The sequence below is a fragment of the Taudactylus pleione genome, unplaced genomic scaffold, assembly GCF_031769625.1.
Source record: "Taudactylus pleione unplaced genomic scaffold, aTauple2 ptg001562l, whole genome shotgun sequence".
In the NCBI taxonomy this organism is placed as follows: Eukaryota; Metazoa; Chordata; class Amphibia; order Anura; family Myobatrachidae; genus Taudactylus; species Taudactylus pleione.
The window spans coordinates 255,560-543,917 of NW_028285959.1; the positions used below are offsets into that span (position 1 = coordinate 255,560).

General features: G+C 44.7%; 2 protein-coding genes and 2 non-coding genes across 11 annotated transcripts; 3 read left to right on the forward strand and 1 right to left on the reverse strand.

Annotated features, from left to right (window-relative positions):
• Positions 1 to 41,898: 41,898 nt before the first annotated feature.
• TRNAS-GCU (transfer RNA serine (anticodon GCU)) lies at positions 41,899 to 41,980 on the reverse strand. Its single transcript has one exon. It is a non-coding gene; the product is annotated as a tRNA-Ser (tRNA).
• Positions 41,981 to 42,322: 342 nt separating this feature from the next.
• On the forward strand, positions 42,323 to 180,327 carry LOC148442377 (uncharacterized). Of its 3 annotated transcripts, XM_088464013.1 has the most exons (20): positions 42,323 to 42,407; positions 47,289 to 47,314; positions 48,067 to 48,159; positions 55,779 to 55,818; positions 65,708 to 65,769; positions 66,715 to 66,767; positions 67,853 to 67,883; positions 69,339 to 69,364; positions 69,452 to 69,504; positions 70,798 to 71,911; positions 76,100 to 76,130; positions 78,462 to 78,484; positions 78,574 to 78,626; positions 98,762 to 99,875; positions 121,007 to 121,037; positions 123,400 to 123,425; positions 123,949 to 124,001; positions 141,635 to 142,210; positions 153,945 to 154,077; positions 180,222 to 180,327. In XM_088464013.1, the coding sequence occupies exons 2-20, from the start codon at positions 47,304 to 47,306 to the stop codon at positions 180,233 to 180,235; spliced, it is 3,537 nt and encodes a 1,178-aa protein (XP_088320139.1). In that variant the 5' UTR covers positions 42,323 to 42,407; positions 47,289 to 47,303; the 3' UTR covers positions 180,236 to 180,327. The 3 variants fall into 3 exon arrangements, with proteins under 3 accessions (XP_088320139.1, XP_088320141.1, XP_088320140.1); XM_088464015.1 differs by lacking the exon at positions 48,067 to 48,159; XM_088464014.1 differs by lacking the exons at positions 42,323 to 42,407; positions 47,289 to 47,314 and adding an exon at positions 47,878 to 47,957.
• On the forward strand, positions 115,852 to 115,959 carry LOC148442378 (U6 spliceosomal RNA). The gene has a single exon (XR_015875823.1). It is a non-coding gene; the product is annotated as a U6 spliceosomal RNA (small nuclear RNA).
• A 60,143-nt stretch (positions 180,328 to 240,470) lies between the features above and the next one.
• Positions 240,471 to 276,344, forward strand: RAD51 (RAD51 recombinase). 6 transcript variants are annotated; one of them, XM_088464017.1, is made up of 11 exons: positions 240,471 to 240,645; positions 241,576 to 241,708; positions 244,447 to 244,536; positions 252,065 to 252,202; positions 265,657 to 265,774; positions 265,944 to 266,035; positions 269,191 to 269,285; positions 270,186 to 270,299; positions 273,028 to 273,157; positions 274,661 to 274,782; positions 275,702 to 276,344. In XM_088464017.1, exons 2-11 carry the CDS (start codon positions 241,691 to 241,693, stop codon positions 275,823 to 275,825), a joined length of 1,041 nt encoding a protein of 346 aa, XP_088320143.1. In that variant the 5' UTR covers positions 240,471 to 240,645; positions 241,576 to 241,690; the 3' UTR covers positions 275,826 to 276,344. The 6 variants fall into 6 exon arrangements, with proteins under 6 accessions (XP_088320143.1, XP_088320144.1, XP_088320147.1 ...); XM_088464018.1 differs by having other exon boundaries at positions 241,633 to 241,708; XM_088464019.1 differs by lacking the exon at positions 240,471 to 240,645 and adding an exon at positions 240,704 to 240,765 and having other exon boundaries at positions 241,633 to 241,708.
• The last annotated feature ends 12,014 nt before the right edge of the window (positions 276,345 to 288,358 follow it).

The window sequence follows — 288,358 nt, forward strand, 5'->3', positions numbered from 1 at the left end:
AACACAGTGACTGTGCGCAAACCAGTTTATGCAATCATGAAGCGCTCACACCCTGTACACAGACGCTGTCACAACTCTCGGGCGGATTGTGGATGAGGCCCGTATTTAGGGAATTGGCTAGACCTATACCTTAGGCGCAGAGTCTAATGTGCCGGCGGTATTCACCAGGGACACTTGCAAGAATTTATGGATTTGGCTGCGTCCGACACACAGGTCGCGGCCCTCAGGTTAGGTTCCCCTATACAGGTACTGGTGAGTACTGGATGTACTGCAGAAGAGTAACGTAGTCGACAGGCCGGGTCAATACCAAACAGACGAGACGGTACCAGGGAGCAGACGTAAACGGGTCACAGGGAGTAGTCGAGGTCAGAACCTGATATCAGGAGCAGTACAAGGAATCAGATGAAATCGGAATCACAAGCAAGCCAAGGTCAAGATCAGGATAACAGGTAAGTACTGGAACGCTGTAGTATGGTATGGAGCCTATACTCTGGCACCTGTCTGATGCCAGAGACTCCCTCTTATAGAGGAAGTTGAAATCTCGTCCCAAATGTGACTACATGTTTGGCGCGCCTGTCACTGTAAATTCTTTGCAGGTCGGCGCGCGCGCTTCTATCCATTCCAAAGCACACAAATCTAATCAGAGGCAGTTTTTGTACTTTTCAGATGACAGTACTTATCCTTTCTGTCCATGTCTCCTTACTCCTATTTTCTAGTGACACGCAGACCAGTAATAGGCATACAACATTACGCCTTCTATATGGCCACCAGATCAGTCAGAGGCCCTGATTCAGAGCCGGACGCTCTGACAGAGCGCTCGCTCTGAATCAGGGCGTCTTTTTTTTTTTCATGGAGCGGCCTCCTGGCCGCTCGCATTGCTGTGTGTTGCCACCCACAGCTAATGCGAGCGGCCAGGATGATGGTCGCGATGGTCAAGACCATCGCGACCATCGGCCTTGCGACCAGTCCCTTATGGTAGGGTCTCGTGGCCGCAAGCCCCAGAGAGCTTTCGGCTCAAACAGAGCCGGAAGCTCTCCCACTGACATCACTTGTGATGTCAGTGGGGCCGTCCCCAGACGGTAGGCGTTCTCATGGGAACGTCTCCGTCTGGAAAGCCACCCCCCCGGCCTGCCCACCATAGGGGGCATGCTGTCACTCAACATCGACAGCACGCCCCCTTTGGTGCCTGACCCGGAGCGACAGATTGCCCGTCGCTATCCGGGTCTCGCGCATGCGCATGACGGAGCCGGCTCAGTCGTGCGCATGATCTTTTGGCCACCATCGACCCGGTTGCGATCGCTCAGCGCTTGCGACCGGGTCTGAATCAGTCCCAGAGTGTTTACATTGATTTCACTGGTCTGAAGGAGTCCTCATGTACAGTACAGTATATGCCAGATGAGGTATGTGATGTATTGTAATTGGTCCGTGTGTCTTTCATTACATTGTCATCAAGGCCAGTCCACATGGGCTTGGAGCTGAAATTCATGAAGGGCCTATAGTGTGTCACTGCAGGGGGTGTGACAATCCCTGCGGTGGTGTAACTAGTGATGTGGGGGCATGACCACTGTGGAGTGGTCTACACAGGGGGTGTGACCTGTGCCATGGGTGTGGCTATCTTCATGGAGGGCATAGCTAGTGCCTACCTTCAACCACTTTATAGTAGAGATATGGCAAGAAAAATGTTTTGTTTTGTTTTTTTGTGAAAGGGTGTGACCTGTATTGTCTGTCTTTCCTCGACTGCTAGAACAGTTTATTTTAATAAAAAAAAATGTTCACTGATTATTGCCATATTACCATAAGTGTCCACTGTTCTGTCTGTAATGCAGCAACATATGCAGTGCATATTAATGAAGGCTGGACCCACGTAATTCCGTTGTTCATTAAATGTTCTAATGTGTACCGGCTACTAATGTGTATCGATATCTGTTGCGTTCCCTCCATTTCTGACTACAAAGCAGCTCCCATAGGTACCAATTAGGATTTACCAAGCTTTGAAAAGCGATGCCTATAGTAGCCTATGGGCTACTGTATACCAGAGTGATCTTCCATCTGCCCCTGATGACGCATGCACAGGCCAACGAACGCGCATGCGCAGTACACGCACAGCCAGAGCCAGTGTCCCGGCAAGAGATTATTCCTAAATTTGCGTGAAAATTGTAATTGCCAAATGTAAGCAATATGATCATATCCCATCCACATTTAAAATGTGGGAAATGACAAATTGACCCCTTAGCAACAATAAACAGTCATGGCATGTCACTGCCAATTATAGATACATCTTGCAGTTCTATTACACCCTACACTATGACCAGATCTCCTACACCCTGCCCTATATATTTTCACACATACATACATATACATATGTTATTTATAATATGTGGGGTCTGTCGGAGATATATATATATGTGTATACGTACATATATACACACATACATATATACATATATACAATACATATAAATACATAAATATCCCCTCCAGACCCCACATACTATAATGATAAAAAACCTGATGAGAATTCATATTATCTACCTCATTCTCACCTCTCCCAGGTGACAGGGCTCAGTCAGTCACAAGGAGTCTAGCTTGATGGAGCTGCTCTCTCTGTAGTGCCGGATTATTGGTGCATACACACGGTCAGATTTTTCTTCAGATCTGAACGATAACAATTTTAAAAATCGTTCATATCTGAAGGAAAATCTGACATATCTGACATGTTTGTCAGATGAACGATGCGCGTTCCCGATGGTCAGATAACGATATCTGACATCTGATTTGTTTGCAGTAAGATTTGGACGATAGCATTCATTTTAATGCAGTCAGAAATCGTTCGTAGTTCAAATCGTTGGTCAAATCGTTCATCAGATCGTTCATCTGACACATGTGACCGTGTGTATGCACCTTAACGGCAGAGCGTATAGGGTTAGAGCAGTAGAGAGCCCGGCAGGGCCCAAGTAAAGGAGGGGGTGTGGCCTAATCGCAGGAAGCGTGGCCACGCCCCCTTGAAAAAAAAAAACACTTTTGCAGCGCCGCACGCTGTACCCCCCCAGCCCGGCGCTATGCGGGGGGGGGACGTGATCAGTGTGACCGCTCCACCCCCACAGCCATAGGAGACTGCTCCAGCTGCTACTGCAGCCGCTGGCAGTCTCGCAATGCAGCCCAGCTCAAGCTGTGTGCTGAGCTGCTGTGAGGGAGGGGGGGCGATGACGGGCCCTCTAGCAACCCCGGGCCCAGGTAAACTGTACCCTCTCCCCCCCCCCTCTTGGCGCCCATGTATAGGGTGGTCACACATGGAGGCACCCCACACATGGCCCCTACTTTTTACACACTAGCTCCGAGACCCTGCACACAGTGTGATTGTGCTGTGACTGGGCAGTGCAGCAGGGACACAGAGTAGGCATGCATGCACTCTTACTCTATACGACGCAGGGAGGCCATGTGAGGCCATCCATATGGCTCGCCACCCTTTGCACTTCCAACTCTGGTCTCCTTGGTGACAAGAATTGGTCCCGTAATGTGCGCCTCAAGCTCCTATAGCCTCCCACTTTACAACTGTGTATATATATATATATATATATATATATATTATATATCTATGTAGGTGTATATATATATAATATATATATATACACATACCATATATATAATATATATATATATATATATATATATATATATACATATACACTTCACACATAAATATATATACATATTTATATACCCAGACATATAGACATATTTATATACATATATATATATATATACACACATTCACATATTTGTACTATATACAGACACCATACTGATATATAAATATATATATATAATATATATATATATATATATATATATCATTTATTACAGTTACACAGACGTGCACATGCTGCTATGCAGGTGCCAGATAATACACCCACCTTCCTGACTTTTTTCACAATTAGTGTCCACCTGTAGTTGCCAGGGAAGGGTGAGGAGTGAATGGGTGGGGCTTTAGAAAACTCAGGGACGGAGTTTTGGACATTCCAGTGTTAACAACTTTAGGGGTGGGGCTTATGGCAATTAGGGGCGGAGCTTAGCGACACTCATGACGGGCTTTCAAACAGCCCGGGGGTAGAGTTTCGGACAATCTGTGGTCGGAGTTTGAGAGCAGGACCAAGGGTAAGTGGAACTTCGAGCGGCGTGGGGTGATGACAATAGGGACATGGGCGATGACAATAGGGACACATCCACTAGACGATCTACTCCCTCTCCAATCTCTAACCGATTTTCCCTTGATTTTTTCCCTTGAAATTTTATCTTTCAGTCTGAACGATTTGCAAACGATTTGCAAACTATCTTTAATAGATCAAGTGAAATTGACCTGCATGTTCAGTCGACTGATGAGATGATCAAACGACCAGCGGGAGTGCGCATCATTGATCGTTAACGACCAAACGCTGCACGATTTATAAACAATTTTTAAACGATTGAACGATAACGACGTCATTATCGTTCAATCGCCTGCTAAAATCGTGTAGTGGATGCCTCTAATGAGATTCTGTCAGCCAGTAGAATGGCAGCAGGACTTCGGAATGCTGTTGTGTTGGTGACACCACCCCTCCCAAGGCTGTTGTACCTTGGGAGGAACAGGCTGAGGCTGCTGGTCAAGAGGGTGGTGAGGCTGGTAAAAAAGATATCACCACAACAGCCTGCGCTCCTGGACTGCAGCCTTAGTCCACTCTGAGGCGCACTACACCTTGGCATATATAAACAATACAAATGAGTGGTCCAATTGGCGCTGTCTTTCTAGGTTCCCGATGTAATGCGGAATCCTCCTCTCAATAAATAGAAGAAAAAACAAAAACAACGTCTGTGTGTACATCCAATAGATAATAGGTGTAACCAGGAAGAACTTGTGAATAACTCACCTATCTTAGGTGAGATACATTCATCAAAAGGTATCTTTTATGTTTCTTCCTTAAACTTAATTCAAGGATGTAGCATACAGGTATCCCCCCTGAGGCACCAAACTCACCTGAATTCAGGTTTGGATGTTCCACAAAAGGTATCTTTATATCTCCCAATATGGTTGTCTCAAAAGGGTTTACCCCTCCAGAAATCCAATCAGCATAAAAATATTCAAGTCAGACGCCTGAGTCTTCACTTATACATATCACATCCCTTCATAAAGTGCAGGTGGTCAGATTGTTTGTTTAAAAAATATATTTTAATCCTCCAAACACAACAGTATAAAAAACAACATAAAAAACAGCATAAAAAATATAGTTCAATCCGTACAGTTTAGGCCTTCCAAAAGGTATGTATCCAAAAGGTGTGATTACACAAATAATGGTCTTTATACAAAAACCTATGGCCCACCGAATGAAGGATCCCTTACCACCAACGCGTTTCCAACCCCTCAGGTTCTTCCTCAAGGTGTATAGGAATCATCCATGTGTGAGCTTATATACCTACCCTAACTATGCTCAATAAATACTGGGAGGGGCCTATCCAATATTGTCTTAAAAACCCGGATAAGCCCAAATACTCCTATTTGTATATACCTCAGAATAAATATACCAAAAATGTCTCTCCTGATCCTTCAACTAATAAAAATCCCATAATTAACATGCGTCCCAACTTAAAAATACAATTTGGTACATTAAAGTTCTATAAACAAAAAGTCCATAATCAACTCCATCCCGTATTTCTATATCAGCCGTAACGGAAAAGCATAATGACGTCATCGGCGGGACAAACATTCCCGCGTGTTCAATCGGAGGTAACTCGTGGTCCATCTATAGTGTTCCCCACTTGCTGTAAACAACAGAAGTTCCCAATCCCTCAATTGTCAAGCACGGAAATCTTCTAACTCCCGGAAGAGGTCATGTGGAAATTCGTAATACCCGGATAACCGGATGTGACGGACTTTCAACTTCCGGAAATACTTGTATACAGCAGGAGACCAGGACTCCGATTCAGGCTCCGGTGGCCATTTTGTGTTGGACCAAACTCTAGACTTAGTGCTTTTTACACAAATGACGAATTCCGAACAGCGATCCCTTTCTCCATGTATTGAGTAGTAAGATATACATGCGGGAAAAAATAAAATGTGTCAGCAATGGAAGTAATCAAAATAAAATAAATAACATAATCCATTTCTTCAAAATAAAAATCAGAATGATAAATAAAAATCAAATAGAAATAGAATAACCTACACCATCCATAAAAGACTACAGAAACCATTTGGTCTCAAAATCCACATTTAATCCTGCAGGTGCTAACGATTTGAGGGAATAGATCATTTCCATCTCAGTTTGCGCTAATCTGGTCTCTCTATCATTAACCCTCCAATTAGCTTTAAAGGTTTTAATTCCACAAAAAGAAACGAGATGGTTTATATCGCATTGGTGGATCTGCTTAAAATGGGCAGAAACATTATGTGTCAGAAGACCTTTTTTAATATTTCTTGCGTGTTCAGCAAGTCGCTCCTTTAACATACGTGTGGTCTTCCCAACATACTGGTAGCCACAGGAGCACTCTAACACATATATGCAATATTTGCTACCACACGTAATAAACTGATCAATTTTAAACATCCTCCCTGTGCGAGTAGATTTAAAATGGGTAACTCTGCTTTCTTTGCTTCTACACAATTTGCATAAACTACAGCTCCCGCACCTAAAGAACCCTTTCGACAATATGTTACCACCTGTGGCTGGGGTATTATTAACATTCCTAACTATACTGTTTTTAAGGTTACGTGCTCTGCGGTAAACAAATTCAGGATAAGTATCTATATGTCCCTGTAATAATGGATCATGAGTGAGTATTCCCCAGTGTTTTTTAATAACTTTCTCTAGTAGTCTAAAATCACTACTAAACTATGTGACAAATGGGATATTCTTTTTCTTTTTCAAACTTTTTCCCTTATTTGTTTTGGATAGCGCTTTTGATCTATCCATCATAGCTCCCCTTTCTTTTGCCTCTTCTACCAACTCCATATCATATCCCTTTTGTTGAAGTTGGTTTTTCAAGAGTGTTGCTTGTTCCTCATATACATTATCTTCAGTACAGTTCCATCTAATTCTTAGGAACTGACTGTTAGGGATACTCTTAAGCCAGTTAAAATGGTGATTGCTGTTGTATTCAATAAAAGAATTACAATCCGTTGACTTAATAAAATTTTTGGTCTTAATACAACATTCCCCTACATAGATGGTTAAATCTAAAAAATCTACTGTATTAAAACTATTTTTAAAAGTCAAAACTATATTGTGAAAATTACAATTCAAATACTCGCAAAAAGAATCCAAAGATGTTTGGTCTCCACTCCAAATAAAAATAATATCGTCAATATAACGACGCCAGAGCACCAGACTGGATCCGAATTGGTGGCCACTCCAAACAAAATTTTCCTCCCACCATGCCATAAATAAATTGGCATAACTCGGAGCCAGTCTGGTGCCCATAGCTGTACCCGTCATTTGCAAATAAAATGAATCTTCAAGCCAAAAGAAATTGTTTTTTAAAATCATCGTAATTCCTTCTAAGACAAATTCTCTATGATTCTTAGATACCTCCTTTCTATCCAAAAAACCTTCACTGCTTCTAATCCTAATTGATGATTAATTATTGTATATAAGGACGTAACGTCCGCCGTCACTAGTTGATAACCTTCTTTCCATTCAACTTCTGATAATATTTTAATAATAGAAATAGTGTCTTTAAGATAGGATGTGGTCTCTTGGACTAAAGGTTGCAATAATGAATCTAAATAATGAGACAAGTTGGATAATATTGAATTAGTGCCCGCTACTATGGGCCGGCCGGGAGGTTTTTCTTTATTTTTATGTATTTTTGGCAATACGTAAATGACTGGAATAGAGGGGTGTTCTACTTGTATGTAATCTTTAATTACATCTGTGATAACAGATTTTGAAGTATATAATGGCAAAAAAGTATTCAATTTGACTGAAATGGCCTCCGTGGGATTCCCTCTCAATTTCTTATATGTGGTCCCATCTGATAGTTGGTGAATAATTTCAGCATTATAGTCCTCTATATTTAAAATCACCACACTCCCCCCCCTTATCGGCAGGTTTTATAACGATTTGTTTGTTTTCTTTTAGAGTTCTAATAGCTATTCTTTCTTCTTTTGACAAATTATTCTTTATTGGTTTAAAATTTATTCTTTCCAAATCATCTCTCACTAGTCGTTCGAAAGTATCAATAAAACACCCTTTTTTGTGAGTAGGATAAAAAGTAGATTTTTTCTTAAAAACCGAGTATGTGTCACCATCATTGTCTGGTATCGGATTTTCACTAAAAAAACGTTTCAGAGTTAGTCTCCTAATAAATTTTTGTAAATCTACAAAAACCGTGAAATCATTCATACGACTGGTAGGGGAAAATTTAAGGCCTCTTTCTAATATGGACTGTGCATATACATTTAATTCATAACTACTCAAGTTATACATTTTTGTTTTTTGAGTAGTTTCCTTTGATGTAGTGATATCCACTATTGGGACATCTGAAGGTTTATTCTGTGACTTTCTCTGCCTCAATTTCTTTCTGTAGTTTATTTTTGATTTAATACCTGCCCTTTTTCCCCTTGGTCTCTTTTTCACACTGGGAAATGAGGTGGTCGGTCCTGTCCTAAAAAATGCTCCTCCCTTTCTAAGCCATTATATCTGTTCTCTCCTCTCCAATTGTTCCTCTCCCGATTATAATGAGTTTTTCTTCCAAAGGGTCCTCTATTATTTAAGGGTCCTCTATTATTTAAGGGAGGATTTCTCCTCAAGTAATTTGTTGATATTCCTTCCCTATGTGTGTCCTTACTCATTAATTTTGGTGTTATAGGGGGATATACTTCCCTCCTAGGTATCTTTATTCTTGGGGTTGGGTTTTGTCTCCAACACCCATAGTCCTCAGATTCTCTATACTCGGATATAAATCCGGGTTCTGGGGAAATAACCCCATATGTATCACTGATGCTTCTATGTTTTCTATGTTCCATTGTTGATCTTCTTATTTTTTCTGTTACTCATTTTTCTTTCTTAGTAATCATATGTTCTTTTCCTAATTTGTAATAATTTTTATCCCTTAGATATTTCTGTTTCTTTTTAGCTTTTAACTCTTTCTCATTTTTTTCTATTCTCCGTATACAGATTTCCTCTAAATCTTTATAGTTTTGTGATTTAACATAAGGATTACCTAGAGTTTTGTATACTTCTATATCTTCCTCTAGTTTCATAAGTTCTTTCTTTTTACGATTAATAATCAACTCCATGAGTCTAAGAGAACAAGAATCCAAAATTCTAAACCAATCAGCTATAAATTCTTCTGATTCATTACCAAAGGATGGCACTTTATCAATCCTTAACCCCCTAGGTATTAGTTTTTCCATTTTCTAATGTAGTTAATTCCCACCAGATATTACTTTCTTTTAGTAAGGCTTTCTCCAATTTATACATGGCACTCTCAAGATCTTCATCTATTACATTATCACAGTTATCATCTTTAAAAACTTAATTAATGCAGGAAATCCTCTGTCGTCTGTGGGAAAACATTTTGGATCAGCTGACCATAGGTAACTAGTGCAAACTATGTAAATGGTAAAAAAGATATCACCACAACAGCCTGCGCTCCTGGACTGCAGCCTTAGTCCACTCTGAGGCGCACTACACCTTGGCATATATAAACAATACAAATGAGTGGTCCAATTGGCGCTGTCTTTCTAGGTTCCCGATGTAATGTGGAATCCTCCTCTCAATAAAAAGAAGAAAAAACAAAAACAACGTCTGTGTGTACATCCAATAGATAATAGGTGTAACCAGGAAGAACTCGTGAATAACTCACCTATCTTAGGTGAGATACATTCATCAAAAGGTATCTTTTATGTTTCTTCCTTAAACTTAATTCAAGGATGTAGCATACAGGTATCCCCCCTGAGGCACCAAACTCACCTGAATTCAGGTTTGGATGTTCCACAAAAGGTATCTTTATATCTCCCAATATGGTTGTCTCAAAAGGGTTTACCCCTCCAGAAATCCAATCAGCATAAAAATATTCAAGTCAGACGCCTGAGTCTTCACTTATACATATCACATCGCTTCATAAAGTGCAGGTGTTCAGATTTTTTGTTTAAAAAATATATTTTAATCCTCCAAACACAACAGTATAAAAAACAACATAAAAACAGCATCAAAAATATAGTTCAATCCGTACAGTTTAGGCCTTCCAAAAGGTATGTATCCAAAAGGTGTGATTACACAAATAATGGTCTTTATACAAAAACCTATGGCCCACCGAATGAAGGATCCCTTACCACCAACGCGTTTCCAACCCCTCAGGTTCTTCCTCAAGGTGTATAGGAATCATCCATGTGTGAGCTTATATACCAACCCTAACTATGCTCAATAAATTCTGGGAGGGGCCTATCCAATATTGTCTTAAAAACCCGGATAAGCCCAAATACTCCTATTTGTATATACCTCAGAATAAATATACCAAAAATGTCTCTCCTGATCCTTCAACTAATAAAATACCCCAGCCACAGGTGGTAACATATTGTCGAAAGGGTTCTTTAGGTGCGGGAGCTGTAGTTTATGCAAATTGTGTAGAAGCAAAGAAAGCAGAGTTACCCATTTTAAATCTACTCGCACAGGGAGGATGTTTAAAATTGATCAGTTTATTACGTGTGGTAGCAAATATTGCATATATGTGTTAGAGTGCTCCTGTGGCTACCAGTATGTTGGGAAGACCACACGTATGTTAAAGGAGCGACTTGCTGAACACGCAAGAAATATTAAAAAAGGTCTTCTGACACATAATGTTTCTGCCCATTTTAAGCAGATCCACCAATGCGATATAAACCATCTCGTTTCTTTTTGTGGAATTAAAACCATTAAAGCTAATTGAAGGATTAATGATAGAGAGACCAGATTAGCGCAAACTGAGATGGAAATGATCTATTCCCTCAAATCGTTAGCACCTGCAGGATTAAATGTGGATTTTGAGACCAAATGGTTTCTGTAGTCTTTTATGGATGGTGTAGGTTATTCTATTTCTATTTGATTTTTATTTATCATTCTGTTTTTTATTTTGAAAAAATGGATTATGTTATTTATTTTATTTTGATTACTTCCCTTGCTGACACATTTTATTTTTTCCCGCATGTATATCTTACTACTCATTACATGGAGAAAGGGATCGCTGTACGGAATTCGTAATTTGTGTAAAAAGCACTAAGTCTAGAGTTTGGTCCAACACAAAATGGCCACCGGAGCCTGAATCGGAGTCCTGGTCTCCTGCTGTATACAAGTATTTCCGGAAGTTGAAAGTCCGTCACATCCGGTTATCCGGGTATTACGAATTTCCACATGACCTCTTCCGGGAGTTAGAAGATTTCCGTGCTTGACGATTGAGGGATTGGGAACTTCTGTTGTTTACAGCAAGTGGGGAACACTATAGATGGACCACGAGTTACCTCCGATTGAACACGCAGGAATGTTTGTCCCGCCGATGACGTCATTATGCTTTCCGTTACGGCTGATATAGAAATGCGGGATGGAGTTGATTATGGACTTTTTGTTTATAGAACTTTAATGCACCAAATTGTATTTTTAAGTTGGGACGCATGTTAATTATGGGGTTTTTATTAGTTGAAGGATCAGGAGAGACATTTTTGGTATATTTATTCTGAGGTATATACAAATAGGAGTATTTGGGCTTATCCGGGTTTTTAAGACAATATTGGATAGGCCCCCCCCAGTATTTATTGAGCATAGTTAGGGTAGGTATATAAGCTCACACATGGATGATTCCTATACACCTTGAGGAAGAACCTGAGGGGTTGGAAACGCGTTGGTGGTAAGGGATCCTTCATTCGGTGGGCCATAGGTTTTTGTATAAAGACCATTATTTGTGTAATCACACCTTTTGGATACATACCTTTTGGAAGGCCTAAACTGTACGGATTGAACTATATTTTTTATGCTGTTTTTTATGTTGTTTTTTATACTGTTGTGTTTGGAGGATTAAAATATATTTTTTAAACAAACAATCTGACCACCTGCACTTTATGAAGCGATGTGATATGTATAAGTGAAGACTCAGGCGTCTGACTTGAATATTTTTATGCTGATTGGATTTCTGGAGGGGTAAACTCTTTTGAGACAACCATATTGGGAGATATAAAGATACCTTTTGTGGAACATCCAAACCTGAATTCAGGTGAGTTTGGTGCCTCAGTGGGATACCTGTATGCTACATCCTTGAATTAAGTTTAAGGAAGAAACATAAAAGATACCTTTTGATGAATGTATCTCACCTAAGATAGGTGAGTTATTCACGAGTTCTTCCTGGTTACACCTATTATCTATTGGATGTACACACAGACGTTGTTTTTGTTTTTTCTTCTTTTTATTGAGAGGAGAATTCCGCATTACATCGGGAACCTAGAAAGACAGCGCCAATTAGACCACTCATTTTTATTGTTAGGATGGTGAGGCTGGTCAGGAGGATGGTGAGGGTGTAGATCAGGGCTGGCCAATAGGTCGATCGCGATCTACCGGCAGCTCGCGGAGCTCCCGCTGGTAGATCGCATCTAACCTGCTGCAGCAACTGGGATACGCTGGTCTCTGAAGTGAACAGAGACTAAAGAAGCCTCTGGACCTAATTCAGATCCGCTCGCGATCGCTAAGCGCTCGCAAGCGGGTCGATGTTCGCCCAGTGCGCATGCGCACGACGGAGGTGGCTCCGTCGTGCGCATGCGCGAGACCCGGATAGTGACGGGCAAGCCATTGCTATGGGTCTCGCTGCAAAGGGGGCGTGCTGTTGATGGTGAGTGACAGCACGCCCCCTTTGGTGGGCATGCCGGGGGCGTGGCTGGCCAGACGGAGGTGTTCCCATGGAAACGCCTACAGTCTGGGGCCAGCCCCACTGACATCACAAGTGATGTCAGTGGGAGTGCTTTCGGCTCTGATAGAGCCGAAAGCACTCCAGGGCTTGCGGCAGACGAGTCCCTACCACAAGGGTCTCATCGCAAGCCCGATGGTCGTGATGGTCTTGACCATCGCGACCATCTTTTTGGCCGCTCGCTATAGCTGTGGATGGTCACCCACAGCTATACGAGCGGCCATGAGGCCGCTCTAAAAAAAGAGAGGGAGGGCACTGATTCAGAGCAAGCGCTCTGAAAGAGCCTCCTGCTCTGATCAGGCCCTCTGTTCACTTCAGAGGCTAGCGTTCCCAGTCATGCAGTGCGCGGGTGACGTCATGACGTCACCCGCGTCGCCTGCCATGTGAGGAGCCTGCATGCAGGCTGGATCTAGCTAGATCCAGTCAGCGGCAGGCACAGACAGACGCCGGAGAGAAGCTGGTGCGGCGTGTGCTGACACGCGTGAAGACAGGTAAGTACTGCACAGCGAAGGGGGCACAGCATAAGGGGCATTACTAAGGGCACATAATAAGGGGCATTACAGGAGGCACAGCATAAGGGGCATTACAGGAGGCACAAAATAAGGGACATTACTAAGGGCACAGAATAAGGGGCATTACAGGAGGCACAGCATAAGGGGCATTACAGGGGGCACAGCATAAGGGGCATTACTGGGGCACAGAATAAGGGGCATTACAGGGGGCACAGCATAAGGGGCATTACTGGGGCACAGAATAAGGGGCATTACTGGGGACACAGCATAAGGGGCATTACTGGAGGCACAGTATAAGGGGCATTACAGGAGGCACAGAATAAGGGGCATTACTAAGGGCACAGAATAAGGGGCATTACAGGAGGCACAGCATAAGGGGCATTACTGGAGGCACAGCATAAGGGGCATTACAGGGGTCACAGCATAAGCGGCATTACTGGGGCACAGAATAAGGGGCATTACTGGAGGCACAGCATAAGGGGCATTACAGGTGGCACAGTATAAGGGGCATTACAGGAGGCACAGAATAAGGGGCATTACTAAGGGCACAGAATAAGGGGCATTACAGCAGGCACAGCATAAGGGGCATTACTGGAGGCACAGCATAAGGGGCATTACAGGGGGCACAGCATAAGGGGCATTACTGGGGCACAGCATAAGGGGCATTACTGGAGGCACAGCATAAGGGGCACTACTGGGGGCACTGCATAAAGGGCACTACTGGGGCACTACATAAGTGGCTCAAATACAGCGGGCATTGCATAATGGGCACAACTACAGGGGAACTGCATAATGGGCACAACTACTGGGGGCATTGCATAAAGGGCAGTACTACTGGGGGCATTGCATAAGGGGCACTTCTACTGGGTCATTGAATAAGGGGCACTACTACAGTGGGCATTGCATATGGGGCACTACTACAGTGGTCATTGTATTAGGGGCACTACTGTGGGCATTGTATATAAGGGGCACTACTGTGTGTGGTAACGTGAATAAGGAACACTACTATGTAGTGTAATGTGAATAAGATTGTGCTGTTGTGTGGAGTAATTTGAATTGGGGATACTATGGGTGATTTTGCCAGGACAGACCCCCACGCCCGTCGCTGTGAGGTCATGCCCCCTTTTTTTGCATACCACGCCCCAGTTTTTGGCTCAGTAGATCACAAAAGGTTTTAAGTTTTAAAAGTAGATCACCGAGTCCAAAAGTCTGGCCACCCCTGGTGTAGATCTTCATAATTGCCAGGCTTTCTGGGAGTATGTGCTTCAGGAATATCTGTGTGTTATTGTGTTTACATTTGTCTGAATGTTTATATTTCAGCACATATGAAGTTGGAGAATATCCTCCCTGTAAATATTGGAGGGTTTTGTTTACAAAACAATAACAGCATTTTCTGATACATTTTTGACACATTGATGTATTGAATCATCTTAAGGCCCTCACACACGGAGCTATAAAGCGGCCGATCCGACAGATTGGAACGATATCTCAGCTATATTGTTCCGTGTGTGAGCATGATATCGTCTTCTGCGTGCTACTGTGAGGTCATCCGTCGCTCCTCCAGATCTTTCTTCTGCATACACAAGAGATCTGGAGAATCAGCGAACGATCCCTAGCTAGTCTATGCAGGAAGGGGGGGAGGGTGGCATATAGGGTGGGCAGGCACTTAATCGTTCCGTGTATGGGGACCACCCATTATGTTGGGCGTCGGATCATTGATCGCATCGCTGGGTACACATCGTGTGTACCCAGCTTTAAACTGAAGACCGTAATTACTGTTTTGTAAATTCAACATTTCTGAAAATAAACAGATTTCTTTGTTCCAAGTGAGAAACAAATGTAGTGCTTTAGGGGCCTATTCATCATTGGAGGCCGTATGGTTTCCGATGATTAAGTAATGATCTCGCTGCGAGGGATTCTAAAGTATCCAACTTGCAGCGGGGGGGAACTTTGCACCGGAGCAATTCATCATTGCTCTGGTGCGGGGAAAGCTGCTCCAAAAAACATCTGTCCCCTCGGTTAGAATTGCAGTTGCAGAAGTAGCTGCGTTACTTACCTCCTCCCCTTCGGTGCGGCTACTCATGCGTGACTCGAGGACACATATCCGCAAAGCTCGGATCCCTCTTGCATCCCCGGCCTTTTTCCCATAGGAAGGAGCGGGGATCCGAGAACAAGTGCCAGCTGAAGATGGCGCTTGTTCTCGCAAGCAGAGTTTGCTGAATATCAGGTGGTCCAATTGGGACCCCTGATGATGAATGGCCCAGCAAGTAAAATATGCGGAAACTAGCATTTCCGCTTGATGTACCCAGGTGGAGCAAGATGAGGAGACGACAGAGGGGAAAGGGCATCTTAGAGGAGGCGGCTGTGCCAACAAGATCTGAGGATGGTCCTTTATACATAAGGGTACAATGCATACACACACACACACACACACACACTCGTTTTTGAGCTATGAGACTTATTGGGGGAGATGTATTAAACCTTGGAGATAGATAAAGTACCAACAAATCAGCTCCTAACTTTCAGTTTCTAAACACAGCCAGTAGAGTGACAGTTAGTAATTGGAGTTAAACTGTGCTTATTGAATAATCAGCCTAATTTTGGATGGTATATTCCAGGATTATAGTAATGTATTTGCTACCAATGCTGTTTCTGCCTGTCTGCGTTACTCTACATATTGTATTTGTAGTGGTGTGACTGTGGGGCACTTGCTGCCCGTGCAGAGTGATTTCTATCTCTGAGATGCATTCTGCTATGCATGTGTGCCAACATACACAATTGTGTTTCCTTATTCTGATCACAAGATGTGTCCATTGTACAACTCTGCATCAGCCCCTTTGTGTCTAGTGTCCCATATTCTGACTTCTGAGAGGATATAAAACATTATTATTTATCTGTTACCAGTTTCCTTATGATCTGTGGGATTGTTGTGTATTTCGGCTGACAAGCTGTGCATCTGTCTTTCTTGGTCCATTGGGGCATGTAGAAGTTTAATGTTCTCCTGTATCTGCTCGATGATTTTACGCAGCTCTGCATTCTCCAGTGCCAGATACATATGTCCGGCTTTTAAAGCCTCCAGTTCGTTGATGTGGTGACACTCCATGCTCTTATTATTGCAGACAAATCCTTATGGATTAGAACCAGCCTATCACTCCACTGGAAAATCTTCCTGCTCTTTTGTGATATCATCCACTGTATTATGTACATGTGAGTGATGTCATAAAGACCCGTGGGCCTAATTATCATTCTTGTGTTTCTGTAACAACACTTACATTGTCATAATGCAGTGGATAGTATCACAGAACTCTGACCACTTATAAGGTGTACTTCCTTGGCAGTGATGTTGTCCTAATTACAATAAAGCTGGGCTTTGCAGAGATGATGCTAGTTATTGCAGCCAAAGGCTTCCTTTTAGAACATTTTTGCCGGAGAGGGCTCTAAACAGAAATATAAGGGTATATTTACTAAAGTGAGAGTTTTTAGAAGTCGAGATGTTGGCCATAGCAACCAGTCATAGTCTAGCTATTATTTTCTAGAAGGTTCTAGTTGAAAGTTAATTAGAATCTGGTTGCTATAGGCAACGTCTCCACTTCTAATCACATTAGTAAATACAGTATACCCCATAGACTCACTATAGTAACACTTTTTTTTCATTATTCATTTATTCATATTTGTAATGTGGTTTTAAGATTGCTCAGTTAAAATTATGGAGAAAATTAATGTTGGTTAGAACGGTATGAACATGTCTGCCTGACAGGGTCTCCGTTAGGGGAACATGGTAGGGATGGACATCAATGGTCGATTTTTACAAACTATTGATGTTTTTCTGGTGATGGTAATGGTTTAATCATTTGATGGTGGCATTTCAATGTTTGCCACCATTGAATGGTAATGATTTGATAGTGTTCTGATTGAGACAAAGCTTGCAGGTCCCGCTGCACAGTCGTCAGTCAGTCACTCAGTCAGTGGTGGCGGGTGGCATTGCAGCTGATCTGACTCCCGTTGCCACACTGCGCTCTGCCTCCTCCATTGAAGAGACATGACAAATAGTCTGACTCCACCCTCTCTTGCTGGGTACTGCGCATGTGCAAATTTGGAAAACTGCAAATGCGCAAACCATTGCTATGGATTTAACATCAAATGTTTGTGATGTGATGGTTAACTATGAGGGCTTTTCCTGTGCCTCACACACACACATATTATATATATATATATATATATATATATATATGTGTGTGTGTATACAGGGCCGGTTCTAGACTTTATGGAGCTCAGGGCGAAATTTCCTAGTGGCGCTTCCCCCCCCCAAATACTAAACATATTATTTTTTTTTATAGATGACGTTTCCTTCCAGAAAGAGATCGTGACCGATCGGGGAGGTGGCATGTCCTTGCGGAACACTCCCAATTCATCACATTTAGGTACACAAGTATCTAGAAATAAAAACATGTGTAAGTACAACCTACGCAAATATCAATATGCATGATATATAAGTAATAAACACATAGGACACCTGCAATATATATCATCCCATCATCTAAATCCTTACATATAGTATAGGAGGGCCCCTTCAATATATAATAGTGAGGTGTCCTATGTGTTTGTTATTTATATAAAATACGCACATTGCATGCGCAGTAGCACTCCCGCGGCCATTATACTTAGAACCGCTGCCCGTTTCGAGCTCGGCGGAGCTCCGAACGCGGTATCCTCCATCTAGCCCAGCAGTCATTGTAAGCCGGCCCGGGATAGGGGGACATGGGACTTGTTGCGACCCAAACCGCCCCTGGGAGGATGTCTCTTTTAGAGACATTCTTCTTTTTTTTAGTGAGGACTCAGAGGCGCCCTCCAGGGGTCTGCGCTCCGGTCGATGGCCCTGTTAGCCCGCCCCTAGAACCGTCCCTGTGTGTATATCAGAATTTGTGAGATTGGGTCGCATACAGTTGTTTAGTGCACTGTTACATATTTGGGCTGTGTGATCCTGCAGCTTACTCAACCATCAGACAGGGCCAGTATATTGCATTCCTACTTGTATCTTTCATACCCAGTGCCATATTGTGTGCTATCTTGCTCTGCAGCTATGTCTGCCAAGGGTAACGAGGAAACTTCTGCACCCATACTGCTATCATGCAGGTTATGTGCTGCAGGTTTAAGTGAGGAGGATTTAATACAGGATGGATTATGTGTTAGGTGCTTCACTCCTCCGGGTGCATCAGCACGGGTGCAGGAGCCTCCTTGGGCTTCCTTTTCTCAAGTCCTGGCCTCTATTGCGGACCGCCTAGCAGTTCCGGCTGTATTTCCCCTGTGGGCTTCCCACAGCAGACTGTTATTCCCCCTCGGGTGTTACCACAAGAGATTCCAGCAATACAGATTCCTCCTGTGCCCCCCACCATGGGTAGATGTTTTCTCTACCTCAGTGCAGAGCCTGACGGCTTCATCAATTGCCCTTCAAACCATGTGCAGGGCGAGAATCCCCTACATAAGCCAGGTAAGCATCCTGTGTTGTCTTCTCACTCAACACAGGTCTCAGAGCCTGAGCTGTCATCTGAGGAGGGAGAAGCTGCTGATGTCTCTAACTGATTCCCCTTTATATTCCTGCCTTGGTGCGAGCTGTCAGATCCATCTTACTAATAGAGGATGATGAACCAGCCCCTCAATCCAAGCACCCTCTGTTTAAACGAATAAAGGTGGCTTCCGCAGAATTCCCCTCGGATCAGCTGGTTGAACGCATGGTTGCAGCCTGGCAATCGCCTGGTAAGAGGTATCAACCTCAAAAGTGGTTGGCCTCATGTTACCTATTTCCTGTGTCTCATTGTACAAAATGGGAATCACTCCCTGCGGTGGATTCACGTTATGCGTTTAATTAAAAGCGCTATGCTGCCTATTCCTACAATTACTTCCTTAAAGCATCCTAGAGATATGAAAGTGGAAGCTTGCTTGAAATTAATATACTCTCTTTCAGGGGCTGTTGCCCGTCTAACCATGGCTATTGCATGGGTGGCTAAAGTTATAGATAGCTGGACTGACACACCTGGAGACTCTTTTCCCTCAGTGGCTTCTGGGGATCAGATGTCATTGGTTGGTCGCATTCGAGATGCGGCTGCTTACATTGGGGAGGCAACACTGGATGTCAGTCTACTGACCTCCAGAGTCCCGGCCGCAGCCGTGTCTGCTCGCTGTACCCTGTGGCTGCGCTCTTGGAAGGCGGATGCTCATTCTAAGACAGGCCTGGAAGGATTACCCTACAATGGGGAGATCTTGTTTGGCCCAGACCTGGACAATATTGTTACCACGTTGGTGGCATCAAAATCTGCGTTTCTGCCTTCAACAAATTCTTCAGAGCCTCAAACCTCTTCCTTGAGGTCCTTTTGTCCCCAAGGAAAAACTAAAGGCAGTCGGCTCCCAAGAAGGGTGCCAAACCCAAGAAACAGGCCTGGAGTACAAGACGCCCTGCTTCTAAACCAGAGGATAAACCCTCAGCATGACAGGGCGGGCCTCCCTCTGGGGGATCCCAGAGTGAGAGGCCGACTTCTTCAGTTCACCCAGTGCTAGTGTCAAACCACCACGGATGCTTGGGTAAGAGAAGTGGTCTCTCACGGGTACGCCCCCTCATTTCTTCGAATACCTCCTCACCAGTTTTTCTGCACACACGCTCCGTCAGACCCAAACAAGGCCTCACAAATCCAGAAAGCCATACAGTCTTTGCTGCATGCAGGGGTAATTGTGCCAGTCTCGCCATCTCAATGAGGGACTGGTTATTAATCTACTCTCTTTCTGGTTCAGAAGCCGAATGGGTCTCATGGGCCTATCCTCAATCTCAAATCCCTGAACCGCTTCCTCAAGGTGCCAAGATTCAGGATGGAAACCCTACGTTCCATCATACTGGCTATGGAACCTGGGGCTTTCATGGTATCGCTGGATATTCAGGACGCATACCTACATGTACCTATTGCGCCTTCTCAGCATTATCTCCGGTTTGCTATACTACAGCACCGCTTCCAATTTCGGGCTCTGTCCTTTGTTATATCCACAGCTCCATGGGTATTTACCAAAGTTATGGCTATCATGGCGCCCATCTGCGGGGTCAGGGTGTCCGACTGCTACTGTATCTGAACGATCTCCTGCTATTGGCGGGTTCACCAGACGTGCTCCACCACCATCTGCAGCTAACAATTGCTTTTCTGCAAACACATGGGTGGTTAATCAATTTGAAAAAGTCCTCCATGAATCCCTCACAGGAAATGATGCATTGGTGAGCCCTGCTAAATTCTCAGGAGCAGAAAATCTTTCTGACTTCAGACAAGATATCCACACTACAACTATGAGTGCGCAGATGCTTCCAAAGTCGCTGATTGTCAGTCCACTCAGCAATGCAGGTTCTGGGGTCCATGGTGTCCACCTTTGACATGGTGTAGCATTCTCAATTTCATTCCACGCCTCTGAAAAGGCTGATTCTCTCCAGATGGAATGGGTCACCCCATCGGATCAAAGCTCTCTCCAGAAGTGCGTCTGTCTCTATCTTGGTGGCTACAGACATCTCATCTAACCAAAGGTCACCCCTTTTGGATCTCAGACTGGGTACTCCTTACAACGGACGCCAGTCTCCGGGGTTGAGGTGCAGTGACCAGTCCACACTCCTTTCAGTGCCGTTGGACAGCGGTCGAATCGACCCTGTCAATCAATGTATTAGAACTTTGGGTTGTGTACAGGGCCCTCAAGCAGGCTCAACACATACTTCACAGGAAACCCGTACAGGTTCAGTCCGACAATACCACAACAGTGGTTTACAGCAACCATCAAGGAGGCACTCAAAGTCAGGCTGCAATGACAGAAGTAAAAAAATATACAGTGGCGTAACTAGGGTATTTGGAGCCCAGGGCAAATGTAAAAATGGAGCCCCCCCTGTATGTGCGTGCACCGAAAAATGGGCGTGGTCACCTAAAAATGGGGCGTGTCAACATGACACACCCCTTTATCATCACATTACTTTCCATATGCACCTTAACCCCAGTAGTGCCCCTTATACAGTACCCCAAGTATGCAATGTCCCCAGTTGTGGTCCCACTTATGCAGGCCCATAGTAGTGCCCCTTATACAGTACCCCCAGTAGCGGTCCCCCTTATGCAGCCCCTCATTAGTTCCCCTTATTCAGTGCCTCCAGTAGTGGACCCCTTATGCAGGCCCCCAGCAGTGTTCCCCCCTATCCAGTGCCCCTTATACAGTGCCCCCTGTAGTGGTCCTCCCTATTTAGTGCCCCCAGTAGTGGTCCCCTAGTAGTAAGCCCTAAAATAGTGCCACCAGTAGTAGTCCCCCTCAGTAAACATTCCCCTTCCTGATGCAGTGCCCCCAGTAGTAGCTCCCCCCAGTAATGGTGCCCCCAGTAGTAGCTCCCCCCTCCAGTAATGGTGCCCCTGTAGTAGCTCTCACACAGTAATAGTGTCCCCAGTAGTAGTATCTCCCACCCAGTAATATTGTCCCCAGTACTAGTAGTTCCCCCCGCTAATAGTGTCCCTAGTAGTAGCAGCCCCCCCAGTAGTAGTAGCCCCCCCAGTAATAGTGTCCCCAGTAGTAGCAGCCCCTCCCAGTAATAGTGTCCCCAGTAGTAGCAGCCCCTCCCAGTAATAGTGTCCCCAGTAGTAGCAGCTCCCCCCAGTAATAGTGTCCACAGTAGTAGCAGCCATCCCAGTAATAGTGTCCCCAGTAGTAGCAGCCCCTCCCAGTAATAGTGTCCCCAGTAGTAGCAGCCCCCCTCAAGTGATAATGTCCCCAGTAGTAGTAGCCCCCCCAGTAATGGTGCCCCCAGTAGTAGCAGCCCCCCCAAGTGATAGTGTCCCCAGTAGTAGCAGCCCCCCCAAGTAAATAGTGTCCCCAGTAGTAGCAGCCCCCCAGTAATAGTGTCCCCAGTAGTAGCCCCCCAAGTGATAGTGTCCCCAGTAGTAGTAGCCCCCCAAGTGATAGTGTCCCCAGTAGTAGTAGTAGCCCCCCCCAAGTGATAGTGTCCCCAGTAGTAGTAGCCCCCCCAAGTGATAGTGTCCCCAGTAGTAGTAGCCCCCCCAAGTGATAGTGTCCCCAGTAGTAGTAGCCCCCCCGAAGTGCAGACACACAAGTTACAAAAAAATGTATAAAAAAAATACACCTGAATCCACGCTCCTGCTCAGGCCACCGCTCCCGCCACCGCACGTCAGTCCTCCCGGGCTGACGCACTATGCATTATGGGAGAGACATCATGACCTCATGACGTCTCTCCCATTACCCACTGCAGGAGCCGGACGGAAGCCCGGCTCTTGCAGTGGGCGCGCAGCAATCAATGAGAATCTATCTGACTCTCATTGGCTGTTGATTCACACACATCTCCGCCAGCGCTGGGGGAGGATGTGTGTGCAGCAGCAGCCAATGAGAGTCTGTCTGACTCTCATTGGCTGCTGAATAACACACACATTGCTGCCATGCTGGCGGAGATGTGTGTGATAGCACAGTCTGAGCCCGCCTGCCACCCTCCTCCTGGCGCTATTAGGCAAGCGCTCAGGGGGAGGGAAGGGGCTCAGCTGTGCAGCACAGGACCGGCGCTGGAAGCCTAGCGCCGCTCCTGTGTAAATGTGTAGCGCTGACCGCACACACTGTGGTCGGCGCTACACTGGCTAACTAGGGCGGGCTGGCACTGTGGCTGGGGGCGCCCCCCCGCGCCGCTGGTCCCACGGCGCCCAGGGCATGTAGCCCGCTCGCCCTGCCCTAGTTACACCACTGAAAATATATATAGTGTAGCGCTCAAACTGACACAGTTGATGAGTCTATTAGTGCTCTTTTATTAATAATTAATAAACCTAAAAACATGTAATGCACAAAGCATAAAACATGCAATCCAATAAGTGCTAATCTCTGTTCTAAATGCAATAGAGAGCACTCGCTCTGAATCAGGGTTTTTTTTTTTGGTGCGGCCTCCGGGCGGCTTGCATAGCGAGCGGCCAGGTGATGGTCGCGATGGTCTTGACCATCGTGGCCATCAGGGCTGCGACGAGACCCTTGCAGTAGGGTCTCGTTCCCGCAAGTCCCAGTGAGCTTCTAGCTCTTAATTGGGAATGCCTCAGTTTGGCCAGCCACCCCCCCTGCCCACCTCCAAAACGGTGCGAGCTGTCGATCAAAATCGACAGCCGCCCCCTTTTGGTGCGAGACCCGGATCGACGGAGTGCCCGTCGCTAGCCGGGTCATGCGCATGCACACGTCGGAGCTGGCTCCGGTGTGCGCATGCGCAGTGGCCAAACATCGACCCGCTCGCAAGCTCATAGCGCTTGTGAGCGGGTCTGAATCAGGCCCACAGGCCCTGATTCAGAGGCGCTCGTAAATTTGCGAGCGGGTCGGGTTTTTTTTACCCGGCCTCCACCTACAGCTTTATCGGGCGGCCTGGCGATGGTCACAATTATCACGACCATCGGGCTTGCGACGAGACCCTTGTGGTGATGTCAGTAGGGCCACCCACAAATGGTAGGCGTTGCTTCAGGAACGCCTCCATTTGTCCACTCACCCACCCTCCCCGCCTACAAAATGGGGCGAGCTGACAATCAACATCGACAGCCACCCCATCTTGTAGCGAGCCCCGAGCGAGTGAAGTTCTCACTCACTCCAGGGCTCGCGCGTGCACACTGCCCAAACATTGACCCGCTTGCGAGCACGAGCGTCATGACGTCTCTCCCATAGTGCACATGGAGAGAGCCAGAAGCTGGAGTTCAGAAGAGAACTCCAGCCTCCGGCTAATACGGCACTGCAGAGAAAGAGCCGGGCGCCTGCTGGTTATAACATCTCAGTGGGCGTCCGGCTTAGAGCCTCCCTGCGTCCATTACCCAGGGGGTAATGGACGGACAGCCAGGCATGCAATGATTCATATGCATGCCCGTCTGTCCATCCATTACCCCCAGGAATTTCAGTTTTACTCCAAGTGGGGTAATTTACCCCTGTTCCCCGACCATTGGTCTAAAGGATATCAAAATAATCCTCCTAGGATCCGTTTAGAGAAAAGAGGGTTCCTTATAATAACTGTGGATGTTTCTTTTACTGCTAAAGCAATATTCAATATTTCTACTACAGCAGGGGCTGGTTGGCAACTTTTAGCCTGGGGGGCAAATGCATGCAGGCGGCCCTGGCAGAGGGGTAGCGTGTAGCCAGGGTGCCCGAAGAACGTGCGTGCTATGGCGCCCCCACCCCCCCCTCAAGTGTTCCAGGGAGGAGGCGGGTCCATATGGGATTAATGTGAAGTAAAAATAAAGATTAGGAACAGCCCCGTCGTGGTGTCCATATGCAGTGCCCCCCTGTGCCCCAGGAGAGGACCCCCTTATGCAGGTCTCCAGTAGTGATCCCCCTATGCAGTGCCCCTTATACAGTGCCCCCAGTAGTGGTCCCCCCTGTGCAGTGCCCCTTGTGCCCCCAGTAGTAAGCCCCTTATATAGTGCCCCCATTAATGGTACCCCCTATGCAGTGCTCCTTATATAGTGCCCCCAGTAGCAGTCCACACCCCATGCAGTGCCCCCAATGGTGGTAACCCTTATGCAGTGCCCCTTAAATAGTGGCCGCAGTTGTAGTCTCCCCCCTATGCAGTACCCCCAGTATTGCCCTTTTTAAAGAGCCCCCAGCAGTGGTCCCTCGATGCAGTGCCCCCAGTGGTAGTCCCCTCCCCCCTATGCAGTGCCCCTAGTAGTTGTCCCCTCCCCTTGTAGTTCCCCTAGTAGTAGTAGTAGTCCCCCCTTGTAATAGTAGTCCCCCCCTTGTAGTGCCCCCAGTTGTAGTCCCCCCCTTGAAGTGCCCCCAGTTATAATCCCCAGTAGTGCCCCCCCTGTAGTGCCCCCAGTAGTGATCTCCCCCTTGTAGTACCCCCAGTAGTGATCTCCCCCTTGTAGTGCCCCCAGTAGTAGTCCCTCCCTCTTGTAGCGCCCCCAGTCCAGTAGTGGTCCCCCTTTGTAGTGCCACCAGTAGTCCCCCCCTTGTAGTGCCCCCAGTAGTTGTAGTCCCCCCCTTGTATTGCCCCCATTAGTAGTAGTCCCCCCCTTGCAGTGCCTACAGTAGTGATCTCCCCCTTGTAGTGCCCCAGTAGTAGTCCCTCCCTCTTGTAGTGCCCCCAGTCCAGTAGTGGTTCCCCCTTTGTAGTTCCACCAGTAGTACCCCCCTTGTAGTGCCCCCAGTAGTTGTTGTCCCCCCCCTTGTATTGCCCCCATTAGTAGTAGTCCCCCCCCTTGCAGTGCCCCCAGTAGTGGTCTCCCCCTTGTAGTGCCAGCCTCCCCCCCAGTAGACACACGTAGTAAAAAAAAAAAAACACTTACCTGAATCCCAGCTCCCGCCGTCGCCATCCGCTCCTCCGTCTGTCCTTCCCGGGCCGGGCCGCTCTGCATTATGGGAGAGACGTCATATGACGTCATGACGCCTCTCCCATTGCCCACTGCGGGAGTCGGAAGATGGAGCGGCTCCTGCAGTGGGCGCAGCAGCAGCTAATGAGAGTCTGACAGATTCTCATTGGCTGCTGATCAAAACAAACACACAGCTGCCGGTGCCGGCGACTGTGTGTTTGTCACTTGTGTAGCGCTGACCGAACTCCGTCCGGTCAGCGCTACACACGCGGTGCAGTCTGTGTCACAGTGACACAGACTGCCCGTGGCCCGCATGACGCTGCGGCCTGGGGGGCACATGGCACCCTGCCCCCCGACCCAGCCCGCCACTGTACTACAGGGTCCATAGGGCTCCACAGGAGACCTGGGGTATAGGCGATGTCATCAGTCTCGGGCACCTCACAGTTAAACTTGTACTCCCAGGATGCACTGAGCCCCTCTCCTATACCCCGCCCCAAGCCAAGGCACCTCAGTTTCGTATGTGCTCGGCACGGAGTCGGGTCACTTCAAGAGGGGCTGTCAAAGCCCCAGAAAAAAAACTTTAAACAACAGAGTGGTCAGCAGGGGCAGTCCGGCGGACGCCCATGCTGCCACTCCGACACCCCGCCAGCGCCGAGACGCTGGCATGGCACTAGGGATCGGGGCGGGTGTCTGGGGGTTTTGGCTAGCAAAAACCCCCAGATGCCCAGGACTGTGGCCGGACTGCACGGGGACACTACAGGTAAGCAGCAGGCGTCCGCTGACATCACAGTCCCATTACGTCCCAGTGTGGGGGTACCTGGGAAGCGGCTGCGCGTGTCAACTGGCACTGCGCCTGCGCTGACACTAGACCACCAGGGAAAGGGGGCTACAGCGTGCGGATATTGTGGCATCCCTGGGATTAATAGCATGCCAGGGGAGCGGGCCTTCCCTGTACTGCACAGCCGGCCCCTCCCCTGCTGCACTGCGCGCCTTTCCACAGCAGTCTGACGATTGCAGGCAGCTCTCCTCCCTCAGGCACGCCCCCTATGAGTCTGGCGGCCATTCTAGATGTGCAAAATCGCTGGTCTCACGGAGCCTGGGTCCCCCTACATACCTCTCCTCTTAGCAGGTCAGTGTATATAGCCCTATTCCTACTAGACACAAGGTATAGATAGTTGATGATAGTGCAATATAGTGCAGGTTTTTCCTGGCATTGTATGTGTCTGTGCTAGCGCTGTCTGCCTGCATTTCTCTGTCAGCCATTTTATCTATCCCTGTACTTTCTCTTTCACTAGCCCTTGCGGTGACAGTGCTGCTCAGGGTTAATTGCTTTGCAGTTCAAACGATTATTGTACTGAGGAGTTTGACACATACATTCATTATGTCTGGCAGTGATTCTGGTCAGGCTGATATCCCCCTCACACAGTCCTACAACAGATGTTTGGCTGGAATAAGAGAGGGAGAGATTATTGTGTGAGGATTGTGTACCCTGTGTACCAGGAATGCAGGATTACCTGCTGGGCCCAGCTCTTCTCAAGAGCCACCCTGGGCTTGCTTTGCACAAGCAGGCCCGCCAAGAGCCGCGGCGGGCCCTGGTATTAGGGGGCGTGGCCTAATCGTGGGAGGCGTGGCCACGCCCCCTTGCCGAGAAAAAAAAAATTGCAGCGGCACTGCGCGCTGGGGAGGTGGGGCGCTCTGAGCCCCCTCAGCACGGCGCCAAGCCAGGGGGGAGCGATCAGTGTGATCGCTCCCCCGCACAGGCATAGGAGACTGCTGTGGCTGCTGCTCAGCAGCCACGAGCAGTCTACAACTACAGCTCAGCACACGCTGTGAGGGTGGGGGGCGGCAGCACCGGACCCGGGCCCCCGCCGGGCCTCTCAATCTGTAAGGGCTGTTCCTAATCTTTATTTTTACTTCACATTAATCCCATATGGACCCGCCTCCTCCCTGGAACACTTGAGGGGGGGGTGGGGGCGCCATAGCACGCACGTTCTTCGGGCACCCTGGGTAATCTGTACCCGCTCCCCCCCCCTCTCGGCGCCCCTGTGCACAAGCACTAACTACCCTGATGGCTCAGCTTGCTGCACCACCAGTGACCCCACCATTGGGGTACGCTCCGCAGCTTGCTATGCCATCTGCGTCACAGGGGATCCAAAGACAAAAAAAGATAAATATGAACAGCGCTAAAAAACTTAATGGTGTTACATACATGAGTATCGTTATAGGCAAATGCAAAAATAGGATACAGAAAATCTGTGGTATCAAAGCAAAGAGATAATAAACTAAAATCTATAGAACATCAATTCATATTATAATTTATCATTGGTATCTATACGGCTTGATTGAAAATATCAATTTATTGAAATATAAAATCTGTTAAAAAAATGTATATTTCATAAGTATTACATTTCACAGTATAGGCAACAAAATTAAGAAACAGTTGATCACTGCATAATAATAAAACATAAAAATAAATACTGAATAATAAATAGAGTAAGAATTAGATAATAATAATGACTGAAATCAGAAAGTATACTATGAAGATAATCCAGAAAAAGTCCAAAAGAAAATGTCCATATGGATTGATGGGTGGAAATTGTATTAATAAAGAGTTAATATGAGAAATAAATCTCAAAAAGCAGTCTCGCTTGAGGTGATAATAGTATGCAGTATAGCAACAGTCACTGGCCTACACGTGTGGATCCGGAGTATTATCCAGCTATTATAGTTACCAACTTCGTTAGATATCCACAGCCTGAGAGTAATGCAGATATTCCTGCACTGGCATGTTGACGTTTGAAGAAAGAAACCTGGAGAGTAATAAATGGTGCTGGTCCAGAAACAGGTCCACATAGAAATCCAAGTGCTGTATATAAAGTGGTGTGGCTCGCACACGTGGGAACTGCCAGTTGCCGGAGCCAATCAGCGGCCACTCTACAGTCAGCGCGGCCGCTGATTGGCTCTCGGGACTGCCAGCTCCGTGCATGTTCCGGCAGCTGGCATTCGGGAGCTATGAGTATGTGTGGCAACACACATACTGATAGCTAGTGCGTGGATCGGATAAACTCGTTTTTTTGTTTTGCCAAGTCCCGGGTATGCTGCGGAGACCAGCGCCAGGATATAGGTGAGTATGAATTCTTCTTTGCAGTGCCATGTTTTCGGATATTCTACTGGAGAAGAGGACAGATTCATCTGGTATAGGTAAGTATGTATGAACGGGTAGGTGTGTGTAATAAAGTTATACTAATGACGATGTGTGTGTTTTGTCTTTTTTTTAACTATTTATTTTACAGTGCAGTTACAGGTACCGCATGTCTGCTGGCACTTGTTGTTCCACAAGTGCAAAATGGCAGGCATGCTGGCACTTGTAGTTCCACTGTAAAACACAATAGTTTTACATTATTTCCCCCCCCCATTACCTCCATACCCACCAAGCCAGGGGTATGGGGAAGAGCCCCGGGATTCAGCGTAAGCCTGTGGTGCTCGGGAGGGGGGGACACCCTTCTTTGGGGGGTCCCCGACTCCCCCAAGATCACCGGCTTGTGCTTACAGATTTGGGGTGCTAATGCTTTGGACCTGGAGCCCCGGGGGTTGGGTCTCCGGGCTGTGGCATTACACCCCGGTCGGTTGGGTCTGGTGCTGGTATTAAATATAGGGGGATCCCCAGGTTTTTTTTACCCCTATATTATTTAAAACCAGAACTGGTCCCTACAGCCTTGGGTTGGTTTCTAAAATACGGTGGAACCCTACACTTTTTGTTCCCCATATTTTTAGAAACCACCACTGGCTGGCAGGCCTGGGGCTGGTTTGGCTTTTGGGGGCGGACCTTATGTCATTTTTTTGTAAATTTTTACTACTTTTACTTTTACTACTTTTTTTTACAGGTTAAAGAAAACGGGAATTTTCAGGAAATATTCTAGGGACCCCCCTAAAGATGTGTAGACATGGGGGATCACTATGGGTACCCCCATTTTTAACTACTGAAGGAAGTCAGGGTTTCAAATAATCGTGCCAGGTGCATTTTTGCTGATTTTTAAAAAAATGCATTTTGGGACTTAAAAATATGCTAGTACCCATTTTCATGTACCCCAAATTTGATAGGACCATTTATAAAAATGAAAAAAATAAGCTAAATGCTCTTCTGCATAAATTCTTAAAAGTCGGAAAAAAAAAAACACCTGCTGCGGCTATTTAAAAACCCGACTTACTTTTGCAACCAAAAACGGGGGTACCCATAGTGATCCCCATGTCTGGACATCTTTAGGGGGGTCTTAGGATTATTTCCCAAAAATACCCGTTTTTTTACCGCCGAGCCAAGTATTTCCGGGTCCCGTTTTCGCCTACTTTCAAATTGAATACGGGGATACGCGGGCACATGCGCGATACTTTAACACCTGGAAAACAGGCGAAGTCGGCGTTAAGTCTGGGCCGCGTTAAGTTAACGCGGTTCGGCTCAAATTGAATACGGGCCTATGCTGTGACTGCTTTATATATTCTAAATAAAAATAAACTATTTTAAAAAAAATAATAATAATCGGTTGCACCTTTCCTCTAAATGCAGCCACTGGAAGTTTTTGTACTAAGAAACGCAAAAACTATGTTTTGATTGTTTATCATAAAACACGTCATTATTTTCAGGCTGAAAGGGCTTGTCATCTTTTACCATCAGAGAACTTTGCTCACCGTTATTGTCAGAAATTAAAACTTCATTAGACTGACTATTGATAGGTCCTTGTTCTTCTTCAGCTAATCACACAGCTTCATTGGAAGCATTGCAAATATTTGCACTAGTAGCATTCACAATTTCATTAACTTCATGAAGGTTGTCGGCTGCAAGTGTATTATTTATACAAGTATCACTAACACTTTCTGATGTGTCATATTCACAATGAATATCCTCACAATCAGTGGCACTGCTGTGGTAGATTTAGACTTTAAAAACTTTAACAAAGCAATTGATTGTTTTCTATTTCCTTCCTCTCTCAGCTTCTTGCCTTTCTTATTCTACGCCGCAGACAGTTTTTTCCTTTTACAATCACTCATTATAATACAAATTATTCCCTTGTTTCTTGTGAACAAAATTAAAAATGGAAAGTGATATCAGAGCTGAGGAGAAAAATGAATTTATATTTGTATGAAATAAATTATATTTATATTAATATTTATTTATTACCAGTTATATAGTCGCACACATATTCCACGGCGCTTACAGAGAATGTTCAGCCATTCACATCAGTCCCTTCCCCAGTGAGGCTTACAGTATATGGGCCTGATTCTGTAAGAATTGTAATTGCAAAGCTGAAAGCAGGCTATAGATATATGATGTATGCACGCAGGCTATAGATATATGATGTATGCACGCAGGCTATAGATATATGATGTATGCACGCAGGCTATAGATATGTTATGTATGCACACAGGCTATAGATATATGATGTATGCACGCAGGCTATAGATATATGATGTATGCACGCAGGCTATAGATATATGATGTATGCACGCAGGCAGCTTTGCAATTGCGATCCTTGCAGATATGGTAATGCACAGGAGGCATCACACCCCCTGTGCATTACTTAACCGAGCTGCATTGCCTAACGAAGCATCGGTTAATCTGCGTACCATTGGTCGGCTGCAGTGACCGCAGCCGGCCATCACAGTTCAGGGGAAGAGGCCAGGAAATCTCCGTCAGCCGACGGAGATCCTAGCTACTTCCCTCCCCAGCAACAGTACCGATACGCCTCAGTTTCAGGAAACGAAGGCCATCGCCCCCCCTCCCCGCCCAGAAACGGCAGCAGACTGTCAATAACTGACAGTCTGCATGCCGCCTCGCAAGCCCGTCTGCACATGCGCAGAACATGTCTGGCGCCTGCGCAGATTCCCAAACATCGGGAATCTGCTGAATCAGGCCCTATGTTCCCTACCACATGCACACACCAGACTAGGGGTTTGTCTCTTTGTGTTGGTAGCCAATTAACCTACTAGTATATTTTTTGGCTTGTGGGAGGAAAGCGGAGCACCCGGAGGAAACCCACGCAATCACAGGGAGAATATACAAACTACACACAGGTAGGGCCATAGTGTGAATATGAAACTAATAAAGATGAATGATTAATATTAACAGCACACACAGACGGGGCACTTGAATATTAACAGCCCACGCACACAGGGCAATTGAAAAAAATTAATAGCCCAGCAGGGCCGTAGGTAGGGTGGTGCGGTCTGTGCCTCCGCACAGTGGGCCTGATTCAGAGCCGGACGCTATTTGCGCTCGCTCGTTCAGAAAAGGGGGCTGGCTATTTAAATTGATCGTTCGCTCTTTGCGGTCTGTTGCCGCCTATATGTCTGAACGTGCGGACAAAACATGCGGTCGTTATTTTGAAAAAAACGCCCCCTGGCCGCTCGCATCATACGTCATGTCCGCTATTTATTAGATTAATCGAGTACATCGAAAGGCGAATGAACTGCTCGCTATTCTTGTGGTTGCATTTTCCTACCGCAATCATGCGAGCAGTGACGTGGTCAATGACACTGCTTTGTTAATTATGCACACCCTTAAAACGCCCGTTTTGACTGTTTGGCACGCCTGCGTTCGGATCTACACTCCCCGTTTTCAAGCACCTTCCCCTGTTACCACCCACAAACGCCTCCCTCTGTCACTCAAATTAGCAGGCATTCGCTATATTGCGAGCACACAATTTTCGACCGCACTGACTGGTTCACGCATGCGTACTAATACCCATACGCATGCGCAGTTGTGCGAACATCGGAAAAGCGGAACGAACGAGCGGCCGCTTACGAGCGGCTCTGACTGAGGTCCAGAAAGCAACAGCGTGTGGGCGAAACATCTGCCGCCCACCACCTCACGATTCTATCTTCTTTAATCTGGCATCCAGCACAGATGGGTCAGACAACCACAGCCTTCCCGCCTCCTTCTGACATCCCGGCAACCTATTAGGATGGGAGAGACGTCATGATGTCACCCGCCCAAATCTTCCACAGTGAGGAGCTGCTGGCTGCTGTGTGTTTCTGGGGGGTCTGGCTGGCAGGGAGCGGCGCTGTGTGAACCGGCAGAGTCTGTGGAGTGACACTGGACTGGATGACAGGACCGAGGACCTGCCAGGTAAGATCCGGTCAAGACAGAGACTGGGGCGACAGTATAATTCCAAGAGCAGTGGCCAGCAGCCTGCCCCAGCCCCCAGCCATTACAAGTCCTAGTCTGTGTTGTGCTGATGAATGATGATTAAAGATTATATGAAAAAAATATATATGTTATGTGTGTGTATTATATACATAAATATATAAACATACATTACATATATACAGCAGGTAAAATAAGTATTGAACACATCAAAATTTTTCTGTCATTACCAAGAAAGGCTTTTGTACGAAGTATGAAATACATTTCAGAAAGCGTGTTCAATACTTCTTCCCTGTGTCATTTCACATTATTATTAGGGGTGTGCACCGGCCACTTTTCGTGTTTTGGATCTGGATCTTTCTTTGTGTTTTGGATCTGGATTGGTTTTGCCAAAACCACCCTTCGGAGTTTTGGGTTCTGTGTTTTGGATCTGTATTTTTTTTAAAAAAAGCATAAAAACAGCTAAAATCACAGAATGTGTTGATTTTTCTGCTCCTATGCTATTATTAACCTCAAAAACCTTAATTTCCACTCATTTCCAGTCTATTCTGAACACCTCACAATAGTGTTTTTATGTCCAAAAGGTTGCACCGAGGTAGATGGATGACTATGCTAAGCAACATGAGTGGGCGGCACAAACACGTGGCCCATCTAGGAGTGACACTGCAGTGGATGACAGGATGGCAGTTTGAAAAACTAGGCCCCAAATAGTACATAATTCAAAGAAAAAAAAGAGGTGCAAGATGGAATTGTCCTTGGGCCCTCCCACCCACCCTTATGTTGTATAAACAGGACATGCACACTTTACCAAACCAATCATTTCAGCGCCAGGGTCTGCAACACGACTGTGGCTGAAATGATTGGTTCGCTTGGGCCCCCACAAAACAAGCTGGCAATTAATCTGTCCCTGCACAAACTGGTTCTACAGAGGCAAGATGTCGTCCTCATCCTCCGATTCCTCACCCTCTTCAGTGTTGTGTACATCCTCATCCTCACAGAGTATTAACTCGTCCCCGCTGGAATCCACCACCACAGGTCCCTCTGTACGTTCTGGAGGCTGGTATCCCTGGAAGAGTTGATAATTCATTTTTATGAACATCATCTTCGCCACATTTTGTGGAAGCAGCCTCCTACGCCTTTCGCTGACAAGGTTCCCGGCTACACTAAACACTCTTTCGGAGAACACACTGGAGGGGGGGCAACTCAGGTAAAATAGAGCCAGTTTGTACAGGGGCCTCCAAATTGCCTCTTTTTCCTGCCAGTACAGGAACGGACTGTCTGACATGCCTACTTGGATGCTGTCACCGATGTAATCCTCCACCATTCTGTCAATGGTGACAGTATCATATGCAGTGACAGTAGACATGTCAGAAATTGTTGCCAGGTCCTTCAGTCCGGACTAGAGGTCCAAACTTGGTCCTGCCTGCCCTGCATCACCGCCAGCGGGTTGCTTAGGATACCTAAGTTTTTTCCTGGCAGCCCCAGTTGCGGGAGAAAATGAAGAAGGAGCTGTTGACGTGTCACGTTCCGCTTCAGCTGACAGTGTTTTCACCAGCAGGTCTTTGCACCTCTGCAGGCTTGTGTCGGACGGAAATAGAGACACCACATAGGCTTTAAACCTAGGATCGAGCACGGTGGCCAAAATGTAGTGGTCTGATTTCAACAGATTGACCACCCTGGAATCCGGGCAAAGCGAAAGAAGGGCTTCATCCACAAGTCCCACATGCCGAGCGGAATCGCTCTGTCTTAGCTCCTCCTTCACTTTCTCCAGCTGCTTCTGCAAAAGCCTGATGAGGGGAATGACCTGACTCAAGCTGGCAGTGTCTGAACTGACTTCACGTGTGGCAAGTTCGAAGGGCTGGAGAACCTTGCACAATACGGAAATCATTCTCCACTGTGCTTGAGTCAGGTGCATACCCACTCCTTTGCCTATGTCATAGATGGATGTATAGGTTTGAATGGCCTTTTGCTGCTCCTCCATCCTCTGAAGCATATAGAGGGTTGAGTTCCACCGCGTCACAACCTCTTGCTTCAGGTGATGGCGGGGCAGGTTCAAGAGTGTTTGCTGGTGCTCCATCTTCGGCACGCAGTCGCTGAATGGTGAAAGTGGCCAGAAATGTTTCGGGCCACCCAAAGCGTCTCCTGCACGTCCCTGTCGCTTTTCAGAAAATTCTGCACCACCAAGTTTATTGTGTGAGCAAAACATGGGACGTGCTGGAATTTGCCCAGATGTAATGCCCGCACAATATTGGTGGCATTGTCAGATATCACAAATCCCCAGGAGAGTCTAAGTGGGGTAAGCCACTGGGCGATGATTTCCCTCAGTTTCTCGAAGAGGTTGTCGGCGGTGTGCCTCTTACTGAAACCGGTGATACACAGCGTAGCCTGCCTTGGAACGAGCTGACGTTTCTGAGATGCTGCTACTGGTGACGCTGCTGCTGTTGCTGCGTAAGGTGATACATCTACCCAGTGGGCTGTCACAGTCATATAGTCCTTAGTCTGCCCTGTTCCACTTGTCCACATGTCCGTGGTTAAGTGGACATTGGGTACAGCGGCATTTTTCAGGACACTGAGGACTCTTTTTCTGACGTTTCTGTACAGTCTCGGTATCGCCTGCCTAGTGAAGTGGAATCTAGACGGGATTTGGTACCGGGGACACACTACCTCCATCAATTGTCTAAATCCAGCTGCACTAATGGCGGATACCGGACGCACGTCTGACACCAACATAGCAGTCAAGGCCTCAGTTATACGTTTTGCTTCAGGATTACTGCTGTCGTACTTAAAGGACTGTTGGAGGGTCAATTGTTTAGTAAAAGTAGTGGTGTTCCTACTTCCTCTCTGGGATGATGAACGACTCCCAGCAGCAGCAACAGCAGCAGGAGGCGTAGCAATGCAGGATCCTCCGGAGGAATCCCGGATAGGAGAGTCAGTCATGCCAGTGACATGGCCCTGCAGGACTACTTCCGATCCTGACTAAGGAGGAAATTGACGAGGAGGGAGTTGACGGTGTGGTTTGCAGGCGCTTGGATACAACAGGACAACGGGATTTAGGCGTCCCTGGACTGCTTACGGTCTTAGCCAAAGTTTCTGAACTTGACAGTAACTTTTTATGAACGAGCTGCAGGTGCCGTATAAGGGAGGATGTTCCTAGGTGGTTAACGTCCCTACCCCTACTTATTTCACCTTTACATATGGTACATATGGCAAGACAGTTGTTGTTCGGATTTGGATGGAAATATTGCCAGACCAAAGAGGTGGAATGTTTGGTCTTCTGCCCAGGCATGACCGTGATGGGCTTTTTCATCCCACGGACAACAACTGTCTCCCCCGGAGCCTGATTTAAACAAACCACATCACCATCAGAATCCTCCTCGCCAACTTCCTCCTCAGCGCCAGCTACACCAGTATCCTCATCCTGTTGTACTTCAACAGTGACATCTTCAATTTGACATATCAGCAAGTGGACTGTGGGTGCTCCTTTCAGCACTTGCAGGGGGCGTGCAAATGGTGGAAAGAGCCACCTCTTCCTGTCCAGTGCTGGGAAGGTCAGGCATCACAACCGCCACCACACTTGGACTCTCCTTGGGGATTTGTGATATCTTCTTAGAACGCACAGTTCTTCGCTGTGCTTTTGCCAGCTTATCTTGTTTGATTTTTTTAGCGGGAGGAGGGCTTCCATCGTCATGTGAAGCTGAACCACTAGTCATGAACATACTAGGGATCGACCTTAGCCGTTCTTTGCCACTCCGTGTTATAAATGGCATATTGGCAAGTTTAAGTTTCTCTTCAGATGATTTAAATGTTTTTTTTAAGGTCATTTTCCTGAACTTTGTCATTTGGGATTGCATGTGCCCTCTACTATGACATTGGGCATCGGCCTTGGCAGACGACGTTGATGGCATGTTATCATCTATGTCATGACTAGAGGCAGCAGCTTCAGCACTAGGAGGAAGTGGTTCTTGATCTTTCCCTATTTTATTTTTATCGGAGAAAGTTTGGTCCTCCATTTATGTTATATTGATATATATGTGCGACTAAGGCGCACACAAACACAGAAAATAATTTTTTACTTTTGTTGGAGACTAGTGCACTTTGTGGGTTACACCACCCTTTAAGAAATGAGCCAGCCGGCCCTTTACTTATGGGACACAGGCGCACGCTTGGCGCTGCTCCTTTGTTGATGCACGTGCAGCCACAGTGCACACAATTCACAAACACAGAAATTTTTTTTTTATTTTGTTTGGAGTGCCCTTTGGGGGTTACAGCACCCTTTAACGGACAAGCCAGCTGGCCCTTTACTTATGACACAGGCGCATGCTTGGCACTACTTTGTTGATGCACGTGCGGCTACTGCGCACACAATTCACAAACACAGAAAATATTTTTTTATTTTGTTTGGAGTGTACTTTGGGGGTTACAGCACCCTTTAACGGACAAGCCAGCCGGCCCTTTACTTATGACACAGGCGCACGCTTGGAACTACTTTGTTGATGGACGTGCGGCTACTGCGCACACAATTCACAAACAAAAAAAAATATTTTTTTATTTTGTTTGGAGTGCCCTTTGGGGGTTACAGCACCCTTTAGCAGTCAATCCAGCTGGCCCTTTATGTATGGGACACAGGCGCACGCTTGGCACTACTTTGTTGATGCACGTGCGGCTACTGCGCACACAATTCACAAACACAGAAAATATTTTTTTATTTTGTTTGGAGTGTACTTTGGGGATTACAGCACCCTTTAGCGGTCAATCCAGCTGGCCCTTAATTTATGGGACACAGGCGCATGCTTGGCACTACTTTGTTGATGCACGTGCGGCTACTGCGCACACAATTCACAAACACAGAAAATATTTTTTTATTTTGTTTGGAGTGTACTTTGGGGGTTACAGCACCCTTTAACGGACAAGCCAGCTGGCCCTTTACTTATGACACAGGCGCACGCTTGGCACTACTTTGTTGATGCACGTGAGGCTACTGCGCACACAATTCACAAACACAGAAAATATTTTTTTATTTTGTTTGGAGTGTACTTTGGGGGTTACAGCACCCTTTAAGAAATGAGCCAGCCGGCCCTTTACTTATGGGACACAGGCGCACGCTTGGCGCTGCTCCTTTGTTGATGCACGTGCAGCCACAGTGCACACAATTCACAAACACAGAATTTTTTTTTTAATTTTGTTTGGAGTGCCCTTTGGAGGTTACAGCACCCTTTAACGGACAAGCCAGCCGGCCTTTTACTTATGGGACACAGGCGCACGCTTGGCACTACTTTGTTGATGCACGTGCGGCTACTGCGCACACAATTCACAAACACAGAAAATATTTTTTTATTTTGTTTGGAGTGTACTTTGGGGGTTACAGCACCCTTTAACGGACAAGCCAGCCGGCCCTTTACTTAAGACACAGGCGCATGCTTGGCACTACTTTGTTGATGCACGTGCGGCTACTGCGCACACAATTCACAAACACAGAAAATATTTTTTTATTTTGTTTGGAGTGTACTTTGGGGGTTACAGCACCCTTTAACGGACAAGCCAGCCGGCCCTTTACTTATGACACAGGCGCACGCTTGGCACTACTTTGTTGATGGACGTGCGGCTACTGCGCACACAATTCACAAACACAAAAAATATATTTTTATTTTGTTTGGAGCGCCCTTTGGGGGTTACAGCACCCTTTAGCGGTCAATCCAGCCGGCCCTTTATGTATGGGACACAGGCGCACGCTTGGCACTACTTTGTTGATGCACGTGCGGCTACTGCGCACACAATTCACAAACACAGAAAATATTTTTTTATTTTGTTTGGAGTGTACTTTTGGGATTACAGCACCCTTTAGCGGTCAATCCAGCCGGCCCTTTATTTATGGGACACAGGCGCACGCTTGGCACTACTTTGTTGATGCACGTGCGGCTACTGCGCACACAATTCACAAACACAGAAAATATTTTTTTATTTTGTTTGGAGTGTACTTTGGGGGTTACAGCACCCTTTAACGGACAAGCCAGCCGGCCCTTTACTTATGACACAGGCGCACGCTTGGCACTACTTTGTTGATGGACGTGCGGCTACTGCGCACACAATTCACAAACACAGAAAATATTTTTTTATTTTGTTTGGAGTGTACTTTGGGGGTTACAGCACCCTTTAATGGACAAGCCAGCCGGCCCTTTACTTATGACACAGGCGCACGCTTGGCACTACTTTGTTGATGCACGTGCGGCTACTGCGCACACAATTCACAAACACAGAAAATATTTTTTTATTTTGTTTGGAGTGTACATTGGGGGTTACAGCACCCTTTAACGGACAAGCCAGCCGGCCCTTTACTTATGACACAGGCGCACGCTTGGCACTACTTTGTTGATGCACGTGCGGCTACTGCGCACACAATTCACAAACAAAAAAAAATATATTTTTATTTTGTTTGGAGCGGCCTTTGGGGGTTACAGCACCCTTTAGCGGTCAATCCAGCTGGCCCTTTATGTATGGGACACAGGCGGACGCTTGGCACTACTTTGTTGATGCACGTGCGGCTACTGCGCACACAATTCACAAACACAGAAAATATTTTTTTATTTTGTTTGGAGTGTACTTTGGGGGTTACAGCACCCTTTAACGGACAAGCCAGCCGGCCCTTTACTTATGACACAGGCGCACGCTTGGCACTACTTTGTTGATGTACATGCGGCTACTGCGCACGCAATTCACAAACAAAAAAAAAAAATTTTTTATTTTGTTTGGAGTGCCCTTTGGGGGTTACAGCAACTTTTAACGGACAAGCCAACCGGCCTTTTACTTATGGGACACAGGCGCATGCTTGGCACTACTTTGTTGATGCACGTGCGGCTACTGCGCACACAATTCACAAACACAAAAAAATATATTTTTTTATTTTGTTTGGAGTGCCCTTTGGGGGTTACAGCACCCTTTAACGGACAAGCCAGCCGGCCTTTTACTTATGGGACACAGGCGCACGCTTGGCGCTGCTCCTTTGTTGATGCACGTGCAGCCACAGTGCACACAATTCACAAACACAGAAAAAATATTTTTCTTTTGGCACTGGGGGGGAGCACCCCTGACGGACAGAGCACCCCCTGGACAACACTACAGCACCCCTTTAGGACTGGGACACTGCACAGGACTTTGGAGTGGACACAGCCCCTAAGGACAACTGACTGCACAACACAGTCCAGCCAGCCCCTATGGACTTTGGAGGAGTGGACACAGCCCCTATGGACAACAGCAGCACAGCACAGCCAGCCCCTATGGACTTTGAAGTAGTGGACACAGCCCCTATGGACAACAGCAGCACAGCGCAACACTACTCTGCACTACACAACACAGCCCAGCCAGCCCTAACTCCCACTCTCCCTCTTCACTGTCCACAGCTGATTGAGAAAATGGCGCCGACGCGGGTACCTTATATAGGATCCAAAACCCGCGAGACCCGGAAGGCGGGATGATGAAGTTTTGCCTCGATTTCGGATCCGAGTCAGGCGGGAAAAGTCGAGCCTGACTCGGATCGGCCTCGGATCGGGGGGGTTCGGATTTCAGAAATCCGAACCCGCTCACCCCTAATTATTATACATAACTTAATTTATGGATATCTATGGTTTGATGTCTTTGTATGTGTGGATTGCATGGGTTGTTGGTGACAATCGATTAACATTTCATTACAATAGCCCCATTACAAATATATTTACTGAGAAAAATGTTGATGTGTTCAATACTTATTTTACCCACTGTATGTATGTATGTATTATATATATTAGAAGAAAATACTGTGGCACTCCAAGCAGGGCCGTAACTAGGGTAGTGCGACCAGTGTCATGGCACAGGGCACCGCAGGGCAGGGGGTGCTGTTTGGGCCTGCCATTTTTCTGTTTATTATCATTCTCACTTGTAGCTTCCTCTTCTTTTACCCCCAGCATCTCCTGGCCTCTCCTATCTCTACCCAGGTCCTTCCCCATGAGGCCATGGCCCTTTTTCAGGTGCACTTACTTATGTTCCTATTTAAAAAATGGGGGCGCCAATACTCTCTCTGGCACAGGGGACCAAAAAGTCTAGTTACGGCTCTGCAGCCCAGACATGTGGAGCACTTGATATATACTGACAGCCCACACACATGGGGCAATTTAAATAAATTAGCAGCCTACACACATGGGAGCAGGGGCGTATTAATAGGAGGGGGCCCATGTGCATTCCCCTTCTGGGGCCCCCTCCTTTCTCCCTAGTGTGTGCCCAGAGCGGCCTTTAAGCTCTTTTGCATGCCGCCACAAGCGCCCTTGGTGTCTTCAGCTCTTCCCAGTCAAACTGCCTATCCCTGCCTCGCACTGGTGAATTTAAGCCCGCCCAAGGGTGGCGTCAATCAATATGGCTGCGGTGAGCGCTAATCGCGGCACACTGCGTCATCTCCCCGACTCCTTGGGCGGGCTTAAATTTGCCAGCTGCGAGGCAGGGATAGGCAGTCTGACTGGGAAGAGCTGAAGACACCAAGGACACTGAGGTGGGTGGCTGCATGCAAAAGAGCTTAAAGGCCGCTGCCCACCAGGTGAAGATAGAAGACCCTGGAAGTCCTGGTGGGCGATGGCATGTAAAAGAGCTTAAAGGCCACCGCCCACCAGGTGGAGACAACGGCACCTCTGAAGTTTGGGGAGGGAAGCTGCTCCCCACCCCTTGCCGCCCCCTTCCTACGTCCCTGGTTATCATTATAGTCAGTTGGCATTCCTTTTAGCAGACTGCCCCAGTGATATTTGGGGATCACACGTCATTTACTGGGACATAATGGGTCATGTGGCAGCTCATGGCTAGATAAATGATGTTTATTGCTAGACCTCACAGAAGATGTAGCAGCCTATTTTCCCTGCAGCCCTGTGCTCTCGGCTGTTTTCCCAAATCCAAATAATTAAAAGTCACTTTTTCAGTAAATGCCATGTCAGGGCAAAGAATACCACAAGCATTACCAGATGTATATAGGAGCAGTTCTGTGCAGAGTAAAAGAGCGGTGGAGATCTTACGACGAGGATGGGATTCGAACCCACGCGTGCAGAGCACAATGGATTAGCAGTCCATCGCCTTAACCACTCGGCCACCTCGTCACCCGCCGGCGACTCGTTCCACAGTTGTCTACATATAGTAAGTATCTCACTGCATACAGTTATCCTGTTTGGCGCTATGGAGTGAGCAGACGGCGCAGCAGGTTACACTGTCAGGGCGCAGTCACGCCCGGCAGCAGCCGTACATCAGTCATGTGTAGCATAGGGCAACGCTAGGAGCCGCGCTCTGTTCATTGCTGCTGCAGCGATCCGGTAAACAAACAGTGCAGACCCAGCAGCCTGAGTAGCAGGAACATAGTCCAATCAGCGTGGAGGGGCGGGGCCAGGGCTAGGGCGGCTAAATTTCAAAAAGGCTGAGGCAGCTCCGGTGTAACCGCTGCGGCTGTGTGATCATCCGGGTATTGGACACAGTGACCGGGGAACCTCCGAGCAGCAGGCTCCAGCCTTCCCTCTGTAGCCTTGTTCGCAGGTAGGTGTAATAACAACTCCATTACTAGTGATACGCATCAGCAGCAGGCTGCATTATCCCATAGACCTATCGTATGGCTACATTCCCTGTGTCTGTATAGGAGCCAGCTTGTCTCTATAATTGGGGTACTCCCAGTCCGTCCATATGCACTGACATGACTGTGGGAAGCCTGGGCACCCGTGGAGCTGGCTCCTATGTCTGCCTGTGGTGTTATATTGCATAAATAGTTTTTCAGTCTTGCATGCTGGTCTGACTCGGGGGTTGGTACAGGGTTCCAATAAGGATCAGACCCGGAACTTGCCCCTTTCATACTGCGAGGCGCTGACCCAGGATATTCCTGAGATGGCGCCACTCACACCGGAGCCGGGTCTGCAGTGACCTGGCGTTGCAGTGGACGCTTTGAAGTGATGTCCTCTCCAAACGCCACTGAAGCTGGCCAATCGGGCGGCATGCGGCACAGTCTGGGTCATTGTGACCTGGGTTGCACAGTTTACACTGCAGGATGCCACGGGAACGACCCCTGGCCGACCCTGCAAAGTACCCGAGTTGGATCCCCGGGTCCCTGGCCTGGGTGGATCCATTTACACAGACAAATCCTGGGTTGATGCGCATCAACCTGCGATTTTTAGGTCGGTGTAAAAGGGGTATCAGTTATCTTTCTACATTATCATGTACAGGCTGTTACATATTATTGTTTCCTGAACCCTACCCTCCTGTGAGGTGTATTTAAGAAGCCCTATCTGGTGATGATTGCTGTTCCCGCTGCATATAGGGCCTTTTGACACCTGACAAATGCTATTGGCAGTGCTCTCTGACTGTCTGGTGAGGGCACTAGTTAACGTTTTGGCGGTAACAGTACTGCTGCCATCCATTCCTCACTGTTGCCATCTCAGGGTGGTGATGGTGAAGAGTGGTAAAATAAAAAAACTGCTTTATTTATTTTACCCCCCACTGGGTTAAGCCGAGTTTTCTTTAAGTAAATGCACAAAGGGGACTTGCAGGGAGGTGTATTATTGTGGTACATATCGTGCTGCTAAAGTTCTCTTATCAAGGTGAAGCAGGAAACAATGGTGAGCTGTCCTAACATCTCAGCCGTCAGCGTGGGGGAGAGAAAACTACACCCTCCAGTGATATTGCTTCCGGCCCAGCACATGTGCGAGTTCTTGCTTAAAATGTTAGCTCTCTTTTGGCAAGGACGGTGCATGCGTGATAATACCTGCACCTCTGTTCTGTCAGGTACTACTGATCTCCCTACACATACCGGCAGGTAATCCTGCTGATATGTTAAAAAAAGATAAGCAACAGAAGTGTGCTTATCTTTTTATTTTGAAATGGCTGCATGGTTTCCGTAGACATACAGCAGTATGGTCCAATCAGGATCCTGGCTCCAGAATCCCATCCGCTGACATCCCAACGGCAAGTTTTAGGCTTGGGGTTAGGGTTGTGCACTAGGGGGAGGCTTAGGCTGCGGGACGGGAGGCTTATGGTTAGGTTGGGAGAAAGGTGGTTTAGGGGGAGGGTTAGGGTACTTGGCTGCAGACGTCGGGATGTGGACTATCTGGATGCTGCTGTTGGTTTGCTGACTGGCAGGATCCTGTACCCAACCCATGGAATTGTTTGATGTTTACAGATATCATAGAGTAAAGTGGTGTTCTCCCCACTAAAAAAATTCTGTTGCTGAAATTGACAGAGAATATAAATGATTTATTTTGCCATTTTAATAGGCCCTTAGCACTACTAGTATCTATATAATAATGTGGAATGACTGTTCTTTGTCAGGACTGTGGATGGGTTCACATGTACCTGCCACTGGTGCATGCTGCACTGAAGGGGTGGTCCAGCACAATCAGAAGTGCTGGGCTTGCCCCTGTGTTGTGTACAGAGGCCACTTTGTTGCATTTGTTTAAAAAGGTGGGAGGCATGGGGTTAGAAATACTGCATGTGTCTGATATCGTGCAGTGCTCTGGCACGCCTCAAGATAACTCTTGTGCATCTATGTATGTGTAAGGCTGATCATCTGACAGAAGAAAACAACATCATCAGCTATATGCTTCAGATTGAACTTGGGAGGTATAATTTAACAGTGCTCTACAAAACAGCAGTAAACTGGTGCTGCGGCATTCAAAAGGTGTTTTATAGGAGGGGAAATGGATGGGCCTTGTCCAGCTTTTCGGAAGTGTGACTGCCCTCCTTTTCATGTGTGCCCCTTTTGTCCTGATGCCCCCAACTTGAAAGGTTGGGATATATGTGTTAAGGGTTATTTGTGGCCCTGTTGAGGGAAAGCTCATGCATAAGGCCATATTGACTCTGCTGCTGATGGCAGGAGGCCTGTGTTGCAAAGTCCAAGCGCAGCATTCACTTTACATGAGCTACCTCTTACTGCACCAGCATGCTGCTGGATTGCCATCTACAAATAAGAAGTTAGATAAGCGCCAAAGGCACAGTGTTGTGTTACCCTGTTTCTCATCTAGGCAAAGGTATTCTTGAAGAAAATTTATTTTTGGATTAGAGAATCACTCTATAGCAAGTGTTTCCATGTTGCAGATTGCAGCACGGATATATAATGCACTTTACTCCTGTAATGAGGTCAATTCAATTAGCCATCAGTTGGTTCTCTGCACAAGTAAAGGCCCCCATACATCAGAGATTGATTGCAGCTATCATGCAATCTGCAATCGATTGAAAGAGGGAAAGATTTTTATACACAATCGATTGCAGATTGCATGATTGCTGAAATCAATTGCTGATGTATGGGGGCCTTATGTTTGGCTATACACTGCCCAGGAAGTGGGCACAGTTTGTGGTGCTGGGGTCTCCTGCTGTACCCACACTGTTCTGTAAAGTGATGGGGCATAAGGACTGAGCAGCATAAATCTATGAAACCTAAAGAATCTTATACCTTGGACCTGGAAATGAAATAGTTTGCAACTATGTTCTTAACCACTTTACTGTTTTGTTTTTTTGCAACTGTTTTTTAACTTAATCAGAAACCATTTTAAATGTTTGGTTTAACAAAATTGCCTGTAGAAGTGCCTAGCACCCCCACCCCCTTCTAGCACATGCTGGCAGTGATGTTGGTGGTCACAGACCGCTGCATAATTGCTGGAGAAAGAAGAAATCTCCTCTGTTACAGCTGGAGAATAGAGCACCAGATAGTCGCATGGGATGTGACCGTCCCAGTGAAAGCCCGGATGGCTGCTGTCACATGTCATGCGATCGCTCCAGGTAAGTGGTTAAGAATAATGGATAATTTTGTGGTGCAATATAGCACATTTTACACAGTATTACAATTAAAAGACTTTACCAATCAGACTGCCTTACCACTGAACCATGTTAGTAATATACAAGAAATTCCATATTATTGCTGTTACTGAATTCACCAATAATTTGAGTAATATAGGCTAAAATCACTAGTTTCTTAATTTAAGGTAGAATGACCTAAAAGTTATCTCAAAGATCGTCTGTTTATAAATCCTTATATATAGCTGCATCATAAATCTATCTCTTTAGAAGCACAGAGGACAGGTCAGGTCTGTGCTCATGCCTTTACACAATTAGGGACATGAGAAATTGAGAAAATAATTGAGTCAACTGCGAAGGAAGAGATGGCACATTACTCTGTAATCCTGTTATTGTGTTGCAGAGAGAAACAGGAGATAATGGTTTAAAAAACATTGTTACAAAATACTGTTACAATAACTAAATATATAATGTGCCAGTTCCACTGTTCATTTAATGTTCCATTAGGACTTTGAAGTCTATTGTTTCATATGAAAATAATATGACCACTACATGATAGCATAACTGTCTAAATAATGTTTATTTGTAAACCATAAGCAGTGCAGGGTTTTATAAATCATTAATTCCTAATATAATATTACCTGACTTTCAGACTAATACAAATAATTTAATTAATTTTGTGAACAAATTCCTTTGAACAAATTATAAAAATGTCAACAGTCAATATTTAGGAATAAAATTAATCATCATTTTTCACCACTTAATTTTATTATATAGTCACAGAGCCAATATGGGAATAAACTAAACACTGAAAAACATATAACGTTTTATTATAACTTTGTCATTTGTCTTAATAATGTGTCTACTCTGGATTATTATTTATTTAATTATTATTATTCGCTTTTCTCATATCCATATATTAACTGCAAATGAAATTGGTATCAGTGCTTGTGACTTTGAAGAGATGACCCAAAATTATCCATTAGAAGGGTTCTCCTCTTTGGGCACAAGTGTACCTCTGGATGACAAATGACTGCTATTGGCTTTTCATTTTTTTTTTCACAACTGTGCTATGAGGTCCACTTAGGAGCTGCCATTAGTTTGTTGCTAAGTTTCTGTACAGTGTTCTACATGATAGTAAGCCATTGCTTGTGTAACCAAGCATTTCACCTCAAAGATTAAATGCACAATTGTTTAGAGGCCTCTCTGTTGGGTTTATGTTGAAATGTAAGTTTTCTCGTCTCGGTTAACTCCAATGCAGTCGTTCTAATCTCCAGTACCACCATCAGGTCATGCTGTGGATATATTTAATCATGCACAGGTGAGTTGATCAATTTTGCTGGGTCAGTAATTATCCCACCAGCTTCCACTGTCAGAAATTCTCAAAACATGACCTGTTAAGGGAGGGTTAGGGTTAAGAATCACTGCTCCAACCAAAATAAATATTTTTGGTTGGTTTTTAAGCTGTGCCTCTGACAGATCCCTCATAACTTGTCATCAGCAGTATTCTGCTTTTTATATGCTTATGACAGCAGTGCAGCTTTAGCATTCTTGAAACTGCAGCACCAGATGATTTAGCCTATGTACGTGTATTTTTTTCCTATTAGTAATCATATGTATCTGTCTTTCCCCCTCCTCCAGATTGTCTTTCAAGAAATGGATGGCAAGTAAGTACATTGCAAGACCTCACAATATCTATATGTAATATACAGAATTTATTTATTTTTTTTGTGGGTAATGGAGGGGACCCCTTTCAGCGCTCAAATAAGACTTTTCGCGAGTGCGATCATGTGCTGTCATTTTGACGGGCTGCTAACATGTGTGTGTAAAAAAATAAATAAATTATATATATATATAACGCCGCCACTCCACTAAATAAATCAAAAACTGGCCTGGGTGCCCTCAAATTGGTTGCATAACCATGCATATAAACAAAACAAAAAGCGGCACTCTCAGGACTGAAGAAGAAAAGACTCACGACTCCACCAGGTCTCTGTTCAGATCGGAGACCTGGTGGAGTCGTGAGTCTTTTTCTCTTTAGTCGTGTGTGTGTGTGTGTGTGTGTCAAATGAAAGGTGGCACTCCGGGACTTGTACAATAAAGAAAGAGGCGATGCTACAGCAACGTTTCGGTTTTAATAACAAACCGTCATCAGGCATAGCAAACTGAACAAACTTCTTACCTTAAATAATACCCAAGCTAACTTCCACCACCAGCTCACCAGGTTGCACGCTGCCGTCGCCGGACCCAATGACGTCAGGCGCACAACGGCGCCCTCTAGTGACGCCGGGGGCCGCCCATGACAACCAGGTAAACAATGAAGTGTGTAGTCTCGCGCTGAACTGATACTATTGATGTTCTCATTGATTTTCTTTAATACACATAGTTTTAGTATTGATGTTCCTTTATTTTCCTTTAGTGATATGTTCCTTGGTTCAGGAGCCATAGCTTCACCCTCACATAGCTTCCCTTTGTATGGGGATAGAGGATCAGATTCATGGCTTTGTTCCAGGTAAGGTACCTTCTTTATTCCTTCAGCGTTTTTATTTACATTATTGTCTTTTATGTATGTGATGTTTATAGTTGATGTGTATCCGCGGACTTCTCTGTTAGTATCAGTGCAGCGCGAGACTACACACTTCATTGTTTACCTGGTTGTCATGGGCGGCCCCCGGCGACTCCAGACGTCACTAGAGGGCGCCGTTGTGCGCCTGACGTCATTGGGTCCGGCGACGGCAGCGTGCAACCTGGTGAGCTGGTGGTGGGAGTTAGCATGGGTGTTATTTAAGGTAAGAAGTTTGTTCAGTTTGCTATGCCTGATGACGGTTTGTTATTAAAACCGAAATGCTGCTGTAGCATCGCCTTTTTCTTTATTGTACAAGTCCCGGAGTGCCACCTTTCATTTGATCCTGTCTAACCCTCTTTTTGGCTGGAGCACCTGGGCCATAGGGTATCCACTGTATTTCCTCTATCTGGTCAGTTAGTGGATCATTTAGAGAAGGCGTGGAAAAATCTGGGTAAACTGTACCAGCCTCAAACGTTTGGCTTTTGCTTACCCCTTTGCGGATAATTATTTTTCCAAGTGGGAATCTCTTCTGCAAGTGGATTCTCATGTAACACACCTAATGAGGAGTGCTACCTTGCCCATGTCCTCCTTAAAGGATGCTACGGATTGCATGGTTGAACTATGCCTGAAATTCATTTATTCCCTTGCTGGAGGGGCGTCCAGACTGGCTATGGCCGTGTGTTGGGTGGCTAGAGCTATGTAGCGCTGGGCTGATAGTTTGGAAGCGTCTCTGGACACTGACTCTTCTGCGGAGCAGGTGGAGTTAGTGGGCAATCTCAGAGACTCAGCCACGTACATTAATGAGGCACCCTTGGATATAGGTCTACTCACATCCAAAATCTCCTCGGCAGCTGTAGCCGCTTGCCGCACCCTATGGTTGCGCTCTTGGAAAGTCGACGCAGATTCCGAGAAGGGATTGGAATGCTTGCCTTTTAATGCTTGCCTTTTTGCCCTGATCAGGACAAGATAGTGGCCACTGTGGCAGCAGCTAAGTCTGCATGTCTGGCATCGGCTACAGTCATCAGGATCTGGTACTTCGTCCTTTCGGCTCTATAGGGCCCAGGGTAAGTCCAAAGTGCAGTCCTTTCTGAGACAGGCCGGACCCAAGAAGTCTGCCAAGCCCAAGAAATAGGATTGGAGTAAAAGACGCCCCGCCCCCTAGTCGGACGATAAGCCTTCGGCCTGACTGACCGGGCCTCCCTTTGGGGGATGCCAGAGTGGGAGGCCACCTGCTTCGATTCGTCCAGTGTTGGTGCCTGACCACCAAGGACACTTGGGTACACGAGGTGGTCTCTCGGGGGTACGCCCTTTCCTTCCGGTGCAGGCCCCCCAGCAGGTTTTTCACTACAGGCCTTCCGTCAGATCAGAACAAAGCCCTGGAACTACAGAAAGTGGCGCATAGAGTGCAGCAGAGTTATAGTGCCTGTTCCATTCTCCCAGAAGGGCATGGGTTACTATTCCAATCTTTTTCTAGTGCAGAAACCCAATGGGTCTTACTGACCCATTCTCAACCTCAAATCCCTCAACAAATCTTTGAGGGTGCCTCGGTTCAGGATGGAGACCCTGCGTTCCATCATACTAGCGATGGAGCCGGGGGATTTCATGGTGTTGTTGGACATTCAGGACTCTTACCTGCATATCCCCATTTTCTACTGCAGGGTCCATAGGTATCCACAGGATACCTTGGGGTATAGGTGATGACGTCAGGCATCGGGCACCACAGAGTTAAGTTTCTTCATCCTCCTAGGATTGCACTGGGGTCCCTCTCCTATACCCCACTCCCGAGCGTCAGGCACTGTTTTCGTTGGTGCCCGGCTCAGAATCGGATGCACCTGTATCAGCGGGGGGTCTGTTAAGGCCCCTGAAGTTTCTTTGGGCAGCTGTGGCTGCACATTGAGTGTACAGCATGGACAGTCAGTACTGATGTCCATGTTCTCACTCCTCCAGAACGCCGATACCGATCCGGGGATGCTGGTTGGTAAATGGGGTCACAGCTAGCGGTGACCCCGGTTACCAGGACTGTGGCCGGCACTACCGGAGCAAGGTTAGCCGTGGGGTCCCACGGTGGGTCCCCGCTGGTCAACACAGTCCTGAGTCCCCAGGCAGTGGGCTCCCTGGGGACTGGCCGCAGCGTGGAGCCAGGTACTGATCCTGCTCTTCCACTACCCCCCTGGAACCTCGTGCCGTGGCGGTGCAGAAACGTCCGGCGTCCTGAGGGTTAAATGCAGGCCAGGGGAGTGCACCTTCCCTGCACAGCAGCCGGCACCTCCCCCGCTGCACATGTCCTTTCCACTGCGGACTGGCATGTGTAGGCGCTCCTCCCCGGGCCCGCCTCCTTTCTGCTCAGTGGCCATTTTCTCTAACTTGACAAGCGCTGCTGGACGCTGATAGCGGTGGCATCGTGGTCCGGGTCCCCCCTGCATACCTCTTCTCCGGTGTAAGGTCTGTGTATGCAGCACTGTTTCCTACCAGGCTCTGTAGTCTGACTAGTTGATCACAGCGCTGATAGTGCAGGGTCATTCTGCATTGTATGTGATGTAATGCTAGTACTACTGTCTGTGTGTTAATTTTCTACTGTCAGCCATTTTAACTATCCCTACTCTTCTCTGCTAAAGTCCTTGCGGTGCGGTGCTGCAGGGTGTTATTGCCTCACTGTACAAGTGGTGTTTTGCGAGGTGTCACATACAGCTCAGTTCACTCAACATGTCTGACAGTAAACGAGATTTTCCTCTGTGGCTAAAGTGTACCATCGGCGGAGGGTGATGGAACTTCTGAGGTGCTATGTAAGGTGTGTTTTTAATGTCACACCTGATTTCTGTCACTGCACCTGTGCAGGAGCAGCCCTGAGCTTGTTTTGCTAAGGCACTTACAACCCTTGTGGGCCAGCTGACGATGCCCCCTGCGTTGCCACAGATGGGGTTTTCACAGCACTCAATGGTGTCGTCTCCCATACAGGGGTACCCCAGTCTCCCATTCTCGCCCCCTCAGGTCGCACAAGAGCCGGCGTTGGTTAGTTCCCTGTCCACTACGGTGCAACACCTGTCGGTTGTTTTACAGGGGGAGTCATCATTGCGGCCGCATAAGCAACCTTTGCCATCTCAGCCTGCACAGTATGATCAAGATGATGTGTCGACTGATGACTGTTGTTAGACCTTTCTGACCAGGAGACTCTCCATACAAGAGAGGCGGAGTCTAAGGTATACATACTGGGCCTTATATGTGCAGTCCGTACGGCCCTAGTTACTGATGAGGACGATCTCCCCCGTGACTAAATCGAAATATGCCTTCTTTAAGGATATTAAGGGTGACGCCACTGTTTCCCCTATCTGGTCAGCTAGTGGACCGTTTAGAGGAGATGTGGAAAAATCCGGGTAAGTGGTACCAGCCTCAAAGATGTTTGGCCGTCTCATACCCTTTTGCGGATAATTATTTCTCAAAGTGGGAATCTCCTCTACAAGTGGACTTTTATGTCACACGCCTTGTGAAGAGTGCTACATTGCCCATGCCCTCAATGTCCTCCTTTAAAGGATGCTGCGGATCGCAAGGTTGAAATATGCCTGAAGTCCATTTATTCCCTTGCTGGGGGAGCATCCAGAAGGGCTATGGCCGTGTGCTGGGTGGCTGGAGCCATGGAGGGCTGGGCTGATAGATTGGAGGCATCTCTGGACACGGACTCGTCACCTGACCAGGTGGAGTTAATGGGTAATCTAATGGAGCGTACACACGGTCAGATTTGTCAGATTTGTCAGATGAACGACTGAACGATTAAACGATTTGAACGATTTGGACGATTTGACCAAAGTTTTGAACGATTTTTGACTGCATTAAAATGAATGGAATCGTCCAAGTCTGACTGCAAACCCATCAGATGTCAGATATCGTTATCTGACAAACGGGAACGCGCATCGTTGATCGTCCATCGTTCAGGCATGTCAGATATGAACGATTTTCCATCAGATATGAACGACTGAACGATTTTTAAATCGTTATCGTCCATATCTGAAGAAAAAATCTGATCGTGTGTATGCACCATAAGACTCGGCTACATGCATTAATGAGACAGCCTTGGATATAGGTCTCTTTGCTTCCAGGATCTCCTCGGCAGCAGTGGCTGCTTGCCGTCCCTAAAGGTTGCGCTCTTGGAAGGCAGATGCAGATTCCAAAAGGGGTTTGGAATGCTTGCCTTTTAATGGTCAAGTCCTATTTGGGCCTGATGTGTACAAAATTGTGGCTACTCTGGCAGTGGCCAAGTCTGCGTGTCTGCCATCAGCTACGGTCAGGGTCGGGTTTGTTGTCCACTTGGCCTTGCAGAACCCAGGGTAAGTCCAAGGAACAGTGGTTTTCGAGATTGACAGGAGCCAAGAGAACTGCAAAGCCGAAGAAACAGGCTTGGAGTACCAGACTCCCGGCTCCCAAGTCAGATGACAAGCCTTCAACCTGATGGGGCGGGCCTCTCTTTGGGGGACTCCAAAGTGGGAGGCCGACTTCTTCAATTTGCCCAGTGTTGGCGTCTGACCACATCAGACACTTTTGGCTAGGCCTCCCAGCCGGTTTTTCACCACAGGTCTTCAGTCCAATCAGGACAAGGCCCTGGAGTTCCAGAAAGTATTGCATTCTATGCTCCAGGCTGGGGTCATAGTGCCGGTTCCTTTGTCTCAGAGGGGATTTGGGTATTACTCCAATCTTTTTCTGATACAGAAACCCAATGGGTCCTACCGGCCAATACTCAACCTCAAATCCCTCAACACATTTTTGAGGGTTCCACGGTTCAGCAGCGATGGAGCCTGGGGATTTCATGGTGTCGCTGGATATTCAGGATGCTTACCTGCATATCCCTATTGTCTCAGCGAACCAGCGTTTCCTCAGGTTTGTAGTGGTCAATGGCCATTTCCAGTTTCAGGCTCTGCCTTTTGGCCACAGCGCCTTGAGTATTTACCAAAATGATGGCAGTTATGGCAGTTCACCTGCGGATGCAGGGGGTTCACTTGTTACCCTATCTGGACGACCTCCTGTTGGCGGAGTCTCCAGAGAAACTTCAGTGCCATCTGCAATTGACAGTCTCTGTGTTACAGAATCACGGCTGGCTGATAAATTGGAAAAAGTCCTCCATGATGCCATCAGAGGATGCTCCATTTAGGAGCTCTGTTGGACTCCCAACATCAGAGGATCTTTGTGGCGGAGGAAAGGATCTCTGCGTTACAGGCAAAGGTTCGCATTTGCCTGCGGAGTCGCCGGGTGTCTATTCACTTGGCAATGAGGTTACTGGGTCCATGGTGTCTATGTTCCACATGGTGGAGTTTGCCCAGTTCCTCTCCAGACCTCTGCAGAAGTTGATCCTCTCCAGATGGAATGGATTGCCCCAGCGGATAGAAACAGACAATGGTGCTTTCCCCGGAGGTACGTCTCTCTGGCCTGGTGGCTGCAGACAGGTCACCTGAATAGGGGGCGCCCCTATTGGATTGCGGACTGGGTCCCACTGCCGGTGTTCGGGTAAAGAACTATAGACGCAAGGGCTTGTCTAGTGGACACCCTGTTGGTCAGGTGGACCTTCCAGTATGCATACCTCTTTCCTCCTTTCTACCTTCCTCGAGTGATACGCAAATACAAGCAAGAAGGCGGCACGCTCCTGTTGATAGCTCCAGCGTGGCCCAGACGTCACTGGTATACAGACCTTCGGAGTCTCTCCGTAGATACTCCGATGCTGTTGCCTCTACATCCGGACCTGTTATCACAGGGTCCTTGTCATTACCCCGGACCTGAGTCGTCTGTCTTTGACGGCGTGACTGTTGAGACAGCCCTCTTAAGGTCCAGGGTTTTTTCCAGCTCTGTAGTTAACACCATGTTAAGAGCTCGGAAGCCTACATCTGCAAGAATTTACCATTGAGTATGGCATACTTTCTTTGAAAGGTGTCGCCCTAGAGGCTATGATCCTCTGGTTTTCTGGATATCCAGAGTGTTGGCTTTCCTACAGGCAGGTTTAGATCACTGTCTTCGCCTTGCTTCTCTGAAGGTGCAGGTTTCTGCCCTGTCAGTGTGGTTTCATCGTAGGATTGCTACTCTTCCTGATGTCCGCACCTTTATGCAAGGGGTACTTCGTATTCAGCCTCCCTTTGTTCCACCTGTGGCTCCTTGGGATCTTGCTGTGGTCCTGGGGGCTCTCCAAGGACTGCTGTTTGAACCACTGGGCTCAGTGGATTTGAAATGGCTTACAGCTAAGACTGTATTCCTTCTGGCCAGAAGGGTCTCAGAATTGGGGGCTCTCATGTCGACCCCCCTTTCTCATTTTTCATAGGGACAGGGCGGTGCTTCGCACTCACCCTAGTTTCCTCCCGAAGGTGGTATGTAGTTTCCACATCAACGAGGAAATCATAGTGCCGGCCTTTAATTCACCACACCTCATGGTTGGTGAGGCCACCTTGGGTGTGGTGCAGGCTCTAAGGATTTATGTTGACCGCACAAATTCTTTTAGGAAGTCTGACTCCTTGTTTGTCCTCTATGGCTTCCGGAAGAAGGGTTGGCCTGCCACTAAGCAAAACTTTGGCAGGATGGATTCGCATGGCAGTTTCTGAAACTTATATTCATGAAGGCCTCCTGTTCCATCCTCTGTTAGGGCTCATTCCTCTAGGTCTGTGGGTCCTTCGTGGGCAGCTCGACGTGGTGCCTCTGCAGTTCAGCTTTGCAAGGAAGCCACGTAGTCTTCTGTCCATACCTTTGTGAGGTATTATGCATTCTATACATTCGCCTCTCAGGATGCTTCTTTCGGGCGGCGGATTCTCCTTTCAGCACAGGAGCGTCCCCACCCTTAAAGGGTACTGCTTTGGGACATCCCCAAGGTATACTGTGGACACCCTATGGACCCTGAAGTAGAAAATATGAGATGGTAAGAACTTACCCTTGTTATCTCTATTTCTACAAAGTCCATAGGGTTCTGGAGGCCTGTCGCACCTGTACTGCAGATGGGCTCTGCTCTGGTCACCGGTTTTTCCATCTCCTTCTGGTGAGAATGTGATTCTTGTGTGTTCCAGAACTTTTTCTTCTCGCTCTTCTCCTCCAGCCTATGGCTTGTTATGTAACTGATTTGCCTTGGGTAGGGGGCGGGGTATAAGAGGGGAGCCCCAGGTGCATCCTGGGAGGCTGAAAACTTAACTCTGGTGCCCGATGTCTGACGTCATCGCCTATACCCCAAGGTATCCTGTGGAACTCTATGGACTTCGTAGAAATAGAGATAACAAGGGTAAGTTCTTACCATATCTCTATTTCACCCCCACTGATATTTTCCAGGCATGTTTAATCCAAAAGAGCACACAACTTACAATTTCAGTAGGGAACCTTTATAAGCAATCCTTACATTCTTTAAATTGTACTAGTATTATATATGATTGTAGAATCTGATCAGTTGCCGATTATATATCTTTTTTGCATTAAGCCGGCAGTTTTCATTAATGTTCCCATTAGTGTCTCTCCTAAGTGATAATTACTGCTGTTGGTGCTTTTTTTTATTTTTTTTTATTTTAGAAAGAGGTAGTTCTAAAACTGTTATGTAATAAGAATCTTTCTCTCTCTAGTGATCTGACTGAACGCAGACGTCTTAGGAGACTTTCTTTGGTAAATCGGACTTAATTACTTTTAAGTTGCAATTTATGTCACTGCAAAGGTTAAGGGGTCTATGTATAAATAATTGCGGTACTGCAGCAATTAACTGTCCAACTCGCCGACAATATTTTCAATAAAAATATCCTGGCCATGTACTACCAGGTACTCGCAGGGACAGTGGTTGTGGTAAACGCTGTCCCAACGAGTTGTATCCCTGGCATTTAGGAGGTCTTTAACAGAAGTAAAAGACTTCCCCGGGGGAAGCTGACACTGCCATGCATACAGCGTCAGCTTTCGGAACTGGCTGGGGGCTGCGGGGTAGAGCCACCATAGGCAAATAGTAGTTTACACCATCTGAAGATGGTGTAAACTACCGGTGCTAAACTCCAAAAAGCTTAGCCCATTGATGATAGGGACTGCGATCTGCAGTGCTAATTAGCTCTTTGCCAGAGATTTCTGTGACATCTCCTGCATTGTACTAATAGTACAAAGGAACAATATACAATTATGCAGAAACTGCATTTTATGTGACAAACTGTTTGGCACATAGGCCACTAAATATCAATCGAATTAGTGGGCACTGTTGATGTATTTGTAAACCTTTGGTGCTTTCCCTAGTGCTCAATGTACTTTGTCCAAAGAAAGCATTTCCACCATCCAATAAAATTTCATTTGTACACATCATCTTGTAGCTTTTAAAAACTGCACTTACTTTTTGGAACGATAAAACAAAAATAAGGTTTAGACTTGCCAGGCAGAGTAGTTTTTTGTTATTGCTTCAACATACTATAAAAAAACTGATCCATGTATACACTTGTTTCTAATTTTGGGGCATTAAAATTAAATAGCTGTCTATTGGTTATATAGCCTTTAGTGAAAACTACAGCAACATTTGAAGTTATACATTAAATTTCAATTAAGGATGTCCAAAGTTGCACATGGTTTACTGCCGATTGTGGCATAATCCATCTATAAACACCTGACAGAATAGCACAAGTCATCTGAATCCTGGTGCATCCTATAAATATTCACAATATAGTTTAGCACTTTAAAGGCTAGATTACCTAACCATGGATAGGCCGTATCTGTCTTATAGAGGTGATCCTTTGTTTATATAGTGCCACAAGATATGTGCAGCACTAGACAGTGATGAGAATACTATGACATAAATATTTCATAAGATAACCATAAACACAATGATTAAACAAAATACAGCGAAGGAGCAAAGGGTAGGTTAGAGAACCTCTGTCTGTTTTGGTTTACAATCAAAGATTAATACAGTCATATTGAAGTAGAACTGCAAAACTGCACTCACTAAGCAGTCTAGGAAAATAATCATGTTGCTTGCTTTTATGAAAGTGGTGTGTGAGAAATTTGGTTTTCAATGTAGGATTTGTGGTTTGTCGACCTTGTCATTTAATGTTTTGTATGTGGTTTGTTTGTTTTTTATAAAGATCTTGAAAGCACCACAGAGTCCGCTTATACCCCTTTCAGATATACAACCCGGGAAATTTCCTGCTCAGACCCGGGAATTTCTCCTGTGCAAATTCCCGGGTATTTGGTCGAGACCCCCCTTTCACACTACAGTGGCTACCTGGGAAATTCCCAGGTAGACCCCTTTCAGACAAGAACAGGGTTTTCTGCTTACCTGCCTCTTCTCTGCCGTCTGCTCCTCCAAGCCTATCCCCTCTCTGGCTGATGATGATGATGTCATCATTCAGCAGCCAAAAGCCGGCCAATCGTAATGCAGTTTTTTTTTTTTTAATTATAATTTTTTTTTGACATTTATTTTAATTCCCTGGTGGTCCAGCGGGAGTGCAGACGGCCCGCTGTGGCACTGCCGGCCGGTGCTGGGGGTGGTGAGCAGCAGCGCTGAGCGTCCTATAGGACGCTCTGCGCAGTCAGCTACATGCAAAAACTGCTTGGTGCTGCCCGGGAGTAGTAAATTCCCGGGTAGCACTATTCAGACAGAAGCAGGGTAATTTCCCGGGACTTAAGTCCCGGGAAAAACCCTGGTCGATTGCAGGGGCGGCTACCCGGGAATGTGTTCCCGGGTAGGTACCTTTCACACAGACATGAGAACCGGGAATTTTGGCCGAGGCAGGCCAAAATCCTGGGAATCTCAGCATGTCTGAAAGGGGTATTGGAGACCTTGGATATGGAAATGGGCTTTATCAGGTCAGTTTTCCATGTCTGTCAAACTGGACAAGTTACTTGTGAACTTTGGTTCGCTGTATATACTAAAGTGTGACCTAAAGATTACATTGTACTATACTGAAAGCATGCTGTGGTAACAATTACAGCAAACACTTTACCATTTCTTAATGTGTTAAATCTGCCCTATTTCTGATAAATCTGATGCTGTACACTTTGTACACGTCCTAAAGGGAAAGTGAGTTATTCATATTTAACTACACAATTCACCCTTATAACCTAGTAATGACAGAATTATTTGTACCCTGATGTTCTCATGGGGAACTGCCACTTATTAACATCAAGGATTCTATTGTTTAGAACTTTGCCCTTGAATATTAGCGCTTCCTATTGTGACCTTAAAGTGTTGAAAAAGTTGCTGCCAAAAAAGCGAAGACTGTGCCAGTACTTCAAAGATCTAAAGGGTAAAATGGCTATTTGGCTGCGCTAATGCAACAACGTTATCAATTTTTACAAAGTTTAATAATGTGTTCATTTATTTCAGATAAACAAAGTGTGTGTGTGTGTGTGTGTATATAAATATATATTCACAATACACATTAAAATGAGTGAAAAAAGAAAAAATATATATTAAAGTAGAAATAAATGCAGAAGATAAATAAAAATACAAAAACACTTAGGGGTATGATCCTAAGCTTTGTTTGAAGAGCCTATACATATGAAAATGCATTAAGGGCTTATGTTATAATTGATCTGGTTTGATTGGTAAAAAGAACAATGTAACTGTATTTGTGCATTTGCACATAAGTTATTCATAATTCACCAGTCAGTCACTGGATATATATAAAAACTGTCAATTGGATTGACATCCACGATATCTAGTCATTTGTTGTAAAGCTCATTAGTATGAGGTGGCTGAAATAATTTTGTATTCCGCATAATATAAAAAAATACTTTTGCGTGAACGAATAAGAGCTCACCCACTTGGTAATGACAGGGTCGCATCAGCGGAGTGTCCCTCCTTTCAATTAGGGTCTAAGAAAAGGCTGCAGACAAGCCAGTTGGTATGAAGGAGCTGTAACTTCTATTTTCCTTTATAGGTATGGTAATTAAGTTGTCTGTCCGGCTGCCGTGTTTTTAGATTTCCGCGATCTCACTGCAAGACCTTTTGCTTGTGTAATATAGGAATGGGTAGCCGGTCAGGCTTCAAAGGTGCAGATGTTTTGACTGGCTCTCCTGGAGTCCTATGACTCTGTGGTGTACAGAGCCTGTGCAGTGGTGCTGGTCCGTTCTTAGTGTCCTGGCAAGGTAAATTCAGCCTTGTGTTAAAGCGAAATGACTCTGGATGATTAGAAACTTGCTCAACGCGTTTCTGTGTGTTCCCACACCTTCATCAGGAGCGTGATTTTGGGAGACAAGTCAGTCTCTTTATGTGATCCAGAATTTATTTGCATAATTGGGATCATTCTCAGCTGTGAAATTGATCACAGTCTGGAACTAATTATGAAGCTCTGAATTTGTTCAGAAGCACAGTAAAAATGTGCAACTTTGTATCAACCTTAAGTTACTTTATAACACCTTATTTAACCCTTTCAATCTACACAATGTTACAATCAATCACTGTGGTGTCATAACCAGAAAGGAGAACATTTTACATATTAATTAAAAAGTGTTTATTTATTTCTATTCCCATTTGTTTAGGGATTTTGGAGACATCTTCCACAGAAGTGAAAGCCTTCTCCGGGGGGAAGCTGCGGCTGCTCATGTACACAGTGCCAGCTTCCGGGGCCGGACGGGGGCTGCGGGGGAGAGATCAAAAGATCTCTCTCCTGCTCCTGGAACCCCCATAGGCAAACAGTAGTTTACACCATCGGAAGATGGTGTAAACTACCGGGGCTAAATCATAAAAGCTTTGCTTTATTTGGAGTTTAGAACATAGGGGTCAGATCGTAGTCCCCATTAATAATAATTGAGGCTGCGACCTGCAGCGCTAATTAGCACCTTGCCGGAGATTTCTGTGAGATCTCCTGCGTTGTGCTATTAGTTGATAGTAACAATATATAAAATTATACAGGAACTGAAGTTTCTGCATAATTTTATGTAAAAAACTGCTTGATACATAGGTCCCTTAGTAGTAATTGAAGGTGGCTAAAGTGTGAGTGGTTTTTATGAAGCCGTATTATGCACCTGCAATAAGAAACTGGCATTTCTGCACAACTACTGATGAGTGTAGTATGGCTGAAACACTGCAGAAATCTTACCAGTCAACTGCTGCCAGCCATGGGTGGTGGTCTACTGATTCTGGAAGACTCTCCTTTGACTAGAGAGGACTTTTCTATGTTTAATATGCAGATCCACCTCTGTAGGGAAAAATTATGCTTTTGTAGAAATGGGGGCTGCTCCTTTATTATGAAATGCTACAGCTAAGATTTTCTAGCAAAAGCTCCCACATGCATGATGAGTACTAAGACATAATCTATTTAAATAAAGCATTTTATATTTTGGAATGTGGTGTTTTGTTTTTTATCCACTTGGTAGAAAGTCTTTTCCATATTATAAACAAATGGATCAGAAATGGGTACTTTTCGGGTATAAAAGTTCAGAAGAAATTGTAATTTAGGGGATCTATAGTGCATTTTATTTTCTGCGAGCCAAGAATCCCTCGACACCCTAATAGCCTAGCAGGAGGTGAAAAGTATATCATATGGTGCATACACATGTCAGATCTGAACGATCACTATTTTAAAGAAAATCTGATGTGAGCAACAATGATGCGTGTTCCCGATTGTTAGATAACGATATTTGACATCTGATGTCTTTGCATTCAGATTTGTCCGATTCCATTCATTTTAATATTGTCTGAAATCGTTCAAATCGTTGGTAAAATTGTTCAATCGTTCATCTGACAGACCTGACCGTGTATATGCACCAATAGAGGTAAATCAGGTGCGCTGATTAACCAGCTTGTATATCCTGACCAAACAAGCTGCTCACACAGCAGGATCTGCACCTGCTATACAAATAATGACACAAAAGGAAGAAAAGTGAAGCGTTGGATTAAGTGACCACTATTTCCAATATAGAAAATGTATTAAAATAACAATGAATCAATAAAATGCTTTAGCAGCACACGGATATACTTTCAAACCAGAGGATAAATACAATGTATGAAAGATGTGTGGATATGACATGAGCACATGCTGGGCACAGCGAGATGACATACGGAACCTCTAAATGAGTCCCTGTCCTTTGTGTCCTTAATGACGAGCTCTACTCTCTTGTCCACTCTCTGGATTAAATGTCCTGTGGTCATGAAAATCAAAGCCTTTTACGATGAGGAATGTATCCAGATGAAAGCCAAAGTGTCCGTGTGCACTGAAAGCCATTTAACCTTGACTCGTTTCTCTGGGCACAAGCACTCCCGGTTTCATCAGAAGGTGCACAGTATTTCAACCTTTGAAAGCAGAGCAGCCCTATTCGGCATCACTGCAGGCTCCACATACTGGATGGTGCCCCAGCTACAGTAACACACGATAGTGGCACCCGGTGAACTGCCAGAATCACAATCAGCGGCAGACACCCGGGCTCTCGTGAGGAGCATAGCGGGGAGCAGCCCCCAGACACACGGGAGCAGCACTCGGCGTACTACAAGAATTATCAGCGGCAGATACCAGGGATCTAGTGAGGAACATGGAGTATAATACATTCACCTGTTCCCCTCTGTTATCATTTGGACACTATATAACCATCTTTGCTTGCAATAAGAAACTTATCTTATATTTTTTCTTCGCTTGAGGCTAGGGTAATGAAAATCAGAGTGGATAATAGAGTAGAGCTCCTCATATCCACAGATCATGCATACATTGGGGGCGATTCAATTCAACGTGAATTGAATGGCGCCAGGAGCAAGTTATTTTAAATCAAAACCATGAGCGGTTTCATCCTGAACAAAGTGCTATACGCATTATACAGTCATGTCAACGTCTGACATTGTAAAAGTCGATGGTCCATTTTAGTGTTTAGACCTCTTTTAGGACTAAAAACACATTTGCAATGTTGACACAAAACCCATGTCAACATTCAGTACAAGCCACATTCCTATAACCTACTTTATCGTAAAGCAAACCATTAAACTTTTGATAAGCCCAATCATCTGTCTTCTCTCCTGTACAGACTGTCGACAGCCTATATTAAAAACCTCCCCCCCCTTCCCTCCATCCTCTGTTCGCCCACTATACTAAGCCTATACCGTGTTTATCAGCCTGGTTACCATGCTGATATGGCCACTTTCTTCTTCAGGGTCCATAGGCTCCACAGGGAGACCTTGGGGTGTAGGTGATGGAACCAAGTCCGGGTGCCAGTCACCTCAGTTTCGTTGGTGCCCGGCCGGAGTCGGGTCATCATTTTGCAGGGGGGGCTGTTTAGGCAGCACCTAAAGCTTATTTCTTTATTTTCTTTATTGTGATTTACAAGAATAGAGCGCGCAGCAGCAGACTGTCCGTGGGATATCTGCACTGCCGCTCCATCACCCCTCTGGTGCCGCAACGCCAGAACTGATCTGGGGATCTCAATGGGTGTTCCGGGGATCAGCGCTAACCAGGGCCCCCGGAGAGGACCCAGACTGCACCCGGACATCGGGACAGGTAAGACGGGACCAGTATATTGCATTTCTACTAGTATCCTACATACATGGTGGTTGCTTTATACCCAGTGCCATAATGTGTGCCATATTACTGTTACCCTTGCCTTTGCTAGACATAGCTGCAAACAGGCATCTGCGGCCATACTGCTATCAAGCAAATTATATGCTGCAGGCTTAACCACTTGCCTGGCACAGTCGTATCAGCTACGACCATACCAGACTGGGCTTTCCCTGACATGGTCGTATCTGATACGACCAGTCAGAAAAGCTCAGTGGGTGGCTGCTTGAAGATTATCTTCTAGCAGCCGACTATCTCAGAGGGACCTCCTGGTCCCTCTGCACACTTCATCTCTCCCCATGGGCAGCCCAGCACCAGCGCACCCACCCCCTGCGGCTGCCAAGAGGACAGAGTAGCCGCAGGGAAAATAGAAACAAGCAGCACTGTCCTGCTCTCCCACCACCCGCTAGCAGGAAGCCACTCTGCAAAGAAGGGAGAGCTGATGGCTCTGTACTTCTCACCTTCTCCCTGGTAGCAACAGCCCGGCGGCTGCAGACAGGACAGAGCAGCCGCCGGGCAAAGAGAAGGTAGCTCTGACGGCACTGTCCTTCTCTCCCTCTACCCCCCCACTAGCAGCAGCCCAGCAGCTGCAAACAGGACAGAGCAGCTGCCGGGCAAAGAGAAGGGAGCGCTGTCTTTCTCTCCCCCCACTCTGTTAGCGGCTCCCCGGTGGCTGCAGACAGGACAGAGCAGCCACCCAACAAAGAGAAGGTAGCGCTGACCTTCTCTCCCTCTCCCTCCACTAGGAGAAGTGGTATATGCTCAGTTCCATTTGCAAAGGCTGATCCTTTTCCAGGTGGAATGGGTTACCCATTGGATCAAAGCTCAGACGATTGTGCTCTCTCCAGAGGTGCATCTGTCTATCTTGGTGGCTACAGACCTCCTTGTTTAACCAAGGGCAGCCCCTTTTGGATTCTGGACTGGGTAATCCTAACAGACGCAAGTCTCCAGAGCTGGGGCACAGTGACTGGTCCGCACTCCTTTTAGGACCGTTGATCATCGGTGGAATCAACCCTGCCAATCAACATATTGGAACTTCGAGCTGTCTACAGGGCTCTCAACCTGGCCCAGCACATACTTCATGTAAAACCTGTGCAGGTTCAGTCTGACAATGCCACAACAGTGGCTTACATCAACCATCAAGGAGGTATTCTAAGTCGGCAGCAATAACAGAGGTGTCCTGCATTCTGACATGGGCCGAGAGTCACATGCCGGCCAATTCAGCAGTATTCATTCCGTGAGTTCTCAATTGGGAAGAAGACTTCCTAAGCCGTCATGACGTGCATCCCATGGAATGGTCGCTTCATCAAGAGGTGTTTCAACTCCTAGTGGATAGATGGGGTCTCCCAGAGGTGGATCTCATGGCCTCCCGACACAATCATAAACTGCCTGTGTTCAGGTCCAGAACAAGAGATGCCGAGGCAACCTTTTGTAGACTCATTGTCAGTGAGGTGGACCTTTCCAGTTTGCGTACCTCTTCCCTCCAGTCTCCCTTCTTCCTCTAGTTCTTCAGAAGTTCAGTGAAGACAGAGGCACTGTCCTGCATGTCTCTGCAATGTCAGTGTGGTTCCAACGTAGAATTGCTCTGCTCCCAGATATCCACACCTTCCTAAAGGGTGTCCTGGATTCAACCTCCCTTTGTCCTCCCCAGTGGCTCCTCGGGTTTTGGCAGTAGTTCTTCAGGTCCTCCATTTGAACCACTAGATTCTGTGGAACTTAAGCAGTTAACAGCTAAACCTCTCTTCCTTCTGGCTATTGCATCTGCCAGGAGGGTATCAGAATTTGAAACTCTCCCCTGTCGTTCTCCCTTTCTGATTTTCATCAGGACAGAGCTGTGCTTCGCACTCTCCCTGAGTTCCTTCCTAAAGTTGTTTCTAGTTTCCATATTAATCAGGAGATTATAATGCCAACCTTTCAATCACCAGACCTCTCAGCAGGTGAGGCCTCCTTGGATGTGGTCCGCATCCTCAGAATTTGTGGACCGTGCCAGTTCCCTTCGGAAATCAGACTCCTTGTTTGTACTCTATGGATTTCACATGAAGGGATGGCCAGCCAACAAACAAAGGCTTAGATTTCTTTGTATGACTATTTCAAAAGTTTACTAGCAGGCAGACCTGCATGTTCCAACTTCTGTTAATGCTCATTCTACTTGGTCTGTGGGTCACTCTTGGGCAGCTCACCGTGGTGCCTCAGCTGTTCATGTGTTCAGGCGGCCATGTGGTTTTCTGTCCAGACCTTTCTAAGGTTCTATTCCTTTGGGCTCCGGATCCTCCTCTCAGTGCAGGAGCGTCCCCGCCCTTATAAGCACTGCTTTGGGACATCCCCAAGGTCTCCCTGTGGAGCCTATGGACCCTGAAGAAGAAAATTAGTTATGTAAGAACTTACACTTTTTTTTTTATTTTTTTTTTATACATTTTTCTTTGGAGTCCACAGAGCACCCGCCCTGATGCACTTGGCTTCATTTGGGCTATGTTGCTGGTCACCAGTTTTCCGTCTCCTTCTTTGTGAGTATGTGATTTTTGAGTGTACCAGTCTTCCTTCTCTCTTATCCTCCTCCGGCCTTTGGCTTGTTACGAACTGAGGTGGCTGGGGGGCAGGGTATAGGGAGAGTGGACCCAGTGCATCCTGGGAGCTGAAAGCTTTAACTGCGTGGTGCCCGGATTCAGTTCCATCACCTACACCCCAAGGTCTCCCTGTGGACCCTATGGAATTCAAAGAAAGCGAGTTAACAAAGGTAAGTTCTTACCATAACTCTCATTGTCTCCCTCTGCTGCACATCTGCAGTCTACATGTTATTTCCATACTGCACACACTTTCAATTTTTTCAAACTAGTGGGAATTAGGGAAAGTATTATTTCTGATAACTGATTTGAAAAGACTGCACTTAATGAGGATCCTCTCAGAGGTAAGAGATCCTCTTTAAAGTCATGGATAATTCCTTGTTGCATTGTAAAGAGAAACGAGGGCTCACATGGTGGGAATGTTGCCTACAGCATAGTTTCCATTCTTTCTTTGTTATGGGCTGCTAACATCATTGATATTTACAGGTTTCTACTCTTGAAAAGCGGAGGAAACGTTCTCGACGAGCAAGCTTTGATGAGACTATAAGGTATTGTAAAGTTGTGGTTTTTTTTTTTTTTTTTTTTTAAAAGCTTCTTGAATATTTTGCATATGCTGTTGACTATCTGTAGGCCAGCAACTATTTTGGGGCTTCGCCACCTCACATGTATTATCAATATTTAAACCTGGGCACATTTCTCCAATATGTGATTTTTATGTATTTGCTTTTTCTTATGTGGTGTAGGTTTTTTGGGGACTGTAGGCAGAGAAAATGCTTGATGATCATATCATCTGTGGTGTTGTGCATATTTCTGGATGTGGGCCAATCCAGAGATGAGGTCACTACAGTATGTTGTAAATGTAGTCTTTATAAACGGGATGTAGTTGACATCCCGGCGTGTGGGATGGAGACTGTCTGAATACCGGCGCCAAAATCCCGACAGTACGCTGGCATCTCAAAGGGAAGTATCGGGATGTTAGGGTTGGGTAGCGAGGTTAGGGATAGGCACTAGGGGGAGGGTTAGGGTGCAGGGAGGTAAAGATTAGTCACTAGTGGGGTGGCTAGGTTTAGGCACCGCTGACGGGGTGTTGGGTTTAGGGTGCGGGGAGAGGGAGGTTAGGCTTGGGCACTAGGGGGCAGGTTAGGGTTAGGCACGGGGAGGTAGGGGTTAGGGGGAGACGTACCATTCTTATGGGTGTCTGGATTCTGGCTGTTGGAATGCCGCTGTTGGTATTTTGACCTGCGGAATCCCAACAGCCGGGATTTCATACCCGTTCCTTATAAACTGTTCATTGAAGGGGAAAAGTGAATATCAACTTATTTAACATAAAATAACTTCTCAAGCCAGAGAAGTAGTTTGTTTTTGTATTATAGTTGGTGACTTTCCTGTATAAAATTGTTTTAGACTTGTGTATTTTCTCTAGATACATTTGGAGATATGCAATTCTTAGCAATGAGAAATCCATGCTTATTGAAATATTCTGTCCTCAACAGAGTTTTCACCCAAGAACCACCAGCAACTGCAGCGGCTGATGCTAAGAATGCCGGTAAGCATTGCACTTGGTGTCGAGTGGAATACTCAAATGTTTCTTTGGCATATTGTGGAACGGGTGAACTGTGGTATACCTTTTTGAATCTATACAAGGAGCACATTCTAGCAATTCTACAATTCTTGTATACCCTCTGTGGTCTGTTATAAAGGAATGCTGTTTAAATGGCTAAATGGCTCCTGGAGCTCTGATGGAATCATCTCCATCCGTGCTCTTAGTCTATTTAACTGCATAGCTCACCAATAGTAAATATAAGTGTAGGGAGGGAATGTGCAACGCAGCATACCTAGTTTCCAATTGTCATGGCATGTTGCTCTAAAATCCCTTGAGACCCACAAGTTTACTATTTGTGTTGTGTGTTTTTCTACCGAATGATGTGTACTGTATTATACATCTTGGTGGATACAATTTTAAGGGGGGGTATCCAATTAGCAGCGCTACTACTTGATTGCGGTGGGGCTATTCTATTAACCCTGAGGTGCCGCCAGACCAAACACTTATAGTGAATGTTTTTTGGCACCTGATTTGTCACAAAAAAAATAATCCATGATAAGTGCTGTTTTTTCACCACCTAAATGGCGAAAACACATAGGCCCACAAGCTTATTGTATTCGGGAGACCTATCCTATTATTTAGAACAAAATAGGATGGGGTGAAAAACACATCCCCCCCAAAAAGGGATAATCGGAGAAAAATCCCAGTTTTTTGCAGATGGCAGCTATCCATTAGTGCCTGAACAATGTTGTGGCTAATTGGATACCCCCTAAGTCTCTATAATACTGGCTTATAGCATGGCTACCCAGTTCAGTGACTCTTGTTCTCCCTATTGTCTAAAATACATTACTAATATTATCCTCTTACATATTTATTATGGATGTACATTTTTTGTGCAACATAGTTCTTTGACATGCTACACATGAGCACTAGCTCAGCATGGGCAAAAAGGGCGCAGCTGTCTAACATTAGGGCCCCAAGTGGTGTGTGTGTGTGTGTGTGTGTGTGTGTGTGTGTTTTTTAAAAAGCCAGTATATTTTTATTTTTTCAAGGTTAAATATGTAGCCTTTGTTTGTGTTCTTTAACAGATCCTGACACAAGTGATGCATGCAATAATGAGTAAGTATGATTAGATAAACAACTGGCTAATGTGCTTTGCTTTATGGCTTCTAAAATATATGTTGGAAAATTAAAAGATCTATAATAAGCCATCAATGAATTTAGTGATAATATAAGGAGCCAGGCCTATTTTCCTCTCCTTTTTTCTATTCTTTTTAAAGATTGATGGAACATTTTAATTTATCATTAAGGGAAAATAATTTAACCATATTGTGGAAATCATCTGCATTATGTCCTTTGCATGCACAGATCATTGTTGAAGATGTGCTTAAAACTGAGCACAACAGAGCTATAAACACATACTGAGCCTCAGAAGTAGATCAGTACACTGAATACCAAATTTAAGCCTTGGGGCATGAAGTTTTTGAAGCATGCTGCACAAAAACTTAACAATTTAATATTCTGACTACTGAATTGGGGTATATTTACTAAAAATTGTGTTTGATCAATTTGGTGTTTTTATTTTTGGTGCGATTTTGCAAATCGGGGATTTACGAAGGGCAAAATCACACCTCAATTACAAAACTCACCAAATCGAGACGATGCACCATTGGACCAAACCTCGGTCCATTAACATTGACACCCATACAAAACACAGATTTATTAAGAATTGTGTTTGTTAAATCACATCTCAAATTTAAAAATCAATAGATGACCAAATCCGTAGCTTATTTGGGTGTGTAAAGTTTTTATTTTGTCTAGCCTTAATCATGATGCTAATAAAAGGAGACAAATGCAGTTGCATCACGGTTTGTGATTTAAACATAGCAGCAAAGGCTATTTTGCTGTGTTTCGGCAAAGCTTTTTCTATTTTAGATTCCACCATCTGAATGAAGTGGTGCAATAGGAATAATTGTAACCACAACACATTCTCACAATCACATTGGTCTTTTTACGCTTGAACTAGCAAATCCAATTTGCCTGAAATTGATTCATTTGAGAAGTGAATTGGTAAAGGGAAAATTGATGCATTGTGATTTCAAGGTTTAGGGCTCCCGGAGGGGACCTAGGGTTAGGCACCCCCCGGGAGGTTAGGGTTGGGCTAGGGGGAGGGAGGGTTAAGCATCTACTGGGAGGGATTTAGGGTTAGGCACCCCCTTGGGGGATTTAGGTTTAGGTGGTGGGGAAGGGGGGATTAGGGTTAGGCACTGGGGGGGAAGGTTAAGGTTAGGCACCCCTAAGGGAGGGTTAGGGGGTAGAATAGGTTAGTGAATACTTACCTGGGGACGATTGTGATTTTAATCCTTGTCGGGCTGCCGCTGTCGGGATTTGAACCGCCGGCCAGAGGTCTGGCTGTAAATCATACCCACACCATAGAAATAAACCGTAATCTGAAACTTTTTCCATGTGTTATCTAATTAAAAATGTTGACTTTTGTTTTTGGTTTCTCCAACTTTTACCTACAATCTTAATTTGTAATTATATTTCACATTTATTCTGTTTTTTTATTCACAGCAAAAATAGAACCTGCCAAGTCACTGGTAAGATTTTACACACAAGTATTCCTAGATGACTTCTGAGTAGCATCTGGTTTGTTAACTCCTGATACATCTTTTCCCTGATTTTAGGAATCAACACATTGCTTCATGGACCTATTCAAGTTCCAGTGCACCAAGCAGAGGTATCAGAGTATTTTGTTTTACATTCTAACCTATGCAATTATATTCTACTGCCACAGTAAACACTTGGGGCCAAATGTGATAGGGTGAGTTTAGAAAATGTGAAAGTTTAGCAGTAAGCTCTCACTTTTCAACCTCTGCCATTGTAATAGCCTGAGAACATGCAAACTCTCATATTTTTGGACTAAAAAAATCCTCACTATTTTAAACTCATCCAGATTTTCCCATTTTGAATATAATACTTGACCATTGTGAGAGCCTACTGCTAAACTCACACGTTTTCTAAAATCTCATCGTATTACATTTGGCCCTTTGATTAGATATGTTTTAAAACTGTATTTGTGTATATTTCCATGTCTTCCATATGATCTATTTCACTGTGGGTGGGGACTGGTCCACATAGTTTTCCCCCCAATAGTTTTTAATTGCAATAACTTGGACTATGGGGCCTATGTATTAATAATCGCGGTACTGCTGCGATTATTAACTGTCCAACTCACTGGGAATATTTGAATTTTGAATGAAAATATCCCTGCTATGTATTACCGGGAATTCACAGGGACAGTGGTTGCGGTAACTGCTGTTTTATATCCCCGGCATTTCGGAGAAGCTGACACTGCACCTGTGCACAATGTCAGCCTCCGGGGCCGGACAGGGGCTGTGAGAGAGATCGAAAGATCTCTCTCCTGCCCCTGGAGACCCCATAGACGAGCAGCAGTTTACACCACCTGAAGATGGTGCAAACTACTGATGCTGAACACTGGAAAGCTTTGCTTTTTGGAGCTTGGTACGTAGGGGTCAGATCGTAGTCCACATTGATGATAATGGGTACTGCAATCTGCAGCGCTAATTACCACTTTGCAGGAGATTTCTGTGAAATCCCGTGCATTGTGCTATTAGTACATAGGATCGATACATAAAATTATGCAGAAACTGCAGTTTCTGCATACTTTTTTATGTACAAAAATGGACTGATACCTAGGCCCCTAACTTCAATAGTTAGATGTTTGATACGGTGTAAACATCAATTATTGCTAATCTGCCAGCAGTGATTATTTCCAGTAAAAGGGCTGTCTCTAATGGGTTCTTTTTGAGCATCTAATATGTTCTAATGTATCACTGTAATCCAATTAGGAATGTTAGCAGGTACGGCGGTATTTAATACTGGCCAATTTTTTTGAGGCTAATCTGTCCATTTGTGTTAATTTTCGATTTTAGTTTTTATATTGTACTGTGCATTTTGAAAAAAAAATTTTGAGCTAGTTTTCTAACTTTTACATTTTCTTGTTGCATAGTGGATTGCCACAGACTGCACTAAAGACGGGACTATTTTCTTCTCCTCTGATATGGATATGACCTCAAGCAACACTGTTGCCATTGATCAGCTTGTTGAGGCAAAACCAAAGAAAATAGATACTGGTTTATTTTTGTCGAGTTTAAAATCCCAAAAAACTGAGGAATCAACTAGTAACATAAATTTACCATTTTCAATGAGTGGTCAAAAGAATGCAGGTTTCCAGCTGCTGACTGATTCCTCCTGTGCAACAAAAATAAAGTTTGAGGATTTCTTGGCGACCTTGGCAAATGACAAAGCAAAAACTGTAAAATCAAACACAAATATCTGGACAGACGATGATAACAAGGAGAACATTTTTCCTTATGTGTCTAAAGAAAATAGATCTAACAAGAAGAGTGTGCCTCCATTTTTTCATGCTCTGGAGAATACAGGAGATGTCACACACGTATTCAGAGAGCAAGAGAATGGTCTGGAGCTAACAAAATGCCACACAACCAACATTACTAATTTCACTCCAATGTTCAACAGAGACTTCCCAAATAATAATCCAGGCAGTACCTGTACTAACAGTGCTAGCAGGGACACTGAGAAGCAAAGCTTACATCACTTAAAATTATCTGGCAACACTAGTAAATGTCACACAACTTTTTCTAATGATCAAACAGTGTTGATGAATGATGACATGGACTTAACATTTAGTCATACAACTTACATAGATGGAGTGTCATGGCAACCTCATCCTACAAGTGATGACCAGGTCTTCCCCAATGAAAAGACCATAATTTTTAGTGATGAGAATGAAATGGAACTTACGAAAAATGTGGTTTTGTTGAGAGGTGTAAATGCAGGGGAAAAGAGCCTAGTCTGCATGGAGCAAACTACAGTTTTTCCGGATCAGGAAATGGACATTACCACTAGTCATACAGTAGCTATAGATGGTTTAACAGTGGATCATATGAGAAACCAAACATCTACCTATTCTTCTGCTAACAAAGTTCCAGCAACATGTGAAATACCCACAAATGAGAGTTATGGTTCTGGTGCAGAAAACCCTCAAGGCAGAGCATGTGATATCAGCGGAAGGGAGACCTCTAAGCAGCATGAGCTGTCGGGTAAGCCTGCTACTCCTTTTGTGTCTATCCATTGCAAAGTCCGCCTCTGACCTTGATCAGAATAAAGCTTTTGTGGACATTCCAAAACGCAATCCTGTAAGTCACACATGCTACCCACGGCCACAAGCTCAGCAGTGCGCCGGACAGATCAGAGGGGGCTGGCTGCAGGTGAAGTCCGACTCCAGCAGTTGTAGAATAGGGGATAGACTCCCGGGTGCCGACTCCAGCTGCACTGGTTACTCCCCGATTGCTTCCTTCTCTGCTCCTGCACAGTGCCACACCTAAGTGCCCTCCGTAGATCCTGACAGGAGAGGTGGACTGCGCTGGGGGGCAGGTACAGGCTGGACCTCTTTTCAGTGTTTTGGGTGAGGAAGGCTGTAGCTACCGGGGTGGGACCAGCATTTGCATAGTGGGGGAAGTGAGGCAGTGTGCTGCAGCGGAGGTCCCTTCAGCTCTAACACACTCAGAAATAAGGGGAGAGCAGAGGAAGACAGGGAAAAAAGAGGGAAATGGGGCTACTAACAGTTTATTGTAATAATTAACACTCAGTTATTCACTTTACATTCACAAGCTCAACTCCCTGCCTAGTTGCCTGGATCCAGTCCTTCCTTGCCTATCAGCACTCCTCCATGTCTGTCTTCCTGCCCCATCTAGTCCTCTCCTGCCTACTAGCACACCTCACCTGACTCCAGTCCTCTCCCGCCTATCAGCACACCTCACCTGCCTCCAGTCCTTTCCTGCCTATCAGCAATCTTCCGTGCCTGTCTTCCTGCCCCATCCAGTCCTCTCCTGCCTACCAGCACACCTCCTCACCTGACTCCAGCCTGCTCACCTTGCCTGCCTCCAGTTCATTCACATCTACCTACTTGCCGCCTCCACCTGCTTTTAGTCTTCGCCCACCTCCAGTCCTCTCCCACCTACTAGCATGCGTACTCACCTGCCTCCAGTTCTTGCCCGCCTCTCTACCTGTAACTTTCATTACTTCTGGACAAGTACCATTTGCAGCTGCTGCTATCAGTGGACCGCATAAACATACATTCCCTACCTGCCTTTATTTTATTTATGGTGAGCCCTGACAGCCGGAGAGCAATTGGTAGGTTTGAGCTCCTGTTTTTGGCAAATATTGCCTATCACGAGTTTATCAAAATTCATTAATGGGGAGCAGGTAGCATTAGCATGCTCTGGGTGCCATGGCTTCATGCTATGCCTCTGGGTGTCTGCAGTCTCGGTGTAGGGCAGATGTGGCCAGACTTCCGGGCTCTAATCTACTTTTAAAGATAAAAATCTTCATTGATACACAGGTGTCCACATACATCTAGCCTCCTTGCGTGTTAAACAGCCCTTATAGTCTATTTTTTTCAGTGCAACTTTTTCCTTTTAAAATGCGCCTTATTCGCAAAGTGATGTGAATGGGGACACACAAGCAGCTAATGCTGATTATAGGCATGCTGCATAGCATTTTATTCTGTTTGCGGCTGTATCTGCATGCAAAATGCTAAGTTAGTGTCACAGCCAATGTAACGTAGCATTTTGCATGAAGATATAGCCGCAGTCGCACATAGAATATAAGCATGCCGCATATCATTTTAATCCGCTTTGCAAATGCGACTCATTTTAAGGGAAATAGTCCCACAAAAAGATGCTCGGTGCTACTGCAATGCACGGCGCTCACGCGTTGTAACGAGACATGCAGGGCAAGGAGGATAGATGTATGTATTTGTGTGCACCCAAAAAAGGGGCGTGGTAAGCCAAAAAGGGGGTGTGACCTCAGCAAGGAGCTAGTAGATCGTCCTGCCAAAATCGCACATTTAAAAAAAAAAAAAACACATTGGCCCTCACAGCAGAAAACACATATAGTCCTCCCACAGGAAAAACAAAACATTGTCCCTCACATAAAAATAAATATACAACCTACATTAAATTGCCCAGCTCCCCACAGAATACTGACCTGTCTGACAGAGTAGCTCCCTGCCCTCAGCCGTGGGCGACACAACAGTCAAGGAGCAGCCACAGTGTAGGCCAGCTAGACTTGATCGGTCCTGGGTGCAGCTCTGTGACCCCGTTTTGGGTTCAGCTCCTTCGAGCTGGCCCTGACCCCGTGGCCCCCCTTAAACCGGCTCTGGCAGCGGCACAATGGAGGCTATGTGACAGACAGCAATAGCCAATAAGAATCAAGCAGATTCTTATTGGCTGAGGCTAAGTGACAGACAGCCGCAGCTTTAGTTCAGCACAGCTGAGCTAGACAATAAGAATCGCCCTGATTATTATTGGCTGCCGAGGGACATCCTGACCGTAGGTAAACATGGTAGCCGCACCTATGAGTTCAGTGCAGCAGTCAATAAGAATCACACTGACTTTTTTTTATTTTTTTTTATTAGACGCTGCTGGATGGGCCAATGGGATCGACTGGTGGAGTGTCTGCTGTAGGGAGTGGCTTTTATTTTGTAACCTACTCAGAAAAAAAAGTATCTGTCCTGATACCCATGTGTCTCATATTCCATTAAAGAAAACCTAATCTTTACATTCAGCACTGTGTGCACTTTTCTTCCCTAATTAAAAAATAAAAATAAAAAGATACATAGGCAAGAAATAAACCCTAATATCACAAAATTGTACACTAACAAATCGTCAACTGAACAGTATAAACCAGGGCTGGCCAATACTTTGATCGCAATCTACCAATAGATCGCGACCAACTTGCTGCAGCAACTGGGAACGCGGTTCTCTGAAGTGATCAGAGACTAAAGAAGCCTCTGTTTCAGAGACCAGCCTTCCCAGTGATGCAATGCGCGGGTGACATCACCCACAATGTGAAGAGTCTGCTGGATCTAGTTAGATCCACTCAGCGGCAGGGAGTGCGGAACAGGGGCCATTGCATAATAAGCTCTAATACAGGAGGCATTGCATAATGGGCACAACTACTGGGGGATAATGGGCGTTGTATAAGGGGCTCTAATACAGGGGGCTTGAATAACTACAGGGGAACTGCATAAGAGGCACTACTACTGGGGGCATTGTGTATAAGGAGCACTACTGTGTGTCGTAACGTGAATAAGATTATGCTGCTGTGTGGAGTAATATGAATTGGGGATACTATGTAATTTTGTCAGGACAGACCCCACGTCACTTGCTATGAGGTCACTCCCGCTTTTCTGCATGGCACAGACCCATTTTTCGGGCTTGGTAGATCACGAAAGGTTTTAAAAGTAGATCAAGTCCAAATGTTTGGCCACCCCTGGTATAAACCGCATAGAGTTGCAGAGCCAGCTACCATGGTTGGCAGATGTGAGTGCAGTACAATAAATAATGTAACTGGTATTTTCTCAGACGGGCAGTGTGTTGTATACAGGGCTAAGCACATGCTGAGAACAGTGAGCTTAAACGCTGGGCCCCATGTAAGTGTCTTTTAGGCCTGGGTTTTACTTAGAGTCCAGATATAGGAAATTTAAGTTTTAAATATAATTGTCCATTAATCAGACTATAAAGTAATTCTGCTTGTTTCATTCAAGGTTAATTGTATTAAGTTTGCAAAGGATTTGAATTTGGAGCGGTGGCTACATTTGAGATGTTTCTATTTAAATTAAAATTGTCAGTCGAGATTATTTGCCTACAAACCCCTTGATGCAGAAATACATTTACAGATATTCTCATAATTTTTCTTCACGTTACACAATTCAGCCCCTTACACTGTCCCATAACTTTTCTGCTTTCAATATTGCAAACCTTTTGTACAATCTTGACATGCCTCTTTGTTTCTGATGGTGTATTTTGTGGAAGAGACCCATCAAGATGATGTAATATATGGTATAGTGGTGAATGGGGAGACTATATAAATAAACTGTAAGAAATAGTGAACATGTCACTTAATGGCATGGTGATGTTTTTGTTTTCTAGATCATTGTGTAATGCACAGGATTTGTGTAATATTGTTGCTCTGCTTAAGTTTAATATTTCTGACCGTTTCTACTATATTACATCAGGACTGCTTTACTGTTATGGTTTGTGTGATGTCACTCCCATTGCGTTACCATCTTTTTCTTTAGTTCTGTGCATGCAAGGTGCGACCTATTGTGGACAACTTGTTCAACAATGCATTGACACCCTTATGTAATAGTTTGTAGTATACTTTTTATAGGTTAAACAGTAAATATGTATATTTCATAGTGTTACTTTTGTTTACTTTATCAGATCCTGCCACAAGTGATGCATGCAATAATAAGTAAGTATGATAAGCCGAATATTTGATTTTTAATGCATGGTCATTTGTTTCATGACTTCAGGGATAACTATTGGAAGCCAAAGGATCTATAGGATGCCACCAAGGACTCAGGACTTCATGCGCATTTTTTTTTTTTTACACTATTAAAAAAAAGTCATTTATTTGTAATTTGAGGTGGAAATATTTTAGCCCTACAATGCAAATAGCTGCCCATTTTGATGAAAAGCAAATGACCAGATGCCTGTGGCAGGCATAATTCTATACCACAGTGGTTCTTAAACTCTGCCCTCAGGACCCCACACAGGTCACGTTTTGCAGGTCACCGAGCAGGTGCACAGGTGTATTTATTACCCACTGACACATTTTTAAAAAAATCCACAGATGAAGCTAATTATTTCACTGGTGATTCTGTGAGGAGATCTGGAAAACGTGCACTGTTTGGGGTCCTGAGGACCGAGTTTGAGAACCTGTGATATACCATATTGGTAATATCACTTGCATTCTAGCCTTTGTATAGGCTGTTCTGCATGCACAAATTATCCTTTTGATATGGACTTGTGATCTTTCAATATCAATGTGTTGATGTTGTGATTAGACCTAGCACAACACCGCTATAAATGAAAACAAATACTGACTGAGCATCTGTAGATTATTACACTGTATATCTCAGTTAAGCCCTGATTGCCTCTGAGCAATGGGATGTAGCAATATAAGGTTTTGTCTGATTTAAGGATTAGTGTCCTTAAGAAATCCCAGGTCAAACTTGCAGCATCATATTAAGGTACGGTGGTTTCTTCAGCCACATGCCACAGCGGGATGTAGTGAATTTACCGATGTCCAGGATGCCGGCCGTCGAAAGCCCGACTCTAGATTACAGCTAGGTGCTGAAATACCAACGGTTGTCTTTAGCCTGACACTGAAATCCCGACAGCTGGCATCTCGAACGAACGTAAGCGGGGTTAGTGTTAGCCGCGTGATGGAGTTAGGTTAAGGCACCCCTGGGGAGAAATTAGGGTCAGGCACCCCACCAGGAGGGTTAGGTTTAGGGTGCTGGCAGGGGGGAGGTTAGGCACCACTAAGGGAGGGTTAGGATAGGGAGAGGAGCGGGTTAATTTACTTACGAGCCCCTGTCGGGATGTTGAACCATCGGGATATGAACAGGCAGCTACTCTGCCGCCGGTATTTCATGCCACAGCATCTTTGCATAAAACTGCTGTTCTAGTTTGGCTGTTTAAACGTCTTAATGAGTACAATGAAAAAATGGTCTCAAATGGAATCTGTATGTTTTATGTGTTTGTAGAGCAGTAAATGTAGACTTGTATTCAATTAGAAAAGCCGAGAACTGCGAAAAAGTATCGCCAATTGTGACATTTTTTGTCAGATGGAAACCTGTCTCCGTATTCAATTGCAAACTCTATTCGCATACGCGAAAATGCAATGTAATAGGCGAAAAATTCGCCTATGAATAGGTGTCAAAAAAAGTGCAAAATCGCTATTTTGGGTACGAAGGTGGAAAAACAACTCAGCACCCTTGGGACAGCCCCCCAAAGGATAACTGCGTCAAAAAAATAACACCCAAAAAAATGACTTAGAAAAAGCAGGTGAAGAAGCTCAAAAGTGGGGGTATAAACTTTTAGGGGGTCTGCAAGTAGGTGGTGAGGGTTTTTTTGGATTGCAGGTGCGTTTTTTACATTTTTTTTTTTTTTTATTTTTTTTTAAACTTTACTTTAGCGTCTTTAAACCATGCTTGCATAGATTTTCAAGTACCCCAAATTTGACAGGACTACTTATTGTTTCCAAAAAATACTGCTTAATGCCATTCTTCACCACTAGTGCAAAGACACTAATTAGAATAAAGTGACACATCTTAAGTACCTCAAATAGCTTTATTAGGGCTATTCGGGGGCATGTACATTGATCCCCAATGTTAGTGCATCTTTTAGGTGGTGTCAGGCTGATTTCCCCAATTCTGACAGTACTTTTCCCCTGGTTTGCATCCGCCGGGTTTGCGTTTTCACATATTTTGGAATTGAATACGGCGCGCACGATAAGTTTCCACAGCTCAAATACGCGATGTAGGAGAAAAGTTCGGCAGGCGAAAAAGTATTGCGCGTGCGAAACCAATTGAATACGGGCTTTGATCTTGATAACTGGCCCTTTTTCCTCTCCAATGATCTCTGGGACACCGTAGAAATAAACCCTAATCTATATCTCTTTCCATGTGTTATCTATTTAAAAATGTTGACTTTTCTGTTTCTCCAACTTTTACCAACAATCATAATTTAGAATTTAGTTTAGAATTATTAATATAGAATTATTCTTTATTCACAGCAAAAATACCTGCCAAATCACTGGTAAGCCGAAGTATATTTCATACACAAGTATTCCTAGATAACTGAGTAGCATCTTGTTAACTCTTGATACATTTTCTCACTGATTTTAGGAATAAACGCATTGCTTCACAGACCTGTTCAAGTTCCAGTGCACCAAGTAGAGGTATCAGATTTTATATTCTAACCTGTGCAGTTATAATATTCTATTGCCACAAAATACTATGGGGGGAATTCAATTCAGCACGATGACTAATAGCTGCGGGAGGGAGGTCCCACAGCTATTCAATTCAACACGCTATGTGCCTTGTTGGGAAGCAGGTAAGTCAGATAATACCGGTTCTCGCGACAACCTAGCTGTTAAGGAGTGGTAACCGGCATTCTCCAACTAAAGTGCCGGCCGCGCTAAGCTGGCAAACAGCTGTGCGCGCTGGCACTTTTGTCTGATTACTCCTCGCATCCCCAGGGCGTGCGAGAAGAAATCCTTTAGCCAACCAAACAGCGCGGATTATTGAATAGCTGCCGGAGCTCCCTCCCGCGGCTATTGTACATCACATCACATTGAATTTAATTTCCCCCCCCCCATGTTAAACTTTTTGCACTGTACTATTCGTGTACTTGTGTATTTCAATGCTTTCCGACTTTGGGCCGGATTTAATTAGCCACGAAATTGGGCTATTTCTACTTCAGGGTCCATAGGGTATCCACAGGATACCTTGGGGTATAGGTGTGACGTCAGTCGCAGGGCACCAAAGAGTTAAGCTTTCAGCCTCCCAGGATGCACTAGGTCCCCCTCCTATACCCCGCCCCCGGGCCAAGGCACCTCAGTTTAGTTTGGTGCCCGGCCGGAGTCGGGTGCACCTGTTGGAGTGGGGGCTAGAAGAGCCCCTGAAGCTTTTTCTTCATGCAGCTGTGGCTGCATATCTGGATGAACAGCATGGACAGTCAGTCCTGACGTCCATGCTGTCTTCCCTACACCCCGCCGGTACCAGAACGCCGGTACTGATCCGGGGATGCTGGTGGGCGTCTGGGGTCACAGCTAGCGGTGACCCCAGATGCTCCGGACCATGGCCGGATTCAAGGGGGACAGAGGTAAGCAGCGGGGTCCCGCGGTGGGTCCCCGCTGATCACATGGTCCTAAGTCCCCAGGCAGGGGGCTCCCTGGGGACTGGCTGCAGCGTGGAGCCAGGCGACCAACCTGCGCTTCCACTACCCCCTGGGACAGCGGACCGCAGCAGAGCGGTAGCGCTGCGGCGTCCCAGGGGTTAAATGCATGCCAGGGGAGCGCGCCTTCCCTGTCTCACAGCCGGCGCCTCCCCCGCTGCACACAGCCCTCTCTGCACTGTGCTGACTGGTCCTGTGTCAGCGCTCCTCCCCCAGGCCAGCTTCTCTCTGCTCCTCGGCGGCCATCTTCTCTGCAACGCATGGTGAACGCTGCTGGAAGTCTGGAAGGAAGCATCGTGGTCTGGGTCCCCCCGCATACCTCTCCTCCGCTGTGGCTCAGGTCTGTGTATGCAGCGCTGTGTCCTACCAGGCCCTGTGTCTGTGTAGTTGAGTGATCAGCGCTGTTAGTGCAGGAATTGTTATTTCTCTGCATTGTATGTGACTGTGCTAGCGCTGCCTGTAACTATTCTTCTCTAAACTGTCAGCTTTATTACTGTCCCTGTTCTTTCTGCTAAAGCCCTTGCGGTGCGGTGCTGCAGGGTGGTCTCTCGCCTATTTAATACTTAATTGGTGAGAGAGGTCACATACGTGGTGCCATCATGTCTGAAAGTGATTTTCCCCTCCGGCTACAGTGTACCACGTGCAAAGTACCGTTAGCGGAGGGGGAGGGTAGCGCGGAGGGCCTTTGCCGGCAGTGTTGTCCATGGCGCGGCCTATTACGGTTACAGCACCGGTACAGGAGCCGCCCTGGGCTTGTTTCGCTCAGGCGTTAACAGCTTTAGTGGGCCAGTTAGCTCCGCAGCCCGCATTTACTCCGATGGGTTTGTCCCAGCAGTCTGTGGTGTCGTCACCCAGGCAGGGGTTCCCACGACAATTGGTGGTACCACACAGTCTCCCTATTTCCCCGCTCCCGGGTTCTCAGGAGCCAGCGTGGGTTAACTCCCTGACGAGTTCTTTACAGCACTTGTCGGATGTGTTGCAAGGGGAGTCTGTGATGCGGCCTCATAAAAGGCCGGTGGCGTCTCTGTCCGCTCCTTATGAGGATGACGAAGGGACGTCTGATGATGGGGAGATTCTGGATCCTTACGATCAGGAACCTTTCCATACTAAGGACGCTGATGCTAAGTCCAAAGTATATATTCCTGGACTTATTCGGGCGGTCCGCACAGCCTTGGTGATTGAGGACGAAGTTCCCCCAGCGGCTAAATCTAAGTATGCCTTTTTCAAAGATGTGAAGGGCGATGCCACAGTCTTTCCTCTTTCGGGTCAGTTGGTGGACCATTTAGAGGAGGCGTGGAAACAACCTGGCAAAAGATACCAGCCGCAGAGACGCCTGGCGGTGGCTTATCCGTTCGCGGATAATTATTTTGCTAAGTGTGAATCCCCTCCACAGGTGGATTCTCACGTGACCCGTCTTGTCCGTAGTGCCACATTGCCGATGCCATCCATGTCCTCCCTTAAGGATGCTACGGACCGCAAGGTAGAAATCTGCCTGAAGTCCGCTTATTCCCTTGCAGGGGGGGCAGCACGGCCGGCTATGGCCATTTGCTGGGTTGCCAGAGCGATGGAGCGCTGGGCGGATTCATTAGAGGCTTCTTTTGAATCCGACTGTCCGGCCGAACAAGCGGAGTTGATTGGCAATCTCCGTGATTCGGCCACCTACATCAACGAGGCGGCTCTAGACATTAGTACTCTGGTGTCTAGAATTTCTTCAGCAGCGGTAGCTGCTCGTCGCACCTTGTGGCTGCGATCCTGGAAGGCGGACGCAGATCCAAGAAAGGTCTGGAAGCGTTGCCGTTTACCGGAGAAGTTCTCTTCGGTCCGGATCTGGATAAGATTGTGGCCACGCTGGCGGCAGCCAAATCTGCTTGTCTCCCGTCAGCCGCTGCTCCTTCTGGTTCTGGACCATCGTCCTTTCGGTCATCTAGGGCCCAGGGCAGGCCCAAACCACAGTCGTTTCCTCGACAGGCTGGCCCTAAGAAATCGGTCAAGCCCCGGAAACAGGCATGGAGACCAGACGTCCGGCCCCCAAGCCAGATGACAAGCCTGCGGCCTGACGGTCCGGGTCTCCCCTTGGGGGATCCCAGGGTGGGAGGCCGCCTGCTGCAGTTCTCCCGGTGTTGGTCGTTCACTACGACAGACACTTGGGCTCTGGAGGTGGTCTCTCACGGGTACGCCCTCTCCTTCCGGCACAGACCCCCGGCTCGATTCTTCACCACGGGTCTACCATCAGACCGGAACAAGGCTACGGAGCTGCGGAAGGTATTGCACACTATGTTCCAGGCTGGAGTTATAGTGCCTGTTCCATTCTCCCAGAGGGGCCAGGGTTTCTATTCAAATCTATTTTTGGTACAGAAACCCAATGGGTCATATCGTCCGATTCTCAACCTCAAAGCACTCAACAAGTCTTTGCGGGTCCCGAAGTTTCGGATGGAGACCCTACGGTCCATCATTCTGGCGCTGGAACCTTGGGACTACAGGGTGTCATTGGACATACAGGACGCTATGGCGGTCATGGCGGCTTCTCTGCGGCTGCAAGGAGTCCGCATGTTGCCGTACTTGGACGACCTGTTATTGGTGGCAGGATCTCCAGAGCTCCTGTTACACCACTTGGACCTGACCATTGCACTGCTGCAACGGCACGGCTGGCTAATTAACTGGCAGAAGTCCACTCTAATCCCGTCTCGGAGGATTCTGCATCTTGGAGCCTTATTGGACTCGGGACAGCAAAGGATCTTCGTGACGGAGGACAAGATCTCTGCTTTACAGTCAAGGGTGCGCAGTTGTCTGCACAGCCGCCGGGTGTCCTTACACTCGGCGATGAGCTTACTGGGCTCCATGGTGTCGGTGTTCGACATGGTGGAATACGCCCAGTTTCACTCCAGACCTCTGCAGCACCTGATCCTGTCCAAGTGGAACGGGCTGCCTCAGTCTCTGAAGTTCCAGACGATTGTGCTCACCCCGGAGGTTCGCCTGTCCCTTGCGTGGTGGTTAAAGATGACCCACCTCAACAAGGGACGTCCGTTCTGGGTTCCAAATTGGGTCCTGTTGACAACGGACGCCAGTCTTCGGGGCTGGGGAGCAGTTTCGGGTCCACACTTGTTTCAGGGCAGGTGGACACCGACAGAAGCGGAGCTTCCAATAAATATCTTGGAACTCCGTGCGGTCTTCAATGCTCTCCTGCAGGCACAGCGGTTTCTCCAGGGTCACCCGGTGCAGGTCCAGTCGGACAATGCTACCACCGTGGCCTACATAAACAGGCAAGGAGGAACTCGCAGTCGGGCGGCTCTCGTAGAGGTCTCTCGGATCCTGGTTTGGGCGGAGCGCAATCTTCCGGCCATATCAGCGGTCTTCATCCCGGGAGTGCTAAATTGGGAGGCGGACTTTCTAAGTCGCCAGGACGTTCATCCAGGGGAATGGTCCCTGCACCCGGACGTTTTTCAACTACTGGTGGACAGGTGGGGTCTTCCAGAAATCGACCTCATGGCGTCCCGGCACAACAACAAGTTGCCGGTGTACGGGTCTCGCACAAGAGACGAAGGGGCGTCTCTGGTGGATGCTCTGTCCGTCCGGTGGACGTTCAGGTTCGCATACCTGTTCCCTCCGGTCTCCCTTCTTCCACGGGTAATCCGGAAATTCAAACAGGAAGGAGGGACGCTCCTGTTGATAGCTCCCGCGTGGCCCAGACGGCACTGGTTATCAGACCTTCAGGGTCTGTCCGTGGACAGTCCTCTGCGGTTGCCGCTACGACCGGACCTTCGGTCTCAGGGTCCTTGTCTTCATCCGGACCTGACTCGGCTGTCTTTGGCGGCGTGGCTGTTGAGACGGCCATGCTGAGGTCCTGGGGGTTTGCCAGCTCTGTGGTGCGTACCATGTTACGAGCTCGGAAACCGTCTTCCGCGAGGATATACCATCGCGTGTGGCATACGTTCTTCCAGTGGTGTCGACCGAGAGGTTATGCACCGCGGGAGTTTTGTCTGTCTCGGATTCTCGCCTTCCTGCTAGCGGGACTAGATCATGGGCTTCGCCTTGCTTCTTTGAAGGTACAGGTTTCGGCCCTATCTGTCTGGTTTCACCGTAGGATTGCTACAATCCCGGATGTGCGCACCTTTATGCAAGGTGTTCTCCGTATTCAGCCGCCCTTTGTTCCACCTGTGGCGCCTTGGGATTTGGCTGTGGTCCTGAGGGCTCTCCAAGGACCGCCGTTTGAACCACTGGGCTCAGTGGATATTAAATGGCTAACAGCTAAGACTGTTTTCCTTCTGGCCGTTGCTTCAGCCAGACGTGTTTCTGAGTTAGGGGCTCTTTCTTGTAGACCCCCTTTCTTGGTTTTTCATGGGAACAGGGCAGTGCTCCGCACTCGGCCCGAGTTTCTTTCCAAAGTTGTTTCCCAGTTTCAGGTTAACGAGGAAATAGTTGTTCCGGCCTTTAACTCACCGGGTCTGTCCGTGGGTGAGGCCTCTTTGGATGTTGTGCGGGCCTTAAGGACTTATGTGGACCGCACTTCTTTGTTTAGGAAGTCGGACGCTTTGTTGTCCTCTATGGCTTCTGTAAAAAGGGTTGGCCTGCTTCAAAGCAAACTTTGGCAGCCTGGATCCGTATGGCTATTTCTGAAGCTTATCTTCATGAAGGCCTACCGGTCCCTCCTTCTCTGAAGGCTCATTCCACTAGGTCTGTGGGTCCTTCGTGGGCAGCTCGACGTGGTGCCTCGGCAGTTCAGATCTGCAAGGCTGCTACGTGGTCTTCTGTCCATACCTTCGTGAGGTATTACAGGTTTGACACCTTCGCCTCTCAGGATGCTTCCTTCGGGCGGCGGATTCTCCTTTCTGCACAGGAGCGTCCCCACCCTTAAAGGATACTGCTTTGGGACATCCCCAAGGTATCCTGTGGATACCCTATGGACCCTGAAGTAGAAAATATGAGATATGGTAAGAACTTACCCTTGTTATCTCTATTTCTACGAAGTCCATAGGGTTCCACAGGACTCCCGCCCTGTCGCACCTGTGCTGCAGATGGGCTTTGCTCTGGTCACCGGTTTTCCGTCTCCCTCTGGTGAGAATGTGATTCTTGTATGTGTCCAGATCTTTGTTCTCTCTCTTCCTTCTCCTCCTCCGGCCTATGGCTTGGTAACTAACTGAGGTGCCTTGGCCCGGGGGCGGGGTATAGGAGGGGACCTAGTGCATCCTGGGAGGCTGAAAGCTTAACTCTTTGGTGCCCTGCGACTGACGTCACACCTATACCCCAAGGTATCCTGTGGAACCCTATGGACTTCGTAGAAATAGAGATAACAAGGGTAAGTTCTTACCATATCTCATATTTTTATCGGTGGCAATAAAATCGCCAGATTTTGCTGGGGAATTCGGACTATGTTCGCATGCGCGCTCCCGGTTTCTTAAAAAAAAACAAAACAAGCAAACGGTAAGTACGATAAAAAAAAATAGGCGAAAGTCAGGAAATGCAGGAAATTGCATCTGTACCCCAAAAAATTACTTACATCAGTATTTTGGGTACTTAAATTGCGTCGGTTGGCGGTAATTTGCATATATTAAATTATGTAAAGTTTCCCCCCCCCCCAGAAAATTACTGTTCCACCTAACGCTACAATGGATGCAAGTATATTTTCGTATCATAAAATCGTACTTTTAAGATGCTGCTACCACGTGCAATGTTTTAAACACTTGACGCATCCATATAGCACCCGAAATACCAGACCCAATACGTTAAACCCATTTTCGTCCTTTTTTTTTTTTTTTTTTTTTTTTCACACCTGGTCTGAGATGGTGATCTTTTTTGTCTGTTTCTCACTATTCGATAATTGTGGGTACAATAATTTACTGCGAAAACAGCACTTATCGTACGTAACTGAATCCGGCCCTTGATCTATCTCAATTTTTTCCATTTTTCTCAATCACTTAACTCAGTCCAAGTTATTTCAATTAAAAACCTAATAACATGTTTGATACAGTGTAAACATCAATTATTGCTTTCTTCTTCAGGGCCCATAGGCTCAACAGGGAGACCTTGGGGTGTAGGTGATGGGCACCACACAGTTAAAGCTTTCAGCTCCCAGGATGCACTGGGTCCACTCTCCCTATACCCCGCCCCAGAGGTACCTTCGTTTCGTTGGTGCCCTGCCAGAGCTGGGTCATCATTTCGCAGGGGAGGCTGTTTAGGCAGCCCCTAAAGCTTATTTCGTTTTATGACTTTCTTTATTTTATCTTTAAACTAGAGCGAGCAGCAACAGACTGCCCGTGGGACGTCTGCTCGCTGCTCCGTCACCCCACCGCTGCAGCGATGCCAGTATTGATTTGGGGATATATGCGGGTGTTCCGGGGGTCAGCGCTAGCCAGGAGCCCCAGAGAGGACCCGGACATCAGGGGACAGATAAGGCGGGTCGCCGCTCGTGGTGATCTGCGCATTTATGCAGTCCGATGCCTCCGGGAACAGACTGGAGGCGCTGGCAGTGGCGTCGGGCCTCCCATACCCCACGTCTCCACTAGGCCACCAGGGACTTGAAGATCGGCAGCGGGAGCCAGCATCCCGGGGGTTAATAGCGGCCAGGGGAGGCAGCCTTCCCTGTTGTAGCTGCTCCACCCCTCAGCACAGCTCACCTTTCAAGCCTGTAGTCTGGCGTGCGTGAGCTGCTTCCTCCGTGGGCCAAGCTTCTTCTGAGTTCTTCTGGCCATTTTACTAGTGTGGTGCAGCAGATCTCTTTTGGATGACAGTTGGTCCAGTCCCCCTGCGTACCTCACCTATTGGGTCAGTGTACACAGCGCTATAGCCTCCCCAGACACTGAATCTGGGCAGTTGAATGTAGCGCCATTTGCAGTATATTATGTTGTGTGTGTGTGTGTATATATGTGTATGTATGTATGTATGTATATTAGGGGTGTGCACTGGCCACTTTTCGTGTTTTGTGTTTTGGTTTTGGATCTGGATCTTTCTTCGTGTTTTGGATCTGGATTGGTTTTTGCCAAAACCACCCTTCCGTGTTTTGGGTTCTGGGTTTGTGTTTTGGATCTGTATTTTTTTTGAAAAAAAGCATAAAAACAGCTAAAATCACAGAATTTGTAGGTTTTTCTGCTCCTATGCTATTAACCTCAATAACCTTAATTTCCAGTCTATTCTGAACACCTCACACCTCACAATAGTGTTTTATGTCCAAAAGGTTGCACCGAGGTAGCTGGATGACTATGCTAAGCGACACGAGTGGGCGGCACAAACACGTGACCCATCTAGGCGTGATACTGCAGTGGCAGACAGGATGGCAGTTTGAAAAACTAGGCCCCAAACTGTACATAATGCAAAGAAAAAAAGAGGTGCAAGATGGAATTGTCCTTGGGCCCTCCCACCCACACTTATGTTGTATAAACAGGACATGCTCACTTTAACAAACCAATCATTTCAGCCCAGGGTCTGCCACACAACTGTGGCTGAAATGATTGGTTCGTTTGGGCCCCCACAAAACAAGCTGGCAATTAATTAATCTGTCCCTGCACAAACTGGCTCTACGGAGGCAAGATGTCATCCTCATCCTCCTCATCCACCGATTCCTCACCCTCTTCAGTGTGTACATCCTCATCCTCACAAAGTATTAACTCGTCCCCACTTGAATCCACCACCACAGGTCCCTCTGTACGTTCTGGAGGCTGGTCTCCCTGGAAGAGCTGATAATTCATTTTGATGAACATCATCTTCTCCACATTCTGTGGAAGCAACCTCCTACGCCTTTCGCTGACAAGGTTCTCGGCTGCACTAAACACTCTTTCGGAGTACACACTGGAGGGGGGGCAACTCAGGTAAAATAGAGCCAGTTTGTACAGGGGCCTCCAAATTGCCTCTTTATTCCTGCCAGTACAGGTATGGACTGTCTGACATGCCTACTTGGATGCTGTCACCGATATAATCCTCCACCATTCTGTCAATGGTGACAGTATCATATGCAGTGACAGTAGACATGTCAGAAATTGTTGCCAGGTCCTTCAGTCCGGACCAGATGTCCAAACTTGGTCCTGCCTGCCCTGCATCACCGCCAGCGGGTTGCTTAGGATACCTAAGTTTTTTCCTGGCAGCCCCAGTTGCGGGAGAAAATGAAGAAGGAGCTGTTGACGTGTCACGTTCCGCTTCAGCTGACAGTGTGTTCACCAGCAGGTCTTTGCACCTCTGCAGGCTTGTGTCGGCCGGAAAGAGAGACACCACATAGGCTTTAAACCTAGGATCGAGCACTGTGGCCAAAATGTAGTGGTCTGATTTCAACAGATTGACCACCCTGGAATCCTGGCAAAGCGAATGAAGGGCTTCATCCACAAGTCCCACATGCCGAGCGGAATCGCTCCGTCTTAGCTCCTCCTTCACTTTCTCCAGCTGCTTCTGCGAAAGCCTGATGAGGGGAATGACCTGACTCAAGCTGGCAGTGTCTGAACTGACTTCACGTGTGGCAAGTTCGAAGGACTGGAGAACCTTGCACAACACGGAAATCATTCTCCACTGCGCTTGAGTCAGCTGCATACCCCCTCCTTTGCCTATGTCATAGGTGGATGTATAGGCTTGTATGGCCTTTTGCTGCTCCTCCATCCTCTGAAGCATATAGAGGGTTTAGTTCCACCGCGTCACAACCTCTTGCTTCAGGTGATGGCGGGGCAGGTTCAAGAGTGTTTGCTGGCGCTCCAGTCTTCGGCACGCAGTCGCTGAATGGCGAAAGTGGCCAGAAATTTTTCGGGCCACCCAAAGCGTCTCCTGCACACCCCTGTCGCTTTTCAGAAAATTCTGCACCACCAAGTTTATTGTGTGAGCAAAACATGGGACGTGCTGGAATTTGCCCAGATGTAATGCCCGCACAATATTGGTGGCGTTGTCAGATATCACAAATCCCCAGGAGAGTCTAAGTGGGGTAAGCCACTGGGCGATGATTTCCCTCAGTTTCTCTAAGAGGTTGTCGGCGGTGTGCCTCTTACTGAAACCGGTGATACACAGCGTAGCCTGCCTTGGAACGAGCTGGCGTTTCTGAGATGCTGCTACTGGTGACGCTGCTGCTGTTGCTGCGTAAGGTGATGCATCTACCCAGTGGGCTGTCAGTCATATAGTCCTTAGTCTGCCCTGTTCCACTTGTCCACATGTCCGTGGTTAAGTGGACATTGTGTACAACGGCATTTTTCAGGACACTGAGGACACTTTTTCTGACGTTTCTGTACAGTCTCGGTATAGCCTGCCTAGTGAAGTGGAATCTAGACGGGATTTGGAACCGGGGACACACTACCTCCATCAATTGTCTAAATCCCACTGCACTAATGGCGGATACCGGACGCACATCTAACACCAACATAGCAGTCAAGGCCTCAGTTATACGTTTTGCTTCAGGATGACTGCTGTCGTACTTCATCCTCCTCGCTAAGGACTGTTGGAGGGTCAATTGTTTAGTAAAAGTAGTGGTGTTCCTACTTCCTCTCTGGGATGATGAACGACTCCCAGCAACAGCAGCAGCGGCAGCAGTAGGCGTAGCAATGCAGGATCCTCCGGAGGAATCCCGGATAGGAGAGTCAGTCATGCCAGTGACATGGCCTGCAGGACTACTTCCGATCCTGACTAAGGAGGAAATTGACGAGGAGGGAGTTGACTGTGTGGTTTGCAGGCACTTGGATACAACAGGACAACGGGATTTAGGTGTCCCTGGACTGCTTACGGTCTTAGCCAAAGTTTCTGAACTTGACAGTAACTTTTTATGAACGCGCTGCAGGTGCCGTATAAGGGAGGATGATCCTAGGTGGTTGACGTCCCTACCCCTACTTATTTCACCTTTACATATGATACATATGGCAAGACAGTTGTCCGGATTTGGATAGAAATATTGCCAGACCAAAGAGGTGGAATGTTTTGTCTTCTGCCCAGGCATGACCGTGATGGGCTTTTTCATCCCACGGACAACAACTGTCTCCCCCGGAGCCTGATTTAAACAAACCACATCACCATCAGAATCCTCCTCGCCAACTTCCTCCTCAGCGCCAGCTACACCAGTATCCTCATCCTGTTGTACTTCAACAGTGACATCTTCAATTGGCATATCAGCAAGTGGACTGTGGGTGCTCCTTTCAGCACTTGCAGGGGGCGTGCAAATGGTGGAAAGAGCCACCTCTTCCCGTCCAGTGCTGGGAAGGTCAGGCATCGCAACCACCAACACACTTGGACTCTCCTTGGGGATTTGTGATATCTTCTTAGAAAGCACAGTTCTTCGCTGTACTTTTGCCAGCTTAACTCTTTTGATTTTTTTAGAGGGAGGAGGGCTTCCATCGTCATGTGAAGCTGAACCACTAGTCATGAACATACTAGGGATCGACCTTAGCCATTCCTTGCCACTCCGTGTCGTAAATGGCATATTGGCAAGTTTACGTTTCTCTTCAGCTGATTTAAATGTTTTTTTCAAGGTCATTTTCCTGAACTTTGTCATTTGGGATTGTATGTGCCCTCTATTATGACATTGGGCATCGGCCTTGGCAGACGACGTTGATGGCATGTTATCGTCTATGTCATGACTAGTGGCAGCAGCTTCAGCACTAGGAGGAAGTGGTTCTTGATCTTTCTCTATTTTATTTTTATCGGAGAAAGTTTGGTCCTCCATTTGTTATATCGATTTGATATATACGTGCGGCTCTTTACTTATGGGACACAGGCGCACGCTTGGCGCTGCTCCTTTGTTGATGCACGTGCGGCTACTGCGCACACAATTCACAAACACAGAAAATAATTTTTTTTTTTGGTTTGGACTGGAGTGTACTTTGGGGGTTACAGCACCCTTTAACGGTCAAGCCAGCCGGCCCTTTACTTATGACACAGGCGCACGCTTGGCACTACTTTGTTGATGCACGTGAGGCTACTGCGCACACAATTCACAAACTCAGAAAATATATTATTTTTTTAGCACTTGGGGGGAGCACCCCTGATGGACAGAGCACCCCCTGGACAACACTACAGCACCCCTTTAGGACTGGGACACTGCACAGGACTTTGGAGTGGACACAGCCCCTATGGAGAACTGACTGCACAACACAGTCCAGCCAGCCCCTATGGACTTTGAAGTAGTGGACACAGCCCCTATTAACAACAGCAGCACAGCACAACACAGCCAGCCAGCCCCTATGGACTTTGAAGTAGTGGACAACAGCAGCACTATACTACACTACACTACACTACACAGCCCTAACTCCCACCCTCCCTCTTCACTGTCCACAGCCGAGTGAGAAAATGGCGCCGACGCGGGTACCTTATATAGGATCCAAAACCCGCGAGACTCGGAAGGCGGGATGATGACGTTTTCCCTCGATTTCAGATCCGAGTCAGGCGGGAAAAGTCGAGCCTGACTCGGATCGGAGGGCTTCGGATTTCAGAAATCCGAACCCGCTCACCCCTTATGTATGTGTGTATATGTGTGTGTGTATGTATGTATGTATGTATGTATATATATATATATATATATATTTATATATATTTATATATTTTTTTTTGCATTGTATGTGACTTATGCTAGCGCTGACTGTCTGTGCTTTATTCTCTCACCTGTCAGTATATATCTATCCCTTTTCTTTACAAACTGCCCTATTACAGGTGTACCTAGGGTGGTTCTGAGACCTCGCATATATATACTTGTCAATATTTGTGAGGTTTGTCACATACTGTTATGTGCTGCACGTTGCCATATTTTAGATGGAACTGTGTTGCATATGTTGATAATGGGTCCCTGCAGCTAATCTTCGCGTCAGTCAGGACCAGTATCGTGCTGCTTGATATTTCCACGATGATTGTTAGTCAGATATGTCTGACCAGGAAATGGAGCACGATACTGCACCCATTTTTTGCTATCCTGCAAGTCATGTTCTGCAGGTGTGAGTACGGAGGATTTGACTCAGGAAGGGTTATGTATTTGGTGCCATCAGGTGCCAGGCCCCCTTAAAGGACCCCCTTGGGCGATTTGTTCCTAAAGACCCTAGCCACCACTGCGGATCGCCTGGTGGCCCCCATAGTTGTAACCCGCTTGGGGTTACCTTAACATGCTACCCTTCCCTCTCAGGGTATCTCGCAGTTCTTGCACTTTACCCCTGTGACACAGACTGTCGCTCCATACCAGGGTTTTTTACAGTATATGCAATTCCCTCAGGTACCACAACAGTCTGTCTTTTCCCTTGCAGGGATTACCACAACAGCCACCCTGGGTGGATGTCGTTTTCTAAGAAAAACAAGAAGGCTTAATATACGCCCTGTGGTATCTCCTCAGTCTGTACGGCTGTCTAACAGTTTGTCAGCCAAGGGTGATCCAGATAATGTATCGGACTCCTATTCCTCTCACACGAGGGGCAGCTTAAATCATTATTCCTGCTTGGGTGTTGGTGGTCAGGTCCATCCTAGCTGTAGAGGATGTCAAACCTGCACCTAAATCATATCACCCTCAGTTTAAGCATTAGTGTCTTTGGCTGTTTTCCCCCCTCTGACCAGCGGGTGGATCACATGGCGGGGGTCTGGCAATCGCCAGATAAGAGGTATCACAAAAGCGTTGGGCCTCATATTACCCATTCCCTGAGGTTCATTAAAAATTATAGGAATCACCTCCTGGGGTTACTCATCTGATTAAGAGCGCTACTATGCCTCCCATCACTGCTCTGACGAATTCTACGGATGCGTAGGTGGTAGCTTTGCCTGAAATCAATATACTCTCTTTCAGGGACTGTTGTCCGTCCTACCATGGCTATCGCTGGGGTGACTAATGCGATTGAGTGTTGGGCTGATGCATTTGTTAGACCTTTTTCCCTCACAAACTTCTGGGGATCAGATGCCTTTTGCTGCTCACATTCAAAATACACTTTCATATGTTGAAGTAACAACATTGGTTGCCAGTCTCCTAACCTTTTTAGGGTTTTCGCTGTGACTGTAGCCGCTTCCATACCCTATCTCTGCGCTCATGGAAGGCAGAGGTGGACTCCAAGATGGGCCTTAAAATGGATTACTCTATATTGGGGAGATCTTGTTTGGTCTTGACCTTGAAAGATTGTGGCAACGTTGGCAGTATCACAAACGGCAAATTTCCGCCTTCAACTACTTCCACTACTGGTCCTCGGACTAATTCTGTTAAGTATTTTTGTGCTCAGGGAAAGCCTAAAGGACCGTTTTTTCCTAGGCTGTCGGCCTCCATGAGGGCCGCCATACCCGGAACCAAGCAGACTTGGACCTCCAGATGTCCTGCTTCTAAGCCTGATGGGACGGGTCTTCATCTGGGGAATCCCAGAGTGAGGTGCCGACTTTTTCAGTTTACCAAGTGCCGGTGTAACTCCACCACAGATGCTTGGGTAAGGGATGGGGTCTCTCATGGGTACGCCCTCTCCTTGCTCAGACTGCCTCCCCGCCTGTTTTGTTACACAGGCCCTTCTGCAGACCCGAACAAGGCCTTACAAATACAGAATGCTATACAGCCCTTGCTGTAAGCAGGGGTAGTTATGCCAGCTCCGCTCTTTCAGTGAGGGACGGGTTACCATTCGACTGTCTTTCTGGTTCATAGGCTGCATGGTCCTCATTGGCCTATCCGCAATTTCAAAGCCCTGAGCCAATTACTAAAGGTGCCTAGGTTCGGGAGGGAACCCCTACGCTCCATCATCCGAGCTATGGAACCTGGGGACTTTATGGTGTTGCTGGATATTCAGGATGTGTACCTAATAGAGCCCTCTCATCAGCGTTATCTCAAGTTTGCTGTCTCACAACAACACTTACAATTTTCAGGTTCTCCCCTGTGGACTGTCCACAGCCCCACTGGGGTTTTCCAGATTTTAGGGTTTTCATGACAACCCACCTGCTCAGGGTATCCGACTGCTCCTGTATCTGCACGACCTCCTGCTCTTAGCAGGATCACAGGGGTACTTCAAAGACATTTTCGGTTAACCATTGCTTTCCTTCACAAGCACAAAGGGTTAATAAACGAGGAAAAAGTCCTTCCTGAATCCCTCACAGGGTGTGTATCCTCTAAAAGACCTGCTAGATCTTCCAAATCGGAGAGTCCTTCTGATGTCTGACAAGATCTTCTTCACTTTTCAACTACGAGTGCGCAGATGTCTCCACTGTCGACGAGTGTCCTTACACTCAATAATGCGGGTCCTGGTATCCATGCTGTCTACATTAGGAATGGTGGAATATGCTCCGTTCCATTCCAGGCTTTTGCAAAGATTGATCCTCTCCAGGTGGAACGGGTTTCTCCATCGAATCAATGTTCAGACGATTATATTCTCTCCCGAGGTGCATACATACTTCATGGTTAACCGGTAAAGGTTCAGTCCGACAATGTCACAACAGTGGCTTACATCTAGGAGACACTAGAAGTTGAGCGGCAATGACAGAAGTGTCACACATTCTGACATGGACCAAGGGTCACCTTCCGGCCAGCTCTGTGGTGGTCTTTCCAGGAGTTCTTCATTGGGAAGCGCGCTTCCTCAGCCATCGTGACGTGCATTCCAGAGACTCTGCTCTTCACCATGAGTGGTTTCAACTTCTAGTAAGCAGATGGGCCTCCCGGAGGAGGTCCTCATGGCCTCCTGCCTCTATCACACGCTGCCGGTGCCACGTTGTCAGTGAAGTGGACCTTCCAATTTGTGTACCTGTTTTCTCCAGTCTTCCTTGAGTTCTTCGGAAGTTCAATCGAGACTGAGGTACTCTCCTACTGGTAGCTCCAGATTGACCCAGTCGTCACTGGTATTTAGATTTTCGGAGTCTCTCCATCAATACTCCGTTCCTGCTGCCACAGTGTCTGACCTGTTGTCTGTGTCCTTTGTTTTTTCCGTGGACCTGGATTGTTTGTCTTTGACTGCGACACTACTGTGGTCCTAGGGATTCTCAGACTCTGTCATCATTGGGATGTTTAGAGCGTGTTAGCCGATTTTTGCTGGGATCTACCACAGTGTGACATACTTAATTCTTATGGTATCGTACCTGTAGCTATGGGTGTTTAGAATTTCCAGAAGTTCTGGCATTCTTTCCAGCTGGATTGGGCATAGCCCTCCACCTCTCCTCCCTGAAAGTGCGGGTCTCTGCACTGTCAGTATGGTTCAGATGTAGAATTGCTCTACTCCTGGGTATCCAGACCCTCCTTCAGGGTATCTTCTGGATTCTACCTCCCTTTATCCCCTAGGGGCTCCTTGGGATTTGGTGGTGGTTCTTTGTGTCCTCCTGGGGCCTCCATTTGTACCACTAGTTTTATGGCCCTTCCGTGGTTTATAGCTTAGGCTCTTTCTTATGGCATTTGCATCTTACAGGAGAGTGTCGGAATTGGGAGTGTTCTCACATGGCTCCCTCTTATGGATATTTCTCCAAGGCGGGTAGTGAGTCGCACTTGTTCTGTTTTTTCCTAAAGTGGTTTTTGAAGTTCCGTATTATTCAGGAACTTATAGTACAGACATTTCAGTCACCAGTCCTCTCGGCTGGTGTGGCTTTATTCACTGTGGTCCGGCCTCTCTGTATTTAAGTTGTCCTTACCTGTTCCTTCTGGAAGTCATACTCTTTATTTGTGCTCTCTGGATTGTACAGGAAAGGATGGCCGGCCAATGAAGAAAAACATTGGCTAGGTGGCTTTGTATGACTATCTCAGGGGCCTACACACAAGTAGGCCTTTTATGTTTTGGTTTCTATGGATGCTTCTACTCAGGCTATGGGTCTCTCGTGGGTGGCTCACTCTGGCACCTCGGCTGTTCAGCCGTGCAAGGTGGCCACGTGGTCTTCTGTCCACACCTTTCTAAGGTTCTATGCTTTGGATTCTTTTGCCTCTTGGGATGCTTCCTTTGGGCGCCAGATTCTCATCGCAGCACAGGAGCATCCCCACCCTTTCAAGGACTGCTTTGGGACATCCCCAAGTCAACCCTGTGAACCCCCTATGTACCCTGAAGAATAAAATGAGATGGTAAGAACTTAACCTTGTTATCGCTCTTCGAAGTCCATAGGGCCCACAGGGCACCCACCCTGACGCACCTGGCTTCATATGGGCTGTGTTACTGGTCACCGGTTTCCCTCTCTTCAGAGGTGCTTCTGTCTCTATCTTGGTGGCTACAGACATCTCGTTTAACCAAGGGTAGCCCCTTTGGATCCCGGTCTGGGTAATCCTAACAACGGACGCCAGTCTCCAGAACTGGGGCCCAGTGACCGGTCTGCACTCCTTTTAGGAGCTTTGGTCATCGGTCAAATCAACCCTGCCAATCAACATATTAGAACTTCGAGCTGTCTACAGGGCTCTCAACCTGGCCCAGCACATACTTCTGGGAAAACCTGTACAGGTTCAGTCTGGCAATGCCACAACAGTGGCTTACATCAACCATCAAGGATGTACTCTAAGTTAGGCAGCAATGACACAGGTGTCCCATATTCTGACATGGGCCGAGGGTCACAGCCCGGCCATTTCGGCAGTATTCATTCCGGGAGTTCTCAATTGGGAAGCAGACTTCCTCAGCCATCACAGCGTGCTTCCCGGGTAATAGACGCTTCACCAAGAGGTGTTTCAACTCCTAGTGGACACATGGGGTCTCCCAGAGGTGGACCTCATAGCCTATCGACACAATCACAAACTGCCTGTGTACAGGTCCAGAACAAGAGATGCCGAGGCTACCTTTTGTAGACTCATTGTCAGTGAAGTGGACCTTCCAGTTTGTGTACCTCTTCCCTACAGTCTCCCTTCTTCCTCGAGTTCTTCGGAAGTTCAATGAAGATGGAGGTACTGTCCTGGTGGCTCCAGCTTGGCCCAGATGTCATTGGTACTCAGATCTTTGGAGTCTCTCCATCGACACTCCGTTCCTGCTCCCTCAATGTCCGGACCTGTTGTCTCAGGGTCCTTGCCTTTACCTGGACCTGGATCGTCTGTTTGACGGCGTGGCTCTTGAGACATTCCTCCTAAGGGCCAAAGGATTCTCTAGCTCTATCATCAACACAATGCTAAGAACGCGTTAGCCTGCTTCTGTGAGGATCTACCACAGTGTGGCATTCATATTTCCAGTAGTGTCGTACTAGAGATTACGACCTTCAGGTGTTTTGAATTTCCAGTGTCCTGGCACTCCTTCAAGCTGGTTTGGACCTCTGCCTACGCCTGGCCTCGTTGAAAGTGCATGTCTGCACTGTCAGTGTGGTTCCAACATAGAATTGCTCTGCTCCATGATATCCACACCTTCCTCAATGGTGTCCTCCGGATTCAACCTCCCTTTGTCCCCCTAGTGGCTCCTTGGAAATTTTCAGTAGTTCTTCTTCCTCCATTTGAACAACTAGATTCGGTGGAACTTAAGTGGTTAACAGCTAAGACTCTTTTCCTTCTGGCTATTGCATCTGCCAGGATGTTGTCAGAATTTGAAGCGCTCTCCTGTCGTTCTCCCTCTCTAATATTTCACCAGTACAGGGCTGTGCTTCGCACTCGCCTGTTCCTTCATAAAGTTGTTTCTTGTTTCCATATTAATCAGGAGATATAGTACTTTCAATGACCAGACCTCTCAGCAGGTGAGGCCTCCTTGGATGTGGTCCGTATCCTCAGGATTTATGTTGACCGTACCAGTTCCCTTCGGAAATCACTCTTTGGATTTCGCATGAAGGGATGGCCAGCCATCAAACAAATATTTGGATCCATGGCTTCATATGACTATTTCAGAAGCTTACTCACAGGCGGACCTGCATGTTCCAACTTCTGTTAATGTTCATTCTACTTGATCTGTGGGTCACTCATGGGCAGCTCACCGTGGCACCTCTGCTGTTCAGTTGTGTAAGGCGGCCACGTGGTCTTCTGTCCAGACCTTTCTAAGGTTCTATTCCTTTGATACCTTTGCCCCTCAGGATGCTTCCTTTGGGCACCAGATTCTTCTCCCAGCACAGGAGCATCCCCATCCTTAAAAGGACTGCTTTAGGAACCTTTGAACCCTGAAGAAGAAAATGAGTGCTGGTAAGAACTTGCCTTTTTTGTTAACTTTCTTCGAAGTCCATAGGGTTCACAGGGCACCCATCCTGACTCACCTGGCTTCATATGGGCTATGTTGCTGGTCACCGGTTTTCCATCTCCTTCTGTGTGAGAAAGTGATTCTTGTGTCTTCCTTTTCTCTTATCCTCCTCTGGCATTTCGCTTGATACGTACTGAGGTGCCTCTGGCTCGGTGGCGGGGTTTAGAGAGAGTGGAACCAATGCATCCTGGGAGCTGAAAGCTTACCTGTGTGGTGACCGGATTCAGTTCTATTACCTACACCCCAAGGTCTCCCTGTGGGCCCTATGGACTTTGAAGAAACCGTTAACAAAGGTAAGTTCTTACCATAACTCTAATTATTAGCTATTGTTCAAATTAGAAAGTGGGAAAATGGTAGCAATGTTCTTTGTAATTGAGCTATTCTGCCAACAGTCTGTTTTCACCAGGCAGTCATTATTTTCAGTGTCTGAAAGTGCTGTAAAAAAGAAAGGAATACCCAAATGGGTAAAAACAGGCACTGAAATGATCCTTTTTATCTAGCAGCTACTATAATAAGGGATTGTCACTCCCTAATACACATGGAAAATACAACAAAAGATAGTAGCGCTGGTAATATCAATTACTTGTGATTCATAAATATCTGAAAGTGCTGTAGCTGCAGTGGGTTTTGAGCATATCATTTGGGCTAATGCAGTGGTTCCAAACTTTGTACCGTGGGGCACTTACAGGGGTGCCACGGTTTGGTGGTCAATGACCAGATCAAATTATATATGGTCCATGTGATAGGCAAAACCAGTGCCCATCATTGCCAATCCTAAAATATATGAACAAACAACCCAACCTTGTCCTCCACCACATAACTGACCCTAAGGCTGACAGGTAAGCACAATTAACTTTATTTAGAATTGTTTCTGAATTTTTCAAACTCTTGGCTAGAGATGTTTTTTAAACAAAAAAAAAATGCTGATACTCTAGGGCGCCGTTATTTAAGTAAGTTTGGGAACCACTTGAGTAATGTATCACTGGTTTCCAATGAGTGTTGGCAGGTATGGCAGTGTTACTCGACAGTTTGTGTGACTGATCTATCCCTTTGTGTTAAATGTTGTTACATTTTGGTTTTATACTGTACTGTGCACTTTAAACTTTTTTCTTTTGAACTAGTTTTCTAATTTTGACGTTTTCTTGTTGCGTAGTGGATTGCCACAGACTGCACTACAGACAGGACGATTTTATTCTCCTCTGATAATATGGATATGACTGCAAGCAACACTGTTGCCATTGATCGGCTTGTTGAGGCAAAACTAAAGAAAACAGATACTGGTTTATTTTTGTCGAGTTTAAAATCCCAAAAAACTGAGGAATCAACTAGTAACATAAATTTACCATTTTCAATCAGCGGTCAAAAGAATGCAGGTTTCCAGCTGCTGACTGATTCCTCCTGTCCAACAAAAATAAAGTTTGAGGATTTCTTGGCGACCTTGGCAAATGACAAAGCAAAAACTGTAAAATCAAACACAAATATCTGGACAGATGATGATAACAAGGAGAACATTTTTCCATATGTGTCTAAAGAAAATAGATCTAACAAGAGTGTGGATCCATTTTTTCATGCTCTGGAGAATACAGGAGATGTCACACACGTATTCAGAGAGCAAGAGAATGGTCTGGAGCTAACAAAATGCCACACAACCAACATTACTAATTTCACTCCAATGTTCAACAGAGACTTCCCAAATAATAATCCAGGCAGTACCTGTACTAGCAGTGCTAGCAGGGACACTGAGAAGCAAAGCTTACATCACTTAAAATTATCTGGCAACACTAGTAAATGTCACACAACTTTTTCTAATGATCAAACAGTGTTGATGAATGATGACATGGACTTAACATTTAGTCATACAACTCACATAGATATAGTGTTATGGAAACCTCATCCTATATGTGATGACCAGGTCTTCCCCAATGAAAAGACCATCAATTTTAGTGATGAGAACGAAATGGAACTTGCGAAAAATGTGGTTTTGTTGAGTAGTGTAAATGCAGGGGAAAAGAGCCTAGTCTGTATGGAGCAAACTACAGTTTTTCCGGATCAGGAAATGGACATTACCACTAGTCATACAGTAGCTATAGATGGTTTAACAGTGGATCATATGAGAAACCAAACGTCTACCTATTCTTCTGCTAACAAAGTTCCAGCAACATTTGAAATACCCACAAGTGAGAGTTATGGTTCTGGTGCAGAAAACCCTCAAGGCAGAGTATGTGATATCAGCGGAAGGGAGACCTCTAAGCAGCAAGAGCTGTCGGGTAAGCCTGCTACTCCTTTTGTGTCTATCCATTGCAAAGTCCGCCTCTGACCTTGATCAGAATAAAGGTTTTGTGGACATTCCAAAACGCAATCCTGTAAGTCACACATGCTACCCACGGCCACAAGCTCAGCAGTGCGCCGGACAGATCAGAGGGGGCTGGCTGCAGGTGAATTCCTACTCCAGCAGTTGTAGAATAGGGGATAGACTCCCGGGTGCCGACTCCAGGTGCACTGGTTTCTCCCCCTGATTGCTTCCTTCTCTGCTCCTGCACAGTGCCACACCTAAGTGCCCTCCGTAGATCCTGACAGGAGAGGTGGACTGTGCTGGGGGGCAGGTACAGGCTGGACCTCTTTTCAGTGGTTTCGGTGAGGGAGGTTGTAGCCACCAGGGGAGGGGGGGAAGACTAGTATTTGCATACTGGGGGAAGTGAGGCAGTGTGCTGCAGCGGAGGTCCCTTCAGCTCTGACACTCAGAAATAAGGGGTGGAGCAGAGGAAAACCGAAAAAAGAGGGAAATGGGGCTGCTAACAGTTTATTGTAATAATTAACACTCAGTTACTCACTTTACATTCACAAACTCAACTCCCTGCCTAGTTGCCTGCTTCCAGTCCTTCCCTGCCTATCAGCATGCCTCCGTGCCTATCTTCCTGCCCCATGCAGTCCTCTCCCGCCAGCCAGCACACCTCCTCACCTGACTCCAGCCTACTCCCCTCGCCTGCCTCCAGTTCACTCACATCCAGCCTTTTTCATATTTTTTATGTTTTTTAATTGTTTTTATTTAAACAAGGATTGAGGACAGGCAGGCTGCTTGCTGTGGCAGTCTGCCTGCTACGTGGGAGCCGCCGGGAAGGGCACTGCCACGGCTACTGCAGCCTGTGTCCGGTGACCCTGGGGAGGGGGCACATAACAAATGGAGTCATCGGACTCTGCGAGGACCCGCCACTGCTGACACCGGTATGTGTCCGGGTTCCTCGCCGCCCCCTCAGCCCAGCATCCCGGCCGCAGCAGCCCGTAAATATACCCCACCACTCCTGACTAGCTGGAGTGGTGGGCCAATAGCTGGGCATTGACAGATTGTCACTATAGGTGCCTCTGCGTGGTGCTAATAATTGTAGCCGCACCGGGGCTTGTACTGTAGAATCTCCGGCGACGGCATTCATGGGGGCACTCAGATACCGCTTCAGCGCGGCTGTCTGTAAGCTGAAAAGCCGCTCAGCAGCTGTCAGTCTTCACCGAGCCGGTGCTTACAAAGAACATCGGCACAGAGTTGAACTCCCGCGTGGCTGTTTAGGCGCGCTAAAAAAAACCCGGGGGGGGGGGACCGCGAGTGGACTGAAATAACAGCGCCTTGCTCTCCCTCCTATTGTTAAAGGAGGAGATGCTGCACCTCTCAAGGTCAATGCAGCGCTGACAAGCCGTCAAACGCCCAGTACCTCCCAAATGGAGAACGATTGGTGTAGCGCCGCGGTATGCGCGCTAAACGCCCGCCATTAGTGGGAGCTGTATAAAAATCCTACTGATCGGAGGTTGTTAGCGCCTGGCTATTCCCGGCGGGGCGGGGCTTTGGTCCGGCGCCCATTACTGCTCCCGGGCAGCAGGTGCCGCAATTAACGCTGGGCTCAGAGCACGTGCTGCGCAGCTGTTACACAACCTCCTTCCCCTGCCAGTAAACCTGGCAGTGTCAGAGCTGCTAGATGAGACCCGCCGCTGCACTCTGCGGCTGGGTCTCTGGTTAATGCCTAACCACTGATTCCCCATCCTATTTAATGAGGGGAGGAAAAGCGTCTAAGCTTCTCGCTTATTTGGCGCGCAGTACAGCGCATGTTTATTATAGCATGCTCTTGGCAGTCCTGAGAGAGGTTTGGACTGCACCCACTGTAATGTTGCAGCTAGTTCCAAGGCAGCCTAAGGTATATGACATGCCTACATGGGGTATGTATGTGTTTATATAAGTATGTATATGCGGCGCCTTCTTGCATATATAAATGTCTGTCTGTTATTGCCAGTTTTGTCTATTGATGTTTCCTATTGATGGTGCGGCGGAGTGCGCTGTGCTGTGTAGAAACTGTTGATTTATAGAAACTCCCCTGTGCATAGCAGTAGCATATATGGGGAGCTGCAGAATCTAGATAGAACCTAGTTTGGCCTCTATTATAGTATAATGCTGTGATTATTCTGATGCATACTGAGCGATTTTCAAACCTATGCACGCAGTGTAGCAGTCTTCCTGCTTACTGAGTTTCGCAGCGTCAAGGTCCATATAAATGTTGACTCATCTCTATTTCCTATATGGTGGTCCCTGCGTGGAGATTCCACAATGAATTGTTAGAGGGGAGAGCACTGCAAAACAGTCGGCCCCACAACTATCCGAACTGCTGCCCTACGTCATTGTGATAGTACTGGTGTAGAGGATAGTTATGACCATTTTAAAATTGTCTACCTCAAGATGGCTGCAGGAGTCTAAGTATTAATCAGTACTCATATTGAAGAGCAGCACCTCTACATATCATGGGACCCGCTGCCACTAGTATAGAGATTCCGGGGCCCTGACATTAGCTCAGGGGGGAACATGCCGCTGCCAAATACAGAGTCCATGTCACTTGCCCTCTGCATGATCTGCCGATCTATGCCTGTGTCAAATAGGCCTGTATACATCATGTATACTGCAGTATATGTCATTGCACTGAGGTTGTCTCTTTGATTCCCACTTTGAAAAAGTGGGTTCAACTGGAGCTAAAATGGCTCACCTGATAAGGCGAGTACACCAGTGACAGAAGGGTCCCAGGATCAAAACCAGTCTGGGACATCACGCTGTTTATAAAAAACAAAACAAAACGGGCCCCTACGCCGTAGCAGAATGACGGCCACACGCGTCACATGAGCAGTCTCCCTGCGTGGAGGTAAGCCACATGTATTATTTCATACACAAGCCCTATTTTAGAACCTATACATATGTCTGGAGTGAAGTTTGTCCTGGGCTCAACCAAGGTCTTGGCTCAGTTCATTCCATGGCTCTAACTGTTGCTCATGTTAAATATTATTGTCACCTATTGATCTTGATGTTGGTACGTGTGTGCATTGTTGAGGTCTATATATGTGTGTGTGTGTGTGTGTATGTATATGTGTAATAAAAATATATATATATATCTCTCTCTATCCTTGACAAAAGGGCGTCCAGCCCTGAAACGTTGGCAATAAATTCAATGACTGATTAAGACCTGCAGTGCCGCCTTTCTTTGCTCTTCTACACCTTACACTGAGGAGGGCACGCAGGCGTCTTCACTTGTGTAAACGGAAGTGCCGGACCGATTGGACCTATACAATATTGGGGCTCCTTTTGAGGATATCCTAAAGGGCCAGGGCACCCGTCTGCTTCATCTCCTTTACAAAAAATAAGGATTACTTATCTTTGCTTTTATCTCACCATTCGTGATTGTTTAATCACGTTACAACATGGAACAAGCTGCAACACCAGGACCGGTGGATAGTACAGGTTGCAGGGGAATTTACAGCAGCCATAAGGAACAATACAGCTTCACTGATGAAGAAGCTGAAAACATTCTCTTTAAAGAAAAACTAACACAGGAGGATTCCAATGCAATCAATGAGGACCTATTCCGTCATTTACTTAAAATGAAAAAGAGAGAGATTGATTTCCAATTACATGGTATTTCCCTGTCTGAATATTATCGTGAGAAAATGCTACCTAGGGGCTTCTGGGTTAAAAATAGCCCGACTATAGGACGATATAATCCTGATTTTTGTCATAAATGGACAGGCATATTAAATGTGGGATGGATCTCATGCTCCTCGTAATAGAGGAGGCATGCAAGGAGCTGAAAAACATCAGAGAAAATTTCCCTGTTTGAAATTACCCACAAAACAACTTTACAGCAGGAAACAACAAATGATCTATATCAGAAATTAAATATCCATGTGAAAATTACAGGAGGGAATTGATTAAATTCAAAAAAAATAAATTGCATATCGTTCGAGCAGATTATGAAGGGAATAGTTTACCGCTGGTTAACAGGGAATGAACAAAAAAGACCTTCCTTTTTTAGACAGAAGCAGAGTTGGAGAAAGAGAAGAGGGACCAATACTACAAGTGACAATATCACTTAAAACAGCGATAGTGATACGATGAATGTGGACTAGGATGGACCAAGTCAAAGTATATGCTTCCCTTTAGATGCACCTCCGGCAGGAGTTACAGAACCAACAGGACGCCCACCCAAAATAAAAGAAACCATGACAAGAAGAGGGAAGAAGAAGACTTAATAGTAAACCTATACTCCAAACAACTATCTGAAGTGGAAATGAGGGTTTTGAATAAGGGCCTTTCATTTGTACCGACTAAGATCTATAACGAATTTGAATGGCAAGAAGATTTACATAAATATACCCGCAAATTGCGACTGTGTGAATTTTTTCAGCACAAAGTCGACTTAGATCAACCACTACCCTTTTCCCACTTCATTCAATCAAGATCCACTTCAAATTTTGATCCACAGTCCCTTAAATTCATCCATTAAGACCTACTCAAGATTACTGGACAATTCAGTAAAAAGATACAATATGACTAAATCTGTAAATCATTACAATCTAACCAGTGAGGAAAATAAAGCTTTAAAACAACTAGGTCAACGCATAGACATGGTGTTCCGCCCAGCGGATAAGGGCGGTGCTCTTGTTGTATTAGACCTGAAGGACTACAAGACGGAAGCTAATCGCCAACTATCAGACCCTATGGTATCCAACAAACTATCAAACAATCCTACCATAGAATACAAAAAAGAGATTGATGGATTACTCAAACAAGCCACTGAGGAAAATAAAATCCACCAAATTGTGTTTGGCTGTAACTCAAAAGTTCCCTGTGGTGCCAGTCCTTTACCTGGTACTGAAGATTCACAAAGTCTTGTACAGCCACCAGGTCGCTCAATAATATCGGTAAAAAATTCATTATACCAACCAATATCGCAATTTTTAGATACAATTCTACAACCCTATGTCTCCAAACAGACCACTGTGCTTAAAGATACTACGTCATTCCTTCTACAGCTTAAACATATTGACAGTACCTGAAAACACCTTGATTTGCGTAATGGACGTATGCAATCTATACACCGTTATCCCACACTCTGAGGGTCTTAATGCTACCAGGGAATTACTCACAGCTGAAAACTACAGTGAATGTGATCTGTTTTCTTTTACATCTGCTGGAACTCACCTTAACTCGCAATTATTTCCTGTACAATGGGGAATATTACCTACATGGGTTGCGCAATGGGCAGCAATGTGGCCCCCACCTATGCGAATATTTATATGCTTAAAGAAGAACAAAATATATTTTTTCAGAATCATGAAATATCTAAGCATATATTATTCTTTTGTCGCTACATAGATGACCTCTTCATGTTTCGGTTGGGGGGCGAACAAGGTTTCATTGATCTGATGACATCCATTAACAATAGATAATCTCCTATAAAATTCACTTATCAGTATAGTAAAGAAACACTAAACTATCTAGATGTGAAGGTGTCCCTCGTTAATGGAAAGATTGCTACATCAATATATAGCAAACCTACAGATAAGAATAATCTTTTACTTGCTTCAAGTCATCACCCCACATCATTGAAAAAGGGCCTACCAAGATCACAAATGCTCAGGGTGGCCAGGTTAACAAGCAATCCGGAGGAATTAGGAGATGCATTAGATAACATCATTACCAAATTCTCCAATAGAGGATATGATTTGAACCTATTAAAACGGCAGAAATTGGAAATACTTAAGATTAACAGAGACCAATTGCTACAACCCAGAAAAAAAACAAGATAAGTCGGTAATCACTTGGAAACAAAGATACACAACCTCCAGTCCAGTAACTCAACAAGCTAGTAAAGCCCTATGGCCAATACTAGCAACAGATAGGGATTTGCCTAGTTATAAAGGGCAACAGCCCATGACATGTTTTCTAAGAGGACGCAATGTAAGAGATATAATTGTACATGCGGACATCACAGGGTTTGAGAAAAAAACTGAAGAGGGAGTCCAATTCCTTAGTAAAACGGGCGGTTGTTACAAATGTCTGAAATGTGTCACATGCCAAAGTATGGTAACAGGTGGTGAATTCAAACACCCCCATAAAAATAGAACGTACAAAATACACCATGTCTTATCATGTACATCGTCATACATAGTGTATATTATCACCTGTCCATGCGGATTAACCTATGTAGGAAAAACGATCAGAACCATGAGAGAAAGGATGGCACTACATCGTACAGCAATAAGATCTGCGCTACAAGGAAAAACTACAGACCAACCTGTAGCGTGTCACTTTTCAGAACACAAACATTCATTGGCAACTTTTAAACACAAGATCATTGATCATGTTCCAGCTACCCTAAGAGGGGGTGTTAGGGAAAGAAAACTACTGCGACTTGAAGCCAAGTGGATAATGGAACTTGACACGATTGTACCAAAAGGGTTAAATGACAAAATCTGTTGGAATACGTTTTGATTGACATTTTCGTGACTAGTATCTAATAAGATGTTTTCCTAATTGCAATGCCCAGTAGCATCTAACCGCTGTGTATAGCGGTATACATTGTTTCTATTAGAATTCATGTATTACATCAGTAATACTTTCTACCTTATTTCTTAGCCATCCTCAGTTTGTGCAATTATTGCATTATATAGATTTCTTGATACAAATGTTTTCCTATAAGTCTCTATAATATGGTGTCATTAGTGTATAATACAGATTGTTTGATACAATTGTTGTCTTTATAAAATTGTGTATGTATGTTCTCAGGGAAGCATTACCACATTCATTGGTGGCGTCATGTTCTTTAATTGTTTTTTATTTCACTTTGATACAGTGTGGCTGATGATCGTGGCATCCGGGTCTCCTTGGTTACCAGGGAATCCGGACACAGCGCACGTCATCAGAGGGGGACGCGCCCTGCAATGTGCGGATGCGCGGGCCTCCCAGAGCCACACACATGCACGGGTGAGCTATTTAAGGTAAGAACCTTGGTATATCTTTTTATGTATCCTTGACAAAAGGGCGTCCGGCCCTGAAACGTTGGCAATAAATTCAACGACTGATTAAGACCCGCAGTGCCGCCTTTCTTTGCTCATTGTGTGTGTGTGTGTGTGTGTGTATATATGTGTGTATATATATATATATATATATGTTGGGACATTGACAGAATGTTCATATTTTGGCCTCTATTCACCACCACAATGGCTTTGAAATGAAACAAACAAGATGTGCTTTAACTGCAGACTTTCAGATTTAATTTGAGGGTAATTACATCCAAATCAGGTGAACGGTGTAGGAATTACAACGGTTTCAATATGTGCCTCCCACTTTTTAAGGGGCCAAAAGTAAAGGGACTATCAACTCAAAAGCTATTTCATGGACAGGTGTGGGCTATTCCCTCGTTATTTCATTATCAATTAAGCAGGTAAAAGGTCTGGAGTTGATTCTAGGTGTGACATTTGCATTTGGAATCAGTTGCTGTCGACTCTCAATATGAGATCCAAAGAGCTGTCACTATCAGTGAAGCAAACCATCATTAGGCTGAAAAATCAAAACAAACCCATCAGAGAGAGGAAAAAAAATAGGTGTGGCCAAATCAACTGTTTGGAACATTCTTAAAAAAGAACACACCGGAGAGCTCAGCAACACCAAAAGACCTGGAAGACCACAGAAAACAACTGTGGTGAATGACAGAAGAATTATTTCCCTGGTGAAGAAAAACAGTTGGCCAAATCAAGAACACTCTCCAGGAGGTAGGTGTATATGTGTCAAGTCAACAATCAAGAGAAGACTTCACAAGAGTGAATATAGAGGGTTCACCACAAGATGTAAACTATTGGTGAGCCACAAAAACAGGAAGACCAGATTAGAGTTTGCCAAACATCTAAAAAAGCCATTACAGTTCTGGAACAACATCCTATGGACAGATGAGACAAAGATCAACTTGTACCAGAGTGATAGGAAGAGAAGAGTATGGAGAAGGAAAGGAACTGCTCATGATCCAAAACCTAATACCTCATCAGTGAAGCGTGGTGGTGGTAGTGTCATGGCGTGGGCATGTATGGCTGCCAATGGAACTGGTTCCCTTGTATTTATTGATGATGTGACTGCTGACAAAAGCAGCAGAATTAATTCTGAAGTGTTTTGGGCAATATTATATGCTTATATTCAGTCAAATGCTTCTGAACTCATTGGACGGCGCTTCACAGTGCAGATGGACAATGACCCGAAGCATACTGCAAAAGCAACCAACGAGTTTTTTAAGGCTAAAAAGTGGAATGTTATGCAATGGCCAAGTCAATCCCCTTACCTGAATCCAATTGAGCATGCATTTCACTTGATGAAGACAAAACTGAAGGGAAAATGCCCCAAGAACAAGCAGGAACTGAAGACATTTGCAGTAGAGGCCTGGCAGAGCATCACCAGGGATGAAACCCAGCGTCTGGTGATGTCTATGCGTTCCAGATATCAGGCTGTAATTGCCTGCAAAGGATTTGCAACAAAGTATTAAAAAGTGAAAGTTAGATTTAGGATTGTTTAGTTTGTCCAATTACTTTTGGCCCCTTAAGTGGGAGGCACATATAGAAACCGTTGTAATTCCTACACCGTTCACCTGATTTTGTATGTAATTACCCTCAAATTAAATCTGAAAGTCTGCAGTTAAAGCACATCTTGTTTGTTTCATTTCAAAGCCATTGTGGTGGTGAATAGAGGCCAAAATATGAAAATTCTATCAATGTTCCAATATTTATGCACCTGACTGTGTGTGTGTATATATAGAGATATAGATATAGATCATAGATAGATATAGATATGTGTGTGTATAGATATATAGATATAGATGTGTGTATATGTGTATGTGTGTGTATGTGTATGTATATATATATATATATATATATATATATATATATATATATATATATATATATATATATATATATATATAGTATTTATTTTCATGATAATCTGGTGCAGGAGTCTGGCAAGAATGCTTCCTATATTGGTACGAACTCTTCCTTTTCAAAGAGATTGCTTCTCATGCAACTATGTTCTCTGGGTTTACGTGTGTGTATATATACTTATATATTCACATTTCTTGTATGAATATTTCCTAATTGGGAAAACCTGTTTTTTCTACTTCAGGGTCCATAGGGGGTCCACAGGGTTGACCTTGGGGTATAGGTTGGGAACCAAATCCGGGCACCACGCAGTTAAAGCTTTTAGCTCCCAGGATGCACTTGGGTCCACTCTCCCTATAACCCCGCCCCCCAGCCAGAGGCACCTCAGTTTAAGTTGGTGCCCGGCCGGAGTCGGGTCACCGTTACTGCAGGGGGGCTGCTTAGCAGCCCCTAAGCTTAAAAGAGTTTTATTTTATTATTTTTTTACTACTCTTCAGAGCGGCAGCATCAGACTGTCCAATGGACGTCTGAGCTGCCGCTCCTACACCCCGCCGGCGCTGCGACGCCAGTACAGATCTGGGGATCGCAGCGGGACCCCAGAGTCTGTACTAGCCGGGCTCTGGAGGAATCCCTGGGCTGCTGCCGGATCGACGGGGACAGGTAAGTCGCGTGGTCACCGCTTGCGGTGACCCGCGTGTACATGCAGCCTTATGCCTCCGGTCTCTGGGGACAGACCGGAGGCGCTAGCGGTGGCGGCGGGCTCCCCCTCCATGGAGGCATACCCCGCGTGTCCACAGCCCACCAGGGATTATAGCGGCAGCGGGAGCCGGCATCCCGGGGAGTTAATTGCTAGCCAGGGGAGGAAGCCTTCCCTGTCTAGCGGCTCCTCCCCTCAGCTCAGCGCGCCTTTCAATGCTACAGTCTGGCGTCGCTGAGCTGCTTCCTCCGCGGGCCACGCTTCTTCTGAGGTCTCCAGCGGCCATTATCTCTCTGTGGTGCTGCAGAACTCTTAGGATGTCAGTGAGCCCAGTCCCCCTGCGTACCTGGCCATTTTGGGTGAGTGTACACAGCGCTATAGCCTTCCCAGACACTGAATCTGGGCAGTTGAATGTAGCGACATTGTGCAGTATATTATATGTCATGCTTATGTATGTATATATATTTTTCTGCATTGTATGTGACTTATGCTAGTGCTGACTGTCTGCTTTTTCTCTCACCTGTCAGTGTATATCTATCCCTTTTCTTTATCTGCCCTAATACAGGTGTACCTGGGGTGGTTCTGAGACCTCACATATATATATTTGTTAATATCTGTGAGGTTTGTCACATACTGTTGCGTGCTGCACGTTGCCATATTTTAGATGGAACTGTGAGTTGCGTACGCTGATAATGGGTTCCTGCAGCTAATCTTAGCGTCAGTCAGGACCGGTATGGCGCTGCTTAATATTTCCGTCAAGATAGTCAGATATATCTGACCAGGAGATTGCACACGATACTGCACCCATTATTGCTATCCTGCAAGTCATAGCCTGCAGGAATTAGTGCGGAGGATTTTAACTCAGAAAGGTTTACGTATGCGGCACCATCTGGTGCCGGGCCCCTTGCACGACCCCCTTAAAGGGCGTTGTTTCTCAGGATCCTCTCCTTTGAGGATCGCCGGGCGGGCCCCATTGTCGTCACTCGCTTGGAGTTACTTCACCATACTGCCCTTTTGAACTCGGGGTATCTCGCAATTTCTTGCAATTTACCCCTGTGTCACAGACTATCGCTCCCTGCCGGGGTTTTTCACAGTACATGAATTACCTCCGATACCACATCGGTCTGTCATTCCCCTTGCAGGGATTACCACAACGGCCACCCTGGTGGATGTCGTTTTATACGAAATACTAATTGGCGTGATATACGCCCTGTGGTTACTGACCAGTGGCTCTGCCGTGAACTGGATGGTATATTCGGCTCTTTCCCTCTCACATGGGGGGAGCCGATCTCAAGTATTATTATCCCTGCTTTGGGGCTGGTAGCCAGGCTCATTCTGGATATAGAGAATGTCGATCCTGCACCAGTATCATACATCTCCCGTTTTCTGCCCAGCGGGTGGATCTCATAGCGGGAGTCTGGCTGTCCCCAGATACGAGGAGTCACAAAGGCCTCCTGTTTCCCATTCCCTGAGGGTCCTCACAAGTAATGGAAATCCCCTTCTGGGATGGATTTGTATGTTAATCATCGGGTTACAGGCATTAATACGCCTCCCATCCCGGCCTGGACGAATTTTACGGATCCGTAGGTGGTAACTTTGCCTGAAATCAATGTACTCGTTTTCAGGGCCTGTTGCCCGTCCTACCATGGCCATCGCATGGTGATGCTTTTGTGACGTTTTTCCCCTCCAACACGTCTGAGGTTCAAATATCTTTTTGCCGCTCACAAAATATGCAGTGGTCATATGTGGGATTACCTCATGGGATGCCGGTCTTCTAACTTTCAGGGTTTCGGCGGCGTCTGTATCCGCCGCAGTACCCTATGGCTGCGTTATGGGAAAGCAGAGGTGCACACTCCTTCCAGGGGGAAGTTCTTGTTTGGTCCTGACCTTGACAAGATCGTTGCATCATTGGCAGTATCACTAATGGGAAGATACCGTCTTTAGCTACTCCCACTACATTCGGACTAACTCTGTTAAGTCTTTTTGTCCTCAGGGTCAGCCTAAAGGCCTGTTTTTTCCTAGGCTGTCGGCCTCCACGGGGGCCACCTTATCCAGTACCGAGCAGTCCTGGACTTCCGGACGACCCTGTTTCTACACCTGAGGATATACCCTCAGCCTGACGGGACAGGTCTACATCTGGGGAATTTCCAGAGTGAGGTACTGATTCTCAACGGCCTCTCATTGCTCATGCAGCCTCCTCACAGGCATTGTTACACGGGCCCTTCTTCAGAACTGATCAGGGCCTTACAATCCCAGAAAGCTATACAGTCTTTGTGGTAAGCAGAGCTATTTCGGCCAACCTCACTATCTCAGTGAGGGACTGGTTGTTCTACTTTCTTTTTGGGGCGGTGACCGACTGGTCCTCCTTTGCCTATACTCTGTCTCAAATCCCTGAATCAGATTCCAACGGTGCCTTGACTCAGGTGGAATCGTCCATGCTCCATCATCCGATGTTTGGAACCTGGGGATTTTATGGTATATCCGAGTATTCAGGATACGTACCTACGGGTACATACAGAGCCCTCTCATCAGCATGGGTTCAGGTTTGCTGTGCCACAGCAACACTTGTAAGTTTCGGGCTCTGCCTTTTGGGGCTGTCCTCCACTCCACCGGGGTTTACCAGCTTTATGGATTTTCTGACAGTTCACCTGTTCAGTGTATCCGAATGCTCCTTTCTCTGGACGGTCTCCTACTTTTAGCAGGATCACCAAGGTACTTTACCGCCAGGTCAGGATAACCGGGGCTTCTTCTCGTCACAGAAAAGTCCTCCCTGCATCCCTCACAGGGTTTTCTTCATCTGGGAGCACTGCTGGATTCTCAGAATCTGAGAATTTTTCTGGCGTAAGACAAGATCTCCACTCTTCAACTTCGAGTGTGCGGATATCTACGCAGTCGACATATGTCATTACTCTTTGTGATGCGCGGTCTACCAGAGTGTCTACCTTTTGGTAGGGTGGAATGTGCTCAGTTCCATTCCAGGCCTTGCCATAATTGACTCCCCTCCAGATGGATCGAGTTTTTTCCATCGGATCGCTGTTCGAACGATGATACTTTCTACGGAGGCGAGTTGGTCTCTGTCCGGGTGGCTATGGCCATCTCGTCCAGGGTGTTCTTTGCTAAAGACAGTGTCTGGTCCGCATTCATTTCGGGGCAGTTGGACGTCTGTCGCTTCTGCCCTGCCACTTACCTTGTTGATACTTTAAGCTGTCTTGGACTTTCACTCTGGCCTAACCCATTTGTCACGGTAAACCTGAATAGGTTCAGTCTGACAGTGTCACAACAGTGGCTTCCATCTAGGCAACACTGGTAGTTGGGTGGCAATGTTAGGAATGTCACCCATTCTGACATAGTCCAAGGGTCTTCTCCTGGCCAACTCTGCGGTGTTTATTCCCGGAGCTCTCCATTGGGAAGCGGGCTTCCTCAGCCGTCACGGCGTGCATCCCGGGGACTAGTCTCTTCTCCAAGAGAGGTTTCAACTCCTGGTGAGCAGAGGGGGCCTCCCTGAGGGGATTGATCCCCATGGCCTTCTGACTCGATCACACATTACCGGTGTTACAGTCCAGCTCTAGGAGTACTGAAGCTACCTTCAGTGACTCTTTGTCAGTGAAGTGGTCCTTCCACTTTGTGTACCTGTGTCCTCCGGTCTCCCTTCTTCCTCGAGGTCTTCGGAAGTTTAATTCGAGACGGAGGGGCTTTCCTTCTGGGGGCTCCAGGTCGTCCCAGACATCACTGGTACTAAGATTTTCGGAGTCTCCTCCTCGATGCTCCGTTCCTACTGCTTCACTATCTGGACCTGTTGTCTCAGGGTCCTTGTTTTTCCCTGGATCTGGATCGCTTGTCTTTAACTGCGCCCCTACTGTGGTCCTCGGGCTTCCCTGGCTCTGTCTTCATTGAGATGTTTAGAGCAGATAGGCCAGACTTTGCTGGGATCTGCCACGGACTGTGGCATACATAATTCTTATGGTATCGTACCTGTCGATACGATCCTCCGGTGTCCAGGATTTCCAGATATTCTGGCATTCCTTCCAGCTGGCTTGGGTTTCACCCTTGGCCTGGCCTTCCTGACAGTGCGGATCTCTACACTGTCGGTATGGTTAAGATATGGAATTGCTCCGCTCTGGTATCCAGTTCATCCTTTGGAGTGTTTTCTGGATTATGTCTCCACTTGTCCTCCCTAGGGACTCCTGGGGAGTTAGTAGTGGTTCTTTGTTCCCTCCGGGGACAGTCAATGGAACCGCTGGTTGTGATAGCCATTACATGGTCTATTGTTTAAGCTCTCTCTCTCTCAGGGTGTTTAAATCAACCAGGAGAGTGTCTGAATTGGGAGCGTTCTCATGTGGCTCCCTCTTCTGGAGGGCATCATGTCAGGGTGTGAGTTGCTCTCGCCCTGTGTTTCTTCTTAAAGTGGTTTTTAGGTTCCATATTATTCTGGAACTTATGGTATGGCCATTCAGTTCCCAGTCCTCTCGGCTGTTGTGGCCTCATGGACTGTGGTCCGGCCTCTTTGGCTTTATGTGATCCGTTCAAGTTCCTTATGGTAAGCGGACTCCTTATTGGTGGTCTGCGGTTTCTGGTTTTAACAGGAAACGATGGCCGGCCTATAATGAAATGTTGACTGGATGGCCTCGTATGTCTTCCTCAGGGGCCTACCCATGGGTGGGCATTTCTGTCGTTGAGGCTTGTTTTTTTCTCGGGCCGTGTAACCCTCGTGGGCGGCTCGTCGTGGCGCCTCGGCTGTTTTGCCTTACTAGGTGTCCACGTGGTCTTCTGTCCATACCTTTTTAAGGTTCTAGGCATTGGTTTCCTTTGCCTCTCAGGATGCTTCCTTTTTGGCGACGGATTCTCCTCTCAGCACAGGAGCGTCCCCACCCTTGGTTGAACTGCTTTGGGACATCCCCAAGGTCAACCCTGTGGACCCCCTATGGACCCTGAAGTAGAAAACAAGAGATATGGTAAGAACTTACCTTTGTTATCTCTGTTTCTACGAAGTCCATAGGGTCCACAGGGCGCCCGCCCTGACGCACCTGGCTTCATATGGGCTGTGTTACTGGTCACCGGCTTCCCGTCTCCTTTTCTGTGAGTATGGTTCTAGAGTGTTCCAGTTTTCTCTCTTTTTCTCTCCTCCTCCGGCCTTTGGCTACTTACAATCTGAGGTGCCTCTGGCTGGGGGGCGGGGTTATAGGGAGAGTGGACCCAAGTGCATCCTGGGAGCTAAAAGCTTTAACTGCGTGGTGCCCGGATTTGGTTCCCAACCTATACCCCAAGGTCAACCCTGTGGACCCTATGGACTTCGTAGAAACAGAGATAACAAAGGTAAGTTCTTACCATATCTCTTGTTTTAACCCTTACTGGGGTTATCCACTACAGATATATCCCTTCTTTACTTGGGATAACTAATGCACTCTGTCTAGGTACAGGTACCTTTCTCAGTATAGGTTCCAGTACTCAATATTATGGTCTTGTCAATATCTCATAAAATGAGGCTATAAAGTGGCCCCTAGGTGCACTTCCTATCAGTACATAGAGAATCCAGGTTCTACACCATCCTCAGGACCTAATTGTTTAAATTACAACAGACAGCAGTTCTGCTCCTGTGCCTGAAGACCTAGGGCCACCCTCCGAATAGGCAGGGGCAGGCCTGGCTTCATTATATTGGTGAGTATCAAGTAAATCCTTGGTCCTGCGGTTCAATTTTGAATCCCTCTCGTTGTGATCACTATAACTTTCAAGGGTCACTGGTGGGAATCAATCATCAAATATGTAATATTTGTGTGTATCTTGACTGGTATAAGGTCTTATTTAAATCCGCCTTTTAACTAATACGCACTTCACCATTATAAGTATGAATGTACTGATGCACTAGCAGACCGTACATGTGGTAGATGTATAATCTCTATTGGTATACACATCCTTAATGTAACAAGCTCAGGTATAGATTCCTGTTGTACAATCTTCTTGTCTCCACTAACCGTTTGCTAGTTTTCTACAGTATTTACTAAGACAACATCGCCAGACTGAAGTCTGTGCTGTAGAGCATTGGTTCTTTGCCCACTGAATTACACTCTATACCTGACGTGACTGGTTGCTGTGAGATGGAAAAGGTCAGTGACATGCTACATAGTGTCTAGAGGGCTTCTGGTTGCTCACAGGTAAGCGGTACCTCACTAATGCCTCGGAAGATGCTCCTATTTCAGGCAACCTGACATTACAAGTCTCCCTTCCGCACCCTAGCTGCAGTCCTAGCAGCCATCCGCTCTCGTAATCAGTTGGCTCTACTACACTTTAGAGCTTTCCGGGCGTGTGGATGCATGGTTCCAACATTTAGAGTGCTCACTTCGGCAGCACATATACTAAAAATTGGAAGGATACAGAGAGGATTAGCATGGCCCCTGCGCAAGGATGACACGCAAATTCGTGAAGCGTTCCATACATAATTGTAACTTTATTCTACTAGAATCTGTTGGAGTTATAAAGGACTGTAGCGCATCTATAGGCTAAGGCACATCTTTATAGTACAGTGTGACAGTCTTTATTTTCTGCGCAGGGAGCCTGATTCCTGTTCAGTATCTCTGGAAATTTTCATCACACTGACAGGTATCTGATGGGTACCTTTATGGTTGTCCTAGTTCTCTAGCCTTGCTGTATGGGATGCTTCCATATATTGGTAGCTCTCCCTGGGTGGCTGTTGCATCCGTGCTCTTTAACTGCCACAGTATCCGGGTTGTTTCATACTAGGTTCGGGCCAGCAGTTTGTAATTACTACGCATTTGTCATGATTGATGTCAGTTGTTTGGGGTCATTGGTGTGGTTTTCTTTTCAGGCCGGCACAGAGCGTGTGCCCTATAGTCCCCGCCTGGGGCGCCCCATACATGAGTTTGAGACCAGCGGTAGTAATGACTCTCTAGGCAGGCAACTGATGGGCTGCCACTCACTCTGCCAGTGGTCGGGTAGGGGGATTTATATCTGCAGGGTTTCAGTTGCTGTTTGATCCCTCTGTTTCAGAGTGGTTGTACTGCTGTCTGACCCTTTGAAAGAATTGTGACCATAATTCCTTTCATAGCCACCTCTGCCTCATACCCAGTGGGATCTATAATTGTTGGAGACTTCCTTCCGCTGGTTGACAGCGTTGTAGTAGTTGGGCCTCAAGAATGGTCCAGGGCGACTGTTCGGTCTTGACTTTTTGCCTTCCTGTACACTCTGTGGACAGGATCAGCTCTGTATCTGTAGATTGGTATTATTATACGTATATCTATATGTATTCTGTCCAGCAGTGATGGGGGTCTGCTGTCTGCGACTTATTCAGCTTCCCATGTTCAATAATGGTTCGGGCTTGGTCTGTTTTCAGCTGAGCTTATGCTGATTTTTGATGTTTTCATCTGCGGGTGTTCTCTCACTAGCCATTATTATATTAAGATTACGCCGTAAGTTGTGGAATTTCTGTAGCTGTTAGCAGGGAGTTCTGATTGTTTCCTCTGCTCTGTGACACTTGATCTTGCCTTTCCATTGGGCCTATGATTCTTGGCGATCCTGGTTTTCGGTTTTGCCAAAGGATCTGCAAGTTCTCCGTGCTTCCCACCTGGGAGGTTGGCTTTGGGACGTCCCCACTGTCTTGAACACCAGTGTACCCTAGTGGATGAAGGAGAAAACAGGATTTTGGTTCTTACCGATAAATCCCTTTCTCCGATTCCACAGGGGACACTGGACGCCCGCCCAGCGCGGCGTACCTGCCGTGTTTGGTTCCTTTTTATATGGTTGTGTGACTTCATGTGTTCCCTCCGGTGGGTTTCTCTGTTCTCCTTCAGTCGGTATTCTTCCGCTCTGGTCTTCTCCTTCTCCTCATTTTCCTGTTGTCCTCCATCTCCTCTCGGGCTCAGTTCTTAAACTGGGTCTGATGGGACATAGAGGGGGAGGAGCCAGTCACACTTCTAAATTATTTAAAGTGCCAGGCTCTACTCTACCACCGTCTATACCCAACTGTCTTGAACTCCAGTGTCCCCTGTGGAATCGGAAAAAGGGATTTATCGGTAAGTACCAAAATCCTGTTTTCTGGACATGTGCCATCTGCAGCTGCTGTTCTCAGTGGACCGCATAAACATACATCCCCTACCTGCCTTTATTTTATTTATGGTGAGCCCTGACAGCCGGAGAGCAACTGGTAGGTTTGACCTTCTATTTTGGCAAATATGTCCTATGACCAATTTAGCAAAATTCATTAAGGGGGGAGCAGGTAGCATTAGCATGCTCTGGGTGCCATGGCTTCACGCTATGCCTCTGGGTGTCTGCAGTCTCGGTGTAGGGCAGGTGTGGCCAGACTTCCAGGCTCTCTGATCTACTTTTAAAGCTAAAAATCTTCATTGATACACAGGTGTCCACATACATCTAGCCTCCTTGCGCATTAAACAGCCCTTAGTCTATTTATTTTTTTTAGTGCAACTTTTTCCTTTTTAAAATGCGCCTTAATCGCAAAGTGATGTGAATGGGGACACACAAGCAGCTAATGCTGATTATAGGCATGCTGCATAGCATTTTATTCTGTTTGCGGCTGTATCCGCATGCAAAATGCTAAGTTAGTGTCAGCCAATGTAACGTAGCATTTTGCATGAAGATATAGCCGCAGTCGCACATAGAATATAAGCATGCCGCATATCATTTTAATCCGCTTTGCAAATGCGACTCATTTTAAGGGAAATAGTCGCACAAAAAGATGCTCGTTGCTACTGCAATGCACGGCGCTCACACGTAAAGAGACATGCAGGGCAAGGAGGATAGATGTATGTATTTGTGTGCACCCAAAAAAGGGGCGTGGTAAGCCAAAAAGGGGGTGTGACCTCAGCAAGGAGCTAGTGGATCGTCCTGCCAAAATCGCACATAAAAAAAAAAAAACACATTGGCCCTCACAGCAGAAAACACACACACAGTCCTCCCACAGGAAAAACAAAACATTGTCCCTCACATAAAAATAAATATACAACCTACATTAAATTGCCCAGCTCCCCACAGAATACTGACCTGTCTGACAGAGTAGCTCCCTGCCCTCAGCCGTGGGCGACACAACAGTCAAGGAGCAGCCACAGTGTAGGCCAGCTAGACTTGATCGGTCCTGGGTGCAGCTCTGTGACCCCGTTTTGGGTTCAGCTCCTTCGAGCTGGCCCTGACCCTGTGGCCCCCCTTAAACCGGCTCTGGCAGCGGCACAATGGAGGCTATGTGACAGACAGCAATAGCCAATAAGAATCAAGCAGATTCTTATTGGCTGAGGCTAAGTGACAGACAGCCGCAGCTTTAGTTCAGCACAGCTGAGCTAGACAATAAGAATCGCCCTGATTATTATTGGCTGCCGAGGGACATCCTGACCGTAGGTAAACATGGTAGCCGCACCTATGAGTTCAGTGCAGCAGTCAATAAGAATCACACTGACGGTTTTTTTATTTTTTTTTATTAGACGCTGCTGCTGGATGGGCTAATGGGATCGACTGGTGGAGTGTCTGCTCTAGCAATGTCTGCTGTAGGGAGTTGCTTTTATTTTGTAACCTACTCAGAAAAAAAAGTATCTGTCCTGATACCCATGTGTCTCATATTCCATTATAAAAAAAATAATCTTTACATTCAGCACTGTGTGCACTTTTCTTCCCTAATTAAAAAACATACATAGGCAAGAAATAAAGCCTAATATCACAATATAAAATCGTCAACTGAACAGTATAAAACAGGGCTGGCAAATACTTTGATCGCAATCTACCAATAGATCGTGACCAACTTGCTGCAGCAACTGGGAACGCGGTTCTCTGAAGTGATCAGAGACTAAAGAAGCCTCTGATTGCTTCAGAGACCAGCCTTCCCAGTGATGCAATGCGCGGGTGACATCACCCACAATATGAAGAGCCTGCTGGATCTAGTTAGATCCACTCAGCGGCAGGGAGTGTGGAACAGCGTGGAGAGGTAAGTACTACACAGGGGAGGGGGCATTACTTGGGGCACGGCATAAGGGGTGCTACTGGAGGCACTGCATAATGGGCACTACTGGGGATACTGTCTAAGGGCTCTTAATACAAGGGGCATTGCATAATGGGCACAACTACAGGGGCATTGCATGATGGGCTCTAATACAGGGGCCATTGCATATTAAGCGCTAATACAGGGGGCATTGCATAATGGGCACAACTACAGTAGGCATTGTATAAGGGGCACAACTACTGGGGGATAATGGGCATTGTATAAAGAGCTCTAATACAGGGGGTATTGTATAAGGGGCTTTAATACAGGGGGCGGGAATAACTACAGGGGAACTGCATAAGAGGCACTATTACTGGGGGCATTGTGTATAAGGAGCACTACTGTGTGTAAGTGAATAAGATTATGCTGCTGTTTGGAGTAATATGAATTGGGGATACTATGTGATTTTGTCAGGACAGACCCCACGTCACTTGCTATGAGGTCACTCCCGCTTTTCTGCATGGCACAGCCCTTTTTCGGGCTTGGTAGATCACAAAAGGTTTTAAAAGTAGATCAAGTCCAAATGTTTGGCAACCCCTGGTATAAACCGCATAGAATTGCAGAGCCAGCTACCATGGTTGGCAGATGTGAGTGCAGTACAATAAATAATGTAACTGGTATTTTCTCAGACGGGCAGTGTGTTGTATACAGGGCTAAGCACATGCTGAGAACAGTGAGCTTAAACGCTGGGCCCCATGTAAGTGTCTTTTAGGCCTGGGTTTTACTTAAAGTCCAGATATAGGAAATTTAAGTTTTAAATATAATTGTCCATTAATCAGACTATAAAGTAATTCTGCTTGTTTCATTCAAGGTTAATTGTATTAAGTTTGCAAAGGATTTGAATTTGGAGAGGTGGCTACATTTGAGATGTTTCTATTTAAATTAAAATTGTCAATTGAGATTATTTGCCTACAAATCCCTTGATGCAGAAATACATTTACAGATATTCTTATTTTTCTTCACACGTTACACAATTCAGCCCCTTACATTGTATCCATAACTTTTCTGCTTTCAATATTGCAAACCTTTTGTACAATCTTGACATGCCTCTTTGTTTCTGATGGTGTATTTTGTGGAAGAGACCCATCAAGATGATGTAATATATGGTATATTGGTGAATGGGGAGACTATATAAATAAACTGTAAGAAATAGTGAACATGTCACTTAATGGCATGGTGATGTTTTTGTTTTCTAGATCATTGTGTAATGCACAGGATTTGTGTAATATTGTTGCTCTGCTTAAGTTTAATATCTCTGACCATTTCTACTATATTACATCAGGACTGCTTTACTGTTATGGTTTGTGTGATGTCACTCCCATTGCGTTACCATCTTTTTTTTTAGTTCTGTGCATGCAAGGTGTGACCTATTGCGGACAACTTGTTCAACAATGCATTGACACCCTTATGTAATAGTTTGTAGTATACTTTTTATAGGTTAAACAGTAAATATGTATATTTCATAGTGTTACTTTTGTTTACTTTAACAGATCCTGCCACAAGTGATGCATGCAATAATAAGTAAGTATGATAAGCCGAATATTTGTTTTTTTAATGCATGGTCATTTGTTTCATGACTTCAGGGATAACTATTGGAAAGCCAAAGGATCTATAGGATGCCACCAAGGACTCAGGACTTCATGCGAATTTTAATTTTTTTTTTTTTTACGCTATTAAAAAAAGTCATTTATTTGTAATTTGAGGTGGAAATATTTTAGCCCTACAATGCAAATAGCTGCACATTTTGATGAAAAGCAAATAACCAGATGCCTGTGGCAGGCATAATTCTATACCACAGTGGTTCTTAAACTCTGCCCTCAGGACCCCACACAGGTCACGTTTTGCAGGTCACCAAGCAGGTGCACAGATGTATTTATTACCCACTGACACATTTTAACAAAAATCCACAGATGGAGCTAATTATTTCACTGGTGATTCTGTGAGGAGATCTGGAAAACGTGCACTGTTTGGGGTCCTGAGGACCGAGTTTGAGAACCTGTGATATACCATATTGGTAATATCACTTGCATTCTAGCCTTTGTATAGGCTCTTTTGCATGCACAAATTATCCTTTTGATATGGACTTGTGATCTTTCAATATCAATGTGTTGATGTTGTGATTAGACCTAGCACAACACCGCTATAAATGAAAACAAATACTGACTGAGCATCTGTAGATTATTACACTGTATATCTCAGTTAAGCCCTGATTGCCTCTGAGCAATGGGATGTAGCAATATAAGGTTTTGTCTGATTTAAGGATTAGTGTCCTTAAGAAATCCCAGGTCAAACTTGCAGCATCATATTAAGGTATGGTGGTTTCATCAGCCACATGCCACAGCGGGATGTAGTGAATTTACCGATGTCCAGGATGAGCGGCCGTCGAAAGCCCGACTCTAGATTACAGCTAGGTGCTGAAATACCAACGCCTGTCTTTAGCCCGACACTGAAATCCCGACAGCTGGCATTTCGAACGAACGTAAGCGGGGACAGGTTGACAGGTTAGTGTTAGCCACGGGGAGGGGAGGGGGGGGGGGTGGAGTTAGGATAAGGCACCCCTGGGGAGAAATTAGGGTCAGGCACCACACCGGGAGGGTTAGGTTTAGGTGCTGGCAGGGGGGAGGTTAGGCACCACTAAGGGAGGGATAGAGTAGGGAGAGGAGAGGGTTAATTTACTTACTAGCCCCTGTCGGAATGTTGAACTTTTGGGAAGCTGCTGTCTGGATATGAACAGGCAGCTACTCAGTCGCCGGTATTTCATGCCACAGCATCTTTGCATAAAACTGCTGTTCTAGTTTGGCTGGTTGCACATCTTAATGTGTACAATGAGAAAAATGGTCTCAAATGGAATCTGTATGTTTTATGTGTTTATAGAGCAGTAAATGTAGACTTGGAACCGTATTCCGTTAGAAGCAAAAAGCCGAGAACCGTGAAAAAGTATCGCCAATTGTGACTTTTTGTCAGACGAAAACCTGTCTCCGTGTTCAATTGCAAACTCTTTTCGCATACTCGAAAACGCAATGTAATAGGCGAAAAAGATTCGCCTATGAATAGGTGTCGAAAAAAAGTGCAAAATCGCTATTTTGGGTGCAAAGGTGGAAAAACCACTCAGCACCCTTGGGACAGCCCCCCAAAGGATAACTGCATAAAAAAAACCACCCCAAAAACTTACTTAGAAAAAGGAGGCGAAGAAGTTCAAAGTGGGGGTACAAACTTAAACTAGCAAAATAGTCTTTTAGGGGGTCTGCAAGTAGGGGTGAGGGTTTTTTGGATTGCAGGTGCGTTTTTAAAGATTTTTTTTTTTTTTAAACTTAAGCAACTGTAAACCATGCTTACACCCATTTTCAAGTACCCCAAATTTGACAGGACTACTTATTTTTCCCCAAAAATACTGCTTAATGCCATTCTTCACCACTAGTGCAAAGACGCTAATTAGAGTAAATTGACGCATCTTAAGTACCCCAAATAGCTTTATTAGGACTATTCGGGGGCATGTACATTGATCCCCAATGTTAGTGCATCTTTTGATGGTGTCAGGCTGATTTCCCCAATTCTGACAGTACTTTTAGCCTGGTTTGCACCCACCGGGTTGCATTTTCACGTGTCTTGGAATTGAATATGGCGAACAGTGGTGCGCGCATAAGTTTCCACAGCTCAAATATGCAATGCCGGAGAAAAAGTATCGCGCGTGCGAAACCAATTGAATATGGGCCTTGATCTTGATAACTGACCTCTTTCCTCTCCAATGATCTCTGGGACACCGTAGAAATAAACCCTAATCTAAATCTCTTTAAATGTGTTATCTATTTAAAGATGTTGACTTTTGTGTTTCTCCAACTTTTACCGACAATCATAATTTATAATTATTCTTCTTTATTCACAGCAAAAATAGTACCTGCCAAATCACTGGTAAGCCTAAGTATATTTTATACACAAGTATTTCTAGATAACTGAGTGGGAGGCAATCAGGAAGCCGACTGCCTAAATACCGGCAGCCGGCTTCCCGACTGTCTTATCCCGGCATGGGTGAAATGCCGGACGTATAGATGTACACGCCCGCATTTCCCCGACGCCGGGAGACCGGCGCCCGCCATCACGATCGCAGTGATGCCAGGCGCCGCGAGCGGACAGCCGCGGGGGGGGAGGGGTAGGTTTAGGGCTCCCGGTGGGGACTTAGGGTTAGGCACCCCCCCGGGGGACTTAAGTTTAGGCAGCGGGGAAGGGGGTGGTTATGGTTAGGCACTTTGGGGGGGGGGGGGGGGGAGTTAGGGTTAGGCATCCCTAAGGGGGGTTAGGGGGGTTAGGTTAGTGGATACTTACCTATCAACGATCGGGATTTCCAGCGCAATGCGGCCGGCGGTATTTCATACCAATTCCAACTGAGTAGCATCTTGTTTTGTTAACCTTTGATACATTTTCTCACTGATTTTAGGAATAAACACATTGCTTCATAGACCTGTTCAAGTTCCAGTGCACCAAGTAGAGGTATGAGAGATTTTATATTCTTACCTGTGCAGTTATAATATTCTACTGCCACAAAATACTATGGGGGGAATTCAATTCAGCGCGATGACTAATAGCTGCGAGAGGGAGCTCCCACAGCTATTCAATTCAACACGCTGGGTGCCTTGTCGGGAAGCTGGTAAGTCAGAGAATTCCGGCATTCTCCAAATAAAGTGCCTGGCACGCGGCTGTTAGCGCCGCGCTAAGCCAGCAAACAGCTGCGCGCCCGTCACTTTTGTCGGATTTCTCCTCTCATCCCCAGGGGGGTGTGAGAAGAAATCCTTTAGCCGCCTAAACAGCGCGGATTATTGAATAGCAGCCGGAGCTCCTTCCCGCGGCTATTCTAAATCACATTGAATTTAATTCTCCCCCCCCCTATATTTTTAAACTGTATGCACTTACTATTAGGCTACTTGTATATTTCAAGGCTTTCTGACTTTGGGCCGGATTTAATTAGCCACGAGAAACTTTTAGGGTCATTTTATCATTAGGATGGGGGTGTCCAAAGGGTTCTGAAAGAAATCCCCACATTTTTAGGCAAAAATAGGGATTTTGTATATTTTTTTTTTTTTCACCTGCTCTGAGATGGTGAGAACTTTTTTGCCTGTTTCTCACTATTCGACTATCGTGGGTGTAATAATTTACTGCGAAATTGCGGATGCAATAATTTACCGCGAAAACGGCACTTATTGTACGTAACTGAATCCGGCCCTTGATCTATTTCACTTTTTTCCATTTTTCACAATCACTTAACTCAGTCCAAGTTATTTCAATTAAAAATCTAATAACATGTTTGATACAGTGTAAACATCAATTATTGCTTTCTTCTTCAGGGTCCATAGGCTCAACAGGGAGACCTTTGGGGTGTAGGTGATGGGCACCACGCAGTTAAAGCTTTCAGCTCCCAGGATGCACTAGGTCCACTCTCCCTGTACCCTGTCCCAGAGGCACCTCCGTTTCGGTGGTCCCCGGCCGGAGTCGGGTAATTTCGCAGGGGGGGCTGTTTAGGCATTTTTCTCATGGTGCAGTCGCAGATCTCCCAGGACAACACGTGGTCTGGTCCCCCTGCATACCTCTCCAAAGGGTCAGCATATGTAGTACTATTGCCTGTCTGTGTAGTTGATTGTAGTGCCAGTTTGCAGTTGTTGTTATTTCTGCGTTGTATGTGACTAATTTAAGCGCTGCCTGTCTGTTTTCTATTCTGTCAGCATAGCTTTCCCTTTTTTTCTGACTTTGCCCTAACATATAGATGTATTCAGGGGTTTTCCTGTACCTCACATTTATAGAACAAAGTATTTGTGAGGTTGGTCACATACAGTTGGTCGTTGCACACTGCCATATTTGGGCTGCGTGCTCCTGCATCTTACCCAAGCATAAGACAGGACCAGTATATTGCATTCCTACTAGTATCCTACATACAGTGGTTGCTTTATACCCAGTGCCATATTACTCTGTTACTCTTGCCTTTGCTAGACATAGCTGAAAACAGGCATCTGCTATCAGACAAATTATGTGCTGCAGGCTTAAGTGAGGAGGATTTGAGATGGGTTTTGTACAAGAGAGACCCTCTAGGCTTCATTTTCTCAGGTTCTGGTGCGGACCACCTGGCAGTTCTGGCTGTCATTCCCCCTTTGGGGTGGCCACAAAAAGGTCAGGCGATGCAGGCCTCTTGTGCTCCCACCATGGGTAGACGAACTCTCTAACTCTGCAGAGTCTAATGGCTACATCTAATGCCTTTCAAACCATGTTGAAAGGTGAGAAGCCCTTGCCCTCTAAGTCCTCTAAGCGTCCTTTGTTATTGTCACAGTCCACGCAACTCTCAGATTCTGAATTATCATCTGAAGAGGCAGTAGACTCTCATCTCTCTAACCCCGACTCCCCTCTGGAGGAGGAGGAGTCGGTCAAAAATGTATTTATTCAGGGTCCATAGGGGGTCCACAGGATTGACCTTGGGGTGTAGGTTGGGAACCAAATCTGGGCACCACGCAGTTCAAGCTTTCAGCTCCCAGGATGCACTGGGTCCACTGTCCCTATACCCCGCCCCAAAGGCACCTCCTTTCATTGGTGCCCGGCCGGAGTCTGGTCATCATTTCACAGGGGGGGCTGAATAGCGGCCCCTAAGCTTATTTTATTTTTATGAGTGTAAAGTTTTTTACTTTTGACTTTTCAGTGCGTCAGATTGTCCATAGGACGTTTAAGCTGCCGCTTCGTCACGCCGCCGGCGCCGAGACGCCAGTACAGATCTGGGGATCTTGGAGGAACCCCAGAATGTCTGCTAGCTGGACTCTGCGGGCGCCCAGGACTGCTGCCGGATCGACTGGGAACAGGTAAGGTCGCGGGTCACCACTTGCGGTGATCCGCGCATTTATGAGGTCCGATGTCTCTGGGGACAGGCCGGAGGTGCTGGAAGTGGCGGCAGGCCCCTCAGATACCCCGTGTCTCCACTAGGCCACCAGGGACTTCAAGATCGGTAGCAGGATCCAGCCCCCCGGGGGTTAATAGCTGGCCAGGGTAGGCAGCCTTCCCTGTTGTAGCGGCTCCTCCCCTCAGCACAGCGCGCCTTTCAAGCCTGTAGTCTGGCATCCGTGAGCTGCTTCCTCCGTGGGCCATGCTTCCTCTGAGGTCTCCGGGCAGCCATTTTACTACTTTGGTGCAGCAGCAGATCTTTGGATGACAGTTGGTCCAGTCCCCCTGCGTTCCTCACCTATTGGGTCAGTGTACACAGCGCTATAGCCTTCTTAGACACTGAATCTGGGCAGTTGAATGTAGTGCCATTTGCAGTATATTATATGTTGTGTGTGTGTGTGTGTGTGTGTGTGTGTGTGTGTGTGTGTATATATATATATATATATATTTTTTTTTTTTTTTCTGCATTGTATGTGGCTTATGCTAGCGCTGACTGTGCTTTATTCTCTCACCTGTTAGTATATTTCTATCGTTTTCCTTTACAATCTGCCCTAATACAAGTGTACCTAGGGTGGTACTGAGACCTCACACATAGATAGATATATATATATCTATCTATTTATCTCTATCAATATTTGTGAGGTTTGTTTGTTTGATATTATATATCTGACTAACAATCATCATGGAAATATCAAGCAGATATGTCTGACCAGGAAATGGAGTACCATACTGCACCCATTTTTTGCTATCCTGCAAGTCATGTGCTGCAGGTGTGAGTACGGAGGATTTGACTCAGGAAGGGTTATGTATTAGGTACCATCAGGTGCCAGGCCCCCTTAAAGGACCCCCTTGGGCGGTTTGTTCCTCAAGACCCTGGCCTCCATTGCGGATCACCTGGCGCCCCCATAGTTGTAACCCGCTTGGGGTTACCTTAACATGCTACCCTTCCCTCTCAGGGTATCTCACAGTTCTTGCACTTTACCCCTGTGACAGACTATCGCTCCATACCAAGGTTTTTCACAGTACATGAAATTCCCTCAGGTACCACAACAGTCTGTCATTTCCCTTGCAGGGATTACCACAGCGGCCATCCTGGGTGGATGTAGTTTTCTAAGAAAAACAAGAAGGCTTAATATACGCCCTGTGGTATCTCCTCAGTCTGTACGGCTGTCTAACACAGTTCGTCAGCCAAGGGTGATCCGAATAATGTTTCGGACTCCTATTCCTCTCACACAAGGGGGAGCTTAAATCGAGTATTATCCCTGCTTGGGTGCTGGTGGTCAGGTCCACCCTAGTTGTGAGGAGGTCAAACCTGCACCTAAATCATATCACCCTCAATTTAAGCATTAGTGTCTTCGGCTGTTTTCCCCCCTCTCTGACCAGCGGGTGGATCACATGGCGGGGGTCTGGTAATTGCCAGATAAGAGGTATCACAAAAGCGTTGGGCCTAATGTTACCCATTCCCTAAGGGTCCTTAAAAGTTATAGGAATCACCTCCTGGGGTGGTTTCTCATGTTACTCGTCTGATTAAGAGCGCTACTATGCCTCCCATCCCTTCTCTTACGGATTCTACGGGTGCGTAGGTGGTAGCTTTGCCTGAAATCAATATACTCTCTTTCAGGGACTGTTGCCCCTCCTACCATGGCTATCGCAGTGGTGACTAATGCGATTGAGTGCTGGGCTGATGCATTTGTAGACCTTTTTCCCTCACAAACTTCTGGGGATCAGATGCCTTTTGCTGCTCACATTCAAAATAGTTTAATATGTTGAAGTAACAACATTGGTTGCCAGTCTCGTAACCTCTAGGGTTTCGCTTGTGACTGTATGCGCCGCCATACCCTATGGCTGCGCTCATGGAAGGCAGAGGTGGACTCCAAGATAGGTCTTAAAATGGAGTACCCTTTATTGGGGAGATCTTGTTTGGTCCTGACCTTGAAAAGATTGTAGCAACGTTGGCAGTATCACAAACAGCAAATTTCCGTCTTCAACTACTTCCACTACTGGGCCTCGGACTAATTCTGTTAAGTATTTTTGTTCTCAGGGAAAGCCTAAAGGCCAGTCTTTTCCTAGGCTGTCTGCCTCGACGAGGGCCGCTATACCCAGAACCAAGCAGACTTGGACCTCCAGATGTTCTGCTTCTAAACATGAGTATAAACCTTTACCCTAATGGGACTGGTCTTCATCTGGGGTATCCCAGAGTGAGATGCCGACACTTTCAGTTCACCCAGTGCCGGTGTGACTCCACCACGGATGCTTGGGTAAGGGATGGGGCCTCTCATGGGTATGCCCTCTCCTTGCTCATGCGGCCTCTCCACCTGTTTTGCTACACAGGCTCTACTGCAGACCCGAACAAGGCCTTACAAATACAGAATGCTATACAGCCCTTGCTGTAAGCAGGGGTAGTTATGCCAGCCCCGATATCTCAGCGAGAGATGGGTTACCATTCAACTGTCTTTCTGGTTCAGAGGCCGCATTGTCCTCATTGGCCTATCCTCAATTTCAAAGCCCTGAACCAATTACTAAAGGTGCCTAGGTTCGGGAGGGAACCCCTACGCTCCATCATCCGCGCTATGGAACCTGGGGACTTAATGGTGTCGCTGGGTATTCAGGATGTGTACCTATGGGTACCTATAGAGCCCTCTCATCAGCGTTATCTCAAGTTTGCTGTGCCACAACAACACTTCCACTTTTCAGGTTCTGCCCAACCCCACTGGGGTTTTCCAGATTTAGGGTTTTCATGACAACCCACCTGCTCAGGGTATCCGACTGCTCCTGTATCTGGACGGCCTCCTGCTCTTAGCAGGATCACCAGGGTACTTCAAAGATATTTTCAGTTAACCATTGCTTTCCTTCACAAGCACGAAGGGTTAATCAACGGGGAAAAAGTCCTTCCTGAATCCCTCAGAGGGTAGGTTTCCTCTAAGAGACCTGCTAGATTTTCCGAATCGGACAATCCTTCTGATGTCTGACAAGATCTCCACTTTTCAACTACGAGTGCGCAGATGTCTCCACTGTCGACGAGTGTCATTACACTTAGTAATGCGGATTCTGGTATCCATGGTGTCTACATTAGGAATGGTGGAATATGCTTCGTTCCATTCCAGGCTTTTGCAAAGATTGATCCTCTCCAGGTGGAACGGGTTTCTCCATCGAATCAATGTTTAGATGATTATGCTCTCTCCGGAGGTGCATCTGTCTCTATCTTGGTGGCTATGGCCATCTCCTCTAAAAAGGGTCGCCCCTTTTTGGATCGTGGACTGGGTACTCCTTACAACGGATGCCAGTCTTCGGGGCTGGGGCGCAGTGACCGGTCTGCACTCCTTTAAAGATTGTTGGACATTGGTCGAGTCTACTCTGCCAGTCAGCATTTTGGAACTTCGAGCTGTCTTCGGGCCATCACTCTGGCCTAATGCATACTTCACAGTAAAACGGTAAAGGTTCAGTTCGACAATGTCACAACAGTGGCTTACATCTAGGAGACACTAGAAGTTGAGCAGCGATGACAGAAGTGTCACACATTCTGACATGGACCAAGGGTCACCTCCCGGCCAGCTCTGCAGTGTTTTTTCCGGGAGTTCTCCATTGGAAAGTGGGCTTCCTCAGCCGTCACGACGTGCATTCCGGAGACTGGTCTTTTCACCATGAGTGGTTTCAACTCCTAATAAGCAGGTTGGCCTCTCAGAGGAGGTCCTCATGGCCTCCTGCCTCTATTACACGCTGCCGGTGTCAGTGAAGTGGACCAATTTGTGAACCTGTTTTCTCCAGTCTCCCTTCTTCCTCGAGTTCTTCGGAAGTTCAATTGAGACGGAGGTACTCCTGGTGGCTCAAGATTGACCCAGTCGTCACTGGTATTTAGATTTTCAGAGTCTCTCCATCGATACTCTGTTCCTGCTGCCTCAATGTCTGGACCTGTTGTCTCAGTGTCCTTGTTTTTCCCTGGACCTGGATTTTGTCTTTGACTGCGTCACTACTGTGGTCCTAGGGATTCTCAGGCTCTGTCATAATCGGGATGTTTAGAGCGTGTTTGCCGGTTTTTGCTGGAATCTACCACAGAGTGTGGCATACTTAATTCTTATGGTATCGTACCTGTAGCTATAATCCTTGGGTGTTTAGAATTTCCAGAAGTTCTGGCATTCCTTCCCGCTGGATTGGGCATAGCCCTCCGCCTCGCTTCCCTGAAAGTGCGGGTCTCTGCACTGGTTCGGATATAAAATTGCTCTACTCCTGGGTATCCAGACCCTCCTTCACGGTATCTTCTGGATTCTACCTCCCTTTATCCCCTAGGGGCTCCTTGGGATTTGGCGGTGGTTCTTTGTGTCCTCCTGGGGCCTCAATTTGTACCACTAGTTTTATGGCCCTTCCGTGGTTTATAGCTTGGGTCTCTCTCATGGCATTTGCATCTGACAGGAGAGTGTTGGAATTGGGAGCGTTCTCATGTGGCTCCCTCTTCTGGATATTTCACCAAGGCGGGTAGTGAGTCGCATTTTCCCTGTTTTGTCCTAAAGTGGTTTTTAAGTTCCATATTATTCAGGAACTTATAGTACAGACATTTCAGTCACCAGTCCTCTCGGCTGGTGTGGCCTTATTGACTGTGGTCCGGCCTCTCTGGATTTAAGTGGTCCTTACCTGTTCCTTCTGGAAGTCATACTCCTTTATTGTGCTCTATTGTACAGGTTCAGTCTGACAATGCCACAACAGTGGCTTACATCAACCATCAAGGATGTACTCTAAGTTAGGCAGCAATGACACAGGTGTCCCGCATTCTGACATGGGCCGAGGGTCACAGCCTGGCCATTTCGGCAGTATTCATTCCTGGAGTTCTCAATTGGGAAGCAGACTTCCTCAGCCATCACAACGTGCATCCCATGGAATGGTCACTTCACCAAGAGGTGTTTCAACTCCTAGTGGATAGATGGGGTCTCCCAGAGGTGGATCTCATGGCCTCCCGACACAATCACAAACTGCCTGTGTACAGGTCCAGAACAAGAGATGCCGAGGCAACCTTTTGTAGACGCATTCAGTGAGGTGGACCTTTCCAGTTTGCGTACCTCTTCCCTCTAGTCTCCCTTCTTCCTCTAGTTCTTCAGAAGTTCAATCAAGACTGAGGCTATGTCCTGCTTGTGGCTCCAGCTTGGCCCAGATGTCATTGGTACTCAGATTTTCGGAGTCTCTCCATCGACACTCTGTTCCTGCTAGCTCAGTGTCCGGACCTATTGTCTCAGGGTCCTTACCTTTACCCAGACCTGGATCGTCTGTCTTTGATGGCGTGGCTCTTGAGACATTCCTCCTAAGGGCCAAAGGATTCTCTAGCTCTGTCATCAACATGATGCTAAGAATGCGTAAGCCTGCTTCTGCCAGGATCTACCACGGAGTGTGGCATTCATGTTTTCAGTAGTGTCGTACTAGAGATTTCGACCCTCTGCTGTTTTCTATTTCTAGTGTTCTGGCACTCCTACAAGCTGGATTGGAACTGCCTACGCCTGGCCTCGTTGAAAGTGCATGTCTGCACTGTCAGTGTGGTTCTGACGTAGAATTGCTCTGCTCCATGATATCCACACCTTGCTCAAGGGTTTCCTCCACATTCAACCTTCCATTGTCCCACTAGTGGCTCCTTGGGATTTGGCAGTAGTTCTTCAGGCCCTCCAGGGTCCTCCATTTGAACCACTAGATTCAGTGGAACTAGAGTGGTTAACAGCTAAGACTCTATTCCTTCTGGCTATTGCATCTGCCTTGAGGGTGTCAGAATTTGCAGCGCTCTCCTGTCGTTCTCCCTTTCTGATTTCACCAGTACAGGGCTGTGCTTCGAACTCACCTTAGTTCCTTCCTAAAGTTGTTTCTAGTTTCTGTATTAATCAGATTATAGTACCGGCTTTTCAATGACCAGACCTCTCAGCAGGTGAAGCCTCCTTGGATGTGGTTCGTATTCTCAGAATTTAAGTTGACTGTACCGGTTCCCTTTGGAAATCAGACTATTATTTGTGCTCTCTGGATTTCGCATGAAGGGATGGCCAGCCAAGAAACAAACATTGGCTAGATGGCTTCGTATGACTTTTTCAGAAGCTTACTCACAGGCGGACTTGCATGTTCCTACTTCTGTTAATGCTCATTCTGCTTGGTCTGTGGGTCACTTGTGGGCAGGTCGCTGTGGCACCTCTGCTGTTCAGTTGTGTAAGGTGGCCACGTGGTCTTTTGTCCAGACCTTTCTAAGGTTCTATGCCTTTGATACCTTCGCCTCTCAGGATGCTTCCTATGGGCACCAGATTCTCCTCCCAGCGCAGGAGCATCTCCACCCTTATAAGCACTGCTTTGGGACATCCCCAAGCTCTACTTTTGTAGAGCCTATGAACTCTGAAGAAAATGAGTGCTGGTAACAACTTACCATGGTTAACTCTTTCTTCAAAGTCCATAGGGTTCACAGGGCACCCGTCCTGATGCACCGGGCTTCATATGGGCTATGTTGCTGGTCACCGGTTTTCCATCTCCTTCTGTGTGAGAATGTGATTCTTGTGTACCAGTCTTCCTTTTCTCTTTTCCTTCTCCGACCTTTGGCTTGTTACGAACTGAGGTGCATCTGGCTCGAGGGTGGGGTTTAGAGAGTGGACCCAGTGCATCCTGGGAGCTGAAAGCTTTAATTGCGTGGTGCCCGGATTCAGTTCCATCACCTACACCCCAAGGTTTCCCTGTGGACCGTATGGACTTTGAAGAAACCGTTAACAAAGGTAAGTTCTTACCATAACTCTAATTATTAGCTATTGTTCAAATTAGAAAGTGGGAAAATGGTAGCAATGTTCTTTGTAATTGAGCTATTCTGCCTACAGTCTGTTTTCACCAGGCAGTCATTATTTTAAGTGTCTGAAAGTGCTGTAAAAAAGAAAGGAATAACCAAATGGGTATAAACAGGCGCTGAAATGAGCTGTTTTATCTAGCAGCTACTATAATAAGGGATTGTCACTCCCTAATACACATGGAAAATACAACAAAAGATAGTAGCGCTGGTAATATCAATTACTTGTGATTCATAAATAAATATGGTACTGATTAAAAGTCAAAAAATATTTAATACATATATATCATTAAAAATTAATTACACTATTTCCAATTGGATAAGCAGTAAGCACATAACAATGACAAAATGTGATCTCACCCACAACCTCAAGTCTGTATTGCCTGTTCAAATAAAGCCCTTATAGGGTAACATGGAATTAGCCAGTAGAGTACGTGAAGATTAATTGCTGGATTTCCGTCCTGGTTACTGCTAGAGGGATGTCCCTTTTATGATAAATAAATGGCTGGGTCCTCAGATCATGCATTGTACATAAACAGCAAGCTGGCTTTGCCAGTGATGTGTATCTCAAAGGCTTTAATCCTTACGACCCCAACGGCTCATGTAGGCAAAAAGGTATAGTCCAGATGGATGTATCCAAATAGAGGTAGGTATTGTGGGGGTGATGATCCAAAAGGCGTTTCACTGCATCTAGGTGCAGCTTTATCAAAGGTATCTGGTTGATGATCAGACTCGTGCTTTTATACCCCTCTAAGTGGGTTTGTTAATTAACACCTGATTACAATTGGAAAGTACCATACATAAAAAAAACATTCATGTTTCATATACTGCCATCCTCTTTAAATTGTCTTTCAATCTTCCCAATGTAGGACATCCCACATGGGCACTCTATCTGATACACTACGTAAGGAGTATTGCAAGTCAATTTATGTTTAATAAAAAACTTAACAGAGAGGAAGGCAGAACACATCACCAGGGATTAGATATCGGCACTTGACACATGTACATCTAACGCACCCCACCTTACCTACTCTACCACTATCTACAGAGAATGGGGTAATATCAGTTTTTACTAATATATCTTTGAGGTTGCGCCCACGTGTATAACAAGGCATCAGTTTAGTCTGACCTAGACCAATCTCCTTGTCAGACTGAACCAATGGACAAAATTTCTTAGCTGTACTATTGATCCGGCTACTAACCTGACTGTAATGGTTAACCCAAGGAAGAAACTCATGTTTCTCACGTAACTCCACACTCTTCAACAGATCCTCCCTATTAGTCCTCAAAACTTTCGCTTTAGAAGATAATAAATCTTTCAATGAATACCCTCTTTCCAAAAACTTCGCTATCATGTTATCCATCTGTTGTTCTGCAAGTAAATGGTCTGATGTAATGCGTCTAACGCGTAAAAGTTGCGAATACGGTAAACCCTGAATTAAAGAGCGTGGATGACAACTTGATTTATGAAGTAAATTATTACAATCAGACTCCTTTGCAAACAAACTGGTCTTAATTTTCCCTATTTCTAGAAAGATACACATCTAAGTAATTCGGGAGTCACTGATATTAAGTCAACTTCACCGGACTGTCACTTATATTGTGTGCTTCAATAATTTTAATCAAATCATTTTTGGGGCCTCGCCAAAAAATTAATAAGTTATCTATATAATGTGTATAGAAGGCAATACGCCTCACAATTTCATCATCAGCAAAGAAAAGCTCCTCCTCGACTGCAAACATACAAATATTAGCACACGATGGGGTCCACACTGGACCCCATCGCACAGCCCATAAACTGAAGAAAAAATGGATATCATACAAGAATTTTTTTTAGTAAGTATGAGTTCCATTCATTGCAAAATCACGTCCAATTCAGGACCCTCATAGTCCGGATGTTGTGTCAAATTTTTTTTAAGAGTCCTCAAACCCAACTCATATGGGATAATTGTATACAGGCTAAAGATGTCCAGGCTACAAAGCCAAATTTCTTCATCAAAAGATGGTAATGTCTGTAACTTCCTCAAGAGTGTTGAAGTATCCAATAAATAGCGAGGATGTGAGCGAATACAAGGCTGAAACAAAATATCCAGATAAACTGATGTAGGATAGAATAATGAATTCCTGGCAGAAATGGTAGTCCGGCCCGGAGGGTCTACCATTGATTTATGTAATTTTTTCGATGGTATAAAATAACGGGACTAACTGAAATAGAGGCAACAATACATCTCTAAGTTTGACGGGTATCAAATTATTCTCTGCCGCATTATCCAGAACTAGTTTCAAGTCTTCCTTAAAACGATTGGTTGGGTCACCTGGTAATTTTTCATAAACAGTTATATCATCCAGATGTTTAGACACCTGTGATTAGTAATTCAGGATCTATCCGATTACAAAGGCACCGCCTTTGTCTGCAGAACAAAATATCAAGTCCTTGTTGTTAGACAATTCATGTAATGCCCGTTTCTCAGACTGATTCAAATTATGTCTTGTCTGGGGCAAAATCTCAACCTCCTTAGCAACCTTAGTGCTTAGGACTCACAAAGTCTTAATAGTAGAGTTGACAGACTGAGGTTCAAATGACGACTTAAGCAAAAATCGGGACAATTTTGCAGGAATTTCAGGAGTATTATTTATCATAGGAGGTGTTTTGGTAAAAATACTTAAGTTTCAACTTACGCTGCAACCCAAACTGCTCCACTTGCCACTGCAATGGGTTAAAATCAACTGTCTGTACAAATGATAGGCCTCTGTTTAGTACTGATAGTTCTGTATCAGATAAATGGTAAGAGTATAACTTGACCACTAAGTTCTGCGTAGTACAGGAGGTCTTCTGCCACGACCTCTGCCTTTCGTTCTGCCCCCCCCCCCGCGGCAGTTATAACCTCTAAAGCATCTGGGTCTTGTGCCCTTGAGGTCATCCCTAAAGGGACCCTCTGTTTGTTTTTAACGGACCCTGATGGTATAACCTCTGTATCACTGGCCTATGTCTGGATTTCATTAGATGAATCTGTCAATATTCTTATTCCTGTTTCACTGAAAAAATTGTTTAGGCATTCCAGGTCGTCTAATTGGATTAGAAAATTGGTATAGTGTGTTACTCTCATAGTCCATATCCACTTTAGACCTATTTTCTTTTTTAAACTTAATTAGGTCCGTTTTATATGCTGGTTATTGGTGCGTCAATTTTTCATACCATTTGGTATTCAGGTCACCCTCCAAAGTTGGTTTGTGCAAAGTTTCAAAAGTTGAATTTTATCTTTAACTAAATTCAGTTCTTTGGTAGATTGTTCTATAATTAAAAGCGTTAGGTCAAATGAACATTTGTTTAAAATCGAGGCCCAACGTCTACAAAAGGAAGGATCGTTTCTTCCTATTGTAGGACAACTTTTAACCCTTAATCCCCTAGGGATTTTTTTTTTGCACGGTAATATTCACTAAGGGTTAATCCATGATAAAGGAAATCAATTTCTTTTTTCTTTAGTCTGAACAAATCGAGATATAAAACATCTACAGGGATGGTATTCTGATGTTCACAGCTTTGTACATTAGATAGAATTGTTTCAGCCCCGGATTCAGAATAACTAAACGTTTCACCAAGGATGTATGCTGAAAGCCAAGGTCATTATCAAACCCTTCAGCCATGGTTACCATCCACAAACTTTTGATATAGCGTTCTCAGCAATGAAACTAATAATATAACAAACGGGTCTTTAAGGTGTTGAATCGTCCAGGACCAATTTGCACAGAAAAATTTAGCCTTCATAGCGATCTTAACCATAGATGTATCCCAACATATAATGATCATTCATCTGTGACACAAAAATTGATGCAATATAGTCAAAAATGCAGGAACTAGGAAAAATATAAAAACAAAATCCAATCAGTGGATCCAACATAAGATATCCAGAAAACATGGTAATGTAAGTTCACCGTAGAAACAGGTAAAACACACTATGCTAAAAATTCAAAGTGGAGGGTGCCTTAACAGGTGGACCTAGGACGCCAACCAAAAGTTTCACCAATACAGCAAACACATCGGGGTCCGGCACTCCTCGTAACTTCCAATACTTGGCTGGGTGCCTCCACAAACGTAGGGTACAGACAGCAGCAGGTGTGGCACTCCAGGCAATAAACCAACAAGGGGCAGCGTTTAAAAAGTCAACGTTTCAATGTCTTTAATCACATTTTCCTCAGGACATACAAATAAACAAACCAGTCCCTTACCTTATACCCCCAGTGGGACCGCGTGTACAGGCGGGGCGGGACCACTCACCCGGACGTATGCTTGGGCCACTGACGTCATCTCCGGGACACCCACGTGACCAGAGGACGTGTCAGCCTGATACCATCACCATAGTAACAATACACCAAAAGTGGACAAAACCTGCAGCAAAAAAATATTTATCTATTCCTTTAGATGTTATCTGAGTAGTATTTATGGCTATGAATATACCTAAAGTACATTGTGATGCTGATAGTATTTTTTTGCTGCAGGTTTTGTCCACTTTTGGTGAATTGTTACTATGGTGATGGTGTCAAAGAGAAAAAATAATAAAAATTCTGAGTTATGTAACAGGTCTTCCGGTTTCCCGGTGCCCGATTACGTAATGTAAACAAAAAATTATTTACAATATATCAGGGGTACGATCACATGTCTGTCACACACTGGAATCCGGACTCCTGCGTGACGTGCAGTCTCATAAGTCAGCCTATCTCTGATAGGGGGTGTGGATATTGATCCGATCATGTGCTGTTATCACATGATCGGAATCAGTCCACATCTTGTAATCATATGACCCAAAGTTTCACCTATCAGATTAAGGACATTTCCTAGGAATTTTGGGGTTTGTAGTCAATATTTATTTCCTAATGTTATCCTCCCTCTGATGAGAAACGAGGGAGAAGGGAAATTACAGAATAAAAGAAAAATGGGTAAATAGACAGGAGGAGATAAATACCATAGCGGTCATATGGCTTATAGTTGTTGGATATATGGCTGACATTTTATTTCATAATAGATATATACACATATATATTTTATATCAAGAATAGTTACAATCCCAAGCTTTTAAAGAATTATAAATATATTCTCATTAATATTATAATCCACTTATTCAACAAAAAATGAATATAAATAATAAGTAGGATGAAAAATGCCAGTAATTATCTTTTTATATTTTTCTGTAAATTTGATTTTTTAATATAATTAAAAATCCTAGCACAATTGTATATCCTTTAGAGTCAAACTCATTTATCTTACTACTAATATCTATCATGCTAGGATATTTCAGCTATTCGGGTTCTCGAATGGGAAGCTGTATAAACCTAAATCTCCAGTGAGAAATAGTACATGTCCTATATAAAACAGAAAAGATAAATACAGGGTACATTCTTAATATCTATAACTAAGTTGGAAGGAAAGAGATGGTCAGGTCTGTATTACTAAATTAAGGAGGCCTTTATAAATTAAGTAATCAGGTCTCTCTAGAGTGGTTCAGTTGATAGAGTTCAATTCAATCGCCTCATTCAGGCCATCTGGATGTTTCTGAACATCCAGAATACTTCCTGTTTACATAACTTATTGAAGCGATCTCCACCTGGTCTTGTGGCTGGAATATGTTCTAGACCCACTAATTTTAAACATTTTGAATCTCCATTATGGTGATCCAAAAAATGCTTAGATACCCTGTTACTATTTTGTTTAAGATGTTCTACGATGCTCAAGTAATCTACATTTGAGCATCCTCGTAGTTCTTCTGATGTATCTAAGATCAGTCACAGGTCAGCATATAAATGATGTAAGTACTATTACAATTAATAAAACTCTTTATTTCAAAAGAATCTTCTGTTTTCATCTTAATAGATAATGTTATATTGACAGTATAGTTACAAGTGATACACCTATTACTCCCACACTTAAAAAATCCTTTCGGTTTGGATTGAAACAAGGGGATTTTTTTGAGGCTTTACTGATTCTTGGTCAATAGATGATTTTAAAAGACTTGGCGGACCTTTGATGGACCTGTTTTTATGAATAATGAACACAGGTTTGTGGTGAATTCGGTCACACAGTGTGATCTTGTTTCAGAATGTTATAAATTTTTTTATATTATATTTTTAACTTTAGAATATTTTCTGTTGCAAGTAGAGATGAAGGTTACTTCCTTACTCAGATCTTTATTCTCCTTTTTACCTTATTTTGTCAGATTCTCTCTATATTTCTGACTTCCTTCAAAGCTTTTGTAACCACTAATTCTGGATAGAATTGATCATGCCCTCAGCCTGTTTTTCAAAAGATTCAATAGTGGAACAATTTAAGGTGCATACACACGATCAGATTTTTTCTTCAGATATGGACGATAACGATTTAAAAATCGTTCAGTCGTTCATATCTGAAGGAAAATCGTTCATATCTGACATGCCTGAACGATGGACGATCAACGATGCGCGTTCCCGTTTGTCAGATAACGATATCTGACATCTGATGGGTTTGCAGTCAGACTTGGACGATTCCATTCATTTTAATGCAGTCAAAAATCGTTCAATCGTTCAAATCGTTCAAAACTTTGGTAAAATCGTTCAAAACTTTGGTAAAATCGTTCAAATCGTTTAATCGTTCAGTCGTTCATCTGACAAATCTGACAAGTCTGACAAATCTGACCGTGTGTACGCTCCATTAGTTTTAAACGAAGTAATTGGCTTTTTGGGTATATTTCTTTTCCAGGGGGGGTAATTGGCACTATTGTAGTGTAGATGGGCATCTCTACGCACTTCTTTAGAGAAATTGGAGGTACAGATTCTATTGTTATGGATCTCTAGGGTCAGATCTAGGAAAGAAATCCGGTTACTGTCAAAATAGTGAGTGAACTGAACATTGAAAGAATTAGTGTTCAAAAAGGTGACAAAGTGGTGTGCTGATGATGCTTCCCCATTCCAAATGAAAAATAAATTATCTATATAACTGCCATAGAGGACCAGGTGTGCACCAAACCCGCCACCCCACACGAGGAGATCCTCGACCTCCCCCATGTAGAGGTTGGCATAGCTTGGTGCAAACCTGGTCCCCATGGCTGTTCCTGTGGCTTGTAAGTAAAAGGTGTCTAGAAAAAGAAAATAATTGTTGCAAAATGAATGAAATAGAATCAAGTAGAAAAGCTCTGTCTCTCACTAAGATCACCATCTGCATTCAATTTATTTGAGATAGCTTTTATTCCCAAAGTATGTGGAATGTTAGAGTACAAACTTTGCACATACATAGTTAAGAATGCATATGACTCTCTCCATTCAACTTTCTGTATTAGTTGTAGGAAATGAGTTGTATCTTTTATGTGTGATCTTTGTGTAGAGACACGAGACTGTAAAAAAGAGTCGACATAAAATGATAAATTGGATGAAAGGGAATCTATACCAGAAATAGGTCGCCCTGGGGGGTGATGTGAGGGATTTGTGAATTTTCGGTAAATGATAATAAATAGGTGTGGGGTGAGAAGAAAACAAAAAACGGAATTCTTCCTTGGAAATGATCCCATCTATCACAGCCTCATCCAGCAAGGTATGAAGTTCTAATAGAAACCTCTGGGTTGGATCTGTGGAAAGTTTGGTATAAAATATATAATTTCCTAGCTGTCTTGTAGCCTCAGCAATATACTCTGTTCTATCTTGCACTGCTAGTGCCCCCCCCCCCCCCCACACACCCCACCCCTTGTCTGCCTCTTTGATTATAATAGATGCGTCTTTCATCAAATCCTTTATGGCTTTTCCTTCCCACTTATTTAAGTTCGATTTCTTCGCTTTAGAGTTCATTTTACGCATTTCCTTAAAAAATCCTCTAAAGTTGTTGTATAAAAACTGTATACTAGAGCACTTCGATTTAATAGGGTAGAAGTCAGATTTTAATTTGAATCCTCTTCCGCTTTTTTTTACATCAAAAAGTGTATGTCTTTCAGATAATTACCATTGCTCTCTTCCAATAGTTCTGTTAGTCTTAGATGCTGAGGATGATTTATCAGTTCATATTCTATGGGGAGGGCATCCTCTTTTCTTTAAATGTTGTTTAGTGAAAAAGGGACTGAATATTACACTTTGGTCGCAGATGAACATTCCACCAATAGCCAGGTAGAACCTGAAAATCTTCCCGTACCTTTTTACTGCTGAACTTTCCGATGGTAAATCAGATTTTGACAAATAACTCATTGATTCAATGTAATTTAGAGAATAATTTAAATTTGAAAGATTTTAACCTCCTTGAAAATGTCCCTGACCTATCAAATAAAAATGTAAGTGTTACTGATGGTTTTTGTCGTGTCAAAGAGAACAAGAGCCGTAGAAGCATTGCTGATATAAATTGAAAATCAAGAGTTTGACCCAAAACGCAAATACTTCAAACCATCATATTTCTCCTGTTTCATGTCTTCTTGAACAGCTGCCCACTGCGTCACAGACTTCCTATTGTCCAAATACAAATGAGATACCTGAACAGGATTCATTGAATACAGAGCTTTCCTGCAAGGTGCCCACTAAGGAAAAAGATAATCCTATTGAAAAGAAAGATGCAACCGTTCTAAAAGGAACATGTTTACCGAATAGGCTGTCTGTCAAGATATTTCAGCCTAGGTTACCCACCAAAAGGCATTCCAGCACAAGTAGCATGCAAGAGCCAATTTCTTCTTCTGTTTCTAAGACACAAGCTGGCCGTACATCAATGACACTTCTCAAGGCTTTAGCTACTAATGACGGCCAGTGTATAGAAGAGGAAATGATTCCTGTTTGTCCAGATGAGCAAGAAATAAATAGTTTATTTCAATATGATGTGCCAGAAGGTGCTTGGGAGGAGTTGTGTAAGAAAGAGGCTCTGCACAAAAACCTAAAACAATGTGCTGTTGGACCCGAAGAGACAACTAATGTTCAAAAAAGGAACCGCGACACAGAGGATGATGTCTATGTTCAGAGAGAAAAGAGAGCCAATCTGAATGAGGAGACAACCGACAAAGAGGAACAGGTGGGTGTGATGCTTGTGGATTATTTAACGTTTGTAGACTTCTTTAATGCAGTTCAAACAATCGGCTTGGTTGGTCTGCTAAAGTTGAAGCCCTAGCTATTTAACCACTTAACTTGTGATCTATCTCTAATCTCTCTAAAAATTTATTTAAATATTTTATTGTTACAAAAATAAAAATGCCTATCAACACGAGTGTAATAGCCCCACCGCCAGTGGCAATAGTCACCCCTGCTGCAGGTGATCTCTACCCTCAAGCCATTCTAGGGTGAGAATTATGCAGTGATTTTGGCGGGCACAGAGCACCACCTCACTGCCATGAGGTTGGTGGAGCAGGAGGAATTCCGTTCTGCACTAGTGTAGTACATATTTCTTATTTAAAACCCAGGGCACGCAGCAGGACTGCTCGAGCTGACCCTGTTGGCGAAAAGCCCAGCTGTCTGTGGACGCAATTCATGCGACTGCCAGTTAAGTAACAGAGGCATGTATTTAAAATGGGATTACCTAATACTACTCCAATTTATTGTATGTAGTGTTCCCGCTAAACTGTTTAAGCAGGGCACTGCGCTCTGCCCGATTTTTAAAATATGCCCTGCTGAACAAAGCTTGACTTCAATGGGCCCGCTGCCCCCCTCCTCTCGCCATCTCTTCTCGCAGGGTAGGGAATGTTGGACGAAGATGCTTGGCATACCCCCTGGAGCAGAGGTTTCCAAACTCTGTCCTCAAGGCACCCTAAAGATAACTATGCTTGGGCACAGGTGACTTAATTAGGGCCTCAGTCAACTTGGTTTAACCATCTGTGCTCATCCATGGATATCCTTAAAACCTGGACTGTTAGGGTGCCTTGAGGACTGCGTTTGGGAGCCACTGCCCTAGAGCAATGGTTCTCAAACTCTGTCCTCAGGACCCCACACAGGTCGCATTTTCCAGGTCACCCAGCAGGTGCACTGGTGTATTCACTACTCACTGACACATTTTAAAAGATCCACAGGTGGTTATAATTACACTGTACAACAAATTAATACTTTTAATTTTTCCTTTCTAAAAATAGTCATATATTACTAATTTGAGGTAAAGAAAAACTAAAATGATTTCAGAATGTTTTACTAGCTCTATTTTTTGAGCTACACTACTTGCACTATACTGTATGTACATTAGTAATATAGTCATAGTGAAAAGCTATTTTTAAAATCTGATATTATATTATCTTGTTAGAAAATAAATACGGTTTAATTCAATCAATCACAAATAAGAACACAAAACTAAACAAAAATACAGCATATGAAAAGTACTATCTAATATAGTGGCCTATTCATGGGGGTGCTTTCTCTTTGCTTGTCGCTTGTACTCCTCTTCTGGGGCATCTCTTGTCACTGTCCAACAGTAGTGATTCACCTACCCTGATATCTTTGTTACATTGCTGAAATGTCTTGGTGGAATCGCTCACTATGCTTGTCACTCAGTGCACCACAGTTATCTTGTGTAGGTAATCCTGTGAATCTCATATTTGCATAGGGGAGGGGACAGGGGACAAATAACTGATTCATTTAATTGGGTCATTAGGCCCCGCCCCCTCTGCGCAGAACGATTTTCTCCATTCTACCCACTTCACTAGGAATAACCCTACATCGTCATAAATGGGCTATATCTCGGAACTCAGAGCTAACTGAGTTTTAAATGTCATATTCATTCTTTGCATGCTGAAATGAATTAGAAGTAACTATTTTCACATCGGAAACATTTTCATTGTTGTGCAGTGTTATTTTACTTTTGATTCTGTGCAGAGTTTGAGAACCTGTGCCCTAGAGTGATAAAAAGGAGGCTTGTTGCGAGACCATGCCCCCTTTTGGAAGAGCAGCTTTTCCCTCTTAAATGATCGGCACCTTGCCCGATCATGAAGCTGCAGTCAACACTACATATATATACATGACTGGAGGACTTTAAGAAGTTGTTGGTCTATTGTCCACTGGCACATATGCCTCTGTGATCCACATCCCAATAGTCTTTAAAAAACAAAATATAATTTACAGGCATTTAAGAATTCTTTATATGTCTGTGCAGATAGAGAGATGTATAGATATATATCTATCCTTCACGCTAGGCTGTTTTAGCGGGGCGCTGCGCCCTGCCCTATTTCTGAAGGGCAGTAAGCACCCTGCCCTCCGGCGCCCCGCTGAGACAGCCTGCGGGTTCTGTCTCCCCCCGTGGGTCAGAATGTCCTGCGGGTGGTCAAAACGGCGGCGCAGTGTTCATCGCCGGTGAATGGATGCCAGGCATATGTGCCAGGCATCCATTCACTGTGACCGCAGCGCTTGGGGGCTGCCGGACGCGCCCCCAGGAGTTACGAAAAGGTGACGCGTCATAAAGACATGCCCCCTTTTCTTTGGCCATGCCCCCTATTCGGGCATGCGAAGATGTGCCCTAGGTCTAGGTCCGGCGCCCTGCCTGCTGTCTGACCTAGAGTGAACAAATTGTGTGTGTGTGTGTGTGTGTGTGTGTGTGTGTGTATATATATATGTCCAAGATAGTATATAAGGTGCACTCACCAGGGACTTTCCATCAGTGTAAAAGATTTATTTTATTCCTTACTGCATAATCTCAAGTTGACGTTTCGGCCAACAAATGTAGCCTTCCTCAGGACAGACTTCCCAAACCACCAAGACAGGCCCATGCTGCACTGTGTACTGAGCCTTCCTCTTATACCCCCATGTTTAATTAGTGACCACACTCCCGAACACTGGAATAATGGAACAAATGAGTCAAATCTACAATATTGCCATAAGTAAAGCATAGCCTGTATACTTATCTATCCTACAGGAACATCCCCAAGCAGCCAGACCTAAATGCCATCCATGAACTGTAAGAAACACTCTGTATCAGCGCTGAAAAGCCACCTCGCGGCTATAATAGCGGCACTTCCGGTTTGCGTTCAACCGTAGCCGGAAGTCCTCGCAAAATGCGTTCCACGCACCAGAATGAGGTGTTTCACCTCACGGCTCCCAAAGATAGGAAGCAAAGTTCCCTATGATGGAAAACACATACTAAGAACATTTCCAGGTAGCACTATGTATATGTTAAAGGTATAAATCATATATAAAATATAAAGAACTACAGAAATTAGCAATAGCCTTATCTAGGGTTAGAGAGAGGCTCATCAACATTGTGAAGATAGACAATATGAAGATGTAGTGAAAATACATATAAATATAATATACATAAGCAAATACCCAGATTCCCCCTGTCAAAACAATAATATATATAAAAAAAAAAAATATAGAAGAGAAATAACAAATAGTCAGAGAATAATTACATCTATTCATTGGTCAAGCTAATAATCAACATCAAGAAAACATACTATACCAAAAAAAATCAAAAGATCTGAAAAATCTCAAATAGACACCTGTCTAGACCAAATTGTAGCACGACCTATCACTTGGTTAAACATCAATTGATGTTAAAATGATTGTTCATTGAGTCCTTTTGGTAATATTTTGTCGAGTCTATGTATCCATCTGGCCTCTTTCCTTAAAAGGATCAATCCACGGTCCCCATCCCTTTTGAGTGGTGGCACCCGGCCGATTATCATATATTTTAGGGATGATACTTGATGTTTCATAAGGAAAAAATGTAGCGCCACTGGTTTGTTGGTGTTCCCCTTCTCGTAGGCTAGTCTGATATCAAACCGATGTCGTGCCATTCTTTCACAGAAGGTTCTGGTGGTTTTACCCACATACAGCAAGCCACATGGGCATTGTAGAAAATATGTATGATCCATTTGGCAGGTCAATCAATGTTGTATGTGGATGTGCTGTCCATTGTGAGGATGTGGAAACTATTTCCCCACTAGAACTTTTCTGCAGGTTGTGCACCCCAAACAGCGAAAGCACCCTTTATTTGTGGTTAGCCAATTAGCCCCGTTGGTAGTTGTTTCCATGTTGGTTCTATACAGTAGATCCTTAATATTAGGACCACAATGGATGCTCAATAGGGGTGGAGTCATCCCCATATTGGAATCAGTGCCCACAAGTGGCCAGTGTCTCCTAATCGAGCGTTGTACTGCTCGTAATCTGGTGTTGCATTTGACACCCAGGATCATCCGATCATTCTTTTGTTCCACCAGTCGTCGCGTCATCACCTTCAAAGATTTTTCTTGCCCTGGTGAGGCATTGTGAACAATGTGGAACCTTTGCCTGGTTTCCTCTAATTTAGCTCAGCCAGATCACATTCCAAGATGTTCCTTGAACACGTAGGAGCTGGGAAGTTGATAATTTGTTTTTAAGGGCATCAGGGTAGTGGCTCATTGGTATCAAAAGTGTTTGTCTGTTGGTTTGCAAAACAGGGTGTGTGCCAACCGATTATTTTTCTTAAAGACCAGAACGTCTAAGAAATTTATCCGGTTCTGATCAACAGATGCCGTAGAACGTATTGGGATTCTCAAGCCGTTGAGAGTCTCAACCATCCTAAGAAAAGAATCCTTATCGCCATGCCAGATGACAAAAATGTCGTCAATAGAGCATTTAAAATAGACAGAGAAGAATGTGAGCGCTGAAATCAGCAATTGGTATTTATTAACAGATATTAGTATAAAATCTATAATTTTCAACACACATATATACCACACGTAGAGATATAAATAAAACTTGTAAAAAAAAAATCAACGATAAAAAACAATGATAAAATAAACCTCCCCTGTGAGGAATATTAAGCAGGTACAGATATTTGTAGTTAGTTGAGTCTCTCTTGTTACAAAAAAGACAATATAATCTTTTCAAGATTATCACCAATAAAATTGTATCAAGTATAGACAGCAATTGCAAAGATACTTTGTAACACAATGAAGATTCCTTTTCAATCTAAAATATGTTGAGACACAATTTTGGATTCCTGCAGTTCCAATCTAGTGCAGAACTTTCTAATAACACTTGTTCTCCGTTTTGGATAATTAGACTGCTTCACCTGTAGTCAGCTTAAAGCAATTTATTGATTTTTATGGTGTTTGCAATGTTGCTATCATTTGAAATTCACATAATTACAATGTTCATTGTAAAGAGATATTAAACTGTTTAATTGTAGATTTGCCTGAGACAATATTTCTCACAGCTCCTGCAATTGCAGTTTTTAACAAATGTCCCCCATGGCCATGTGGTAAAAAAGGAAAATAAGTATATTCCTTTTCCCAGGGTGATGAACCCGCAAGTGTAGATGATCCATCGGGTGATCTGCCTACTGCCAGAGTCTGTTACTGTATCGCTCGTATCCAGGGATAGTGCTTCACCCATTCCCTCTGAGCGTGTGTTCAGCAGAAAGATCTGGCAGCCTGGTGGTGAGCCCGCTATAGCACTCTGGGCTAGATCGCTCGCCTCCGGAGATTAGAGATGTATGTCTCCGTGGAGCACATAGATGGTTAGCGTGGAGCAATATTAGCCGGCACCACTCAAAACGCTTTTCTCTGCCTCTAGATTTGGCAGCTTCCTCAGTTAGCTTTATATATAATGTGTGTGTGTGTGTGTGTGTATACACATACATACATACGTTGAGTCTCCCATATCCGATTATTCCGAAAAACAGAATAATTTTGGCATGACAGATAATGAAACCCTTGATTTCTACTTTAGGCTCCATAGGGTATCCACAGGATACCTTGGGGGTATAGGTGATGTCAGGCATCGGGCACCATAGAGTTAAAGCTTTCAGCCTCCCAGGATGCACTTGGGTCCCCCTCCTATACCCCGCCCTCGAGCCAAGGCATCCCAGTTTAGTTTGGTGCCCGGCCGGAGTCGGATGCACCTGTTAGAGGGGGGCTTAGAAGAGCCCCTGAAGCTTTCTACAATGCAGCTGTGGCTGCACATCTGGAAGTACAGCATGGACAGTCAGTGCTGACGTCCATGCTGTCTTCCCGACACCCCCGCCGGCACCAGAACGCCGGTACCGATCCGGGGATGCTGGTAAGCGTCTGGTCACAGCTAGCGGTGACCCCAGATGTTTTGGGACCATGGCCGGATCTAAGGGGGACAGCAAGGTAAGCAGCGGGGCCCCGCGGTGGGACCCTGCTGAACATGGTCCACAGTCCCCAGGCAGGGGGCTCCCTGGGGACTGGCTGCAGCGTGGAGCCAGGTACTAACCTGCGCTTCCACTACCCCCCTGTGACAGCTGGACCGCGGCTGAGCGGTAGCACTGCGGCATCCCATTGGTTAAATGCATGGCAGGGAAGCGCGCCTTCCCTGTCTCACAGCCGGCGCCTCCCCCGCTGCACACAGCCCTCTCTGCACACGCCGACTGGCCCTGTGGCAGCGCTCCTCCCCCAGGCCGGCCTCCTCTATGCTCCTCGGTGGCCATCTTCTCTGAACGCATGGTGAGCGCTGCTGGAAGCCTGGAAAGGTGGCATCGCGGTCTGGGTCCCTCGGCATACCTGTCCTCCGTTAAGGTTCAGGTCAGTGTATGCAGCGCTGTGTCCTACCAGGCTCCTTGTCTGCGTAGTTGAGTAACAGGTAGTGCAGGAATTCATGTTCTTTGCATTGTATGTGACTTCTGCTAGCGTTGCTGCCTGTACTTTCATTTCTACTGTCAGCCTTTTCACTGTCCCTGATCTTTTTCTGCTAAAGCCCTTGCGGTTTGGTGATTGCAGGGTGGTCTCACGCTATACTAAAAGTATTAGTGTGAGGAGTCACATACTTACCATCATGTCTGAAAGTGACTTTCCTCTCCAGCTTCGGTGTACTACATGTAAGGTACCAATAGTGGAGGGGAGGGTAGCGCGGAGGGGCTATGTCGGCAGTGTTGTTTATTGGCGCGGCCAATTACTGTCACGGCCCCGGTACAGGAGCCGCCCTGGGCTTGTTTCGCCAAAGCACTTACAACCCTGGTGGGCCAGATAGCTCCGCAGCCTGCGCTCTCACAGATGGGATTGTCACAGCAGTCAGTGGTGTCGTCACCCATGCAGGTTTTCCCGAGACAATTGATGGTACCCCACAGTCTCCCTAATACCCCTCCCCAAGTCTCTCAGGAGCCTGTGTGGGTTAATTCGCTGACAAGTTCTGTACAGCACTTGTCGGACGTGTTACAAGGGGAGTCTGTTGCGGCCGGTGGCGTCTGTCTGCTCCTTATGAGGATGACTACGTGACGTCTGATGATGGGGAGATTCTGGATCTTTCTGACCAGGAACCTCTCCATACTAAAAAGGCGGACGCTAGGTCCAAGGTATATATTCCTGGACTTATTCGGGCAGTCCACACAGTTTTAGTGATTGAGGATGAAGATCCTCCGGTGTCCAAGTCTAAATATGCCTTTTTTAAGGATATTAAGGGTGACGCCAGTGTTTCCTCTTTCGGGTCAGTTAGTGGACCATTTAGAGGAGGCGTGGAAACAGCCTGGCAAACTGTATCCGCCTCAGAGGCGCTTGGCGGTGGCTTATCCGTTTGCGGATAATTATTTTTCTAAGTGGGAGTCACCTCCACAGGTGGATTCTCATGTGACACGCCTGGTCCGTAGTGCTACGTTGCCCATGCCCTCCATGTCTTCCTTGAAGGATGCTATGGACCGTAAGGTAGAGATCTGCCTAAAGTCCGTTTATTCCCTTGCGGGGGGGCAGCTAGGCCGGCTATGGCCATTTGTTGGGTAGCCAGAGCTATGGAGCGCTGGGCTGATACTTTGGAGGCCTCTCTCGATTCCGACTGTTCGGCTGAACAGATCGAGTTGATAGGCAATATCCGGGATTCGGCCACTTATATCAATGAAGCGGCCTTGGATGTCAGTACCCTGGCGTCTCGGATTTCTTCGGCTGCGGTAGCTGTTCGACGCACCTTATGGTTGCGATCTTGGAAGGTGAACGCTGATTCCAAGAAGGGCTTGGAAGCTTTGCCGTTTAATGGAGAAGTCCTATTTGGTCCGGATCTGGACAAAATCGTAGCCACACTGGCGGCAGCCAAGTCGGCATGTCTTCCGTCTGCTGCCATCCCTTCCAGTTCTGGTAGGTCGGCCTTACAGGGCCCAGGGTATGCCTAAGACTCAGTCCTTTCCCAGACAGGCTGGCCCAAAAAAATCGGCCAAGCCCCGGAAACAGGCCTGGAGTACCAGACATCCGGCCCCTAAGCCGGATGACAAGCCTGCGGCCTGACTGTCCGGGCCTCCCTTTGGGGGATCCCAAAGTGGGAGGCCGCCTGCTGCAGTTCGCCCAGTGTTGGTCGGTCACCACGACAGACACTTGTGTTCACGAGGTGGTTTCTCACGGGTATGCCCTCTCCTTTCGGCACAGGCCCCCGTCCCGATTCTTCACCACGGGTCTTCCATCAGACCGGAACAAAGCAGTGGAACTGCGGAAAGTCTAGCACACTATGCTCCAGGCTGGAGTTATAGTGCCTGTTCCATTCTCCCAGAGGGGCCAGGGTTTCTATTCCAGTTTGTTTTTGGTGCAGAAACCCAATGGGTCGTATCGTCTGATCCTCAACCTCAAAGCACTCAAGTCTTTGCGGGTGCCGAGGTTTCGGATGGAGAACCTACGGTCCATCATTCTGGCGCTGGAACCTCTGGATTACATGGTGTTGTTGGACATACAGGACGCTTACCTGCATGTTCCTATTCTTTTACGCCATCAACAGTTTCTCAGGTTTGCAATCCGCAACGACCACTTTCGGTTCCGGGCATTACCTTTTGGGCTGGCGACAGAACCATGTATATTCACCAAGGTTATGGCGGTTATGGCGGCTTCTCTGCAGCTGCAGGGAGTCCACATGTTACCGTACTTGGACGACCTTCTGTTGGTGGCAGGATCTCCAGAGCTCCTTCTACGTCATTTGGACCTGACCATTGCAGTACTGCAACGGCACGGCTGGTTGATAAACTGGCAGAAGTGCACCCTGATCCAATCCCAGAGGATTCTGCACCTCGGAGCCTTATTGGACTCCGGACAGCAAAGGATCTTTGTGACGGGGGAAAAGATCTCGGTCTTGCAGTCGAGGGTGCGCAGTTGTCTGCAGAGTCGCCGTGTGTGTCTACACTCGGCGATGAGGTTACTGGGCTCCATGGTCTCAGTATTCGACATGGTGGAATATGCCCAGTTTCACTCCAGACCTCTGCAGCAGTTGATCCTGTCCAAATGGAATGGACTGCCTCAGACTCTAAAATCACAGACAATGGTGCTCACTCCGGAGGTTCGCCTGTCTCTAACCTGGTGGTTGCAGACGACCCATCTCAACAAGGGTCGTCCGTTCTGGGTGGCAAATTGGGTCCTGTTGACAACGGACGCCAGTCTTCGGGGCTGGGGAGCAGTCACGGGTCCACACTTGTTCCAGGGCAGGTGGACTCGGGCGGAAACAGAGCTACCAATAAACATCTTGGAACTCCGAGCAGTTTTCAATGCTCTCCAGCAGGCACATCGGGTCCTCCAAGGTCACCCAGTGCAGGTCCAGTCGGACAACGCTACCACCGTGGCCTACATAAATCTGCAAGGAGGAACCCGAAGTCAGGCGGCTCTCGTGGAGGTGTCCCGGATCCTGGTTTGGGCGGAGCGCAATCTTCCGGCCATATCAGCAGTCTTCATCCCGGGAGTCCTAAACTGGGAGGCGGACTTTCTCAGTCGCCAGGACGTTCATCCGGGGGAACGGTCTCTGCACCAGGACGTCTTTCAACTTCTGGTGGACAGGTGGGGTCTTCCAGAGATCGACCTCATGGCGTCACGGCACAACAACAAGTTGCCGGTGTACGGGTCTCGCACAAGAGACGAAAAGTCGTCTCTGGTGGATGCTCTGTCCGTCCAGTGGACGTTCCGGTTTGGTTATCTGTTTCCTCCGGTTTCCCTTCTTCCACGGGTAATCCGGAAATTCAAACGGGAAGGAGGGATGCTCCTGTTGATAGCTCCCGCGTGGCCCCGGAGGCACTGGTTCTCAGACCTCCAGGGACTGTCTGTGGACATTCCTCTGCGGTTGCCGTTACGACCGGACCTCCTGTCACAGGGTCCTTGTCTTCACCCGGACCTGACTCGGCTGTCTTTGACGGCGTGGATGTTGAGACGGCCATGTTAAGGTCCAAGGGGTTTTCCAGCTCTGTAGTGCAAACAATGCTACGGGCTCGGAAACCATCCTCTGCAAGGATATACCATCGAGTGTGGCATACGTTCATCCAGTGGTGTCGACCAAGAGGTTATGCCCCTCGGGAGTTCAGTCTGTCTAGAGTGTTAGTCTTCCTACAGGCGGGACTGGACCATGGGCTTCGCTTTGCGTCTCTGAAGGTGCAGGTGTCTGCCCTGTCCGTCTGGTTCCATCGTAGGATTGCTGCAATCCCTGATGTGCACACCTTTATGCAAGGTGTTCTCAGAATTCAGCCACCTTTTGTTCCACCGGTGGCGCCTTGGGATTTAGCTGTGGTCCTGAGGGCTCTCCAGGGACCGCCGTTTGAACCACTGGGCTCAGTGGACCTCAAATGGCTGACAGCTAAAACAATTTTCCTTCTGGCCATTGCTTCGACCAGACGTGTTTCTGACTTAGGGGCTGTCTCCTGTAGACCCCTTTTCTGATTTTTCATAGGAACAGGGCGGTGCAGCGCACTCATCCTGGTTTCCTTCCTAAAGTTGTCTCAAGTTTTCACATCAACGAGGAAATCGTTGTGCCGGCTTTTAACTCACCTGATCTTTCAGTGGGTGAGGCCACTGTGGACGTTGTACAGGCCTTGAGGATTTATGTTGACCGCACTTCTTCGTTTAGGAAGTCGGGCGCCTTGTTTGTCCTCTATGGCTTCCATAAAAAGGGTTGGCCTGCTTCAAAGCAGACTTTGGCAGGCTGGATTCGTATGGCCATTTCAGAAGCTTATCTTCATGAAGGCCTTCCGGTTCCTTCCTCTGTGAGGGCTCATTCCACTAGGTCTGTGGGTCCTTCGTGGGCTGCTCGACGTGGTGCCTCTGCAGTCCAGATCTGCAAGGCTGCCACATGGTCCTCGGTCCATACCTTTGTGAGGTATTACGCGTTTGACACCTTTGCCTCTCAGGATGCTTCCTTCGGGTGGCGGATTCTCCTTTCAGCACAGGAGCGTCCCCACCCTTAAAGGATACTGCTTTGGGACATCCCCAAGGTATCCTGTGGATACCCTATGGACCCTGAAGTAGAAAATATGAGATATGGTAAGACCTTACCTTTGTTATCTCTATTTCTATGAAGTCCATAGGGTTCCACAAAACTCCCGCCCTGTCGCACCTGTACTGCAGATCGGCTTTGCTCTGGTCACCTGTTTTTCCGTCTCCCTCTGGTGAGAATGTGATTCTTGTGTGTGTCCAGATCTTTTTTCTCTCTTCCTTCTCCTCCTCCGGCCTATGGCTTGGTACGTAACTGAGATGCCTTGGCTCGGGGGCGGGGTATAGGAGGGGGACCCTAGTGCATCCTGGGAGGCTGAAAGCTTTAACTCTATGGTACCCGATGCCTGACGTCATAACCTATACCCCCAAGGTATCCTGTGGAACCCTATGGACTTCGTAGAAATAGAGATAACAAAGTCTTACCATATCTCATATGTATATGTGTGTGTGTGTGTGTGTGTGTGTGTCTCTATCCCTTTCTCTCCCTCTCCCTCCCTCCCTTTTTTTTTTTTTTTTTGTGTATATGTGCATATTGTATGTTTGTGCTTATGCATACATACAACTACCTATAGTTATTGTGTATATATGGTTGTCTTTTTAGTAGTTTGTTTTTTTTCTAGGTTTTCATAAATGGTTATCAAGATTGTCTAAATGTATTACACTTTATATTTTGTCTAGACATCTGTAGCTTTTAAAAGTCCAAGTTCTAGAAGTGATTTTTCTCATACAAGTAAAGCCATGGAGCAAACTTATTGGAGCAGCAGCAGCTCTCTGGACTCAAGGGGAGATGGGATGGCTGTAGCTCTAAGCAGTAAGTAATCATTGCCAATGTTTTTTATTTTCTTCATGTACATTAGACAGAATAATATTTTTAAATGTTTTTGTCCTAAAATGGATAACATTGCATGAAAACTGTAGATTACACATGTTTTAGAGATTGTTCTTAATGTGTACTCTGCACTTTTTACCAATGTGATTTACTGCTCTGGTAGTGTGAATTAATGCATACGACGTGGGTTGCACCTCATTTTAAAATTTTAGGAGCCGATTCAATTAACCATGGAACGTCTCTTTAGCTGATTTGTGTTTGAACCCTATGGTGGTATAAGAAAAATCTGCTACCATAGTTATGCTTATGTGTAACTGCCTTGAGCCTGAAAGTGAATGGGAACAATTCCATAAAAAATATATACTTTCTGTTATCTTTTTCATCCATATTGGGGTACACTGTTTTACTTTGGTGTACAGACCATGATGGTGCTGGGCAGGGAACAAATACACTACAGACTTGTTTGTCTATCTCCTCCCCCATTTAATCCCCTGCCCTGAAAGTAATTGTTTTTAATTTCTTTTTCGGGGTCCATAGGGTCCACAGAAGTTACCTTGGGGTATGTGGTTGGAGTGATCCAGGCACCAAACAGTTAAAAGCTTTAGCTCCCAGGATGCACTGAGTCTTCCTCCAAATATACCCCGCCCCTGATTTCAGGCATTTAGTTTTTTGTTTGATGCGCAGGAGTGCACCGTACTGAACAGGGGACTGCCTCGGCAGTCCCAAGCAAGTGTTTTTTATTATGAATGAGCAGCACTAGGTATCCGGATGGACGCCCATGCTGCTGCTCAGTCTACCCCCGCTGGCACCGCAACACCAGTGCGGGAACTGGTACTGGTGGTTTCGATGGTGGTCAGCTGGGTGACTCTGATCCCGGGACTGCAACCGGAAACATCAGTGGTGCAGGTAAGGTGGTTCCCCGCTGACAACTGGGAACCACACGGCAGTCCGTTGGAGACCTGGCGGGGGACGCTGTAGTAAGGAGCCAGGTGAACTGCCTCACCCACTAGACCACCGGCTCATGAGGGATCCTGACAGCCGGGGGTGATGATGGCGGTGGCCATGATATGTCAGTGTGCCCGGTGGATCCATACAGCAGATGGGAGGTACGCTCTCCCCAGCGGCTCCTCCCTGACCCAGAAGCTGGTCCAGATGCGAGGTTTCCAGCGTCTGGGTTGCCCTGCCCAACCTCCCTGTATATGAGACAGCCAGAGACCACTCTTAGGTGCTCTCGGCTGCAATCTCAGGAGGTTTGGTCAGTCTCCCTGTATGCCTCTCCTTAGGTGTCCAGGTTATACAGAGCTCCATATCCTACTTGGTCTGGTGCTATTTGTAGTTGTCTAAGAGCTTACAGCACTAGATAGGTAGGTAGATAGATAGTAAAGTGCATAAATATTGGGACATTGACAAAATTTTCATATTTTGGGCTCTATTCACCACCATAATGGCTTTGAAATGAAACAAACAAGATGTGATTTAACTGCAGACTTTCAGATTTAATTTGAGGGTAATTACATCCAAATCAGGTGAATGGTGTAGGAATTACAACGGTTTCTATATGTGCCTCCCACTTTTTAAGGGGCCAAAAGTAATGGGACTATCAACTCAAAAGCTATTTCATGGACAGGTGTGGGCTATTCCCTCGTTATTTCATTATCAATTAAGCAGGTAAAAGGTCTGGAGTTGATTCTAGGTGTGACATTTGCATTTGGAATCAGTTGCTGTCGACTCTCAATATAAGATCCAAAGTGCTGTCACTATCAGTGAAGCAAGCCATCATTAGGCTGAAAACTCAAAACAAACCCATCAGAGAGATAGCAAAAACATTAGGTGTGGCCATATCAACTGTTTGGCTTTGCGTTCTTTCTTTTTAAGAATGTTCCATTGTGGTGGTGAATAGAGGCCAAAATATGAAAATTCTGTCAATGTCCCAATATGTATGCACCTGACTGTATGTATATGTGTATGTATATATTTATATTTACAGATTTGCATTGCATGTGACTGGTGAAATCTGCTGTTATACTGCCTTTTTATTTCTAAAATGACTGTCGGCTATCACTGTTGTTTCTCCTCATAAGCCCTCTGCTACAGGTGTGTGTATTATTCTGGGTGTGAAACATTGTCATGTGTAGTACTTTGCATAACATTAAAGATATGTCTAAAGAAACTGAAAAGCAGGTGACCTGAAGGCCCTGTGCTGGTGTCATGCATGGCCTGTAAAGCAGGGTTATCCCCTCAGGATTTCATGCAGAATGGATTGTGGTCACTGTTACAAGGAGTCATCAGTCAAATATACCAGCTCCTGGACAGGAACCCCCTTGGGCTTCCTTTTCCCAGATTATGGCACGGGTTGTATACCGGTTATCTGCTCCTGAACTGGCCACTACATCCTACTATGCGGCTACAACCTACTATGTTTATGCCCCCTATGCATCCATCTTGGATGGACGTTTATGCCCACTCAGGTCAAGTATGACTTTGTCCCCTGCTGCATTTCAGCAAGCGCTGCAAGCAGCTAGGTCGGCACATCCTAAAACCAGAAGGCAGTCTGCTTCTTCCAATCACTCTGTCCAGCCTGTAAACTCTGGTGCATCTTCTGATGAGTGTGAGGAACAGGACTTCTCTCAAGAGTCTATCAGGAGAGAGGACCATTTTCCAACAGCGGATGACCCCCTCCTTGATTGGGGCGGTCAAAACTGTGCTAAACATAGATAATGCAGAAACTGAACTAAGGGGCTCCAGTGTTTAAATGCTAGAAAGTGTTAAAAGCTGAATTTCCCAAATTTGAGCACCTCTCTTAGATTATGGGAAAAGCACGGAGTTCTCCAGATAGACGATTCCATGTTACAAAGAAGTTTACAGCCTTATACCCCCTCCCAGCAGAAAAGCGCGCCAAGTGCAAAGTTCCACCAACTGTAGACGCACATGTTGCACATCTGGTCAGGAGCGCCACATTGCCCATACCATCTGCATCCTCCCTTAAGGATACCACAGATAGGAGACTTCAAGCCTGTCTCAAGGTGAACTTTTCTCTGTCAGGAGCTGTTACCCGCCCTGCCCTGGCTTCGGCCTTGGTCTCTAAGGCCATTGAAGAATGGACAAAGGCACTGGAAAATACACTTCCAGAGGCTTCCCGATAACAGATGACCATTATCTCTCCTATATTAAGTAGGATGCCTCCTATCTAGGAGAGGCGGCATTGGACTCCGGTATTCTATCCTCTAAGGCTTCAGCCGCCTCAGTTGTGGCTCGCAGAGCCCTATGGTTAAGTGACTGGAAAGCAGATGCAGGGTCCAAGAAGGCCCTGGACTCCCATTTGCAGGAGGCATTCTGTTTGGTACAGATTTGAATAACATTGTAGCTACGGTAGCAGCCTCCAAGGCGGCTAGTCTGTCTTCAACAGCTACTCCTAGACCTAGGCAGTCATCCTTTCAATCCTTTCGGCCACAAGGAAAAGCAAGGGTCAGTCTTCCTCTAGAACAAGTTCTCGTAAGAGACCGCAATCTAAGAAACCTTGGCCAAACAGAATTCTGACTTTCAGGTCCGACAATAAACCCGTGGCCTGATGGGGCGGGCCTCCTCCCTGGGGAATTCCAGGGTAGGGGCCGACTTCAGTTTTCGGACACCTGGCATCTCTCAACATATGCCTGGGTAGGGGAGGTGGTCTCTCAGGGGTACACCTTTACCTTCTGGAGAAGTCCCCCGCAGAGATTCTTCTGCAAAACTCCTTCAGAGGAGTCTGCAAAGACCTTGGCCCTCCAGCAGGCCATTCATTCCCTGCTGGAGTTGGGGGTAATAACCCTTTCCTAGTTGATTCACTGGTACCCAGATTATTATTCCAACCTATTTTTGATCCAAAAACCCAATTGACCTCACTGGCCTATTCTGAATTTAAAAAGTATCTGCATTTATCTGGTTACCCAGGTTCCGTATGGAAACCCTTCGGTCAATTGTGTTGGCAATGGAACCAGGGGATTTTATGGTGTCCTTGGACATTCAAGATGCATATCTGCATGTGCCAATTACACCGTCCCACCAATGGTTTCTACAGTTTACGGTTTTGTAGGAACATTTTCCAATTTCAGGCGCTACCTTTTGGTTTGGCAACAGCCCCTTGGGTGTTTACCAAAATAATGGCAGTAATGACAGCCTGCCTCAGGCACCAAGGAGTCAGAATACTGCCATACCTGGACGACTCCAAATATTGGCACAATCTCCAGAGGTGGTGCAGCATCATCTCAGACTGACAATTGCCTATCTACACAGTCACGGCTGGATCATAATTTGGAAGAAGTCCTCGTTTCTTCCAGTACTGCAGATGGTGCATTTAGGTGCACGCTTGGCTTCTCTGGCACAGAGGATATAACTGCCCAAAGACAAGATTGTGGCACTTCAGTTGCGGATTTGCTGGTTTCTCCACAACCAGTCAGTGTCTATTCACTCAGCGATGCAGATAACAAACTAATTGCCTGGAGCCAGGGGCGGGGTATATATGGAGGAGGACCCAGTACATCCTGGGAGCTGGTAACTTCTGTGGACCCTAGGACCTCGAAGAAAGAGTTAAAGGTAAGTTATACCATAATTCTTAATTTTGTGCCAATGGAATAGGGCACTTTTTTTTTTTTTTTAAACAGTCTTCTCTGAATGACTGGGTTTTGCCGCTGATGGCTAAAGAGGAAAACCGGTTTGGTCAGGCAAGTGCCAAGGATCCAACCCTATAGATAAACCACCTGCATTATGGGATCTCAACCTCAATGGGGGCCCATCTTTTATACTTCAGATACCATCTTTTGGAAAAACCGTCGTCGGTCTGGGCCTCCTATTCGACATAAGCTGGCAGTGTTTTAGTTAAGTTTGCTCTTGCTAGCTGAAAGAATATCTGGTCCGGTCCCAGTTAAGAACACTGTCTTAAAGACGTTTCCAGGGACAATGGACTCTTGCTTCAAAACTGCAGTTTGCATGCTTCCATTTAATACCTTTACAGTTGTAGACCTTTTTCAAATGGTCAAGAGCCAACTCTGTCATATCATCTCGGGTCATTAATCTGGCTTAGACTTGACAATCACTGCTGGTGACAAAGACCAAAGCCTCAACATGAGCCTTATTTTCTCCATATGGGATTGAACTGTGATGACCACAGATGCCAGCTTATGCATTTGGAGGGCACCACTGACCACCTCCCTATGACTCCATGGCCTTTGATCTATGAAAAAAAATTCCTTCTTGAGTTGTAAGTTGCTCTTAATGCACTAATTTGGGTCCAGGCATTTTTGATGAGTAGAACGGTAACAATTAAATCGGACAATTTGCCAGTGGTAGTCAGTCCTCAAAGGAAAACCAGCAGTCAATTTTAACCTTGCAGGAAACATCCAAGATTCTACAGGATGGCAATTCTGGGAGTGGACATTTAGGTGGCAGACTTCCTCAAACAAGAGCCCAGTCTGATGGCCTCTCAACTAAACTACAAAGTTTTCTGCTGTTGTGCGAGAACTCAATACCCACTCGGGGACATCGTTAGAAGATATCATGATGGTCACTTGGAACTACAACCTGCGCAAGTTGGAGGAAATCAAACCATCTTATGGCCAAGTGGGACCTTACTTTACTTTCTGCCTTACTTTACTTTCTGCTTTGCAGCAGTCTTCACTCGAGCCTTCAGTTATTTGAGCTGAAATTATTTACTTTGAAAGCTACCTTTCTGTTAGCCATATCTTGGCAAGTTTTGTCTTATATTCCACATGGGTAAAGCTGTTCACACCAAACCTTCCTTGTTAAACCAAACTTGTTTTGTGATTTTATCGCAATCAGGAAATTGTTATTATGGCTTTTTCGACGAATCATTCTCATATTGTCCACTTCAGTAATCTCTTGGATGTAATGAGACCTTTGAAAATCCTATACGACCACCATGAGAGAGGTTGGCCTGCTCCAAAACAGTCCGTTGTATGATGTACCAAGTAAACCTATGTTTCTGAAGGTGGCCTTTTTAGTGTCGGGTTACAGCTTGTTCCACTAATACTATGCAGCATTTTTTTCTACACCTGCCTAAAACTTTTGCAAAGTAAGAATGCTTTCAAAAATAGAAGTGTTTAATACTTTGCATTTTGTTAATTGATAAAAATAAAGTGAATGTACAGAAGATGAATCTAAATCAAATCAGTATTTGGTGTGACCACTCTTTGCCTTCAAAACAGCATCAGTTCTTCTAGGTGCACTTGTCCAAAGTCAGGGATTTTGTAGGATTATAGTCAGGCGTATGATTTAATTAATCAATCCCAAACTGGTGGTGGTCATCATTTTCATATGTAGGTTGCAACAGTCAATAACTGAAACAAACAGTTGTGTAAGAGGCTTAAAACTGGGTGTGGGCCAGCCAAACTCTGCTACAAAGGTGAGATTGTGGAAGACTGTTTCATGTCAAAGGTCATACACCATGGCAAGACTGAACACAGCAACAAGATACAAGGTAGTTATACTGCATCAGCAAGGTCTCTCCCAGGCAAAGATTTCAAAGCAGACTGGGGTTTCAAGATTTACTTTTCAAGCTCTTTTGAAGTAGCCCAAAGACATGGGCAACGTTGAGGACCTTAGACGCAGTCGTCTGCCAAGGAAACTTGCATCAGATTAAAGCCACATCATCTTTACTTCCCTTTCAAATCGAAAGATGTCCAGCAGTGTCATCAATTCAGAACTGGCAGAAACCAGTGGGACCCATGTACACACATCTACTGTTTCGTAGAAGTCTGGCTAAAAGTGGTCTCATGGAAGAATTGCGGCCAAAAAGCAATACCTTAGACGTGGAAACAAGGCCAAGCATAGGAAATGGGGTGCAGAAAAATTGCAGTAGGTGCTCTGGACTGATGTGTGAAAATGTTAAATATTTGACTATAACAGAAGGCAGTTTGTTCGCCGAAGGGCTGTAAAGCATTACAATGAGTGTCTGCAGGCAACAGTGAAGCATGGTGGAGGTTCCAGCAAGTGTGAACGAGCCTAAGACTAAAATCAATGACAATATGGGAAAAATTTACATATCTAAATAGTTAATAGTACTATCATAGTAACAAATAGTCCAAAAGTTTGTGTTCATAAAGACACAATATTTGTACCATTAGAAACCTATCATCAACCTTTCTTTTATCAATCCCACATTTATGTAGGCCTCTATCCTTGACTTAAGTAACTTTGAGCAGCTGGATTTGGTAAAAGTTGATTTTGTACATGAGTATAGCCAAATCCACAGGGTTGCAGGCCAATACTGAAGGGTATGGTATAAAAGATCAACAGTAGGTCGACACCAAATGGTTGACAGGTTCAAATGGTCTACACAGAAATGGTTGGCCTTTTTTTTTTTTTTTTTTTTCCATCCTAACCATACCCCTACTGCGTCATAAACTAAATCCCCATAGCCATATAAGCATTAACATCAGGTGTGTGATGCCTAGTTTGGATACAGGTAGATAAGTGTGTCTATAAGGAAACCAAATGAAAACTTGGGATCAAGGCATATGCCCTAGTATTTGATTGATTGTACTTTCATGTCTGATTGTTGTTTGCTCTTCTCAGGAGACCGGCTGTAATGAACTTTGCAGGTTTAACACTTTGCATAACATATCATGAGTTATCCAATGAATCACCTGAGACAAACCAGATTACAATACATCTTTGAGGTCAGAAGCTTAAGATGTGAAAATGAGTTATCTGCATACATTGAGCATAGAAACTGGCTTACATACTTGAGGGTATAAAATGTATTGGTCCCATAACAGAGCATTGGGAGACCCCACAAGTAACCTCTAGTAGACTATAGTTTGAGGCATAAATTGACAAAAATGGGTATTGGAGTGTTACCACTTTAGTTCTTGTAACAGTATATTGTACTTAAGTGTAAAAATCTTCTGCAAAATCTGGGAACAGTGCACCAGTCAACTGTACTCCACTCCACAGTTAATTTCATTCCACATTTTTAAGAGTTGTTACTATAGAATGGTTTTGTTACTATAGAATGGTTTTGTTACTATAGAATGGTTTTGTTACTATAGAATGGTTTTGTTACTATAGAATGGTTTTGTTACTATTGAATGGTTTTGTTACTATTGAATGACTTGGGGGCGAAAGCCAGATAGAAACTTACCAAGGGAGCTATGTATTAATAATCGTGGTACTGCTGCGATTATTAACAATGCAACTCGCCGTGAATATTTAAATTTTTTATGAAAATATCCCGGCTATGTATTACCGGGAACTCGCAAGGACAGCAGTTGTGGTAACCGCTGTCCTGGCTAGTGATATAACGGCATTTCAGAGAAGTCTTTCACAGAAGTGAAAGACTTCTCTGGGGGAAGCTGACACTGCACATGCGCACAGCGTCAACTTCCAGGACTGCAGGGGGAGATATCGAAAGGTCTCTCGCTCTCTCTCCTGCCCCTGGAGCCTCTATAGGCAAACAGTAGTTTACACCATCTTCAGATGGTGTAAACTCCGAAAAGCAGTTTTTTTTTTTCTTTTTTGGAGTTTAGTACATAGGGGGTCAGATCGTAGTCCCTACTGATAATAGGAACTGCGTTCTGAAGTGCTAGTTAGCACTTTGCAGGAGATTTCTGTGAAATCTCTTGCATTGTGCCATTAGTACATAGGATCGATACATAAAATTAGGTAGAAACTGCAGTTTCTGCATAATTTTATGTAAAAAATGGCTTGATACATAGGCTCCTAAAGCCTGGCACACATCAGAACGGGGTAACGAACGATACCTTGTTTTTCCTTCATTAGCTGCAATGGGGCCGCATGCGATATTGTCCTGTTGGACGTGTAGCATGGCCGACCGGACTATTTCACATGCGGCCGCAGGAGCACACATATTGGCCGTACACACTGAGCCATACGGCCGTTATGTCGTTCCAATTCGGACGGCAACTACATATCATGCCGACATCGTCTCAGTGTGTACCCAGCTTAAGGAAATTTGTGAGTTTGTAAAAGGTGCTGATTTGGAAATGAATGTGTTTTTCCATGACTTTGGATAATACACATGGTGTGGCGAGAGGTCTATAATTTGAAATAAGTCTGTGGCCACGTTTGTAGATTGGCTGTACAAGTTGTCTATGCCTTGGAATTTGACAAGATAACATGATGTTTTAGGGGGGTATCCAATTAGCCGTGGTACATTTCCCCTGCTAATTACCTCGCCCTGGGCTATCCTATTAGCCCCGAAGTCGGCCCCCGACGCCTGCACTTGTCGGGTTTTTTCTTTCGAGACCTGATGTGTCCAGAAAAATAATCCATGATAAATTCACGTTCTTTCACCAAAAAAAAGTTGAAACATAGGTCCGCGAGCTTATCGCGGCTCCTATGTATTTTTCGAGAGAACTATCCTATTTTGACCAAAATAATAGGATAGGGTGAAAAAAAACATCGTAGATAATCGCCGAAAATTCACTTTCTCGCCGTCTGAGGGTCAATTAGTGCCCGAACAATGTTCAGGGGCTATTCCATACTGCTCTTTGTAAGGAGCCAATGTGTTTTTTTTATTGTTAGCATAATATTTAGTAGTTAAAAAAAAAAAATGTGATAAAGGGAGGGTATACAGAAATAAGAGTGGTGGGGATGGGAGCATAGCAAAGATTGAATAGTGGTGAAATAAGTGTATAGTACATAGAAGAAACGAATAACATGGTACAGAGAAATACCAATCAATGACCATAATGTGAGCCACAAAAAAAACTGTTCAAAAGTGTACTGCAGAACTGTGATTTGAGATGGACTATCAGGATAGTGGGGGGGGGGAAGCATGGATGTGTTGGTAGCTGGCAAAAGCATGGGGGGCTTCTGGAATATGCATCTGTTATAGGGGATAAACTATAGTTTGGAGAGTGACTTGGCTATGTGATGTAGTACGGGGTCCAGCCAAATGTTCCATATAGTGGTAAATTGAGAGTGGCGGTTATGGAGGATACTAGTAATATATTTAAATGTGTAAACTTGCCAGACTGCTATGAGGTGTGTACAAGCAATGAGGATATGACTGAGCTTCTGATTATGTTTGGGGACATCAGGAATGAGAGAGTAGGACATAGGAGTGGCTAATCGGGAGGGCAACTTGCATTATAGAAAATATTAAATAAAGAACTTGCGCCGGTATGACTGCAATTTGGGACGCGCCCATAAAATGTGGGATGGGGTGCCAGTCAAGCCACAATTCCACCAGCAAAGGTCCGAGGCTGTTGGTACTAATATCCACATCAGTTATACACCATTTGGCCATCAGAAATTAGCTTATGAGAGTTTTCCCTTAAGACTGTTACATATAGAGCTCATGGGTACTCCCTTCTAATTTGAGCCCAAATCTCTGTTTTGAATGTCTTCCCCCATATCCGCCTCCCACCGACTATCATGCAACTCTTTGTCAGGCTGGCCATGTCTAAGAGAATAAAATATGAATTTAAGGCCTCTGGAAGAGGACTTATGGAGTCATAAAGCTTCAATATATTTGAATGGTTGTAAATTGTAATGTGCTCACCTGCCTGACTGATTTATGCCAAATTACTATACCAGTAGCAATGTTTATTACAAAATCTTTAATTGTGTATTAGAAATGCAGAATGTTACTGAAGATCTAATCATGGATAAAAAATATATAATATAAAGTATCTTGAGGTAGATACCTCACTTGTGATCGTTCAGTTTGTGTCTAGCACCCCAATCTCCTTCTCACTGCAGGGAGTTAGATGGTCTTTCAGGGATGTCTTACCATAAGTTTTAGGCTCTTGGCATTTAACTTACGTCCCCTTATTGGTCGTATTCTGTGAAACAGTCGGTGAGGGATGGGTAAAACCTTGGGTGGTGAGTATTGCATATAAATGTGCTCACCACACTTTTTTGCCTAAATTCTCCTGGATATGTATGCCATCTGTTGGGTCTTTGTGATTTACTCTCAATTTCTGAAAGATACCTATTCGTTTTTTAATGGTCTGTTAATGTCTGCAGGTTTAATCCTCCAACATCCTGCAGAAGGTGCTCCTGCAGCGTTCTGTAGTTTTTGGAGGTGGAATTGTTGCAGTTGATCGCACAATGTATCCCGTGCTTGGGAATGTCCAATGCATTTAGTCACGCTGTGTTAGATCATTGCTAGTCTGGTGTGCAGCGAGTTGCGCCTGCTATGACTCGTGTCCAGTATAATCTTCGGCGGCCTTCCGGTTCTTACTGCTCTTGTGCGCCCACTGTTTGGCTGTTGAGTGTGAGTGGTAGCCGGCAACTTAGAGGTCTCAGACATGTTGGCTGCATGGATAAGATTACTAACTTTCCTGTGTTATCTGATGCTTGGGAGCCCGATATGAACTCAGCCTGTTCCAGGAAAACCAGGCTAGTTACACTGTGACCAGGCTGGCTGCGGTTGTATCTTTGCAAATAACTTAAGCTCTACCTGTTACAGTGCATCCGAAAAGTATTCACAGCTCTTCATTGTTTCAAAATTTTGTTATATTACAGCCTTATTCCAAAATGGAATACATTTATTTTTGTCCTCAAAATTCTGCACACAATACCCCATAATGACAACGTGTAAAAAAAAAAAAAAAAAAAAAAATTTGGAGATTTTTGTAAATTTAATAGAAAAAAGAAAACTAAGAAATCACATGTACATAAGTATTCACAGCCTTTGCCATGAAGCTCAAAATTGAGCTCAGGTGCATCCTGTTTCCACTGATCATCCTTGTTCCTACAGCTTAATTGGAGTCTACCTGTGGTAAATTCAGCTGTTTGGACATGATTTTAAAAGGCATACACCTGTCTATAGAAGGTCCCACACTTGACAGTGAGGTCTACAGACAATTCCTTTGGACTTCATGCTTGGTTTGTGCTCTGACATGCAGAGACAGGAATGTCTCGAGGCACAAATCTTGGGAAGGGTACAGAAAAATATCTGTAGCTTTGAAGGTCCCAATGGGCACAGTGGCCTCCATCAGCCATAAATAAAAGAAGTTCGGAACCACCAGGACTCTTCCTAGAGTTGGCCAGCCGTCTAAACTGAGCGATCGTGGGAGATTGCCCTAGTCAGGGAGGTGATCAAGAACCCGATAGTCACTCTGTCAGAGCTACAGCATTCCTCTGTGGAGAGAGGAGAATCTTCCAGAAGGACAACAATCTCTGCAGCAATCCACCAATCAGGCCTCTATAGTAGAGTGGCCAGACAGAAGCCACTCCTTAATAAAAAAAAAAAGCACATGGCAGCCGCCTGCCTGGAGTTTGCCAAAATGCACCTGAAGGACCATGACAAATCAATCTTTGTCTCTTCAGACCAGAGAATTTTAACTCTTTTTTTTTGGCGTGAATGCCAGGTGTTTGGTTTGGAGGAAACCAGGCACCGCTCATTCCAAGGCCAATACCATCCCTATTGTGGAGCATGGTGGTGGCAGCATCATGCTGTGGGGATGTTTTTCAGTGGCAGGAACTGGGAGAATAGTCTGTACATTGCTGCATTCATCACTCCATCTGTCCTGAGACATCCTGGTTGAAAACCTACTCCAGAGCGCTCTTGACCTCAGACTGGGACGACTGTTCATCTTTCAGCAGGACAACGACCATAAGCACACAGCCAAGATATCAAAAGCGTGGCTTCAGGACAACTCTGAACGTCCTTGAGTGGCCCAGACTTGAATCCGATTGAACATCTCTGGAGAGATCGGAACCACTGACCCTTCCCACCCAACCTGATTGAGCTTGAGAGGTGCTGCAAAGAGGAATGGGTGAAACTGCCCAAAGATAGGTGTGCCAAGCTTGTGGCATCATATTCAAAAATACTTGAGGCTGTAATTGCTGCCAAAGGTGAATCAACAAAGTATTGAGCAAAGACTGTGAATCCTATCCTTGTGTATCAATGCCTATTTCCCTATATCTGTCTGTTAATACCCAGTTTTGTTCTATTAATGTTTACAATTGTAAAGCACAACGGAATATACTATAAGAAACTGTTAAATAAATAAAATACTTATGTAAATGTGATTTCTTAGGTTTTTTTTTTGTTTGAAAAAAATCTCAAACTTTTTACACCTTGTCATTATGGGGTATTGTGTGTAGAATTTTGAGGAGAAAAATTAATTTATTCAATTTCTGAATAAGGCTGTAACATAACAAAATGTGGAAAAAGTGGAGCACTGTGAACACTTTCCGTATGCACTGTGAGAGAGATCGGTCTAACTGGAACACAAACTGGGGTCTTGGCCAGCTTTGGCAATAACCACAACCTCTACAGTGGTGGTGGCCCCATCAACACACTGACCATGCAAAAGGGAATTGCATAAGCCAAGGAGCAGGGGGGTGAATGATGGTAAGAATGTTTTACAGTAAACAAGAGGTGAAAAACTATAGATTGATTGCACTTGGGTTAAAACATCACTGTTTTTTTTTCCAAATTCTGAAGTCTTTACTTTTTATACCTCACTGTTTTAATATTCAAATAGAGTCGAGTTTATAAAGTATGAAATGCTGGTGTAATAAAATAATTTTGCCCGCTTGGAGCTTCTATACTGACCTGAATAACTCTATACTGTTGGTAAAAATAATATCTTGTGAGACAGAGATTGAATAAATATTTTGTTTCCAAAATGATCGTGTATGAGTTTTTCCTCACTCAATATCTGTGTTATAACTAACAACTTTATATTGATTCTCTCCTTGTGTGGAAATAAAATACTCTTAAATGGGGGTGGGCAATTGGTGGCCCCCCAGCTGTTGTAGAACTACACATCCCAGCATGCCTTGCTACAGTTTTGCTATTTGGCCATGCTAAAACTTGCATGCTGGGATTTGTAGTTGAACAGCTGGAGGGCTGCTTATTGCCCACCCCTGCAAAAGGTTTTGCCGCCTTAGACATTTTTTCTAATACACAGAATATTCCTATTATATTAGAAGTTTACAAAATAGTATCCTATTGTTAGAAGAAACATTCCAGAACCAGTTACTATATCAGAATATTTGTCTCTTGGGTAAGACACTGAGTTTATAGTCATACAGATAGAGAGAGAATGAGTGCACCACCACCTCAAGTAAATCTGTTTTGTATAGATCTTTGGATAGACAGCGAGTAGTAGGATTATTGCGCAAATGTACTTATTTATGATAAATTATTTATATAGCGCACACATATATAACGATTATAAACGTTATCTGCAAAAAATATTCAGTGTTATCTATATAGTTAAATCTCCTATACATATATGAATTGCACATTTGCCGAATATTAATATATATCCCAATGAAAAAGTTTACCAACCGAGTCTTCTATAATATATCCTGCGGAAAACCAAGATTCTACAATGATGATAAAAGAATATATATTTCTACTTCAGGGTCCATAGGGTATCCACAGGATACCTTGGGGTATAGGTGTGACGTCAGTCGCAGGGCACCAAAGAGTTAAGCTTTCAGCCTCCCAGGATGCACTAGGTCCCCCTCCTATACCCCGCCCCCGGGCCAAGGCACCCCAGTTTAGTTTGGTGCCCGGCCGGAGTCGGGTGCACCTGTTGGAGTGGGGGCTAGAAGAGCCCCTGAAGCTTATTCTTCATGCAGCTGTGGCTGCACATCTGGATGTACAGCATGGACAGTCAGTCCTGACGTCCATGCTGTCTTCCCTACACCCCGCCGGTACCAGAACGCCGGTACTGATCCGGGGATGCTGGTGGGCGTCTGGGGTCACAGCTAGCGGTGACCCCAGATGCTCCGGACCATGGCCGGATTCAAGGGGGACAGAGGTAAGCAGCGGGGTCCCGCGGTGGGTCCCCGCTGATCACATGGTCCTAAGTCCCCAGGCAGGGGGCTCCCTGGGGACTGGCTGCAGCGTGGAGCCAGGCGACCAACCTGCGCTTCCACTACCCCCTGGGACAGCGGACCGCAGCAGAGCGGTAGCGCTGCGGCGTCCCAGGGGTTAAATGCATGCCAGGGGAGCGCGCCTTCCCTGTCTCACAGCCGGCGCCTCCCCCGCTGCACACAGCCCTCTCTGCATGCTGCCGACTGGTCCTGTGGCAGCGCTCCTCCCCCAGGCCAGCCTCCTCTCTGCTCCTCGGCGGCCATCTTCTCCAGAACGCATGGTGAACGCTGCTGGAAGCGCTGGACGGAAGCATCGTGGTCTGGGTCCCCCCGCATACCTCTCCTCCGCTGTGGTCAGGTCTGTGTATGCAGCGCTGTGTCCTACCAGGCCCTGTGTCTGTGTAGTTGAGTGATCAGCGCTGTTAGTGCAGGAATTGTTATTTTTCTGCATTGTATGTGACTGTGCTAGCGCTGCTGCCTGTAATCTTTTCTTCTCTAAACTGTCAGCTTTATTACTGTCCCTGTTCTTTCTGCTAAAGCCCTTGCGGTGCGGTGCTGCAGGGTGGTCTCTCGCCTATTTAATACTTAATTGGTGAGAGAGGTCACATACGTGGTGCCATCATGTCTGAAAGTGATTTTCCCCTCCGGCTACAGTGTACCACGTGCAAAGTACCGTTAGCGGAGGGGGAGGGTAGCGCGGAGGGCCTTTGCCGGCAGTGTTTGTCCATGGCGCGGCCTATTACGGTTACAGCACCGGTACAGGAGCCGCCCTGGGCTTGTTTCGCTCAGGCGTTAACAGCTTTAGTGGGCCAGTTAGCTCCGCAGCCCGCGTTTACTCCGATGGGTTTGTCCCAGCAGTCTGTGGTGTCGTCACCCATGCAGGGGTTCCCACGACAATTGGTGGTACCCCACAGTCTCCCTATTTCCCCGCTCCCGGGTTCTCAGGAGCCAGCGTGGGTTAACTCCCTGACGAGTTCTGTACAGCACTTGTCGGATGTGTTGCAAGGGGAGTCTGTGATGCGGTCTCATAAAAGGCCGGTGGCGTCTCTGTCCGCTCCTTATGAGGATGACGAAGGGACGTCTGATGATGGGGAGATTCTAGATCCTTACGATCAGGAACCTCTCCATACTAAGGACGCTGATGCTAAGTCCAAAGTATATATTCCTGGACTTATTCGGGCGGTCCGCACAGCCTTGGTGATTGAGGACGAAGTTCCCCCAGCGGCTAAATCTAAGTATGCCTTTTTCAAAGATGTGAAGGGCGATGCCACAGTCTTTCCTCTTTCGGGTCAGTTGGTGGACCATTTAGAGGAGGCGTGGAAACAACCTGGCAAAAGATACCAGCCGCAGAGACGCCTGGCGGTGGCTTATCCGTTCGCGGATAATTATTTTGCGAAGTGGGAATCCCCTCCACAGGTGGATTCTCACGTGACCCGTCTTGTCCGTAGTGCCACATTGCCGATGCCATCCATGTCCTCCCTTAAGGATGCTACGGACCGCAAGGTAGAAATCTGCCTGAAGTCCGCTTATTCCCTTGCTGGGGGGGCAGCACGGCCGGCTATGGCCATTTGCTGGGTTGCCAGAGCGATGGAGCGCTGGGCGGATTCATTAGAGGCTTCTTTTGAATCCGACTGTCCGGCCGATCAGGCGGAGTTGATTGGCAATCTCCGTGATTCGGCCACCTACATCAACGAGGCGGCTCTAGACATTAGTACTCTGGTGTCTAGAATTTCTTCAGCAGCGGTAGCTGCTCGTCGCACCTTGTGGCTGCGATCCTGGAAGGCGGACGCAGATTCCAAGAAAGGTCTGGAAGCGTTGCCGTCTACCGGAGAAGTTCTCTTCGGTCCGGATCTGGATAAGATTGTGGCCACGCTGGCGGCAGCCAAATCTGCCTGTCTCCCGTCGGCCGCTGCTCCTTCTGGTTCGGGACCATCGTCCTTTCGGTCATCTAGGGCCCAGGGCAGGCCCAAACCACAGTCGTTTCCTCGACAGGCTGGCCCTAAGAAATCGGTCAAGCCCCGGAAGCAGGCATGGAGTACCAGACGTCCGGCCCCCAAGCCAGATGGCAAGCCTGCGGCCTGACGGTCCGGGCCTCCCTTTGGGGGATCCCAGGGTGGGAGGCCGCCTGCTACAGTTCGCCCAGTGTTGGTCGACCACTACGACAGACACTTGGGTTCTGGAGGTGGTTTCCCACGGATACGCCCTCTCCTTCCGGCACAGACCCCCGGCTCGCTTCTTCACCACGGGTCTCCCATCAGACCGGAACAAGGCTACGGAGCTGCGGAAGGTATTGCACACTATGCTCCAGGCTGGAGTTATAGTGGCGGTTCCATTCTCCCAGAGGGGCCAGGGTTTCTATTCAAATCTATTTTTGGTACAGAAACCCAATGGGTCATATCGTCCGATTCTCAACCTCAAAGCACTCAACAAGTCTTTGCGGGTCCCGAAGTTTCGGATGGAGACCCTACGGTCCATCATTCTGGCGCTGGAACCTGGGGACTACTTGGTGTCATTGGACATACAGGACGCTTACCTGCATGTCCCTATTCTTTGGCGCCATCAACAGTTCCTCAGGTTTGCAATCAGCAGCGACCACTTCCAGTTTCGGGCGTTACCTTTTGGCCTGGCAACAGCACCACGTGTTTTCACCAAGGTGATGGCGGTCATGGCGGCTTCTCTGCGGCTGCAGGGAGTCCGCATGTTGCCGTATTTGGACGACCTGTTATTGGTGGCAGGATCTCCAGAGCTCCTGTTACGCCACTTGGACCTGACCATTGCACTGCTGCAACGGCACGGCTGGCTAATCAACTGGCAGAAGTCCACTCTAATCCCGTCTCGGAGGATTCTGCATCTTGGAGCCTTATTGGACTCGGGACAGCAAAGGATCTTCGTGACGGAGGACAAGATCTCTGCTTTACAGTCAAGGGTGCGCAGTTGTCTGCACAGCCGCCGGGTGTCCTTACACTCGGCGATGAGGTTACTGGGCTCCATGGTGTCGGTGTTCGACATGGTGGAATACGCCCAGTTTCACTCCAGACCTCTGCAGCACCTGATCCTGTCCAAGTGGAACGGGCTGACTCAGTCTCTGAAGTCCCAGACGATTGTGCTCACCCAGGAGGTTCGCCTGTCCCTTACGTGGTGGTTACAGACGACCCACCTCAACAAGGGACGTCCGTTCTGGGTTCCAAATTGGGTCCTGTTGACAACGGACGCCAGTCTTCGGGGCTGGGGAGCAGTTTCGGGTCCACACTTGTTCCAGGGCAGGTGGACGCCGACAGAAGCGGAGCTTCCAATAAATATCTTGGAACTCCGTGCGGTCTTCAATGCTCTCCAGCAGGCACAGCGGTTTCTCCAGGGTCGCCCGGTGCAGGTCCAGTCGGACAACGCTACCACCGTGGCCTACATAAACAGGCAAGGAGGAACTCGCAGTCGGGCGGCTCTCGTAGAGGTCTCTCGGATCCTGGTTTGGGCGGAGCGCAATCTTCCGGCCATATCAGCGGTCTTCATCCCGGGAGTGCTCAATTGGGAGGCGGACTTTCTAAGTCGCCAGGACGTTCATCCGGGGGAATGGTCCCTGCACCCGGACGTTTTTCAACTACTGGTGGACAGGTGGGGTCTTCCAGAAATCGACCTCATGGCGTCCCGGCACAACAACAAGTTGCCGGTGTACGGGTCTCGCACAAGAGACGAAGGGGCGTCTCTGGTGGATGCTCTGTCCGTCCGGTGGACGTTCCGGTTCGCATACCTGTTCCCTCCGGTCTCCCTTCTTCCACGGGTAATCCGGAAATTCAAACAGGAAGGAGGGACGCTCCTGTTGATAGCTCCCGCGTGGCCCAGACGGCACTGGTTCTCAGACCTTCAGGGTCTGTCCGTGGACATTCCTCTGCGGTTGCCGCTACGACCGGACCTTCTGTCTCAGGGTCCTTGCCTTCACCCGGACCTGACTCGGCTGTCTTTGACGGCGTGGCTGTTGAGACGGCCATGCTGAGGTCCCGGGGGTTTTCCAGCTCTGTGGTGCGTACCATGTTACGAGCTCGGAAACCGTCTTCCGCGAGGATATACCATCGCGTGTGGCATACGTTCTTCCAGTGGTGTCGACCGAGAGGTTATGCACCGCGGGAGTTTCGTCTGTCTCGGATTCTCGCCTTCCTGCAAGCGGGACTAGATCATGGGCTTCGCCTTGCTTCTTTGAAGGTACAGGTTTCGGCCCTATCTGTCTGGTTTCACCGTAGGATTGCTACAATCCCGGATGTGCGCACCTTTATGCAGGGTGTTCTCCGCATTCAGCCGCCCTTTGTTCCACCTGTGGCGCCTTGGGATTTGGCTGTGGTCCTGAGGGCTCTCCAAGGACCGCCGTTTGAACCACTGGGCTCAGTGGATCTTAAATGGCTAACAGCTAAGACTGTTTTCCTTCTGGCCATTGCTTCGGCCAGACGTGTTTCTGAGTTAGGGGCTCTTTCTTGTAGACCCCCTTTCTTGGTTTTTTATGGGAACAGGGCAGTGCTCCGCACTCGGCCCGAGTTTCTTCCCAAAGTTATTTCCCAGTTTCATATTAACGAGGAAATAGTTGTTCCGGCCTTTAACTCACCGGGTCTTTCCGTGGGTGAGGCCTCTTTGGATGTTGTGCGGGCCTTAAGGACTTATGTTGACCGCACTTCTTCGTTTAGGAAGTCGGACGCTTTGTTTGTCCTCTTTGGCTTCCGTAAAAAGGGTTGGCCTGCTTCAAAGCAAACTTTGGCAGCCTGGATCCGTATGGCTATTTCTGAAGCTTATCTTCATGAAGGCCTACCGGTCCCTCCTTCTCTGAAGGCTCATTCCACTAGGTCTGTGGGTCCTTCGTGGGCAGCTCGACGTGGTGCCTCGGCAGTTCAGATCTGCAAGGCTGCTACGTGGTCTTCTGTCCATACCTTCGTGAGGTATTACAGGTTTGACACCTTCGCCTCTCAGGATGCTTCCTTCGGGCGGCGGATTCTCCTTTCTGCACAGGAGCGTCCCCACCCTTAAAGGATACTGCTTTGGGACATCCCCAAGGTATCCTGTGGATACCCTATGGACCCTGAAGTAGAAAATATGAGATATGGTAAGAACTTACCCTTGTTATCTCTATTTCTACGAAGTCCATAGGGTTCCACAGGACTCCCGCCCTGTCGCACCTGTGCTGCAGATGGGCTTTGCTCTGGTCACCGGTTTTCCGTCTCCCTCTGGTGAGAATGTGATTCTTGTATGTGTCCAGATCTTTGTTCTCTCTCTTCCTTCTCCTCCTCCGGCCTATGGCTTGGTAACTAACTGAGGTGCCTTGGCCCGGGGGCGGGGTATAGGAGGGGGACCTAGTGCATCCTGGGAGGCTGAAAGCTTAACTCTTTGGTGCCCTGCGACTGACGTCACACCTATACCCCAAGGTATCCTGTGGAACCCTATGGACTTCGTAGAAATAGAGATAACAAGGGTAAGTTCTTACCATATCTCATATTATAGCAGTGTTCTCCCCAGAAAATGTTTCCAGCCGGGTGGCATCAAGAAGTAGCCAGGTGGGGGCCTTCGCAATAATAATTTTTTTTAAGTCCTGACCATTATAATTTAAACTTGGGGCGCTCTCCCTGGCTCCAATATGGCACATCCCCCTACAACCTACTGCCTGACACTCCCTCCCGCCCCAATGTGCCATGTCCCGTCGTCCAGAACCCTCCCTAACGTGACTAGCGCCCCCTCATATTTTAGGATAAACAAAAAAATTAGTTGCTTCCTTTCCTATTACATATAAAAATCAACCGATAATGAAAAGAGGCTGATACTGACTCCCTAGTTGAATAACACCATGACCGGGTGCCTTCAGTGGGAGACAAGGTATGTTGCAGACATAGAGCAGCAGCACTCACAGGACTTCCAACACAAAAAGGTTATATACACATAAAGCTATATCAATTTTTCAGTTTAATACCAATCTGCCAATAATTTTGCTCTGCGGCCGCGCTAATGACCCAGGGTCCCTGTCCCTTCAGCAGCAGCACACCACTTCAGATCACATCAGTAACTAAGATCCAATCTCATACACACTGCTGGCCAGGGTGTACTCTCCCCCCTCCCCCCTCTTAAATCCCACTCTACCTGCCCTCCTTTCTTATGAGACACTGCTGCGGCCATCCTGACTCCAGAGCTCTGCGCGGCCGTCATGATTGACTGTAGAGACTTCGCTTTGGCTGCAAAGACTCCATCCCACGAAGGGGGCGATTCCACTGGTGACAACTGGCTGGCAGGTCGGCGTCACAACCGGCATCTGTGTCCGTGTCAACAAGGACACTTTGATGGTGACTGGGCGACAGGGGACGCAGCACATTGGGGCTGGAGGGAGTGCCGGGCGGTGGACTGTTTCTGCTGGGCGATGCGCCGGAACGAAACAGCCTGGGGAGAACACTGTATAGAGATTTATTGCTGATCCCTATAGATTGTAAGCTTGCGAGCAGGGCCTTCCTACCTATTTATCTGTCTGTTTTTACCCAGTTTTGTTCTATCAATGTTGACAATTGTAAAGCGCAACGGAATATGCTGCGCTATATAAGAAACTGTTAATAAATAAATAACAACCCTATATAAAAGTTATTGTGCTGCAACTGATATTTCTCAATTATTTTTAATTCCTTCCTCATTTGTTTAGGTGCTTTTACACTTGTAGGTGGATAAAGTGTTTTATATTGATTTTGGTGTGGCTTAGGACAATAAATTCAACACCATAATTTGTATGTGTTAATATTACTATTGCATAGAAAAATTCAGCAATATTAATCTAGATCCTGCTACATATGATTCTCTTTTATATTTGCATTTTAGGTGTGTTACCCTCATTATTCATATAGTGCAGGGATGGGGAACCTCCTCTCCGGGGGCTGTATAAGGCCCACAGAATTATTTAGTCTAGCCCTCTGAGCTTTTTTTTCTGGTAGCCTCATCTGAACAGAATCTATGCAGCAGTGTCGCCTGGAGCGTCCTTAGGACGCTTCAGACTGTCACACCACTGCCCTTACAGCTCCCTGGAGCTTCCTTAGGATGCTTTGGGCATTGCTGTAATTACTGGCAATTGTGGCCCTGCCCCATGTGTCTGGCGTGTATGTCCTGGCGACTTAGGAAGTCTGCTTCCCAATTGAGTATGCCTGGAATTAATATTGCCGAGATGGCCGGAAGATGACTTTTTCTGCCCAAATAAGAACCTTTCTCACTTCTTTCATGGCCGCATGATTTTTTGTGCCTCCTTGATGATTACCTCCAATTGTCGCGTTGTCTGACTGGATCTGGACAGGCCTGCCCTGAAGCAGATCCTGTGCCCTGACAAGTGCTTTGTATAGTGCTTCCAGTTCCAGAATGTTTATTGGCAGATGACTTTCTTGATCTGTCCATCTCCCGTGAAAAGTGTGGTGACCTGTCACTGCCCCTCATCCGCGAAGACTGTCGTCTGGAGCACCCAATTTTTAATCCAGAACGGGTGCCCTTTGTTTAGATGCTCCTTTTTCTAGCCACCACAAGAGGGAGTGATAATGCCACAATCTTGTCCTCTGTCAGGCACAAAGGGTGTTACTGCCAATCTAGCAATGCTCTCAGTTGAATCATCTGCTGTGTTGGAGAAAGTGATTTCTTCCAATTGATGATCCAGTCGTGCCTTTTGTAGGCAGACTATGGTCAGCTGAAGATGGTGTTACAACAGGGATGTGATCAGCATACTTGCGTGCGCTATCCCACCCGCCGATATTCCGACACCCACATCCCGACTTGGGATGTGGCTTTGAAATCCCGACACATCACTAGCCCCACTACTAAATCCCGACGCCTATCACTAGCCCCACTACTAATTCCCGACACCCGGCTTACCGAACGAAGATCTTAGCGTGTAGCCGCAGGGGGGGGAAGGATTAGCTTTAGGTACCCCCTGTGGGGACTGGGGTTAGGCACCCCCCCTGGGAGGGTTAGGGAAGAGAAAGGGGGGGTTGGGTTAGGCACCACTAGACGGGGGGTAGTTAGGCCCCCCTCGGGATGGTTAGGTTTAGGGTGGGGGGGAGCTTAGGGTTAGGCACCACTAAGGGAGGTTTAGGGTAGGGGGGAGAGAGTTGGAGTACTTGCCTGATGCAGTTGGGATTCCGACCTATCGGTCTGCTGCTGTCTGTATTTGATCTGGCAGCTAGACGCCGCCAACATTACATACTGATTCCATTGCAACACCTCCGGTGTCTGAGCCAATATCAGAAGTTCGTCCAGATATGGCAGTATTCTGACTCCCTGACGCTTGAGATAGGTAGTCATGACTGCCACTATTTTTGTAAATACCGGGGAGCCGTAGAAAGGCCAAAGGGTAGAGCCTGAAATTGGTAATGTTGCTGAAGGACAGCAAACCTAATTGACTGGACAGTTTCCATGTGGAATTTGGGAACATGGATAAACCTGTTGAGGTTTTTATAATCAATATATGGTGTTATATGCTCCATTTGGTTTCTGGACCAGAAATAGGTTTGAATAACCCCTTCCCTGTTGAGAAATAGGGACTGGCGTTATCACCCTTGCCTGCAGCAGGGAGTGAATTGCTTCCTGAAAAGCCAAGGCCCTGCCCACATCCGATGGAGGCTTTGTGGCAAAAAACCTCTGGTGGGGGCATCTCCTGAAAGTGAGGGCATACCCCTGAAAAACCACTTCTCGGACCCAGGCATCTGTAGTTGTTTGAAGCCAACAATATGCAAACTGAAGTCTGCCCCCCACCCTGGGATCCCCCAGGAGGAGGCCCGCTCCATCAGGCCGAGGGCTTATTGTCTGGCCAGACCCCTTCGTTTTCTTAAGTCTAAACGACAAACTATTCGGCTTGGAGGTAGTCTCTCTTGGTTTTCCATTTAGGATGAAAAGAAACCTGCTTAGTTCTACTAAATGACTTAGATGGCAGACCTGCTGACTTTGAAGCCGCCAGAGTAGAGATTATGCTCTGCTCCAAAAAGTACCTTTCCATGAAAAGGTAAGACTTCCAGCGCCTCTTTTATGCTGTATCAGCTTGCCAAGACCTTAACCACAGGGCTCTACGTGCAACTATGGATGCTGCTGATGCCTTAGAAGCTAAAATTCCAGCATCCACTGCAGCTCCTCCCAGATGGGAAGTCTCTTCCTGTATATGGGAAATATACATAATCTGTTCTCTGGCAGCATTTGGTAGGGAAACTTCCAATGCCCCAATCCATTCTTCAACTGCTTTAGCTACCCAGGCTCCAGCTTCAGCTGGACGGGTCACTGCTCCAGATGATTAAAAAATCGCCTTAAGACCAGATTCAATCCTTTTTATCTGCGGAATCTTTTGGAGAAGAAGGCGATGGATTAGGCAATGTAGCCTTTCTGATTAGGTGCGTTACATGAGCATACACAGTAGGAGGTATCTCCCACTTAGCACATACCGTAGGTGTGAATGGGTACAATGATATTATTCTCTTAACCATAAAATCGCTTATCAGGGTTTCCCCATACCTCCTCAATAAGATCGTGATATACCGTTTTGGCCACCTTTCGGTGGTGATTAAACATTAGAGGCTTCTTACTATGAGTTGGTTCATCATCCTGAATATCTAGGACTGATCTAACCGCCCTCACCAAAGAAGTAACATCCATAGTAGATGGATGATCCTCCTCTCCAGAAGTAGGTCCTGGAGAGGAATCCTGTGCATCATCAGACTCCTTTGATTATACGTCTGATTCCATATGTTGAACAGACGGATATAAAGACAACTTACGTTTAGGTACTTTAGTCACTACCAGTCTATTATCAACATTATCTGGCACCATACTCTGACTAGAATGACTATCAGCAATCCTTTATAGAGAAATGGCCATGAGGTGAAAACCTATGTGGACACCCCATCCAAGGAGGCATTGTTGGAGTAGCAAAATGATCTACCACCTGCATCATAACCTGTGGCAAAGAAGCAATCCAAGATGGCTCTAGATCAACAACCGGTGAACCAGACTGGGGAGGTGGCTCTTTAAAACAGACAGCACAGAAACCCTCCTTTATGTCCTGTGAGGACACATATGCCGTACATGATATACATGAAACCAACACAGGTGGCTCTCACTCCTTTTTCCCTTTTATCTTTTGGCATGTTTGCAATTGTTTCCTTTACTTTAAAGTAATGTGACAGCCTTCACAAATCTAAATGAATGTGAAGCACTCAGAAGTAATAGTGACCGTTATAATTGACAGGAAAAAAAAATCAGTCAGCAGCTAGCAAACAGTCACATACAATGCATATGTAATATAATTACAATGTGCTCAAAATCAACTACAGCAATGCAAAGTAATAAGGTATACGGTGCTCTATATCCTAACAAAGGGAGAGGTATAAAGGGAGACTGACCCAGACCCTCCTGAGACCAACAGCTACCAGGTGCACTTCGTGGACTGTGAGCGTCTCATACACGTGGAGGGTTGGCGGCGCAACCCAGAAGCGCAAAACCTATTCATCAGGACTGGGTTGGGGGAGGAGCTGCCGGGGGAGCGCCTACCTCCCCTAAGCTGCATTAAACAACCGGGTACGCTGGCCACGTGGCAGCAGATATCATCTGATGCCGAGGATTGGCAGCAGATGCAGAAGGCCTCGGCTGGTGTAGTAAGGACGCGGACAGTGCCTGGTACTTGCGCGTGGCAGTCCTTGCTTCTAGTTTAGAGACTCACCAGAAGCGAATAAGCTCTTTACCTGAAATATCTGAGCATCTGGTGCAGGCCAGGTTTCAGCATTGCTGCTAGCTAAGCTCAGCCACGACTCGCCAAAATCACCAGCACAATTACTGATGTTGGGGCCCGGCCGAGGTAGATGGAGTCGCAGCCCGTGCGTCTTAATACAAACTTAGTACTGCCAACTCAAGTAAACATAGTATAATAAATCATAAAATGAAAGCCTAAAACTGCCTAAGCAGTCCCCTGTATAAAAGGTGCGTCTGAATCCTGCCACACCAAAGAAACAAACTGAATTCCTATGGCTAGGAGCGGGGTATATATGGAGGACCCGGGGCATTCTGGTCCAAGAACCTTGAGTGGAGACCGTGTAGGTGGAGTCTGGAGAAGAGACAGAGAGAGCGGTCAGAGAGGTAAGTATCATGAAGACAGAGGGAGTAAAGGATTTGCAGGAGAAGGTTGTCCAGTGTCAAAAGCAGCAGAGGGGGCGAGGTGGATGAGAAGAGAGTAGTGGCCCTTGGATCTGGCAGCAAGGAGGTCCTAGCTTTACACACAAACAGTCCTCACTAATGTCAGCAGTTTCTGTACTTGGCCTCACATAATTTGGTACTAACATGAAATGTTCATTATTTTGCAGCCACAGCAGAGTGACTACTGTTATGTCAAAGGTTCCTGTGGGTCTATGGCAACTGAAGAGAGCAGTGAAATCAATATATGAAAATCTCCTTGTGCAGTAAATCATAAATGTGTTCAGTGCACTGAATGTCTTATGTCGAATGATAAAAGGGGTATACTTACATGAAATGTATTTTAAATTAATATGTCTTGAAACCTACTGAAGATTGTATTCCTTGTGATGTAGTGGTTCGGGGGTCATTACATCCTTTCAGTCAGTTGCCTCAGGGCCCTTTTATTCCCTAGTTAGATCTTTTTTTTTTCATTCATTAAATTAATTTTGATTCCTGTAGTCGGGGTGAGGGGCAGTTTAGAAGTGATTATAAAGGGTATCTAGCTTTTCAGTTGTAAGGATTTAACCTGCACAAGAGACACCACATGAATTCTCAAACCCATTGGCCACATTTATGAGCAATAAACGCTGCTTACAATGATCCGTGTAAAGTGTCTAGTTTATTCAATGATGCTTATGCTGTGCTGACAACTTTAGTTGTTTGATTTGGATATAGCGAATACAGGTCTTCCTTAGGAGCAGTAGCCAGGTAACCAAAGGAAGCTTTTGTTTTCATTTCATCTCAAGTATTGTGTTCCCGGCTCCGGCTGTCTACCCTTTCAAAGTAAATTCGTTTTTTCCATAAAGATAGTGTTTACATGTGCTTCTTTCAAAAAGTTGTATTTCTGTTTATTTCAGGAACATGTTTACTGTACAGATGTAAATATTTATATAGCTTTTGGAATTATCCTATTTTTTGATACTATTTAACTGAACATTGTCAGCTTTTCATCCTTCCTTGTTTTTGTTTCTAAATAAAGTTTGTAAATACGGACAGTGTGTTGAATAATTTCTGAAATGTGGAGGTTGGAAAAATCTGAATTGTTTTTTTGATTTATATTGTTTTTTATTAAACAAATTCACCAGGGATACAGAAGAAAAAGAGGGAGCATATAAGGAAATTATCTCACACATCCATTACAACAGTAACATTGAGTACAAGTTTTAAATTATGTCATTAAGTTAATACAAAAGTATTACAACACAAATAAAGGTTAAACATACTCTGGGAGCAGCCTAGGCAAAATGTGAGGAGCTTAAGGACTAGAGTAGGGGAAGAAAAGGAGAGCATCTCAATCAGCCAGAAAAAGGAACAAGGAGGGGTTAGTCTGAGATTGGGGGGTCCTCTGGTAACAACAGTTTTTATTAGAGGACCTCTAGCCACTCCATCTGAAAAATGTAAAAATATTTTTCTTCAAATAAGACCAAAGAGGGAGGACTGGCAAGGACCCACTGCTGCAGGATGCATTTCTCATCTGCAGCTTATGAGCAGACTACACCAAAGACCCACTCAGGGGAGAGGGATACAAAATTAACCAAGCATTCAACAGCAAAACTTTTAAATAAGGCTCTAAACAATGCTTTATAGGGGGGCAGTCCAGATGCAGTGATGCAAAGAAGCATCCACACAGACACATTTGGGACAATTAGGAGAGGGATGGAGACTAATCAAAAAGTCTCTGGAGGGAGATGAATTACCCCTTTAAAAAACTGCAACTATTGCAAGATAAGTGCAGGTCAGCAAACATAACCTATGTACTCTGGGCCTGATTCAGAGATATGCACGAATGCAATTGCAGCTGCAAAAGTATGCTAATGTTTCCAAACTTACCCGAGCATAGGGAGGCCCACTGCTGCCTTCTCATATCTGTCTGATGACTTGCAACAACGTAAATAACATTGACTCACAGCAACCAGTCATGCAGCATGTAAGTAAAGTCTGGCCTGCCGCAAGCACTGCAGCTCTCCTGACAGTGCTCTCATGCTGCGTAGCGTATGAAATTGCAATATCTAATTTTATGCACGCCCATATCACTGTGTTTAAACTATCAGATACGCTTGCACTTGCATAACCACCCCACCCTCAAACGTTCACTACCTATAACTCACTTTGCGAGGAATCCTCTGTGCAATTGCAAAACAATTGCTGCACACTGCAGCTTGCATGCAATGGCAAACAATCATTCGATCTGCGTAAATATCGGCATTGCATAAATCTCTGATGCATGAATAGCAGAAACAGAGGGCCTGATTCACATACCTTTTGCACAAATGTTTTATAGCCATTCTGTTGATGGCTAAAAGTGAATGTGTTTTGTACAAAGGGAATAATGAAAACTGCGCTTCACAGAATGAGGTTGCTTACACATGATATCTGAAGTTGATGTGAATCTGTAAGGTAGTATGTGCAAATGCCTTTAAATAGGGTATGTATACAATTGTAGGTCATGCTATGATTCCATATAATTAATTGAACATTGGTAAAGAAACATAAAAAGCAGTGATAGACTTTATAAAGTAAAATGCAATAGAAAGGTGTAATCTCTTGAGAGTAGATTGGAGGAACACACTGCCTTGTTGGAACTGAGGTTTGGTGATTCTGGACAAGATAACTGCACTGGGCCACGTCTCGACCTAATCACTGACTCTATGTAGTTCATTCGGTTTTTGGTAGAGTTGTTCTAAGTCTGGAAAATCCCACTATAAACTGCTACAACTATGTATAGAATGATGTCAATAGTACAGATGGGAATGTTGATGACACAGGTTGGGGATTCCAGTAGCTAAGTAGTGCTTGTGTATTAATTTATCCAATCATCCCAAAGTAGGATATAACAAATATCTGTTGTAACAAATCCATTTTATTCCATGGGTAGTGGCATCCTACTGTACAGCCATGGCCAAAAGTTTTGAGAATGACAAGTATTGTTTCTCACAAAGTCTGTTGCCTCAGTTTTTATGATGGCAATTTGCATATACTCCAGAATGTCATCAAGAGTGATCAGTTGAATTGCAATTAATTGCAAAGTTCTTTTGCCATGACAATGAACTTAATCCCAAAAACATTTCCACTGCATTTTAGCCCTGCCACAAAAGGATTAGCTGACATGTAATTGATTCTCTTCTTAACACAGGTGACAATGTTGACAAGGATAAGGCTTGAGATCACTCTGTCATGCTGATTAAATTAGAATAAAATCCTGGAAGCTTTAAAAGGAGGGCGGAGCTTGAAATAATTTTTCTTCCTGTTAACCATGGTTACCTGCAAGGAAACGTGCAGTCGTTATTGCTTTGCACAAGAAGGGCTTCACAGGCAAGGATACTGCACCTAAGTTAACCATTTATTGGATCATTAAGAATTTCAAGGAGAGCGATTCAATAGTTGTGAAGAAGGCTTCAGGGTGCCTAAGAACATCTATCAAACGCAAGAAACATCTCCTAAAGTTGATTCAGCTGCGGGATCGGGGCACCACCAGTGCAGAGCATGGTCAGGAATGGCAGCAGGCAGGTGTGAGTGCTTCACGCATAGTTAGGCGAAGACTTTTGGAGGATGGCCTGGTGTCAAGAAGGGCAGCAAAGAAGCCACTTCTCTTCAGGAAAAACATCAGGGACAGACTAATGTTCTGCAAAAGGTACAGGGATTGGACTACTGAGGACTGGGGTAAAATAATTTTCTCTGAATCCCCTTTCAGATTGTTTGGGGCATCTGGACGAACTCTTCTCTGGAGAAGGAAAGGTGAGCGCTACCATCAGTCCTGTGTCATGCCAACAGTAAAGCATCCTGAGACCATTGATGTTTTGGGTTGCTTCTCAGCCAAGGGAGTGGGCTCACTCACAATTTTGCCTAAGATCACAGCCATGAATAAAGAATGGTACCAAAACATCCTCCAAGAGCAACTTCTCCCAACCATCCAAGAACAGTTTGGTATTTACCAGTACCTCTTGTAAATGTTCGTCACCAAAGTGGTGCCACCACGTGTTGTTGGCTTGACCCTGTTGAGAGCAGCTGTATGAATAGGAGGATGGTCAGTCCTCACAAATGAATGTAGAAACAAAGATAGATAGATATATTTATTTATATAGATACACACACACTGTGCTCTGCAAAACGGGGTACAGTAAATCATGTAATAGATTTATTCCATGTAAATATTGGCAACACACACAATGAATGAATATACACAATAGGTGACTAACAATGCCTTTTCCAGAATGATAGTTATCACTTTTGCCTTATGGCAAGGTGCTCCAAGTGGCTCGTGGAACAAACCATCAGAATTTTGGGTTCATTGCCAGGAAACTCCCCAGACCTTAATCCCATTGAGAACTTGTGGTCAATCCTCAAGAGGCAGGTAGACTAACAAAAACCCACAAAGTCTGACAAACTCTAAGCATCGATTAGGCAAGAATGTGCGGCCATCAGTCAGTATGTGGCCCAGAAGTTGATTGACAGCATGCCAGAGCGAATTGCAGAGGTCTTGAAAAAGAAGGGTCAACACTGCAAATATTGACTATTTGCATAAACTTAATGTAATTGTCAATAAAACCCAATGACACTTATGAAATGCTTGGAATTTTACTTCACTATACCATAGTAACCTCTGACAAAAAGGTCTATAAACACTGACGCAGCAAACTTTGTGAAAACCAATACTTGTGTCATTCTCAAAACTTTTGGCCATGGCTTTACACAGCAGAAAGTGATAGAACTTGATGGTATCCAAATGACCAACCGTTCTTTCGGTGAGATGCCTTTCTCAAATGCTGGCCGTAAACGGGACGGTTTTTAACACGATTTTGGCATTTTCTACAGGTTGGTCAGACCAATTGTTTGCAAATAGTTGCATTTTGGGTCTTCTGCGACCCCCGATGCGCATCCCCGCCGCCGTCTAGTTGGATCGCAGATCAGATGATTTTGCAGAGCGATCTCAACTGATCGTGTACGATGTGATACACTTCTATGTATCTTATCCTATGACCATAGCAATCAATCGTACACCATTTGACCACATCTTGTGAAGAATTTCAATGGAAATCGTACAGCTGATCTTACCAACTTTGAATCTTACAGTGTATGGGGGCCTTTCCACTAACAAATCATAGCAATTTAAGTGCCCAAACTTAAAGCACCAAGGGGGAGATGTACTAAGCCTTGGAGACTGATAAAGTCGAGAGAGAGAAAGTACCAAACCATCAGCTAACTGTCATGTTAAAGGCCAACAGGAGCTGATTGGTTGGTACGTTTTCCACTTTATCACTCTCCAAGGCTTCGTACATCTCCCCCATAATCACATAACCTAATGATAAAAGTATTGAAATGGACTATACAGTCAAGTGCATAAATATTGGGACATTGACAGAATTTTCATATTTTGGCTTCTCTTCACCACCACAATGGCTTTGAAATGAAACAAACAAGATGTGCTTTAACTGCAGACTTTCAGATTTAATTTCAGGGTAATTACATCCAAATCAGGTGAACGGTGTAGGAATTACAACGGATTCTATTATGTGCCTCCCAGATTTTAAGGGGCCAAAAGTAATGGGACAAACTAAACAATCCTAAATCTAACTTCCACTTTTTAATACTTTGTTGCAAATCCTTTGCAGGCAATTACAGCCTGAAGTCTGGAACGCATAGACATCACCAGACGCTGGGTTTCATCCCTTTTGATGCTCTGCCAGGCCTCTACTGCAAATGTCTTCAGTTCCTGCTTGTTCTTGGGGCATTTTCCCTTCAGTTTTGTCTTCATCAAGTGAAATGCATGCTCAGTTGGATTCAGGTCAGGGGATTGACTTGGCCATTGCATAACATTCTACTTTTTAGCCTTAAAAAACTCTTTGGTTGCTTTTGCAGTATGCTTAGGGTCATTGTCCATCTGCACTGTGAAGCGCCGTCCAATGAGTTCAGAAGCATTTGACTGAATATGAGCATATAATATTGCCCGAAACACTTCAGAATTAATTCTGCTGCTTTTGTCAGCAGTTACATCATCAATAAATACAAGGAAACCAGTTCCATTGGCAGCCATACATGTGCACACCATGACACTACCACCACCATGCTTCACTGATGAGGTGGTATGTTTTGGATCATGAGCAGTTCCTTTCCTTCTCCATACTCTTCTCTTCCCATTACTCTGGTACAAGTTGATCTTTGTCTCATCTGTCCATAGGATGTTCCAGAACTGTAATGGCTTTTTTAGATGTTTGGCAAACTCTAATCTGGTCTTCCTGTTTTTGTGGCTCACCAATGGTTTACATCTTGTGGTGAACCCTCTATATTCACTCTTGTGAAGTCTTCTCTTGATTGTTGACTTGACACATATACACCTACCTCCTGGAGAGTGTTCTTGATTTGGCTAACTGTTGTGAAGGGGTTTTTCTTCACCAGGGAAATAATTCTTCTGTCATCCACCACAGTTGTTTTCCGTGGTCTTCCGGGTCTTTTGGTGTTGCTGAGCTCTCCGGTGCGTTCTTTCTTTTTAAGAATGTTCCAAACAGTTGATTTGGCCATAACCTAAGGTTTTTGCTATCTCTCTGATGGGTTTGTTTTGATTTTTCAGCCTAATGATGGCTTGCTTCACTGATAGTGACAGCTCTTTGGATCTCATATTGAGTCAACAGCAACTGATTCCAAATGCAAATGTCACACCTAGAACCAACTCCAGACCTTTTACCTGCTTAATTGATAATGAAATAACGAGGGAATAGCCCACATCTGTCCATGAAATATTTTTTGAGTTGATAGTCCCATTACTTTTGGCCCCTTAAAAAGTGCGAGGCACATATAGAAACCGTTGTAATTCCTACACCGTTCACCTGATTTGGATGTAATAACTTTCAAATTAAATCTGAAAGTCTGCAGTTAAAGCACATCTTGTTTGTTTCATTTCAAAGCCATTGTGGTGGTGAATAGAGGCCAAAATCTGAAAATTCTGTCAATGTCCCAATATTTATGCACGTGACTGTATATGATGTACAATCACTATCGACATCATCATGTTGATCACTGTATGCCGACACTATAGTAATGTTAGTTAAAGCATTGTAACCCTGTGGGCTCTATAACTTTTGAACATCGCTTGGATTAAGTGGAGAAGCCTCCCAAGCAACCAGTTAGCTTGTAACTGTCATTTATTCAGACACTGTCTATGACGTGACATCCCTGCTGCTAGACTTTGTGGCTCCATGGAACCAGAGCTTCATGCCTCAATGCTGTTTCCACTGTCCCAGAGGCATCACCAGGTCTGGTGACACCAGGTGTGCACTCTGACTGAATATCCCTGTGCGATTGAAAAGGTGGCATGGCCTTGCGGGGGATCCCGATGACTTCACTCCGCGGGCAGCCCAGCATCGCCGGAGATGCTGGGCTGTCAGCACTGTCGGTTCATCTTCTATGACAGGAGCCGGGTGCTGCAGGTGAACGTCACACTGCAGCACCCAGCTCCTGTCACTGCAGAGGAGCTGCCGTTTTGGTGTCCCACTCTGTGAGTGGCACCAGGGTGCAGCCCGCACCCCCCTCATGACGCCATTGCACTGTCCCCATGTCTTGTGGTACAACTCAGTATTTTAATTTGTTATGCCTGTACATCTGTGCTTCACCCCTCAAAGCCCCATCATCTTTTTCACCTGGGCCTATTGCCTCAGTAGTTCCAGTTATACCATCTTCTGGATTACCAGTCTTCTCTCTAAGACCAGTCCTTGGGGGGGAATTCAATTTTTTTTTTTGGGGGGGGGGGGGCGTGCAATTTCACTGCCCTGTTATTCGTCGTCATCGCGGCTAGCCAGCCTTCTGGTTAGGTTGTAATTCAAATTATTTTGTTGCGGGCGTGTAAAATTGGTGTGCGGCGAAGATCCTTTCTTCCCGCCTTGTAAAGTGTGCGCCCACCAGCTTTCCGACAGGCAAGGTAATTTGTGTGGGGTAGAGGGTGCGGAGGGTGCGCTCGCCCTATGGGTGTAATGCTGGAGTAATAGTGTGTTGTGGTCTTTTGTGTTCGATGTTGTGTATGGAGTGATGGGGTGTAGGGAGGGAAGGGGGTCTAATGGACTGGAGGTGGTGGGTGAGGAAATGAAGACAGAGGCACTAATGGGGGCCAAAGGGTTTATTGGAAAAAAAACAGTACTAATCCTGTTCAGTCCCAGGCACCCAGGTGGGGTGAGCGATCCACTTGCGATCCACTTGTGTGTGTGGGTGGAGACTGGGGAGGTGAGTGGACCCTTTTAGGGGGCTCCTTTCCGTGCAGTTCAATAGACCGGCACGTTACCCCTGATGGACCTTTGGTCAACAGTCTTAGGATGTCTCGGGGGGGAGGGGAGTGGTGGGTTGGCAGCGGGTCTGGCGGTTGTGGATGTACACCCTGGCGGCGTCCCGCGCAGGGGTATAAGTCTCGGAGTCACTTACCTACTGGTAGGATTTGTTGGTGAAAAAGGCTTGGGCTGCTGGTAGCTGGTGTTTGTTTCCTTTTGCAGATGCGGTGTTGGATGGCTGCTGCGGTGTCAGCGGTTGGAGGAAGCTCTGTGTGTGGTAGTGGCTTGCTGGTGCACTGTGGGGCTTGGTGCACCGCGTTGCTGGCATTCTGTTCCCGCTGCCTAGTGGGTGCCTGCTGGTGTGGATCGCTTAGGGTTTCCTGCTGTACGAACAGCTGTGAGTGGAGCTAGTGTTGGTTGCTCCCAAAGGGCGGTGCGTGGTCGCCTGGGTCTAGCAGGTGGAGTGGTGATCAAGAGGGGTGCGCAGGGCTTTGCTAGGTGTGATGCCCAGCGGGTGGTGGGTAGAGAGGGTTCTGGAAGCAGCAGAGTTCTCTGCGGGAATGAAGAGCTCTGGTGTAAGCTGGCTGTGGTGTCAGAATGTAGGGGGTCTCCGACGTGTTTCGGCAGGGGCTCTGCCTTCAAGGAGGTAAGAAGTGTGGCTATGCATGTGTGAGGTTTAAATGTGGAACTTCCGGGTTCTGTGTTTGTCAGGTGGTGGAGATGACCAATCAGGGCTAAGAGTGGGTGTGGCCCATATATCTGATAGGTCGTGGGTGATTGTGCGAGGCTAAGCCTGTGGTTGGGTGATAACGTCACGTGGTTTGGGCAGCCAATGGTGTGCTGTGCTGCTGTGGGTGTGTTAGCTGGGGCTCGTGTCTGGGTGCATATGTGGCTGCTATGGGGATTGTGACCGGCTGTGAATGGTCAGCGGCGGTCATGTGGTGTCGGCAGCCAATCGTGTGCTCTGCTGGTGTGGGTGTGTATGCTGGGCTGGTGTGCTTTAATGCAGCTGCTATGGGGATCGAGACCGGGTGCGGTTGGTTGGAGGTGGTCACGTGGTGCTGGCAGCCAATCTTGTGCTGTGTAGGGTTTCTGTATGTTTACATGGGTTAAGGTGACAGCTGGCTCTGGTGTGCGTTGGGCGGAGGAGGTATGCGGAGTGTTTTGTGCTGTGTGGAGGATTTAATGAGCGGGTAGGGGCATGTGGCGAGTAGGGTGGGGGTCAGGGGCACCGGGGTGTGTAAGGCAATTATTGTGGAGGTGGGGATGTGAAACCGCATTGTCGTGGTAGTTTAGTCCAGTGGTGCAGGCGGCCAAACATGCGCTGTGATAGGCTGGGTGTGTGTGTGGGGGTGATTATGAGGGTGATAGTTGGTGGCTCGGGTGACCGCAGGAGTCCGGGGAGGTGTGGATGGGCATCTCTCCGGGGATGGTGGCTAGGTGATCAGGCAGGGGGAGATGGAATAAGACTGGTGCGTGTGGCATGTGTCAAGCTGGCAGTGCTGTAGATGACATTCCTGTTATGTGTATAATGGTGTCTAGATGATGGCCGCGTGTGGTGGGAGGGTGGGTGTAGTGGTTAGTATCGCTAACCTGTATGATGTGTGGAATGCCAGGGTTGTGTAAGTATATATGTGGTGTGGCCAAGTGGTTAAATCGACTGACACGGGGAAGTGTGTGTTAACGTGTGGCGGAGGAGTAAGGTTGGTGTGTTGACTAATAGGTTCTTAGTGTGTGGAATGTGTTTGGTGCAGTAGTGTGTAAATGGTCTTGTTGTGGAGAGGGGGGGAAGGGGTGCCGTCTAGGGGTGGTGTGGTCACTATAGAGGCAGGAATGTGTGTGGGGGCTGGGATAAAATGTAGCGTGAGGGGGGGTAGGGGGCAGGTGTGTGTTCATGTTACGGACCGGTGATGTGTGTCAGACAGGAGCCATAGCAACATAGAGAAGCGGGGGGCGGGGTGTGTCTTAAATGTGTGTGGCAGTGGGGTGTAATGGGTGATTAATGTGCTGGGCGATGGGGTGAGGGGGACGGGGGTGGCTCGGATGAGGTCATAACTAGGTGTATAAGTGTGAGGGCCGCTGTCTGCTGTGTCTGGGTTTTTGTTTTTTTTTTAGTCTGTTTGGGATGTGGGTGGTGGTGTTGGAATGGGTGGTGTGGTCGATTATAAGGGGTATGGGGGTGGTGGTGATCAAGGTGTCAGGATGTGTTAGGGCAGGGTTGGTTGGGGAAGGGGTTGTCAAGGTAATGGTGATGCGAGGGGTGAATGGGGATCACTGATTCTGGTTGTCAGCATTTGAAGGTGGGTATGGCTTGATGGGGGCGGTAGGGGGAGGTGGTAGATGATTTAGTGGAGGGGGGGTTTGGATGGTCATAGGGTGGAAGGTCGGATTGTCTTGACAATTTAAGAGGTTGAGTACGCGGGGTTGCGTGGGGATCGGTGTTGTTACTGTGTCCAGTATATGGTGGCCGTGTTCATTTGGAGATGACTGATTTAATCTCGTTATCGATGTTTAGTCCTTTGGGTGCTAGTGTTTTGAGGGTGAAGATCCACCGGAGTTCCTCCTTGTTTAGGGTCTTAGTGTGGTCCCCTCCCCTCCAGTTTTTCTTGATGTGTTTAATGCCTGTGAATCTGATGCCTGTCGTGTTGCAATGGTGGTGTTCTTGGAAGTGTATCGGTATGCTGTGGTTGTCTGTCTGTTTCGTGATGTTTCTGAGGTGTTCTTGGATCCTGGTTTTAAGTGGTCTGGTGGTTCTGCCGATGTATTGTTGGTTGCAGGGACATTGTATAAGATATATATGACGTTCATGGTGTTGCATGTTATGTGTTCCTGTATTTTGTATGTTTCTCCTGTCTGTGTTGATGTGAATGATGTGGTGGGTCTGGTGCTGCGATATTTCAAGGTGGTGCAGTTGGTGCACGTACCGCAGTGGAAAAAACCTTGTGTGGGTCTAGAGTTGTCCAGGGTAGTTTGTGAATGTTGCAGGGGTGGGATGTGATTGCGTACCAGTTGGTTCTGTATGTTGGGGGCTTTCCTGTAGATGACTTTTGGTTTGCTGGGTAAGATGTCGATGAGTTTTTCGTCTTGTAGTAGTAGGTGCCAATGTTTGTTCACGATGCGTTTTATGCTGTTTGCGTGTGTGTTGTATTACGTGATAAATGGGATGTTGTTCTGTATATCTTGTGGTTTTTGTTTGTAGTCAAGAAGTGGCTGTATGTCTTCTTTACCTATTTGTATGAGGGTGCGTTCTAACTTGTCTGGTTTGTATGCTTTGTCCAAAAATTGTTTTTTGAGGGTGTTGGCTTGTTCCTTGTAGTCTGTGAGTCTTGTGCAGTTGCGTCTAATGCGTTTGAATTGTCCTGTGGGGATATTGTCAAGCCAGGTGGGGTGGTGACCACTGGTGGATAGGATGTAGCTGTTGACGTCCACTGGTTTTTGGTAGGTTCTGGTATGTATCTGTTGGTTTTCAATGAAGACTTCCAAGTCGACAAAGTTGACTGATGTCTGGCTGTAGTGTGTCGTGAAATGGAGGTTTCTATCGTTGTCATTGATGTTCTTGATGAAGTCAAGTAATGTGTTGAGGGGGCCTTTCCAGATGCAGAGGACGTCGTCTATGTACCTCGTCCATAGGACCAAGTTCGCGTCCCAGCCATGGCCCGTCCATATGTGGGAGTCTTCCCAGCTACTCATGAACAGGTTCGCATAGCTGGGCACGAACTTCGTCCCCATGGCGGATGTAGTCAATGCCTTGTAGAATGGAGGTTAATTGGTCTGGTTCCAGTGAATCGTCGTGTTTGAGGTGTTCGTTGATGCTGTCGAGTCCTTGTGTGTGATTGATTACAGTGTAGAGTGATGTAACATCGCTGGTGACCAGCCAGTGGTTATCACCCCAAGTTATGTTGTTGAGGATTTTGAGTACATGGGTGGTGTCCTGGAGGTGTGATCGTTGGCGTTTGACGTGTGGTTGCAGGAAATGGTCAATGTATTGTGAGAGGTTGCTTGATATGGAATTGATGCCGGATATGATTGGTCTGCCTGGTGGATTGGTGATGCTTTTGTGTATTTTTGGGAGATAGTAGAAAACTGGAATGATGGGGTTGGAGTTGTATATGAAGTTGTATTCGTGTTTGTTCAAGATACCTTTGTCTAGTCCGTTTTGGAGTATGTGTTTGAGTGTCATGTTAAAGTTATGTGTGGGATCTGTCCTGAGGGTCTCGTATGTGTTTGTATCTTGTAGTATGCGTAGGGATTCTGTGATGTAATTGGTTTTGTTCAAGAGTACTATTCCCCCTCCCTTATCAGCTGGTTTAATTATGAGGTTGGTGTCAGTTTTGAGTTCTTTGAGTGCGCTGCGTTCACCTGCCGTGAGGTTAGGGTTGCGGTGTTTGATTCGGGTGTCAAGTTTGTTCATGTCTTCCGTTACCATGTGTTCGAAGGTGTTGATGAAATGTCCTTTAAGATGGCTGGGGAAGAATTTGGAAGGTGGTCTTAGTGTTGTGTGCTTGAATTTGTCAGGGTTGGTTTCTGAGGTGGTTTTGTTGGATAGAAAGTACTTTTTTAAGGTTAGTTTGCGGACAAATATGTTGATGTCTAGGTAGGTTTCGAATTTGTTAAGGTGGTTGTTGGGTGCAAATTTGAGGCCTTTGTTGAGGAGAATGATGTCTTTTGGTGTGAGGATGCGTGAGCTGAGGTTGAAGATGCTTTTGTTGTCGGGTGTTGGGTGGTCGGTGGGTGTTTGGGATCTGGTCGGGTGTCCGCCTCTGCATCCACATCTCGTTGGTCTAGTTTTCTCTTTATGCTGTGTGGGTGTAATTTGTGTGTAGTGCAGACAGTACTGTACCCCCATATGTATTATTTCTTAGGCATGTCCAAAGAAGTGGTCCCTCATGCCTGTTACAAATATACAAACCAATGCAATACTTATCTTGACACCCGCTGCCGCCGTCCGCACCTCTGTCCTCCGTCTCTTCACCCACAAGCACCCACGGACGGAGCCTGGCTAGAGAACACTCCCCAGCCAGCATTCCGGCTCCCGCCGTGGGTTAACAGACATGGGAGGATAGAGTTGCAGATGGCGACGGTAAGTATTGTATTTCACCCACGGCCGAATCCAGGAGCCGGAAGGGTGAGCTCCAGCCTGGCTCCGACCGTGGGTGCTTGGCTGCTAATACAAACTTGTTTTAGCAGCCAAACACCCACGGATGGAGACGGACAGAGCTCACTCCAGAGCCAGCCTTCCAGCTCCCGCTGTGGGTGAATAGACGTTGGAGGACAGAGGTGCGTTCGGCGTGTACAGTAGCGGCGATTAAGGTAAGTATTGTATTTGTTTGTGTATTTATAGTGGCCATGGGGGACCACTTTTGGGGGCACTTTAAGGGACAATACATATGGGGGGCACTTAAACCACCCCTTGGTCACTACAGGGGGGAACACTACTGGGACCACTAATGGGGGCGCTCTATAAGGGGCACTGCATAGGAGGGACCTATAATGGAGACACTCCATAAGGGGCATTGCATAGGGTGCTCCACTACTGGGGGCACTGCATAGGGAGCACCACTACTGGGGGCACTGCATAGGGAGGACCTCTAATGGGGACACTCCATAAAGGGCATTGCATAGGGGGAACCACTACCTGGGGAAATGTATAGTGGGGCACTGCATAGGGAGGACCTAATGGGGGCAATCTGTAATGGGTATTGCATAGGGGAACCACTACTCTGGGCATACGAGGCACTCCATAGGGTGGACCACTACCTAGGGAAATGTATAAGGGAACACTACTGGGGGCACTCTATACGAGGCACTGCATAAGGGACACTACTGAGGGCACTGTATATATTTATGAGTGACTTGAAAGTATTACTACTCAATATTTATTTTAGTACTTCCTCCAGTTTATTACCTATGTGGGGTAAATTTAGTTGTTTACATCTGCTGCTGCAGGAGTTGGGTGCCTGACAGAGCAATTCAATTGCTGCTTTGTACGGGCACATACAGCCGCAAGAGCACACAGTAGAAATGCGTGATAAATTGTTTGGACGCTTAGGACTTTAGATGCTTTACGCAGCTAAACCCTGTTTGTGCCCGACACGCGATATGCATTGGTGCCCAAACACGACTGAATGTCGAACCCTAATCTCCTATCACTTTAGACGGGAGATAGTATGGGATTAAACAATTTAGTCTTTTTAATGTGTGATGTTTTATTTTATTATTTTTTTGTAACCTTGCAATTTCATATTGTTGGTTTATGCAGGGAAAAGCATTGCGTTACAGTCATTCTGGAAGGAGAAGTCAGCAGGATTTAGTTGTTGTTTTTTTAGCACACTGAACCAGTTCAATCACCTCTACAGTCACCACTACACTTAACACTGCACTACATACTGTAATCCTATAACACTGCAGAACATAATCACATATACCCGTAATATTTTAATACAGGATCGATTGATTGTTTCAGATTTATTGTATACTAAAATCTCTTTATATAGGTATAGTATCTGTTTTTGTTATCTTATTTGTTTTTTAATAAGGTAAAGGTTTTTTTTTTTAAATAGTTAATAGTATAGATTAGGATAGTTTTCCATAGATTGTTATATAGCTTAGTTTACTTCCTGTGTATTTGTTTTTATTTTTTTTAGAATAGTGTAGTGTAGCATAGGTTAAATTATAAAATAGGAAAAAAAAATTTTTTTAGAATATTGATAAGGAAGCGAACACTAGTTGTCTAGTTTGAATTATAGTTAAAATTAAATAATGTTATCCAAAAACAAAACAAAAATAAAAAAAATTCTATATATATATTTATATTCTAGTTATTAGAATCGATAGTTTTACACTTTATTACATAGTTGTTTTCTTGTTGAATATTTTTTCTTTTATTTTAAAATAAGGTAATATCACAGTTAATTTACATAGTATAATGTCTTTATTTTTGTTTAGTATAGCATAGTTTTGCTTTTGTTAATGGGTTATACTAACTTCTGTTACTCCCAATTTATCTAAAGAGTTTAGTATAATGTCATGGCGGCATAGGGAGGGTGTTTCAACAGGAATGAGCGAGGAAGATGTTGCAAGCATTTACAAAGAATGGAGAGAGCCCCCTCCAGACCATCAGAAAAAAAACAGGTTCCTGTCTCGTGTATCAAGAGTAAATTAGGAAAATTCCGGAGATGAAGGTCCTAGTGGTGTCCATGCTCCTAAGTTTTCTGCAACAGAAAATTAAATACTCGTTGAAGGGGTGCTTGCCAATTATGATATATTATTTGGTCGACTACAACAGCAAATGTCTCATCGGAGGAAAGGAGCAATATGGAAGAAGATAGTTGATGACATCAACTCCTCAGCAACACAGTTAAGAACATTTGATAACTGCAAGAAAAGATTTTGAGATTGTAAACGATTAACAAAAGAGAAGATGTCAAAACTGTACCAACATTCACAAGGTACAGGCGGAGGTAGTCCTATTCGTATTATCTTCAAACCGTGGGAGGAGAAAATCAGACAGGATATCTCCCCTCTGATGGTGGAAGGATTTGAAAGAGGTGTTGATACCCTGGATGAATGAACATACGTAAGACAATGTGAGTAATTTAAAATGTTCTTTTAAGTGTTAATTTTACATATGTTGTTGTTAAAATGTACTTCTTTTCTTGCAAAACAGAGGACAGTGGAAGGATTTTACCACCTAAAAAGAGGCTAGTACCCCAGAAGAGAAAGTGTAGAGAAGGTCTTCTTTTTTTTTTTTTAATTATTTTTTAGCACTTGTAATTTTTGGGTAATTTTAATGTTTTCATTCTTGTTTAGCATGTCACTATAGGGTGGGGGTAAGTAGTGAAGGGAAGTTGTGGATGCTGACAGAGAAGTTGCTCTAAATTGTCCACCACACTGCCCTACACTACTACGAACTCCTTTTGTATTATGTTTGTGTAATTTATTAATAATTGGTCTATTTTAGCATGTCTGTATTGGATGGGGATAGTAGTAGTGAAGCCCAGTTGTGGATTCCTGGCTAGAAGTATCTCTAAAATGGAAACCACATAGAAACCGTTGTAATTCCTACACAGTTCACCTGATTTGGATGTAATTACCCTCTAATTAAAATTGAAAGTCCGCAGTTAAGGCACATCTTGGTTGTTTCATTTCAAAGCCATTGTGGTGGTGAATAGAGGCCAAAATATGAAAATTCTGGCAATGACCCAATATCTATGCACCTGACTATATATATATATGTGTGTGTGTGATAATATATATATATAAATATATATATATATATATATATATATATATGTATATATATATATATGTATATATGTGTGTGTGTATGTATGTGTGGTGTGTTTTTTTTTTTTTTACTTTTTTCATTTAAAGAGCAAGGTACTTGTAGGAGGAATAATGAGGATTCATTTGAAGGACCAAGTTCAAAACAAGCTGGTAACCAATACAGTGAACCATTACCAGGTACATTTTTTGTTTAATTTTCCAAATAATTATTTCATGTTTGTTTTCTAATTTTTTTCCTCATAGAAAGAGGAGACCATTCATCTATTGCACCGTGTCAAAAACCTGTAAAAGGGCGCCACGCTCATCACCGCAAGGAGACAGAATCAAGGGAACATTCAATGACTGACAAAGAACCTAGGCATCAGCAACCACTGGCTAAAGAACTTGGGCCATTTCAGCAATGGGAAGAGGAACTAATGACAAATACCAGACTGCAGGCCCCGCAAAACTCTTAATGAGTCAAATCAACAAGGTACAATGGATAAAGACACAAGAGGACACACTACAGTTGGTAAAGATCCCACGGCTCGTGGCTCAACTAATATAGAGTGCAAGAGGACACAAGGAGGGGCAACTGGTAGGTGTCACCTGACTAGTGAACCTGCGGATAAAGAAACGTGGATGCATCCACCACATGAAACAGACCCAAGGACCTGTGTCCACGGGAACAAAGATTCAAGACAACAAGGGTCGTTCGAGAGGGATGCCTTAAGCGATCGATCAGAGGTGTTGACCCCGAGGGAAGGAGCACAGGTATCAAAAGCCTTAAAGCATTGGCCTACGGCAAAAAAAACAGCAGGACCCTTCAGTTGACAGATCAAAACACCATGCCCCAAGTTCCATTACAAAAAGAGCTTGGGACTCTCGAGAAAGTAACCGCTCAGCAAAGTTTGAAAGATAAAGAGCCTAGAACCTATGGATCAGCAGAGAGAGAGAGCCCCCACAACAAAACTTCATTTATGGACCATCTGAATCAATGCCTGAAACATCACGGGAAATATACTCTGGTATGGTCATGTCACCCGAATTTCATGTTCCATCGCCGGGCTCTGATCCTATATCTCCAAAAACACGCACAGACCCACCTCCATACCGTGAGGGAGAAGCAAGTCCTTCACTATTAACAGATGAGGCAAGTCAACTTTCATTTGAAAATCCGGAAAGGACAAGTGAACATCCTCTTGTGCCTGGTAATTTATTTTTTTTGTTTGTTTGTATGATTATTTAATTTTTTTTTAAGATTAGTGGTGGCGATTAAATTATTTGCACAATGAGAGCGCGATAGGTGTCAGCATTTCTACTTGCAGGGAGATGTGAGCAAAAATGAGTGACAATACAGTGATTAGGTTGTGCTAACCTCAGTTAGGGCATTCTAACCAGAAATTTAGAGGGGTTTAATTATCTTATCCCTGTCTAATAGGGTCTGAAGAGGGCGATAATAAATGAGTGTATATAAAAATTGAAATGCTAAAGTAGGTGCTCATAAATTATCTTTGCCTAGAGCACATATTTTTTGCGCCCCATTAACTATCTATAATTTATTTTGGTTGCATTTTTGTTTTTTTTTATAGAATATGAATCTCCAAGAACTTTTCCAACTCCTGAGCACGAACAACGTAAGTATAAATAGTCATTTCAAATTCTAAACAAATGTTAAACCTTTTATATAAAATCTATGTGGGCAATTCAGTGTAGCATTCCAACTAAAGGATTTCTTCTTGCACCCCCTTAAGGGTGCAAATAGAAATCCTACTAAAGTGCCGGCAGCGCAGCTGTTTCCTTGCTAAGCTTGGCAAAAACAGGCGCATGGCCGCCACTTTAAATGTGAGTAAACACCCAGGTTAAGTATGGAAAACTGGCATTTTCTTGGGTGATTTAATTGTTTGTGGGTGCTGTGCGCAAGACAGAGCCAATGGGGGCGATTCAAATGTTTTGCAGGTGTTTTTTTTTTTTTTTCAGATTCCCGACTGAGCAATTCAATTGTTGCTCTGTCAGGGCGCGATATAGGTGCCGGCATTTCTGCACGCACTCAGGAGGATGCGAGCAGAAATGTGTGAGAAGCCCATTCGTTAGAGCGCGCTAACCAGTTATCGCGCCCTAAACAGAGTTTTAGACGGGTTTAGCCATTTTATATGGCTAAACCTGGTCTCATAGGGGGCGTATAGGGCGATAATTAATAAGCGCCCAGAACAATTGCATAGCAAAACTTAATTATCACGGCTTAAACAATTGAATCGCCCCCAATAAATTGTTGCTCTATTCTGCCACATACATCCGTGTGAGCAGACTGTTCTGCTTGCCGCCACCCAGGTAGTCAAAGACAAATGTGTGATAAGGCAGCACTTTTGCAGGACTTTAGATGGATTTATGCGCTTAACACAAAATTATTATTTTTTACCTACATGAACACCATCATTCAAGTTTTAGCAACGTTTTATTAGGAAGACCAGAACAATCTGGTAAATGTCATCAAAATCATTATTATTTTTTTTTAATTTAAAGCTTTAATATCAACCAATATTGTTAGGTACTTTTTATGTTTTAATCGTGTTTATTTAATTAATTTAATAAAGTGTTAAATAATTTAACAGGTTTCGAGGTTGTTCTTTCCACCTTTGGGAATGCTGAGGAAGACAATAGTACAGGTATGTTAATTTTTGGTGTCGAAAAATGAAAACTTTTTAAATTAGTTTAACCAATTGTGTGGCTTGGCTGTGGGGTTCTTAAATAAATAAAAAAACGTAAATAAATGAAAAGGATTCAAACGTCATTTGATGCTTAATATGTAAAATACAGTTTACAGGATGTGTAACAAGAAAAATGTTTGTTCTTCGTAACTTAAGCATGGTCATTTAGAAATTAAAATTTGCATTACGTTGGGTTATTCATGGTGATAATTGAATAGCGCAGAAAGGTAGCTTCTGGAAATATTAAAATCGGTGCACAGATTATTATGAGTAAATGTTTTCTCCTTGCACTCTAGTGAAAATGCTCATTGCACCCAACAGTAAAGTGCTGTCAGCAAGCAGCTTTCATGCGTATCGACTATGATGTTATTATAAGACCTGTAACACTATGCAGCCAACCAGGATGCTGCTGCCCCTACAGTTAGACAATCTTCCTCATTTATTACATATCAATATTGTGATAATGTATGCAGAAAGAGGATTGTTGCACACTGCACATATATATGCATCTCATTATGCGTGTGCAATCAGAGAACTGTGATCACGCAGCTTAAACAAATCTATTACCAAATGACTGATAGCAGGTCAGTGATTGCGTGTGGTGATGGCGAAGTGGTCGGTGAAACAGAAGCATGCTTGTATGTTTGAATGTCATTGCATGGGCGTGCATACTTTAGCCACTGCGATGGCATATGTAGCTCATGACTAGTGTGTGACCAGAATAAGAATTTGTGAGTAAGGTCTGAACAGTTGTAATAGAGCTTTAGGGTGGCCATGTTACTAAGTGTACCACAATGTAAATGCAGCACCTCAAGGTATTATAGATGTGAGATAGCGGTAGTGGGCGTGTCTATGCTGGCTGTACGAATTGTATTCATTAGTATATTTTGCATCAGATCGGCGTGTATAATCGCTGCCACAATAGTGAATCGGACATTAGCTCAATAATGAATAATTAAGTACTCAAACAAATGATTATTATAATGTTTGATATATTTAAATTATGTCTCTCTCTAGTTTAATATCTATCTTCATTTCTAGGGTATATAGCACAGTTTTCTTTGCTACAAAAAGCATTCCCAGACCTACAACGAGATATCGTCCCACAGGCCAATCCACTACACTGGGCCCGCAAGAACCAGAGACACCATTCGACGACCTTACCATTTTTGCATGACGTGCATAGAAGAAATTTGGAAGGAAGTTTGATTCTTATCTCCCAGTCCATTGATAAATTGGCAAACCAACTTGCATCGGACAGCTTACAGCAACAAGGATTACTTGAAACCAAACATCAGGATATTATGGGACAATTGTACATCATGAACAACAACTTCAACGGAATGTCCCGTAGCTTTGACAGTATGTTTCAGTGGTTCCACCAGTCATCTGCCACTTCTATTTCAATGGCGACAAGTTTGGATATTATTGCTAGTGAGATTAATATACGTCACACTTTGGGTTTTCCATTTCAAGACTTTCTTGCCTCTGTACCCACTACACCTCAGGATCCAAACAGACCTCAATACCCAACAACAACATCACATCCTTCAGGGGGACCCCATTATCCACCCTCAATGTAGAAACTCAATATTCAAGAGCAAGTTGCAGAAGTTATCCATCAGATTCCAGGTGCCAGACGAATATTAACTATGGAGAGTGCAGCTGAAGAAGGCAACAAAGAACGGTGATTGGGTGAGTTGGTTCCATTTTGTACATAAGTTGGCAGTGTTTTGATTTGTTTCTCCACATGTCTGTCTTTTTCTTAATTGTTATCTTGTTTATCCTCCTCGTGATAAATCCATCCCGGCTGTCGGGATGCCGCTGTTCAGAATACAGAGAGCGGCATCCCGACAGCCAGAATACCGACACCCATTTGAACTCAAGGTTTTTTTTTTCTTACCCTAACTCTCCCTCCTGGGTGCCTAAACCTGACCCCACTACCTAACGCTAACCTCCCCCTACACCCTGATACTTACCATTTGGGATGCAGACGGTCGGGATACTGGTGCGGGGATCCCAACCTGTGGGAATTTATTCGCCAGTATTTAGACCGTCCGAATACCGCACACCGGGATGCCGACTACATCAACCCTCTAAACATAAATCTGGACGCTGTTAGGAAAGGAAGAGGGCCTTTTTGAAGTAGAAATGTGAATACTTTAAAAAAAATTCTCATCTAAACATTGTAACTATTGTTTAAAAAACTAAATTAGGGCACTAACTTGTTTACTCCATTTTGTTGCAGATTAAAGAAGAAGATTGAATATTAAGGGGAATAAAAAACTTGGAAACCAAAAATTTTAAAAAAAACGTTTTATTCAACAATTTTTTACAAAACATGAAGATTAGCAATGTTCTATTACGTAAATCTGCTACTTCATTTGTTTTTCCATGTTATATGTATTACAGTTCAGATGTCCACATTCAATTTTATGACCATTTTTTAATTAGAATTTTACATTGCTTTTAGTGACAAATAATATATTTGATAGTACAATTTGTGAAAAATCTTTTAATACAACAAATGTTTTAAATGTGAAACAATTTAAAATGATTTAGGTACAGTATCAAGCTGGTTTTTATATAAATCTCAGTCAAAGTGCTAATCAGGGGTGTAGTAGGTATTACCTGTTGAAGCTGGATGATTGGCTGAAACCAAATCTTTTAAATTAATATCTGGCGACACCATTATGCGTCGTCAGCACGATACCATTGTGTACGACGCTATGCTTGGTTATTAGTGTTGTCCGTCTGCTTAACTACTGCATACTGTTGAAAGTCCAATCAAAATCTATACGCACAGTAGATAATATGTATAAAATATACAAGATGCACAGCGCACATTTGCGCTGTACATCAAAGCCTACAGATAGGCACAAAACAAAGATGTACAACGCATACTAGTGAAAGTACACAATATTCTCACACTCTCACATGCACGCACTTATAAAAAGGTTCCCTCACATTAAGCTTGATGTTAGAGGTTTTATTAGCAAATGCTTATGTTGTGAAATGTAATGTATATGATATTTAAGGTGCAGAAACTAGTAGCAAGTCATGTTTGGCACCATTCTAATTCCCTGTTTATTCGCAGATCTCCGGTTCTATCGGCAAGAAGATCACATCATGCGTCCGCAAGTTATGAATTATAGGGAATTGGTGATTAGAATGTATACCTTTTGTATGTAGTGTCTTTGGCTAGTTTAAACCAGTTCTTCGGCGGGAAAACCACACAAACTTCTGAGGAACTGGGACATACCCCTAGTGACACTGTATGAACTGACTTATGATCTGCATCGTACCAGAATGTCCAGGAGCAAGAACCAATGGAAATCTGTCAACTAGTTTCTTTGTTAGAGCTGAACTCTGTAAGGTATATAACCTGAGTACTGATTAATAGTATACAGCCATTCTCCTTAGATGACCGCAGGCTTCTGGATTGATGACTGGATACTGGGACCAGTGCGCACGCTTATGTATCGGCTTATACCTTTGTATTTACTTGCTTTTTGCGCTAATTGTCTAGATCACAGCGCGTTATACTTTTCATTGAATAATATAACTTTTTGTGCTTTGGAACCACAAATGGATTGGAAAGCAATTATTTATTATGCAACTTGTAGCACTAAATAGTGACATTTAGGTATAGTGATTAAGGGCTATCAATATAGAATCAAATCCCGACAGCGGAAGCCCGGCAGGGGTGAAGATCCCGATCGCTAATAAAGGTAAGTACTGCTAACCCTAACCTCCCCCCCTACCGGGGGGAGTGGCTAACCCTAAGTTACCCCCTGGAAGCCCTAAAAACAACCCCCCTCCCCTGCGCGACTGCCCGCACCCGGCTTACCTTCATTCAGTAATGTTGGGACTGGGGCTCCCGGCGTAGGTGTAATGACAAGCGTCATTCGTACCTTGCTGGGATTTGACAGTCAGGAATCCGGCGGTCGGTATTTAGACGGTCGGCTTCCTGACTACATCCCCTAATTGGCACTAGAGATCGCAGACACCATTAACAACAATGGGGAATAAGATCTGAACTCTATGTACAAACCTTCAAAAAAACCAATGCTTTTAAGAATTTTGCCCTGGGACTGTACACCATCTTCAGATGATGAAAACTACTATTTGCCTATTTGGCAGGAGAGAGGAGATATTTCAATATTGCCACCACAAATTCCGTTCAGTTCTCAAATCTGACGGTGTGTGCATGCGTCTTCAGATTCAGTGGAGGGGGTTTGCGGTGAAGGTTTGTAAAAGCAGACACCGTACTATCCCCTCCCCAGGCAACAGCCTCTCAGTCCGCACCACGATCTCTTGCGGGATGGCTGGCTGGCAGCCGCTTACCACCGACTGTCCATACAGATATCAAGGCCAGACCTAGGGTTCCCTTTGTGCACCCAGCCTATTCTCACTTCACCCCTTAAGTCCCTGCAAAGAAGATTGACAAGATACCCACATCAGTGACACTGTGACATCCCACACGGACACCGGACACTACGGGACGCCGTAATCAGGTGTCCCAGACTGTAACACAACTTGGAGCATAGTATGCTATTACCTGCAACACCCAGGAGAAAGATCACTTCCCACCATCCATAATTATCATAATCAACAATTAATGAGACTATTAACAATTCTGCAGCTGTCAGCTGGAGATTTCATTAGAGAGACCTTTCTCAGTTTTTCTCCTGTCCAATACACCTACTTATTTTTACGGTGCATATGTATTGTATACATACCTTCTATCATATCTGCATAATAGGAATATATGTATACATCATTGTGTTTTACTTGATTTAGTAAAGTGTAATTTACACCCCTCCACCATGTTTTAAGTTTCATTCATGTAATTAGAAATAAGGTTCAGCAGGGGGCGTGGCCTGACTACCTTCCTAAGCAGACGTGTTTTCTGGTGCTCCTGCTAGTCTGCTAGAATTTAGCCCTAATATCCTGCAATATCCCACAGAGCTTGCACCCACATAGGTTGCAGAGTGCCCGCTGGTCTCCGATCTTGTCCCCAGGTTTCTTGGGGGCCTTGGAGGGATCCAGAGTGTTGTGGCCCGCATATACTCTAAGAGCCACGGCCTCGGGTAGAGAGCCCCGACGTCGGGCCACGTGACGCGGTGGCTGCTGCCGCCGCTCTGTTCATCCATCAAGCGGGCTCAGTCTCCTCTACTGCCGGCGGACCCCGATCTCCCTATCCCCAACATTCCTACCTGTAACTGAGCTGTCTGGGGCGCGGCTGTCTCTGGCGGGCTGACTGCGGCTCTCGCCGGCTCTTGCTGAAGTGGTGCTCCTGTATCCCCGGTGAGTGCCCCCGGTCTCTGCTGCTGGCGCTCGGGACCCTGTTGCCCCTGCGCACACCCGACACCCGTTTGGGATCTGGAGCCACGGCTGTGACTGAGCTCCATGATCGGGGCCTATACATATTTACAGAAGCCGGGGACTGGATTTGGAAGTGGCTGGAGGTTGCGGTCGGTGCTGTTGCGATCACGGCTCTCCTGCGGCCTGACTGACGTTGGATGCCTCCCTCCCCTTATGGTGAGCTCCTTTGCACCCCTATACCTGTCATCTAACCCCAGGGGGGTACCTGTACCGTTTCTGATCCTCCAGTACCGCCCCACTTCACTTTACAGGTAAAGTGAAGTGGTGTGGTACTGGAGGATTAGAAACTGTGGCCATTTTGGAGAAAAGCTCACTGCTGTATGTATTGCATTTATCTGGCTATCAATATAGATGCAGTTTTTTCTCTTTTTTTTTTTCTCCTGTTAACATTTAGTGGCTGATGCCTCTATTTGAGACACACAATCAGAGCCTGTTATCCCCGGTGGGCTTTGTCCATTGAGTTAACTGCAAGAACTTCTTTGGACTTTCCAACAGTTGCACCATAGCTTTTTCTCCACTGGAGGGCACCAAAATATCTTTTTTCAATATTCTACACATTGCAGTATATGTGATTATTCTACTTTAAACCTCTCGTCTAGTTATTATTCCATACTACACACACAGCTCCTGAGAACACTTTTATTTACTGGATAGAAGTTGATCGCTTTTGTAGTACAAGAGATATCTGATTAGTGATGGCCTGAATCTAGACTCAATGGGCCCTTTCCTTTGATCTCTACTGTGGATCCGTGTCTCATTTATAGCTATCATTACGGATTTTATTTAACAATTTCATTTTGTCAACCTGTCTCCAAAGTTTCTAAGTCTCTAGTGCAATGTCTCACAAAAACAAGAAATCGACAGCAACAACGAGCCCGAGTATTTTCAATACCTGACCTAGAGCATCTACTCAATCTATTGATCAATCAAGTTCACAACAATCAGTCTCACCTTCAGAGATGGATATAGACCCTAGCATACAAGCGGTCCTTTCCACCCTAGTAGATGGTATTAAGGTAACTTTCCAACAAGAATTAAAAAAGGCTGTAGATGACTTTAAATCCGATCTCACTGCTCTGGGTACCCGAACGGATGCGCTTGAGTCCAAGACGGACGATCTTTGTCGCGATCAGTCCGTGGTGGACAGGGAGCTCACTCTGTTATGGTCCGAGATCAATGATATTACAGAACAGCAGGAAGATCTAGAGAACAGATCTCGGAGAAACAATCTAAGAATAAGAAATGTTCCAGAGTCAATATTACCACCATCTTTACCATCTTTTTTGAGGGAACTTTTCCAACATATAATCCCTGACCTTACGGACTGTGACCTACTCCTAGACAGAGCACAGAGAGCCTTACGATCCAAACCGTCCCCTGGTCAAAACCCAAGAGATATTGTAACGAGACTGTATTACTTTCGCACCAAAGAGAAAATTGTCACTGCCACAAGGGATACTCCCTTTTATTAAATTTCAAGATATTCAGATACAGATTTTTCAAGACCTTGCCCCGTCTACGATACAGAAACGAAGAGACCTTCAACCAATCACCAAAGTATTACGACAACATAATATCAAATTCCGTTAGAACTTCCCCTTTCAATTACAAGTTTTTGCCAATAACACAACTCATTTGGCTAAAACAGTGGAAGAAGGCCAAAAAATTTTGGAAACTTTAGAAATACTTCCAGAACCCATCGCTATGTCTGCCTCTGATGCAACTAATAAGCCTCAACAAGCTGGGCCACCCTCAGCAGAATGGTCTACAGTTCATGGTCGTCGTAATGGTCGCACACACCCACCCTGAGGCTAAATAGTTCAGATTGATATATCTGGAATATTGTTTCTTTCTAGTTTTCATATTTGAACGTTTTTTGACTTTCACAATTTATTCGATATGTTCTTCTATTTCGTATAGATTTAATGGTATAGTTTTAGTCCTTTAGCGGACTGAGTTTGAGTTTAAATATAGAATCCATTTCTTATGGTTCAACTGGCAGATATTCTATTCTAGATAATTTAGAATAATATCATTTTTGCTGATACCTTGATAGTGCTATTTTAGTGTTAGATATAATCTTCTTACTATAAAGGTTGGTTTTTATTTCATTAAATTTTTTTTTTTTACATAAAATTTTATTTATTTTATTTACTTTTTATTTTTCTATTTTGAGAAATATTATTAGCTGTTTAAGGGCCCTAGGTCTTGACTGGCTTCTGGCTGAAAAACTATTTTCTGCCACCACCCCCGCACCCTTGTTTACATGCTAGCAATTTTTGTAGCCTTGTTTTTGTATGGATTCCTTAATGGAGTCTATTTCTTTGAGGGTTTTGGCCTTCTTAGGCCGTCTTTTCCTTTTTTTTTTTTTTCTAAACCCATTTGGATTTTTTATTTTTTTCCTATACCTTTATATCCAATCGTGTATTTGATTGAGCAGTTACTATATTTCTCTATATATGTCACTAAAAATTTTATCCATTAATGTTAATGGCCTAAATTCCCCTAGAAAACGTATAACAGTTTTAGGGGCCTGTAGAAAAGAGAAAGCAGCTATTGTATTACTTCAAGAGACTCATCTCACTGGTGCACATACCCTGTTACGAGGTAAATGTTTCTCCCAAACTTATTTTGCTTCTACAGACTGCAAAAAAAGGGGGGTAGCCACTCTGGTAGCAAAGTACCGTTTGTACTTTCCAAATCTATAGCTGATCCCGAAGCTCGTTATCTTATATTAGTGGGTACACTTCGCTCTGAAACTATTTCTATTATTATTTATGCCCCGTATAGTGGTCAATGCGCTTTTTTTTAATGACATTTTCAGACGTATAGAGCGAGTTGCTAGAGGTCACCTCATCATTGTAGGTGATTTTAATACGGTACTTGATCCTACTTTAGATAAATCTTCCCCCTCCCACCTTAAGATAACTCAAGACACCCCTCGTGCGACTCGCTCTCTGTGTAATAATATCAATAGATTGGGTCTAATAGACTCTTGGAGACTTAAAAATTCCACAACTAGGGATTACACACACTACTCTGCCCCACATCAAATTTACTCTAGAATAGATATGATACTAATTTCACGTTCTCTTGCCCACATGACTACTCGAGCTGACATCACACCATTTTCATGGACGGATCATGCTGGTACATATATAATGGTTGATCTATGTAAATCTCCCCGGAGATCAATGAAATGGCGATTGGATGACACTCTATTGCTAAACCCCTCCTTCTTTAATGATATTAAATCTGCTATTGATTATTTTGAATTTAATTCCTCAGAGGAAGTTTCTTCTGGTGTAATCTGGGAAGCCCACAAGGCCACAATAAGAGGCAAGCTTATAAGTAAGGCAGCTTTTCTTAAGAAACAATTACAGCGTGAAATCTCTTCTTTGGAAGAGGAAATGGCCCAACTTTTGACGCAACATAAGCTACACCCCTCCTCAGACTTGCTTGTCAGGTTTGAGTCTCTTAAAGGTCACCTAAACGCTATTCTCTCACGCAGATCTGCAGCTATATTAAAAAAATTACAACAAAACTTTTACAATAAAGCAGATAAGGCGGACTCGGGCTTGGCGAGCAAGCTTAGACAAAAGAGAGCTTCAGGGTTGATTAATAAGCTCAAACTCCGTCACTCAGGCACCATTACTTATGATTCGGAGAAAATAGTGAATGAGTTTTTTGATTACTATAAAAGTCTTTATAATTTACCACATGACTCCTCTTTTACGGCTCACTGAGATGTCTCTTCTGATTCATATCTATGCGATAACCTCCTTCCGTCTATCAATGAACAGCAGCTGTCAGAGTTGGGCACTGATATCACGGATGAAGAGATTTTGACAGCCATTAAACTTAAATCTTCAGCAGCCCCAGGCCCTGACGGGTTTACTCCACAGTATTACAAAAAATTTGCCAATTTATTAATTGCCAATTTATTAATTCCCTTTCTAAAAGTCTATTTCAACAAACTTCTTGATGGGAACTCTTTTGATGGGGCGACTTCATTGGCTTGTCATTTTCTACACACAGATAACAATCCATACCAAGTTAAAGAGAAAAAAAGGAAACCACAAGTTACATGTTTATACCATTTGCATTCGGCGCAGTTATGCCCGTGCGGACGCAAAATCCATCTTTTCGCAACACCGCGCATCAAGCAAAAAAACTGAATGTCTGTGGCTGGAGGTGGGGTATACAGGGAGAAGGACCAGTGCATGCTTGGAGCTTTAAAGCAGTAGCTGTTTGGTGCAATGGATCTCTCCAACTACACACCCCCAAGGTAGATTCTATGGACCTTGAAGAAATAGCGTTATCTACACATGGGCACCATCAGGAATGCTGGATCAGATTTGACTAAAATGAAACAGCTAACGACTGTAGCCTAACACTTCCATTCTAAACATGGAGGGTCTATCAAAGATATAAAAATATGTGGTCTAGCGACAGCAAACCTTGGAATTAGAGGGGGCGATATCACAAAAGAACTCTTGAAGAAGGAAAGCTATTGGACCTTCAGGCTTGGTTGTATTGCCCCAAATGGAATGAACAAAAATATTAACTTCAGTGCATTTTTGTAGGTTATAACATGATGCAACAGTTATTTATAGGCCAGATAAATTTCATTCTCCTTTTAGATTATCACTTATACTTGTTACATTCATTCACACCACTACCATTATTCTATCACAATATAACGTTCCAATAGATCACGTAGTCATTTTTTACTATCATCACTATTACTATTAGAGATCTATATCACTTTTCCTTCTGTCAAGTGTATATGCAATTCAGTCATACTAGTGCATCACATATATTATACACATTTTTCACTATCAACATTTATTCATTATCACTATTTTAATTACACATATAATATTTTTTCTATACAGTAGTTAGCTGGCCACAATCACACCCCTTTTTTTTGTATTTAGAAGCCTTTGAACAGGTTGAAAGAGAGGTTAAGGAAGTTCTTGTATGTAAAATCTATTTTCTGTAGTAGAAATGTTTTTCAAATTGTATAGCTGAGAGATAATGGACTGGCTAGTGTTTACTTATTACCCTAGGCTCAGGGTACAAGTTGTTAATGTCTGTGGTTTCCTCACTTGCAGCAGGGATCAAAGAGTGGAGGCTGGATATAACCCCACCCCACTGAGGGTCAGGCTTACAGGCCAAGGAGAGACAGACCGACCAGCAAGGTGTCAAAGCATTCTGTCTAGTTCTGTGGACACAGGCCTAATCTCTGAGCTCCAAACAGGATGGAGTGAGCAATGATTAATTAAATGAAATAACCCCTGCTCAAATGTCTGGAACTCTAGTTAGAGGGACAATGCCTTCTGAGTTGACAAGGGTTAAAATCAGCCCAGGATGAGGGGGATACCTGGAGAAACAGGCATAAAACTGTAACTGACTTCTGGGTCAGCATTCATGTCTGAGGGGCTATCGTGAGGTACAGATTGAATCGGAGTTTATCATTGGGGCCTGCCTCATCCCCCAAATCACTTAAGACAATGGTGTGGTTTGTTACTCACTATTTCATAAATAAAATAATGGGGAAGAAATTTGTGTGCAACCTTTTATTTAATATAATTATAATCTTGTAACTTTTTGTAACTAAGTTTTGAAGGTATTTTTTTAATTAAAACATTAATTCTAGTTCTGTAACTGTGTTTATATGACCCAAGGCCTAACTTGGCCCATGTTACCTATTTTTCTAAGATTTGATAAGTGTATATGCAGGTGAGAGCAAAAGTTCACCTTATGCTGAAGCATTAAAGTTCTTTTTGCTGGTGGCAGCTATCAGGTTTATTTAACCACTTGTGCTGAGTTAATTTGTAACAGTCACGGGCGGCGATTCTCAGATTGGCGGAGGTCTGTGACAGTTGGTTCACAGCAGTGGGATGATAAGTGAATTATTTTTATAAAAACTTAAGTGAATGAGGGAGTTCTCAAGGAGGAACCTAAGTTTACCAGTTAGCAGACCTCAAAGATTATATTAGTAAAAGGTCACACTGTGAAAGCAATTTCTGTTTCCCCTGCCCTGTTGTTTTTATTTTGGTGAATGATGGCCGCAAAATACAAAAAGCTCAAGAAGGAAGAGCTGGTAGCGCGGTGTGTGCAGAAAGATCTGGTCTGGATGGATCATTCTAAGAAGAGATTGATCCGGGATCAAGTGGACTATGGTACAGAGCATCAGGATGTCAGCGAGTCGGTACTGGAAAAGAGTGCATCGGCGGGGGATACTGTATTAGCCTGGGATGTACCCTGTACTGTGGTTTTACTTACTGCAGGAAGTAATCGCGGTAAGCTGGACTCTAATGTGAACTCTGTTATCAATGTGAGGCCCATGGAAGCTGCCTCAAATTTACATCTTATCCATCTGTTCGTGGAGCTGGCCAGAGCTGAGTGCCTGGCAGAGAGAGAGTTAGTTCCATGAGAGAGAGGAGTTCTGCAAAACACCAAGCTGAGGGAAAGAATGCATCGACTGGGGCTACCGCAGTAGTCTAGGATGTACCCTGTACTGGATTTTTACTTACTGCAGAAAGTAATCGAGTAACATCGGATGCAAATGTGGACTCTGTTAGCAAACGGGAGTGGATATGGCATATCTCAAAGCTGGATTGCCATCTAGACTCTGTCTTTAAGTATGTGAAAGAGCCGGACTCTGAGATGGTGCTGCAGCTTGTAAAGCACTTTGATACCTTGCAGGGTGCTGAACGCAGAGCAGCCAGGGACCTGGAAGTGGCTGCCAGGGACCTGGAGGCTGAAGAGCGTAGAGCTGCTATGGATCTGGACGCTGCAGAGGGAATTTCATGGAGAAGGCCCAACAAATGCTATGGTTTGGGCAATCGAATGGCCCTGGACATTACAACAGACACTTGACAGAGATTGACCCCTCTGTTAGTTCCATGAAGACTGCAGGATATGTGGCAGCTAGGGTGGCTGCAGAGTGTCAATCCATTGCAGCACCAGAGGTTCAGCTGGGGTGTACTTTCCAAGACACTTAGGACAATTTTACCATGATGAGTACGTTGGAACTAACTGATGAATGTCAGCTGCAAGGTCTCTCCTGCAGTAATAATACCCACAGCGAGATGATCAGGCAGCTCAGGTGGGCACAGGATGAAGAATGTAATGCCTTCAGCCTATATCGCAGGGTGATTCTGTATATGACTCGTAAGATGAGTTTTGCGGAACTGCTGGACCATCTGGAATATTGTTTTCAACGTGCTTTGGAAGAGGCAGATTGGGGAAAGCTCGATACCCCATTCTGGCAAGATCAGTGTCTCCAGGTGGATGCTAAAAGGTATCTCCTGCAATTACTTCTTGATCCAGATGAGGAAGCAACGACCCAGCCTACCGGGGTGCCCCAAGAGGAAAAGGTAACCCCACCAGCGCCAGCCACTGTGGAATTTGATACTGAGATCGCATCCTGAGGTGTAGTGTGCCCTGCTGGGACAGGCTGTTCGTGTGAGCAGCATATCACTGCAGACAGTGCAGAAATGGCAACTGAAGGTTCAGTATTAGGTCCTCTGCTTTTCTCAATATATACCACCTCTCTTGGCAAACTAATCAGCTCTTTTGGTTTTCAGTATCATCTGTACGCGGACGATACTCAAATTTACCTATCCTCCCCAGATTTGTCACCATCTGTGCTGGTCCGTGTCACTGAATGTCTCTCTGCCATTTCATCTTGGATGTCATCTCGCCACCTCAAACTTAATATATCCAAAACAGAATTAATTATATTTCCACCAGCCAATAGCAGTTACCAACCTGATATCTCTATTACTGTTGACAACTCGACAATCTACCCCACCCCACAAGCTCGCTGCCTAGGTGTCATCCTTGACTCTGAACCGTCTTTTGTTCCCCACATTCAATCTGTCTCTAAATCCTGTTACATACATCTAAGAAACATAGCCAAAATTCGATCATATCTTACGCAAGACACTGCGAAAACTCTTATACACGCACTCATAATTTCCCGCATTGACTATTGCAATAGTCTCCTTATTGGTCTTCCCAAAAACAGGCTCTCCCCACTACAATCCATTTTGAATGCAGCTGCGAGGTTGATCTTTCTCACCAAACGTTCAGTGTCTGCTGATCCACTCTGTCAGTCCCTCCATTGACTGCCGGTCTTCTACCGTATTCAATTTAAAATACTTACACTCACACATAAAGCTATTAACCAAACCACACCAACATACATCTCTTCACTTATCTCAAAATATCTTCCAACCCGACATCTCCATTCTGCACAAGATCTGCGTCTCTCATCCCCGCGCATTACTTGTTCCCATGCACGGTTACAGGACTTTTTTCGGGCTGCACCCACCCTGTGGAATGCCCTCCCATGCACAATAAGACTTTCCACTAGTTTCCAAACATTCAAGCGTTCTCTGAAAACTCACCTCTTTAGACAAGCTTATCAGATTCCAGGACCGCCCACCTAACCTTTTATAGCTCCCTATCTAACTCTCTTCTTATAGTAAACACCTATCACATCTTCTCTTTCTTCAATTGAACATCCTCCTAACCCTAGGCCATCTTTCCAGTGTGATTGGATTATACAGCCCACCAAGAATATCTGCAATTGAGCTGGACCAATTTGCAATAGCACCTCTCCTTGTGTATCAACACCTATTTCCCTATAGATTGTAAGCTTGTGAGCAGGGCCCTCTTACCCTTATGTATGTCATGTACATGTCTTTTACAACCCAGTATAATGTTAATCTTGATTCAAATTGTAAAGCGCAACGGAATTTGCTGCGCTATATAAGAAACTGTTAATAAATAAATAAATAACTGAAGGAGGCATATTCTAAGGAGACTTTGTCTGTGAGAGAGGTGGGAGTGTCAGAGAAGATTCCCACAAATGTGTTCTTTGGGACTGACCTAGGTCGTTTGAGAATGATCTATGAGACGGAATGTGATGTATCCAATGCAATGTTGCCAGTTTCTCCCACTAACCTCATTCCTCCCCAGGTGGCAAGTGATCCCGATAAATCACCAATTCTATGTGTAAGAGTGTGGCAATGATACCATGTAATGATGAACATGCTTGTGTTGATTTGCAGGTACCCAAGGAGAATGCACTGGATCAGGTTAATGTTGATACTGTCTTGTGCCACTGTAGCCAGTACTGTTACCAATGCATGCAACACTGGTGGGAAAAATGTGTCTGTGCGAGTGACCAGGTAAGGGCTGTAGGGGTTACTGATGTGTCTGCTGGGGAGGGTTCCATACATGTGTGTGCAGTCACTAAATGCTGGAAGCCCAAGCTGAGGGAGGAGAGACACGCTGCAGCATCTCGCCCACCCCCCATTGACACACACACAGGAACAATACCCCCCTTAGCTTTTCAATCAGAGCAGAAGGCTGACTTTGAACAAGTGATGTCACATGGTGTGCCTGCTATCTATAAGTCTGTTGAAGCATGTGACTCATCTCAGGTATTATGTGATGGTTTTAAATCTTGCATTGATGTGACTCTGTAAAGCACCTGAAATGCCCGGTGACCTTTGTGCATATTCTAATGGAATAGGGATATGTGGAGGTGAGCAGCAGATAGGTGCTAGAGGTGACCCTCACAATTATAGGGACATGCAAGGAACCCGATATAGTGTGTAATGATGAAGAAACCCCTAACAGTGATATGTTTAGGGAGAGTACTGTCACACATGCTACTGGGTTAGAAGGTAAAACTTTTTCCCCTGGTGCGAGTGTATCTGGAATTGGGAGCAGGGTGAAGCATTAGGGAGGAGGGACATGTGCCTACTAATGTTTTGTTGGGGACAGATCTGGGGAAATCGTTGAATGTTCAAGATGAATGTCCATTTACCATGACGTCTGCTAATGCTAATTCTCAGGTACCCGTGGATGCCTGTCCAGCCATGGGTAATGATACTATGGGGAATGATAATGGGTCTATGTTGAGAAATGGCCTGTTAAAACCGTTATGCTGTACTGAACTTTCCCCTGAGCTGGCAAATAATTCTGTGAATGTCTGTGGTATAGGTGGCAATGTGTTTGCTGGTAAACATGTTAGAGACAGAGTGAGAGTCAGGACTCAGGTTATGTGATGCTGAGGGAGGTGTCAGTGGCCGCTGAGGTCACACAGCCTCCATGAGTCTGTGAGGGAGACCTGCATGATTTTGTAGACTCCCCCCTGACCCCCCCCTCTTGCCATCAACTCACACACACAAAAGCATTTTTTCACCCACCTCTTGAGCCCTCTGTGAAAAGCCTAGCTATTTAGATGGAACCGTGGTCTGTCTGCAGCACAAGACAGGGGCAGGATAGGATTGGGTGTGAAACAGGTTGCTTTATGTCCCTCTGTAGATAGTATTGGAATGGTATGGGGAATGGAACAAATGCACAGGAGTATAAATCTATGTAAATATAAAAATAAAGGGTTTAAAGTGATCAGGGGGTGCTCCCTGAAGTAATATGTATAGTGTAAGAACAAGTGGAGAAAAAAAGGACTTCATAAATGAGGCACACTCCAGACAAAAGATATAGAATATAGCTGTGAGGGATCGCAAATGAGTGCAATAAAAAATATAACTTTTATTAGATAATCTAAAATAGAAAACTATAACTTAAAGCAATGCGCAAGGTATCAACTAACATAAAACTACATGACAAGAAAGACTGAGACAAACAACAAAATAATAACTCAAAGCATGTGACACTATAGGTCTACTCCTGTTGATGTAAAAACAGAATATAAGATATAGGTAATCGTACACATCAATGTAGTATGATAATGGTGAAAGAGAGATATTGAAAAAGGTATCTAGGTAATCAAATACCAATAGATAACCCTTCTGTAACATTAATTACAGGAGCCATATAACAATAATTCAGTAGACTAATAATGTGCCACAAATAACAAATAAAGCTTGTCATTTTGTCAAGTTATATATGTTGTGTTTTGTCTTATTTTCGCCTACTGATGAGGATTTATCCTCCTTGAATTACATATGTATACCTAATTCTCTGCAAGCTTTATTTGTGGCACATTGTTCCTTTCCCCATACCCTTCCAATACTATCTACTTGGACTGGTTATCCAGTTTTCTTTACTATTAGCACGGACTTCACTATTTAGTGATCTATTCATTTTGTATATTATACTGATATATAGGGTTTATATCTATTTCTTCAATTTGTTTCATCGCTTACTATTTTAAACCAATGGCAACTTTCGACCTCAGGAGTGAACTTATAAATAAGCGTCGTACAATAGAGGAATTGGAGGATATTTTTCCAGAATCAGTCAAGGATATTCTTCCCAACATTAGCTGGGAACAGGACTTTAACTCCCTCAAACAAGTATTATATAAAGGACTAGGACCCAATGGGACGCTACAACATTTGAAAGTTACCTTAAACAAAAAATTTCTCGTGGTCTGAGACCCAAAATCTTCCCTGCCTTCCACCTGGCCACACCTACAAGGAGAATGGGAAACCTGCCTCTTAAAATGTTCCCTGGATCTGCTGACGATATTAGTTAAACATGATCTACTTATTCTTGAAGAATGTGATAAGGAGATGGAAATCTTGAGTCTTGGGAAAAAGACCTGAATTTCCAGAAATGTTTTGAGAAAATTAAACAAGATTTGGAGGAATACGAACAGGGCATTATCAAAAGGAAAATACAAATATTCGCTAGGGATAAGCGTGATTTTATGAATGGTTCTATTTTTAAATTGAACAAAAAAACCAAAAGGGATTATATTAAACCATACAATCCTCAATATACCTCCTCTGAGGCAGAATCTTCAGGTACTGAGGATAACCTTGATTCTAACATCACTACCCCTAGACCATCTTCCTCTTTGATCTCTTCCGCTTCCCCTTTTTTTAGAGAACCCCCAAGGACCCACGTCAAGGTTCAAGACATCAAGAGGAAACAGACAAGGTGGGGCCAGAAGGGAAAGAGAAGAAAATATGGGATACACCAATGCCTCAGCGCCAGTCGCAACGGATCAACAGACGACAATAATGGATGGTGACAAATTAGAAATGATCAATTTGTCAGAAATCAAACTTGACGAGAAACATATATCGGTTTTACAAAGGGGATTATCATTTTTACCAACTGGGAAATTTGACCGTTTCATCTGGGAGAAGGACTTGCATCTTTTTTGCAGGAAACTCTCCCTAGCCAAATTCTTTTCCAATAAAAAGGATGATAATCAAGAATATATCCAGGAAAAGTACTCGACTATTTCCGGAGGTGACTTATCACAGATTCAAGTGGACTTAACCAAAGAAACATCTATATTAGAACAATGGCTAATTCCATCAAAACATCCTATTGAACCTATTGACAATCCCCTTATACTTAACACTGTTGAAGAAATGGAGGAGCTTGCTGATCTTGAAGTATTATGGGAATCTAACAACATCCCTAGTTCAGATCTATGTACAGGAATGAAGAGACCTATATGCAAAAGGAAATCTTCCTTTTTTCCTCAGAATATCAACTGTCCCGAGCTTAAAATCTTTCAGGATCTAGCGTCCAAGGATATGGATGATTTGTTAATTAAAAACACAAGAACTAAACCTGTATCAAAAATGTATAATCTGGTTGAGGATGAAACTGCAGCTCTAAAAGAAATCAAAACCTGGAAAAATGTTGTCATTAAACCCTCAGCCAAAGGGGGGAATGTCGTTATATGGCCGGTGGACATGTACCTCAAGGAGGCATAGCGACAATTAGAGGACCAGGGCTGTTATTCTCATCTATTATTCAATCCTACTGACAACTTTGTAATTATTTATAACAACATTATTGAACGAGCTAGATCTGGAGGAATAATAACTAAACAAGAATTTGATTTTTTGAAAGTGATGTTCCCTAAGATGCCTACCTTCTATCTTTTGCCAAAGGTACATAAGGGACAACCTGAACCGCCAGGACGTCCGATTGTATCGGACATAGGGGGGCTTACAGAGCAAGCTAGTATATTTGTCGATACACATCTTGGACAGTTTGTTACTACATTACCCTCTTATGCACAGGACACCCCCGATGTTCTTAGGAAAATCAATGACATTAAACTTGAGAAGGATCAGATACTGGCCAGTATCGATGTCGAGTCACTTTATACTGTATTCACCATGATAAAGGCTTACAGACTGTGAGATTTTTTCTTTATGACCGGCACATCAAACTTCAACAACCTTCTAATTGAACTACTTGAATTTATTCTACATAATATTTCTTATTGAACATAAAATAATTCTTATCTTCAAACGAGGGGGACAGCAATGGGGTCAGCATGCGCTCCCACCTACGCCAATCTTTTTCTGGGGTGGTGGGAGTGCACCCACGTTTTTAATGAGGAAAATTACGATTTCAATTCATTGATATCACTCTGGATCAGGTATATCGATGATATTCTGGTAATCTGGAATGGACAAGAATTGAGATTCCATGAATTCATGAGTAAATTGAATATTAATGATCTCAATCTCAGATTCACTTATGAGACCAATACTGAGTCCATCACTTTCTTGGACCTTAAATTATTCACGGACAACCAAGGTAATTTAATGTCAGACCTTTACCGCAAACCCACTGCCACTAATACCTTACTACATCACAGCAGTGGCCATTTTCCTCCGACTATCCAGAATGTGCCAAAAGGTGAATTTTTGAGATTAAGGAGAAATTGTTCTGATCACATTTTCAAACTGCAAGGTGAAGAACTGGCACAGAGACTAAGAAACAGAGGTTACAGTAATAGGTCAATTAAAAAAGCACAACATCTGGTAACCAAAATTGATAGGGATACTCTTATTTTCCCTAAACATAGGAAGAATGAATCTCCTGATAAAATTCGATTTATTGGTAACTTCTGCCAGGAGTGGCAACTTATACGATCCATTATCCATAAACATTGGAAGATACTGATGTTGGACTCGGATCTACAACAAGCCTTGGGACCAAAAGTTCAGATAAGCTGACGTAGAGCTAGGAATCTTAGAGACGTGTGTTCACAGCCATTTTTCAATGGAGTCTAAAAAGAAACCAGTATTAACTGGTTCTTTTCCATGTGGACACTGTAAAGCCTGTCCCAACATGATGAATAACAAGAGGGACATTACAGATAGATTTGGGAGGAAACATCTTCTCAAGCACTACATCAACTGTAATACAGCTGCGGTAATTTACTGTTTAATATGTCCATGTAAAAAGATGTATGTTGGTATGAAAACCAGACCTCTGAAACAGCGTATCTTGGAACACATAGGTAGCATTAAGAATGTGACCAAAGATCTACAGAGGATGAAAAAGATTACATCAGTAGCAAGATATTTCTCCTCTTACCACCATGGATCTTGGAAAGACCTAAAAGTCTTTGGCTTGGAGAAAATTTCAATTGGTCCGAGATCAGGTGATGTTACCAAAGAATTTCTGAAGAGGGAATGCGAGTGGACTTTTAGACTTGATACGATTAGTCCACATGGCATGAATCAAATGATTAACTATAGCCCTTTCCTCAATATTTAAAAGTATATCTTGTTCTTCCAGTTCTTTTTTATCTATTCTTCTTTAAATTTATTTTTTTATTTTTTTTCATTATTTTATTTGAAGTGTTACTTTATCTAGTTTTCGTCATTATATTGTGTGCACTGGCTTCCTTTTTACACCTTACCCATTATTAGTGCTATTATTCTTCCTTCTTTCTCACTAGTCTTATTTTGTTTTTTTCACCCTTATACATCTACTATTCACTGTTGTCAGTGACTATTCCTAGGGCGACCACTATGCCCTATGGATACACTACACTTTTGTTTTTGTATCACCTTCCTTCTTACACATCACGGCTATATGCCTATTAATTATATTCACTAGTATCTTCACTTATTATATATTTCATTGATTACACCTTTTTGTCCTCTTTGTTCTTTCTTTTTTGTTCTTTTTTTCCTCCTTCTGTTTTTTTTTTCTTTGGGTCAGTGAATAGGCCTATTTTTGATTACTTTTTCATATATTCCAAATAGCTAGAATGGTTGTATGACATACGTCTGCTGAAATTGCAGAGGCTGATTATGACACCTTATATTGATTTTAGAACTATTATTGTTTGAGTCTTTATTTTATTTATACTTTATGCATATTTGCCTTTTATCTCACTTATTTTTCTTATTTCCACTTATCACGTACATACACTCAATATTTACATCACTTAGTCATGACTAATTTATTCCTAGTTATAATATTAAATGGTTTTTATTTTCATTTTTTATGTTCTTTGTCTCATATATGCTTAATATCTCTGCTTTTTATTTTATGTCTACTTTAATGCCGTTATATATTGATAGTGCATAAAATACTACTGATATATTGTTATATATAGCATTACTTGTCCGGGATTGTTATTTGGGTCTACTTTTCTGAAAATGTTTATATTATATTACTATGTGGATCAATAGTTTCATTTCTGTATTTTTTGCTGTATTCTATATTTACTAAACTGTGATATACGTCTGTTTTTGTTTTCTTGCGATTACCATAGTAACGGCATTTGATCCTGCCCTTCCCCTCTGATCTTCAGTCTGTCTGGCTTTATTGAGAAGTCAATCTTATAAGATGAACTACAAAGTAGACGATGTTGTATTATTGGGATGCATATAGTGGCTGACTGAGGCTTTCTTATAATGATATAATATTATTAATGCTTGACAGCTTGTCTGTCTCCATATCGCTACAACATAGACTCTGTACTGTGACATATAACAGTTCCCGTAGTCACTATGAGGATGGCATTTGATCCTGCCCCCTCCGATTTAGCGTGACTGAATGGCTCCTACTTTTATGTCCGTTACATGACTTGTCTAATCAATTGGTCGCCGGTACAGTTTATATCCGGTTCTTAGTATACCAGTGTTAGCTAACCTTGACACTCCAGGTGTTGTGGAACTATATATCCCAGCATGCCCTGCCACAGTTTTAGCATGCCCTAATAGCAAAACTGTAGCAGTGCATGCTGGGTTATGTAGTTCCATAACAGCTGGAGTGTCAAGGTTAGCCAACACTGTAGTATACAGTTCCTATGGTTACTATGAGGACAGTACTCTATCCCTCCCCCCTCCGTTTTAGTCCTACTCTGATTGGCTCCTGTCAATATGTCAATCACATGATTTGTCCAATCATTTGGCCACCGCCACTTTACATCCTGCTTTCAGCATTGACGGAGACAGCTTCCTTGAGAGAGCCCGCTTCCGGTGAAACGCGCGTTGGATCACTAGCTGGGGATCCCAGTGCGCACTGAGGACCCCTCCACCCCACACCCTTTGGAGAGTTTTCCTGTCAGGTACTGCTTTAATCTTTTTCTCTGCTCTCTCATTAATTGCCCGTTATGTCGGTCCCTGCACTGCCTAGAGCGACAGGGACACTACACTTACTGTGGCACTAACAGCAGAAGCAGACTGCACTGTTTCTATGAGTGACATGCAACAGTGATACTCATTCCTCGTCCTCTGCTGTTCCACGTCATGAGATTCAGAGTCTGACCAGTAAGAGCACTTATCCTGCCTTTCATATATATTTAGGTATTGACCCTGTTTGATTGTTATACACTCTCCTATATTTAATAGAGGGACGCCTCTTTATCTCATTAGAGAATATTTCTGGTCAATATTGGGGTGTGGTGAAACGACAGCGGGACAAAGGCACCAGGTTCTGGGTGCGCTTCAGGAGTCTGAGTGAGTCCACAGTGTTTGATGCCTATCCTTTGCCCAGGATGGATTAATTGTTAGCTCAGCCTATCCAGGCAGGGTACTGACAGCTGTGAGGGCACAGCACGGGTGACTGAGGCATGCATTGCCTCTGCCCCTGTGATGAAATAAAGGGGGAGGTGTCGCGAAAAGACAGATTTTGCATCCGCATGGGCATAACTGCGCCAAATGCAAATGGTATAAACATTTAACTTGTTTCTTTTTTTTTCTCTCTTCAACTTGGTATGGAATGTTATCTGTGTGTAGAAAATAACAAGCCTTTGAACAGGTTGAAAGAGAGGTTAAGGAATTTCTGTGTTCCTGCCCAGCCAACAGGCCATGATATTGTTTACATTGTATGTAAAATCTATCTATTTTCTGTAGGAGAAATGTTTTTCAAATTGTATAGCTGAGAGGTATTGGACTGGCTAGTGTTTATTTATTGCCCTAGGCTCAGGGTACAAGTTGTTAATGTCTGTGGTTTCCTCACTTGCAGCAGGGATCAAAGAGTGGAGGCTGGATATAACCCCACTGAGGATCAGGCTTACAGGCCAAGGAGAGACGGACCGACCAGCAAGGTGTCAAAGCTTTCCCCTAGCCAGCTGTAAGAAGTGTCCAGTTTTGTGGACACAGGCCTAATCTCTGAGCTCCAAATAGGATAGAATGAGCAATGATTAATTAAATGAAATAAACCCTGCTCAAATGTCTGGCTCTCTAGTTAGAGGGACAATGCCCTCTGACTTGATAAGGGTTAAAATCAGCCCAGGGTGAGGGAGATGAGGGGGATGCCTGGATAAACGGGCATATAACTGTAACTGACTTTTGGCTCACCATTAATTTCTGAGGGGCTATCGTGAGGTACAGATTGAATCGGAGTTCATCATTAGGGACTGCCTCGTCCCCCAAATCACTTAAGACAACGGTGTGGTTTATTTCTTCCCTTTTATTTTATTTCTGAAATTGTGAGTAATTTGTGTGCAACCTTTTATTTAATACTATAATTTTGTAACTAAGCTTTGAAGGTATTCTTTAATTAAAACATTAATTCTAGTTCTGGAACTGTGTTTTTATGACCCAAGGCCTAACTTGGCCCATGTTGCATATTTTTCCAAGTGTTGATAAGTGTGTATGCAGGTGAGAGCAAAAGCTCACCTTATGCTGAAGCATTAAAGTTCCTTTTGCTGGTGGCAGCTATCAGGTTTATTTAACCACGCGTGCTAAGTTAACTTGTGAAAGTCACAGGCGGCGATTCTCAGATTGGCGTATCTGGAGAGATCGGCCGGAGGTCCGTGACACGCAGCAAGTATCCAGATGCATCTATTTACCAGCGGCACTGTCTAGGGAGTCCCAGGCTTTTTCTTTTATGATTTACCTTAGTTTTTTTAACTTCGAAGTCGCGCAGTGCTAGGCGCCGAATAGGACACAGATACTGCAACTCCATCTACCTCCACCGACGCCGAAATGCCAGTACCGCTATATGGCCTGTGGATTTCATCAGGCCTCAGCGAGGCTTCGCTAGCAGCATCGCTAGGGTCCGGACTGCGATCGGGTACATGAAGATGGCAGGTAAGTGATTCCTTCCGTGAGGGGAATCGTAAGCGACACAGTCCAGGCCTCCGGTGTAGGAGATGCACCAGTGGCAGCTGCGAGTGAAGGTCTCGTGTAACGTGTACTCACTAAGGTGGTCGGGGCCATATTGTCTGTCACCGGGGATGGGTAGTAGACATACTAGTTAGCGTCTACTACTGTGAGGCCAGCGTACCGGAGCCGTCAAAATTGCAGCTTAGGGGAGATAGGTGCTCCCCCAGCAGCTCCTCTACTGACCCAGATGCAACTTCCGGTTATGGATTCCCACCTCTGGGTTGCTACTTCTGACCACCTCGTGTGTGAGACGCTCGCAGTTCACAGTAGTGCGTACTGCTGTAGACTGTTGTCTCAGAGGTCTGGTCTGTCTCCCTGTATACCTCTCCTCTCCTCTGGGTCTGGTATATAGCACTCTATATCCTGCCAATACCCCGGCGGGGCTGGTCAGTTGATTGTCAATTTGCAATAGCAATGTTTGTATTTATGCATTGTTTGTATATACAGCAGCTAGCATGAAAGTCACACTGTCTTTTGTTTTCAAAACTGTCAGTTATATCTATCACTGTGTTTCTCCTCATCCCTCTGAAAAGGTGTGTAGGGTTTTTCATATGTGAAGTTGATCATATTTCATTTATACTGTGCACCTTCTACTGATCACACATTTGGCATGTCTGAGGGTAAAGGTGAGAAGGGTGAGCCTCCGGTGCTCAAGTCATGTAAATCCTGTTTGGCAGGCCTGTCTGAACAGAATTTTGTGCAGGATGGATTGTGTAGTGCCTGTTGTAAACAGCCACTTTTCTTATTTGGTACACCTGCACCTACACAAGAGCCATCTTTGGTGGCGTCTTGGTTGCAGGTTTTGTTGCATATGGTGGATAAGGTCGCAGCATCATGTGCTCCTACCATGATATTGCCTCCTACTGTGGGATACCCACAGCAGTTGCATCCTTCTATGTACATGTCCCCTATGAATCCCTGTTGGTTCGATGCTTCTTCTCACTCTAGTCAGAGTATGCTGCCATCTTTAGCCCCTCAGCAGGTGGATAGACCAGTGGCAGTAAAGAGGCAGGGGCATAAGAGAGGTTCTCTTCAGACGTTACCTCAGGATTCTGACCCCTCCTTCCTCAAACTCTGATACTCAGTCTTCTGGGTCTTCCTCAGTGGAAGACCATCAATCCTCTGTGGACGTCCCCTCTCTAGTGAGAGCGGTTAGATCTGTCTTCAGTATAGAGGATGAGGAGGTGCCATCAAAAGCTAAGAATCCTGTCTTTAGGCGTCAAAAGGTGGCTAGAGATTATTTTCCTCAGTCTGAGCAACTGACGAATCTCATGTCTGAAGCACGTTCTACTCCAAATAAGCATTTCCATACAACATGGAATTTAACCTCTCGATATTCATTTGCTCAGGGTGAATATAGCAAATGGGAAGTTCCCCCAACAGTAGATGCTCATGTGACCAGATCAAGAGGTCTATGTTACACATTCCTGCGGCATCCTCATTGAAGGAGGCTACAGATAGAAAACTTGATAACTATTTAAAATCAGTGTTTTGATTATCTGGAGCTGTTACCAGGCCAGTCATGGCTGCAGCCTGGGTAGCCAAGGCTATGGAAGAATGGATGAAGTCTCTGAAGGATATCATGCCTATTGCTACCAGAGAACATCTGTCTTCCCTCTGTCAGATGCAAGAAGCAGCTATGTGTATGGGGGAAGCAGTCATTGACAAAAGTATCTTAGCTACTAAGGTATTGGCAGCTTCAGTTGCACTTCGAAAAACCCTTTGGCTAAAATCCTGGAAGGCGGATATAGGTACCAAGAAAGCCCTGGAAGCCTTGCCTTTTGTGGGGAAAGTACTGTTCGGACCAGAGCTGGATGTCATAGTGTCTTCTCTGGCGAAGTCTAAATCTGCGGGGTTGCCATCTACAATTACCCCCTAAGTATATGCAGTCGTCAGCTGGACTCTCTGGGCCAGAGGATTTTCTTACCAGAGGACAAGATTGCGGCACTACAGTCTCGTGTGCGCAGTCTACTCGGAAAACAAAGTTTCTCAGTTCACCTGGGAATGCAGGTGCTGAGCTCCATGGTATCCACATTTGATATGGTGGCGTATGCCCAATTCCACTCCAGGTCCCTGCAGCAATGGATTCTGTCTCATTGGATAAAGTCTCAGATGATCCGTATCTTGCCCTGGTTCGGCTCTCCCTCACTTGGTGGCTGGAGACGAATTTAGACAAGGGTCGTCCGTTATGGGTCTCAGATTGGGTGGTACTCACCACGGATGCAAGTCTGCGAGGATGCGGAGCAGTGACAGGGCATCACACCTTTCAGGGAAGGTGGATGATTCAGGAAGGTCACCTACCAATAAATATCATGGAGCTTTCGTGCAGTGTACAGAGTGCTTGGTCTGGCGCAGGACCTTCTTCACGGCAGGCTTGTCCAGATTCAGTCCGACAATGCGACTGCAGTGGCCTACATCAACCATCAAGGAGGCACATGAAGTCCGATAGCCTTGAGGGAAGTTACGAACATTCTGGTGTGGGCAGAATGCCATCTTCCAGTAATCTCGAGGAGTCCTCAACTGGGAAGTGGACTTTCTAAGTAGTCAAGACATACACGCCGGAGAATGGGCTCTTCATCTGGATGTCTTTCAAGTCCTGGTGGACAGGTGTGGACTACTAGACGTAGACCTCATGACGTCACGCCACAACCACAAGGTTTCCAGATACGGCTCCAGAATGAGTGACCCCTCAGCCGCCTTTGTGGATGCTCAGGTGGTGAGGTGGAACTTCAGGTTGGCAATCCTGTTTCCTCCGATATCCCTCCTCCAAAGAGTAGTTAGAAAGTTTAAGCAGGAAGGCGGCAGGTTAACACTAATAGCTCCTGCCTGGCCCAGGAGACATTGGTTCTTCGATCTGACATGTCTAGCCATAGACAGGCCACTTCCACTGCCTCTACAACCAGATTTGCTAGTGCAGGTCCCTGCCGATATTCGAATTTACCTGGGCTGGCTTTGACGGCATAGCTATTGAGGCTTCTGTCTTAAAGGTTTCTCTGCTTCTGTGATCTAGACAATGATGATAGCAAGGAAGCCTGCTTCAGCCCGCATCTATCACAGTTGGCATTCATATTTTTGTTGGTGTTCCCAAACAAAATATGACCCTAAAGGTTTTCAAGGTTTCAAGAATACTTGCAATTCAGCAGGCTGGATTAGACTTAGGTCTGCGCCTGGCTACCTTGAGGGTTCAGGTTTCTGCTTTGTCAGTTTTGTCCCAATGCAGAATTGCGCCCCTGGCAGATATGAGAATATTTTTGCAGGGGATCCTATGACTGCAACTTCCGTTTGTCCCTCCTGTGGCACCATAGGATTTATCCTTGGTTCTCAGGGTGCTGCAAGCTCTCCCCTTTGAGCCCTTGGATAAGGTGGACTTAAGATGGTTGACAGTGAAGACATTTTTTCTCCTCGCATAGAGTTTGACTTGGCAGCACTGTCATGTCACCTCCATATTTGATGTTTCATCAAAATAGAGCTGTGCTTCGCACCAAGGTGGGTTACATTCCGAAGGTAGTATCTCATTTCCAATTAAATTAGTAAATTGTAGTCCCGGCTCTTCAGTCTTCAAACCTGTCTACAGGTGAAGCTTCCCTGGATGCGGTTCGAGCCCTTCGTATCTACGTGGATCGTACCAGCTCCATCAGGAAATCAGATTCGCTCTGTTTGTCAGACCATCCTGGGCGGTTAGACATGGCACTTCAGCTGAACAGCTGTGCAAGGCAGCCACTTGGTCTTCCGTCCATACCTTTATAAAATTCTATGCATTTGATACTTTTGCCTCCCAGGATGCTTCCTTTGGGCCCGGATTCTCCTCTCTGATCAGGAGCGTCCCCACCCTTAAAGGAACTGCTTTAGATGCACTTGGCCGTTGGGATCTGTTCTTTGCTTTTTTGTATCACTGATTCCCACGGATTTTGAGAGTGTTTCTTGGGTACATTGTACTTCCATCTCCAGTTTCCGTCTCTTGTCGTTAGGCTTGTTTACAAACTAAAAGCCTGTGGCTGCAGATGGGGTATATGGGAAGGACCAGTACATGCTTGGAGCTTTAAAGCAGTAGCTGTTTGGTGCAATGGATCTCTCCAACTACATACCCAAGGTAGATTCTGTGGACCCTATGGACCTTGAAGAAAAAGTTTATCTAAGGTATGTGATACCATAACTCTGATTATTTGCGTTCACTTTAAGTCACCTCCTAGACACCACCCTGATACGCCCAGGAATCACAAACCTCTTCTCAATGTTAGTGATTCTGCCAGAGGTTCATTAACTCCACCATTACAGACCAGGTTTTAAGGATATCCATGCATGAGCACAGGTGATTTAATTAGTACCTCAGACAATTTGATTCAACCATCTGGTCTCAAGCGTGGACATTTTTTAAACCTGTACTGTATGCAAACAGCATAGGGCACTTGAGTTTTCACGTATGCAAAATATTGTTCAACTGTATAAATAATAGCGCTGTGTCATCTCTACATCAGGCCCTTAGGCTCCATGTGAAATTGCTATACTTTTCATATCATTCTCTATTTTAATCAAGAATATATTGTTGCTCAGGAAATATACAGGGTAGGGTGCCAGGGATTTATATTTTATTTATATTAACCATATATTTTATGACAGCAACCAAAATAAAACGTGATGTGTGCTCCTCTGTATAGGTCACTCTCAACGTCAGTATCTGACAGTGAGAGGCAATGAAGCACTGGCTCCTCACCCGAATAACACTCACTGCATGCACAACCCTGTCTCCCTCCTCCAGGCTCCCTGCATACTGTGCACACCGTGCCCAATGTGCAAACACAGACATGCTAAGCCTGTGCCAGCAGCTATGCTGTTTTAAACGGTGATCTTTACCCTTCATTTAATCTGATGAAGCTGCTGCAGCTCCCTGCTGGTGCGCCCCCTGTCCATCCATCATCAGAGGCATGTGTAGCCCCAGCTGCACTCCTGGCTACAGAAAGTGTTAGTACCTTCCCTATCTATGGATTTCTTAATTCCCGGACCTCCCCATCCAGCCTTTAATTGTTGGCCATCCATATTATACATTTCATTAACCACTTGCTTGGCGTGGTTGCATCAGATGCGATCATGCCAGGCTGGGCTTTCACTGACATGATCGGATCTGATTCGACCAGTCAAACGCCCACTGGGCAGTTGCCGGAAGATAAACTTCCAGCAACCAACAATCTCAGAAGCAGGGCAAGATTAAGGTTTGGGGGGACCCCGGGGCCCCTCCCAAATAAATGACATTATGTCAGACAGTGCAAACATTATGCCCCAGTATGAAACACAGTCCATCCCAGAACCACCATATTAATGTTATATCCCAATACCTCTCCCAGTATTCAAAGTCCCTGTCCCCCTAGTATGACACACAAAGCCCCCATATTATGTCCCAGTGCTCCTCAGTATGCCACACATTGCCCCAACAGTATGCCACACAAAGCACCCGGGCTAAGGTACTGGGGGCATGACCAAATATGGAAGGCGTGGCCACGTCCTATTAAAAAAATTCTAGTATGCGCCGCGCAAAGGAGTGGCTCCAAGGGTGGGGTCAGTGCAATCGCCCTACCTGTAACACTTCTCTCTGGCCATTACCGCTGGCCGTACCTGTATAGCAGCGCATCTGCAGTGGGACATCGGGCAGTGAGAGGACTATACAGGTACGTCCAGCAATAGTGGGCAGAATCACTGACACAGACCCCTCCAGCTGGCCCCGGTAAGTAGTACTTGATACTACCAACCCCTCTCCGCACCTCTGTATATACATAACAGAACCCCAGTGCCATTGCCGATCAATGATACTTATTAATTTTATTTTAATGTAGGAATTACTATGAAAGCTAATTTCATGGATCATTTTGATTATGGTGATTCCTTATCGATCAAGTATATCGATACAGGGCCTCCGCTTAGGGATGGCCAATTATACTAAATACAGTACTGTGCGTAATGTTAAGTTTATTTTTATCAATTTGAAAAATGCAAAGTGAATGAACAGAAGAGAAATCTAAATCAAACCAATATTTGGTGTGACCACCCCTTGCCTTCAAGACAGCATTATTTTTTTAATTCTTCTAGATACACTTCCACACAGTTTTTGAAGGAACTCTGCCAGGAAGTTGTTCCAAACATCACAGATCTTCTGGTGATGTACTGTCAAAGCTGGATAATTGGCTGAGACAAGATCAGTTTAAAATTGAAGCGTGTGCGACGCCATCTTGCGAATGGCAGCTAGACTCCATTTTAGAAATAAGAATCTGCAAAACGCCATTTTGCAACCAGCGTCACTTTAAGCTGTAACTCACGAGCTAAGAACAGATGCCAATGTTTTGATAATCTAAATAGAATAGACATGCACCAGAAACTGTGAGTGATTTACATACAAATTGAGAATCCCTGTTGGCAATTGTAATATAATCCAGGCATTCATCTACACAATTGGATTTGTCTGAATCCAAACAGGTTTTAGTTTCATACCCAGACAGGAGTTTCACAGCTGGAAGTCACATTTGCATTGCAGTCTGAAACTGTGAGTGAGGAATGATGTATGTGTGTGTGTGTGTGTGTATATATATATATATATATATATAATAATGTGTAGATATATGTATGTGTGATATATATATATATGTGTGTGTGTGTATATATATATGTATGTTAAGTCCATCATACATGGAATCTCATGCATACAAACACTGTACATTACGCACAATTGAGCTGCTAACATGACGCCCAGGAGCGAATGCACAATTATTAGCATCATGCGATTGCATCTTTCACCATTTTACATACACACATTATGCTTAAGACCCCGAATGAAAATACCGTTTAGTAGCTAAATGCGCATGTATCTGTCCCCAGTTAACTAGCGTCTTCATATCAAACCCAGTACACTCACGCATTACATATTCACTTACAAGGTTCCATTAGCTTTAAGATATAAGATTTAAGTTTATTCAGTTAATATAAACGCTGTGAAATAAAGATATTTGATAACTAAGGTTTTGTACATGCTAAACAAGTCGTGTTTGGTTTTGTACTGATGCGTACTCTTTTTACAGTATTTCGGTGTTATCGGTGGGGAGGTTGCATCATGCTTTCTTGAGTTATGGATCGCAGAGGCTACAAGCAACAAAATGTATATTTCATGAACAACTGTTAGGATGTTACAGGGGTTGGGAAGGGAAAGACACCCAGCTGTTAGAGGCAGGGAGAGTCTATTTGAACCAGCCTATTAAATGCTTTGTAACATGCTTCTCCCCTGGGAACCAATGACATCAGTAGCAAATTTCTCTATTGTCCTGTCTATTCTGGGGGGGTATAAATATGTGTGCTCCAACACTGGGTCTTTAGTCTTCTTGCTGAATGCTGACTGAGGGGTTTCTTGCTGATGCCTGACATCTGGTACCAGAAGCGCTGCGTCAGTATACTGTACTTGGGCCTGTATAATTCCTTTTGCGCCTAAATTGTGTCTGGATCAATTGCGTGTAACTGTCTGAACTTTTACTTGAATAACACTTGTGCTTTGGAACCACAGATTCCAGGTCTAAGTCTTTATTTACTGTATGACTGCGTACGCATATTAGCGTTAACCTTAGAGGTTTATAGGAAGGATTTTAGAAGGTACAGGCAGGGGTATATAGAGATTCTTTTTAATATCAGCAGTACGCTTGCTCAAATCCTTCTGTCTCTGCATGTAAATCCCAGACAGATTAGATAATATTGAGATCAGGGCTCTGTGGGGACCATATCATCACCAGGACTCCTTGTTCTTCCTTACTCTGAAGATAGTTCTTAATGACATTGGCTGTATGTTTGGGGTCTTTGATTGGCTACAAAATGTTTCTGCAGCAGGACAGACATCTCCCTCATAGTATTGCATAATGGATAAGTACCTGCCTGTATTTCTCAGCATTGAGGACACCATTAATCCTGACCAAACCCCAACTCCATTTGCTGAAATGCAGCCTCAATCTTGCAAGGTACCTTCACCATGCTTCACTGTTGCCTGCAGACTCATTATTATACCGCTCTCCAGCCCCTCGGCGAACAACCTGCCTTCTGTTACAGCCAAATATTTCACATTTTGACTCATCACTCGAGAGCACCTGCTGCCATTTTTCTGCACCCCAGTTTCTATGTTTTCGTGCATAGTTGAGTTGCTTGACCTTGTTTCCATGTCAAAGGTATGGCTTTCGGCCACAATTCTTCCATAAAGACCATTTCTGGCCAGACTTCTCTGAACAGTAGATGGATGCAGTGGCGTCACAAGGAGGGTGCGGGCTGCACCCGGGTGTCACCGGCCGAGATTAATGAATTCTAGCGAGCACACAGAAAGGAGTTAGCTACAACCACCTGTCCTCCTGTGCCGAAGTGGGGGGGGGGGGCGGTGCTATTTGCCCGACCCTGTTGATGGGGCCCAGGCCCAGCCCCCCCCCTCCCCTGCCACCAAGTTTGTGCAGGGAGAGAGAGGACTGACTGCTGCTGCAGCAGCCTCTTAGCCCAGCACACATGCTGCTGTCACACTGTTTGCTGGTATATCTAGTTTCCAGGGTAAGGGGAATGTGGGGAGGGGTATGAGGAAAGGGGATTGTACACCGCCCTGAGAAGAGGTTTTTTTCTGTTCACTCAAGAAAACTAGAACAGCGTATCTCATATATATTTATTTAACAAGGGTGCTCCCTAGGAGCAAATATGGAGATGCTAAAAGGAGAAAAAGTACTCCTCTACTGCAGGACACACCTGTTTTCATTTGTAAAATATAACTTTTAATTATTGATTCTTTAAAATTGAAAGAAACAGCATTAAAGATACACATGAGCTTCAAACAATATTTTGAATGAATATCCTGTTGTGAGATACAGGAAGGAATGTGTTTGATGATATATAGTAAGGTGTTCACTCTTAAGAAATTATGCAGTGATTAGTTGAATTTCATATATACATTTCAGACAACTAAACTATATACCAACTAATTTCCTGGCAGATTCCTAAACGTATGTCCCCCAAAATATGAGGAACAATGGCACTGTATCTCACACTGAGTATAATTATACAATATATACGGCAAAATAAAATAAAGAATAAAGTGAAATTATGTACAGAAATAAGATCAGTCATCTATATTGTGCTAACAGGTGATCATATTTACCATCAAGGCAAACATCACCGAACATATAAGTGAAAAATAAGACAAATATATGTGAATTACACACAGATTAAAAAAGCACCTAGAGCCGAACCATGTGGCTCAATTCTTGTATAATTACAGGGTAAGGTGTCCCTCAAATAACTGGGAATGTATGAATTAATTTGTCAGGTAAATATTAGTTCAAATGGTATTAAGATAGAGAAAAATGCAGTATCCGTGCGTTTAGATACACTGGGATCTGCTCCAGTGGCGTCACAAGGAGGGTGACACCAAGGTGCAGATGACATTCCCCCACAGTGACAGGAGCCGGGTGCTGCATTGTAGTATTAAGTGCAGCACCCGGCTCCTGACAATGAGGGATACGGCACTGCAACACAAGTATTCAGCACCCCCTACACTCCGCCCCCCTCCCCCAGTAATATTAAGAACTGGACCACAACAGGGGATCAGGCCCGTCATGATAGTTCACAGCTCTGGCAAAGATCAGCTCATCAGGAGCTAAAACAAGTGGGAGGAGTTGGACACAGTGACAGAGAGCACAGCAGCTCCATTAGGCATAAGTCAGCATTGCTAAACGACCACAGGTGGCTCTGCTATGTGACTTTGTGAGGGCTATGTGCATCTGATTGAACTGATTGTCATGATGATTGATGAGTCATTTTCTAGTTCACTAGCTCAATTAGGTCAGTGACTCATGTAAGTCACATGATACATTCCCCATCAGCCCTCTCATATTTCTCATGAGTCTACCACAGGTGGCACTGCTATGCTCAGACATTGTGATCTGTAGAGATCATGAGTCATTATTCTCCTGGCATATAGGTCAGTAGTCGTTTAGGCTAGTAGTTCATAAGTCACATGATACATTCCCCATCAGCTCAAGGCACAGTGCTGAGTGCTGCATGCTATATACTGTAGTTTTGTTTTTTCCACAAGACATAGGGGGAGATGTGATCACATGGAAATGTTGCCCATAGCAACCAATCAGCTTCTGTCATTTTATAGAAAGTGCTAGATCAATTACATAAGCTGGATTATACAACCCCTGCACTATCAGACCCATTATCTCCCTAAATACTGAAAAATGAAAAAAAATATATATTTTAAGAGGAAAACAGAAATGCAATTAGAATACTTACCCAGCTGCCTCGCTGGAACACAGTTTGCTATCATAATGCTGTAATGATGATGGGCCTATATTTATGTGGTGGCCTGGAGCTGTATTCCCATCCACCCTATCTTTAATCTAGCCCAGGTGTGCATCCAGTGACATTAATGGGTGCAATTAAAAAATAACATGGGGTAAAGGTAAGGTTTTTTCCAATTACTGTTTTTTCTTCACAATTACTGTGTTTTAAAAGCAAAAAAAAGTGACACATCACAATATTCTTAATTTGGGTCTCTCAAAAATTAACATTTCAGAGCTAAACATGTCACTACTTTGCTGTACAAGTGATTGTTCTTTTAAATATTAAAAGATCAGACATATCTGATCATTTGAAGTTACAAGAATCATCTAGTAGAAATGCTGTACTGTATGTGTAATAGACTAGTTCTGTTTCCAATCATTTCCATCAGCAGTGTATCAGAGCCAGTGATGCAATGACCTAAATGAACTGATCTTTTGAACTATTTTGAGTGAAATAGATCATAATGACCTAATCGCCAAAATGAACTAGATTTCCCATCACTAGCACTGACTCAGTGCAGCATGCTCTGCAGTGCTGGGCGGCGGGGGGACGGAGCTGTCAGCGACTCAGAGTTGCCGACATCCCTGCTTACTACAACTCTAAAGAGCCGTGTCTTGAGACACTCCACTGAGTTGAGCCAACTATACCGATTTAGCTGGTACAGTACCGGTTGTTAATGGTCTGTACCGGCAAACTGGGGCTGTACGGTTTGTACCTGGTGAGTACAAACACCTGATATCAATAGCAGCGCTGCTAAGTGACAGGCGGCTCCTACCTCCATGTTCTCTCAGTCAGCTTAGCTGTTACTTACAGTCAAAAGGTGCATACACACACAATGATTTTTTGAACAATTATCGTTAACGATATCGTTCAAGCGTTGAAAAAAATCGTTCACTTTCTAAGGTAAAACGAACTATTATCGTTCATGCGCGTTCATGTGTGTAGTTCAGTCAGACTGACCAACTCAACGATTTTCATTAAGGGAATATGCAAAAATCGTTCGCAGTGCAAAAAAATAGTTCATTACATTTTAAAAAATCTGACAGAAAATCGTTCAGAAAATAGTTGGTAACAAAATCGTTGTATGTGTATGCAGCTTTAGTCTCGTGAGATGATGACGTCATCATCCCGCGAGACAATGACTGTCACTGTGATGTTGAGAGCTATGGCTGCTGCAACACCTCGGCGGCTGTAGGGGAACAAGTGCACAATCGCAGTGCACTTGTTCCCCTAGAGGTAGGTAGTCCGCCCACTCTTTACATAGTAAATGTAAATAATTTCTAAACACCCCAAGTGAAATCAATCATGTAAATATATATATTTATATACATACATACACACCCATATATATATATATATATACACACACACACAGTGGTCGAAGTGGGAATTTTGAAGTGGGGGTATGGCAAATGTAGAAGTTGTGGCAGTGGTGCAACCAGAAACAACGCGTCAGCACTGATATGAGTCGAGGGCGTGCAGAAAAAAATGAGCATGGGTACGCATCACAAGTGGTGTGTCAGGCAATGATTGACGGGGGGAGAGTGAACGGAAGAGGCAGAGGGTGACCAAGAGAGGCAAAGAGTGATGTGCAGAGGGTGACAGGGAGAGGCAAAGAGTAATGGGGAGAGGGTGAAGGGCAAAGGGTGACAGAGAGAGGCAGAAGGTGAGGGTGAGACAAAGGGTGACAGAGAGGCAAAGAGTGATGGGCAGAGGGTGGCAAAGAGTGGTGGGCAGAGGGTGACAAAGAGGCAAAGAGTGATGGGCAGAGGGTGACGAAGAGAGGCAGAGGGTATCTGGGAGAGGCAAAGAGTGATGGGCAGAGGGTGACAGAGGCTGAGGGCGACAAAGAGGCAAACAGTGATGGTGAGGCAGAGGGTGACGGAGAGGCAAAGAGTGATGGGCAGAGGGTGACTAGGAGAGGCTGCGGGTGAAGGGCAAAGGGTGACAGAGAGAGGCAGAAGGTGACAGAGGCAAAGAGTGATGGGCAGAGGGTGACGGAGAGGAAGAGTGATGAGCAGAGGGTTACGGTGAGGCAGAAGGTGACAGGGAGAGGCAAAGAGTAATGGGCAGAGGGTGACGGAGAGGAAGAGAATGAAGGGCAGAGGGTGACAGAGAGGCAGAGGGTGACAGGGAGAGGAAGAGAATGAAGGGCAGAGGGTATCAGGGAGAGACAAAGAGTGATGGGCAGAGGGTGACAGGGAGAGGCAAAGTGTGATGGGCAGAGGGTGACGGTGAGGCGGCAAAAGGTGACGGAGAGGTAAAGAGTGATGGGCAGTGGGTGACTGTGAATCAGAGGGGAGAGGCACAGAGTGAAAGGAAGAGGGTGACCGGGAGAAGCAGAGGGTGATGAAGAGGCAAAGAGTGATGGGCTGAGGGTGAGCAGGGCCGGCCCGAGACAATTTTTTTTTAGGTAGGCAAATATTTTTTTCTGTGCCCCAAGGTGTACCGTTGCATGGACCCAGAAAAAAAATAAAGGGGCGTGGACTAGTGGGAAACAATACACTCCCACCCCACATAATACACAGCACACCCCTCAAATAACATTAATAACCCCCCCACATAATAAACATCACACCCCTGAAATAACAATATACCACCACACCACATAATAAAACTCCACTCCTCAGATCACATTAATATACCCTCACCCCACATAATACACCCCACACCTCTCAAATAATATTAATAACCCCCATCCCACATGATACAGCACACATCTCAACATTAATAAACCACCACCCAACGTAACACACCACCATTACACATAATAATACACCCCACACATCGCACATAACGATAATATACCTGGGCCACACCACATAATACATCTCCACCCCTCAGATCACATTAATATACCCACCACCCCACATAATACACCTCCACTCCACATAATACACAGCACATCCCTCAAGTAACATTATTAACCCCCCACCCCACATAATATACAGCATACCCATTAAATAACATTAATAAACCCCCACCCAACATAACACACCACCTCCCCACATAATACACAGCACACCCCTGAAATAACAATATAACCCCCACACCACATATTACAAACCCACCCCTCAGATCACATTAATATACCCCCCACCATTCATAATAATACACCCCACACCTCTCATATAACATTAACACATTTCCCTCTCCCCAGATACTTACCACCACCCCTGTAGAAGGCTGTCACTAGTCTGGTGGTCTCGTCACATTGCAATTCCAGAATAGGACACAGTCAGACCGGAGGAAGAGCAGAGGCACTGTTGTGACTTGGGAAGGTGATAGAAGGGGCGGGGTCTCAGTGAGGGAAAGGAATAGGAGTACAACCTATTGGTGGCTAGTCCTGGGGGAAGTGCCAGCAGTGATAACGGCTCTCTCTATGGCAGGGGGTGACAGCTGTGCATTCCTGAAGCTGCCTGTAGCACGCAGGGGTGGGATTCAAGTAGTGCACATAAGTTTTTCTTATTTCTGCTCAAATTGATGAGCTATGGGGTGGCACCCGCGTGTGTCCGCTCAACTTGAACGGACCTGCTCGTTACTAGTGCAGGCAGCGGTGAAACACAAGCAGACAGGCGGGTAGACGAGCGTGTGTGTGGCGTGATGCCATCACGTCACATTGCATGCATGCACACATAGGATCCGGAGAGTTCTCTCTACTCCAGTGTCTGTGGCCGCGCCGCATTCCCGGCGGCTATTCACGGTGCTCTCTGCCGACTGGCGCTCTACGCACCTGCGTAGTTGGCATAACGGGCTGGCCGGCCGGCCGGCCCTGAGGGTGATGGAGAGAGGCAGAAGGTGACGGTGAGACAGAGGGTATCAAAAAGTGATGAGCAGAGGGTGACAGGGAGAGGCTGAGAGTGAAGGGCAGAGGGTGACAGAAAGAGGCAAAGAGTGATGGGCAGAGGGTGACGGAGAGGCAAAGAGTGATGGGCACAGGGTGCCGGGGAGAGGGTGACAGAGAGAGGCAAAGAGTGATGGGAAAAGGTTGCTGGAGAGAGGGTGATGGTGAGGCAGAGGGTGACAGAGAGAGGCAAAGAGTGATGGGCTGAGGGTGCCAGGGGAGAGGGTGATGGTGAGGCAGAGGGTGACAGGGAGAGGCAAAGAGTGATGGGCAGAGGCAAAGAGTGAAGGACAGAGGGTGACAGATAGAGGCAGAGGGTGAAGGTCTGTGGGTAGTAATTATAGGGCGCAGATTGACATACATAGGTCCAGTATAAGTGTGATACACCTCGGGGGTGTCACATAAGGAAAGTGATAAGTGACAGAAGACGGCAGTAACACTGACACCATTTGCACTTACCTAGGTACAGTGTAGAAGGTCAGCAGTGCTGTAGGGCAGAGTCTAGGCAGCAGCGTCTGTCTATGTGCACTGTGCAGCTGATGAATGTTTGTTTCCTGTGGCTTCGTGTGACGGTGGGCAGGGGATGGGACAGCAGAGCACACACAGGAAGTGGGAGAGCTCGCCGGGACATCGGATGGAGGAGGCAGTGGCCGTAACATTGCAGGACAGGTACACCTGCAGCAGTGATGTCCCTCCCCGCGGTGTCACCCGGTGAAGGGAGGGATGCTGTAAGCGCTGCAAAGCCGTGTGCCGCTGGAAATGGACGTCTCCATGTGGGCAAGGGGCGTGGCCGCGCGGCTCGAACCCCATGCTCCAGTGCTTATTACCGGGGGTGCATGAGGTGCGGGCTGCGTAGTTGTGCCGGCTCCCTCAGAGGAGCCGAGTGCTGCACTTAATACTACAGTGCAGCACTCGGCTCCTGTCGCTGAGAGGGAGTCTGCTCCTTGGTGTCACCCTTCAGCGTGTGACACACTGGTGAGTCCGCACCCCCCTTGTGATGCGGCGACACCACTGACCTGCAGTCCGACCGGTGGCAGAGAGACTGGCTACTGAGAGGACCCCAAGAGGTACCCTCCCGCCGGCATCACTCGCCAGCTCACCTCCCCAGTGGTGCCAGGCCCTCTGCCTGAGGACCTAAGCACCCCTGTACTGCTAAGTGCTAATAGCGGAACACACACAACAGGTGTGCAGCAGCCACTTTGATTGGTTGGGCAGGAGTGTTCATTATCCTCCCCCTGACTGGGGTAGAGGTTAGGAAAATCCAGTACAAGCCGCATTGGATCTTTAAATGAAGTGATTGGAGGGTAATGTACTTTTTCATCCAACATACTATTTATTTATTTATTAACAGTTGCTTATATAGCGCAGCATATTCCGTTGCGCTTTACAGTTGGAAACATTTATAGAACAAAACAGGGTAATAACAGACAGACATAGAAGTAAGAGGGCCCTGCTTGCAAGCTTACAATCTATAGGGAAATGGGATATAAAGTGACTATATGAAACATCTGATTCACACTAATCTCTCCATAACCCTGTGCATGTTTTTGGCTATGACTGAATACTAACACATATATATATATATATATATATCCACTGGATGTGACTGACCACTAATATCCCACACTTTTGATATCTAATCTTTGCCAAAGGGGAATACACTCTCCATCTAAATTCATCAGGATACAAAGTGGCTGTAATCCTTTCATCACTATTTGCATGCCCTCTGGCTGTGACTGAATACTAATATTCTATATTGTATTCATTGGATGTGGCTGAATACTAATATTCTATGCTTTGATATTTAACCTCTGCTACATGGATTATTAAATGTTTTAATTAATGAACATATAATATATTTTATATATATATATAAATTATATATATACCTAAATGTATATGTGAAAATTCTATGTAGCCGGATCCATGCTTATAGATTAATTGTGGCATTAAGCTGTATGTACCATTCCACATGCACCTTGAGTGGTAATACATTTTTCTTTTACGGTTTTTTATTGTGTATAATAAATTGTAAGATTTTTCAAACCAGCAGCTGTGCACGAGCGCTCCCATTTTGTATAGATATTTTTAGTTTTCAATTTCAGATGGAGCTCCAGATCAACTTATGTGGGGGCAGCTGTAATAGCTCTTTGATAATTATAAACCTTATAGGAATAATAGTTAGATATCAGCGCCCATCTTTTTATACATTTTCTTTTTGGCGCCAGGCAGCGGCTGACAGTGCAGATGACAGTGGGATTTCTACTGACAGTTTGCACTGTTCAAGGCAATCCCGGAGAGGTGGCAGCGCTGACAGCTGTCAGCCTGATAGCTGTCAGTGCTGCCGATCATCAATGATGATCCGATCGTCAGCGGGTTCCCTACTCTCGCATCTGGAAAACTGACAAAAAAAAATTAGTGCTTTGAGTGTCAGTATGTCATACCGTTACATACTGGCACACTTCCAGCACTGTATGTATGTGTGTATATATATATAGTGTATATATATAAAATCATAGGCACTCAAAAAACAACCAGGCAGCAGTGCACCAGCTGCCCTCCAGTGTACAGTACTCGTGGACACGCCCCTTTTCCGGTGACCACGCCCATGCCCCGGTGAAATGTTGTAGGGTGTGCTGCACAGTCAGTTCAAGTTGTCTCTCTCCCTGTGTTATATGCGGGAGCGATTAAGGATAGCCATTTGAAAACATTGATTGTTCCTGCATCGATGGCAAAACTATTTGACATCGAGCAGTGCCCAATGTCAACTAGTTTTGCCATCGATAGCATAGAAATTATCTGCCATCGATGGATGACTGTGAGCTGATGTGGTGTTTTTCTCTGTACAGGACAGAGGTTAGCCCCGCCCCCTGTACCCACTAAGACCCGCACCCATTTTTAATTGGCCCGTGGCCCTGCATCTCCCCCCCACCCCTCCAGAGGTGGCCGTCTGGGAGGTGCACACCATCGATGGTTCACAATAGTTAGTTTGTGTGCCATTGATGGAGACCTCACCGTGGCCATCCCTAGGAGCGATTGCACCCCCACCCCCTGACACTTGCGGGACCTATGTGTCCGCAAACATAGTGGGGTTTTTTAAAGAGGGGGTCTGGCCTGGGTCTTCTCCTGTGCACAGTTATAATACTATTCAGTTCCTACTCCCTACAGCAGAGACACTCAGCGCAGTGTTATCGCACTAGGACCCAACGCAAGTTACGTACAGACACGTGGGACGTAGGGTTTGGCGGGATATTCGTACACATCAGGGGTGACGCTGCAGAGCTGCTCTGTGCCTTTACATCCGGGTCTGATTCGTTCTCACCGGAGCAACCAGTGCGGGAGGTGACGTCAGGAAACACACCAGTGGGGTAACTAGCGGCTGGGTGAGGAGGGGGTTACACGCCGTGTCTGGGGTCAGGCACTGTTATACACTGTTACACTCCCTGCGCCGCCCGACGTGCTCCGTGTGGGTTCCAGGGTCCCGAAAGGTTATGTAACGTCATTCACACTCTGGGGGAGATGTACTAACCAGGCATTAGTGCTAACAGCATCTATTAACGAACAATTGTTTCACCTTTGTACTATCCCGGTCTGCACATATTGGTGGGATAGGTGATCATGATAATGTATGGAAAACGCTATAGAGCAGGTTCCCAATCACGGTCCTCAAGGCACCCGAACAGTTCAGGTATTAGAGATATCCAATGCTGAGCACAGGTGACTTCATTAGTACCTCAGTCAATTTGATTTAACCAACTGTGCTCAACCATGGATATCTCTAAAACCTGAACTGTTAGGGTGCCTTGAGTACTGTGATTGGGAACCTCTGGTACAGGTTGAGTCTCCCATATACAAACTGCTTGGGACCAGGGGTGTTTTGGATAATGGAATATTCCGTATTTTGGAATAATTGCATATCGTAATGAGATATCTTGGGAATGGGACCCAAATATACACACACAATGCATTTATGTGTTATATGCACCTTATACACACAGCCTGCAGGTCATTTTATACCATATTTTCAATAATTTTGTGGCTCAAGCAAAGTTTGTGTACAGAAATGAAAATTCCTTTGTTTCATATACACCTACACACAGCCTTAAGGTAATTTTATACAATATTGTTCATAATTTGTGCCTTAGACAAAGTTTGTGTACATTGATCCATCAAAAATTAAAGGTCTCAGTATCTGTCATGCCAAAATAATTCCGTATTTTGGAATATTTGGATATGGGAGACTCAACCTGTATAGTGAAAAGCGCAGATAATTTTTTTATTTTATTTTTTTTTAATAGATGTTGCTGCAACACTCACCATACAGTGACAGTGATAATATTGTTTCATAAATGCAGAGACCGTAGTATGTCCTGCGTTGGCTGACTGAGGACGTCATTGGGGGACTGCAGATCGATGCGATGTGCCATTTTGGTAAGGCACATCACAAGTTCTCTCATGCACCCCTTAAGCTGGGTACACACTAGACGACCTGTGTACCCAGCTGACTGCAGATGCCATGGACGACATATCTTGCGGTCCGTACACACCACGCGATTTGGTGAACGACAGCACAATATGTCGTTCCCCCGCGCAGCACTTCCACTATCAGACCAAAAAATGACTGCACGATTACGACGATAGTTCAGTACACTGAATGGCACCCTCCATCTGTGAACATACCCAATCTGTCGTTATCGACAAATTGACCGGCATATTCACCCGATGATTGATGTCAGAAATGACCAGCGGGAGCGCTCATCTCTGGTCGTTTCCGACATAAAAGTGCACAATGTCGTAATCGTGCAATCGCTCAGTAATATCGGCATGTGGATGTGCGCCAGAGGTGCAAGAGCTAATGTGTGTTGTCGGCTCTCCCCTAAATGGCCAGTATGTGTGGAGCTGGGCTGCTGTATGTGGTATTCCCAGAATACACAGCACCAGAAGCATATTGGATCTGACCTGCTGCACAACATTTCTCCAAAACCATGGACCAATATCGTGCAGATTGTATGCGCACATGTATGTATTTCTGCTAATAATTCAAGTAATTGTTTGGAGTGGAACGTCAAAATTGTTTAATCACTCTATTGTGAGTGAAATCGTACTGATGTGTCTCCTGAATAAACAGGTCCAGTGACTGGATCAACTGAGTATATGTAACAGACACTGACAAGTTCATTTATTTATATGTCTGTTTAGTGTTTTTTTTTTTTTGTTTTGTTTTGGTTTTACAAACTAGACCAGTGGATCCCCAAATTTCTTGAATTACGGTGCCCTAGAATATCAGCATTTTTTTTTTTTTACAGAACCCCTAGGCCGAAAGTTTGTTATTCAGAAATTCAGCAAAACTTATTAAATTAAGTAAATTGTGATCACATGATCCTTAGGTTCAGTTGGTGGTGGACAGAGTTGCGATTCTGTATGTTTTTATAATTGGTATAAATATATTCGTTTGGCCCTGGACCTCAACTCGTGGCACCCAGTTTGGGAACCACTGCACTAGACAATATATGTAGTGTTCCCGCTAGGCTGTTTTGGGGGGCGCGGCGCCCTACCCTCCTTCTGGAGGGCAAACACCACCCTGCCCTGCAGGAGGAGGACAAAAAGCGCCCTGCCCTCACAGCCTGCGGGTGCAGTCTTCACTGCATCCCGCGGGTGGAAAAATGTGCGGTGACCCGGTCACCTCCGGAGAATAGACGCCGGGCGCATGCGCCCGGCATCTATTCTCCCTTTGTGCAGCGCTTGGGGGCTGCCCGGCATGTCCGTAAGTGCCGGGCATGCCCCCAAGTATGACGAAAAGGGGACGCAACTTATAGACACGCCCCCTTTTCATGACCACGCCCCCTTTTCGGACGCCGCGCGCACATGGTTGCCCTCTCTAGCTCCGGCGCCCTGCCTGCCGCCGGAGCCAGAGTGAACACTAATATATATATCGTTCCGACCATCTGTAAGTGTGTACATCCAATACATTTTGAGCACGATCTTTTTACAGATATATCCCATCAACTGTGCTGCATGGCAGGCGCGATATATCGTTCACATATTGTTTTGTGTGCAGCAACCGAACGGCCGCACAATATGTTTGGATGCAGGATAAAATCATCAAAACTGTGTTGGCATATTTAAATGGGTACTTCTGAATAGACACAAATGGAGCAATTCAATGGTTAGCGCCGGTGGCTGTCAGTGCTAGGCACCCGACAAATTGTTGTTCCGTTCGGGTGTGAACAGGTGCTGGTATTTCTGCTAGCTCCCTCATGAGGAGGTGAGCAAAAATGTGTGGAAAGTCTGTGGATTAGACGCCCTAGCCAGGACTGTAGACTGGTTTAGCCGCTGGATAAACCCTGCCTAGTTGGGTGCAATAATTAATGGGCGCCAAAAACAATTGAATTGTCCATTAATTATTGCGACGCCAAAAACAATTGACTTGCCATAAACCGTTAAGTCGTTCCCTACATTTTTCAAGTCTGTACCCCACATAAGACACTTTACAACTGACTTTACAAAATATTATTTTTTACTAATGTCTATCTCCTCCTTCCCCGGTTCCTGACCCTAACCTCCATCCCTAGTGTCTAAACCTAACCTCCCCCTCCCTGCACCCTAAACCGAACCCTCCCCCTTAGTCCCTAACGCTAACCCTCCCCCCAACCCCGGTACTTACCTTCAAGGATTCCGGCGCCGGAAACCCGAAGTCGGGATTTTGATCGCATCCCTGTCTAACACTAATAAAAGCATGTAAACATGTTTGGGAATGGAACTTATGGGCTCCAATTAAACCATACCCACCGGAGCAGCAGTGTATCATTGGCTTTTGGGCAGTGTCTGCTCTATTTGCTCGTATCCACTTTAAGACATTGCAATTACATCATTGGAGTAATTGGCCTAAAATGGAATGGTTTTGTTTCGCTCTTCTAAAGGTAACTGAAGAGTGTATTTGTTAACACTTAATTCTGCCAATAATTGATTGATTTTTTTTTTTTTTGGTAATAGACTGATTTCCATCTATGTGCATTTTGTTTATAATGGCAATGATTATGGCTTCTATTCAGCGCTTCTGTTTAGTTGCTTTTCAGTTTGTGCATACTTTGATTTGTCTACTACAGTAAAATTAAGTCTGACATAACCTATTAACACTCTTAATTTTTTTTTTTAACTATGATTTTTAGGGTACTTGGGGCAAAATGGCTATGCAAGCACAATATGAAGCATCCACAGAAGAAGAATCTTTTGGGCCTCAAGCAATATCCCGGCTTGAGGTAAAATAAGAATAAACTAAAATATATTTTTCTACTTCAGGGTCCATAGGGTATCCACAGGATACCTTGGGGTATAGGTGTGACGTCAGTCGCAGGGCACCAAAGAGTTAAGCTTTCAGCCTCCCAGGATGCACTAGGTCCCCCTCCTATACCCCGCCCCCGGGCCAAGGCACCTCAGTTTAGTTTGGTGCCCGGCCGGAGTCGGGTGCACCTGTTGGAGTGGGGGCTAGAAGAGCCCCTGAAGCTTATTCTTCATGCAGCTGTGGCTGCACAACTGGATGAACAGCATGGACAGTCAGTCCTGACGTCCATGCTGTCTTCCCTACACCCCGCCGGTACCAGAACGCCGGTACTGATCCGGGGATGCTGGTGGGCGTCTGGGGTCACAGCTAGCGGTGACCCCAGATGCTCCGGACCATGGCCGGATTCAAGGGGGACAGAGGTAAGCAGCGGGGTCCCGCGGTGGGTCCCCGCTGATCACATGGTCCTAAGTCCCCAGGCAGGGGGCTCCCTGGGGACTGGCTGCAGCGTGGAGCCAGGCGACCAACCTGCGCTTCCACTACCCCCTGGGACAGCGGACCGCAGCAGAGCGGCAGCGCTGCGGCGTCCCAGGGGTTAAATGCATGCCAGGGGAGCGCGCCTTCCCTGTCTCACAGCCGGCGCCTCCCCCGCTGCACACAGCCCTCTCTGCATGCTGCCGACTGGTCCTGTGGCAGCGCTCCTCCCCCAGGCCAGCCTCCTCTCTGCTCCTCGGCGGCCATCTTCTCCAGAACGCATGGTGAACGCTGCTGGAAGCGCTGGACGGAAGCATCGTGGTCTGGGTCCCCCCGCATACCTCTCCTCCGCTGTGGTCAGGTCTGTGTATGCAGCGCTGTGTCCTACCAGGCCCTGTGTCTGTGTAGTTGAGTGATCAGCGCTGTTAGTGCAGGAATTGTTATTTTTCTGCATTGTATGTGACTGTGCTAGCGCTGCTGCCTGTAATCTTTTCTTCTCTAAACTGTCAGCTTTATTACTGTCCCTGTTCTTTCTGCTAAAGCCCTTGCGGTGCGGTGCTGCAGGGTGGTCTCTCGCCTATTTAATACTTAATTGGTGAGAGAGGTCACATACGTGGTGCCATCATGTCTGAAAGTGATTTTCCCCTCCGGCTACAGTGTACCACGTGCAAAGTACCGTTAGCGGAGGGGGAGGGTAGCGCGGAGGGCCTTTGCCGGCAGTGTTTGTCCATGGCGCGGCCTATTACGGTTACAGCACCGGTACAGGAGCCGCCCTGGGCTTGTTTCGCTCAGGCGTTAACAGCTTTAGTGGGCCAGTTAGCTCCGCAGCCCGCGTTTACTCCGATGGGTTTGTCCCAGCAGTCTGTGGTGTCGTCACCCATGCAGGGGTTCCCACGACAATTGGTGGTACCCCACAGTCTCCCTATTTCCCCGCTCCCGGGTTCTCAGGAGCCAGCGTGGGTTAACTCCCTGACGAGTTCTGTACAGCACTTGTCGGATGTGTTGCAAGGGGAGTCTGTGATGCGGTCTCATAAAAGGCCGGTGGCGTCTCTGTCCGCTCCTTATGAGGATGACGAAGGGACGTCTGATGATGGGGAGATTCTAGATCCTTACGATCAGGAACCTCTCCATACTAAGGACGCTGATGCTAAGTCCAAAGTATATATTCCTGGACTTATTCGGGCGGTCCGCACAGCCTTGGTGATTGAGGACGAAGTTCCCCCAGCGGCTAAATCTAAGTATGCCTTTTTCAAAGATGTGAAGGGCGATGCCACAGTCTTTCCTCTTTCGGGTCAGTTGGTGGACCATTTAGAGGAGGCGTGGAAACAACCTGGCAAAAGATACCAGCCGCAGAGACGCCTGGCGGTGGCTTATCCGTTCGCGGATAATTATTTTGCGAAGTGGGAATCCCCTCCACAGGTGGATTCTCACGTGACCCGTCTTGTCCGTAGTGCCACATTGCCGATGCCATCCATGTCCTCCCTTAAGGATGCTACGGACCGCAAGGTAGAAATCTGCCTGAAGTCCGCTTATTCCCTTGCAGGGGGGGCAGCACGGCCGGCTATGGCCATTTGCTGGGTTGCCAGAGCGATGGAGCGCTGGGCGGATTCATTAGAGGCTTCTTTTGAATCCGACTGTCCGGCCGATCAGGCGGAGTTGATTGGCAATCTCCGTGATTCGGCCACCTACATCAACGAGGCGGCTCTAGACATTAGTACTCTGGTGTCTAGAATTTCTTCAGCAGCGGTAGCTGCTCGTCGCACCTTGTGGCTGCGATCCTGGAAGGCGGACGCAGATTCCAAGAAAGGTCTGGAAGCGTTGCCGTTTACCGGAGAAGTTCTCTTCGGTCCGGATCTGGATAAGATTGTGGCCACGCTGGCGGCAGCCAAATCTGCCTGTCTCCCGTCGGCCGCTGCTCCTTCTGGTTCGGGACCATCGTCCTTTCGGTCATCTAGGGCCCAGGGCAGGCCCAAACCACAGTCGTTTCCTCGACAGGCTGGCCCTAAGAAATCGGTCAAGCCCCGGAAGCAGGCATGGAGTACCAGACGTCCGGCCCCCAAGCCAGATGACAAGCCTGCGGCCTGACGGTCCGGGCCTCCCTTTGGGGGATCCCAGGGTGGGAGGCCGCCTGCTACAGTTCGCCCAGTGTTGGTCGACCACTACGACAGACACTTGGGTTCTGGAGGTGGTTTCCCACGGATACGCCCTCTCCTTCCGGCACAGACCCCCGGCTCGCTTCTTCACCACGGGTCTCCCATCAGACCGGAACAAGGCTACGGAGCTGCGGAAGGTATTGCACACTATGCTCCAGGCTGGAGTTATAGTGGCGGTTCCATTCTCCCAGAGGGGCCAGGGTTTCTATTCAAATCTATTTTTGGTACAGAAACCCAATGGGTCATATCGTCCGATTCTCAACCTCAAAGCACTCAACAAGTCTTTGCGGGTCCCGAAGTTTCGGATGGAGACCCTACGGTCCATCATTCTGGCGCTGGAACCTGGGGACTACTTGGTGTCATTGGACATACAGGACGCTTACCTGCATGTCCCTATTCTTTGGCGCCATCAACAGTTCCTCAGGTTTGCAATCAGCAGCGACCACTTCCAGTTTCGGGCGTTACCTTTTGGCCTGGCAACAGCACCACGTGTTTTCACCAAGGTGATGGCGGTCATGGCGGCTTCTCTGCGGCTGCAGGGAGTCCGCATGTTGCCGTATTTGGACGACCTGTTATTGGTGGCAGGATCTCCAGAGCTCCTGTTACGCCACTTGGACCTGACCATTGCACTGCTGCAACGGCACGGCTGGCTAATCAACTGGCAGAAGTCCACTCTAATCCCGTCTCGGAGGATTCTGCATCTTGGAGCCTTATTGGACTCGGGACAGCAAAGGATCTTCGTGACGGAGGACAAGATCTCTGCTTTACAGTCAAGGGTGCGCAGTTGTCTGCACAGCCGCCGGGTGTCCTTACACTCGGCGATGAGGTTACTGGGCTCCATGGTGTCGGTGTTCGACATGGTGGAATACGCCCAGTTTCACTCCAGACCTCTGCAGCACCTGATCCTGTCCAAGTGGAACGGGCTGACTCAGTCTCTGAAGTCCCAGACGATTGTGCTCACCCAGGAGGTTCGCCTGTCCCTTACGTGGTGGTTACAGACGACCCACCTCAACAAGGGACGTCCGTTCTGGGTTCCAAATTGGGTCCTGTTGACAACGGACGCCAGTCTTCGGGGCTGGGGAGCAGTTTCGGGTCCACACTTGTTCCAGGGCAGGTGGACGCCGACAGAAGCGGAGCTTCCAATAAATATCTTGGAACTCCGTGCGGTCTTCAATGCTCTCCAGCAGGCACAGCGGTTTCTCCAGGGTCGCCCGGTGCAGGTCCAGTCGGACAACGCTACCACCGTGGCCTACATAAACAGGCAAGGAGGAACTCGCAGTCGGGCGGCTCTCGTAGAGGTCTCTCGGATCCTGGTTTGGGCGGAGCGCAATCTTCCGGCCATATCAGCGGTCTTCATCCCGGGAGTGCTCAATTGGGAGGCGGACTTTCTAAGTCGCCAGGACGTTCATCCGGGGGAATGGTCCCTGCACCCGGACGTTTTTCAACTACTGGTGGACAGGTGGGGCCTTCCAGAAATCGACCTCATGGCGTCCCGGCACAACAACAAGTTGCCGGTGTACGGGTCTCGCACAAGAGACGAAGGGGCGTCTCTGGTGGATGCTCTGTCCGTCCGGTGGACGTTCCGGTTCGCATACCTGTTCCCTCCGGTCTCCCTTCTTCCACGGGTAATCCGGAAATTCAAACAGGAAGGAGGGACGCTCCTGTTGATAGCTCCCGCGTGGCCCAGACGGCACTGGTTCTCAGACCTTCAGGGTCTGTCCGTGGACATTCCTCTGCGGTTGCCGCTACGACCGGACCTTCTGTCTCAGGGTCCTTGCCTTCACCCGGACCTGACTCGGCTGTCTTTGACGGCGTGGCTGTTGAGACGGCCATGCTGAGGTCCCGGGGGTTTTCCAGCTCTGTGGTGCGTACCATGTTGCGAGCTCGGAAACCGTCTTCCGCGAGGATATACCATCGCGTGTGGCATACGTTCTTCCAGTGGTGTCGACCGAGAGGTTATGCACCGCGGGAGTTTCGTCTGTCTCGGATTCTCGCCTTCCTGCAAGCGGGACTAGATCATGGGCTTCGCCTTGCTTCTTTGAAGGTACAAGTTTCGGCCCTATCTGTCTGGTTTCACCGTAGGATTGCTACAATCCCGGATGTGCGCACCTTTATGCAGGGTGTTCTCCGCATTCAGCCGCCCTTTGTTCCACCTGTGGCGCCTTGGGATTTGGCTGTGGTCCTGAGGGCTCTCCAAGGACAGCCATTTAAGATCCACTGAGCCCAGTGGTTCAAACGGCGAACAGCTAAGACTGTTTTCCTTCTGGCCATTGCTTCGGCCAGACGTGTTTCTGAGTTAGGGGCTCTTTCTTGTAGACCCCCTTTCTTGGTTTTTTATGGGAACAGGGCAGTGCTCCGCACTCGGCCCGAGTTTCTTCCCAAAGTTGTTTCCCAGTTTCATATTAACGAGGAAATAGTTGTTCCGGCCTTTAACTCACCGGGTCTTTCCGTGGGTGAGGCCTCTTTGGATGTTGTGCGGGCCTTAAGGACTTATGTTGACCGCACTTCTTCGTTTAGGAAGTCGGACGCTTTGTTTGTCCTCTTTGGCTTCCGTAAAAAGGGTTGGCCTGCTTCAAAGCAAACTTTGGCAGCCTGGATCCGTATGGCTATTTCTGAAGCTTATCTTCATGAAGGCCTACCGGTCCCTCCTTCTCTGAAGGCTCATTCCACTAGGTCTGTGGGTCCTTCGTGGGCAGCTCGACGTGGTGCCTCGGCAGTTCAGATCTGCAAGGCTGCTACGTGGTCTTCTGTCCATACCTTCGTGAGGTATTACAGGTTTGACACCTTCGCCTCTCAGGATGCTTCCTTCGGGCGGCGGATTCTCCTTTCTGCACAGGAGCGTCCCCACCCTTAAAGGATACTGCTTTGGGACATCCCCAAGGTATCCTGTGGATACCCTATGGACCCTGAAGTAGAAAATATGAGATATGGTAAGAACTTACCCTTGTTATCTCTATTTCTACGAAGTCCATAGGGTTCCACAGGACTCCCGCCCTGTCGCACCTGTGCTGCAGATGGGCTTTGCTCTGGTCACCGGTTTTCCGTCTCCCTCTGGTGAGAATGTGATTCTTGTATGTGTCCAGATCTTTGTTCTCTCTCTTCCTTCTCCTCCTCCGGCCTATGGCTTGGTAACTAACTGAGGTGCCTTGGCCCGGGGGCGGGGTATAGGAGGGGGACCTAGTGCATCCTGGGAGGCTGAAAGCTTAACTCTTTGGTGCCCTGCGACTGACGTCACACCTATACCCCAAGGTATCCTGTGGAACCCTATGGACTTCGTAGAAATAGAGATAACAAGGGTAAGTTCTTACCATATCTCATATTTTTTCATAACCTATTTCACAGAGTTGTTATAAGTGATTTTTTTTTTTTTTTTTTTTCATGCTTGCTAAAATGTAATTCTGAATGCAGTGCATAACTTTAGAAATGTAGCTTTCAAGCAGAGTAAAAACTATGCATTTTCCTGTATGGATTTCCCTGTGCATGTAGCCCTGGAAAGTGTGAAAAGTATTCTGTCCGAAGCACTGGAACTTCAGTCTCCAGGAACTATCATATAGAACCAGCATGCCTTGTGTCCTGTGTACATGTACATTCCTGAACCACCCACATAACCTTTATATGCTATTCAAATTACCTCTTCTCTACACAGTTCACACAAAACTACATCCACTATGTTCTTTTTCTGCAGTCACACAACCCACTGGCCCCAGGCCAACATTGCTGTGTGACTGGATCATGTAGACCACCAAGGTCCTCTACATATTGCAAACTGACCCAGCCAATTGCAACCATTAAACGCATGTATCAAATTCCTGCTGTATAGGTTGTAACCTTGTGAGCAGGGCCCAGGGTTCTGTTATTATGCAGTCTCATTTTATTACTGCCTTGTTCCCAACAGAATATGCTGGTGCTACAGTATATAAATAAATTCTGATAAATGTGCGGCGGGAGCATCATAGCTCCATCCACTGGAACTTAGTACAAGGAATATCCTCTTAGACCCATATCTTCTCCCATAAATAATACAATAGGTTAGTTTTGCCATATAAGTGTTTAGTGAAGTGCTATTGTAATAAAAAAAGAAATCTTAATGCACACTACTAAGGAAAACTAATAACAAAATGGAACAATAAGATGGGGGAATTAAAATGTTTATGCATATCTTTACACATCCCCCCCCCCCCCCCCCCCCATACCTTGACTGCGAGACCTTAATGTGTATTTCCATTCTCTGTGCAGTCCATGTGCAGCTATCAGGGTTCTCTGCAAGAGGCAGCTGGCCGCAATGCCCTACTCACAGAAGACGTCATCTCCACATTGCTTATAAATGCATGTTTTCCAAAATATAGAAAGCCCTATTTAGCCTGAGAAAACATACAGGATGAGTCACCCATATCCAAATATTACAAAATACATAATTATTTTTAGCATGACTGAGATAGTGAAACCTTTTGCTTTATGATGGTCCAATGTACACAAACTTTTTTTAAGGCACAATTATTAAAAATATTGTATAAAATAACCTTGAGTGTATAAGGGGTATATAAAACATAAATGCAGTCTGTGCTTAGATTTGGGTCCCATTCCCAATATATCTCATTATGGTATGCAAATATTCCAAAATACCCCTGGTCCCAAGCATTTTGGATATGGGAGACTCAACCTGTATTACATGTGTGACCCAAGTACTAAAGCATCACACTGATCAGACAAATACTTGGATCAAAATATTACCCATGACAAAAACCTGGAAAGTGTTACTGCTGATAATCTGTGGTCATATGGGGTCATGTTTTATTTGTGGCTTTGTAGCTAGTAATAGCAGATGACCCCATTTTAATTGGTTATGTATGCAAAATCCTTGTTTTCTGTGCTATTGTTTAGCAATGTGGAATCAATGCCAATGATGTAAAGAAACTGGAGGAGGCTGGGTTTCATACAGTAGAGGCAGTTGCTTATGCCCCAAAGAAGGAACTCCTTAATATAAAAGGGATTAGTGAAGCCAAAGCAGACAAAATCCTGGTAAGTCAAAATGTGGCTTCTTATTTTATTCTGCAATAGATTTACTATTTTCTAGAAGGACTTGTATGTTTTATGTCCTGTGTAAAAATATTTGTTTTACTTAGATGTAGCTAGGTTGGGTTTTTTCATTTTTGCTGATTTTTGTGCTTTGCTTTCTTGTCCATGTGATCCCTGTGTAGGGGATGTAGTCAGGAAGCCGACGGTCTAAATCCCGACCGCCGGCTTCGCGACTGTCATATCCCGGCAAGGTACTAAAGACAGGCATCGAAAACTCGACGCCTGTCATCAGACCTACGCGGATTGCTGTGAGATGTGACTAAAATTTTCGTCTGATTACGTTATATTTGATTTGTATGGGAAGCAATATGTTAGTGGTATTTGATTCATGGGTTACCTAAATGAAAATTACAGTGAGCTGTGTTCAGGGCTGGCCAGACCTTGAAACAGATTTTAGTGTATACTGGATGTGACCGCTCTATTGTCAGATCAGTTCAAGCTGGGGGGTGGGTCACCTTTCTGTGTGTGCTTATACTGACTGGGCCTGATTCAGGGTTGCACACAAAATAGCTGCATTTGTGTTTTTTTTTACCATTCTGCGCATCCCTGCAAATCTTAGTAGCTACTCGGAGTAGCGAGAAAGTCAGTTGCATTGTCACTTGCGACTTAATGGCTGTAATTGAGCGACAACTGGACTTTTGCACTTGGCATAAATTTGCTGTGGGCATGTAGATGGAATTGCGGCCTGTTCAGAGGTAAGCGTACAGTAAGACTGGCAATTTCAAACTAATCTTTTACACCCAAGAAAGGGCTCGTATACGTCCTTGCTGATAATGACTGCTGCTCTCACAAGCAAATGCCTGGGGATGGGGCAGCCAGCCTTGAATACAGATAGAAATATGCAGCTATTTCAAGCACACGATGCAGCCACTTAGTACTGTAACAACAAGTCCTCTGTGTCTGTGCAGCTGGATGAAGCAAATCCTTTAAATCACATGTACACAGAAAAACCTTAAATTTTTCAAAAATAAAAAGGTTACCAAGCGCCAAGGGAGAGTGTTGAACAGTTAATAAGACACAACGCCAGATGTGTAAACAGCTGCCCACCACCTGGGAGTAAGCCACCACTCCCAAAAGGCACAAGGAGTGCCAAAAACTGCAATGTGAATACAGGTGGAATGGCGCTAAATGCACATACTAGACGTGTAATATAAAATACATGAACCATTTATTGACATAGTAAATGAATAAAAGATGTAGATATCAGAAATGAAAATGACATAAATGAATTGCAATGCATAAGTAATCTACATCAACTGAACTCAGAAAACATTATATGCTTCATTCTCCACATATGTTGCAACTGGACACTTGTAATTGGGCAAGTGAATATCTGTTCAAAAAGGGGAAAGTCTGACTCCAAAAGTATATAAAAAATGTCAAGTAGGTAGCACAGGAATAGCGAGTCACTGTAACAAGGCAGCCGCTGGTAACTAAATAGCAATATATATGCCCATGTACTAAGTGAGTAAATGGCAGATGAGTGCAAGTGTAAGGTCACCAGCTGTATGTAAAAAGTCACACTGGCAGCTGGTCCATGTCAGCAAATAAAGTGGAGACACCGCTCCTGCCTGTGAGCTGATCGCTATAATTACCTTCTTCCCGGCAATGGTGGTTTACCTCTCCAGGTAACAGATGTGGTGTCAGTATATACATTTGGAGTCAGACTTTCTCCTTCTTGAACAGATATTCACGAGTCCAATTACAAGTGTCCAGTTGCAACATATGTGGAGATTGAAGCATTTAACATTTGTTTTCTGAGTTCAGTTGATGTAGATTATTTATGCATTGCAATTCATTTATGTCATTTTCATTTCTAATTATTCAAATATCTAAGAATTTAGCTCAGGCTGTTCAAATAAAAAAAATTATATTTGCTTTCAATGCGCCATTCAAGTTTTCCCCCATATCTGTCCCACACTGCACACTACGCTTATTGGTTGGGTTTCAGCATCTGGACAATTCCTTCTGTTGATTTTCTGTTTTAAATGCAGAGATTTTTTTTTTTTTTTTTTATGTTCTTACAAGGTACTGGCCTTTGTGGCATATAATCATGTTGACAATCAAAAGGTCAACACCTTTAATGTTGACATGGTTAAAATGTTAGTACCTGCAAAATGTTGACAACAGAAATTTTATGGTTTAATGTTAAGCTTTTTGCAAGATACCAAGACAGAAAGAAAAGTTGTCTGTTTTGTGGCGCACAATAATGTTTCTTATTGTAATAAAAAATCAATCTTTATTAGGTGTGCAATAAAACGCCCCAAATTAGAACAGAATTCAGCGAAATATGGGTTAAAATCACAAACCGATAAGTGTGTAATAGATTGAAAATGTTAAATAAAATCAAAGAATATCCCTGCTGTGTGTCCTCATTATTACTATTTTTATGAAAATCTATATATAGATCTTTAGGGCTCTGGATTAGGTTTTTCACTATATTAAAATCAAAATAATAGTCAACCTTATTTAAATTATAAAAGGGTTTATTGTAATAAATATAGATCGAATGTAAATCACAAGGTTATGTCCTTACAATATAATAATCAATGTGGTCCTAATACCGGTATACAACAAGAATAACAACAAACATAACAACATAAAACATAAATGGAGTGGCAAAGTGCTTGAAGTCTATTATGCCACCCAAAAAAGTAGATATTAAATGATATAAAAATCAGTACCCAATTTCTGTATTGGGAAAAGAATGTCCTATAAATGTGAGCAATGGTACCTTCCAATAAATAAATATTGAGGGAGATATCTAGGTCTCTGCCTCCGGGATCTTGAGATCTGATCCGGTATATCCAATAACATTGGTTGGTTTACCTTGCTGTAACAGATGGGTATCCTTTGCAGGAGTAGTCGTAGATGTAGATAGATGTGATGTCTACCGGCAGACTATCCCTTCCTTGTCCTCCTTGTCCAACGTTTCACCCTATGATAGGGCTTCTTCAGGAACAAACAAATAGAGAAGTACTCACCATCTTCTTTCATCTACTTATACTGCTTGATTTAATCACAACACGCTTCAGCTGTGTCCTGTTACTTCCTATTACTTCCGGTCCTGGCTGGCAGGTTAGCGTATGGTTGGCATCCCTCCTGTCTCTCCATACCTCCTCTGGATAACGATTGGCTAATTATTTGACTGATATGTATAGTCGCGAGTAAGCCATAAGGCTACTTACATAACCGGTATTGGATGGCGCCTGCACGTGTTCGCTAGCATACGTGTAGCCTCATTCTGGGGCTGTTCCTTTACTTCCTGTCTCTGGTTGGCGGCTCTACATTGTCTCTTCCGGCTACTTGTGGTTGGCGGTTCCATGTGAGCGAACTTTTCCCTCCGAATCTATGCTCCTGGCTTCCGGTTTCTTTGGTTGGCCGAATCACGTGATAGTTAACTTCCGGCAGACGTTCTCATCTGCTGTTCAGTGATTCTCATCATTCTTATGCATAACTTCCGGTTCCGGATGGCATAAAGAGATAACAATCACCGTTTCTGGTTGGCAATCAGTGGTTTGATATACCCAGTTAATCAAATTATAACTTACACAATCAGACACATATGACAATTACAAGCATTTAACAGTGCATAAATTCATGAGTCTGTATTAGATAAAAATAAATCAATAAATATATATATATATATATATAAAATATACACACACACACACACCTCCAAAGGCCGGCACTCACTTGTATACCACATGTAATATGTGTACTTGCCTTGGTGCCCTCCCCGGGTGCTGGCAGCTCCCCGATAATATAGACCAAAGATGAAACAAATGTTGTTTGTGTGTATGTGTTGTATCCCTGAGGAAAATCTCCAATGTAGGAGATTGAAACGTTGGAATAAAACAGTCTCAGTACGTTTTTTTTGGAGTCCTGTGAGTGCCGCCTGTTTCATCTTTGGTGTATGTATATATATATATATATATATATATATATCTCTAAAATCCTCTATGGGCGCCCCTGGTATAGACGTTAGAGAAAGAATTCAATAAGGGAATATTCCCTGATGAAAATATATTTTGTTGGTAAATATCGATTTAATCCTTTGTCTCACTAGATACTTATACTACCCTATTTGAATTTGGTATATCAGTAAGAATTTTTTAGAATAAAAAACACTTGATTCATATTTAGTTATTTTAGAAAAGGTGCGATCTCTACATCAATATTCAAGCCTTCCGTGGTGAGGGTACCGAGGTCATATATCATCCTCATTTCTTCTTTACACAGTTTTTTGTTGTAATCTCCTCCTCTCCATTGTATGCTTATTTTCTTGAGGCCTACAAAATACAGGTCCTCAGGATTGCTATTGTGGGCTTCTTTAAAGTGTACTGGAATGCTGTGTGTAACCTTTTTGTTCTTAATATTACATAAATGCTCTTGAATTCTTTATATGTAATTTTCTAGTGGTTTTCCCCACATATTGGAACCCACATGGGCATTGTAGTAAATAAATTACACCCTTCGTGTGACAAGTAATTTTGTCTATAATTTAAAAACTTTTTCCATTTGTTTTTTATATTGTTTTAGTAGCTTTATGCGTTCTACTTTTTGTTTTTTTACATGCTGTGCATGTTCCACAATTATAGAAACACATGGCATTCGAATTTAACCTGGAATCTGCATATTCCTTATTGTTATTTACTTCTTTTAAATGACTTTTGACAATCATTGTCCTCACTGTTGGGGCTCTTCTATATACTATTTTTGGTTTAATAGTTAAAAATTCTTTAATCTCATCATCATTTGTTAATATATGCCAATGTTTTTTTAGAATACTTTCTAGATTCTTGCTTTGTCCAGAAAAGTTAGTTATGAAAGTGATCATCTCCTCTTCTTGTTTGGTTTTCTTTCTCGTCTTGTAGTTCAAGAGTTCCTTTCTATCCAAGTTCTCCATTTTCTTTAATTCTGTTTTCAGGAATTCTTCGTAATCTTTTTCTAAGAATTGATCCAGCAGTTTCTCTGATTACTCTTTAGATTATATCTATTTTCTTGAACAGTTCCTCTTTACTCGTCTGAACTGTCCACTTGGTATATTTTTAAGCCACATTTTGTGATGATTACTCATAGCGTTCAAGTAGCTATTACAGTCTACTGGTTTCAAATACGTTTTTGTTTCTAGTTTCCCATATATATATATATATATATATATATATATATAAAATATATATTCAAAAAGTTTACTGATGCTTGGCTCACTTCACTAGTGAACTCTAGGTTCACGGAATTCTCATTAATCTTTTTCATAAAGGAGTCCAAGTTGTTCCTCCCCTCCTTTCCAGATGATAATTATATCATCTATATATCGTGCCCATAATAGGAGATCTTCCACATATTGATTACTTGTCCATACATTTTCTTTTTCCCACTGTGCTAAAAAAAGGTTTGCATACACTGGAGCGAATTTTGTCCCCATCGCTGTTCCTTTAACTTGCAGAAAAAATTCCTCATTAAACCAAAAGAAATTTCGTTGTATGATGAACATCATACTTTCTATAATAAAGTCAATTTGAATAATGTTAAGTTCTGATTCCTCCTCTAAAATTCTTCTTACATTCCTGCAGCCGATGGTATGATCAATACATGTATATAAGGACTTTATATCACATGTTACTAAAAGGTACTCTTCTTTCCAGGTAATTTCATTCAGTATATTTAAAATTTGTGTAGTATCTTTCAGATGTCCTTTCTGTTTTACTACCAAAGGTTGTAGGTATTGATCTATGTATCCTGATAAATTTGCTGGTAATGATCCTACTCCTGCAACTATAGGCCTTCCCGGTGGGTCCACTGGGTTCTTATGCAGTTTCGGTAAATGGTAAAATACTGGCTATTCTGGGTTTTTTATCAGTAAATATTCATACTCTTTCTTCGCTAGAATACTTATTTCCCATCCTTTCTTTAGTATTTTTTCCAGTTCCTTTGAAAATTCTTTCGTAGGATCATAATTTAATTTTCTATATGTTTCTTCATCACTTAGTAAATTGAGGGCTTCTTTATCGTATTTCTCACGATCCATAATCACAATGCCCCCCCCTTTGTCTGCTGGTTTAATTACAATTCCCTTGTTCGCTTTTAAGGAGGCTAGAGCTTCTTTTTCTTTTTTAGTGATGTTCATCTTCTTTATTTTTTCTGGAATTCCCACATCACTAAAAAAGAAAAAGTATCTAGTGCAGTGTTTCCCAACCTCGGTCCTCAAGGCACACTAACAGTCCAGGTTTTAGAGATATCCATGCTCAATCACAGATGGTTAAATCAAATAACTGAGGTACTAATTAAGACACCTGTGCTCAACCATGGCTATCCTGAAAACCTGGACTGTTAGTGTGCCTTGAGGACTGTGGTTGGGAACCTCTGATCTAGTGAGACATAAAGGATTAAATCGATATTTACCAACAAAATATATTTTCATCAGGGAATATTCCCTTATTGAATTCTTTCTCTAACTTCTATACCAGGGGCGCCCATAGAGGATTTTAGATTAGTGTGTGTGTGTGTGTGTGTGTATATGTATATATATATATATATATACATATATCTTTTTAATGAACTTTTATTATTGTTTTTATATTATTTATTATCTTTGAGTGATTTTGATATGTATAGTTGATACTATTGTTATATCTGTAGTCTAGACCTATTTATAATATATACCATTAAAGAATTACTATTGCTATATATATATATATATATATTCACTTATTTTTATCTAATAGAGATTCATGAATTTATGCACTGTTAAATGTTTGTAATTGTCATATGTGTCTAATTGGGAAAGTTATAATTTGATTAACTGGGTATATAAAACCACCGATTGCCAACCAGAAACGGTGATTTGTTATCCCTTTATGCCATCCGGAACCGGAAGTTATGCATAAGAATGATGAGAATCACTGAACAGCAGATGAGAACGTCTGCCGGAAGTTAACTATCACGTGATTCGGCCAACCAAAGAAACCGGAAGCCAGGAGCATAGATTCGGAGGGAAAAGTTCGCTCACGTGGAACCGCCAACCACAAGTAACCGGAAGAGACAATGTAGAGCCGCCAACCAGAGACAGGAGGTAAAGGAACAGGACGGCAAGGAATAGCCCCAGAATGAGGCTACACGTATGCTAGCGAACACGTGCAGGCGCCATCCAATACTGGATATGTAAGTAGCTTTAAGGCTTACTCGCGACTATACATATCAGTCAAATAATTAGCCAATCGTTATCCAGAGGAGGTATGGAGAGACAGGAGGGATGCCAACCATACGCTAACCTGCCAGCCAGGACCGAAAGTAATAGGAAGTAACAGGACACAGCTGAAGCGTGTTGTGATTAAATCAAGCAGTATAAGTAGATGAAAGAAGATGGTGAGTACTTCTCTATTTGTTTGTTCCTGAAGAAGCCCTATCATAGGGTGAAACGTTGGACAAGGAAGGGATAGTCTGCCGGCAGACATCGCATCAATCTACATCTACGACTATTCCTGCAAAGGATACAGCAAGGTAAACCAACCAATGTTATTGGATATACCGGATCAGATCTCAAGATCCCGGAGGTAGAGACCTAGATATCTCCGTCAATATTTATTTATTGGAAGGTACCATTGCTCACATTTATAGGACATTCTTTTCCCAATACAGAAATTGGGTACTGATTTTTATATCATTTAATATCTACTTTTTCGGGTGGCATAATAGACTTCAAGCACTTTGCAACTCCATTTATGTTTTATGTCGTTATGTTTGTTGTTGTTGTTGTATACCGGTATTAGGACCACATTGATTATTTATATTGTAAGGACATAACCTTGTGATTTACATTAGATCTATATTTATTACAATAAACCTTTTTATAATTTAAATAAGGTTGACTATTATTTTGATTTTATTGTTGAATTTGTTGTTGAATATACTATATGTGGTATAGCGCTGGAAGGTATTTGTTTGGGGTGTATTGATATTTGAAGAGGGTAAGGTGAAGTGTACCCTCCTACGTCCTCTTACTTCCTAGCAGCATAATACACATATATAAGAAAGAGGTTCTCTAGTATCGAAGTGCAGTGTTCACTCCTGTATTATCTTTTCACTATATTAGTTTGTAATAGCGACAATTTCTATGTCAATTTACACCATATTCGTGAGATCCCTCATATTGGGGCAATTAGAAAAATATTGTAAGGTTATGATTCCTTACTTTGATAGTGATTTACACTTGGTAAATGTCATGACATATCCATTATTTCTTATTAGACATGTATAGGTATATTCTAGGTGGTGTGTCAATTTAGTTCACACCTCCAATTCCATCTTTATACCATTCAACAGTATGGTTTAATTCCTGATAATTAGTATAGGAAAAGCCTATATTGTCATTCAATGTGCATATAGTGTGTGTGTGTGTGTGTGGAGATTTGAACACGCTACTTAATCATCCGTTACGGTGTGTGACCACCTATATTCATGTCCCAATATAGAGCTATCATTATATTTCCCTTAATTGGTTTAACAGTCAGATGCACCAAGGTTTTCCATACATTTACCAGAGAGTCTATGAAGTGGATTTAATCACAAAATTATGTCAAATTAATATCAATGAATAATCTCTCAGCATTTATTAATCGCCTTAAGATATTGTCTGCGGCTTATTTATTAATTGTAGGAACTTTATTTGTGTTTAGTATCCTCTTATCACAGACCTGCGATTAATACTTTTTATATTAATTTCTATTGTTCCTCCTATGTACTTATTCCTTACAGCCAGGGCCAATGCTAGGGTGTTCGGAGCCCCCTGCAAATTATAAATTTGCGCCCTACCTCGCAGTTTTTTATAAAGAAACAGCGCCCCATAGACTCACTTCGCAAAAATGGGCGTGGTCTCACAAGAAAGGGGCATGGTCGTACAATAGTACCCCCGATTCAAATTATGCCACACAGCAGCACAATCTTATTCAAATTACAGCACATAAGTGACCCTTATTCACGTTACAACAAACAGTAGTGTCCCTTATACATAATGCCCTAAGTAGTAGTGCCCCCTTATACAATATTTGGACACAGAAAACGACATTCCCCAGCATACCCTTGACTTCCGGTTCCGATTCTGCACACGCGACTCACCATTCTCAGGGTCACTGAGCATCCGCACGGACGGCGTAACAAGGCGCGCACTGTGACAAGCATCATCCGAACCAGTCTTCTCTTTTGTGAGTTGAGCCACCAAACGGCGGCGGTGGATGGCCGAGGACCACGTGACCTCACGGGAGTTGTTGTTGGTGATCCTGGCAGCCCAAAGAAGGTGACTTGTCCATCCATCGGAGACACATAGCGGAGAGGAAGATGAGAATCAGGACCACAGGGTAAGTTGTCGGACCGGAGGGCACGGGACGCCGCCCCTCCAGAGCGCAACACCTGCATCTTTGTTGTTTAATATCAACAGATCGTGCATGACCTTTAATTCTTTCTCCGATTAGGAGCAAGAGGATATTATTTGACTAATTTTGTCTTTATACATAGGGGACAGTATCTACACCCAGGTCTGTCTCACATCACCTCCAATCAGGAAACTGAAATGTAACTACCCCCCCTATTTCATCTCCACATCCATCTCCCCCCAACCTACCCCTGCACCCTACATTTGTTTCTTTTGCCCATCTGCAGTTGCACTAGGGATAAGGAAGCTTTGTGACTGTCCTGTGAACCTAATCTTTCTGCTGCAAACACAAAAACCTGATAATTGTTACAATAAACATAGAGTTTTTGACAATTACTCTGCTACTAGCTTCTTTCTCATAGGAAATAGGGGTGTATATATACTTATTTATCACCACGCACAAGCAGGTCAAGCGCAGGTGCTCGTAAATCATATTTACTCCATATTGCAAAATAGGGGATTTGGGATAGACCCCTGAGTACCAGCAGCTGACACAACCAATCAACTGTGCGCAGGTTCTAAATAACCCATTTATAATCCCCCTTATACAATGCCCATAGCAGTAGTGCCCCTGATATATAATGCACACAGTAATAGTGCCCCCAGTAGTGGTCCCCTTATACAGTGCCCCAAGTAGTAGTACCACCTATACAGTACCCCTTGCATATGACACTCAAAAAGGAAAAACCCACTTACCTGAATTCCCGCCACTGTCTGCATCTCCGTTCTCACGGCCCGCTCAGTACTACGGGAGATAGGTCATGACGTCTCTCCGACCTCCCACTGTGGGAGCCGGAAAGGCAGAGCTCATGAGTGAGCTCCAGCCCGGCTCCCTCCCGTGGACGCAGCCGCCAATGAGTCTGTCTGACTCTCATTGGCTGCTAAAACACACACCGCCGCTGGGTAGTAGGAGTGTACTACCCGGCACCTGCAGCGGTGTGTGTGTGTTACTGTATAGTGCAGACCACACTCACTGCGGTCTGCACTACACTTAAGAGGTGACCTCAGCAGCATCTGCAGGGAGAATGCTCTCCAGCCTGTTGCCTCCCTGCAGTGCAGGTTCTGCAGCTCTCCCCAGTTTTAATATTCTAGCTACAATCTATATTTGCTGGACAACTCCCTCAAAACACTCCTAATTGTGGGGATTACATAGTATCATAACCTCTTCCTATCTATATGTCCTGGTACATGACAGGTCCCACACTATAATCCTGCTATTTCCACATAATTGCAACATCACAGGAATTGTGTTTAGGAATAATATCTTTCCCCAGTGTTGGTATTACAGCTGTGGTCTGTGTATTTCAGAGCCCTGCATGTATATAATCCTGATGACACTGTAATCTAACTTAAATTGTGGAGATAATAGGATTGTAACGTGATATCCGTCCTGTATTAGGACGTGTGTATGTGAAGGAGCTCTGGTGATACATAATCTCAACAAACAGCAACATTGTTTCTATGCAGGTCTCTGAAACACACAGACCGCACTTGTGATACCAACACTGGGGAGAGCTGTGTTATTCCTAAGCACAAGTCCTATGATGTCCACACTTAAGTTATAATAATAATATTATTTATATGGCGCCGCAAGTGTTCCACAGCGCCTTACAAAGTACGTAAACAGGTGACCAGTGACTTGCAGTACAATACAATACAGGACAAGGACATGGATAATACACATTGCTACATTAGCGACCATAACACCCACCTAGGCAGCAGAGCATAAGCAACCAAGTGTTAGGTTCCCTAGTGGGGAGTAAGAAGTAGATTAAAGTAAGGGAGGGAGAAGATCAAGAGGGTAGAGGGCCCTGCTTGTAAGAGCTTATATTCTAAAAGACTATAATACTGCTATGTACCAGGCCATATAGATAGGAAGAAGTTCTGATACCAAGTAAGACATCATAACCTTACAATATTTTTCTAATTGCCCCAACATGAGGGATCTCACGAATATAGTATAAATTGACAACATAGCGATAATTTCTATTACAAGCTATAATAGTGAAAAACCTAATCCAGAGCCCTAAAGAAATATAATATATATATATGTATATGTGTGTATATGTTCATGAAAATAATAATAATGAGGACACACAGCAGAGAGATTCTTTGATTTTTATTTCACGTTTTCAGTCTATTATACATTTATCTGTTTCTGATTTTAACCCATATTTTGCTGAATTCTGTTCCAATTTGGGACATTTTATTGCATACCTAAATAAAGATTGAATTTTTTTATTACAAGAAACATTATTGTGCGCCACAAAACACACAAGTTTTCTTCCTGTCTTGGTATCTTGCAAAATGTTTATACATTTTTGTCACTTGGCCACACCCCCTAATCAATAAGAATAAGAGGTTTTCTATTCAATATTAATGTGTGCAGATGTACCTGTTCCTTTGTTTCTTATGATTAATGTTAAGCTTAAAATTGGGTGTCAACATTTTTATGTCTATGTAATGACTGTTGACATTTCATAACATACTGAAACTGACCTTTATGTGTAGCTTCTTAATGTGTTTGTTTTTAACACTGCTAGTAATAAGTAATAGAAGTTTGTATTTTGGGGTAATTGAGAGACTTTGGCCCGTATTCAATTTGAAGCGAAAACCCGAAAAATTTCATTTTCGCCTGTTTCAATTATCCCCGTATTCAATTTCAAAGACTTTTCACAGGTGCGAAAAGTCTGTTAATCAGGGATAAGTTTTCTCCATGTAATACATGGCGAGAAAATGTGCAGAATTGGGGTTTTGGGGTGCAGGCTTAAAATAGCCTGCACACCTTGGACTGTCCCCTAAAAGTTCTGTCAAATTTTTTTTTTTTTTTTTTTAAAAGTCCTCGGGACACCACAAAAAAAGTACTTGAAATTTGGGGGTGATTTAAAAGAAATGGGGGACAAACTTCTAAAGTAGCGAAATTGATTCCAGAGGGGTTCCCAAGTATGCGGCAGGTGTTTTCATTGCGGGTGGTAGCAGCAGGTGCATTTTTGAAGAATAAAAAAAAAAAAAAAAAACATTTTAGGGACTTAAAAATACGCTTCCACCCATTTTCATGTACCCCAAAGTTGATGGGCATAGTTATTTTTCCCCCAAAAAATAGTTAAATGCTATTCTTCATCTGTTCTTCAAAGCCGCATTTATGTACCTGCCGCGGCTATTTAAAAACCTGACTTCCCTTCAGCAGGCAAAAATGGGGATACCCATAGTGATCCCCCATGTCTGGACATCTTTAGGGGGGCCAGGTTGATTTCCTGAAAATTTACAGGACTTTTCGCCTGTTCCAGTTTCGCCGGGTCCAGTTTTCGCATCCTTACAAATTGAATACGGGAATAAGCGGGGACGCGCGTGATACTTTTCCTCCAGCAAAACAGGCGAAGTAGGCGAAAAGTCCGGACTTTTCACCTCAAATTGAATACAGGCCTTTCTATAAAATGTAAAATGCCTTTTTGCGTTGTTAATACCTCCTCTTTTTTGCAGGGGTATGGAACTGTTTTAAACTTTGAATGTCTTTAATCGAGTAGCGCTACAAAAAAAAAATCAGAATACATTTTTAGATGCTCTCTGAGACATAAATGCTGCTTAATGGTTGGTAGGAGGTACTAATAAGAGGGTTTTAGTACAGAGAACAGTGTGCAAAGTGCTGCACAGCCAAGAGAAGAGTGTCTGCAGATAATTCCTTTTGTAGTTGCTTAGTTTGATGTTTGAATATTCCAAGTGCGGGTTACTTTGACACAAAACTGCTGCAGAAGTGGATGGTAATAGCTGTGTGAGTGTTACCTCAGTCATTTTGAAGTCGATAGATAATTGTGTGCATATGAAAACGTGTGTGTGTGTATGTGTATATGTCTATATATATATATATATGTATAATTATATATTTTTTTGTTTGTTTGTTTTCTGCATCAATAGTTTTATTCAAGCTGTATTGTTAAAACTTTAAATCTGCATTTCTGTCATCTTCAAGGCAGAAGCTGCTAAACTTGTTCCCATGGGATTTACTACAGCAACGGAATTTCACCAACGGCGCTCTGAAATCATCCAGATTTCCACAGGCTCAAAAGAGCTGGACAAGTTACTGCAAGGTGCGCACACTTTCCATTCCAATAAAATCTATTGATTTCATATAATTTCATAAAGATTTACAATATTTCCACAATCACTCCTATTTGCATTACATTCATTTGTTGAGAATTTTTTAATTGTTTTGTTTTTAAAAATTCTTTTTTATTTATTTATTTTATTTTTGTACAGGCGGTATTGAAACAGGGTCAATCACAGAGATGTTTGGAGAGTTCCGCACAGGAAAGACTCAGTTGTGTCACACTCTGGCAGTGACATGTCAGGTAAGCATTTCAACTGATACAAGAGACTTTTAAAGTACCTAGCCTAAAGATTGTGTATGTTCTGGTGCAACCAGGTTTCTGGATACATGTAGTTAAACCACACAAACAAATATCCCAGCTAAATAATGTTTATTACACAAACTTATTTAAAGAATATACCTGTAATAACACTGCACTTAGCTGTGGATGGTGACATTTTGGGATGTAAATGTTCAAGCTCTTGTTCCAGGAGCCTCCGTCTCAATCTGGAGCTCTAATCTGTATGTAACAGGCACTTCTGCAGTTAAGTCCCATGGTGAGGTTGCAATGAGCTATCCTTTTATACTCTGTTCTAAATCCTAAATAAGCATTTGAGGTATAAAGTGCAACTAGAAAATATACAAGCATACTAATAGACAGTAGGGGGCAGTGTTGCCTCAAGCATAAGCAATATTATAATTTACAATTATTTACCTGGATTAGATTACAAGGTTCTTGGATTTGTTTACAGGGTTCCAATACTGACTATACTTTCAATGTAAACCCTTATCTGTCTGGTCACAAACAACCAGACAGCGATCTTTGGGACTGATTCATTATGGATCGCTATTGTGATCACAGCAGTGATTGCGCACGCAGTTGTGTTGCAAAATATGCTAATGTCTGCTACTGCTCAGCCGGCATAGAGACGCCCACTACCGCTTTCTCACATCTGTAAGACCTTGCAATCCTGCGTATACATCGGTATCATCGGACCCTCACACAGAATTACAGCAAATCTGCGCGTCTCAGAAATTGTCTCATCACACGCAGTGAGTACTCAAGCTGCGAATGCCGTTGCAGTGGCTAATTTATGCACGCCCAGGAAACTGTATTCAAACAGACAGTCATGCCTGCGTTTCTCCAACCACTCCCCCGTCATCACCACCTAAACACTGACGTTCTGTCACTCACTCTGCGATGGCTAGGTGCGATCACAATGCTGACAAGAGCACATGCAGTATGCACCATCGGCCGATCTGCGTTTGCTGTTGCATTTGCAATCCGTTTCTGGCCCTTTGCCCTTTCTTGTGAAACACACTTCTGAATCACCTTCTTGTATTAAAATATCTAAATGTATCATAAAAGATACCATTTTGTATCCATATGACAGCAGTGTTTGGAAAAGTTATTGCTAGTTAGGTAAATATTGCATTGAATTTGTCCAAATAAGACTCATGCTGAAACCTAGTTTTATTTCTAAATTATCGTGGAACTTCTGCGATTTTTAAGTATCCATATCCCTGCTATCTGCAAAGGGGAACTAGCAGGGACAGTGGTTGCAGTAACTGCTGTCCCTACAAGTTATATCCACATTGTAGTAGTCTTAGATGTTTTTGAAAGAATGGGAGAGTTTTATTGATTATTTGGTGTAATCCTTATTTACATCTTAATCCATTACAGCGTGACAGCCACAGGTGCCGTCATTTCTGCTTGCCCCCTCCTGATCCTGAGGAGGCGAGCAGAAATGTGTTTGGGCGCCGTTACCATGACTTTAGACTGGTTTAGCGGTTATACGCAGCTAAACCCGTTCTAATTGGGCACGACAAGTGTGATAATTAATGGGTGCCGAAAAAACAATCGAATTGCAACATTGCTCATCCATTAATTGTCGCGCCTTAAACAATTAAATTGCCCCCTGTAGATTTTACAGGCAGTGATACAGAATGTTAGTTGGCCCATCACAGGTGCATGCAAGAGCGGTGCTAATCTAGACAAGAAAAAGACGGAAAAAAAAATCCCTCAGCACACTGCAATGGACCAGCAAAAGAGATCTACAACCTACATGATGATATAAATGCAGAAATCTGTTACATACATTTGCAATCATATGCTAAGCCTCTAGCCATGCCAAGGTGTCTGTTCTAGTGGTCCTACACTACATGATAAAAGCACCACTTTGGGTCATTCATTTTTCTAACTTAAGAGCCAACTCACCTGGAGACACTCTAGGATCCTCCAAAATGGCACTATAAGGATCAGCATACTCTCCAGCTGCTGACTCCATACATGCCTCTCAGAACAGTGATACACTCAATGGTTGTTACTCAATTTATTGAGTTCACAGGTGGATGATGTAAGAGAGGGGGTCAACCTTTGATGGGCCAATATATTACCATTCTGTGTATCGCATTTATAGAATCTGGTTGCTATCGGTAATGCCTCCACTTGGGCTCTTTAGAAGGTCTGATAAATCTCCCCCTCAGTCTCAATGATAACATCTAAAGCTGGGTGAACAATATGCAGATGAGATAAATGCTCTGATCCTCAGAATGATTCTGATCATTGTAAACCCTGTAGACTCAGAGCTGCTATAAGGGTCAGTGTGTACTTCTATGTGATTGGGAGGTCGGACCCTTAATTTTTAAGCAGCTCCTAAGATGTGACCTTCCGATCTGACTGTTGCTGGAGCGTTTCAAGTCCTCTATCGCTTTACACTCCTGCATGCACATCTATACATATCAGGCTAGTCAGCGGCTATTTGATCAACTCAATAATTGCATAGGTGAGAAGAAATTTACTCCTCATGAACTGTAAGTTTATCCCTGATAGTGTGACAATCCCTCAGTGTCATGTTTGCTTTGTTGTTATAAGCAAGATTCAGAGACACATTCACATATCCAGGAAACCTTAAAACACGCAGTTTGGGAAGAGCACCAGTGAGTGTGTGGCAAAAGTTATAATCGGGTTTAAATAATTATAGATGAGATTTCCTTTGACTGGAGAGAGTTAAGGTCCCCACATTCTGTGAGCCTACATGCAGGTCTGAAGAAGTAGTAATGAAAGATTGGGGTGTAGGGAGAGTGTGATAATGAGTTCATCCTATTCCTGTAGCAAAAACCGCGGCTAATGGTATAGCCCAATAACCATTTTTGGAGAGAAGTTTTCACTGGTGAAAACTTTTTGGAGAAAAACGGGTTATTGCATCTAATTGGATATCCCCCATAGTGTTACGAGCCAAAACAGAGTTTTTTTCCTAGCTCAGTAACTCGTTATCTGCGCACCCACATATTGCATTGGAATCTTGTGCTTTCTGAGATGTTGAAATTTTATATAAAACTGAGAGTAACACTGGAGAAGATAAGTGGCGTATGTAGTACTTTTTTAGCTTTGTTTTTACCTTTCTGCATTTTCAGCTGCCCATTGATAGAGGGGGTGGTGAAGGGAAAGCCATGTACATAGATACAGAAGGCACCTTTCGACCAGAACGACTACTTGCTGTTGCTGAAAGGTATGTGTTTGTATCTCTTATAGTTTTTGTTTTTTTTTCCCCCAAAATATTGCAGAAAACTGATATTTGCACCGAAAGCTTGCATAATGTACAACTAATTTAGTAAGAAATGGGAAGTAGATCTACACATACTAAATGAATTTTGTGTTGAGATATAAATAACAGCATTTAGGACAGAGCATATTAAACAAATAGAGCAGGTATTCACCTTCAGACCTGGGCCGCTTAAAATTTTATACCCCCCCCCCCTTGCCTAACCCTAGCCCCCCCGATCGGGATGCCAGGCGCCTGTCTCCCGGCGTTGGGGAAATGAGTGGCGTCTAGATATAGACACCGGTCATTTATTCCACGGCGGGATAAAGCAGTCGGGAAGCCGGCTGCCGGGATTCCAGCAGCCGGCTACCCGATTGTATACCCAAATGGCATCTTTTAAAGCATATGAACGTCACATTCTCCTTTTCTTTCTGAAGGCTTTTTTAGCAATAGTCCTCTCAGGTCAGGAAAAGTGGATAATTGGGGATGACTCCCATTATTAAGGTGTCAGCAGTTGGGTAAAATAAAGATTTTTAATTTGGTGAAATTGTCTTTTTAATGTGCTTGATTTTGAGCATAGTCACCATTCTCACAGGAGTGAACGCGGAAAGCACTGCTTTGGGTTTATAAAACCTTTTACTATTCCTTATGGTCTTAGAGTTATGTACCCTTGGCCTAGATATTGCACAGATAGGGGGGGGGGGGGGGGGTGAGTCAATGTAGGATACCATACTCTGTGTAACTACTTAATTATTGGGGTGGGGGCAGTATTTTGTTTGTTTGGTTTTTTTTTTAAATATGATTTTACTTTTGTTATTTTGGATAATATTGATTAAACTAAAAACTAAGTTTGTTTTGGTGTCTTAGGTATGGCCTATCGGGCAGTGATGTTCTTGACAATGTGGCTTATGCACGGGCCTTCAACACGGACCATCAGACCCAACTTTTGTACCAGGCATCTGCCATGATGGCAGAATCTAGGTAATTTCAGTTACTCACTGGCGTGGTAAATCCTTTTTTATTTATTTATTTTTTAATTTTTTTATACCGTTTTGGGGGACACTACACTCCTCCCCTTTAACTTTTATTTGTTATTTCCAATGTTCCCCAGCTCTATGCTGTTAAACATTTTCACCCTATCCAATGAGGGTGTTTTAGTTATTATATATAGAGTGGAGGAGCCTCTTAAGCTCTGCAATTAAAGCTACGTACACACCTATACAATCGTCTGTCTGTTCTTTCGATATTGTTAGTGTACGCACCTTCAATCATGTTTTGTTGGATGAAAACTGGTTTATTCCAAGGATCGCATTTTATGTGCTGTTTTTATATTTATCTGTTTTAACTGGGCCATATCGGACAGAGTGTGCATTGTGTACTCATCTTCAACCTTTCTTGCAATTCTACACCAGCACCGCCTCTGTGGGCGTGCATAATTAAACCATATCAGGTGGCTTTAGTGTTTACTCTAGCTCCGGCGGCAGGCAGGGCGCCGGAGCTAGAGAGGGCAACCTTATGCGCGCGCGCCCGAAAAGGGGCGTGGTCATGAAAAGGGGGAGTGTCTATAAGATGCGTCCCCTTTTCGTCATACTTTGGGGCGTGCCCGGCGCTTACGGACATGCCGGGCAGCCCCCAAGCGCTGCAGAAAGGGAGAATAGATGCCGGGCGCATGCGCCCGGCGTCTATTCTCCGGCGGTGACCGGGACACCGCGTGTTTCTCCACCCGCGGGACACTGCGTCCCGCGGGTGAGAATGGCACCCGCAGGCTGTGAGGGCAGGGCGCTTTTTGCCCTCCTCCTGGAGGGCAGGGTGCTTTTTGCCCTCCAGAAGGAGTGCAGGGCGCCGCGCCCCGCTAAAACAGCCTAGCGGGAACGCTATGGCTTGTTGGGTAGTCCCGTGTACACTTTCTTCCATTATTACATGAAATACCACCATGTTGATGTAAATGTTCATCCTTTTATTTCCCAAAATTGTATTTGGCCTACTGATACTACAATACACTCACTAAAGTGCTCTCTGCTATCAAGCATGGAATGTTCTAATGTATTGAAAGTGGCTAAATGCATACACCCTGTACACCTTTCTTCAGAAGCCATTTGTACTGTATAAATAGCAGAATACCTGAACAAATATTTAGTGATTAGTCAGTACACCTGTGTATATCCTTGGTACAGCAAGTACGATTCTTGCTCCTCCTTTTTTTCCCTAATACCTTGCAGTGTTATCACCGTAGTAGCAACCGTACAAGCTTGAGCCTATTTTTCTATTCAAGCTCATGATGGGGAGTGAAGCGAATGAACGTGTTCAGCCTTCGGTACTCATGTAGAAAATTATTGCACGATTTCTCCACTTCTCCTGTCCTCTTCTGGGAGGTTTGTTTTTGTTCTGTAATCACACCTTACTCCAGCCCATTATGGTAATTCTTGGTGCAGCTGTGAGTATAGCCTGGCATCGGGAATGTGTACTGGAGTACGAATAATATTCTTTCAATATTTTGGCAGCCGGCGATCGAAAGTTGCAATTATTATTGTATAGGTCTGTACCTATGTATCGGCCCTGTGGTCAAGACTTCCGATTGGGAGTTAAGTTGATCCAAACATTGCAACTAAAGAGTGATCGCTTAACTCCTAAGTGACCGGCTCCTGCTCTGGCCAATATGGGTTCCTGACTATAGATAGTTAAGTTTGACAATGTTTAGGTAGACACCAGATGTTGGACATTCAATAGATCAACAGGGACAAAAGGTTGACACGCTAAAGGTCGACACTAAAATGATCGACACGTGTTTTTGTTTGTTTTTTGTTAGTTAGGCACCAGGAGGGAGGGTTAGGCACTTTCTCCGACAGTTAGAATTAGGCACCAGGAGGGAGGGTTGGGGTTATGCTGCCCTTTCACTAGGCGATTTTTACAGGCAATTGCACGATAACGTTGTCGCGATGCGCGCACCCACTGGCCGTTTCCAACATCTTTCATCGGGCAACCATGCTGGTCAACCTGACGATAACGTCAGGTTCAGCATGTTGCCAGATGATTGATTGAGCCTGCACTGAACAACTGCTCATTCAGTGCAGGCTCATCACAGACTGACAAACCACTGCACGATTACAATGTTGTAATCGTGCTGTCGTCTTTTATGGTCTGCTAGTGGATGGGCAGCACTAGAAAATAAAGTCAGCTTTTTGACCCGGTCAACCTTCTTCCATGTTGACTTGATGTGTCAACCTTTTGTCCCTGTCGACCTATTGCCTGTCTAACATTTGGTATCTATCTAGACATTGTCGACCGTTTAACTGTCTATCTTTTATACCACACCCGGCCTATATACCTCCATGGTAGTTGTGCACCCCAAAAGGAATCTGTTAATTATATTTAATGTAAGTACAAACATCCCCTTATTGCTCTAAGGTTTCATTTTGTTTTTGAAAATGTTCTAAATGTTGCAAGCTCTTAAGTTCTCCAAGTCAAATCAGTTTGTTCAAGAACAGATATTAAGAATTAAGCTATAAACTAATAAATAGGCTTGGTGTACAATTTTTGGTTCACTAATGTTCATATCTATGCCACAAACTTGTATAATAATTTTTTTACCCATGACATGCCATAAAAGTTTCTCTCTGCAGATTTGGTTGCTCCCAATATTTGGTTCGGGCTATATTGTTTTCAATAGAAGTCATTACAAAAAAAAAAAAAGTTCCTAATTTTCTCACAGGTATGCGCTGCTCATTGTGGACAGCGCCACTGCGTTATACAGAACCGATTATTCTGGCAGAGGAGAACTCTCTGCACGACAGATGCACTTGGCTCGTTTCCTGAGGATGTTGCTGCGACTTGCAGATGAGGTATGAAGAGTCCACTTGTGCCTTGAGCTAGTTGGAAATTGTAAATATACAAGATTAGTAGTTTGTACACACTCACAAAAATTGTGTACTGTATCTTATTAGTTCAAAAAGAGTAATTCAAAGCGCCCAATAGGTGGCCTGGGTCCTATGTGAATTAGGATATTACTTTTTCTGTTAAGGTCTGCTCTGTCTGGCTGCACTCAGATGAGATGTCTTGGGTACGTGGCAGCAAGGAACTGCACTTAATTGACTACCTAGCCTACACAATCCGCGGTTCTGGAGTGCCAATTTTTAGTGGGTTTCTGATCACAGATCAGTTCCTTGTTGAGCAAAGCAGGCACAGACAGGGTATCTGATGTATGTTCAATTGCCCTCTGAGTAAATGCAGAGGATCAGTGAGGTTGTGAGAACCTGCTTAATGAGGAAGTCAATGGTACTGTAGGATGACAAATTAGTGAGGGATGGTTAATGAATGGTTTCAGGGACTTTTGAAGAAGCATTGGGATTGATGGTTATGGAGGAAAGTGGGTTTAGTGACTGAGGATTGTGGGGCTTATAAGGATAAAGTGGTTACTGATGACTCTGTGGTTGAAATGGGTTATTTATGATTATAATGAGTAGATTATGGAGGCCGAGTGGATGAAGGGAGCATCTGAGAAATGTCTGGTGATATCAAGCTGTCTGCTTTTCATTACGCTGGCTCTGAATAATTACATAAGATTAGTGTACGAGGAAAGAGGTACAGCGCTGTATAATGGTTTGTGTACTGTGTGTGTATAATAGATAGATATATATAGATATATAGATATATATCTATCTATCACACACACACGTGTGTATATATGTGTGTATTGTTTTGACTGAAAAACATGTTGGTTGTGTAGGTTTGGGAGAAATTGTATTGAAGATGTTAATATAGACAACTAGTTGCTGATCACAGGGGTTAAGGGGGAGGCTTGAGTAAGGAATAAATTGGTACAGGAGAGATTGGTGTTATGGGTGGAGCCAAAGTGGCATATTGTACAGGATTCTGGGAGTGCAAATTTATTCTCTTTGGCATCACTGTGGATTTATCAGAGACTGTGCCCACCTACAGTTTATCTGTTTGAACTGTGGCAATTCGTATTGCTGCATAGGGACTTAGATCATTCCTTCATTCACCATACGCCAGCCTTGCCCCTTGCTCACATCTGTGAGAACGGCCAGGAATCTAAGAGTGGTCCTGTACAATCTCCAACCTTTGCTTCGCCCACAATTCCTTCTCTCCCGCACCCATTCGTCCTTTTCTCCCACTAACCTACCGGTGTATGTTGAGAGCGGGTTGTACTATAAATGTTAGCAATTCAAAACTGCATGAAAGGTACACTTTAAGTAGACTTATGAACATATTGTACTATCCGTGTTAAAAATGTCTTGTTCTGCATAACTAACATTAATTATATATGTCTCTTATCAAATACAGAATGCAAATTTACATTACACCACTATTTATTTTCTTTAAAGTTTGGAGTAGCTGTTGTAATTACCAACCAGGTGGTAGCACAAGTGGATGGAGCCGCCATGTTTGCAGCTGATCCTAAAAAACCAATTGGAGGAAATATCATCGCTCATGCTTCGACTACAAGGTAAGGGATAGTAACATTGTCAACAGTTATCAGTGGTTATTGGGGCTTATTGAGAGATGTGCACTAACCCGAAGGTTAACATACATCTCCGATTGTTCCCTTCTGCGCCAGCATAAGACCTGTACTGAGCATGTTCAGTACGGATCCTGCGTGATCGCATGCAGTGTGGCAGTTGACTGCAAGTGATTGACAGTTTGCTGCCATATTTGTGTGGGCGGGGGGTGGTGGCGGCCTCAGTTTCCCAAACATGAGTCACTTAGCCGATGCTGCGTCCAGAACATTAATGCATCCAGGAGGCGTGAGGCCTCTTACTGCATTACCATAATAGTGCAATCGCAGGTGCTACCATAGTCCCCATTGTACCGGGGAATTGCAGTGCCAAAAGTCATATGGAAAGAGATTCAATGTCCTATAAATGCGCCCAAGTTCATTGTGGCTGATCGCACCACAAACGTGCGCGCCACGATACGCTAGAGATTGTCCCCGATCGTGAGAGTGCTTCTCCCATTCATACCTATGGAGACTCAAATGCGTGTCTACGATCGCGGGAGTCCGTCTCACGCCACGCATGGCGCGATTCGCTGTGCTACATACAAGGATGTAGCTGGGCATATCTGTACTTTATATAATAAAATATTTTTACTCTTGTTTGGGTGGAAGCCCTGGCCAAATGTTGTTTACTGCATGCTTCCTGCTAGCCATTTGAACTGTTGACTTCAGGGCGCTAAGTTAGAGGCATGTTAGTAAATGGAGCTGTTGACAGTTTTTGTGTTGTCTACCTGTTTTCAGAGGCTACTAATGCTTGGCTGAATACTGGTAGTGCTGGATTTGTGTGAGTTCGCTGGTCAAGAGGTACATGCAGTTTTGAAATTCAACTGACTCTTAAGATTCCCTCTATTAATTTGAATCTTTCCTGCAGGTTGTACCTAAGGAAGGGTAGGGGAGAAACCCGTATCTGCAAGATCTACGACTCTCCTTGCCTGCCTGAGGCTGAGGCCATGTTTGCAATTAACGCTGATGGTGTAGGAGATGCCAAGGATTGACATTTGCACAATCCCTACTTTCATATCCAGCAAGCTCTTGTCCAATTTCTATGACGAGCAGCCAGCGCCAGAAAAGAGGAAGAGTTATGTAATCAGGATTTTTAGAGCTATAGAACACCTGCCTTTACAGTGGCTTTAAAAATATATATTGTGTCCGTCAAACAGTACAACTAAGATTTTGCACAATTTTTGCACCAAGCTTGGATTAACTCTCCAATGCATTTTCTAGCTGTCCTCATTCCTCATCTGCATTACCAGGTTTCTGGAATACTCTGTCATATACACAACTGTCAAGAACATTGTATTTTACTTTGGTGGCAAAGGTTAAACTAACTTATTCCTGCCTATCTAAGACTGAAATGCAGTGCCATTATACCCTTATAGTTTCTGGGAAAGAACAAAAATCCACATAGCTATTATAGATCACATAGAAAAAGGTAACCACAAGTAAATATCAACCATCAGAAAATAAATCTCAAATGCTCCACTTCAAGCTTTGTAATATAGAAGTGTGTGTGTGTGTGTATATATATATACATGTATAATAGGAATTAATCCTTGTTTTGTGTTTTGTTTTTAGTTCTGTTGTGTAATAAGTTTATATATGGAAATATGATTTGAAAATAAACTGCTGAATTTCAGTCCTTTGGATAACTGCAATGGGGTATCTACCACTGCAAATACATTGTTGGGCTGTAAACAAACTATTTAATGAGTATTACCAAAATGTATGTTTTTTCGGGTGGGGGGAGGTAGGTAATGTTATTGATCACACAGCACTAGGATACATTGTGCTTCTCTGCCAACTTTATTTTTCAGCAAATCCAATTTTATTTATTTTTTCCCTTTGTGTCTATGTAGTAGACAGAAATTACAAAAAAACTAAAGTCCCAGCCAAACAGAAATCGCTTGGGAGGAGAGCATTTTGTTCCAGTCACTGTCTATGCACTGTGCTCTTCTGAGATGATGATTTCCAAGCCAATCATGAACACAGAGGGCCTCGTAGTGGATGTTGGGGTTAGCCTAACTGCCTCATCACACAGAGGACATGTGTTGTGTTCCAGGTCCTGAGCGATCGGTGTGGAATTTGTATGTTCATCCCATTATGTTTGTGTCCGTTTCCTCCAGGATCGCCGGTTCCTTCCTACACTCCAAAGATATAATGGTTGGTTAATTGGCTACTGACAAAAATTAACGTGTGTGTGTGTGTGTGTGTTAGGGAATGTGGATTGTAAGCTTCAATGATGTGAATGACTGAAATATTCTAAGCAAAGAGCTGCGGAATAGGTGTGCACTATATAAATAGCTGTAGATAAATAAGAGCTGCTTGGGATTAAACATAGTGCAATCTGAAAACTTAACTTTAAACTGTTGGAATAGAATGTCCATTCACCCTGCTTTCTCTACATGTCACAGCACGCCTGCTGCACGGGCTGGTGGAAGTCTGCCATGAGATCGTTGCTTTTAATAAAAATGCTCCTATGAGCAAACAGGATACTGGAGCAACTTGTTTTTCTGCCCCCAATGCACTGTTTGAGAATAGTGATTAGCACCTCTTTCAGACTAGGTTATACCATTTTATGCCTGATTGTATGTACATGATGGCACAGGCTTTGGAGCCCATTGCACTACTGCATTTTATTATTTTAAGATTTTTCATCTCTACTCTTTGCAACTGCCTTATAAGCCCTGGGTTCTGAAAGGGCAAAGAGAAAGACTGCGCTCTAGAGTCTATGCCGGGACATCAGTTCAAAACATACAATAGAATAAAAACAGCATTTTATTGTAATAAGGCTATACGCCAATTCAAAAATTGTATACACAATAAATTACATGCAAGAGAGTTGATCAGACTCTCAGTATTAAGACAATAAATATATACATGAATGACACAAAGAGGTATAGTTAACCAATCTATATTGGAGTGTACCAATATAGAAACACTGAAAATGATGATACTAGTGACCCTGGAGATCCTTAGTAGTGAGAAAGGTCTCGTATATAAATGACCAGATAAGGTATGTCCAACCTTCTAAGGAAAGTCTCGTATAGAATTCAATATAGGGAGTATATCAAAGTAATAATAAAGATTCTTTCTCCTGAAGGTACTTTCTCAATATCTCAATGCTGTATATATCGCAGCTGATTGAAACACATTTATAATAAAAATATCAACATTCAGCCTCCTCCAACATATATATATATATATATATATATATATATACACGGCTGTGTCGCTGTAAGCACAGCAATAGCCGTGGGGATGTAGAACTAGAGCCGTAGGTGGCAGGATAAGTTAATATAGGCCAGGTATGTACCATCGACGTGAGGTGATACCAGCTACCAGCCCACTCCAGAGTATGCCAAATACCTCATAGCAAATTCTCAGCAGCCGGGACACTGTAAGGTGAAAGACGTGAATGATATTTTACACCTGTAGATGTTGCGCCAGATGACATCCGTCTCAGTGCGGCGCTGATGCAGACAATGCCAGACCGTGAGGTCCCTCGGCTCTAAATAGCAGCCGGGTGATGGTCGTGTCAGTGAAGTAGCGGTCATACAATGAATACGGAGGTGAGCAGGAGGTGAGCGTCCCAGCGGCTCAGTTAGTAGATACAATCTCCGCTATTTAAGCAGTAGGACTCCCGATGGACCGGAGGTTGGTCAGAGTAACAGTTGCCAGCTTGTCTTTTTGGAGGCGTGCAGACGGACGCTGAATGTAGATAGCAGGTAAGGTCTCCAGGCACCGACGGAACGACAACGCGTTTCGGCTACTACTGTAGCCTTTTTCAAGTCAAGTGTTCCCCATTGTCCATTACATGGTATAAATAGCCCTAGAACACAGCTAATTGATTAGTTAATTAGTTCAGTCTGGTCTGTTTTGTCCATAGAGCTCATTAAGAGTTCAATTCTGCAGGTTTGTAGTTACTCCCAGTGGATCTCATACTATCATTAGCAGCTTCTAAAGAACTCAGGTAAAAATTAACCATTAAACCACAAACCGACTAATATGTAGTTCTACTATACCAATAGTTAATACAATATTATAATATTGAATTGATATAAACGTATATATACACATATACATATGTATATATATATATATATATATATATATATATGTATGTACATACATATACACACATAAAGATAAATTATAATTATTAAATAAATATTAAAAAATATATCGCTACATAAAAAGATAATATAGAAATTATATATTTTAATAATAATATTATATAGTATTAAAGTTGATCTGATGTCCCGGCATAAATATGACTTGAAGAATCTAGGTATTAATAATAAACAACTTATATAAATAAATAGTGATAATAATCATAATAATCATAATAATAAAAATAGAATCAATAATTAAGATAATTAGAACTAATACAATATAAACCTATTAAAGAAAATAAATAAAATAAAACAAAATAGAATAAATAGCAAGAGAGGAAAGATCCTTGGACGGATGTCAAAGAAGAATAATTAAATAGGAATAACTCAATCCTAAAATCAACCTGACCCAAACGAACGTATATAAATTAATACATACACACATACATGTAAAAACATATATGTGTGTGTATGAATACATGGATAAATACCAATAGGCAAGTTGGACAGATGATAGCCCACTCATACACAAACAAGGTCTAGTAAATAGACCAAGAACAAATGAACCAAAAACAAGTGGGGAAGGGGGTGGGGGGTAGGCCATGGTCGCTTGGTTGACCAGACAGTACATAGAAAGCAGCTACGGTCTAACCCGCACCCACATATAGAACATGTATACATATATATAGATGCATGTACATACACAAACACATAAACATACTAATCATAAAATTCAAGTGCTTCGTTGTGGCCATCTGAAGAAAGTGTTTGAAGTCTGAAAATCCACTTGGATTCAGCTTCACATAGTCTTTTGAATCTATCACCACCCCTATTGGTAATTCCTATGTGTTCTATCCCCGCAATCTTGAGACAGGCTGGATTATTCTGATGGACCTCAGAAAAATGTCTGGAAACACTATGTGTCGCCAAACCTTTAATGACATTAAGTCTATGTTCACGAAACCGTTCTTTGAGAGCCCTAGTTGTTCGGCCTACATATTGTAAAGAGCAAGCACAACTAAGTGCTTATATAATATAGCTAGATTCACAATTAATGTGACTAGTAATATCAAATTTAATATCTGTTATGGCTGATACAATTTGCTTATTTTTATTAATATGTTTACATGTAAGACATCTCATACGATTGCAGGGAAAACATCCATTTGGTCTCAACGGAAGCCAAGTATTAATATGTATATTCTCTTTGATATTTCTAGAAAAAGTACTTGGAGCTAAAAAACTTTTTAAATTCCTATTCTTTTTAAAAATGACAGTGGGTTTTGAGGCAATATTGGATGAGAGAACTGAGTCACACAATAATATTTTATAATTTTTATTAATGATTGACTTAATTTTATTTGATTTATTATTGAATTGAGATATAAAGGCCAAAGGAACATCTTTCTTCATAGATTTAGTGTTAGTTTCTAAGGGTAGAGAGATATCGGCTATATTGTCCAAGGTATTAGTTGGTACAATAGTATTATTAGCATAAGGCCCAGTCTCCTTCAACCTAGACTTATGGGTCATTTCAGCATGAGTTTTAGCATTCTCCACTAGTTCAAGAGGATAACCTCTCATCACAAAATTTTCAGTTAATTTGTCGGCATGAAGATGAAAATCCTCATCTCTCGTACAGTTACGTCTAACTCTCCCCATTTGACTCTTAGGAATATTATCAATCCATGGACGATAATGTCCACTCTGGTAATGAAGATAAGAGCTCGAGTCTACTGGTTTAGTATAGAGAGTAGAGATGATTTTATCATCTGCAACCGACAACGTGACGTCTAGGAAATCAATGGAAGTATGACTAAAGTGCGAGGTGAACCGTAAATTAAAAGTGTTAGTGTTCAAAACTGAGGTGAAATCAGTGGCAGAAAAAATATCCCCATCCCAAATCAAAAATAAATCATCGATGTAACGGCCATAGAACACCAGACCCGCTCCGGCTGATCCATCCCAAATGTATTTATCCTCAAATGTACCCATATATATGTTGGCAAAGCTCGGAGCGAATCTGGTGCTCATGGCCGTTCCATGAATCTGTAAATAGTGGGTGGAGTCAAACATAAAATTATTGTGCGTTAAAATAAAACGAATACAATTCACCAAAAAATCTCGTTGAGCATAGGAAATGGTATTATCTTTGTTGAACATTTCTCCAACTGCCAGAATCCCAGCTTCATGTGGAATATTGGTATAAAGAGCCTGGACGTCAAGGGTAAGAAAGGCATACCCTGGGCGCCAGGTAATAGTGCTTAATTTATTTAATAAGTCAGAGGTATCTCGGATATGTGACCTCTGAGTAACCACATACTTTTGTAAAAAATGGTCAACAAAAAATTATAAATTAGAAGTAAGTGAATTAATCCCTGAAATAATAGGACGCCCTGGTGGAGAAATTAAAGACTTGTGAATTTTGGGTAAATAATAAAACACCGGTGTGATAGGGTGATTATTAAACAAAAAATAAAATTCAGCTTTATTTATAACACCTCTCTCTTTGGCATCATCCAATAGAATTTTTAGTTCTTTCTGGAACCCTAAAGTGGGATCCTTTCCCAAAATCTGATAGAAACAAGCATCTTGAAGTTGGGTTAGGGCTTCTTTAATATAGTCTTCAGTATTAAGGATGACGACCCCACCGCCCTTATCGGCGGGCTTGATAATAATGGAGTCGTCATCCTGAAGAGTCCTCAAAGCTAATCTCTCACCATATGACAGGTTCCTCTTACCAAGGTCCCTATTTGAGTTAGAGTTACATAAAGTTTGAAAATCTTTAAGAGTATTTTTGTAGAATAGTTGTATATTAGAGCTTTTATGGCTAAGTGGGAAAAAATTAGATTTATTTTTAAATTTATTCCTATCTATAGAGGGTAGAGTATCTTTTATATTAAATATTGCAATTTCTTCATCTCTTGATCCTCCCTCAACTTGTAACATTTCCAAAATAGATAGACATTCTAAGTCACTTGTATCCAGGAGAATTGGACTGTCCCTTGCCTCCAATCTAACTTTCTTAGTCTTGGAGAAAAAATAGCGCTGTCTACATAAAGACCTGACATAACGATTAAGTTCAGAAAATAAATTGAATAGATTGGGATTCGTACTCGGGGCAAAACTCAGACCTTTGGAGAGTAAGGATATTTCATTATCATTTAATGTCCTATTCGACAGATTAAACACACCAGCTTGTGTTACTGGAACCTTGGGCGTCTTAGATCTCCTCCTTCCCATTCCCCTCTTTCCCCTAACTCTCTTGTTCTTTTTGGGTTTTTTTCTTGAAGGGGTAGATAATGGTTGCGGTAAGGAAATGTCCTCCAATCTGTCTCGATTGGGAAAATCCCGTTGATGTATCTGGTCTGTTCTATTTTTAGGTCTTGCTCCTAGATCAGATTTAGGTGATCTATACGGAGCAGCGACATTCCTATCTGAATCTATGGGATCATTAATAGAATTAGTATTGGTATTGTTTCTATTGAATCTGGATCTAAAGGAAGGTATTTGTGGTGATTTTGGTCTATGATTAGAGGGTAACCTCTGTCTAGGATATGATCTATTAGGAAATCTCCTTGGGCATGGCTGTAAATGATTTTCATCTCTCGACAATTTTTTCTTTTTCTTTATTATAAGCTCTTTCTCAAATGATATTAGTGTTTGACTCAGTTCTGATTCTCTCCTATTGAAATCTGGGTCATCCTTAAAAATTAGTAAATCTTTCTGACTCTGTTCAATCTCTTTTGTAACTTTTTCTATTTTCCTTTCTCTATAGTTTATTAGTGATTTAATTAAGGAGACAGAGCATCGTTTGAGAGCAGATTCCCATTCCGTGGTTAGTTCAGGGTCATTAATAGAAAGATATTTATTTATTTGTAGACCTTTAGGTATTCTATCCAATTCTATATATTTGGATAGAAAAACACTGTCTAACCAATGCCTACTTTCAATCAATAGCAGGGATTCCAATTCTAAAAAACAACGATTCATATCTGGTTTAGTATCATCCACAATAACATCAATTTCCACATCAAATTTAGATAGAAAATCCTCTCTCCTATTCCTCCTCTCTTTTACCCATGATAGTTCAGTCATATTGATCCTCCTATCAAACAGGCAGCTAGGATGACAAATTAATATGAACAAATAAAGAAAAAAACCTAGCGCCAATAGAATAGAAAAATCTGACAATAATTCAGCAGTCAAATAAGGTTATGTCAACCTTATTAATTGGAGTAGAGCAAAGAGAAAGACTGCGCTCTAGAGTCTATGCCGGGACATCAGTTCAAAACATACAATAGAATAAAAACAGCATTTTATTGTAATAAGGCTATATGCCAATTCAAAAATTGTATACACAATAAATTACATGCAAGAGAGTTGATCAGACTCTCAGCATTAAGACAATAAATATATACACGAATGACACAAAGAGGTATAGTTAACCAATCTATATTGGAGTGTACCAATATAGAAACACTGAAAATGATGATACTAGTGACCCTGGAGATCCTTAGTAGTGAGAAAGGTCTCGTATATAAATGACCAGATAAGGTATGTCCAACCTTCTAAGGAAAGTCTCGTATAGAATTCAATATAGGGAGTATATCAAAGTAATAATAAAGATTCTTTCTCCTGAAGGTACTTTCTCAATATCTCAATGCTGTATATATCGCAGCTGATTGAAACACATTTATAATAAAAATATCAACATTCAGCCTCCTCCAACATATATATATATATATATATATATATATACATACACACATGGCTGTGTCTCTGTAAGCACAGCAATAGCCGTGGGGATGTAGAACTAGAGCCGTAGGTTGCAGGATAAGTTAATATAGGCCAGGTATGTACCATCGACGTGAGGTGATACCAGCTACCAGCCCACTCCAGAGTATGCCAAATACCTCATAGCAAATTCTCAGCAGCCGGGACACTGTAAGGTGAAAGACGTGAATGATGTTTTACACCTGTAGATGTTGCGCCAGATGACATCCGTCTCAGTGCGGCGCTGATGCAGACAATGCCAGACCGTGAGGTCCCTCAGCTCTAAATAGCAGCCGGGTGATGGTCGTGTCAGTGAAGTAGCGGTCATACAATGAATACGGAGGTGAGCAGGAGGTGAGCGTCCCAGCGGCTCAGTTAGTAGATACAATCTCCGCTATTTAAGCAGTAGGACTCCCAATGGACCGGAGGTTGGTCAGAGTAACAGTTGCCAGCTTGTCTTTTTGGAGGCGTGCAGACGGACGCTGAATGTAGATAGCAGGTAAGGTCTCCAGGCACCGACAGGGAATGACAACGCGTTTTGGCTACTACTGTAGCCTTTTTCAAGTCAAGTGTTCCCCATTGTCCATTACATGGTATAAATAGCCCTAGAACACAGCTAATTGATTAGTTAATTAGTTCAGTCTGGTCTGTTTTGTCCATAGAGCTCATTAAGAGTTCAATTCTGCAGGTTTGTAGTTACTCCCAGTGGATCTCATACTATCATTAGCAGCTTCTAAAGAACTCCATTAACCATTAAACCACAAGCCGACTAATATGTAGTTCTACTATACCAATAGTTAATACAATATTGAATTGATATAAACGTGTATATATACACATATACATATGTATATATATATATGTACATACATATACACACATAAAGATAAATTATAATTAAATAAATATTAAAAAATATATCACTACATTCGTGTATATATTTATTGTCTTAATACTGAGAGTCTGATCAACTCTCTTGCATGTAATTTATTGTGTATACAATTTTTGAATTGGCGTATAGCCTTATTACAATAAAATGCTGTTTTTATTCTATTGTATGTTTTGAACTGATGTCCCGGCATAGACTCTAGAGCGCAGTCTTTCTCTTTGCTCTACTCCAATTAATAAGGTTGACATAACCTTATTTGACTGCTGAATTATTGTCAGATTTTTCTATTCTATTGGCGCTAGGTTTTTTTCTTTATTTTTTCTGGGTTCTGAAAGGCCCAAAGTATGGGACTCCCCATATTGCGTGTCACAGTAGAGGAAGGGTCATCGCTGTGTAGGGAAAGAGGCTTAGTATTGAGGCTACAAACATAAAGCATATTTTACCAATTTGGTAGGGAAAATAGTTACACCTACAATATGCAATAAGATGTATGTTTCCTCTAACTTTGGGTTGTAACTGGATTCTTATACCTCCCAAACCTCTCTGCTATTATTATTAAGTTGCATACAAAGTAAAATCTAGTTTGGCACAGTAGATGGCAGTAGTGCTGCTTCTAGCAAAATGGAAATTCAACAGTATATTGTCAAGTCATGATTTTTACATGGTTATTTATTACTTTGTTTCATCTGTACATCTATAACGAATGTTAGCATCTAGTACTGGTAAGCTCCTTTTCAAATTAACTGGATTGCCAATGATAACGGGTATGATAGATATAATATACATGTACATAACACACACACACACACAATTTGTTTGGCACTGTGTGATGGCTGCACTATAGGTCAGTCCTGTGTGCCGCCTCCAGTACAATTATATTCCCACAAATGTAAAACATTTTGTAAAGGTAGTAGGACAGGGCTCGAAAAATTTGTGTAAAATCTAGGAGCCATCTTAAGAGCCAGAACATCATCCGCGACCAAAATATATGAAAACTTGTATAGGCCACCATACGTGTCTCTTAAATGCCCCTTAATCTCCCTGCATGCCACCAAACATGCTTCTTCAATGGTCATTAGATTCTATCACATGCCCATAGTTGTCCCCAGTTTGTTATGCCACACACAATATACCCCAAATTCAGTGAAGCCCTTTCACAACACTGCACACAGCACATACCTGTTTCAAAGGTTGATCTATCTAGCACTGAGTAGCTACAGGGGTAGCTGTGGAACTACACCTACCAGCATGTCCTTCAACAATTTGGCTGCTAGGGCATGCTGGGAAGTGTAGCTCCAGATCAGCTGCAGTGCCTGTCTCCTTTTATATGATAACTATTACACTTTTGGCTTTGTTGGATGGCAGGTCTCAATACAAAGGTGTGGGTGTCAAAAAGTCCCTGTAATCTCCTCCAGAATAAGGCCAGGCCTCACCATTCATAGCACCATTGACAGATGACAGGACAGAGGGGCAGTTATTGGGGACTACCACAAATACAGCTGGGAGGGCAGTTATTGGCGAGTGGCACATATATGGGGGGCAGTTACTGATGGGTGGCACACATACAGAACCCTGTACTGATACCAATACCCACCACACAGGGTACCCAATGTAATAATGCTCTCCCCTAAGCTGCAACATAACTCACCCAGCTGCAATCTTGCAGGGGTGCTAATGACAGGCTCCCCCATACAACAATAGGGACTTTCCCCTTATAGTCACTGCACTAGGCTGAGGAAACTTGTAGGTGAACTACAAGTACCAGCACGCACTGTAGAAGCCCCATGCTGTAGGGCAGTGATTCCCAACCTCGGTCCTCGAGGCACACTAACTGTCCTGGTTTTAGTGATATCCATGATTGTGGACAGATGGTTAAATCAATATAACTGAGGTTCTAATTAAGTCACTTGTGCTCAAGTATGGCTATCCCTAAAACCTGGACTGCTAATGTGCCTTGAGGACCGTGGTTGGGAACCCCTGCTGTAGGGATTGCAGGCTTTTCTACCCCATGCTGTTCGAGCTAGGAGGGCTATCAGCCACTTACTTTAAAAGTCTGAGCCCTCAACCCCGTTGGACTGGGTCCGCGTGGGCTCCCTGTCGAAGTTGATCCCGTAGGGTGCGAGACAAGGGAGCTGCGGCGGCCCCAGCACCATCCTGCAGAAACACAGTGAGGGTGGGCTCCATCCATTCTGGTGGGCAGTCACAGTGTGGCAGCATGGCCCGTGACACAGTCCATCCGTCTGCCCCCCTACACGGGAAGGCTGAGGCGGCTCTGATGACTTTTTCACAACAAACGCTGCCTTGCAGGAGGGCGGAGGCGGAGCCACACTGAATGTGGCGGGTATACGCCTCCTCCTGTGACAGGCATGCCTCGCTTACTTCTGTAACCATATCCGGAGGAGCTTTTTTTTTTTTTTTAAACAATTCGCTTTACTTGTACGTGTCTGGCTCTTGTAAAACAGTCGCCAGGTCTAATATCTTGGTCGCCATGGCGACTGGGATTTGTCGAGCGCTGGTATGGTATAGGTGAGTTTTTATACCACGGACATGGTTATTTTAAAGTGTTCCTGTGCTGCATGAAAGTGACAGCCGTATCAAGAACCAGAAGATGAAAAAGGTAAACAATCAGCCACCAATGGTCCTTCACTACTTACAAGATTTACACAATGACTAGTTATATTTTTATGTCTCTTTGTTCCAACTGACCTGCACCAACTCTAGCTGCAGAGAAATGGCAGTTTTCGATAACCATTTTATTTTCTTCAGGGTCCATAGGGGGATCCACAGGGATACCATCGGGTGTGTGTGGTCTAAGCACCAAACAGTTAAGCTTTAGCTCCCAGAATGCATTGGTCCTCCACGTACAACCAGCCATAGGCAGACAGTTTTTAGTTTGTGTGGCAGGATGCAGTTCACCTTTTTAAATGGGGGTACAGGTTGAGTCTCCCATATCCAAATATTCCGAAATATGGAATATTTTTAGCATGACTGAGATAGTGATGGTTTTGATGGTTCAATGTACACAAACTTTGTTTAATGCACAAAATTATTAAAATAAAGTATAAAATGGCCTATAGGCTGTGTGTGTATAAGGTGTATATGACATATAAATTAATTTCATGTATCTACACAAACTTTGTTTGAGCCACAAAATTATTGAAAATATTGTATAAAATGACCTGCAGGCTGTGTATATAAGGTGTATATAACACATAAATGCATTCTGTGTTTAGATTTGGGCGCTATTCCTAAGACGTTTCAATATGGTATACAAATATTCCAAAATACGGAATATTCCGATATCCAACATACCCTTGGTCCCATGCATTTTGGATATGGGAGACTCAACCAGTACTGCGTCAGCAGTCTCAAGCTTTTATGTATGTTTTATTTTACTTCAGAGCCAGCAGCGCTAGGTGTCCTAATGGCCGCCTGTGCTGCTGCTCCATCTACCTCCGCTGGTGCCACAACATTAATAACTGGTCCAGTGATTTTGTCGGGCACCAGTGGGGCTTAACTAGCAGTTCCACTGGGGATCCAGGACTGCAGCCGGCCTGCGGAGACGCAGGTATGTGGCAGTCCTTACCTCTGGTGGTGGAGACCTGCCGGAGGGTGCTGCAGTGGGGCGACTGGTTCGTCAACTAGATCACCGGGGCAAGTTAGGTCTGGTGTCGGGGACTGCGGTGGACATGTTTTTTTATGAGGCCAGCACACCCGGGGGTTAATGCAGCACAGGGGAGCTAGGCTTACC

What these genes read in the sequence shown, in the direction of transcription:
- LOC148442377 (XM_088464013.1), top strand. An exon ending in AAATACCTGCCAAATCACTG is followed by an intron (nt 78,485 to 78,573) that starts GTAAGCCGAAGT and finishes CACTGATTTTAG; the next exon opens with GAATAAACGCATTGCTTCAC. An exon ending in TAAGCAGCAAGAGCTGTCGG is followed by an intron (nt 99,876 to 121,006) that starts GTAAGCCTGCTA and finishes TTACTTTAACAG; the next exon opens with ATCCTGCCACAAGTGATGCA.
- RAD51 (XM_088464017.1), top strand. An exon ending in AAGCAATATCCCGGCTTGAG is followed by an intron (nt 244,537 to 252,064) that starts GTAAAATAAGAA and finishes GCTATTGTTTAG; the next exon opens with CAATGTGGAATCAATGCCAA. An exon ending in GCTCATGCTTCGACTACAAG is followed by an intron (nt 274,783 to 275,701) that starts GTAAGGGATAGT and finishes TCTTTCCTGCAG; the next exon opens with GTTGTACCTAAGGAAGGGTA.